We start from the raw sequence: 257882 nt of genomic DNA, 5'->3' as shown, positions 1-257882 counted from the left end.
CCTGATTCCTAGACAGTTGCGATCAGTTCATTGAAAAGATCATGTAGAATAATACCTTGAATCTTTCTCTATCTGAAATCTGTAGCGTGTTTTAGAATGACATGGCTTTTGAGAAATCGTGTTTTCTGAAGAGCTTTGAAATGTGTGAATCAAGATGCTTTAAAAAAGAAATGCTATTTTAAAATAGGCATTTTCCTTAGTGGACAAGAGCAAAATAGGGAAATGCTTTTTAACTAAGATGTAGAAGCCAGAGGTGAAATGTGAACGAACTTGAAACTGGAAAATCTGTAGGTCGAGGTGCTCAACAGAAAAGCCCAGCTGACTCCAATCATTTTGTTTTTGCTCTCTGCAGTGTGCACAGTCAAGGGGAGTGTTTTATTCCAGACCCACACCAGTTGAGAGCATATTATTACCATCAGATCTAAATGTGAGCACTATTAATGGAAGCAAATGAAATGAGAATATGCAATTTCTTGCAAGTCCCCGCTTTGAAGCAGTTTTATCAAGGACAGTTCAATCAATTTTGATCTCTTTAAGGATAATTTTATTGTCAGTCTTCTGTGCAGCCATATCTTGATCACTGCAAAATGTGCAGTTCCTGGCACATAATGCTTAATGAATACTTGTTGAATGAATGACTATTTCTGGAACAGTGAGATTGAAAGCAAATCCTAGTCAGTATGTCAATTTTTATATATAATTTAGTCAAAATGATACTGGAATCTGAGGTCCGTGTTCAGTTTCTGACCTCCTGTGAATGGATAGCTAAGCAAACCATTAGGCAACATTAGGAGCAGTGAAAAGCACACAGCTATAGGATTCAGGAGATGATCGCGTGACCTTGAATGAGTCAATTAACCTTTCTGGGCCTCATTTTCCGTCTGTGTCTGCAAATGGAAACACTTATACTAGATCACTGTTTACTCAATCGTGCTTTGCGATGCAAATGTTAATGGATGGGGTCTCTGGTGAAATAAGTTCAGCAAACCCAGGTTCAATACCTGCTTTCTCGATAGGACTTCTTAGAGCTTCTCCTGTGCACGATGCATCCTCCAGTTGGGGAAGTTTCTGTATCAGTTCCCAATGCCGTTCACCTTGTGAACCTTGTTTGGTGGAATTCCTGTGACTGTTTCTCTGGAGTCCACAGTCACGGTTTGAGAAACTCAAATCTAACTGATCTGGAAGTCTTCACAATATTCTGTTCTAAAGCACGGGTTGCTATAAGCAAAATCTTTTGTGAAAAACACTGATCTAGGCTCTAGTTTAGACAAGTTCTGTGTTATGGAAAATAGATTACGTAAGGACTTTGGAATTTCCTTTTGTAAAATATCACTCACCTTTCATTATAATTATGTACTATGCACTAGGCATTGCTCTAGATGCTGGGAATATAGTTGTCAATCAAATTCTCTGCTGTCCTGGGACATTTATGTGAGTCGGGGGAGAGATAAGCCAATAAAGAGTTCTGTACTATACTGCACTGCATTGCACTGTGCTGTACTGATCAGGATAGGTAACGCCAGGCAGGGGTAATTGCTATGTTGCAAAAAACCCAGGGTGAATAGGGTGGTGAAGCTGCTGTTTTATTTATGGTGGTCAGGGGAGGACTTTCCAAAGACGCACATGAAGAGAGACCTTGATGAAGTAAGGGTTGGAGGGCTGCTAATGTCTGAAAAGGAGAGTAATCCAGGCAGAGGGACTGGCAAGTGCAAAGGCTTGGAAATGGGGTTGTTCTTGGCGCCCTCGGAGGAGTGTGGCTGGAAGGCTATAAAAGAGGAGCATGATAGGATTAATGTTAATTGCCATAGCAGCAATCGCAGCAGGCATGACGGAGACTCAGCCTGTGGTGGGTACAACATATGTATTAATTAATTTGACTCACACTGCCCTGTGAGGTAAGCACCCTTATTACCCCATTTTACAGATGAGGAAATGAAGGCATTGGCAGGCTGTATAACCAGCCTGTGGTCACAGAGCTGTTGAGTGGCAGAGCTCAACTTGAACCCAGGTAGCCTGACCGTGGAGCCTTTAATCCTAACTGCACTTTGATGGTGAGAGAGGATGCCAGGACACCTTCAGTCAGCAAATGCACTAGTTCACAGATCGGAACATTCAGTTTTTTGTTCATTTATTACTGAAATGGTTAACTGATTCATCCCCACAGCTATACGACAGCAGATCTTCATTGTGTATCCGCTCTGTGCACGGCTTTGTGTTTGGAGGGAAGGCACCCTAGGGTTATGGGCAAAGTAGCTCTTACATGATGGGCCAAGTCCTTTCCTGTATTCTTATTTATTCCTCACATTAACCTTACACGTTACTATTTTTTCATTTTACAGATGAGGACATGGGGGCACAGAGGACCTTGAGGACAAGGTTGTTTGTCCAAGGTCATGTGAGTAGTGGTGGAACCAGGGTTCAATGTACGTCAGTGGTTCTTAATTGAGGGAACTTTGCACCCTGCACCCCCACAGATATTTGGCAATGTCTGGAGACATTTTTGGTTGTCACAGCTCGGTGTCAGGTGCTCCTGCCATCTTGTGGGTAGAGGCCAAAGATGCTGCTAAACAACTTATGGTGCACAGAGAATTATCCAGCCCCAAACACCCATGTTGCAGCACCCAAGAGGCCTTGGCCGGGCGGACAGACTCCAGGTCCCAGCTCCCTGTCCACAAGGCCACCTGCCTGGGATTGGAGGCTCCACCGCCCTGAGTTTGAAGTTTGGTTCCACCATTTATTAGTCATCTGAATTTGGGCACCTTTCTGAGCTCTGTCTTCTTTATCTGAGCAATGTGCACACGAACCACACAGAGTGTGTATAACACTAAGCACATGCCCCAGAACTTTCTTGCTCTGATACATGCTGAATCTTCTTTTATAATCAGGCCTCCATACACCATATTCATTGGTTAGAAGTGAGTCATTAAGTCCAAATCATATTCAAGGGGAGGCAATTAGACTTCACCTCTCCATGGGAAGAGTGCCAAAGAATTTGCAGAAAAGATGTTTTACATTTTATGCTTTATTTTTAAAAACTTGTTCTCACAGTTTCAGACTTACAGAAACCTTGCAACATGGTACAAAGGATTCCTAAATATTGTTTACCCAGATCCCCCAAACATCAATATTTCACTGTATCACTTATCTCTGTTCTTCCCTTTTTCTTCTGAGTCACCTAAGATGTGATGCCCATTTACTCTTGAGTATTTTGTTGCATATTTCCTAAAAATAGGGTATTTTCTCATCTCATCTACAGACTTTATTCAGACTTCACGATAATGTCCTTTATAACAAAACAATCCAAGACCATGTGTTGCATTTAGCTGTCCCCTGTAATTTGAAAGTTCCGCTGCTCTGTCTTTCATGATGCTGACCTTTGTGAAGATTACCTGGCCAGTTACTTTGTAGAATTGTCCTTCAACTCAGGTTTTTTGGTGCTTTTCCGTGATTAGATGCTGTCATGTACACTGGGCGGGAATATTACAGATGCCATGCTGCACTTCTCTAGCTCATGGCAAGAGGGGCAGGTGCTGTTAATTAGTCCCATTACCAGTAGCGTTAACTTTGCTCGTGGGGTTACGGTGCTGTCCACTGTTTTACCCTTTATAATTAATAAGTATTTCCTTTGGAGAAATACTTTGAGACTATGAAGATATCCTATTATTTCTCAAACTTGCATCCATTGGTTTTAGCATTTATTAGTGACCGTTCCCTGAATCAGTTATTACTGTGGTTGTGAAAAGGTTGTTTTTAAAAAAATTCCATCATCTTTCTAAATTTATTGTTGGTTTTCTACTGTAAGGAAAAACATTTGTTGATATATTTATTTACATTGGCATAGAATCTGGGTTTTCTAGTTTTTTGTTTGTTTGTTTTTGAGACAGGGTATCACTCTGCTGTCTAGGCTGAAGTGCAGTGGCATGATCACAGATCACTGCAATCTTGACTCCAGGGCCCTAGTGATCCTCCCACCTCAGCCTCCCAAGTAGCTGGGACCACAGGCATATGTCACCATGCCCAGGTAATTTTTTTATTTTTGTAGAGACGGGGTCTCCCTATGTTGCCCAGGCTGGTCTCCAGCTCCTGGGCTCAAACAAACCTCCCGCCTCAGTCTCCCAAAGTGCTGGGATTTACAGACATGAGTCACTGTGCCTGGTCCAGGTTTCTAGTTTTTATAAAAGGTTGTAATCCTTTACTTGACACTGTTAATGAGATACTATTTTGACATTGCAGGTATGGGACCTGGGGACACATGTGTCCCATTTGTGGGATATTAACACAATGCTCAGTCTAGGGGCAACACTCAGAACACTGTTTTCTATTGTCTTCTAAGACTGTCCCTGCCCTCAAATCTCTCAGTGAACTGAGGGTATACATACTTGGATTTAGGTTGCCCTAGATTTGGTTAGTGGGAGACCTTTAAGTTGGTTTTTGTGTCCTTTTGACATGCTGGCATTATTCTTTGAGTAGTTTGTTACTTTTCAACACAAAATATGTCAGACTCATCTTGCATATTCCCTGTCCAAGCCTTGGAATCAGTCATTTTTTCCAAGGTGACCTGGGTTCCTTCTAGTAGAAAATAGTATGGAGAAATCAAGACCTGGGCACTAGGTTGTTTATTGTTACTGCGGTGACATTGTTTCTAGATCCTCTCAAAAGACAGAGGGAAGTTGATACATGTATATACATGCACACATATTCATATGTGCATATACACATACCCATGAGGATCTGTTTCTATTTCTATGCCTACCTATGTACATATATCACATCCCATGCATTCATTTTGATATCTAGCAGACATATTTTAAACACCATCACCTCTGGTTCAAATCTTGATTCTCTAATGTTCTAGTTCATGAGACCTGGAAGTCAAAGAGATTAAGTTACTTTCCTAGGTTTTAAAAAATATTAAAATGGGAATAGTTAGTTGCCTACCTTGTAGTTTATTTTCAGGGTTATGTGCTATGATGCATGTGGAATGTGTAAGGGCATTACACAATGAGAATTTTAAAATGGTCTTCTTGTGACTGCGTCCTTAAGAGCGGAGAGCACAGGGCAGAACATTCCTGTTTCTATGCAGTGGTTCTGCATTCCATTTTACAGGCAGTGTGGGAAGCTACTAGGGATCAAGAATTCAAGAGTCAATATCCAGGAGAGGGATAGAGTGGCTAAACAGCAAACTAGACTTGGCCACACCTAGAATAGGAAGAAATAGGACAAGATGTCAAGCTCGATAGGAGGAAGCTGTTGATATGAGGGGAGAGTTAAGCGGAGAATGTTGAGTCCATGTGGAACCCCCTGGGCCTCTAGGCCAATTCGGGGGAAGAGCTTAAAGGGAATATGAGTACTCCTACTCACAAGAGCAGGCAGAGCCATCAGACTTTTGCTTTGACACTGTTAATGAAGTACCATTTTGATATTCCAGGTATGAGACCAGGGGACACATGTCTCCCATTTGTAGGATATTAATAATACAATGCCAGTTCCAGGGAAAACACTCAGAACATTGTTCTGATTCTCTTCTAAGACCGTTCCTGTTCTGAAAACTCTGAGTGAACTGAGAGTACCAGCACTCCACCAGCACTGACAGAATAAAGGTGACAAGCAGCATTTGTTGACTACATGTTTTGTGAAGTGCTTTGTACATCTTCTCATGCAAACATTGCAATATTCTTGTGAAATAGGCACCATTGTCCTCATTTGAAAAAGGAGGAAAAGGAGGCCGAGAGACTTTCAATAGCAAGCCAGGTTACACTTCTAGTAAGTGACAGAAGTGGGATTTGAAGAGCATCTACTCCCCACTTTTGGGCTTTACACAACTCTTTGGAGGGACTCAGGAAGAGGAGAGCTTCTTTGTGTATATTGCCCATTTGTCCTCTCCAGGCGAAGTATTTGAGGTTCTGAAACCATTATCAGACTTGGTTGTAAATTCCCTCTCCATCTTGGACCTTTTCCTATGCTCTTCCAATGGCCCTTTGCAATGGGTAATTAGACCTCAGTTGTCTACATGGGTGAGATCTGCTCAACATGGAGGGGGCTCTATTTTTCTACACCTTTGATAATTTGTGGATTTGGGAAAGCATGCCCAGTATGGCTTGCCAGGGCTAACACATATGTCTCCGTTCATATGTCAACTTGGCTTCATGGGTAGGGGCTGCCTGGAGTCCTGGGATGAGAAGGACTCCAAGGTTGCATTCCAACCAATGACATTGAGGGGCCTGGTTAATAAATGATTTCTATTAGGAGCTTGGGAGGTGGGGGATGTGTGAATGTTCTAAGTACTTGCCATTCTGGGTCTCTCAATAGCCCCTAAACCTGTCTATCCTAGAACCACTTGAAAGTTAAAATATTGATGCCTGGGGCCCACTCCAAATTAGTTAAATCCAAATTTCTAGGAATAGGGCCTAAGCCTCACTTTAAAAAAAAAATTGAATGTGTTAGAATGTATATAGCCACAATTGAAAAACACCATTTGTCTACACTATCATTAGGCATGATTGAAATTTATCTGCCTTGATCCTGCCCCGATCTGGCCTTTGCTACAATATTAAATGAGTTCTTATTATCAACAAATACATCTAAGTATTCTCTAGATCTTTTATTAGCTTGAACTATTCTTATTCTGCAACATAAAAGATTTTGAATGTATGGTCTTTGTGGTTGATGGTCTAAATAGCTAAGTACAAACCTCACTGCAGCTGTGACTAGAAAGTCCTCATTGATGGAGAACCCTAGAGATCCTTTTACAGAAGAAAAAATAATTCAGTGGGCTAAGCTGTAATATTTTGCCTCTGATTCTCAGATTCCTTGTTGGTAAAATGGGAATGCAAAATAAATAAGGAGTCTATAGTAAGTACCTAATGAGTATTTGTTGAATAAATAAAATTAGTGGAATACAGAATTAAAATACTTGTCTCATTAAACATCTAGAGAAAAAGGAGACAGATACAGAGCTAACCCATGCCTGTTATACCATTTAATGCTAGGTGTATGGAAGCAGATACTGTGTCTCTCTAGTTTCATAGGCTCTCAGATTGGGAGGAACTGTACTCTAGGAGCTGCATGTGACTAGTCATTCCCAAGCAGTCCCCACCCCAATACCTGATTTGATGAGATTCTGAACTTTAGTTGATGCTGAAAGGGGAGGAGACTTTTAAGGATGTTGGGAGGACGTTAAGTGTATTTTGCATGGGGTGGGGGATGTGAATCAATGGGGGCTGGAGGACAGGATTCCCAGCAACCCCTAAGATGGCCTCCAGTGATCCATGCCTCCTGGTATTCATGCCGCTGTATAATCCTCTCCACTCCCTTGCATGTTGGCTGAACCTAATGTCTTGCTCCTAACAAACACAATATGGTGAAAGTGATGAACAGCACCTCTGAGAGGTTACAAGAAGACAGTGACTTCCATCCTGCTCACCCTCTCTTGCTCTCTAGCTTTCTTGTTCTGATGGAAGCCAGCAGCCATGTTGTGGGTGTTCTATGAAGAGGCCCAGTGGCAAGAAACCGGAGGTTGGCGGAGTGTCTGACCAAGAGCCAGCCAAAACCTGAACCTGCTAATAACCACATGAGTGAGCTTGGAAAGGAAGCCTCCCTCAGTTGAGCCTTCAGATGAGGCTGTAGCCTTGTACTACTCCTTGATTGCAGCTTTTGGAAGACTGCGAGCCAGAAGACCCAGCAAAGCTTTGCCTGGGCTCCTGACTCATAGATACTATCAGAAAAACACTTGCTGTTTTAAGCTGCTAAGTTTTGGGTTAATTTGTTACTTTGCAATAGATAACTAATATAGAAGAAAAGGGAGAGAACATTTATTGAATCCTTCACTATACCCCAGGTACTTTGTAAACTTTTTTCCATTTCATCCTTAAGTCAACCTGGATGAAAATATTCAGGTTCAGAGATGCTGGGTGAGTGCCAAGGGCAGGATATGAAATCACTGCCGTTTGATTTGAAAGCCTGAGCTCATTTCTCTATTCCAGGACACAAACCAGGAGACATTTTCTATTCTATGTTTCTCTTTTCTTTTCTTTTCTTTTTTTTCTTTTCTTTATTTTTCTTTTCCTGTGGCAGCGGGACAGGGTCTTGCTCTGTCATCCAGGCTAGAGTGAAGTGGAGCAACCATGGTTCACTGCAGCCTTAAACTCTTGGATTCTGGTGATCCTCCTGCTACAGCCTCCCAAGTAGCTGGGATTATAGGCATGTACCACCACACCTGGCTAGTTTTTTTGTTTTTTGTTTTTTTATTTTTATTTTTATTAGAGACAAGGTTGCCCAGGTTGGTCTCAAATTCCTGAGCTCAAAGGATTCTTCTGCCTCAGCCCCCACACAGTGCTAGGATTACAGGTAGGAGCCATTGTGTCCGGCCACATTTTCTGTGTTTGTAAAGTCAGCGGTAGAATAGCTAACGTTGTTGCTAACAGTTTGTATAAAATGAGTAATTATTAGTGTCCCTGCATGCAGCCACCTACTGTTGCTGATCTTCTGGGCCTCTGCAGCCAAACACACACCAGGTACTTATGTGCACACACTCCACAGGCACAAAGACGCCTCCACAATACACGTGCCCAAGATGCAACTGCGAGCACACAAGTGCACAAATAAGCACACACGTGTGTCTTCACAAAGAACTATCTCCACCTTCATTTTCTCCCATCCAAGTACTAACCAGGTCTGACCCTTTTTAGCTTCTGAGATCAGATGAGATTGGGCATGTTCAGGGTACATGGCTGTAGCCTACATCCTCATTTTTTAATGAAAGACCCTTTGAGACAATTCATACCTAAATATGTAAATAATACACAAGATTTTGCAGCCTGAACAGAAACAGCCACTATCGTTTTTTCTCTTTAGCAATTTTCTATGTGCTTTAAGCAAATTTGAAATCTGGCTAGAGACTTCACAAATCATGTTGACCACTCCCCGTATTGTGCAGATGCGGAAATTGAGGCCTTGAGAGACTTGCCCAAGTACCCCAGCAAAGTGGTGTGAACTGGAGTCCAGGTCTCCCAACTCCCAATTGACTGTCCTTGCTGTGGCACTGTGCACTGTTGGTGGGGAGAGCACTCCTGGCCTTTGGGAATCCATTTCCGAAGGACATCAGGAGCACAAACAAGTTCAGGCCCTATTGTTCTTTCCACATAAAAGAAGTTGATGACATTTATGCTTTTCTCACAATATCCAATTAAGATAGAACATTGTTGAATTATTTGTGGATTAAATACAGATGTGCAGGGATTTTAGGGCCCTGATTGATTTTCTACTGAAAGAAGTGAAAGGAATGTTAATTTACAACTGGCAAATGTTAGCTCTTAGGAGGGGGCAAAACAGCATTTCAAAGGCCTGTTTTTCGTTTGCTTTTGCTATTTCTTGAAAGAGATTTTTCTGTGCAAGGTGGCAGGAAGCTATTTTGAACAAGAGCTAAAGGGAATGAAGATTTAAAAAATGGACTGAAAACAAACTCAGAGGTGCCGGGCCTTTGTTACTGCAAGCCGCTCCTGCAGGATGAGAGGCTGCTAAAACAAAATCAATAATTTAAGCAACTTTCTGTCCCTCTCTCCCCTGCTGTTCTGGTAAAATGATTTGACATTTCAGAAAACAAGGAATGAACATCAGACCAGGAAGAAAAGGGCTTGGGTATGAGTCCCAGGTGTGTGATTTTAAGTAAATGATTAAATGTTTCTGAATTTGGTTCTCTCATCTCTAATAATGAAACCATCATGCTTACATCTTGAGTGTAAAAAATGCTCATTTACTAGAACTCACCCCCTATCAGATGCCACATTAGGATTTGTGCAGAGTGATCTCATTAATTCTTTTTTTTTTTTTTTTTTGAGATGGAGTTTCACTCTTGTCACCCAGGCTGGAGTGCAAGTGTGATCTTGGCTCACTGCAACCTTTGCCTCCTGGTTTTTGTTTCAAGCGATTCTCCTGCCTCAGCCTCCCGAGTAGATGGGATTACAGGCACCCACCACCATGCCTGGCTAAGTTTTTGTATTTTTAGTAGAGACAGGGTTTCACCATGTTCGTCAGGCTGATCGTGACTTCAGGTGATCCACCCACCTCAGCCTCAAGTGCTGGGATTACAGGCGGGAGCCAACACGTCCGGCCTCATTAATTCTTTATAGCAGCCCTGTGAGGAGGTCTGTTCATTCTCATTGTACATCTAAAGGTGCTGAGGCTCAGAGAACTCAAGCTCCTTGCTCAGGGTCACACAGCTAAGAAGTGACAAGGTGGAGATTTAAACCTATGCTTGTCTGGCTAGGCACTGTCTTATACAGTAAGAGTGTGGGGATGACAGATTGCAAAACAAAGCAAAATAAAACTCACAAGCTCTGAAGATGTAATGACTGCCTACTCTGCCCCTGTGCTAGCGACCCAGAGTTAAAGATGGGTTCTCATCATGGTCTCTGCTTCTGTGGACCCCTCAGCGGCTTGAGAAGAAAGCAAACCTGGTGGTGGCGATGAGGGGATCTGATACTTTGGATTCCATTTTGGACTCATTTTAAAGTGCATATGGGCTATCCAGGTGGGTGTATGAGCTGAGGACCAGAGCAGAGGTCTGGGTTTGGGACCAACATCACCAAAGATGATAGCCAACCCTGAGTGACTGCTTAATTTGTGCTGGGCACTGTGCCAGACAGTTTTCATGCATTAACCCATTCTCTTTTTTTTTTTTTTTTTTTTGAGACAAAATCACACTCTGTCACCCAGGCTGGAGTGCAGTGGCGCGATCTTGACTCACTGCAACCTCTGTCTCCTGGGTTCAAGCAATTCTCCTGCCTCAGTCTCCAAGTAGCTGGGATTACAGGCGTGCGCCACCACACTCAGCTAATATTTTTGTATTTTTAGTATAGACGGGGTTTCATCATGTTGGCCAGGGTGTCTCGATCTCTTGACCTTATGATCCGCTTGCTTTGGCCTCCCAAATTGCTGGAATTACAGGCATGAGCCACTTTGACCGGCTGCATTAACCCATCCTATCCTCAGACTGATGCCGTGAGGCTGCTGTACTGAGCAGTGAGAAAACTTGCTTGTAGGTGAAAGTTAAAACCTCAAGGAGGATTCCTCTTGAAAGCCATCCCGGGGTTTTTCTATTTGGTGATTCATGATCAGTGTTATGCCCCAAGTCCCCATATTCCCTCTATTTTGAGTCACTCAGTCTCATAAGAGCCCCTGGTGTCTTTATTTTGCTTCATTTGAATTCTGGATTCAGCGTGCATCAGAAATGTTCTCCCTGTGAGCTGGAAAGCATTTGTGTGATGGCTGGGCTGGAGGACCATTAAGAAAATATCTTTGCACACCAACAAAAAAGACTAAAGCCTTAATTGCTGATCAAAAAGGCAACAGGAAAGGATGCACCACTGCATATATGGTGAGGGACACATTGCCTTGGTCAGGGAACAGGTCCTCTGTCCCTGAGTCCTGTTTTCTTGTGGGGGTAGAGGGCGTTTTCATACTCTCTGTCCCCAAAAGACCTCAGGGGGAACCAAAGAGTAGCATGAGCAGAGGACCATGGTCATGGGCATTGACTGGGTGCTTGCTACATGCAAAGCCTCTGTGTTAAGCACTTTGGAAACACTAACTCATTCAGTGTCCCAACAAATCCAGGATGTAGGTACAAGTAATAGTCCCACTTTACAGGTGACAACATTGAGGAATAGAGAGGTTCGGTGATTTGCTCAAGGTCACACAGTACATGTGGCACAGCTGAGATTCAGACCCACAAGTGAGACTCTAGAGCTTGTTCTTCTCACTGAACCCCCTGCCTCTCATGGTTCTGTGGCTCATGCTCCCATAGACTTAAGTCCTGAGGCTGAGGAAGGGTCCTCAGATAAAAGACATCAATTTCTGTGTCTTTTCTGAGCAGCCCTCATGAACATCAACACTCATTTGAGGTTATTGAGAGCATTTGCCTGACCTCAACATTGTCATCCCAAAGCTCTTTGCCAATTCATTCCCATCTCCACAGCCCTGTCTTTCTCCAGCAGGCTTGGTCTGTGGTTCTAATGAACACAGGAGGCTTGGTTCATTTGGATGCAGGAAGTGAGGAGGAATAATATGAATGGGATTGATCAGATGCCTCAATTCTAATCTGCTGAATGGAGATACTTATCATACCACCTTATGCAGTGCTGTAAAGATTAGATGGGATTCTTTATATAAAGGACTTAGAACAATACCTGGCATATTGTTAGTACTCAATTGACTTTATACAATGTATTAGTCAGGCTTTGTTGTGATGATGCTGCATAACAAGTAATCGCAAAATCTCAATGCTAACAACAAACATTTACTTCTCATTTCTGTAGGTCAGCTGTGGTTCTACAGGGCTCTTCTGGACTTGGCTAGATTCAGATGGGCCTGGATCTGGGTGGTGAATTGGGTTCCTATTTGCTTCACTTGGCTCTCATGAGAGGATCCAGGGAAGTAGCAGCAGCTATCTGAAGCATGCTCTCTCATGCTGGAGGACAAGATCACCAGAGGCCATGCAGGAATATTTAATGCCTCTGCTTGGATGTGGCAATCACTGAGTCACTCACATTCCATTAGATGAAGCAAGTCACATGGCTAAGCCCAGTGTCAGTGGGATGGGGAAGTACACCACTTCCATGGAAAGGAGGGAAAACAGATGTTTGCAGAATAATAATACAATACTATGATCTACCACAATACTATGGTCTATCATTATACTATGCTCTACCATTAACATTTCTTGAGTGCCTAATAGCTCTCAGGAAGTGTTCCAAGAATCAGGGATTTTAGAGACGAATCACATAGCAGCTCTGCTCTCTGCTCTCAAGGGTGCCCTCACTACAGAGTGTGGTCACTGCGATGACAGGTGGCCCCAGGACAACTTAACCTCTCCTGAACTGTTTTAATTCTCACAATTTCCCTGTAACCCCAGTATCACTATCCCCATTTTATAGACAAGTAAACTGGGACTCAGAGAGGTTCAGTAATTTTCTTTTGTTCCCATGGCTAGAAAATGGCTAAGCCTAGAACCAAACCCTGGTGTGATTGTTCCAGGGTTCCATTCTTTGCATGACCACTCTGGACTCAAGTATGTAGGCAGAGACAATAGAACTGAGACGGAGACTGACCAAAACTCTCATATCTTAACAGGAGCCCAAGTCTGCGTATGTATGAGCTTCATCCATACATACGCAAGCTCTGGCTGAGACATCTGTAACCTGGACTTTCATAGCTGGGCTACTAACTTCAATCATCTGAAGGAAGATTCAAGTTATTAGCTGCCACCAATTCAGTGAATTATCCATAAACTTGTTTCTACACTGCCCTATGATGCTCAGTCCAAGCCCAAGTCAAATGCTGTCTCCTGAAAACTTATTTTATTCCTTAGCCACCAGTTTCTGCCTGTGTTGCCTGTCCACAGCACCAGACACTTAAGACACTTTCTCCATGATCCTACGATTTTTTAAATTTTTTTGAAACAGGGTTTCACTCTGTCGCCCAGGCTACAGTGCAGTGGCGCACATGATCCTACAATCTTGATGTATATATTTTAGGCAACCACTGCTCACAGAAAGCCCATATTCTCCTATTGCACCTCCACAGTCCCCAGAGTTCCAGCCCAGTACTTGGCATTCAGCAGGGGCTGGATGAAAGTGTGTGGAATGAGTGAATGAATGATGGATGGATAGAGGCTTCTGGGTCCTTAGGAAAGACAGCAGATGAGATTTATTTTTTATTTTTGTCCCTATCCCCTCTTTGGTCCTTTGGAGGGATTTTAGTCAGGATGGGTCTGGTGCAACCAGGTGATCCAAGGGTTATAGGCATAGAGGGAAGTAACTGGAGCTCCCTTTGGTTACCACAGTAAACACTGGTGGTGGAATGCCATTGTCTTATCTTCTGAGAAGTAACAGGAGGCTTCCATATTCTTGTGTTTCATCAACTGTCTCCAATCATTAAGCCAAATACTCAGCTTATGCAATGCACTTAACCCAGATGATTTAGAAGTGGCACCTTCCCAGTCAGTCTAGAGCGTTTGTGTGGTCACTGTATTCCAACATTCACTACAATTCGGGACTGCCAGAGAAGCCTGATTGTCTTCATGGGTTATTTATAACCAAATCATAGTAGCAATCATTATGTAAAGAGTATTGTTTCTCCACACCCCCAACTTCCTCGCCTTGCCGGCCCCCAATGTCAATCCATCTATTTTGTTTAATGCTTCTGGCTGCAGTGATTAGATGTAATGAGCATGATAGGGCTTTGAGTTGGAAAGTGCTAGAGGCAAAGGAGTTTTGTTATTCTCATCCTTAGAGACACAGAATCCCAGAGGTAAAGGGGACTTAGAGATTTCTAGTCCAGCAATCCCATGTTATAGATGGGAAAACTTGAGGATCAAAGTCAGGTAGCTTCATGAAAAGGGCATAAATGTGGAAATCCAAGACTCCAGTTCTAACTGAGGCTTAATCACAGATCATGTGTGTGATCCTGAGCTACTTGCTTAGTGTCTCTGGGTCTGAGTTTTCCTTTCCGAAGATGGGGAAACTAATACGTATTCTAGAGTGATTAGAGATAAAGTGTAGAAGTAGCCAGGTGTATGGCAGCTGGTACAATGGATGCCATAGTAAAGGAGTTGGTGCCAGCATCACTGCATCACTGCTCTCTTCCCATCACTCCACATTGCCTTCAACTAGCTGAGTGCTCCTGCCGAAGAACCGACTCCTACGTTCCCTGGCTGTCAACCTGACTCAGTTTGACTTTTCATAAGTGCAGGTAAGCAAGATAAAATGGAAGTTCTTGTTCCTCTCTACAGACAGAAAATACCAGCAGGAGACCTGCCAAGTAGAGCTGTGGGAAGTCTTCAGACTCACCCCATGGTCTCTATGACCTTTGTCTTAGTTCCTTTGAGCTGCTAAAACAAAATACCTTAGACTGGGTAATTTATAAACAACAGAAGTTTATTATTATTATTATTTTTTGCAGTTTCAGAGGCTGGGAAGTCCAAGATCAAGGCATCTGCAGATTCAGTGTCTTAGTGAGGGCTTGCTCTCTGCTTTAAGATGATGCCTTCTTACTATGTCCTCACGTGGTGGAAGGGGTCAAAAGTTCATCTTCATCTCTCTTATAAGGTCATTAATCCCATTCAGAAGGGCTCTATCCAAATACCTTGATCAGCTCCTAAAGTTCCCACCTCTTAAAACTATCACCTTGATTAAGTTTCCACATATGAAATTTGGAGAGACACAGACATTCAGATCATACTAGTCCCCATCCTCTGATGTGGACCAGCAGCACACTCTCAGTCTTGCGTAAATGACGTTGCAAGTGCAGCTTTCTGAGCTCCAATCCAATTGTCCCTCCTCCCACCTCCATAGCAGTTTTGGTGAAGCCCTGTGTAACTTCATGACCTACAGGCAGATTTGATAGATGGTGTTATGTTACTAGGAGTGGGGAGCTGCCAAAACACAAACCCTAAAATGTGTGGCTCTAGGGTCAGATGGCAGTCAGCAAGAGAACCGTTACTGAGGGTTGGAAAGATGGTAATCTATGTTATTCAGTGGTGAAATACTTGGTAAGGCTGTTGTAGGAATAACTTGAAAGGTGGATGATGTGCTGAAGGAAATTAAAGCTTAAGGTGAAAAAATGGGGAAACTGAACGTTAGTAACATCCCTTGGTCACTACTGTAATAAAGAGATGAGCTCAGAAAAGAATTGGCTAAATTCTAAGCAGGTATAAAAAGAAATAGAGAAGGTCCAGGACTTCTGGAGTCCGATTTATCCTAGGAAGGGGCCTGCCTCAGCATTCCTGCCAACCTCAGTTACTGGCTGGGAGTGGCTTGTGGGAAGCTTGAACTCAGCGCAGAGCTGAATTTCAGAGCGCTGCAGCTGGGCTCTAGGTATGGACGTGGGTTGAATTCCTCCCCCTCAAATTCATATTGAAGTCCTAACTCCTAGTACTTCAGGGTGTTACCTTATTTAGAAATGTCCTTGCTGATATTATTAATTAAAACAAAGCCCTATGGAGTATGGTGGATCCCTCATCTAATATGATGGGTGTCCTTATCAAAAGAGGAAATTTGGACACAGGCATGTATAGAAGATGATGTGAAGCCACAGAAAGAAAGTGGCCATTTATAAGCCAAACAGGGAGCTCTCAGAATGAAATCGACCCTGATGACACCTTGCTCTTGGACATCTATCCTCCAGAATTGTGAGAAAACACATTTGTGTTGTTTAAGCCATCCACTTTGTGGTAGAGCCAGCCTTCCAAATCTGTGAGTTTTGCATCCTTGGATTTAAGCAACCACGGATCAAAAATATTCAGGAAAAAGAACATTAAAAATAACAAACCATCAATAAAAATAATGCAGTACAACAACGATTTACACATAGCATTTACATCGCATCAGGTATTATAGGTAATCTGGAGATGATTTAAAGTAGATGGGAGGATGTGTGGGGTGATATGCAAATACTATGCCATTTTATATCAGGAACTTGAGGATTTGTGGATTTTGGTATCCTTGGGGTCCTGAAACCAATTGCCATGGATACCGAGGGAAAACTGTATTTTGTTCCAGCAGTCCTAGTACACTCATGCAGTCAGGCACAGTCCCTGGAGTTGGAGGTCTGCCAGGTTCTTCTCATGGCTGCCACACCAGCTACTATGACACAAGCAGAACCGTGGAAGGCACTTGCAGACTGGTGTTTGCTGCTTCTGGAAACCCTGCTTCTACCACATGTGTAAGACACATGGCTCATTTGAATGTGGCTTTTGTTGTCAGGAGGAAAAAAAAAAGACACATGGCTCAGTCCCCTCTTTCACTCCAGCTGACAGGCAGTCAACCACCTGGCAGGTCAGCAAAGCTATCCTAGACTTTCTCCGCAGTCTCTCAGCCTCGCTGCCATCTGATCACAGACACGTGGGCAAACCCAGCCAAGATCAGTCTAGCTCAGCCCAGAAGAGCCCCTCCTGGGCCACTGCCTGGTAAACTTACAAGCTAAATACAATTTGGGGGAGTGGTTTCTTCCAGCAGTAGCTACTGCTAACTGAGGATAATTACAACCTCACAGAGGAAAAGCCAGTTGAGGGTGTGTTTTTGAGCTGGTTTACATTATAAATTCAACCCCGTTAGAGACCCTAGTGAGCTGTGGAGAATGCAGTCAACACTGTAGCTCTGAAGCATAAGCGGCTGAGGGACTAACCCAGTGAGTCTCATCTGCCATCATTGAGGGTGGTTCTCGCAGACATTAACTCTCCTGAACTGCTGGGCTAGGGGTTGAGCTAGTTGCCGTAGCTTCAGAGGAAGTTGAGGTAGAAAAGTTGAGCCTCAGAGGGCCTTGAGATGAGAAACCATGAGGGTGCCCAGAAACTGTTCCCCCAAGCAGCAGCTGCAGTCAGCTACGGTGGCATCTCCTGCACGTGATGAATCTAAGTTATAACATGGACAATGCAAAGAAACAAGGGGGTTACAGGATAGGGAGACTGGCCAAGGAGAAGGGGTGTGGGAGTGCTGTGAAACTGTTGAATGTGATGCATTTTAATGGCTTTTCTTAATCTAACTCAGGGGATCACTTAATGGTGAACATTTCAGGCAAGGGTGAGCAAAAGACAGACTCCCAGCTGATTGATTAGGCAGCTGTGTTTGGGCTGCAGCGCTGGGAGCTCTACTCCATCCCACTCGAGCTGCTTCCTGGAGGAGGCCACCTGCTTTGCCAAATGTGGTCTTGTTCTGCTTCTCCAATGATGGGCTTATCAGCATAAGACAAGTGCTTACTAGCCAGGCTTGTTTACTCAGGACCGAACCTTTCAGATGGCCCTTCCAGCAGAGAAATAAGGATGTATGTGTCATGTTTGATTAGAGACAGGGCATTTACAGATTAAAGGGTTTGGGAGAAACGTTTCTTAAAACCGCTTTTTGGTTTTTTTAATTTTAACTACAGCTCATAATGAGAAGTAATGAATTTCAAAGAAGTGGTGACCTGTGGATCCCGGCAACGCAGAAAATACAATGTTGGGTCTGCAGGCTGGCCCCCACTGTGCCTCCCCAGGACATTCAGGGACAGCCAGTGCCATGCTTGGGAAGGAAGGGCTCTGTGGCTGATGTGGAGGACAGGACTGGGTGAATCTCCATGCTTATTAGCATAATTAGCATATTCATCTCTCTCAAAAGATGAGCAGTAAAGAGCTTTCTTTTTTCTTTTCTTTCTTTCTTTCTTTCTTTCTTTTTTTTTTTTTTTGAGATGGAGTTTCACTCTTGTTGCCCAGGCTGGAGTGCAGTGGTGTGATCTCAGCTCACTGTAACCTCTGCCTCCAGGGTTCAAGTGATTCTCCTTCCTCAGCCTCCCAAGTAGCTGAGATTACAAGTGCCCACCACTATGCCTGGTGAATTTTCTTTTGTATTTTTAGTAGAAATGGAGTTTCACCATATTGGCCAGGCTGGTCTCAAACTCCTTACCTCAGGTGATCCACCTGCCTTGGCCTCCCAAAGTGCTGGGATTACAGGCGTGAGCCACAGCGCCCGGCTGGGTAAAGAGCTTTCTAATCCTACCCAACCCAAGAACATTTCCCAATTGTACTCTATCACAGAACCCTTTCTAAAGACCCCAATTAACATCCTCAGCGAATACTTTGTAGACGCTGGACTGCAGGAATTCACTTCACACCCATTTTCTTGATAGATATATGGTGTCAGAGGAGATGAAACTTGCTTGGCAAATGTATTGGCCTGGGAATTGGAAGGTTTGGACCTGGGCCTGACTTTGGCACTATCTTGCTGTTTGTCCTTGGCAAACCACTTAGCCTTTGTAGGTGTCAGTCTGCCTAATTCTCTCTGTTTTCTCATCTGTTAAATAAGGCTAATAATAGTTGGGTTGTTTGAAGATTAAATGTGAGTTCATGGGAAATTCTTAAACAGCCGGAACACAATATGAACTTGGGGTGTTACTGTGACAATGATGATTTTGACGGTGATGATACATGGGACTTTGTGCCTGTGATTTGACTATATCCTCTAGCCATACACATTGCCATTTATTGGTTGTATATCAAGAACTGTGCTAAATGAATTATCTATTTAAATCCTCACACCAACGCTTAACATAGGCAATATTCTCCCCATTTTACAGATGAGAAACTGAGGCTTAGAGAATTTATGTTACTTTCTTAGGGTCCCAAAGCCAGTACACAGCAAAGCCAGGATCCAATCCCAGCCTGAAATCTCTTTCCCAGTCAAAGAATAGTCCCGTGTCCACCATGAGAGATTGAGGAAACCTTTGTTGATAGCTATGGAGACACGTTCTCTCACACTCTGATGTCTTACTGTATTTTCAGTAGCACTTGTTATCACTTGATGTTATGTGTCTGTGGTCTGCCTACCCCATAGAATGTCAGCACTAAGAGGTACGGAGTTCTTGATTGTCCTTGAACTATGGTGTCCTCAGTGCCTAGAACCCAGCTGATGCAGTAGGCTCTCAACAAAGAATTGTTGGATAAATGAATGAAAGTTATACTTATTAAATTCCTCCTACATGCTACGGGATATGTTAGATCCTCTGATACAATAATCACCAAGATAGCTTGTGTTTTTGTGTTTTGATAAAGCTTAGATGAAGTTGTCTAAAGGTTATATCTATTCATTTCTTACCCTCCCTCTCTTCCAACAAAATACGTATCAAGCACTTTTTAACCATTGGTGCTCTGCAAAGTGATTCGAAGGTGTTTTACTCACGCACGTTCTTCTCAAGAAGTTCATTGTTACAAGGAGGGCAAGATACATGAACGGATGATAGAAATACAATTTTAAATCACTAGAAACTCTGTGTATGACGAAAAGAAAATAGCTCTACCTGGTGTCATGAAAGCTTTTGGAAGAAAGGTGATTGAATGTTTGTGGGTGAATAGGGATTTGCTGAGTGGACTCAGGAGTCATGAACTTTTATGGTTCCAGGGTAATGCCAGCAGGTCTAGGTTGAGAGAGGTCAACACACATGTAGAGTTCATTTGGTTTACTGTTCACAACTTCTTTAAATGGCCCTCAACTCATCTGCCATTCTCTTTGACTTTCATTCCTCACTTCCTTCACCCACGGGCTGTTCAGCTGAGCAGAGTAGCTGTGACCTGTGGAAAGCAGCTTCTGTTCTGGGAGGATGGCGAGGGGTGGGACCCTCTTTTTATAGGCCACTGCTTTATTCCCATTTGCTGACTCCCCGCCACATACCAGCCAAGTTACCTGCCTGCCTACTGTGATGTTTCTCCCCTCCTTTCCTCCCACCAGGATTTTGAGGCTATGTCCTGTCTTTGGCTAAATGCTGCATTTTTTCCTATTATTGTGTTGGAATCACTCTTCTTTAATCCTCCCATCTGCCACATCAGTACTATAGTCTTCAAGAGTTGCAGCAGGATGGAGAGGAGAGAATTGCTTGGGCTTTGAGATAGTTTGCTGAGGTTTCTAATTCCAGCTTTGCCACTTTGTTAGGGTAGAGTCCACTCATGACAGTGGAACCCAGGCCTGGAAGTTCAAAAGACAGACTTTAACATGCGGAAGTAGTTGGAAGAGCTGAGAGGGCTAACAGGGGTGGGAACAGCCCCGTTGTTAGTGACAGCACGAGGTTTCTATCCTCCCTAGAGCTACAGGGACAAAACGAGGAGATGATGGGGCCACAGGGGAAATGCGGCCCCTGAAAGAGACTCTGCCTGAAGTGGAGAGTTGCCCTGGCCTCGCCCTCTGCCTGCCTGCGGATCTCCTGCCTGTGTCTGCCACTGACTGAGTCAGCTGGGCTAGGCTGGGTTAGGCCACATGACACACAACCCCCGAATCTCAGTGGTTTACAGCAGCAAAGCTTTAATTTCTTGCTCGTGCTGTAGTGTAGCCAGTGGTGCTTCACTCCAGAACCCAGGCTGATGGGTCGGCCTCTCTGTGGGATGCTGCTGATTTCGTGGCAGAAGGACCACAGAGAGGTGGTGAGCCACGAGCTGGCTCAAAAACCCTCTGCTCAGATGCAATACTCATCAAGCCCATCCATGTTTCATTGGCTAAGCAAAGCCTCATGGTCACTTCTGAATTCAATTCATCAGGAAGTATAATCCTGCTGCGGCTCACACCTGTAATTCCAGCACTTTGGGAGGCTGAGGCAGGTGGATCACCTGAGCTCAGGAGTTTGAGACCACTGTGGGCAACATGGTGAAACCCCATCTCTACTAGAAATACAAAAAATTAGCTAGACACGTGGCAGGCACTTGTAGTCCTACCTACTCAAGAGGCTGAGGTACGAGACTCACTTGAACCCGGAAGATGGAGGATGTAGTGAGCTCGTGCCACTGCACTTCAGCCTGGATGGCAGAGTGATTTGTGATTTGACTACAAATCAAAATCAAAAGTCAAATCAAAGCCCCCATTGATCCTGATAAAGGAGCGTCCACTCTATCTTCCAGAACTACTCTGTGGATGAATAGTAATAGCAATAGCCAACAGTTATTGTGAGATTATTAAGTGCTGGGCACTGTTCTAGGTGTTTTCCATGCAGCAACTAATGATGTTCTCACAATAATTTTAGAAGTAGTTCTTACTATTATCCCCATTTCATAGTTGAAGAATGCTGAGGCAGGGCAGGTTAAGCAACCTGACCAGAGTCTCACAGCAAGTATGTAGTAGAGCCTGGACTTGAACCCAGGCTGTCTGGCTCCAGGGATTGCTCTTCTGTGCTGTACTTCAAAGGGGAGAATGCAGAGAAAGTGTTAGCTTGAGGCTGGGAGCAGTCAACACTCAGTAAATTCTTTCCACCTGCATGTTTGGTTGTTGGGAACAAGCCCCAAAATCTGGCCATAAACTGGCCCCAAAACTGGCCATAAACAAAATCTCTGCAGCACTGTGACATGCTCGTGATGGCCTTGACGCCCATGCTGAAGGTTGTCAGTTTACCGGAATGAGGGCAAGGAACACCTGGCCCACCCAGGGTGGGAAACTGCTTAAGGCATTATTAAACCACAAACAATAGCATGAGCGATCTGTGCCTTAAGGACATGTTCCTGCTGCAGATAACTAGCCAGAGCCCATCCCTTTATTTTGGCCCATCCCTTTGTTTCCCATAAGGAATACTTTTAGTTAATCTACAATCTGTAGAAATAATGCTTATTACTGGCTTGCTATCAATAAATATGTGGGTAAATCTTTGTTTGGGGCTCTCAGCTCTGAAGTCTGTGAGACCCCTGATTTCCCACTCCACATGCAATATTTCTGTGTGTGTGTGTCTTTAATTCCTCTAGCACTGCTGGGTTAGGGTCTCCACAACCAAACTGGTCTCAGCATTTGGCTCCACTGGAGAGGGCGCTGGAGAAAGCACCCTCCCCTTGGAATAAAGGCTGTGTGCATGAGGGGTGGGAGGGGAGACGTGGGGGTAGTTGGGGAGCACAATATAGAGTGCCTAGCTTCACAGCAACCTGGGAAACATTGGCTTTCGAATCCCTGCATGTTTCTTGAGGCTGGAAAAATGGCTTTCTGCTGCCTGGCTCTCAGTGCCTGTGAGAGTTGCTCAAGGGGATGTGCTTGAACTCAAAATAGCTTCTCTGGAGGACGCTTGAACTGACCAGAGGAGCATCTGTTTGGCTTTTAAGACTCATGAAGACTGAAAGAGACCAAACTCATCAATTTCCTCGTGAGGCCCCTTCTCAGCTCACTTTTCCAGCTGACTGACACCTGCCTTCTGGTTGTTCAGGTGTTCATGTGGTTTGTCTGGGTACAGAAGATGGACCCTGTTTCTTAAAAGTAATCCCAGACCTAGTGGCCATCCAGCTGGCTGGCATGTGGATGGAAGAGATGCTGTGACTATGGAAAAGAGGGGCCGGCACTTCCACAAGGGATCAACTTCAGGTGAGTGCCTGAAGACACTGGCGACTTTCTCTCATTTGTTCTTCCCAACAAATGGCTGATGTAGGGACTGTCATTTCCCTGCCAGGAAACAGAGGCTCAGTGGGGCTATGGAGACTGGGAACAAGAGCACCCAAGCATCCCTGGGGGACATCCAAGGCCAGGTGACCCTTGAAATGAGACTTAAAGTATAACTCAGAGTCTTCCAGGGTAAAAGAGATGGAAAGACATTCAAGGCAAAGCAAACAGCATATGCAAAACTTAGAGTGGTAAAGGAAGGAGGCATAGCCAGGAATGGCAAGTACAGCTGTAGCAAGGACTCAAGAAAGGCAGTGTTGGGGAGTGAGTGCAGGCCACAGTGTGGACCACCATCACAGCAGCTTGAGCAAGACCAGCTGCAGAGCTATAGAAGTGATGGAGTGAAGCAGACAGGCAACATCAATGCCCAGACAGGGGAAGCAGTACTGGAGGATGAGAGGAAAGGGAAGCATGCTCTCAGGGAGTGGCATCAGGACTTGGATGCTGACTGCACCTGGTGGGGAAGAGGACAGCTGAGTCCATGCGGTCCTCTGGTTTCAAGCCTGGACGGGTGGATGGCAGCGGCTATTCTCTGAGACAGGGTGCACAGAAGTAAAAACAGACGTCAGCACAGGTGAGTTCTGGTTTGGACGTGCTGACGAGCAGTGCCTGCAGGTGTCCAGACGGAGATATCTGGTGGGTATTTAAACACAGGTCTGCTGCTCGAAAGGGAGACCTGGCCTGGAGATACACATCTTATAGCCTTCAGCATGTTGGGTTGTTGAAATCATGGAGATAGGAGATATTTTCCAGGGATGGCATTTGGATGTGAGAGGGATGAAGGCTGATGATGGAGCCTCTGTAAGTGTAGGAAGAACAGCAAAGGAAGCCAAGCAGGAATGCTTAGAGAGGAAGGAGTGTCCGAGGCCCATGGCGTCACCATTCACTGGGCTACAAGTCCCCCTGGGCACTGAGTGTGGGCCATCCTGCCTCTCTGGTGGGTCAGGGAGGGCTTCTGGAAGAGGTAATACCTGAACTGAGCCTTGAAAAATGGCTCTGAAGCTGGTGAGGAAGGAGGGATGTCAGGAGGATGGAGAAGCTGGGCACACGAAGGAATAATCTGTTACAATAACTGTAATTGGTGACATTTCTGGAGAAATGTGGAAGCAGACTAATAAAGGGGCAGTTGCTTCCCTCTGAACAGCTCTCCAGTACACCAAGCTGACCAGGTTATTCTTTGGCTTAAAAAAAGCATCTGAGGTCTCCCCAGAGGCTCTGGCAGATTTCCCAGAGTGTTCTGTGGGATGGTAATAGCTTTTCTATTCTTCCTGGTTCAGTAGGCTTAGGAAGGGAGGGGTGACATGGTTTGGCTGTGTCCCCACCCAAATCTCATCTTGAATTGTAGCTCCCATAATCCCCACGTATCACGGGAGGGACCTGGTGGAAGGTAATTGAATCATGGGGGAGGGTTTTTCCTGTGCTGTTGTACCGATAGTGAATAAGTCTCATGAGATCTGAAGCTTTTATAAAGAGGAGTTCCCCTGCACATGCCCTCTTGCCTGCTGGCATGTAAGATGTGACTTTGCTTCTCCTTTGCGTTCCACCATGATTGTGAGGCCTCCCCAGCCATGTGGAACTGTGAGACCATGAAACCTCTTTTTCTTTACAAATTACCCAGTCTCAGGTATTTCTTCATAGCAGTATGAAAATGGACAATGGGGTTACACAAAGTTAAACAGGTTTTTGCTGCAGGGCCTCTCAGGACTTTTATTATGTGAACGCACTCTGTGACTCTCCAAGGGAGTTGGATAGTGTGAGGGTTTTCCCAAACTCATTTGACCACGGAACCTGTCTTTCCAGGGGTCCCAGGGCTCTACAATTTCAGGAAGAACACTTTGGGAACAGCTTGCCTTCAGCACAAAGGCCTTATTCCTTAAAATAGAATGCAAGATCCTGTCTGCTTCTTGAGTCTAGAACTTTATTACACCTTTACACTTCCTAAAACACCCTGAGGGCCAGTTTCATCAGCCCCAAGCATGGTCCCCATGTGCCACATTTCATGTGTCTAGGGCCTCTGAGCAGTGGCTCTTTCCTTTTTGCTGGGCAGGCCCTTTCATCTGCGACTCCCTTCAGGGAGAGCCCACCTCCTCCAGGAAGCCTTCTCTGACTTTCTCAGTCAGGTTGGGTGCCCTGCTTTAATCCCATAGTGCCCCATGCTTCCCTCCATGCCAGCATTCCTCTCGTCACCCTGAGACTGTGCACCTGACTGTCCTTCCCCATCAGGGGATATGATGGATTCACCTCCATATCGCCAGTGCTGGGCACACACTGGGTGCTCCTCATCATAGTTTTTGAGTTAATGGGAAGATGGAAAGAAGCAGAGACTGAGCTTGCCAGTAACATTTCTTCCAGAACAATATTCTTTGATGTAGCTGCTATCAACCCACTGGCAATTCCTTACATCCCAGAGCCCTGTCTAGCTTACAAACCATGTTCTATACACTTTCTCAGTCCCTGGAATTATCAGTAATAATAATTGCTTTATTTGTAGTAATAATTATTACTGCAACCTGCCTTCTCCCAGCCTCTTGGGATAAATTATTTAACCTGTTATTAGTATGGTTCCACATTTAAAAGAGAGACTTTGAAATTCTTCCACCAGCATCTCGCACTCACAAATAAAGATCGCCCACAGGCAGGATGAAGCCTCGCAGTCTTTGAGAAAGGTTGTTCTCTCCCTTTTGCAACATGCTTCCAAAGTAAGCAGCAGTGTGAACCAGAGAGAACACTGTCTTTTGGCTTACAAATCTCTCTTCTCTGTCCTATGTGGACTTGGGGGCAGAGCTGCCCTGCACAACTCCATGGGCACCATTTACACAAAAGAAGGTACAACACAATGGCTCTGGCTTGGACTGTACCTGGGAGGCATCGGTTCTTTCTTGAGTCAGACATCAGGATTTTTGCTGCAGCCCTGGAAATGGGCAACTTTTGTGTTTGAGTCAACTGGCCTTTCTTGGGAGCCCTCTGATACAATGGAAAAGAATGATTCTGATTTGCCTTAGTTGGGAAAATCTGTTCATTTTCTCGACATGATGTAGCTTGGTAGAATGTACATTAAACTAAGGTTTAGAGTTGTTAAGCTCTAGGAAATCTTGAGCAGGTCACAGATGTCAGACTCAATTTTTAATTATTCAAATGGACAAAAGTGGACAGATAATCCCAGCCTGGAAGTTTCCTGGAGGGAGCAGAGTGTGTGGATCAGATGTCCTTGGGTATCATATCCCGCTGTCCCCAGCCCAGCTGTCTTGGTTGCTGGGGGTCATGGGAATGTTAGTGTTGCTCTGAAGCCAGGAAAGCACCTAGTTAGTGAGGATTGGAGGGAACAGGGTTGGGTGTGGGTAGCCCACTGTCTTTTCCATTCAAACAGAAATACTCTGTGGACCACTGGGCACCTGGTTCTAGTCTCTTGTGTGTACTGGGGTGGAGAGAAGGGAGCAGAATGGCCCAGGCAGAAAAGGAAGAATCATGGAAAGGCTGGAGAAAGGAAGCGAACAGCTGAGCACATTCCAGATGACCCTTCAGCCTGGCCTGCAGCGCCCAGCACGACATACCTTCTCCCAGCCTCTCTCCGGATAAGTTATTTAACCTCAGCGAATCCGTTTCCTCACTGGTTAAATAGTGAGACCAATACCTGCACTGGCAGGGATGTCGTGAGAATTAGAGATAATTCATTTTAGGCACTTAGCAGAGTCCTGAATAAATTATGGATATTGCTATTACTATCAATGGTTTTAGCTTATCCCAACCTATACAACCCTAATCTAGCCACCATCAACAAGTTTTCTTTTTTTTTAAATTCATGTGATATATTGTTAAGTCAGGTCTCCGGTCTAGACATATGCATGCAAAGATCATTTTGTCCAGGCAACCTATTTTATAGGTGGGCTCCTGAAGCCCATGGGTAACATTTTGATGCTATTCTTATGTTATTCTTCTCTGGCCATCCAATCTAAAGTCACAATCGAGACACTTTCTAGCACACCACCATGTTCTAATTGTTGGCATTGCACTCATCACCATTTGACCTTTTTGGTGGTCTATTTATTTATCTGATTATTTCTCATGTTTCTCCACTTGAATGTCAGCCTCATAGAAGGCTGGGCATTTTCTGTCTTCTTTACCACCATATCTCCAACACCGAGAACGTTACCAAGTGCACAGTAGAGACAAAATTAAGTGTTATGTGATGAATGGATTGTATTGAATGAGTGGTGAAGAGCCTCTTTCTGCATTATGGTTGCCAGCTGTGACTGTGGGCCAGTCATTTTTCTCATTCTTAGTTTCTTCTGAGATTAAGTGGGGACAATCCCTAGAGGCAGGTGCAGCATGAGCTCAGACATCTCCAGCCAGACCTCAGGGAGACCCTTTAAGGGATAAGATTTTGGTAAATTCACCATGGTGTGTCTTTTAGCCTTCAAGATCAAATCTTCCTTAGTATCTGAGAATTGGTTGGACTGGGAAATGAATCACACCTACTAGTCTCACGAGAGACTGATCCATGAGCCAGGCATGAGCATTTACTAATTTTTGCTGCAAAAATAGTATTATTAAGAAAAGTCGGCCATGCGCAGTGGCTCATGCCTGTAATCCCAGCACTTTGGGAGGCCTAGGCAGGCAGATCACAAGGTCAGGAGATCGAGACCAGCCTGGCCAATATGGTGAAACCCCGTCTCTACTAAAAATACAAAATTAGCAGGCTGAGGTGGCCCGAGCCTGTAGTCCCAGCTACTTGGGAGGCTGAGGCAGGAGAAGTGCCACCTGAACCCGAGGCAGAGGAGTTTGCAGTGAGCCAAGATTGTGCCACCGCCTCCAGCCTGGGCAACAGAGTGAGACTGTGTCTCAAAAAAAAAAGAAAAGAAAAGAAAAGGAAAGTCCGTGTTCAAATTGGCCTAGCCAGTTTGCTGGAAGCCAAGTTATAATCAGAAAGCTGCTGAAGGATTACAGAATGAGAAAAAGGGACATGGGTTTACTGACGTAAGTATTTGCCATTTCGGCAGTTGGCTTGGAGAGTTATGCATTCATTTCCAAAGGAAGGAGAGATCGGACAGGTTGAGTCTGTAAGTTGGGGCATTTTCATCCTGGAAGGGCCAGTGAGCAATGCCCTTTGACGCTCTGAACTTTATCTTCAGACTGTCACTGCTGATCATCATTCCCTTAGGATGAACAGAGCCTGCTTTGAACTGCGCTAGCATTAGTTTTATCTTCCAAACACACTTTTCCAACCTTTTCTGGTTTGTGGGAGATTCCCTCCCTGATTCTAGGTGGCTCTGAAACAGTTGTCCATGAGATTACTCTACTTCTTGCCCTCTCTCCTGTTAGCCACTTCTGGGTTGAGCACATGACCACGCTGGCCAATCAGAGTAACTAACCCTCCTGGGCCACTGGGATGGACTCAGGGATACACAAATGACCTGAATAGGGCCAATACAAATCTTTGCAAGATTGAAGTCTGGACATTGGGGGTGGTAGATAGTTTGCAAAGTTGGCCGTAGTAACTCCTCATCCTGCATGCCCCCTGGGGATGTGACTTTGGGGGCCTCTTATCTGGAGCTGAAGACTACTTCCCCTCACCTTGAATTCGGGCTGGTCCTATGACTTGGTTTGATCAATTGAAGAGATATTGTATGAGTTCTGAGTTCTCAGCCTTGAAAGGTCTTGCAGTTCTCTTCCTGCTCTCCTTTCTAACACTGCTACTTTGTCAGAAAGTCAGGCTGGGGCCTTTCTGAGATGGTAACGGTTGGTCTAGGGACCACATTGAGAGAAGAGAAAGAGGGAGAGACATCCCAGCCATTCTAGCCATCCCAGTTGAGTCCCCTGACATGTGAATAAAACCATTTCAGACCAATCACCTCCAGCTGATGCCACCTGGCCACAAATGCCTGATTAAATTCAGGAGACACCACAGGGATCCACAGGACTGCCTGGCTGAGCCTTGCCTGAATTGCTGATGCACAGAATTGTGAGAAAAGAAAAGGTTGTTTTTTTCAAGCCACTAAGTTTTGGGGATATTTTTTTACTCAGCAATAGATAGCTGATACATTGGGAGGCAGAAGTTTCTTCCTCACTGAGGTGGCCAAGCTGAGAAGACACAAGGCTGAGGCTATGGAGGCTGCCATCTTGAGAAATTGAAGAATAAAACCAAGCAGAGAAAAGTGGAAGCAAAAAATAAAGGAGGCAGAGTTGGAACTTTGAAAGATGTTATTTGAGTCCCTGAATCCAGACAAGACATGAGCTTACTGTGCATCAGCCTTACAAGACTTCCTAGTTAAGCAAATAAGAAACTTCCTTCTTTTATGTTAAAGCCACTGTGAGTCCAGATTCTGTCACTGGAACCGAAATAGTCCTAAGTAATAAACATTCATTTGTTGAGTGTGTTATTACATGCAACTCGGTTTCCACCAAATTTTATTGGCCTGGTGACTTTCAGCACTTTTAAAGTTAGTTCCTATATCTCTCAACAATCCCTGATTTTTAAAAATTATCTTATTCGTGAATTAATTTATTCTTTCAGCTGCACTTTATTTAGCACTTAGTATGTGTAGAAACTGTGGCAACTCGTAGAGATTTAGCAGGAAATGACATATCCAGCGTTCCCAACTTCCACTCAAAGTTATTTAATTAGAATTGTGTTAAATTCCAAGAAGAAAAAGAAATGGGCATTACGAGAGTGTGAATATCCTGTCCTGCAGTCTTGTTGTGAAAACCAAAAAGGATCATATGTGTGAAAATACTTAACATAGTTCCAGCATACACATTTTATATATATATATATATTTTTTACTCATGGTTTGAAACTATAAGCCCCTTTCTAACATACCTGCTCTCAGCACTAAAAATATCTGTCTTTAGATGTCCTTTCTGCATCTAGGTCTGGCATCTAGATGCAACATTCTCAATTTGCCAAATGCGTAGGTAGCTGAGAAGTGCCACATTTTAAAGACTGCTCTAAATTCGAGAGACACACAGTCATGGAACTGCTGGAGGTTTGGGTTTCCGACACACTCTGAAATACTGCCTCTCTCCTCACCACCCACACTTCCTGCTGAGAACCCAAGTTCTTTTTCTTTGCCTTTATTACTTCCAAGCTCTAGTTCTTGGCTGAGACAAACTGCAGTCCCCAAATGCTGTGATTTAATGAGAGGAAATTTACTTGACTTAATGTACAAATTTGCCAGGGGAAGTGATTTTGATAAGGATAATTACATTCACATCTTAGCGTAAATTATAGCAAATATCTTACACTGTGAACAGCTGCCGAGTCCCTGTCACTCAATGTGACCTCTGTTCTTTGGGGTTCATAACCAGCTAATGAATGTTTAGCGAAAGCAAAATGAGAAGGCTGATTATAATGATCTGAACTCCCAGAGCCTCAGCACTTATTCAAGTAAGAGGCAGTATCAGAATTGAGTGTTTTCTGCATAGACCTATGTTCAGCTATATATGGAAAATGTGGGGCAGGCAGGTTGCAGGAATATTTAGGAAGTGGTGTTGGTGTGATACTCATGGTTTTTCAGAGTCTGGGCCAAAACCATCAACCAGTTTCATCACTCATTCTTACTCTCATAGCCACCACACTTGTCCATACCAACAGTTTGCTGTTCTCTGAATATTCCATTTACTTGTTCACTCCCATGTCTTCTGCCCTTGGTCTTGAATTTTTTTTCCTTCTTCTCAGTTTGATGAAATCCTAACCCTCACTGGAGATGCAGCTCATATCTGCATCTGCACCTGCCCTGGTCACCTGGAGCCACACTCATTCCCTTCACAAGGCCCCCATTACATTCTCTTTATATATTTATGATGGTATTCATTTGTTCAGTAAATATGTAAGGAGCACTTACTAGGTGCCAGAAACGTGGAGCCCTAAGAAAAATCCAATGTAGTTAAGGATCCCAGAGTCTATCATGGGAGATGTGCAAGTGAAAAATAATCACAACGATCCTAAAGCAGTGATAAATCCATCAATAAAAGTGAACACAGGCTTCTATGGAAGTCAAAAGGAAAGAATCTAGCCCAGACTGGGGAGTCAGAGAAAGAGTTCTAGAGGCAGGGGGCCTCAGCATAGTCATTAAGAATGAATGGGCCAGGTGATGTGGCTCACACCTGTAACCCCAGCACTTTGGAAGGCTGAGGCAGGCAGATCACTTAAAGCCAGGAATTCAAGACTAGCCTGGCCAACAAGGTGAAACCCCATCTCTACTAAAAATATAAAAAAATAAAAAAGTAAAAAATAAAAATAAAAAAAGAGCCAGGTGTGGTGGCACATGCCTGTAATCTCAACTACTTGGGAGGCTGAGGCAGGAGAATGGCGTAAACCCAGGAGGCGGAGCTTGCAGTGAGCTGAGATCCGGCCACTGCACTCCAGCCTGGGCAACAGAGTGAGACTCCGTCTCAAAAAAAAAAAAAAAAAAAAAATGAGTAGAAGTTCTCCAAGTAAAGAGGAGGAGAAGGACGTTCTACACAGAGGAAATACTAGACTCATTCTGGCAATCAGTGGTTTGTCTTCCCTACCATTTGCTCAACTTGTTGAAGGTAGATATTTGTTTCAGTTCTTTTTATATTCCAATTACCTAGCACAAGCATAAAGTAAATGCTCCAAAATTGTCTGGTAGATGAATGAATGAACCATTAATCCAGAGAATATTAATTCTGGTCTTGTTTGGGGATCTGAGAAGTGCTAAGAAATTCACTGAATGGTGAGAAAAATGTGGCCAGAAACAGTGGGTCTGTAGTAGCCATCTATTGCTGTTTAACAAACCATGCCAAAAGTTGATGGCTTAAAGCAACAATAATTTATTATTTCTCATGATTCTGTGAATTGATTGTGCTCTTCTGTTACTTCCTTCTGGGCTCACTTGTGTCTAACTGGAGTGTCACTTGGATCTGGGCTTAGCTGGGACAGTGGAGACAGCTGGGCTCTGCCTTTATGTGGTCATTCATCCTCAAGAAGGCTAGATTTGGCTTCTTCATGTGATAACATCAGCATTCTGAGAGAAAGTGCTAGAGCAAAGGTGTTTATCAACTTCTGCTTCTATCACATTTTCTGATGTCTCAGTGGTAAAAGACAGTTGCATGGCTAAGTCAAGAGACAATGTGGTAGAGGATTACACGTGGGCATGTAGTGGGGGGCACGGTCCAACAAGACCACAAGGTTACTAGATGTCAAAGTGCCATGGTGAAAGGGATTAACAAATGGATGTGGTACACGCAGATAGGGAAACAGTCATCACTCTGGAGACAGAGAGGTCCTGCAGTGTAGTGATAGGAACGCTAAACTTGACTGGATTGGAACCTGGAAGAAGAGGGTTTGAATCATAGAAAATAACCCAATGATATTTACTTCACAGGTTGTCTCCAGCATCATACACAATAGTATGAAAGTATTTATGCAAACTTGAAGATAAATTAGCACTGCTAGGTGGAAAGTCCACGCCAGCACCACGGACAGCACCAGAACTCCAGCAAAGCTGCTGAGACTAGAGAATCCAGGACTAGGAATCCATGCTCCTTTAACCCGGAGGCATCTGTGCCCCACAGAAACAACTTGTCACATGTCTAAAGAATTGGGCTGGCTTCACATATTCTCATTTGCGTTGTGCCCTTTCCTGTCATAACCTGTATGGATTGAGTTTAGGTTTATTCATGAGTAAGAGAAACCCAAATAAGAGTAGCTTAAACTAGACAGAAGTTTTGACTGTTGTAAGCACAGGGCAGAGGTAGGCAGATCACAGCTGTTACAGAAGTTCTGCTCTGTGAAGTCCAGACCCAAGAGCCTTAAAGCTCCCTGGCCTGTGCCCTTAGGGTGGGGCCTTCAGTTGCATGATCTAAGGAGGGTGGCCAGTGAGCCTGTCACTACATCTGCATGCCTCATTTCTTCCTCCCTCCAATAAAGGCAACGTTTCTGGTTCCTACTATGTACTAGAAAGAGAGTAAAAGGTGTTACATGTGTGGGATTAAAAGTCAGCCCTCTTGGGATTCTAAAGGAAGGTGGAAAAGAGAAGTCCTTCAAAATGTCTGTAAAAAGCAGCAGCCAAGGTGTCTAAGCAAGGTAATGGCTAGTTTGGATTAGGACAGTGCTTGAATCATGTAAAATAAAGTCCAATAATATTCACTCTAAAATTTAAAAAATGAGGCCGGGCACGGTGGTTCACGTCTCTAATCCCAGCATTTTGGGAAGCTGAGGCAGGTGGATCACTCGAGGTCAGGAGTTTGAGACCAGCCTGGCCAATACAGTGAAACCCAATCTCTACTAAAAATACAAAAATTAGCTGGGCGTTTTGGCACACACCTGTAGTCCCAGCTACTTGGGAGGCTGAGGCAGGAGGACCACTTGAGTCTGGAAGGCAGAGGCTGCAGTGAGCTGAAATCGCACCACTGCACTCCAGCCTGGGTGACAGAGCGAGACTCTGTCTCAATAATTAATTAATTGATTAATTAATTAATTAATTAATTAATTGATTAATAAATAAATAAATTAATTAATAAAAAGACCTTCTAACATTTTCTTCTCACATCACAATAAAGCACCTTGCGCTCTACTCACTCATTACCTGCTCTGGAGACAACTGCTCTTGGCTCTCTGTAATAGTTTTCTGCAGCTGCTGTAACTAATTTCTAAAAACTTACAGCTGGACAGAGAGGAGAATGGTGGTTTCCAGGGGATGAGGGAAGGGGAGAAGTGGAAAGATGATAGTCAAAGGGTACAAAGTTTCAGTTTTGCAGGATGAATAGGTTCTAGAGATCTCATGAACAGCATGGTGACTAGTTTCATGTATTGTATGCCTGAAATTTGCCAAGAGAGTAGATTTTAAGTGTTCTCACCACATATAAAAAGAAAAGAAAATGGTAAATATATGAGATGATGATATGTTAAGTAGCTTGATTGTGGCGATGGTTTCATAACGTATACTTTTATCAAAACATTGAGTTCTACATCTTAAATGTGTGCAATTTCAGATGTATGAGTTCTATATCTTAAATGTCTAGCCCTTGTGAGTCAGTTGATTATACTTCAATGTAGCTGAAAATATGGAAACCTGGGTGATTTTCTCTTTTCGTAAGTTTTCTGTAAGTGTTAAAGTATTTCAACACAAAAAGCTAAAAATTAAAATTTTTAAAAAAGATGACACGCACATACACCCTCTTAGTGGCTCAAAACAACACAAGTTTATTATCTTACAGTTCTGGAGATCAGAAGTCCTAAAATAAGTGTTCATAGAGATGCAACACCTTGGAATCTTTAGGGGAGAATACATTTCTTTTCCTTTTCCAGCTTCTACAAGCTGCCTGCGATCCTTGGCTCATGACCCCTTCCTCCATCTTCAAGGCCAGCAATGCAGCATATTCAAATCTTTTTTTCTCTCTCTCATCTCTTCTTCTAGTATCACTTCCTTTCTGACTCTGACTCTGCCACCTCCCTTTTATAAGGACCTTTGTGTCCTTATGAGGACATCGGGTTTACCCAGTCGTCCATGTTAATGACCCAAACTCAAGATCCTTACTTTAATCACACCAGCCAACATTTGCCCTGTAAGTTAACATACTCGAAGGTTCTTAGGATTAGGCCCTGGACATCTTTGAAGGGGCTATGATGCTGCCTGACATACTACTCATTCATTCATTCATTCATTCATTCATCCATTCAATCAATGTTTGTCAGGCACCTTCTACGTGTGTGCCAGGTACTATGTTGGCTGAATACAGTGGAGAATAAAACAGACAAGACTCCTGCCCTCCTGAAGCAGTTCTTCATTTTTCTAGATAAGCACCGCTGATCCAGCCCAGAGTGGGTCAACATATGCAATAATAGAAGAGGAATGTTTCATGTGCTTAACATACATGCACAAACACATCCACTCACATAGTCACATTTGTATGAGTGTCCTGGTCACTGTAAATGTTTAAAATGTGTTTTGGAAACTTTTTTTTGTTTGTGTAATGTCCACTCTGAGTCCTTTTGCTAAATGAATGGGACTTCATTATAAGGGAACACCCCTCTCAGTGCAACTCTCCTAATTCTCAGTCTTATTAAACAATAAAAAGCAGGGAGATTTTTCTCCTACCAAACTTGAGTCTTCATAATCTCAGCTCCCTCATCTCTCTGGAAGCCATGGGTGACTCCATCCTGCTCTGCAAGAGCAGCAGACAATCCTTGCTGCCAGAGGCCAAGCTCGACCAATCACTGGCTTTGTCTCTCCCTCTTGTTTGCTGGTGTTCGGCAGGGCAATTGTGCCGCATTCTTGGATTGACCAGTGAATACATGGCTAAGCACTATTTTGAGTGACTGCCTTCCAGTGCTACACTACTTATAGTTTCCCAAACTGTAAGACAAATTGGGGTTGAGGATTATAGGTTCACTAGTCACCTCCTTGTCAGAGGCCCAGCATCTTCAGTTCCCTTCATTGTCTGCACTCCAGAGATGGATGCTGGATCATGGATGACCCTAGCCATGCTAAGCAGGTGTCCTTTGCAAGACTCTCATCTCCATCTGACACTGTGCATGGGCCAACCATTATGTATGTATCTTATTTCTTCCTGGATCTGTTAAACAGGAACTTCTGCTCTTTTTACTCACTCCTCCCCCAAGCAAGGAGGACTAATCTTCTGGCTCAAGTTTTTGTTTGGATAAAGTATAGAGCTATGAGTATCGTCGAAGAAAAATTCCACTGGACAGACTGAAACAGGTAAGGGGAACTTTATTCAAAACTGTTGTGTAGGGGTCAAGACTATTGCAGTAGAGGAGACAGCTTGAACTTAACTCTGATTACAACATGGCCAGCTGGGTATTTATAGTAAGGAGTCGGGTGAGGGAGTCAGTGGATGGAAAATTACTGAGAGAGCCTTGGTTAGGATTCAGGGTTAGGGAGTTTTCACTAAACTGGCTTAGCAGGATTCTTGCTAACACTGGGGCTGCAGGTCAAGGCCAAGGCCTAGTGGAGAAGAGTGCTCAGAGGAGCTGGACTAGAGTTTGTCAAGGAGGAAGTCCCTGTCACGATTATTATTTTCTCTGTCCTGGGAATTGTTTGCCACAGGATTGACATAGTCTCTGTTCCTCCATCCAGAGATGGTCTAGCCCTTGTGAGTATGTGTGGGGTGGGGGCAGGTGAAAAGCATATAGGTCTTGGTGGGTACAGTCAGCTCAGGGGTTCAATACTAGGAAATATGCCTGAGATGTTTTCTCCAGTACAGCTTCAGTCAGTAACAGAGACACTATTTTGATCACCACTCCACTGGCTGTTTCTGCTTTTCATTCCCACCAGCCATCTATGAGAGTTCCCACTGCTCCACATTCTTGCTAACACTTAGTACTATGAAGATTTTTGTTTTAGCCATTTCAATAGGTTTGGGGTATCTCGTGATTTTAATTTTGGTTTCCCAAATAACTAACCGTGAATCACCTTTCTTCATGTGTATTTGCCATTTGTATACCTTGCGCTTGTTCATAACTTTTGCCCAGTTTTTGAGTTGTTTTCTCATTATTGAGTTTTGAATGCTCTTCATGTATTTTTGATACAAGTTCTTTGGTGGATATGTGTGTGAGAAAAATATGTGAACATATTTTTATCCCAGCCTGTAGCTTGTCTTTCATTCTTTTAACAGTATGTTTTGGCCTGGCATGGTGGCTCATGCCTATAATCCCAGCACTTTGGGAGGATGAGGTGCACGGACCACCTGAGGTCAGGCATTCAAGATCAGCCTGGCCAACATGGTGAAACTCCATTTCCACTAAAAATAGAAAAATTAGCTGGATGCAGTGACACACGCCTGTAATCCTAGCTACTCTGGAGGCTGTGGCAGGAGAATCACTTGAACCTAGGAGGTGGAGGTTGTGGTGAGCCGAGATCACGCCACTGCACTCCAGCCTGGGTGACAGAGCAAGACTCCATCTCAAAACAAACAACAACAACAACACAACAACAAACAAACAACAACAAAACCCCCCAGCATCTTTCAAAGAACAAGGTTTTAAATTTCAATGAAATGTAATTTACCAAATTTTCTTTTATGCATTGTGTTTTGGTGTTACATCCTAAAGTCTTTGCTTAAATTTAACAAGAATTTCTCCTAAGTTTTTTCCTAAACTTTTTCTAATTTTATGTATTATATTTAGGTTTATGATTCATTTTGAATTCATTTTTAAGGAGTGAGATATAAGTTGGAGTTTATTTTCTTGCACTATTTCAGAACCATTGTAGAAAAAATAATGCCTTTGCACTTTTGTCAAAATTCAATTGATCATTTCGGTGTGGTTTGATTTCTGGAAGCTCCATTTTATTCCACTGATCTTTGTATCTATACTTTCACCAATATTGTAGAGTCTTGATTGCTGTAGAATTATAATAAAGCTTAAAAATCGGTAGTATGAGTCCTTTAACTTCATTCTTTGTTTAAAAAACTGTTTTTGCCATTTGTATACATTTTAGAATAAGCTTGTTAATTTCTACAAAATTTCTTTTGGGATTTTGATTGAGATTGTGTTAAATCTATAGATAAATTTAAGAAGATTGACCTTTTAACTTTAGTAAAGTCATTCATTCAGGGAACACAGTATACCTTCCCATGTATTGGTTCTTTGACTTATTTCATCAGTGTTTTGTAGTTTTCGGCAGAAAACTAAAGAACATAAATATGTTTTGTTAGATATTTAACCAAGTAGTTCTTGTTTTTGGAACTATTATGAATAGCAACTTTTTTTATGTTTTAGTTTTTAGTTGTTCATTGGTAGTACACAGAAATACAATGAATATTTATGTGTTGAACTTCTATTCTGTAACCTTGTTAACTTTTTAGTTCAGGTAGATTATTGGAGATTTAATATGTAGACAATAATGTGTGTGAATAGAAGTAGTTTTATTTTTAATGTTTTGCTTTTCAATCTGTATACCTTTTATTTATTTTTCTTACCTTATTACATTGACTTGAAATTCCAGTATGATGGTGAATAGAGGCAGTGATAGAAAATATCTTTACTTTGTTCCTGATCTTAGGGGAAAAGCATTTAGTTTTGCCTCACTAAATATGATGTTAGCTGTATATTTTTTGTAGATACTCTTTTTTCAGGTTAAGACAGCTTTTTTTCAATTCCTGGTTTGGTAAGTGTTTTGAACATAGAGGGACGTTGGATTTTGTCAAATGTTTCTCCTGTATCTATTCATATAATCATATGTTCTTTTCATCCCAGTCAGTTAATATGGGGGATTAAATTGACTGATTTTGGAATATTGAAACAGTTTTGCATTTCTTCACCTTGTTGTGGTGTATTCTCCTTTATATATTGTTGATTTAACTTGCTAATATTTGATAAGAAATTGTGTGCCTTTGGATGGATGAAGCTGGAAACCATCAATCACAGCAAACTAACACAGGAACAGAAAACCAAACACTGCATGTTCTTACTCATAAGTGGGAGCTGAACAATGAGAACACGTGGACACAGGGAGGGGAATATCACACACCGGGGCCTGTCGGAGGTTGGGGGGTGAGAGGAGGGAAAGCGTTAGGAGAAATATCTAACGTAGATGACAGGTTGATGAGTGCAGCAAACCACCATGGCACGTGTATACCTATGTAACAAACCTGCATGCTCTGCACATGTACCCCAGAACTTAAAGTATACATAAACAAAGAAATTGTGTGCCTTTGTTTATGACAAACATTGGTCTGCAGTTTTATTTTCTTGTACTGTTTTCTTGTACTATTTTGGTATCAGGTTTGTGTTAGTTTCATAAAATGAATTAGGAAGCATTTCTCCCTTTTGAATTTTCTGGGATAAATTGTGCAGACATTTTCCATCAGTATTTGGTAGAATTTTCCAATGAAACCATCTGGACCTGGAATTTCCTTTGTTGGAAAGTTTTGGCTAAAAATTCTGTTTATTTAAGTGAATATGGGACAATTCGGGTTATCCATTTTTTCTTGAGTGACTTTTGATAGTATCTTTTGAAAATTTATCTATTTCATTTAAAGTTGTTGAATTTACAAGCAGGGTTATTAATAGTATTTCCTTATTACCCTTCTAATATCTGTAGGGTCTGTAGGGATATCTCCTCTTTCATTACTGCTCTTGGCAATTTGTGTCCTATCTCTCTCTCATCCTTTCTTTTTCTCCCTCCATCTCTCCAACATCACTTCTTCCATACTCCCTCTTTTGGCTAGCTTGGATAGAGGTTTATCAATTGTATTGATCTTTCCAAAGAACCAATTTTGGGTTTCACTGATTGTATTATCTTGTCCTCTTTTTGATATATTTCAATTTTTGATTTCACATATTTTTATTCTTATCTTTATTATTTTCTTCCCTGTGTTTGCTTTTTGTATAGTTTGCTTTTATTTTTCTAATTTCTTAAAGTGAAATTTTAGATTATTTACTTGAGAGCTTTCTAGCATTTAGAGAATGTAATACTATAAAATTTCCTCTAAGCATTGCTTCACCTGAATCCACAAAATTCAATCTATTTTATTTTCACTTTCATTTAGTTCAAAAAAACTTTTTTTGAGACTGAGTCTCACTCTGTTGCCCAGGCTAGAGTGCAGTGGCGTGATCCCAGCTCATTGCAACCTCCACCTCCCAGCTTCAAGTGATCCTCTTGCCTCAGCCTTCTAAGTAGCTGGGACTACAGGCACGTGCCACCACACCCAGCTAATTTTTTGTATTTTTAGCAGAGATGGGGTTTCACCGTGTTAGCCAGGATGGTCTCGATCTCCCGATCTCGTGATTCACCCACCTGGACCTCCCAAAGTTCTGGGATTACAGGCGTGAGCCACCACGCTCGGCCAGTTCACAATATTTTATTACTTCCTTTGATGTCCTTTTTGACTCATGGGTTATTTAGTAACATGTTTTAAGTTTCCAAAATTTGGGAATTTTCCAGATATCTGTTACTGATTTCCATGTGGTCAGAGAACATACTTTTTATGATCTGAATCATTTTAAAGTTGTTAAAATTTGTTTCATGGCCCAGTATATACTCTATCCTGGTGAATGATCCAAATGAACTTAAAATGAATATATATATATTTTGCTATTGTCATTTGGAGTGTTTTACAGATGTCCATTGGTCAAATTGTTTAATAGTGTTGCTTGGGTCTTCTATAGCCTTGCCATTTTCTACTTGTTCTATTGATTATTGAAAGAGGAGCATTAAAAGTCTCCAAGTGTAACTGAAGATTTGTCTAGCTTTCCTTTCTGTTTGATCTGCTTTTGCTTCATGTATTTTGAAGCTTGATTTGAGATACATGCACATTTAGAATTTTTATATATTTTTGGTGAATTGGCCCATTTATAACTACATAACTTCCTCTTTATCATGAGTAATTCTTCTTGTTTCATAGTCTACTAATATGCCAGCTTTCTTTTGGTTCGCATTTGCATACTATATCTTTTCTCACTCTTTTACTTTTAACCTATCTATATCATTATGTTTAATGTGGGATTCTTGTAAATAGCATATAGATGGGCCTTTAAAAAATTCAAACTGGATTGACAGTTCTTTCAGCATTTAAAAAAATGCTGAGATATTGTTCCAGTCTCTTCTGGCTTACATGGTTTGTGGTAAGAAATCTAAAGTCATGCAAATCATTTTCCACTCTCTGTAACGTTTTGATTTTCTAAGGTGCCTTTCAAGATGGTTTCCTTCATATTTGATTTTCATCAGTTTGATCACATTTTTTTCTCCAAGGGCCACCCCTTTCCTGTCACTCTGGGCAGGGATCGAGGCAGGAGATTTATCCTTCAGCTTTTTCAGACCATGTCCATTGTGCAGTTTCCAAAACTGCCCTGTACTGGATTATAAGCCAGGAGATACTCACTGCCATATTAACTATCCTTTGGGTTTTGATTTCTCTCTTCAATTTTCCTGACATAATTTATTTTTCAGAATCCTTATATGTTTGCATTATGATTCTGTCCAGGGTTGCCAGTTATGATCAGTGGGGGAAATAGAGTGGAGTGTGCTTACTTAGCCAGAACTAGCAGCTGGAAGAGTTACTCTTAGTGAACCTGAAATGAAGAAATGTAAACCTCCATGGCTTGGAGATGAGAGAGTATGTAAAATAGTAAGACAAGGGCCTAATCCCCAACTCCTCGTCAGGAATTAGGAAAAGAGATCTGTTAATTTGACTAGAGATTCTTTTAGGGTGTGTGAATGGATACAGGGTGCTGTAGGCGGCTAGTACCTTTCAGCCAAGAACCAGAGCCTGTGAAGCAAAGCTCATGAAAATGTCTGTGTCTCTGACTCCTCACTCCCCATTATATTTGGGTATCTGGAAAACAACTTTTTTTTATGTCACATAATTTTATTTCATTGAATATTACATGAACATCGGGAAAAGTGTGAGACAACAAATCCTAGTTTATCAACATAGGTAACAAAGAGGAGGAAGGCCCAAGCAAACATAAGAAAAAAATTCTGTACTGAAACACAGCTATTCCATTCTACTCATCTATAAAGTTAAAGTGTGAATATTAGAAAGTAATACAATATTAAGACACTAAAAGAAAGAATAGCCCCTAGATTTGTGGTACAAGCGTGTGGCTGTGAAAAACAACTTTATACATGAAGAATTCACTGGAGCGAGTATCAGAGCACAAACAAAAGGGTTTGGAATTGAGATGATGCATTTGATTTAATATAAAGTGGAAAAAATAGAAGGTAAAACACAAGATGATTGCAACTGTGTTTCATGTATTCTGTGATTCCAACTGGATGAATAACAAGCAAGAAATGGACAGAGCTGTCTAAAAATTAAACTGCTCATGTTGGGGGAGTGAAAGATATGAGATTATGGGTGTCTCATTGTTTTATTTTTCAAAAATTTCCTTAATGTGGCTGCTATGGTTTGAATGTTCCCTCTAAAAGTCATGTTGAAACTTAATCCCCAGTGTGGCAGTATTGAGAGGTGGAGTCTTTAAAAGGTAGTTGGGTCACGAGAGCCCTCATGAACTAATGGATTAATGAGTGAATGAATGAATAGGTCATCATGGGAGTGGGACTGGTGGTTTTATAAAAGGAAGAGAGACCCCAGTGAACACATTGAGCTGCCTCGCCATGTGATTCCCCATGCCGCCTCAGGACTGCAGAGTCCCGGCCAGCAAGAAGGCACTCGTCAGATGTCTGCCTGACCTTGAACTCTACAGCTTCCAGAACTGTAAAAACATAAGTTTATATTCTCTACAAATTACCCAGTTTCAGGTATTCTGTTATACGCAACAGAAAGTGGAGTAAGAAATGGCTCTATGAGCTTTTCAAATATAATAACATATAAGAATAATTCCTGGCCTATTGCCTGATAATGATATTGTTCCCCATTCTATTTCTGTAACTTATTTGAGAAGGTTTTCCTGATTTTCACCTCTCAGCCCAGTCATCCCTGTTGCATGTTTCTATATCACTGTATTGATGACAATTTCCTATACTGTAAAGTACAGTACTGATGACAACTTTACACTTAATGCTTTGATTTTCTATCTTCTCTGGCAGACATGGACTTTTGCAGGTGAGGGCAGCATATTTTCTTGCTCACTGATACATCTTTAGTACATAGCTAGTGCCTTGTCTATGGGAGGTACCTAATAAATATTTATTGCCTAAATTATCAAGTCTCCAAATAAAAGAGAACACCAAAAAGCTAAGATTTTTATTTTGCACTGTTTTTGGCTCTTTTGGTCTCAGCACTTTTGGAACCCATACCTCACTTTCTCTTCGTCTTGACAAACACTGTCCACATTTTTCAGCCAACCCAAAGCTGGATGGCATGGTGCCTTGAGTTGGCAATTAACCAAAGGAGTGGCCCAGTGATGAAAGAATAATCCACAGAAAAGGAAAACCAAACTCAAGTTTTGGCTAAGGCTGCCATCGTCAAGAATGATCTGAGGAAACCCAAGGGATTATGGCCAAAAGGATTCTAGTGGTATTGCTAAGTCAAGTCCTCTCTGGCCCCACTCCTATGAAATACCAACCAAACACACTGGTGCTAATTCAAGTGCACTTTACTTTAGGACACTTTGTTTCATTTTAGAAGCAAGTATAGGAAATCACCCAAAACACAAGCCACACATTACGATGGCAGGCTGCAAGTGGCTCTTACCAAACAACCCTAGCATGTAAGAGTTAGAAGAGCCCTTCAACATGTCTGTTCCAAACACCTTTCTCCAAAGTTGACACAGATTTTCTTAGCAACAGTCAAGATGAGTAATCACCCAGTCTTCCCTTGAGCGCTTTGAGTGATGGTGAACTCCCCATCTTTCAAGACAGTTCATTTCCTTTTCAGAGAAATCTCTTCTAGACTTGGTAAACATTAAGTACATGTGCTGACACTCTGAGCCCCACACTTGTGGCAGAGATCACCAATTAATCACAATGTTTTTTGGTTTTTTTTTCCCACCAAGCCTAGGTTTAGCTTTAGAATCATCCTCAACCTAGTTTTTCATTTGGATAGAGGTCAATTTGCAGTCCCTGTTGCAGTTTCTAGAAAGTTAAGTCTTCTGCACATAGCTCTTCTTCATGTTCTCTGTGAGCACACAGGACTCTAATAGTCTGGGGCGAGGACAGCGTCAGCCCTGAAGTCTTGAGCCCATTCCTGGAACACAGTTTGGGAAAGACAAAATCTGCAGGCTGGTGGGTTGGTATTAGGCTCTCCAAAGCCTGAGATCCACAAGGTCAAATATTGGAAACAGGCATTTCTTAGGCACGATGAATAATCTTTCCACTGACTTCTGAAAGCCTATACTGGGGATGGAAGCCTAGGGTCATTGATGCACTGGGACCCAGGTTGAGGGCAGATCAAGGCTGCTTGTGGTAAAGCTGGGACTAGAACCTCAGTCTGTGATTTCTAATCTGTTGAGTCCCCTATCAGACCAAATTGTCTTTCTTTGATAAAGCATTAACATACTATTTCCCCAATTTCATTTTGAAATCGTGGGTTGAGTCAGGAAGAAGGCAGGTCATCAACCTGTATGGAAGAACGTTGGGTCTAGTGAAACATAGAGTGATTCCTTGCAACTTCCAGAAGAGTTTGGGAGATTCAGTTGTGAATAATGCTAACATAGTTGCAATGTTAGATTAGTACAGGTTTACTTTTAAATACTTAATAATATAAAAGACTTGCACAGCTTCAATTCATTTAAGCCTCCCAATAATGGGTAAATTTTAAGTTTCCTGAAAAGTGAGATTATCCATTTAGACAATCCTGTTTTTGACATAATTGTCCAACGTGGAAGAGGAAACTTGTTCAGGCCTTCCGTTTGTCTTATCATCAGTGACAGCTAAGTCAATTTTCTCTTCTGGTGGGTATGCTTTGTTCCTTTTGGAAAATGCCTGACTGATTTCTGCCTGGGTTCTGTTTTTGGTCTCAGGCAGCACAAAATATAGGTAGATAGCACCTGTGATACAAATTGTAGCAAAGACTAGGAAACAGTAGGTGTTCAGACTTTTCTGTGGAAAGGCAGAGACAAAAACCATCAAATAGATAATCAGTAAAGTTGCTGTCAAACCATCTCTACACAGATTTTTAAAATAGCTCCACATTCATATACCAATACTCCTAGACAAAACACCATGTGTGATGCTGGCTCTATAAGGCAAGTGTGCCCTACATGAAGTGTTATCACATGAGGCTTGAATAAATCAGCTTCAAACTCTGGTAAAGATGAGCAAATGATACTTTTTGTTGTTGTTGTTGTTGTTGCAAATTTGGCATTTAAAAATTAATCATCATGAAAGCAAAATGGTATGCTTGCTGAATATTAGCTTAAGCTTATATTTACAATTAACCACATTGTCTCCTTGCTTCTACTATACACATAAGACAAGAATGACATCGAAAGGGAAGAGAAATGCCTCAGTTCATAGGAAGAATGTGGAGCATAGAGCAGGCCAAGGTAATGCCAGTTTTTCTAATATGCAAGTGATCTAACTCACTAATTGACACTCTGAGACGGCCTTGCACAAATAAGAGAGATGAGAAAAAATAGAAATGTTCAAAGCAATCACTCCATTTTATGTATCCTGATTAGTGCTTGGACTAGAATAACCCTGCCAACTGCACTAGACCTTGAGCTTCTCAGTGACGCAGTCACCTCTGTAGCTCCTGTGCCTCATAGGAGGTACTCAGGACATGTCTGTGGAACAAAAGACTTGAAATCCTAGCCTGAAGCAATCCACCTGCTTTGGTCTCCCAGGTACTGGAATTATAGGCATGAGCCACCTCTCCAGAAATAAAAGACTTTCTGGGTCCCAGCTGTCAGGATTGTGACTATCATACGCAACAAACATCTATTGATCCAAAGATAAGGTTACACTGTCTTTGAATAATACTTCCCAAGAAGCAACATTCAGATATTAGTCCATTCCATTCCATTCTTTGATTTGACAAACATTTATTTTTGGAGAATGGCAGAGTGCTTAAGCTTGATCTCTGGATCACATCCTAGATCTACCATTTACTAAATCTGAGACTCTTTGTGCCTCTGTTTCCATGCTTGAAAAAGAGGATAATCATGGTACATGCAGGGTTGTTGTAGGAATTAAGTGAGACATTCCCTTTAAAGTGCCACATGCAGTAAATGTTCCACACCTGGGGATGCTTAGCTCTTGAGACTGTGCCTTCTGCTCATACAAAGACTTCAAGAGCAGTGTGGAGAAGGGGGAGAGTATGGGCTCTGAAGCCAGTCGAGTGGGATTCAAATCCTGATCCCATTACTCACATGTTGTTTTAACACTTATGATGTGCCATTTAAGATAGAATTTCAATCCACTGAGCATCTGTTTCCTCATTTGCAACATGGTGATATATACCCACATGTTATTTTGAAGATGAAATGAGATATATCAATTTTGCATTCAACATCCTCCACACCCCCATCTGCATGCTGAATGGACATCTGACTTATCAAGTCCAAAGTGGAGCCTCTAAAACTGCCTACTCTAGCCTTCCTCATCTCTGCTGATGGCACCTCCATCCTTCTGATTGATCATGCCAACAAAAACACTTGGAGGCAGGCCCAGCTTCTCTCTCTCCCTCTGTCTCTCCCACCCACATCTGCTCCATTAGGAAATCATGTTGCTCTACCTTGAAATGTATTCCAAATCTGAGGGTTTGTCACCACTTCTATTGCAACCCAATTTTGGTGCAAGTCACCATCATGTCTTGCTTGGATTTTTGCAATAGCTTGTCAACTGATTTCCCTGCTTTTCACTTTAAGCATAATCTTGAGATTATTCTTAACAGACAAGCCAGAGTGATCCTGTTAAACAAAGGACAAAACTTGTCACTCCTCTGCTCAAAACCCACCATGACTTCCTAAGTCACCTACAGGAAAGCCAAAGTCCTCACCATGGCCTCCAAGGCCACCGACCATGTGTCCCTCTTACTTCTCTGATCTCACTCTCCTCACTTTCTTTGACCGAACCCCACTGCCTTTATGATTTCCCTCCAGTATTGGGCCTCAGAACCTTTGCAAATGCTATTCTCTCGTGCTGGAATAATCTTCGTTTAGGCCTCTGTATATCCTGCTTTCTTACTCCTCTTCATCTGACTTATAGGTCATTTTCTCAGAGAGGTTCTCTTTGACTCTCATTTCTAAATAGCCCCTCCCAACCCTGCTTCATTGCTCTTCAAAAACACTCACCACTATGCAGCATTGTAGTGTGCAACTGCCTGTTTATCAACCTTCTCCCTACCAAGAGGTAACTATCTGAAGGCAGAAGTCATCATTTTTCTTGTATTCCCAGAACCTGGAGAGTGTCTGATCTACAGTAGATGCTCTGAGTATCTTACTGAGTGGATGGATGGACTGAGGCTCAGAGAGGCTTCCTGCCCTATCCCAGGCCACACGCAGGGCTTTCGAAGACCTCTCTGACACCCACACAGCTGCCTCTTGCTTGGCTTTCTTTTCCCAAGGGACCTGATGGGTGTGGCGAGGATTATTCTTACAGTTTCACAAAATTCAGTCAAGAACACGTGGTTCAGCCGAGCACAATAGCTCACGCCCGTAATCCCAGCACTTTGGGAAGCTGAGGTGGGTGGATCACTTCATGTCAGGAGTTCAGAACCAGCCTGGCCAACATTGTGAAACCCCATCTCTACTAAATTTACAAAAATTAGCTCAGTATGGTGCAGCCACCTGTTATCCTAGCTACTTGGGAGGCTGAAGCAAAGATTAAAAGTGGACCCCCTCCTTACACCTTATACAAAAAGTAACTCAAGATGGATTAAAGACTTAAATGTAAAACTCAAAACTATAAAAACCCTAGAAGAAAATCTAGGCAATACCATTCAGGACATAGGCACAGGCAATTTCATGACAAAAATGCCAAAAACAATAGCAACAAAAGCAAACATTGACAAATGGGATCTAATTAAACTAAAGAACTTCTCCACTGCAAAAGAAACTATCATCATAGTGAACATACAACCTACACAATGAGAGAAAGTTTTTACAATCTATCCATCTGACAGAGGTCTAATATCCAGAGTCCACAGGGAACTTAAACAAATTTACAAGAAAAAACAACCTCATTAAAAAGTGGGCAAAAGACACAAACAGATACTTCTCAAAAGAAGACATTCATGCAGCCAAAAAACATATGAAAAAAAGCTGAACATCACTGATCATTAGAGACATGCAAATCAAAACCACAATGAGATACCATCTCATGCCAGTCAAAATGGGGATTATTAAAAAGTCAAGAAACAACAGATGCTGGTGAGCTTGCAGAGAAAAAGGAATGCTTTTACATTGTTGGTGGGAGTTTAAATTAGTTCAATCATTGTGAAAGACAGCATGGTGATTCCTCAAAGACCTAGAGGCAGAAATGCCATTTGACCCAGCAATCCCATTACTGGGTATCTACCCAAAGGAATGTAAATCATTGTATTATAAAGATACATGCACGTGTATATTCATTGCAGCACTATTCACAATAGCAAAGACTTGGAACCAACCCAAATGCCCATCAATGATAGACTGGATAAAGCAAATGTGGCACATATACACCATGGAATACTATGTAGCCATAAAAAGGAATGAGATCATGTCTTTTGTGTGATGTGGTGACATGGATCCAGTGACATGGATGGAGCTGGAAGCTGTTACCCTCAGCAAACTAACACAGGAACAGAAAACCAAACACACTGCATGTTCTCACTTATAAGTGGGAGCTGAACAATGAGAACACATGGACACATTGAGGGGTACAGTACACACTGGGGACTATCGGGGGGTTGCAGTGGAGGTAGAGTGTCAAGAAGAATAGCTAATGGACTCTGGGCTTAATATTAATACCTAGGTGATTGGTTGATCTGTGTAGCAAACCACAATGGCGTATGTTTACCCGTGTAACAAACCTGCACATCCTGCACATGTACCCCGGACTTAGAATAAAAGTTGAAGAAAAACAAAAAGCTCAGAAAAAGTTTGACTAGCCCTGCCCATCTCACTCTGCTGAGGCATTCAGGATATGACCCAATATTCTTCAGGTTGAAAAGAATAATTTGCTCCCTTCCAGAATTTATTGAACTCAAACTGGATTTTACAACTCGAGTAGAATCAAACAGGCATACATTTGCATGCAATTTTCTCTGAATCTGAAAATATTGGCAGTCCACACTGGAGACTGTTTCTCGCAGGCTTTATAACAAATGGCCCAAGCAACACTGATGCTGACCACAGCAAATGCTGCCAACACGATCCCAGAGCCGGCGTGTGGAGGTGAGCATGAAGGGATGTGGGCTCCTCCCCACAACCACAGTGGCCTCCTTTCTCTGTTGGTGACGAGAGGTCTGAGGATTTTCCATTTTACAGGTGAGGGAACTCATGCTTGGAGAGAAAACCTATGCTTGAGGAGTATGCCCAGGGCCCTGTGCTAATACATGGGCTACAATACAGGTGTGATTCGTGCTGTTGTCTGTGGCTCTATTGGCTCAGATATTTTATTCTGAGGAAGAAGTCCAGGCTTCTTAGGGGTCTGTTTGAGGGCTGGAATACATTTGCCACTGACACCTATTGGAATAAGTGAAACATCAAGATGTGTGAGTAGTTTCTCTTGGTGGCTCCTGTGGGCTGAACTGCGTCCCTCCTGAAATTCATACGTTGAGTCCTAAGCCCTAGCACCTCAGGATGTGATTAAGTTAAAATGAGGTCATTAGGGTGGGCCCTAATCCAATATCCTGCTGTCCTCATAAGAGAGGAGATGAGGACACAGATCCACACAGAAAGGAGACTACGTGAGGACACAGGGAGAAGACAGCTGTAAGGAACATGGCTGTGCTTTGGTCAAGGGTAGGCTGAGGTAAACATCCAGAGCGACTCAGTGAGTTTAGAGGGCAGGTGTCTAACGCCACTTGCTATCACAGCCATGTAGCCATAACATGGGAAGGGCATCCCTTGGCCCTATACCACTGTTGTCTGTAAAAGGTATAACTGCCCTGCTGACACTGTACAGGCACTCTCGCACTGGCGCCCAGAGTAAGAGAGAGAGAACCAGAGATGTCCATCTGCAAGAAGGAAAGAGGGGAGCCAAGACACAGTCGGAGTTCTGGTGCCCAGACGAAGAGTTAAGCTGCTGACCCTGAAGGGTGAGCTGGCAGTGCAGCCGTGTGTGGGAGCTGCTGGACTAAGCAGCCAAGACAGGGTGGACAGCGTGAGAGAACTAGTGTGAGTGAGCTGCTGATGAGAGAACTACATTGCACCTGTCTACGGCCCCCTGAGTGTTCTTCCAGCTGTCTGCTCATTCACCCACTCCCTTCAGACCTCAGCATGAGCTGGAACCTGACCCTGGGGATAAAAATTGGCGTAGCCGTGAACTTGACCACAACCATTTACAAGCCAAGGAGAGGGGTCTCAGAAGAAATCAACCCTGCTAACCCCTTGCGCTCAGACTTCTAGCTTCTAGAATTGTGAGAAAACGAATTTCTGTTGTTGAAGCCTCTAGTCTGTGCTATTTGGTCATGGCAGCCTGAGGCCCGAGTAGATGAACACAGTAGCTCTTGATTGCGGCCGAGCTGGCTTTCAGAAGGGAGGTAGGTCAGAAATGGTTCCTGTATGGCGTCTACAACACATACATGTTGCTCCCGTGGGTGGGTATGGGTGGGGCTGGGGTGGGCTGGGGTTGGGGGATGTGACTCAGAACTTGTTAGCCCTGTATTTCTCTAATGCATTGATCACTGCTCACAGCAGCCCCCTGAGCCCAGCTCTCTGACTTGCTAAGCCCCTCTCCAGAAAGGAAATTAACTGTGGCTGCTTTCCCAGGCTTGGGTCAGGAGGCTGACATTTCACAAAATACTAAACGTAACTACCTGCCCAGTGTCTCCATCCGTGTGTCCGGCCTGGCTGTTCCCGCTCCAATGAAGGTTCATCAACAGTCACACCTGCAATGTTTCCTTAATTACCCCCTGAAAACCCAGACACCCTGGACATGCCCAGCTGCCTAGAAACTGTTTCCAGAGGGGATTTGTTTCGAAATTGCCCATAGGCATAAGAAATGGCTCATAAATGACAGGCAAGAGAAGCAAGAACAAAACGAAGAATTGATTCCAGGTTTTAGAAATACAAAAAATTATCTAGGTTTGGAAGTGCGGTAATCTTGCAAGTCACTACATCTCTCTGAGCTCATCCCCTTGCCTGTCAAAGGGAGTGATACAGGCACTACCTCCCAGCATAGACGGCGGTGGAGTACTCTGGGCACACAGCAAGCGTTCAGTGAACACTATGCTAAAGTGGCATGTTGGTGCTGTTAACGCTCAAACTGTGGCAGGCCAGCAAGGTCTTTCACACCCCACACCTGCGAGTGGCTCAGAAGATAGTGGCCTGCTTCTCGGACATACAGATCTCAGGACTGGGCCATGTGAAGGTGCTGGAACTTCTCTACTTAATTTATAAATGTGATGGGGGAACCGTGTTGACAGAAGCAGCTTGAAGTTAACTTTTGCCATAATAATGACGATTTTACTGACACCTGGCTCTGCCGGCTTTGAGCCAAACTGTAAAAAGCCACTTAAGGTTTAAAAGTCCATTGAAAAGATAACTTGTTATGTTCTGACTGCAGCCACGTGAGGATGCCCCCGGATGGGAGTAAATGAGTGTGGGACCTTGACAAACTCCATGGCTCATGGAGCCCCCAACAGCACTTATGTTTCAGAAATAGAGTGGTTGTTGCCAAAACACAAAGATGCCTTGAAAGTTACAGGGTGTGGCAGCCTTTTAACTCTGAGACCAGGAGGCTGTAGTTGGTGATGGATGGAGAGGGAAGATGAGGACCAGGTGGTGAAGTGGAGAAACTGGGTCTGATGCTGACTGTGGGACCTGGATTGACCACGTCTACTTCCTGGACCTCCTTGCCTGTACAATGGCAAGGATCAAAAACTCCAGCTCAGGACTGTGTGAAGGTGATGTGGGCACAGAAAGCCATGCATGGGGGAGGGGGTGGCACAGAGCAACTGCTCCATAACTGTGAATGCAGAAACAGCCACCATGCAGGCTTGGAACTGGGGTGGCTGGGGCTTGGAGTGCCGCAAATACTGACCTTCAGCTCACCCACGCTGGCAGCAGAATCTCTGGGATGTGTTGCGCTTGGCACTAGTAAATTAGCAGGCAGACTCCGAACTGAGTGCACAGAATAGTTGGTGAGGGGAGGAGGACAGGATTGAAATAGCTCCTAAGAATGGATGGTGATGTATCTGACAGATTCTCACCTTCTCCAGGTGGTACCACCCAGCACAGAGGGCAGCAGAGAGCCCTGGTAGGCATTTGAGCAGGGATGCTTCATCCTCCTTCTGCAAATGGTTCTGGGCCCCTTGCTCTGTGCAGAAGGCTTGCAAAGACTTTTGTGTTCCTGCTCCCAGATAACCCTCTGATCTGATCCTCTATCTCACCCATCTTTCTTGCTCACTCTGTTTCAGTCATATAGGCCTCTGGGTGGTTTCTTACATAGGCCAAATCTAGCCCTGCCCAAGGGCCCTGCACTTGCTGTTTTTCTAGCCAGGACTTCACTATTCCCGGACAGCTCTGCTCCCTCACTTCACTCAGGCCTCTGCTCAACTGCCACCTCCTTCCAGAGCCCTTCACGACTGCCCCGTCTCAAATAGCACTTCTGCCTCCTTTGTTTCCCCATTCAGCTCCAGGACCAGGAAACACAGGCTTTGTTACCACTCTATCCTCATTGCCTAGAATAGTGCCTGGCACACAGCTGGGACTCAACGTAAATATGTGTTGAATTAATGAATGAATTCAGTTTCCAATGAATAGATTCTTTCCCTACCCAAAAAGAACTTACATCTGATTCTTGAGTATGTGGGTATTTTCCTACCGATCACTGTCACCCTTGGGATGATGATCCCATTAGCTGTGGTTATGATGATGACAGTGACAATGTTAAATGGGTGGTGGTTTGCAGTGTGCACTGGAACTATTAGATGGAATCTGTCTTACACAGTGATGAGCACATTGCAAAAATGATAAGTAGGTTGTAGGTTTGAGTTGCTAACCTAGCAGTCCTTGCATAGTCTCAGCAATGGGTAGCCCACGCCCTCAGAAGCAGCCCATAGCAGTTAGGGCAGCTCTAGGAAGGCATAGGAAAGAGAGAGGGATGAAAGGTTTTGCCCGAAGCATAGTTTCTTTCTTTCTTTTTTCTTTTGGAGAAAATATTTGGCTTATATAGTCCCTTTATTCTAGTCCTAATCCTCGATGCATTAGACATAAAGTTGGAAGTGTTTTTGTATATATATACGTTAAATTCTAGGGTACTTGTGCACAACATGCAGGTTTGTTACATACGTATACATGTGCCATGTTGGTGTGTTGCACCCATTAATTCATCATTTACATTAGGTATATCTCCTAATGCTATCCCTCCCCTCCCCCCACGCCATGACAGGCCCCAGTGTGTGATGTTCCCCACCCTGTGTCCAGGTGTTCTCATTGTTAAATTCTCACCTATGAGTGAGAACATGTGGTGTTTGGTTTTCTGTCCTTGCGATAGTTTGCTCAGAATGATGGTTTTCAGCTTCATCCATGTCCCTACAAAGGACATGAACACATCCTTTTTTATGGCTGCATAGTATTCCATGGTGTATATGTGCCACATTTTCTTAATCCAGTCTATCACTGATGGACATTTGGGTTGGTTCCAAGTCTTTGCTATTGTGAATAGTGCCGCGATAAACATACGTGTGCATGTGTCTTTATAGCAGCATGATTTATAATCCTTTGGGTATATACCCGGTAATGGGATGGCTGAGTCAAATGGTATTTCTAGTTCTAGTTCCTTGAGGAATTGCCACACTGTCTTCCATAATGGTTGAACTAGTTTACAGTCCCACCAACAGTGTAAAAGTGTTCCTATTTCTCCACATCCTCTCCAGCACCTGTTGTTTACTGACTTTTTAGTGATCGCCATTCTAACTGGTGTGAGATGGTATCTCATTGTGATTTTGATTTGCATTTCTCTGATGGCCAGTGATGATGAGCATTTTTTCATGTGTCTGTTGGCTGTATAAATGTCTTCTTTTGAGAAGTGTCTGTTCATTTTCTTTGCCCACTTTTTGATGGGTTTGTTTGATTTTTTCTTGTAAATTTGTTTAAGTTCTTTGTAGATTCTGGATATTAGCCCTTTGTCAGATGGGTAGATCGCAAAAATTTTCTCCCATTCTGTAGGTTGCCTGTTCACGCTGATGGTAGTTTCTTTTGCTGTGCAGAAGCTCTTTAGTTTAATTAGATCCCATTTGTCAATTTGGGCTTTTGTTGCCATTGCTTTTGGTGTTTTAGACATGAAGTTCTTGCCCATGCCTATGTCCTGAATGGTATTGCCTAGGTTTTCTTCTGGGGTTTTTATGGTTTTAGGTCTGATATTTAACTCTTTAATCCATCTTGAACTAATTTTTGTGTAAGGTATAAGGAAGGGATCCAGTTTCAGCTTTCTACATATGGCTAGCCAGTTTTCCCAGCACCATTTATTAAATAGGGAATCCTTTCCCCATTTCTTGTTTTTGTCAGGTTTGTCAAAGATCAGATGGTTGTAGATGTGTGGTATTATTTCTGAGGGCTCTGTTCTATTCCATTGATCTATATCTCTGTTTTGATACCAGTACCATGCTGTTTTGGTTACTGTAGCCTTGTAGTATAGTCCTAAGCCAAAAGAACAAAGCAGTAGGCATCACGGTGCCTGAAGCATAGTTTCTTCCTTCCTTAGGAAAATAGCATGAGTTTCCAGTTGAAAGGAGAGAGATCAACCTCTGCTCTATGAATCACCCCTTAAAAGCTGCAGAATCAAAGGGAACCCCATGGGCAAAAGACTCCTTTTCAGTCATACCTGAATGAATGGGAAGAGGAGCCCAACAGCAAAGTTGGAGAGCCAGTTGACGGTGCCTGCGATGATGAAGGTAGCTGGCTGCTGAGATTGCTGGAAGTACTCACCTTAGTCAAGATGAACGGGATGCCACCTGCAATGTGTGAGCCAGGACATGGAATTAATCAATCTGAGGAGGTCATGCCTCCAGCATCCATCTCCATCTGCCACACTTTAGAGCCCCGCCCCTGCCACTTGACTGGATGTGTAGTGGGCCCCAGTTTCTGAGTCGCCCTGGTGACTTAGTGTTACTCAGTGGAGACATCATTGACATTGGGGTGGGACAAGTCTTTATTTTGAGAGACTGTCCTGTGCAATTGCAGGGCATTTATTACCCTTTACTTTCTGATGCCAGGAGAGCCTCCAGTCACCACCACAACCCAAGCTGCCCCCGCCACATTTCCAAACTCACATGTGGTCTGAGGTCTATACCCTTCTATTCCTCCATATCCTGTTCAGTAAGACCAGTGATCGCACCCTTTGCCCAGACCAGGACCTGGGGCTCAGCACAACTGCTGGGATCCCACTTGAACCTCCCCATCTCCAACTGGAGTCACCACCCTGCCAATGAGATCTACACCTGGGTGTTTCTCAGACAAGACAGAGTGGACAAGGGACAGGAAATCCCTCAGGGACTTTTACCAAACTCTAGAGAGACACTGAACACAATTTGGAAATTACTAGGACGGAGCCATTCATTGTGTCAACATCCAACAATTATTTATGTGCTGGGACTGTTCCAACATTGAGGTCAAAAGCAGCATGTCCTTGCTTTCATGGGGAACCCTTGTCTGCTGGGATGATTTGTTCATTAAAATGGTAGTGAGCCCAGGAATGGAAAACCAAACCTCATATGTTCTCACTCATAAGTGAGAGCTAAGCTACGAGGATGCAAAGGCATAAGAATGATACAACTGGGGCTAGGCGCGGTGGCTCACGCCTGTAATCCCAGCACTTTGGGAGGCAGAGGCCGGTGGATTACATGAGTTCAGGAGTTTGAGACCAGCCTGACTAACATGGTGAAACCCCGTCTCTACTAAAAATACAAAAATTAGCTGGGCGTGGTTGTGCATGCTCGTAATCCCAGCTACTCGGGAGGCTGAGGCAGGAGAATCGTTTGAACCTGGAAGGTGGAGGTTGTAGTGAGCCGAGATCATGCATGTTGGACACCAGCCTGAGGTATAAAACACTACAAATTGGGTGAATGTATTTTGCTTGGGTGATGGGTGCATCGAAATCTCAGAAATCGCCACTAAAGAACTTATTCATGTAACCAAACACCACCTGTTCCCCGCCCCCCCAAAAAACCTACGGAAATAAAAAAATAAAAATTAAAAAAGGGAGTGAGCAAATGAATAAATAAATATAAATACAAAATGTGATAAGCATTCTGGAGGAGATACACTGTCTATTTTGGTACTGGGTGGAGAAGGATGCCCTGCGGAGGAAATGGTGGAGATGTGGATTGAAGAAGGAGAGGTGGCTCCTGAAGATCTGGGGAAGATCATGTTGGGTGGAGAAAGGGGCCGGCAGAGGTCCTACAGGTGAAAGGATTGGGCCAAGGTCTACGATAGGGGCCAATCTGTCCAGACACCTGAAGGAGGCAGAGAGGAATGGGGTGAGGTAGCAAATGTGAGCAGGGGCAATGAAGCAGCCTCTTGTAGATCATGGAGAGGGATTTGCAGTTGAAGAAAACTACTTTGGGCTGCTAGGCAGCAGTTGAGGTGATCAATTTGCATTTCACAGAGGTCACTGCTGTTTGGAGAAAAGCCGAGAGGGTGTAGGAGTGGATGCAGGGGGCTGTCAGGGCAGTCCAGGGAGGAAGCAATAGTTGTTCAGGAGGGCTCAGATCATGGCAGGTGAGATGAAAGGAAGGGACTGAATTCAGAGACAATTGCCCCATCAAGGTAAAGCTTTCAAGGTAAGCATTGCACACACACAATCACTGAGCAAGCTGACCCAACCAAGCAACCCAGGGAGACAAAGACACAAAGCTAGGGCCAACTCAAGTCTGAATCTCTCCAGACCTTTCACCGTTATCACTCTGCTACGTTGCCAGCAAGGCTTGCACTCCAACAAATCAAAAACGACTCGGAGTGGACGGTTGCCCAACAGTCCAATATAGCTTAAACTTTGAAAATTAGCCCCAATTAATTATGCATGTGGGTCCACTCATCTTGTTATCTTATTAGAGTCTTCTTTGTTATCTTGTTTGAGTATCCTATTCTGGATTGCCCCAGAAGCAGACACTGAGAAGCAGTTTATGTGCCAGTTGATCCCAGAAAAGGCAGGGAAGAGTGCAGGGAAGTGAAGGAGGTGGATAAGGGGTGTGTTATTAGCAACACCACCATGGTCAGCCACATCTTAATCCAACTGGGACCCTTGGGAAACTGTGGAAAACACATCTCAGAGTTACCCCATCTGAGGGGTAAGAGGGCTGGGTTATCTATCCACCATGTCCCATCAGTCACTGACTGTTACACTTTGAGCAGTGCTTTTGGCCGGCCACAATGTGGGCTGAGAGGGCCGGGGAAGTCCTCAGGCAAAAAGCCACATATGGGAGCAGTCGTAGGTGTGTCCGGGAATCACAAAAGGGTGTGGACCACGGGATTTGGGGAAGGTAACAAGAATCTTTGCTACTGCCATCTATTCCTTAAGTGTTTAACTTCTCAGTGACTATTGCAATAATCAGGTAGCCATTACTAATAACAACAGTGATGAAAATCTTTATATCATATACACCTAAGTACTCGTTTCAGGAGCTGGGGTATAACACTAGGGTTAAGAACATGGGGTGGAGGTCCCACACTCTAATTAGGAGTGTGCAGTGGGGGTCTTACCCTAAAGTTAGGGGCCTGAGGTGAGGGTGTAACACTGTAGTTAGGGGCCTGGGTGGGGGTCTGATACTGTAGTTTGGAGCATGCTGCTTCAATCAGACCATCTGGGTTAGAGTCTTGGTTCTGCCACTTGCAGGCTCTGTGTGACCTTGGGCACATTAGTTCACCTTTCCGGCTCGAATTTCCTCCTCTGTAAGCAAGGACAATGGAATTGATTTCATGGGGTCATTGCAAAGCTTAAAGGACCTAATACAGATAATACACATTGAATTGTGTCTGAGGTGTGAGGAACACTCAATAGCTTTTAATGATGATGATGATGATGATTCAGAAGAAGCATGTTCCAGGAGACTATGAATCATGTGATCAGAGTAAGCTTCCTGGCTCCTGGATCCCATGGACACTGAGCCACACTGGTTGACTAACTGTTTTTCCTGAGCGGGTGGTCTGCCCGCCAATTTGCTTTGGCAGAAAAGGGCTTTCCCAATAACATATAGTTGCTCTTGCCTTAGTAGCACATACATTGTGGAAAAGGAAACCAGATTTGAATCCATGCATTTGAGGCATAGAAGCCTAGGACTCTAGGTAAAATAAAAACTCTTATTTTACAGATTAGGAAAATGAGGCTCAGAGAGGGAAATGTATTTGCTCAAGGTCATAAAACTTGGTGGAAGAGCCAGATTTAGTTAAAAAAAAAAAAAAAAAAGTCCCTCTGACTCCTTTCTTCACAGAATATCAAGAGGTGATATGGATTGAGGTATCTGTCCCTCACCTTGAAATTATTTTATTCCCCTCTTTCTCTCTCCCCATCTCTTTCCCTCCCCCACTCATTTTCCTCCCTTCTTGCCAGGAAAGTAGAAAATACGTGCTGATTAATTGAGTATTCTATGTAAAAATTTGCCAAGTAATTTAAAAAATTCTGTAGATAACCTAAAAATATTCCTAATAATTTTGAGACATTGTTTACTTCATTAATAATGTATCGATCTACTTCGTTAATAATGCCATTACTTTTCCTTCAGAAATGTTCATAAGCAAAGAAACATTCTTCTATCTCATTGGTAAATTCCTAATAGTTACATTTAGTTATGTTCAAGTGAAAAGGAATTGAATTATGCATGTTCTTCATATAAGAATTACTTTTTGAAAACTGCCTTTTCCTCCAAATCTCTGTTCTCTGTGAATCTGTGCTCCAGCTCAGCTGGCCTAACAACCAAGCTGTCTTGTGGCAACAGCGCCCTGGTGTCTACAGTGAGGAACTATCTGCTACCTTTCTTTCTCCAGCGATAAACCTGATAAAAATTCCCATCACTTTACCTACTAGCTATGTGACCACATGTACCTATGGTTCTCAGTTTTCTCATGTATACAATGAAGATAATAATAATTCCTACTTAGTTTTGTTTTGTGCATTAAATGAGACTATGCTTAGCAACGTGCACCTGTGATATTTCTCTAGAGCCAGCTTTGTTATTTCTGCTTCCAGTAACGTTTCCTACATATTATCTTTAGGCCCTTTCTCCCTCCTATTTTCTAACTCTTGCCCATGTACCCTAGAAAAAGTTCAATTTTAATTTTATTTTTGAATAAAAGAAATAAAGGGCAACTGCCCAAACTTTTCCTTAATTCATTTTTATTAAAATTCTTCCAATGGAAGTACAATCATCAATTTCTAAAGCCCTTCAAAACGCCTAGAAACCCCCTTAGAAATTTCCTTAAGTGTGTCCATATGTCACTTAATCCTTTAAATAACTTTTCTGCTAAGCATCAGGTTTAAAAATAGCTCTTTTCTTTTATTGAAATATAATCATTTTGAAAACCCTTCATGGCCATTCTGCTTTGTTTATGTCAATAGACTTTATCTTGTTCATCCACTCATTCATCCATTTCCATCCGACATTTACATGTCAAGTTCTGTGCTAGGCATTTGCAGACTCTACTAGATGATGTAAGAACTATCTTGGGAGGCAGTTACTCTAACTCCATTTAACTGGTGAGGAATTTGCGACCCAGAGTAGAGAGTGACTTGCTCAAGGTGGCACAAGCAGTAAATGATAGACTTGGCTCCGAAACCAAGAGATCCAGACTCAGATAAGAGACTTTCTCCTCTGCCCTTTCTCTAGGAGAGACATTTGGGAATTTGAAAATGCACAGGCTCCCAAACAGATCTGTTCTATGACAACAGCCAAGATATATGAGCAATTAGAACTCATGCCCTGCAGCCTGTTGGGAGGGTGGGACCAGAGTGCACACAGGAAGCTCCTCCCCTCAGAGGATGTATGCGAGGTCTGTCCTCATTTCTGAGAGGAGCTTAGACACCCACCTCCTCAGGCATGTGCTTCCTAGGTAGGGAGGCAGGGGAGGCTGCTGAGCAACCAGGGATGAGGAGGTGTGGCAGATGCTTCCTGGGGGCTCCTTGCAGAGCCTTGCCTCACCCTGACTCTCAATGGGCTCCTCTGGCTCTGCTGACCACTAGGTGGGAGGCCTTGGTCCTTCTCTAGACCTCAGTTTCCTTGCCTATAATCTCACTTAATGAGCCATTTAAAATCTCAGTAAAGTCGAAACCTTGATAGTGCTTACTTGGCACATGGCAAATTATTACCATGTGGAGGTGGCCAGACTAGTAGCTAAGAGCACTGGCACTAACTCTTGCCCAAGTAACCAAGAGAAAGCTCAATTGTAATTTCATGTTTACATAAAAGAAATAAAGGGTACTGCCCAAACTTTTCTTTAATTCATATTTGTTAAAATTCTTCCAATGGAACCACTATCATCAATTTCTAAAGCCCGCCCCCCAAATGCCTAGAAATCTCCTTAAAAACCTCCACAAGTGTGTCCATATGTCACTTAATCCTTTAGATATATTTTCTCTTAGTCACCAGGTTTAATCCAGTTTAAATTCCCCCTCTCCACTTCCAAGTTGTGTGACCACAGGTAAGTCGTATCTCTGGCTCTCCATTTTCTTGTACATAAAATGAAGACAGAACAGGAGTTCCTGCCTCTTAGGTCTGAACTGGGGATTAAATCAGATAGTGTTTAGCAACGTGTTTAATGTGTGGCTATATTAGTCCGTTTTCACACTGCTGTAAAGAACTACCTGAGACCGGGTAATTTATGAAGAAACGAGACTTAATTGACTTACAGTTCCGCATGGCTGGAGAAGTCTGAGGAAACTTATGATCACGGTGGAAAGGGAAGGGGAAGCAAGTGTATCTTCCTGTGGCGGAACAGGGGAGAGAAAGTGAAGGCGGAGATGTCACACACTTTTAAACCATCAGATCTCATGAGAACTCACTCACTGTCATGAGAACAGCATAAAGGAAACCACCTCCGTGATCCAATCACCTCCAACCAGGTCCCTCCCCTGACACATGGGGATTACAATTTGACATGAGATTTGGGTGGGCACACAGAGCCAAACCATATCAGTGGCAAAGGCCCAATCAATATCAATGATCATGGCGATTCCTCTTCTGCTCGTCATTAATCCCCTCAGTGTTTGCTGGGAACTGACTATGTGCCAGGAGCCACGCTGGGGCATCGATGGTGGCAGAAAGCTGATTCAACTTCTGCCTTTGAGGAGCCATCAGCATCTGAGGTCCACTGAGTCAAGAAAGCCAGGCCCAAGCACAAGATTAATGTTCTCCTTTATTGGGCAGCAATAAAATAGTAAAAATGTATTGAGCACTTTCTATGTGTTCTTGAAAGGTTTTCTCTTTGTAGGGTTTCTAATTATTTTAGAAAAGGAGTGATAAAATGGCATCATATATGGCATCAGACATTGTTGATCTTGGGCAAGGAAGATCAAATTATCAGGAGTCATTGGTCTGAACTGAAAGAGCAAAGGAAGTTTCCTCCTGTTGTATCCAGAAACACTGCAAAAGTTAGAGGCAGAAAATACCTTAGGCACCCCCTAGGCCAGCCCCAACCCAATATTTCAGGTGGGGAAACTGAGGCCAGAGAGGTGGAGTGAGACTCCCAATGTTTCAGAGGAGTAGGATCTAAGACTTCCAAACTAGCCTGACTGACTGCTCTATTGTGTCCTTGGGAATTCCTGGTACCCACCCACGCTTAGACTGTTCCCACTGCTGGAAATGACCCCGGCTTTGGAAAGATTTCAGGGCGCACAAGGATATGGGCAATTTACTTCACATGAGCTTGGCTCCCAGTATAGGATAAAGAAGCAATGGTGCCTTTCTCCCCTTCTACACAGCCCAGCCAGGTAGCCAGCAAAAGTATCTATGCAAGCCTGTGGTCTAACCACACGGGATATGTTTTCTAAAAAAAAAAATGGAAAGGAGACTTCTCCAGGAATGGGCATGAGACATGAGCATCTATTTAATTAGGCAAAAGGGGGAGGTCCCTCCACCACTATCTTATTCTCGATCACAGCCTCATGTTTATTTATTTCCATGGATTGCATCCTCATCTTTGCATTTATCTTTTGCTTGTTCATTGTGCTCCTTGAGGGCAGGCATTTTGTCTCTTTTTCTCACTGTTGTTTCCCCCATAGCAAATCATGTTTGTCTCTTGGGTGCTTCACAGATGTTTGCGGAATGTGCAGATGAAGGGAAAATGATGATAGTTAAACAGATCTTTTAAGGATGAGTGGAAATTCTTTTTCTTTTATTTTTGTGAGAGAGTCTCACTCTGTTGCCCAGGCTGGAGTGCAGTGGCGTGATCTCGGCTCACTGCAAGCTCTGCCTCCCGGGTTCACGCCTTTCTCCTGCCTCAGCCTCCTGACTAGCTGGGACTACAGGTGCCCCCCACCACGCCCGGCTAATTTTGTCTTTTTAGCAGAGACGGGGTTTCTCCATGCTGGTCAGGCTGGTCTCAATCTCCTGACCTCGTGATCCGCCTGCCTCGGCCTCCCGAAGTGCTGGGATTACAGGCTTGAGCCACCGCACCCTGCCGGAAATTCTTTATGCAGTTGAGGAGACGGAGGGCTAAACAGGGTGCAGGTTTGGTGAGAGCCCGGCTGCGATGGGGAGGTGGGACAGCAGAGGCATCTTGGGAGGGGCCAGCAAGGGTAGATTCCAGGGTGTCTAGGAGGCCATGCTTGGGGCAGGAGTTTGCATGCAGAAGCTGTAGGCCCGTTGAAGGGTTTTAGGAGGCGAGAAACAAGAGCAGATTTGTGATTTGAGAAGTGTCCCTGATGCAGAGTGGGATAGGGGTCAGCAGAGGGAGGAAGTGGAGGCAGACGGGGACACTGGTTAGGAAACAGTGGTTCAGAAACTCCGGAAACACAAGGGAAGATGTTTGTGAAAAAGAAGTTCATGCCTCAGCATCGTTAACAACCATACACGGTGATTCTAACTTGAATTTGTGTAGGATCGGTCATAAGACTAAGATTGTTTCCTGATCTCTGCTCTAGGGAAATGTAAAGAGATTCTTCCTCTTGACTATTCATTAGTATATTTTGACATACACTATTTTCCAGTGGGATGTAAAATCTGTGTTCTTTCGTTGAATCAATAGGCTTGAACATTACTATCCTGGATTGTCTGGGGGAGAGGATGTTTTTGAACAGCCTCAGGAGCAAACGGGCCATGTAAGGCCAAACTGAATGTTAATTCTAATTAAAAAGAGGAAGCTGCTACAGCACAATGAGTGGGACAGTTAATTAGCAGGTTAGAAAACACAATTAAAGTCTATCAGAACAAACCCACAGCGATGTGTTCTGTTTGGTGGTGAGTTAAGCACACTCAGATGACCTGTTTCTAAGCTTGGTGAGGAGTTTCTGTTTCAATAAAGACGGAGGCCAGCAGTCTGGCTGGTAGGTTCTCGTGGGCGCATTTTAACATTCTTCCTTTTTGGATGAGCACGTGGCTGGGAGGGGGTGTTGAAATAGAAAAGTAAGGGTGACTAGATAAAAGAGGGTCAAGCTAGGAGGAACATCTCCCACCAACGGACTGGGACATCAGGAAGACTGGCACACTCAAGCCACATCCTCCGAGAGAAGGCATTGAGAGTGGATAGAGGGAGGATGCAGATGCTGGGCTGAAGCCGGGAAGTCTGGGAACCCTGCATGGGGCTGTTAAGCAAAGGGATTTGTTTCCTGGCCCCCAGTGACTCCTGGGGAAGGGGTGAGTTGAACAGGTGAGTAATGGCCTGCTCTCACCATGGACTTCCAGAATCCTAGCAGCAGGAGACCCCACAACCCCACAGAGACTTGAGATGGCAGGGAGAACTGCTTAGACGGTGGCAGGGGCAGGACTCCGGCCTGTGTAGTGCCTAGAGGGTTTGATGTGGGAACATCTGCAGTGAAGCATAGCCAGTAATGCCCATTCCCCAAGGCTTGCCATGCTCCTCTACAAGGCGTTAGCCTTTGTGTGACTGTCAGACCTGGACAGAGCAGGGTGGCCTTGCCTGTGGGATGAAGCCAGTACATTCTGAATGCCCCCTATCTGCTGGACTCTCTTGGGGCCCCAGCCTGGCTGTGCCCATGTGTAGTGCAGTGTCAGATGCCCAACCAGGGTGCTTTCCTGGGGCCCTCATCATGGCTCCTTTGCCAGTAGACCATGTCTGACCATTGGAGAACTCTAGCAGACTGGCCCCCACTGGTGTGCACCAGCCCACCCACAGCCTCCCCTCACCACAGCCTCCTTTCACTGGCACACACTTGTTCATGCCCCACTCCCCACCACCCCATCATCACTTTGCTGGTGCACTGTGAGTGGACCTTGCCTCCCCCTCTTCCAGTACATGTGTGTGCATGTACCCCATAGTGCCTCCACTGCTGGCATGTGTGCACCCTGCTGTGCCCCCTACTGATACATGGGTACCCTGCCATGCTGCCACTGCCAGCATGAATGCACAAATGGACACTGGCAACCCTGCTCCTGCCATTGCCCCACCCCCACTGGTGCAAGGACTAGCACAGGTGCTGGCAACCCCACTCCCACCAGTGTCCCACCCCTGCTCTGCTGCCTTCCATCACTGGCCCAGCTATGTGCAGGAACACCGTCACCCAACTCCTGCTGCGCCCCACCCCAGCCAATGCACATGCACCCCACTGCACCGTTGCAGCTGCTGGCACATGTGAGCGAGTATGGATCCCACTGCTGAAGTGCTTTGGCTGGCACACCCATTGGAGTGTTTTGGTCAATGGGCTGGGAACACCTTGGCCCATTCAGCGTAACAGGTTCCTAACCTTGAGGGGCCAGAGAACAAATCTAGGGGCCCAATGTCAGTCCCCCAGAGCCAGAGCATGCAACCCAGGAGTGCTGAGCTGAGCATTGGCTCCCTAAAATCTTCCCGAAATGAAGACAGTCAACTGAACCCACCTCATGCCGCAATCAAACCCCCAAGGGTATCAAAGAAGATAAAAGCAAAAAAAACCCTATCTAAAGGTCAGCAGCCTCAAAGATTGAAGGGCCTTTAGTCAACATAGATGAGAAAGAACCAGTGCAAGAACTCTCGCAACTCAAAAAGCCAGAGCATCTTTTTATCTCCAAATGACCACACTAATTCCCCAGCAATGGTTCTTAACCATAGTGAAATGGCTGAAATGACAGACCTAGAATTCAGAATATGGATAGGAATGAAGATCACTGAGATTTGGGAGGTCAAAACCCCCAAGGAATCTAAGGAATTCAATAAAACAATACAGGAGGTGAAAGATGAAATGGTCATTTTAAGAAAAAAACCAAACCTATCTAATAGAGCTGAAAAACTCATTTCAAGAATGCATAATATAATCACAAGTACTAGAAGCAGAATAGCCTAGGATGAAGAAAGAATCTCAGAGCTTGAAGACTGGTTTTCAGAAATAATTCAGTCAATAAAAATAAAGAAAAAAGAATAAAAAGAAAGGACGAAATCTCTGAGCAATATGGGATTATGTAAAGAGACCAAATCTATGACTCACTGGTGTCTCTGAAAGAGAGGGAGAGAAAGCAAGCAACTTGGAAAACATGTTTGAGGATATTGTCCATGAAAATTTCCTTCAGGAAAAGCAGGGAACCCCTGCAAGATACTGTATAAGATGAACATCCCCAAGACACACAGTCCATCAGATTCTCCAAGGTCAAAATGAAAGAAAAAATGTTAAAGGCAGCTGTAGAGAAGAGGCAGGTCACCAACAAAGTGAACCCCATCAGGCTAACTGTGGATGTTTCAGCAGAAACCCTACAAGCCAGAAGAGACTGGGGGCCTATATTCAGTACTCTTAAAGAAAAGAAATTCCAGTCAAGAATTTTGTAGCCAGTCAAACTAAGCTTCATAAACAAAGGAGAAATAAGATGCTTTTCAGATAAACAAGTGCTAAGGGAATTCATTACCACCAGATCTGCCATATAAGAGTTTCTGAAGGGAGTGCTAAATATGGAAAGGAAAGACCATTACTGGCCACTACCAAAACACACTTAAATACACAGACCAGTGATACTATAAAACAACTACACAATCAAGTCTGTAAAATAATCAGCTAACAATATGATGACAGAATCAAATCTGCACATACCAGTATTAACCTTGAATGTAAATGGACAAAATGCCCCAATTAAAAGGCACAGAGGCCAGGTGTGGTGGCTCATGCTTGCAATCCCAGCCCTTTGGGAGGCCGAGATGTGCGGATCACTTAAGGTCAGCCTGGCCAACATGGTGAAACCCTATCTCTACTAAAATACAAAATTAGTTGGACGTGGTGGTATGCACTGTAATCCCAGCTACTCAGGAGGCTGAGGTACGAGAATCACTTGAACCTGGGAGGCAGAGGTTGCAGTGAGCCGAGATTGTGCCACTGCACTCCAACCTGGGTGACAGAGTGAAACTCCCTCTCAAAAAAAAAAAAAAAAAAAAGGCACAAGTGACAAGCTTGATAAAGAAGCCAGACCCAACTATATGCTGTCTTCTTCAAGACACACATCTCACATTCAATGACACCCATAGACTCAAAGTAAAAGGATGGAGAAAAATTTACCAAACAAATGGAAAACAGAAAAAATCAGGGGTTGCTATTCTAATTTCAGACAAAATAGATTTTAAACCAACAAAAATAAATAACACAAAGAAGTGCATTACGTAATGATAAATGGCTCCATTCAACAAGAATGCCTAACTATGCTAGATATATATGCACCCAACATGGAGTACCCAGATTCATAAAACAAGTTCTTAGAGACCTACAAGGAGACACAGCACACAATAATAGCAGGAGAAGTCAACACCCCAATGACAGTATCAGACAGATGATCAGGGCAGAAAACCAGCAAAGATATTTGGGACCTGAACTTAACACTTGACCAAATGAACCTGACAGACACTTACAGAATTCTCCACCCAAAAACAACAGAATAGACATTCTTCTCATTTGCACATACTCCAAAATTGACCACACAATTGGCCATAAAACAATATTCAGCAAATTGAAAAAATAATTAGACCAGCCACACCCTTGGAACACAGTGCAATAAAAATAGAAATCTTTACTAAGAAGATCACTGAAAACCATACAATTATATGAAAATTAAACATGCTCCTGAATGACTTTTGGGTGAACGATGAAATTAAGGCAAAAATAAAGAAATTGTTTGAAACTAATGAGAACAAAGATATAACATACCGGAATCTCTGGGACACAGCTAAAACAGTGTTAAGAAAAAAGTTCATAGTGCTAAATGCCCATATCAAAAAGTTAGAAAGATCTCAAATAAACAACCTAACATCACACCTAGAGGAATTAGCAAACCAATCCCAAAGCTAGCAGAAGATAAGAAATAACCAAAATCAGAGCTGAACTGAAAGAAATTGAGACACAAAAAAATACAAAAGATCAATGAATTCAAGAGCTGATTTTTTTAAAGAATAAATAAGACTGATAGGCCACTATCTAAACTAATTTAAAAAGAGAGAAAATTCAAATACACAATCAGAAATGACAAAGAGACATTACCACTGACCCCACAGAAATACAAAAAGCCCTCAGAGACTATTATGAACACCAAGAAGAAACTGATAAATTCCTGGAAATATACAACCTCCCAAGATTGAACAAGGAAGAGACTGAAATCCTGAAGAGACCAATAACAACTTCTGAAATTGAAGTGGTAGTTAAAAGCCTACCAACCAGAAAAAGCTCAAGAACAGATGGATTCACAACTGAATTCTACCAGATGCATAAAGAAGAGCTGGTACTATTCCTAACAAAACTATTCCAAAAAATTGAGGAGGATGGAATCCTCTTCAACTCATCCTATGAGGCCAGCATGATCCTGATACCAAAACCTGGCAGAGACACATACATACACAAAATAAAACTTCAGGCCAATATCCTTGATGAACATAGATGCAAAAATCCTCAACAAAATACTAGCAAACCAAATCCAGCAGCACATCAAAAAGCTATCCACTATAGTGAAGTAGGCTTTATCCTTGGAATGTAAGATTCCTTCGACATATACAAATCAATAAATGTGATTCATCACATAAACAAAAGTAAAAACAGAAACTACATGATCATCTCAATAGATGCAGAAATGACTTCTGATAAAACTAATATCCCTTCATGTTAAAAAGCCTCCACAACTTGGCATTGAAGGAACATACCCCAAAATAGTAACAGCCATCTATGGCAAACCCAGAGCCAACATCATACTGAGTAGGCAAAAGCTGGAAACATCCCCCTTGACAACTAGAATCAGACAAGGCTGCCCACTCTCACCACTCCTATTCAACATAGTACTGCAAGTCCCAACCAGAGCAATCAGGCAAGAGAAAGAAATAAAAGACATCCAAATAGGAAGAGAAAAAGTCAAACTATCTCTGTTTGCAGACAATATAATTTTATACTTAGAAAACTCCATAGTCTCTGCCAGAAAGCTTCTTGATCTGATAAACAACTTTAGCAAAGTTTCAAGATACAAGATTAATGCACTAAAACCAGTAGCATTTCTGTACACCAACAACATCCAAGCTGAGCACAAGATCAAGAATTCAGTCCCATTCACAATAGCCACACAAACACACAAAATAAAATTCCTAGGAATAGAGCTAACCAGGGAGGTGAAATATCCCTACAATGAAAATTACAAAACACTGCTGAAAGAAATCAGAGATGACACAAACAAATAGAAAAACATTCCAAGCTCATGATAGGAAAAATCAGTATTGTTAAAATGGTCATAGTGTCCAAAGCAATTTACAGATTCAATGCAATTCATGTCAAACTATTAATGGTATCCTTCACAGAATTAGAAAAAACTACTATAAAATTCATATGAAACCAAAAAAAGAGCCCAAATAGCCAAGATCCTAAGCAAAAAGAACAAAGCGGGAGGCAACATGACTTCAGACTATACTACAAGGCTACAGTAACCAAAACAACATGGTACTGGTATGAAAACAAACACATAGACCAATGGAACAGAAAAGAGTCCAGAAATAAGGCCACCTACCTACAACCATCTGATCTTCAACAAAGCTGACAAAAACAAGCAATGGGGAAAGGACTTCCTGTGCGATAAATGGTGCTGGGATAATTGGTGAAGTATATGCAGAAGACTGAAATTGGACCCCTTCCTTACACCATATACAAAAATCAACTCAATATGGATCAAAGACTTAAATGTAAAAACCCAAATCTATAAAAACTCTGGAAGAAAACTTAGGAAATACCCATTCTGGACATAGTCCCTGACACAGATTTTATGACATAGATGCCAAAATCCATTGCAACAAAAACAAAAATTGACAAATGGAACTTAATTAAACTAAAGAGCTTCTGCATAGCAAAAGAAACTATAAATAGAGTAAACATACAACCCAGAGTATGGGAGAAAATATTTGCAAACTATGCATCTGACAAAGGTCTAATATCCAGAACCTGTAAGGAACTTAAGCAAATCAACAAGCAGAAAGCAACCCCATTTAAAAATAGGCAAGGGACATGAACAGACACTTTTAAAAAGAAGATATACATGCAGCCAACAAGAACAAGAAAAAATGCTCAATATCAGTAATCATTAGATAAATGCAAATCAAAACCATAATGAGATACCATCTCACATCAGTCAGAATGGCTAGTCTTAAAAAGTAAAAAAATAACAGATGCTGGCAAAGTTGCAGAGAAAACAGAAAGCTTATGTACTGTTGGTGGGAATGTGTTAGTTCAGCCACTGTGGAAGCAGTCTGGCAATTTCTCGAAGAACTTAAAACAGAACTACCATTTGATCCCGCAGTCCCATTATTGGGTACATACTCAAAGGAATATAAATTGTTCTACCATAAAGACAGATGCATGTGTATGTTCACTGCAGCACTATTCACAATAGCAAAGACATGGAATCAACTTAAATGCCCGTTAACAACAGACTGGGTAAAGAAAATGTGGTACATATATGCCATGGAATACTATGCAGCCATTAAAAAGAAAAAGATCATGTCTTTTGCAGCAACATGGATGGAGCTGAAGGCCATTATCCTAAGTGAACTAACATAGGAACAGAAAACCAAATACATGTTCTCACTTACAAGTGGGAGCTAAACATTGAGCACACATGGACACAAGGGAACAATAGATACTGCGGCCTACTTGAGGGTGCAGGATGGGAGGAGGGTGAGGACTGAAAAAACAGGTACTATACTATGCTTATTACCTGGGTGATGAAATAATCTGTATATCAAACTCCTGTAATGTGCAATTTACCTATATATCAAACCTGCACATGAACCCCTGAAACGAAAATAAAAGTTAAAAAAAACAAAAAAGCGTTCTTTGTATGGGTGCTGGAGTTATAAGGCTGCCTGAAATAGGGTCAAGGATCCAGGGGACATAGCTCAGAACCTAGGTTCCCACTCATTCCTGTGATGTGAGGCCATCACACCCTCAGCCTTGGTCTTGGTTTTCCCAGCTGCAGAACTTTGTTTGTTCATTCAGTGAACAAAAGGTACCGAGTTCCTGCTTGGAGGGAGTGCAGGGTTGGAAACTGAAGACAGAGCCCGGAAGAAGCCACAGTCCCTGGGCTAGACAGCATCTTAAATCCTGTGCAGTTCTGTTCTTCCCCAGCTCAGACCCTGGAATGCTGAGGCAGATGTGGATGGCTGGTCTTTACTCTATCCTCCCTCACCATCTCAGGCTGTCACCTCCACCTGCCTGCTGGCATCCCTGGCAGAGGTTTTTGTTGGCTTTTCACAAGCCAGAAGGGCTGGGGAGCTGACAGAGCCTCTCCCCAGGATGGACTGAAGAGAGCTGGTGCCTTCATGCTTCCTGTGAGAGGATGCAGTTGTCTTCCCCCACAGTCTTCCAGAGCTCCCCAGAGGATCATGCTGCAGGTGCCCACAGCAGGAACTTGCCCTGAAATACACTCCATGGCTGCCTGCCTGGCCCTGCCCTGCCTCAGGGCCCACTCCCTCCTGATGTCTCCTGCGATCACCCCCAAACAGACTGCCTTCACTGGCATCTGTGTCCTAGGGTCTCTTTTGGAGAAACATTTTCCAGCTTTTCAGAGTCCTGCTGTCCCCTCCACTGAAGCCTGCCCCAAAATGTCCTTTTCTGAACTCCTATTGCTTTCTAATCCACACTGCCACGGTACTTAGGGGAACCAACTTACTGTCCCAGCTTTAAAAACAGAATATCCCATGTCTCAGAAACCCCTTCAGAGTCAGCAAATCAGACAGTCACTCTGGTAGTACCACAATTAATTATTTCCTGATTACCTACAAGGGTTTATTATATTGTATTATGATATGGCGAGAAAGAACATTTGAATTGTAAATGGTTCTGAGACACTAAATTGATCTGCATAGGGAAGCACTGAGTAGAAAGAGGGGAGGCGAGAGATGGGAAGGTACAGGGTTCAAATGTGAAGTAGACCTGGGGACATGGAGTGGGCAGGAGAAGGACTTTAGGGGTAGCTTGATACTTTAGCAATGCTGAGGTTAATTGATGGTGTGAACGCATTTCCACGTTGGTGTCTTTGTGACTGGCTGGGGTGGAATATAAATTTCTGCTTCTCCTTGTTAATGAACTGATGTTTCCATGCATGTACTTTATCAAGACTGCTATGGTGGCAAGCGGGTGGCATTTCCATGTTTATCAGAGTTTTTCCTTTGCATTCCCTTCATTCTCCCTCATAAAAGTCCTTGGGCATGGCACTGTCCATTTTATTGATGAGTAGAGACACCATGCTGTTTACTTTCCAAACTCAGACATTTTGAGAGTGTAAGGGGGTGGTATTAATAATCACATTAGGATGTCAGGCATAATCTGAGAGTGTTCCGGGCAAACTACTGATGAGGACACAAGGTAAAAACTCTTAGCTAAGGTCCCACAGCTAGTAAGGCAGAGGCAGAGGTGGAATGATGGTTAATATTGAGTATCAACTTGATTGGATTGAAGGATGCAAAGTATTTCTCCTGGGTGTGCCTGTGAGGGTGCTGCCAAAGGAGGTAAACATTTGAGTCAGTGGGCTGGGAGAAGCAGACCCACCCTCAATCTGGGTGGGCACCATCTAATCAGCTGCCAGTGCTGCCAGAATAAGGCAGCCAGGAGAAGGTGGAAGAGCAGACTTGCTGAGTCTTCCAGCCTTCATCTTTCTCCCATGCTGGATGCTTCCTGCCCTTGAACATCAGACTTCAAGCTCTTCAGCTTTCGGACTCTTGGACTCACATCAGTGGCTTGCCAGGGACTCTCAGGTCTTTGGCCACAGACTGAAGGCTGCACTGTCGGCTTCCCTACTTTTGCGGTTTGGGGATTTGAACTGATCCACCACTAGCTTCCTTGTGCCTCAGTTTGCCGATGGTCTATCGTGGGACTTTACCTTGTGATCATGTGAGTCACTTCTCCTTAATAAACTTGCTCTCATATATACATCTATCCTGTTAGCTCTGTCCCTCTAAAGAACCCTGACTATTACAGGTGGGATTTGAAACCAGGTCTATTGGACTGTCCACGGGGTCCTCTCCGTCAAGGCGAACACCTTCAACAAACATATCTACCATGTGCTGACCATTTACAGTGTGGCCTTCCATGCAGAGCTATACTGATTGGTTTTTACATGCTAAGACTCTTTCTAGATAGGTGGTATTATTTCCAATTTACAGATGAGGAAACTAAGGCACAGAAAGATGGATTGCTCAAAGTCATTCACCTAATTTGTGGTAGAGATAGAAATTGATGAATGGTTTTTCTCCTATACCAGCCATGAGGCCAAGTGAGGGAGCACAGAGACTGAAGCCCTTGTTCAGATTAAAACGGAGATCCTCAGGGTGATGGAATAGGTGAAGTAAGGCCCGCTTTAAGCACCCTGCGCACATGTGACCCCATCAGCCTTTGCCACTGTTTCTGACTTCTCTTGAAAGTTTCTCCCAGCAGAAAAGTGAGCTTATTTTTCTTTTCCAGGTGTCTTCCTCCAACTTGCACAGCCTGCAGCTCCTGTTGCTGCCACAGATATTAAGACTGATATCAAAGCCCCTGCTGGAAGTCAGGCAGCGCCTGCTCTCTTTGCAGAACCGGCAGCCCCAGGTGTGCTATCTTTCCCCAGTTGGCTGTGACAAGTGACCTCTGCAAGGCCGAACCATTTCCAGATCCAAAAGCTGAATCCCCCTTGGCTGCACTCAGCCCCCAGCTACCGAGGGTGTGGACAGCCAAAATCTTCCTGCTGAGCCCTGACAGTTGCTCATTCTGGGCCCCTTCCCACAGCCTGGCTTCTTCCTGCCAGGAGAATTCGTCTTTTCACAGCAGAGGGAGTGAGGACAACCTGCAGCTCCTGCTGGATGGCACCTGCTATCTCTCTGCCCCCTGGGGAGTACCAGGTGTTCTCCTCTGTGGGAAATGCCCTTCCTCCTCCTTCTCCTCCCTCCTCGTCTGCCTGAAAAACGACTCAGCTTTTACAATTCACTGCACATCACCACCTCTTCCCTGCCTTTGAGGCTGTTGGGGTCTCCCTCTGTGTTCCCACAGCCCCTGCCCAGCCATTTGGCACAGCCTGCTGCACACAGAAGGACACTACCCGTCATCCTTATGGATTCATGCGTGGTGAAGCGACAGACCTGGCACAGATGAGGTACTTGATGAGGGTGTTGAATGAAGGTGGGGAGATCAATGGATGGGTGTGTGAACAGATGAACAGGAGTATTTAGAAATGAATTAACGACTGATCCAGTAAACAAACAGGTGAAGGAATAAGAACTGAGGAGCTGAAATCCTGCCTTCCCCAGGACAGGACTGAATTTGAACTTGGCTTCAATACTCATTCATTTCATCCCTTTAGGAGTGACATTGTCCCTTTCAGGTCCCACCTTTCCCAGATAGGGCTGGACTCCAGGCCAGCCTGGCTTCCTTGTACACCTCAATTGATGGGCAACTCATTCCTTTTTGAAAGAAAGAGTCCAGTGATGGAGCCCCAATCTGAGTCTCAATTGTCTCCCAGGTCCCTGATCAGATATCACAGCCCCGGGAAGTCCTCCCTGAAGCCTGAGGCTGGTGCATGCACCTTGGGAACTGTGATCATGAATCCTGAATGACACATGGGGCCTTTGCACCAGCTGCTCCTCCGTCTGGATTGCTCATGCGCAGATGTGCGCGTGGCTGTCTCCTTCTTGTCTCCCCATCTCTGCTCCATGATCAACTCTGTGGAGAGGCCTTCCCTGGCTACCCTAAGATAGCATCTTCTCCATCATTCTCCTCCTCATTTTGCATGACTTCTCTTCAGTGCACTTATTGCTACATGTATTAGTCTGTTCTCCCATTGCTATAAAGAAATACCTGAGACTGGGTAATTTATATAGAAAAAGAGGTTTAATTGGCTCATGGTTCCAACAGGCTGTAGAGGAAGCATGATGCTGGCATCTACTCAGCTTCTGGGAGGCCTCAGGAATCTTCCAATCATGGTGGAAGGCAAAGGAGAAGTGAGGTGTCTCACATGGTGGGAGCAGGAACAAAAGAGAGGGTGGGGAGGTGCCACACACTTTTAAATGATGGGATCTCATGAGAACTCACTATCACAAGGACAGTACCCAGGGGATGGTGCTAAACCATTCACAAGAAATCCATCCCCATAATCCAATCACCTCCCACCATGCCCCACCTCCAACACTGGGGATTACAATTCAACATGAGGTTTGGTGGGGACACAAATCCAAACCATATAATTACATTATATTTTCATGTGTTTACAATAAGCCTCCCTCAACAGAATGTCCATTCCTTGAGGGCAGGGATTTTTGTTTATTTGCTTTGTTCCATGCACTGCTCCAGTTTCTACAACATTATCTGTCATATAGGGGCTCCTCTTGGCATATGGGGCCTCTGGGCTCAATAAATATGGATAAGTGAATGAGTGAATGAATGAATGAATGAATCTGGCTGTGTCCTCATCAGGAGAGTCTTACTCATCTTTGCATCCCCTGGGTCTAGTATGGAACCAGGCATGTCGTAGGTGCTTAAAAACTACTTGTTGACTTAATGATTAAAGCACAGACACATCTTTCACATTTTGATCAAATCCTTCCTCTGCTTCAAATCTCCAATGGCTTCCCATGGTGTTGAAAGTAAAATTCCTAATTTCTTACCATGGAGTTATGAGATCTTCTATCCTCCGGCCCCTACTATCCTTCCAGCTTCATCTCTAATTTCATCTCTTTCCTTTACTAACATGGAACATCAGAATATTCCACCTCAAAACACAAAGGACTGTTGAGCTAAAGGCATTTAAAAAGAAGTAGATGCAGGAAAGCTCTCTGCCCTTCCCTCTATTTGCCTAAAAGCAGGACACAGATTTACAAAGACAAGAGATATTCTGCCCCCACCCTCTTCTGCCAGGGAGAACAAAGGGTAACCACTGATGACAACTTTGGACCTCATAGGTCTGGAGCTTACACCAGAGGAAACTACATGAACCAGTTTCCCTAACCCACCTCGATCTGCTACTTATCTGTTTTCCCCGAAGTTGCCATCACTAGAGACTCAATGTCCTTTTCCTTTATCTTGTTGCTTCTTTCAACATTTACTGTTTTTTCTCGAAGCAGGAATTTAAAGCCACTTCTCTGAGCACTACTCATTCCCTGGGTGTCTCCCATGTATATGTGAAATATACATGTTAATAAGCTTCTGTATTTTTTTCTTGTGTTAGTCTGTCTTTTGTTACAGGGGTCTGTTTAACTAAGGACCTACGATGGTTGAAGAAAAAATATTTTTTATCCCCTATGCTACCAACACTGCAGGCTTTCCTGAACCTTCCAAGCGAGTGCCTGCCTCGGGACCTTTGCACATTCTTCCCCTGCATCCTCACAGGGCGGCTTCCTTCTTAGACCCAAGTCCTGCCTGTGGCGCTGGCTTCTCATGGGGGCCCTTCCTGTACACATCACAAAAGCAGTCCTCTCCTCCCATTGCCCTAGCCCCTTACCCTGTTTACTCCTTCCTAGCACTGGTCAGTAATCCTCAATATTTATTAGCTTACCAGGAATGGTTCTATAAATATACACTTGTAGTGGCCTGTGTCATTCGCTGGGTATCTCCTGTGCCTGGATCAACACAAGAAGTGCTTGATTAATACTTTTAACAAATGCTCTTGCCTATCAACCTTGTTTTTCCAGCTCCTCTCTATTGCACTGGACAATAAAGCACAATGAATGTGCCCCGCCCAGGGAGGCCTACTGTTACCAGTGTATATGTCTTCTTAATTGGATTATGGGCCTGACGGGGACCGAGAAATGTCTCTGACTCTATTTCTGTGTCATCAGTACAGAGTATAGTACCTGGTACATAGTATGTGTTCAAAAAATTTTTTTGTTTTGAGACAGGGCCTTACTCTGTCACCCAGGCTGGAGTGCAGTAGCATGAACATGGCTCACTGTAGCCTCGACCTCCTGGGCTCAAACCATCCTCCCATCTCAGCCTCCCAAGTAGATGGGACTACAGGCATGCACCACCATGCCTGGCTAAGTTTTAAATTTTTTGTAGAGATGAGGTCTTGCTATGTTGCCTAGGCTGGTCTTGAACTCATGAGCTCAAGAAATCCTTCTGCTTCAGCCACCCAAAGTATCAGAACCACAGTGCCCAGCTAAAATCTTTTGCTGAATGAATTAATTTGGGGTAGGACTGAGAATATATAAAAGGGGAAAAATGACTGTGAATGATCAGCATGTAGTTGAGAAAATCCTGCACTAAAGCACATGCATTAGTTTCCTCTTTAAGACAGCCTCCCCATAGGTCCTCTTAAGGCATAATTCTGACAAGCTTGGTTTTATATTTTAATCTATATTTTGTTTCAATAAAGAAGTTGGGCATGTAAAGGGAAGCACTAAGGGGTGAGAGAATGAATGTCCACTGACCAGTCTTCTGCTCGCTGGACCTGACGAATGAGACTTCACAGCGGGGTGAGAATTTCCATCAGAGGCTATGTGAGAACAAGAGTGACTTTATTTTAAATGCAAATCCACCATGTAACTTCTGACTAACCCCACATCCAGGAATGCCTCCAAGAAGTCGAGTTGATGTATTGCTCTTTATGTAGACAGACCCTGTCATAGAATTTTCTCTAGTAAGTCACGTAATGGTATCATTAAATTATCACGTGCTCATCATTTTGGTGGGTTTGTGAAGAAAACAAATTTGTATGAGACCATTTATCATTTCTTTCCAGAACTCTGAATTTATAATTTATATTGTTACAGAATACTTTAAATCTGCCTTAATAAAACCAAGGAGGCGAGGAAGGAAATTCAAACTCACTAAGTGCCTTCTGTGTACCAGGCACCATACATACCGCTTAGCAGTCTTTAAATAGTTCTTATTGCACAATAGCTCTCAAGGTGGAGGCTTAGGGAGGCTAGGTGACTTCCAAAGATATCACACATGGCTGGAGGTGTAGCCTGTGTCTGACCCAAGCTCACGCCTTTCCCTCGATGCCACATGGCAGGGCTGAGTTTCCTACTCTTTCCAGGACATAAAGGAAGGGAATGGGCAGGAGCTGGTTTTGTTTGACAGTCTTTGAAGATTTGCCACAGTTGGATTGATGAGATAGCCCAAGGTCCCTGCGGTAACACTGGTTTGCAGGAATCTGGCCCTGGGGCCCATGATTTGCCATGTTGGCAAACAGAGCATTTCAAAGCATATGGCCCCCAGATGCAAGGATGTGAAACAGAGAAGTGAGGCATAGCCGAGCACTTCATCTAGGACCCCTCTGCCTCCAGGTAGTGGTTTCACCCCTCAAGCCATTCAGGAGGGCAAGGAAGGACTTGTGGCATGGGGGAAAGGGCCCCAGTCCTTGCTTTGATACTAACTGCAATATGCAGGGCCTGTTACTTATTCCCCAGCTTTCTCATCTGTAAAACTGGTGCACTGATCCAACAGAATGATGGATATGAACGTGGACGCTAATTACTATTGTATTATCATTATTTTACCATCATTATTATTATTACTATTATTATTATTGAAAGATCTGCCTCAGGGCAGCTCCCCTCTGTTGCGCACACCTTGGGCACACCTCCTCCAATATGTTAATCCACACAACAGCCCATGTGATCATTTGAAATAGAATTGAGATGAAGTTTGTCCTCTGATGCACACCCGCCAAGAGTTTCCCATTGCACTTGGAATCCAGCTGCTGAACTGACCAGGCTCTGTGGCCATGGAGTTTGCTTCCTGCCTGCTCTCTGACTTGGTTTTCCTTCACTTTGAGCCTGTTGATTCCATTCCAGTCACACATGCCTCCTTGTTTCTAGAACTGCTCAGTCTTCACGTTCAGGTCAGCGACAACCTGAGAACTGGGGAAAGAAGATGGGGCTGAGACCTGGGATCCCAGGCAAAATGGCACATCCATGGATACGGGGACAATGCTGCCTTGAGTGCTCCTAAGGCAGGAGCCATGAGGAAGGCAGTGGCAGCCAGCACCTTGGACGTACTCCACATCCACGCATGTGGGCTGCATCTGACTCGCTTCATGTATGTTGTCTCCTCTCAGCACCTAGCGCCCATTTTACATGTGGGTAAACTGATGCATGAGGGTGGGAACAGGCCAGCACCACTCTACTGGTTGCATGGAGGATTCGACGCACGGTGGGTGGACTCACAGCTCACAGTCCTCCCCACGTCATGTTGGCTCTCCGGGAGAATCATCTTTTGTTCTTTACGCATCCACTTTCGGAGCCTAGAATCTCCTGAATGCTGGTCACACTGTTCCCAATATGGGGAGACGAACAGTAGTCCTTCAAGAACTTTTTGCCAGCGTGAATCTTGCTTTCCTCCATTTAACAGAAAAACAATGGGTTGTGCGTGAATGCAATGGGCCCTTTTCCATCCTAGCACTTTATTTTTGACACCTCACAGAAGTGAATCATTGTCATGTAACTACATCTCATTTGCAAAAGTACAAATTAAAACAGAGTTAATGCCAATTCCCTCAGCTTCCACAAGAGCTTGGTAATTAAAGCTGCTAAAGAACAAAGAAAGTGGAAGCAGTGTTTCCTTCAAGGCCTGGTTCCATCCCCCAACCCAGCCCGCACTCTCTGCAGCCATGTGGCTTTCTCACGTCAGCTGAGGCGACCGGAGTGGAATGCCTCCCTTTCTTTCTCGACTAACTCTTGAGCTTCTTGTTAAAGGAGATAATGCAGGTAAAGTACTTAATTCCATGCTTGGCCCATGATAAGTACTCAATAAATAGTATTGGTGATAATGATGATGATGATGAAGATGATGATAATGATGATTATCATTATGACATTCCTAATTAGGAATGGAAGAGAAAGTGGGGAAGCAGGGAAGATTTCTATAGAGATAGAGGGGCACCTATTGCTGAGCATAAGTCCCTTTCCCTCGCCCCATCATGGGGAGTGCAGGGGAGCCTCACTCAACCCAAGCCTGGTGAGAGGGACTCACGCTACCCGCTGAGAGCTGGGGACACCATGGACATAGGTCTGACTGCCTGGGAGATAAATGGGCTAATGATCAACTGCTTAAAAGGATGCAGGGGTTGAAATAATATTCCTGAGATTCAATGGACTGTCCCCCTATGCAGGGGACTAAACATGAAGCCTCTGCATGCTGATCCCGTTCTGTGAACTGGTGGAGTGAATTCATGCATGCCACTCACAGGCGTGCCCCCCCTACCCGAGGCCCTGGAATGCACTGCCCAGACACACTCAATTACAGGCCTCTGAGAACGTGCCTTGTACAGTCACACCTCAGCGATTCTGCTCATGCTGACTTCTCCACAGGCATGTCTTTCCCCTCTGTCAGTCTTGGAGCTGAAAGAACCCCAAGTGGTGGATTTTCGCCTGACCTGGGATCGTTCCATGTGCTCCTCTGTTGTCCTCCAAGCCCTCTGCTATGTTCCTGCTGGAGAAAGTGGTCTGTTCTGGTGGGCATTAGTCAAGTTCTGTCTGTTTCCCTAACCAGAGTACCACTCATCTCTGATGGGGCCATGCCCGGAGCAGCGACTCAAGAGTGTTCTGACCTCAGAGCTGCCTGGCAGTGCAGCCTGGTGCCTTTGCTAGTCCACTGTGGCAGGGCAGGCAGTTGTTCCCTTAAACTCCCTTGAGCACGTGGCCCATCATGTAATTAGAAGCCAGGTGACCTGATAATCATCAACTCCTGCCTGGCTGGAAAGCTCTTGACTTCAAAGCATCCAGCTACCCAGGGCTTCTTCCCCAGAATTGTTTACTACCCTGATGGGGAAATGCTATCCACCCATTTATTTCGATTGGGCACCTGCACCTTCATAAAACGGCATGAACTAAACAAGGAAGTCCCTAGAGTCCTCAGCACCCCAGTTGTCACCTGTTGAGGAGCTCATATGTAGGGGATATGAGAAGTCAATTGTCTGTGGAGCTGAGAGCCAGCTCAAAGCTCTCCCCCTGTCACCCCAGGAACCCCCATACCTGTGGGATTAACTGAGAGCTTCATAAACCCAGAGCAGAACTTCTCCCCTCAGTAATTTTGTGACTAATGCTGAAGATTTTGGAACAGAATGTTTATTTTTTTTCAAGTTTGAACATTGAGATAACTAAGTCAGCTCATGTTTGCATCACATTTTGAGCAGTGGTGAGGTTCCCAGGGGGAGAACAGCTCTGTGTCTGCAGGAACACCCCCCAAAGGCATGAGTGCTGATTCCCTCTGGTCAAAGTTGCTGACATATAAAGGGGAATGTTTTCCTTCATCAAAGAGGTTATTCCCTGCTCAGCCAGGCTCCCTGATGGTTTTTATTTTAGTGTTTATTTAACCCACAAGCGAAGTCAATGAAAATGGTCAACTAAATTATTGTATTGACAGAGCTTATTGGCAATAATGATCTCATTTGACTCACACTAATCCGTAAGAGAGAAACAGTGTAAGCTGGGATCTGGACTTTTTCCACAGAGAAAACGGAGGCTGAGAGGTGTATGGAACTGGGGAGTGGCCCCAGCCTCAGGCCTCAGCATCGACCTCTGTCTCCACCCAGCTTCTAGAATCAACTCTCACATGCAAACCTGGTCAGTTCATGCCTCCTGCTTAAAACCCAACAGTAGCTTCCCACTGGCTTCAGGGCAGGTCTACACATTAAGGCCTTCTGTGTTCTAACTTCTGCCTACCTTTGCACTTTCACCGGCTGCTGGCTCCCATTTCCAGGCACATTGTCAGCCTCCTGCCTCTGGCCCTGGGCTCCTAGGCTCCTCCTTCCTCTGACAATGCCCCCTCCTCACATTTGCCCAGGGAACTCCTCCCTGCTCACCTTGCTAGACCACAGCCAACCATTTCCTGCTCTGGGACTCTTATCTGACACACCAGGCAGATGGAATGGCTTGCAATACATCAGTTATCACTCTTATTTGATTTGACACCAGTCTTTCTCCCAAGGGTCTGGTGGCTGTCCCCTGCTCATCTCTGTAGCTTAGACCTAGCACAGTGACTGGCAGACAGTAAGAAGGTGTCCAGTAAACTAGGATCTAACTTGAATGAACTGTTTTTGGTAGAGGAGGCCAAAGTGTTTACCAAAGCATACGAGAAAACAGATGCTTATCTCCAGTCCAGTGCAGTGGGCTGAGTGGCAGCCCCACAAATGTACATCCATGTCCTCATCCTGGAGTGTGCAAATATCACTCAAACAGCAAAAATATGATTAGGTTACGGATGTTGAGAGGAGGAGCGTGGGTCCTAAATGCAATCACATGTGTCCTTGTAAGAGCATGGAAAAGGGAGTTTTGGGATGCACACATAGGGGAAGGCCTGTGATGGTGGAGGCAGAGACTGGAGTGATGCAGCCACAAGCCAAGGAGCACTGGCAGCTGCCAGAGGCCAGGAGAGGTGCATGGAAGGGACTCCCCTCAGAGCCTCTGGAGGGGCACTGCATCCCTACTGAAGCCCCTATGTCTGCCCTCTGGCCTCAGAACTGTGGAGAGCACATTGCTGTCATTTGTGGAACTTTGTCACAGCAGCCACAGGAAATGGATACAGCCCAACAGAGGACTGTTCTCACCATCTTAGCAGCTGCAAGGAATAATTAAGTGACAAATTCCTCTGCTGGATTCCCAGGGATTGCCCAAGTGACAGTGAAGAGGAAGACAGCTGCTGACAGAAACTACGAGAAAGACCTATGAGCCTGGCAGGTGTCACTGATTTCAGGGACCTCAGAGCCAGTTTTTGAGGTTTTCTACATTTCTGTTGAAAACCCCAGCGTATGCACCAAAACTCTGAAGGACTCAAAATCTTTCTCAGAACAGCATTTGCTTGGACTGCTTCTGAGGGGAGAGATTTTCTGGAGCCTTTTGGCAAAAAATCGTAAGGAACACTGCCACGTTTTCGCATTCAAATTTCAGGTGATAAGCTCACTAATTAACTCTGCCATAGGCTGCGGGAAAGTGATAAGTAGTAAAACGGAACATGTGAAAATGCAAGGGAGACCGACTGGAAAAAGGAGACTTCGGAGTTGGGCAGACATGCGTTCAAATCCTGGCTGGGCCACCTACACTGTGTGCCATGAGATGTGGCCCAAGCAGGGCGCCCTGGAGCTGTGGTGTCCTCATGGGGAGAGGAGGGTCTCCTTGCGGAGACTCTGTAAGGATTAGGGTGAGTGTGGCCAAGTATCTAGCACTGACCAAGTGCTTAACTTAGGAAGATTTTCTGGGGATGTGTGGGGTCTTACTGTGTCACCCAGGTTGCAGTACATTGGTGTAATCTTAGCTCATTGCAACCTTCAAGTCCTGGACTCAGGAGATCTTCCTGTCTTGGCCTTCCAAAGTATTAGGATTACAGGTGCAAGCCACTGTGCCTGGCTAGAAAGATAATATTATTAATTTTTTTTTTTTTTTTTTTGTGAGACAGAGTCTCGCTCTGTCGCCCAGGCTGGAGTACAGTGGCCGGATCTCAGCTCACTGCAAGTTCCGCCTCCCAGGTTTACGCCATTCTCCTGCTTCAGCCTCCTGAGTAGCTGGGACTACAGGCGCCCACCACCTCGCCCGGCTAGTTTTTTGTATTTTCTTAGTAGAGACGGGGTTTCACTGTGTTAGCCAGGATGGTCTCGATCTCCTGACCTCGTGATCCGCCTGCCTCGGCCTCCCAAAGTGCTGGGATTACAGGCTTCAGCCACTGCACCCAGCAGATAATATTATTAATTTTAAAAGTTCCCTGGTGTTCTTGAAAAAGCAGAAAGTGCACCGTAACCTTGGCAGGCAGCTTGCCCACCCACCATTGTTTGACATGAAGTGTCGAATGGTGGAGATCGCTAATTTCCAAAGCCCTGGTACATCCACAGCTGCGTGGGGGGTTAGGAAATACTTTCCTGCCAACTTAGTGGCTATATTCATTTTCTAGGGCTGCTGTCACAAATCACCACAAACTTGGGGACTTAAGAGAACAGAAATTTATTCTGTCATTGTTCTGGAGGCAGAAGTCTAGAATCAAGGTGTAGGCAGAGTAGGTTCCCTCTGCAGACTCTGAGGAAGAAACCATCCACGCCTCTCTCCTGGCTGCTGCTGCCGGCAATCCTTGGTGTTCCTTTGACTCTAGATGCATCACTCACTCCAATCTCTGCCTCCACCTTCACATGTCCTTCTCCTCCCTGTGTCCTCTCCTTGTCTTATACAGACACCAGTCACTGAATTTAGGCCCCACCCTAAATCCTGATGGTTTCACCTTGCGATCCTTAACTGAGTACATCTGCAAAGACCTTATTTCCAACCAAGGTCACATTCTGAAGTTCTGAGAGAACATGAATCTTTGGGGGACACTACTCAGCCCGCTACAGTAGCTAAGAGCACAAACACTGCCACCCCTCTGACTTCGGGGGCACCTGCCCTGTAAAACCTATGAGTTATGATCTCTCAGAGACTCAGCCCTTCATGTGCAAAGTGGGAATGAGATGGTCTGTCTCCTGGGCTGCCATGAGGATTAAATGAGGTGGATTGCACAGCCACAGGGTTGGTAGATCTGGCCACCAATTCTGGAGCCTTTGGTTGCTGGGCAGTCATTCAGGAAATACGTGGAAATGCTGTCTCTGGGCCTCCTCAGCAGAACCCGGATGAGGTCCCTCCTCATCCAGGCCCCCGGGTGGGGGATGTTCACCCAGGGAAGGGGGTTCTGAAGTGCAGCCATGTAGTTAGAGAGCCCTTAATCTGGTTCAACCCCTCATTTCACTGATGGGGAAACTGAGGCCAGAGAGGGACAGGGACTTGCCCAAGTTACTGTAGATTTTGGAAAAGTCACAGCAAGATTCCAAGAGCATCCCAGACCATCTCTGCCCTCTACTCAGACATTCCTCCTTTTCCCTCTAGCTGGCCACCTCCAGGGCCACTTCTAGCCCAAAGGGCACTTTTGCTATTAAAAAAAAATGCCCCTTTCTCAAATAAAATATTGTACAAGTTAGTGCATTACTGAATAAACAGAATGATCACACCCTGTGACCTGGTCCAGCCTAGCCAGGGAAGTTCTCCAGATGCCCTCTCTGATGGCAGCAGCTCTACAACCCCTCTGTGAGTTGGGGCAGGCTGCAGTGGGGTGTGGTACCTCTGTGTCCTGTCCAGGAATGAGGACGCAGAAATGCCACAAATGAAAGTCACATTGTCAGCTCAAGGTTCATTCATCAAAAAGCAAAGACTGGTAAATGCATTTTTGAATAAAAAGATGTTAACAAAAGAAACCCAATCTGTGAATGTGCAGGTATCCCTCTCACTAGCTGAACCTTTGCTATCCAGACTCTTGTTTTCCAAACAGAGGAATGAATAAATTAGATAAACGTGTTGATATATTGCTTGCTATCCGAATCCTATTTTCTGTTGTATGTATAAATTTCTGGAACAAAATGAATTTGGAAAGGGAAAGATATATATATTCTTATTGTGGATAAAAGTATATTCTATGCCACTTGACTGAGGCTTCTCTCTGTTTACTAACCTCCAGCTACAACAACAGGGAACTGAAGCAGAGGGAACAACAACAACAAAAAGCATTCTACAGAATTCACTATGCAGACATGATGAAGAACTTAGAAACTGATCAAAGTTGTTAGAATCATTCTATTCTATGCACACAAATATACATTCTTCATAAATAGTTAAAAGAGATAAAGTAAATCCAGCAAATTGTGTTTCTCTACGATTTGACTTTCAGCAATGTGACCACTCAGTGCATTGACTTTTGATGAATTAACTTTTGTTAAGTTGCTTTGTTTTCTTCACAGCTAATGGCTGGAGGGGTGGAACTTTGGAAATGACCATAATACGCTGAGACTGCCAGAATGGTCAAGGTCTTCGGCATTCCCCTATAGCCCTCCTGCAGCGCAGCAATTTGTGTCCTTTTTGAACATTCCTCAGAATATCCCAGTTTGATTGTACCATATATTCCCAGTGGGGCCCCTGACCCACCACTGTTATTGAAGGTCAGATCCCCAAGGGCAGAGACTGTGTGTGTGCGTGCGTGTGTGTACGTGTTTGTCTGTTTGCTCTTCCATTGCATCTCCAGGCCTAGAAGGAGGCCCACTTTCTAGTAGGCACTCAGTGATTATTTGTGGAGTGGGGTAAGTGAAGGAAAGCCCTAATTGTCATCTCTTGCCTATTCTACAGTGACTGCCTCTGGGCAATTGTAGAATAGCTGGTTTTTTGCAGCCGCTCCCCTGGGAGGTAGTCTTTCTCCATTCCTTGATTCTGGGCTGGCATTGTGACTCGCTTTGGCTGAGAGAATGTAGCAGAAATAGTGTGGAGTTCCAAGCCCAGGCCTCCGGCAGTTTTGTACACTTCCCCTTCTTCTCTTGCAACCTTGCTACCATCATATAAACAAACCTGGTCTCGTCTGTGGGATAGTGATGGACATGTGGTCAAGTCGCCCTTTTCAGTGCCAGACCGACGAATGAGGCCACCTTGGACTAGCTGGTGCCCAGATGACCCTCCAGCTGGATGTAGATAGGAGGAAATAATCTAGCAGAAATCAACAAAGCCTGGGCCAGAAGAGCAAAACTGCCACATTGACTCAGTCTTGGGAGCAATAACTGCTGTTTAATCCATGAGGCTTGGGGGCTATTGTTTACACAGTGAAAACTAACTGACAGAAATTCCTTAATGATCTTCCTGAATTCACTCTTCCCAAGCCTCTCCCATATTCCACATTTTACCTCTGGTTTATTTCCTCCTCTGCAGACTTTTAAAACACCAGTCTGATAATGCCATGTCCCAGCTCAAAACTCTTTGGTGGCAGCCCACTCCCACAAGGACAAAGTCTAATGATTTCAGCCTGTGAGGCCCACGACAATCTGGCCACCGCTTCCCCTGCATCCTGATGTCCCCTGAGGTCCCTTTACTCCAGAGCATCTCTCCAGTTATAATGTGTCCTAGGCTTCCATTAGCACATCCCCTCTCTGATGTCTGCCCTCTACTCAGACGTTCCTCCTTTTCCCTTTAACTGGCCACCTCCAGGGCCACTTCTAGCCCAAATGGCACTTTTGCTGTTTAAAAAAAAGTGCCGCTTTCTCAAAGAAAATATTTTACAAGTTAGTGCATTACTGAATAAACAGAATGATCAGTGTTGTAATCAGAATGATTACTTCTTAGTGTTTATATCCTGTGGCCTGGTCCAGCCTTGCCAGGGAAGTTCTCCAGATGCCCTCTCTGATGGCAGCAGCCCTGCGGATGCACATGTGTGCCCCCACAGCTGTCTGCTTTCCCCACCCATGAGCCAGTGTATACCTAGGCTCTGTGCCCTTCCAACAAAGTGGAGCACCCATGCCAGTTTTGGAACTATGCAGAGGATGAGAATCAGGTCTCTGACAGTGGGCTAGAAAGGAAGCTCAGAGGCTATCTGGAGAATGGAGTGCACGTGTGTGTGTGCATGTGTGTGAATCAGTATGTGCGGATGTTGTGTATTCCCAGCTGTGTGCATGACTGTTTTGCTTGTGGGTTGATGTAGGAGATGGTGCAGCCCTGTCGTGTCAGAACCTGGCTGGGAGACCTCACATCCCCACATTGGCACCCATGTTCTCATAGGTTAGTGTCTGTCTAAGATGGGATGCTGTGTCTTTAGAAATGGCCATAGGTTAGTGCCTGCCTAAGATGGGATGCTGTGTCTTTAGAAATGGCCATAGGTTAGTGTCTGTCTAAGATGGGATGCTGTGTCTTTAGAAATGGCCATAGGTTAGTGCCTGCCTAAGATGGGATGCTGTGCTCCCTTAGTGCCCGGGACCCGCCTTTAGCTTAGTTGCTTATTGTAGACCTTAAAGACCCAGGCTCTGGAGTCAAACTGATAGGAAGTGGAATTCTGGTTCACTGCTGTGTGATCCAGGTAAAGCTCTTAACCTCTCTGAGTCTCAACTTCCTCTATCCACCTCCCCTCTTACCCCAGTGACAGAGCCAATGACTACCTCTTCCTCTTCTTTACTTGGAAACTGAACTCCAAGCTCCTGGCTGGGACCTTTCTTATTCCTCTTTGTGCTCCCAGGGCTGAAGGACTAATTACAATGTTACTGACTTAACCTCCACTGGCACTGGGCATTGCCTGTAAAAGGACATCAGAGTGTGGGGTCTGACATGGGGTGCCCAACAAAGCCATAGGCAAGGAGCACATCACATTGTTGAATTTGCCTGTTTGCTTCTCAGAATCTCAAAATAGTTTTTGATAAAAGCGGAAATGAATCTCTGCCACACATTGTCGACAGGGGTACGAACTGGTGCTTGGGAGGTGGCAAGAAATCTTAAATATCACAACGGTTTGCAGAGCTGCAAAAGCTTAGCCCTACCAGATGAAATCTTACTTCTTAGTGTTTCTATCCTTTTGTTATGGAGAAATTTAACGAAAATTAGTTTACCCCTGAAGTGGTGGCAGCTTCCCACTGTTGTTCATCCCGGAGGGCCTCCGTCTCTCTCTGGTTCCCTATCCCTGCCCACAGGACTATAAATAGTCCATTCACGCACTGCTTTTAAAATCCTGGCAGTCCATGCCTGTAATCTCAGCACTTTGGGAGGCCAAGGTGGGAGGATAACTTGAGCCCAGGAGTTCCAGACCAGCTTGAGAAACATAGCAAGACTCTATCTCCACAAAAACATTAAAAAGTTAGCCAGGTATGCTGGCATGCACTTGTCCCAGTTGCTCAGGAGGCTGAGGTGGGAGGATAGCCTGAGTCCAGGGGGTGGAGGCTGCAGTAAGTCATGATCACACCATTGCACTTCAGCCTGGGTGACAGAGTGAGACCCTGTCTCTAAAACAAACAAACAAACAAACCTGCAAACAAACAAACCAAACCCTCCTGACCGTAGCTCCTGATTCCCTGATGCCTGCTGGAGCTGGATGGAATTCCACATTTCTATAATGGTTTGGAGTTCACAGGGTAGTTTCAGATAGTTCATCTTTTAAGTCCTTTCCCTGAAAGCCTGTGCGGTAATGGCGTGGCGTCTGGGTCTTTGTTTCTGGACAGGGACTAGCACCAAGGCTGGGGTTAGTTCTCACCTTCTGAATACATTCATTTTAGAGACATTGATGTGTCCTGAGCAACGGCTACTATTTAGTTTTAAGTCTAGATTTGTGAGACTTTCCATTTGATTTTCACTAAACAATTTTTCAAAAATTATGACTATATACCAGTTTAGTGTCGTTATGTCTCTTAACTTATAGCTCTAGTTATTTTAATGTGTATATGTTTATTTCTTCTATCCAACACTTTCTGCTTGGTCAGGAGGGTTAGAACGTCATTTGTCATTCTGCTTTGCACACAATTCCCTAACCTCTGAGGGGGAAAGGAGTCATCTGATTTGACTCCCCCTAAAGTTCTGGGATACTTAAGGTAATTGGGGCGAGGCCAAGGCCATGGATAGGGTTTTTTCTTTCATTTAGTATTTCTTCATTCACTTGTTTATTCATTCAACAAGTAAGAATGTGCCTGTAGCTGCCTAAGCACCCCATGCCAGGCCGGGAGACCTTGCTGTCTGCTGGCTGAGCTCCCTCTCGGGGCAGTGCAGGCTGGTGCACAGAGCCCTCCCACCCAACTTGGGGTAGCACCGGCCCCCCTGGCATGAGATTCAGAGGCAGACCTAGCTAGGGTTGAGTCTGGACTCCACCTTGCCACTTTTGAGATCATGGATTCAACCTTGCAGGCATGAGAGAATTGAAAGGGATCACGTATGAACAATGGAATTTGACACACAAATTGTGTCCCACTTTTTTCCCTCTCCTGCCTCCTGTAAATCCAGTAAGCAATCATTATTCATTCCCAGGTCTGTCTCTTTTGTGGGCTCCTCCAGCACCGGAGGAGTTAAAGGACTGAGCCCTTCCACTTGTAGGGCAGGACCAGGATGCTTCATGGTTCCTTCTTTTCAGACGTCGCAGGTGCAGGCCTGGCATTGAGACAATGTCACGCAAGTGCATGGCTTTGACTCTTTATGTTATCTGATGCTCCTCCCATTTTCCTGTCCCAGACTCTTCTCCTGGGTCTGCTGGACACAGCCTTTACCCGCTCTGGATCTCACCAGGCTCCCATTGGGGCACACCTGCTGTGTGCAATCCTAAGAGCCTGGCTGGGATGATCAACGTTGTCTGCAGGAGGGTTTTGCCCTGGGGTCAGTCGGGGCCAGCAGCCAATGCAGTTGAGAACGCCAGCCCCCTTCCTCCTATAGAATGTCTAAGTGGTCATTCTCACCTGGTTCCTGTCCCTCTCCTCTTCCTCTGTGGGGATAGGGGATAGAGACACTGTCTTGTTCATACTTTTATCTCCAGCTCCCAGCCCAGGGCTGGCACTGTGGCATAACACACACACACACACACACACACACACACACACACACACACAAAATTGCAATATATATATTTGATTTTTGTCCCTAGTTTTTGGCCCAGATTTCTTAAAAGCCTTGGGATTTCTGGAGTAACAAGAGTGGCTTTTGTCATTTAAAATGAAGCCCTAATGTGGTGACTCAGGTGGGCCATTAGATGGTTTCAAGGCAGCAGTGGCCATGTTTGGAGGGTTGGAACCTTCAGCTCCATCTTCCAGCCTCCAAGGAAGGCAGAGGGGCTGCAGGCTGAGTTCAATCACCAATGGCCAATAATGGAATCAATCATGCCTACATAATGGAGCCTCCATAAAAACCTCTAAATGACAGGGTTGGGGAGTTTCCCAGTTGGTAAACACACTGAAGTGCTAGGAGGCTGGTGACACACCCCCATACCTTCTCTATGCCTCTCTTCCACTTGCCTGTTTCTGATTGGCTGTTTCTGAGTTGTAGCCTCTGTAACAAAGCAGTAATTTTAAGTAGGGCACTTTCCTGAGTTCTGGGAGTCATGCTAGCAAATTATCAAACCTGAGGGTAGCCTTGGGAATCCCTGAATTTGTAGTCAGCAGGGCAGAAGTGCCGGCTCCCTGGGACTCTATTTTTGGCTGGTGTCTGAAGTGAGGAAAGTCCTGTGGGACTGAACTCTTTAACTTGTAGGCTCTGTGCTCGCTCTGGGCAGGCAGTGTCAGAATTGAGTTCAATTGTTGGACACCCAGTTGTTGGTGGAGACAAATTGGAGAGGTGGTGTGGAAAAATGACATGTATTTGGTGTCAGAATACACACACACATTTGGTGTGAGCTGTGGTGGTAGAAAACACCACACGCCACACAGTAGGAACTCAATGAGTATGTTTTGAAAGAATTCATGAAAAATACAAGCATTTATTGACTGCTGACCCATAGTCAGGCTGTGTGTTTGGATACAGGGGATAGAAACAAGGTTCTTGTCTAAGCAGTCCCTGATGTTAGGAGGACTGACCAACAATGGCCATTGTAATAGGGGTGGGGGGATCCACTAGGAGTTAATCCAGGGGGCTGTGGGAGCCCAGAGGGTCTATCTGTCTGTTTCTAAGAAAGCCTCAAGATGCAGTATGAGCTGACTTTTTGAAGATGAGAAGCCACACCTCAAATAGATGAATAAGAGTGGTTGTTGCAAGTGGGCAAATAGCACATGTAAAGGCTGGGACCATGAAGTGTGTGTGTGGGATGGGGGGCAGCTGCCTGTGACTCCAGATGGCTGCAGCCCAGGGAGAATGTAGGATAGAGAGGGAGGGCAGGCAGGGCAGGCAGGGCAGGCAGAGCCGACCACGTAGGTCCCCTCAAATGCTAGTACGTTCCTGCAGTCTTTCCAGTTGAAATCAATGTGATAAACAGAGGGGTCCTTTTTCCAAGCAAGGTATGCACTGAGTAAGGCATTTCCACCAGGACCGCTCCATCCTCTGAGGTGCTCCGACCTTAATTCGCACCTTGATAATGGCAGTGGCCTTACCGCTCCATCTTGTTTGCATCTGTCCACCCCACTGAAACACAAACTCCCCACAGAGGACTTAACTTGGTGCCAGGCACAGAGTCAGGGCATCACATTATTTTTAAAGCTGGAATTGACACATTTTGGCAATGATCTTTTCTCAAAAGGTGAAGCTCTTTTCTTTTGCCTCATTTGTTAGACTTCCCTGCCACTGCCTTGGGGTTATGCACACAAATAAAATATGCAGCAGGAAACTGCCTCTCTTGTTTTCTTTCTTTTCTTTCACTTAATTTCAACTCCTTGTCAAGTCTTCTTACATCGACCTGTTCCTCACAGAAGCTGCCTCAGGCGGCCTCCTGGCCCCCTTCTGGGAGATCCATCCCTCTTCTTTAATCATGGAGAGCAGGCCAGTGAGTCTCTCCGCCATTCAGCTCTGAGCATCTTCCTGCCACATTTTCCCGGGGTGGCTCCTCTGGGGACTCGCTCTTCCCTGTCCACTTAGGAAGATGCAAGATGATCTCACAGTCTAAGTGGCAGCTTTCCTTAGACAGGTAAGTTCCCTGAGGCTTTAAACTGTACACTATCAATGTGAGTTTAAATGAAGCTTCTAAACCCTGGTCAATCTTGTGGCTAAAGTCATTGCTAGTCAGCGAGGCGCAGATGCTGGGTCAACACAGGGGGTTGAAGGTGGACTGGGGAAGTGGAGGGCAGGGGCTGACAGGTGATCTGCGATTGGGAGGTGCAGGCCGCCTTCCCTCCAGGGAGTCTCATAGACACTGATGGGGAGCCCAGCATTTAAAGCCCTGGAAATGCAGCATGTTCTACAGTCAAAAGAAAGCCACAGTTGCAAACAATTGGAACAGAATGAGAATCATTGCGAAAAGGCTTGCGGGGGGGGGGGGGGGGGGTGGGGGGGAGGGAACAGAGAAGGCTAAGCTTTGTGGTTTTGGTTAGCAAGGAACTTCAGGCAGATTTGTGGATGAGTCCAATCTGGCTTATTTGTGTGAATGGGTGGGGAAGAAGGTCAACTTTTCACTCAGATACAATGCTGACATTCACAGTTTCTTCTGGGAAAACAGCTGTTATGGAAAAAAAGGTAACTCGAGAAGCACTAAATCACACCGAGAAACGTACAGCTTTCTTGCCCTCATGACCTGCGCTTATCATAGTGGCAACGCCCATGGGACCCTTCGCAGGGGTGGCATTGTCCCGGATAACTGTCCTGGGCTGACGGCTCCAGGCCCCTGGCGGGTGTCTCTGCCTCCAGTTTCTTCTCGCTGCAGGTCTGCCCTGTGGCATTCATGCACACAGATTCCCCAACAGACCTCTAGGGAGTTCCACAAAACTGCAAATCCCTAGTGCAACATCTAAGACGCTCTGAGATCTGCTTCTAGCTTATCTCCGGACTCTTCCTCTGTGTCTCACCCTGCACTCTGGGCAGCGGTTCTTGATGGGCACACAGCTATCATCGGATGAGGCCTGAATATCCGTGTTTGCTCTGTTTTTTTTTTTTTTTTTTTTTTCCCTAAGTCACCAGGTGATGGTAATATATTCAGCCGGGGTTTAAAAACTGCTCTAGCCCAGTGGTTCTTGAACTTGGCTGCACCTTGGAATCACGCAGCGCTAGAAAATGCCAAGCTTGAGCCCTATCCCTCCAAGATTATGGGCTGGTTGCCCTTCAGTGCAGCCTGAAAACCAGGGCTTTAAAAGCCCTGGTGACTGAGCAATGTTTGAGCACCACTGCTCTGGCCCTGGTGGTTTATTTAAGGTTCCTTTGACACGAACTTCTTTCTATGCTCTGGCAGCGGCTGCTCTCACTGCCTGGAAATTCCTCCTTCCCCACCTCACAAGCTAGCCCACTCTCCCAGTTCCAAATTTCAGAGCTAAGGAACTACTGCAGGGGTTGACAAATGTTTAAAATAAAAAGTTAGAAAGAAAATATATGAAGCTTTTCAGGCCACATGTGGTCCCCGGCATGCATTCTTTCTTTCCCCCTTTTAAAATGCAAAAGCCATTCTTGGCTGGTGGGTCATACAAAATGGGCCAGGACCAAATCTGACCTGTGGACGTAGAATTGCCTGTTTTGTGAGGTGGTGAGTTCCCTGTCAATAGATGTAATCAAGCCATGGCTGAAGGAACTCCCGGCAGGGAAACCATGACTAGGACTTAAGCTTCTGATAAATGACTGAACTAGAAAATCTTTACGGTCTTTCCAACTTGGGATGACTTAATTCTAATTTGTCTTAGCCCCTGGAAGCTTTCCTCGTCTGCCAGCTGACCTCCCTCCAGCTCTGAAGTCATTCCCATGTCGTGTTCTGCCTCAGTTAATTGTGAATGTCTGCATGTTTCAGCACAGACTTCATTTCAACACCAAGTGCTAAGATTTAGGGGTCTTCGAATTTAGGAGACAAAGACCAAAGATTGTTCTTGACCTCTGCATTGAGTTAATACCTGAAGCAGGAATGGCTGCAACCACAAAAATCAACATGCTTTTAATTCATCCTCAGCCAAGCTGATGTGCCAACTAGAAAGAAACGAAAAGACCGAGAAGCCCCCCTTCTCAGTCTGACCTTGGCCTCTGCTGGAGGTCCCTGCTGGACATGGACACAGAGCCAGGGAATGGTAGGATCCTCAGTCGCATTGCATCCTTGTCATTGTACAGATGGGGAAACTGAGGCAGACAACGAGAAGAAGTCTCTCCTACTGACTCATGGCTAGGAAACAGCAGGGCTAGAAATGAGTCCTGGGTAAACTGAGACTGGGATACTCCAGTTACACACTCACGCAGGTACCATGTAAGCTGTTGGTGGGGGCCTGGGCCTGGCAGTCAGGCCACTCCACCTACTCACTCATGCAAGTCACCTTCCATCTCTGTCTTCTTTGGAACTGTCCTGAGCCTTAAGTGAGCTTACACAGGTCAAGTTCTTAGCCAAGTATAACACAAAATCAATGATTAATATGTCTTAGACATGGCCATGATTATTGCCACATCTTTCACCCTAGACCATAACTGCTTAGGCACAGACTGTGTGACTTGGTTGTCTTTGATTCATCACAAACCAGTGTTGCCTCTGGCTCCGAGCCCTTCTGCGTGTGAACTGCTCTTGCTGTGCGGTGGGATATTATCTCCCACTCATCTTCAGGTGAGCCCGTTTTCACCTTCTGTGGGGTAGACTGCAAACAGTTGGCTACATTTCAATCGGGCCAAAAGGAAGGCAGCAGACACACATCCCCAGTCAGGCTTTGCTTCCTCTGGGCTCTGGGTGCCCCATCTGTATGAGGAGAGCTCCCCAGCTTGGTGATGCCATGAGCCCCTGGGCAGGGCAGTGAGGAGGGAGGGGTGCCTTACCTGGCCCACTGCAGAAAGAGGCGATGATGGCCAGAATGCCCACGATACTCAGGTAGGGGACCCAGGGGGCACGGTCCTGGGAGAGAACAGGGAGTGGTCAGGTGAGGAGGTGATGGTGTGTCCAGAGGACCTGAGTTCCCACACCAGCTCCTCCTCCACCCATCTGTGCGACCTTGGACAGGTCACTGGATGTCCCCAAGCCCCAGCTTCAGCATCTATAGCATGGGAACAATGACAACCCTTCAGTCATTCCATCTGCTTATTTTATAGCCATGATGAAATCAGATGAAGCCTGTGATGAGTTTGACATAGTCCTGGCATACAGGAAGTGGTAAATAAATCAATAACTCACATTGATTGAGTGCTTAGTTGGCAGCAGGCCATACGAGCAATTTTCACAGCTTTATCACATTTATAAAAGTTCATCATTTTCAGCAAACTGACACAAGAACAGAAAACCAAACACTGCATGTCTCGCTCATAAGTGGGAGTTGAACAATGAGGATACACGGACACAGGGAGGGGAACATCACATGCCGGGGCCTGTTGGGGGGTGGGGGACTGGGACAGGGATAGCATTAGGAGAAATACCTAATGTAGATGATGGGTTGATGGGTGCAGCAAACATCCATGGCACGTGTATACCTATGTAACAAACCTGCACGTTCTGCACATGTACCCCAGAACTTAAAGTGTGTGTGTATGTATGTATATATATACACATATATACACATATATATATATTTCCTCATATACATTTTAAAGACTTCTATATTTTGTTTTTAAAAAGTTACCTTAGTTCTGGTATTATTATATAAAGAACCGTATTTGTACCCCTGCCGTCTTGCAAGGTGTGAGATGAGTTAATGCATTCCATGGAATGTGTCTGGAGAAGCTGTCACTCATCTGGGGGGTGGGCGGCTTGGTGCTGGTTGCAAAAGGATGTTTTGGGATTGCTCCTGCTCTAGCAGACTGGACGGCTGAGCATTAGAACACAGTGTCACTGGTTCTGAGTGTGTGGGGGTGCCAGGGCTGCCCCAGGAGAGGCCACCTGACTTGAAGGGAAGGTAAGAGCCTGCGCTCACCTCTGTAGGTTGAGCCAGAGTCAGCCCAGTGGGAAACGAAAGGAAAGAGGTTCCAGGAGGGGGTTCAGCATACACAAGGGCACAGAAGCCTGAGAGGGCACAGTGCAGGGGTGAACTGCAAATAGTCTGGAGTAGAGGACGACGGGTACAGAGGGCAGAGGAATGGGGAACTCCTTACTTCCCCTTGTTCTGTGTCCAAATCCATTAGCTCTAAGGGTTGAGAGGAGCTTCGTGGACTTTCATAAGCTGTATGAGAATTTGTACCAAGTCACTCACTCACTCATTCAACTGATTGATCTCAGCTGCCCCTGAGTGCCATGCACTGGGATGGGAGGTGGAAATGCAGATATGGTTCAGGCATGGCCCTACACAACTCACTCACTGTCAACAGTGAAAGTCAATGGTCCGTGATAAGTGATCTCACAGGGTTCCCCCTTGGGGCTTATGGGAACTCAGGAGAGGGCACCTCACCCAGACTTGGAAGCAAGGGGAGGCTTCCTGCAGGAAGAGGTGTCCAGGAGTGTCCAAGGCTTCCTGAGTCCAGAAAGCAAGGAGAAGCTAGCCAAGCACAGAAGAGCCCTAGGAGAGGAAACTGCCAGGCCCCTTGAGGAGCTGCCGGGGGCAGGGTGTGGGGCACTGGGGGAGACAAAGGTGGCCAAGCCAGGAACAGCTCTGAGACCTTGTGAAGTGAGGCTTAGATGGGGTTCGTGGGCTTCAGGCCTTCCTTTTAAACTTCTGACACAAGTTTCAGAAAGACAATGGCCCAGAACATCACCCAACTAGCTTCCTGAGAACTTCAGAGGACTGTAAAGATGCCCAGGCTCGGGACAGCTTGGGCCTGGCTGTCAGGAAGGAATTGCACCTGCTAGTACATTGTCCTTGAAGGCAATGCTTCCACCTCCTGCCAGTCAGCGTGCTCGCCAGCCCCACCTCTTCGAAGGGCACCCATCACACACCACCATGCTAACAGTGCCTTTTTCTAGAAACATTTGGGCCACTAAGACATTTGACAGGTGATCAAAATGTGCACCTATCAATTTCCAGATGCATTTTTGAAAAATGCAAAGATTGATCAATTGCTGCAACCTTGCTTCATGCTTCCCATGGCACCAAGATGAGTTGGAGACACTGAGGCAGTGTTCAATTAATGCAGGCTGCCCTGAGCCATGCAGGGGACAGAAGCCCAACATCCGGGGATCTAATCCCAGCTTGCCACCTTCTGGTGGTGCAACCTTGGGAAGCTTTTTTATTTATATTTATCCCTCAGTTTCCTTATCTCCATAAAAGAAAAAAATACCGATGTTGTAAGGATGAAGTCCTTCGTCACCCCTCCACCTACATGGACGTCCACTGAGTGCTTGTTCCAAGTGCTTTCCGTGCATTTTCTCATTTCATCCCACAACACCCCTGGACGAAGGGACGACTGACTGTTCCATTTTAGAGATGAGGCCTGGAGAGGAGCTGACTTGCTAAAGTTTCATTACCAGTAAGGAAAAGCCGAGATCCACACAGGCTGTCTGGCTCCAGAGCCACTGTTTATAAAATTGTGACCACTGGGGAAGTGGCTAATATGCAGCACCTGGCATTTATGCTGGGCGGTGACAGCTGGAAGGGGCATCTTAGGGTTGTCTAGTGCAAGCTCTTCTATTCCACAGAAGGGTGAACTGAGGCTCAGAGAGGGAAAGTGTCTTGCCCAAGATCACACAACTCATCAGCGGAAGTGACAGGACCAGAAGTCAAGTCTCTCATGTCCCAGTCCAAGGACCCCTCACCAAACCCTCTTCACTGAGACCCTGAGCAGCTCCAGAGATGAGCTGCCCCCAGGGAGAGCTTTATCAAAAGCACTGCTGGTAGAAGTATGAACCCACAAATCAAAGGCCCCAAAATGATGAAGCCAGAAGCCAGCTCCATGCTTATCTCCCTCAAATGTGACAAGCACATCATCTCACCTGCAGGGTCAGCATGATGGTGAGGGTCCCAAAGAAGACTGCCATTAGCCCAAAGTCACCAGTGAGGAGGGGTCTCCGTCCCAGGTGCTCAATGACCAAGCCCTAGTCCAGGGTAAAAGAGAGAGAGAGCTATTATTCCATTTGTAACCACAATGTGGCACTGGGAACTGGCAATGGCATCATGATTAAAAACCGGCTTTGATCCTGAGACAGCTGGGTCACCTTCTTCACAGCCACAGCCCTGAAGCAATGCCCTTTATGAGAAAGGAAAAAGTGAGGGAGAGAAAGTCACAATTCTTGAGCACCTACAGTGTTAATACGAGCACGTTCCTCCTAATCTTCCTTGCTGGGGTGGACTCCTCCAATCAGGAGTTTGGGAGGAGGAACTGGATGGATATGGTCAGCACAGGCCTTCTCTCCCTTCAGAGCCAGCCTGCATGGAAGGCGATTCCTCTGTGTTTCCATGTGGTGGGTTTCGTAGGGGTAGGCACCCACAGCGGGCGCAGGGGTGGGAGTAGACAGAGAAGCCCATGTCGTTTTCCAGTCTGCCTGTGTCTGGGGGAGTCAATTTCATTGTGGGATGTGAGGTGGGGAGTCCCTGAGGAAGTCCCTAAAGCTATGTCCTCCAAGTCAGCTTCCCTCAGCCTAGGACTGTCACTGACCTCCACCTGGCTGGCTCCTGTCCCCCCTGTGCCCCCTGTCCACTTGGTCAGAAACAGCTCCTCAACTGCCAATGACTGGAAGAGTAATCGTAGCTGAATGTCAGAGACAGAAAAACCTGGGTTTACATTCTGGCTTTACTACTTTCCAGATGTATGAACTCTGGCATGTGACTTCACTTCCCAAGGCCCCAGGGCCTTTATCTGTGACAAAAGAATCGAAATATCCTTCAACAGGAGTGTCTGCAGCGGAAGTGAGGGTTAAAAAAGAGACTGCATGCAATACACACATTAGGTACTCACATCATGTGAGGTATCCTCCTCTCATGCCCCATTTCACAAAAAGAGAACACTGAGGGTCAGAGAGGTGAGACAACAGCAGACACCACAGAGCAAGCAGGTGAGAGAGGGCCAGAAATTGAGCCCAGGGTATTTGAATAAAAATTCATGGATTTTCTCAATGAGGCAATCAGGTGAGGCTTCCTGGAGGAGGAAGTAGCAGGCAGAGATGTGGAGAGCTTATCAGGCAGAGGGATTCGTGGGAGCAAAGGTTTTGAGGCTGGCAGGTCCTCATCACAACAGTCATTTATCTTGGGCAAGGGGAAGCAGTGACACTGCTGAGGGCCATGAAGCCAGAGCACACGTGCCTCCTGCCTGCCAGCTTCAGGTGACGGTGCGAAGGTCACAGCACTGAGATGAATAGTTGCAATCCTGCCCCAAAGCCTCAGGGTTTCTCTACAATGGAGTCCAGCTGCAGGGACCCCAGCGCCCTCTACCTCTTCCTCTTTCCTCATACCCTGCTCCTTAGAGGGAAGCAGGTGAAAAGCCATCTAGACAATGGACGGTTGTTCTGCTTGGCAGAGCCGGCCAGCACTGAGCGGTGAGTGACAGCTGCCTGTGTGAAGGGCATAGCCCTGTGGGTCAGCTGAGCACCTCGGCCATGTGGTGCTGCCTGGGGCCACGGACCTTTTGGTCCCCTAGGCATGAACGTTGAAGGGACCGGAGGGTGCTGACCCAGAAAGGCAGAGGCCTGGGAGGAAAACGTGCCTGGCTGATGACTACATGTCTCAAAAAGGCATTTCTAGTCAGGACAGGTTACACCAGCTTTGCACCCAGGACAGGTTACACAGCTCGTCCAAGTCTCAGTTTCCCCACCTGGAAAATGAGAATGATAATACCGTCTTTGCAGGGTAACTGTGAGATAAAGGGAAAGAACTCACAGTGCCTGAAATAGACTCATGAACAAAAGAGGTTGCCAATAAATGACAGAAAATATATCATTCATTTTAACTAAGGAGTGCCCTGGGGGTCCGGTCCCAACTCTTACCTGTAGCCGGCTGTGTGGCCTTGAACAAGTTAATTAACCCTTTCATGTCTTAATTTCTCATCTTTTCTGATGATAATGGATAGATATTAACAGCTAGTCTAGATGTTAACAGCTAATGATCATTTACTGAGCACCTACTATGTGCCAAGCACTGTATTAAGCACTTTGCATCCAGCAGCTTATTTAATCCTGACACCCTTGAGTATGTTCTATTATTTGCTCCATTTTACAGGTAGAAAAACAGAGGCACAGAGGCTTTGAAAACTTGTCCAGGGTCACGTGGCTGGTAAGTGGCAAATCTGGGATGATCTACAAAATCTTTTCTGGTTGTTGATACACTAAATTTTCTTGACATTAAACTAGAAATAGACAATGCCACCACTTGGTGACAGCCCAGTGTCCCATCTGGATGTCCAGCTCCTGGACCCAAACAAGAGCACTGATGGCTTTTCTGGTCCTCTGCATTCCTGGCTCTCTGATTCTCTTTCTTCACTTGAATGCCAGGCGCCTTCATCTTTGCTTCCCCAGAGCCTAGAAGGATATCTGACAGGTGTGGACTAAGTGTTTCCAAGGGAGTGAAGGTCTGTCTTTATAAGGCAGGCAGAATGATTCTCATTTGCAGAGGAGGACAGTGAGGTTCGAGAACACTGAGGGACAGTAACTTCACTTGGTGGGAAGTGGGGAGGGAAGTCAGGCCCAGCGAGAGTCATGGGGAGAAGCAAAGACCAGCAGCTTCTGAGAAAGAGAGAGCGGGGGAGGGATTGAGGGAAGAGGGAGAGAGGCCTGCATTTAAAGCATCCCTTCCTCCTAGGACCTCATGAGCCGGGTCTCATCAAAGGGGAGACACTGATGGGGCTGTCGTGCCAGGGCCAATGCAACATGAGCAAGGGAGCTGGGTCCCACTGCCAGGTAGGACTCCTGCAACGGTGAGGGGAGAAAGAGCCTAGAAATATCAGGTGCTTAGAGAGATTATGAAATTGTGGGCCCAGAGAGATTACGCTGATCTCTGTGTAACTCACACCAATTTCAGTGTAACAATGCAACACACATTAATCTCAGTGCAACACATGTCAATCTCGGCATGGCATGCTCAGTGATCTGGGCCCAGGATCAGAGGCCAAAAGTGACTATGGTATTTATCAAAAGTCATCTGGGGCTAATTATTCAGAGAGAAGGAAGAGGGATAGATGCTGTTTTAAACCAAGGGGCAGCTGCAAATGTCCACACCCTTGGACTCAGTCACTCACCTTCTAAGCATTAATCCTAAGGAAATAGATGTTTGGTCAAAGACTCATGGACAAGGACCTTCGTTGGTGTGTTATTTATACTACTGAGGAAATAGAAATAATCTAGAAATCCACCAACAATTAGTTAAATAAATACTGGAATATTTAGATGATAAATATGTAGAAATTAACATAATTTAAAGAATTGTAAAATGGTATAGGAAAATTCTCAGGGTACAATCTTAGGCGAAAAGAGTAGGACATAAATCTGTATATACTAAAACATGTAGTTATGTAATATAAATTACATATGCAGAAATAGTTTATAATGGCTAACTCTGGTTGGGGGAATATGTGATTATTATTTTATTTGTCTGTCAGTTTTCCTGATTTTCTATGGAGATTTTTGACTTAAAAACACCAAAAAGTAGATTTAGTTGAAGTGTGTGGATGCAAATCTCTGTCCATCCCCTGTATTATGTCTTTATTCTTTCCTAATCACCAAAGATTTCCAATACTCATACTGGCAATTTTTCATAACTGTGTAAAATATGATTTTGGTACAATCTTTAGATGTCACAGCTTTTCTTGTGGCTAACAGGACAGAGCCCAAAGTTAAGCTGTTGCTGAAAATGAAGGCTGTTCATAACTGGTATATGCAGGAACTTTGTCTCCTAAGCGTCTTAGGGGAGTTGGATTAGAGTATCCAGTGACCTGGTGCTGAAATGACAACAGAATGTGCCATGAAAGAGCATCACAGTTGCTGGGAGATATTATTACACTGCGACCAGCATGTGTTACATTGTCATACTGAGATCAGCACATGTTACATTGTTATAATGAGATTAATATGTGTTATATTGTTACACTAAGATCAGCATGTGTTACACTGTTACACTGAAATTAACATACATGGTTACTGACTTCAGTATTTTAAAGTTTTTAAAAAAGAGTTTCAAGTGCATCACCCACAATTTCAGAGTCAGAAAGTGTGCTTACAAAAGTCAGTTGAGAACTATTTTCTTACACCATGATGCTGACGTTCAGATGCTTTGGAAGGGGTGGGCTGAGGGACATGTGGCTCTTTGTTTTGTTTCCCTAAAGTCTCTTGAGGAACCAGTAACTTGAACCAATGAAAAGCTGAACACATTCTCCCTGATTTGGAAATGATCTTTAAAGATGGTCCAGGAACATACCAGGGAAACAGCTTTGAAAGAGAAAGAAGGGATAAAACAACCCTCCCATCTGAGAATCAGTCTCCCGGCTCTGTTCTTCCTCCCTCCCTCCTTTAAGTCCAGTTAAAGTGCAGCCTGTCAGAAGGGATTAGAGCGAACATGGTATTTCCACTTGACATTAAAATCATGAGTGAAGACATTAACTCAGACGAACAGCAGACTGAAGGTTACTGATGTCAGCTGGGGATGAGTGTCAGAATCCTAATGCTCCCAGGAAACCCCTCTGGGGACTCCAGAGCCATGGGGTCACCCATCAACTCAGCCCCCATTTACCCAGCAGGTCTGGGACCTCTGGTGAAATAATAATGGGAACCTTTTGTTCTGGTTAGGATTTTAAGAAGCAACTTTATAAAGGTGTAGTTTTCATTCAGTATAATGTACCCATTTGAATTGCACGGTCTGGTATGTTTTGACAAATTTATATACCTTATAACCACAACTACAAAGATATTGAACATTTCCATCACTTCCCAAAATTATCTTCTGTCCCTTCCCCCAACCCCAGGCAACCTCCAATCTGCTTTCCAGCACAAGGATTCGATTTATCATTTCTAGCATTTCATATTGTTTATTGCAGTGTTTTCGAGATTCATTCTTCTTGTTGTACATATCTTTTTTTTTTTTTTTTTTTTTTTGAGACGGAGTCTCGCTCTATCACCCAGGCTGGAGTGTAGTGGCGCGATCTCGGCTCACTGCAAGCTCCGCCTCCCGGGTTCACGCCATTCTCCTGCCTCAGCCTACCGAGTAGCTGGGACTACAGGTGTCCGCCACCACGCCCGGCTAAGTTTTTGTATTTTTTTAGTAGAGACGGGGTTTCACCATGTTAGCCAGGATGGTCTTGATCTCCTGACCTCGTGATCCGCCTGCCTCGGCCTCCCAAAGTGCTGGGATTACAGGTGTGAGCCACTGCGCCTGGCCTCTTGTTGTACATATCAACAGTTCTTTTGTATTGCTGATCAGTATTCCATTGCATGGGTATACCAAAATTTGTTTCTCCATTCACCTGTTGACCCAATAGCTGTTCATAGTTTTCAGCTCTGAGAAATAAAGCCATTATGAGTATTGATTGGTATAAGAGTCTCCACGTAGACATGTGTGTTAATTTCTCTTAGGTAAATACCTATGAGTGGAATGACTGGGTTGGATGGGTACAACCTTCATAAGGAACTGCTGAAATGTTCTCTGAAGTGGTTGTGCCATTTTACGTTCCCACCAGCGGTGGGTGAGACTTCCGGTTATTCCACATCCTTGGCAACACATGGTATTATATCAACCATTTAAATTTTTGTCACCCTTTTGGTGAACAATGGTATCTCATGTGGGTTTTAGTTTTAATTTTCCTGATGACTAACAATGTTGAGCGTCTTTTCATGTCCTTTTTGATGTATTCAATATCTTCTTGGGTAAAGCATGTGTTCAGATATTTTGCTCATTTTCAAGTGGGTAGTTGGTCTTATTATTGAGTTTTAAGAGTTCTTTATGTATTCTGAATTCACATCCCCCCTCAAATGTGTTTTATAGGTATGTTCTCCACGTCTGTGACTTACCTTTTTATCTCCTTAACAATACCTTTTAAATAGTCAGTTTTTAATTTTGATGAAATCCAGTGTACCATTTGAAAAATGGTTTGTGATTCTGTATCTCTCCTATTCCAATGTTGCAAAACTTTATTCTTTGCTTCTAGAAGTTTTAGAGTTTAGCTTTTATGTTTAGATACATGATCCATTTTGAGTTAATTTTTTGTATGGTGTAGTAGGAGTTGCCATTCACATTTTTCCATGTGGATATCTACTTTTTGTGGCACTATTTGTTGAAAAGACTATCCTTTCCTCATTGAATTACTTTAGCAACTTTTTGTTTTCTGGACTCCATTCTGTTCCATTGATCTGTGGGGCTGCCCTATCTTATGCCTATCTCATGCTGTCTTTATTCCCATGTTTGAACATTGTTACACCCCTTACTATTATACCAGGAATGGTTCCGGGTGCTTCGCATATATTAATAGCTTAACTCTGATAACATTTTCTTGGGGTAGGTGCTATTGTCACCCACTATTATATCCAGAACTTGAGGCTCAGAGGGGTTTAGTAACCTGGCTAAGATTGCACAGTGAGTCAGAATTCAAGTCTAGGTACTCTGGCTCCAGAGTCTTGCTCTTAACCCTTGTGCTCTACTTCCTCTCCTCAGTGTTTCTGAGGCAAATACACAGTCACATTTGTCAAAAGAATATGCACATGCTCCCAAAGTTTTTCTCCCTTCATTTGTGTGAGCTGCCTGAGGTCACTGAGAGCCTCCAACAGCATTGGCACTGGGGCACAGAGAAGACAGAGCCAGGAATCTCATTCCTTGGGGAGCTTTACGGGCTGAATTGCATCCTCTCAAAAAAGGAAATATTGGAATCCTGATCTCCTATTCCTAAGAATGTGATCTTATTTGGGAATAGGGTCTTTATTTTTAGGTGATTAACTTAAAATGACATCATTTGGATGGGCCTCAATCCACGACGACTGGTGTCCTTGTTAAAAAGGAAAGTGTGGACATGGAGACAGACACGCACACATGCCTGTAATCCCAGCACTTTGGGAGGCCAAGATGGGTGGATTACTTGAGGTCAGGAGTTCAAGACCAGCCTGGCCAACATGATGAAACACCATCTCTACTAAAAAGAATACAAAAATTAGCCAGGTGTGGTGGTGCATGCCTGTAATCCCAGCTACACGGGAGGCTGAGGCAGGAGGGAGGTTGAATCGCTGGAACTGGGACGCAAAGGTTGCACAGAGCCAAGATTGTGCCACTGCATTCCAGCCTGGGTAACAGAGTGAGACATTCCATCTCAAACAAACAAACAAACAAACAAAAAAGACATACACAGACAGAATGCCATGTGAAGATGAGGCAGGGGTCGGGATGATGCTTCTGCCAACCAAGAAGCACCCAAGATCACCCTGCAAGTTCCCAGAAGCTGGGAGAGAGGCACTGGACGTTCTCCCTCACAGCCCTCTGGAGAAAGGGGCCCTGCACACGCTTTGCTCTCAGCTTCTGGCCTTGAGAACTGTGATACAAGAAATTCCTGTTGTTTAAGCCGCGTAGTTTGTGGTACATTGTTTTGGCAGCCTGGGCAAACCCATACAAGGAGCTAACACCTGATGGAGGGCAGGGCTTGTAATGTTGCCTGCTAAATGATTGAATGTATGTAACAAAAGAAGGAAAGTACTCCCCAAATATGTGCAACTATTATATGTCAATAAACAACATTTAAAAAAGGAAGAGCTGGAGGGAAGGAAAACATTGCCTAAAATTTCATTTATTTCAAATTTATTTCAACTAAAGCTTCCAAATCTGATTTAATGTGCTTTCATATTATTTTACATACATTACTTGATACACACTTTATTTATTGCTCATTGTCTATATTGTATTCAATGTGTATATCTCTCTGTATAAACTGCATGCGGTACTCCGTGCACGGCAGGAGTTCCTGACTTTCTCAGGGACCACAGCGTCCTGCATGAGTTCCTTCCTGTGCAAAGGTGAGCCTTTTGGTCACAGAAGATGCCCCATTCTGTGTCCAACTCCAGGCCGGGGCCTTTTTAAATTCTGCTGATTTACATAATCCCCGACCTTGCTTGGCTTGATGCTTCCGGGTCTGTGGGCCATGTGGACTGACTGTCGCAGGGGCCGAGAAGCCTACCAGGAGGAAGCTCTGTGGGTGGGGGCTCTGCCTCCCTCAGGACGTCCTGTCTGACTGCTTCCTGCAGGGATCCCAACCAAAGGCAAGCTCCCTCTTTAGTCAGTTGGTGTGATTTCCTCAATAGGCTTTACTTGAGTGGTACACCATTGAGCAAACCATTAATGGTATTGAATGCATGACAACTACCACGGCCATGTCTTTAAACATGACACACGACACACACACACACTCTCTCTCTCTCTCCCTCCCTCCCACCCCCCACCCCGCACTTTCTCTCTTTCAAATTTACATTTTAAAGCAACTCTATGAGGTTTCCCCTGATAACTCAGCCAAAGCCGTGGAGACAACTGAGACTGTTTCAGAGAGAAATGCAAATGCTGGGGCAAGATGTGGCCCAGATGAGGGCCACCCCCCAGGCATTCCTAATAGCTGTTTCCTATTCATGACGCGTTGGGATGGAGGAGCTCCTGAGGAACCCTTGACACACGAGCAATTGGTGACTCTCTAGTCAGAAGTTGGATTATTGTCAAAGTTTTAGCTACAAAAGGATGGGAGAAAGGAGCCGAGAATGGTGTGGTTAGCACTGACGCAGCTCCCTCAGCAGAGAAAAGAAGGCCAAGATATATTACACGAAAAGAAATTTCACATTCCAGTATTACTTTTAGCTGCTAGTAATCCTGTTTTAAAGAAGCAAAGGCTAATCTTTACTTTCACACATCTCTCTGAAAAGAAGCCAAGACCTTGGAAAGCTGTGGTTATTGCAAGCTAGTGAAATTTTCAAATTTATATTCAGAGGACAGAGTTCCAGAAACAATTTTCTGGTTGGGACAGGCTCTCTCTAAATTAAACACAGAATATAATTCAATGAAACAAACTTTTTGGAAAATTTCTGCTTAAAAGATGAATGTGCATAAAAGATATCTGTATATCTATCTGGGCCAAAGGTGTGAGAAATGAGAGTTGCATTTTAAATAATTATCATCCCAGGGTGGCCCATGATCTCTAAGTATAACAAATTAAAGTGTCTTGAGATATTTCAACCAAAGTGCAAAACAGACTTGGGTTGGGGCCAAGTGGGATGGAAGGAAAGGCCGGCAGCAGAGAGGCTTTCTGAGTTCTCCAGTCCTGTGGACGTCTCTTCCTCTCGGGTCACTTTACAACCTTGGCTTGAGGCCGTAGCTTCTGCGGTTTCTAAGTGAAGCACTCCCCCTCATCCTCTTACCCTCCTCGAAAAAGGTAAAATATGGTTCTAAACAGGTTTGTGAGGATACATTCAAATTGTTCTTGGAAATTTGGGCAAGTGGAAAAAAATTAGCTCTTGAAGGAGCAGAGAAAGAGACACTGGATGTCCAGATGGCTTAGGAATCAGGGCTTCCACGCCAGGAGCATAGAGTCAGCAGAGGGCAGTGGGCAGTGGGCAGTGGGAACAGCCACCACTTAGCACTGACACAAGGGGATGGTAAGTGCTGTCTCCATCCCGCACCCCATGAGCCACATCCTCACTTTCCTTTGGTGAGTGAAGCTGGTGGGGCCAGTCCAGATACAGGGGAGCCAAAGGATGTTATCAGAGGGATAGGGAAGAAATCAGGAAAATTTTGGGGGGAAGTAAAGACTCAGGAATATATCCCAAGCGTCAGAGGGTGAGCTGCAGGAACGGACTTGTATGTATGTCCTTGGCCAAACTCAAAAATAGAGCTACTTACTTAAAAGCTATTATTCAGAGCTTGGGGTGGGTGGGAGTGGGGACTGCAGGGGAATGGGCTTCCAGGGCAAAATCCCACCTTTTCTGCTTGCAGATGCTGAGCCACTGACTCTGTTTCTTCCCTTCCTCATCCCCACCCAGTCCGCACCCCACGAGGATGACCTGTCATAACCAGAAGTGTATTCGTTCATTCTCATGCTGCTATAAAGAACTGCCAAAGACTGGGTAGTTTACAGAGGAAAGAGGTTTAATTAACAACGTTCCACAGGGCTGGGGAGGCCTCAGGAAACTTACAATCATGGTGGAAGGGAAGCAAACTCCTCCTTCTTCACATGGTGGCAGGAAGGAGAAGAACAAGTGCCCAGTGAAGGGGGAAGTCCCTTATAAAACCATCAGATCTTGTGAGAACTCACTCACTATCATGAGAACAGCATGAGGGTCACTGCTCCTATGATTCAATTACCTCCCACTGGGTCCCTCCCATGACACATGGGGATTGTGGGAACTAAAATTAAAGGTGAGATTTGGGTGGGGACACAGAGCCAAACCATATCAAGGAGAGTCCGCACTCCTCTGCCTGCTTCCTGCTCAGGCAATGGTAACACTAAGGCTTTTGATCTAAGCTCTGAACATGAAAAGTCATTTAGCCTGAGTTTTTACTTCTCAGATCCGGGGGTGCCACCCAGCCCCCAGACTGAGCTCAGGCCCCCAGGGGGTTTGGGTTGGGAGCCAAGGGGAAAATCTAGCTCTGCTTCTGCTTGCCACAGCCCTCATTTCTCCTAAGGTCCTGGAACATTTGTTAAATAAACTGGGGACTTGATCTAATATTTTAGTGGATGAAGGGTGTAGTTTCTTCTAGTCTGTGACCTATAGAAATGCCATAGAATCATTATTTATCAATGAAAAAGGAATGACTGTCAAGGGAAATTAACTAAACTCAGTCCTTTCGAGGCTAGTTCGAGAGCACATGTCAGTCTGATGATTCACAGGGAAAATCAGCCTCTCTCCAAGCCTCGTGACAATGCTCTCTGTTTCTACCCTCATCACCCTCTGCCATTATCTATTTTGTCTACAGCTGCTGGAGGGATTTAAAGCATGACCTGCCACTCTCCTTTTAACACCCCTGTCCACTAAAAGCCTTATAGACAGCAAATAAAACAATCAACAGAGTGAAGAGAAAACCTACAAAATGGAAGAAAAGATTTGCAAACCATATTTGAATCCCCTCAAGCCCCATGCCCCTCCACCAGCCCCTTGGTCCCTCAAGCGGCAGACACATCCTTGCCCCTGCCTTGGGCTGCTGCAGACATCCCTGTCTCCTCTCAGATTCTTGCTCTCTGTCCTAGAGGGAGACCCATGAGTTCAAATCAACAAGCTCCCTGCCCTCTGACCTCTGGGTGGCTTCAGCAGAAATCAGAAAGCAGCGGTCAGAAATCGGAAGGCACAAGAAAGAGAATGAGGCCAGGGGTTGGTTTCCTGGTTCACTTTCTACAGGGACATTTTGCCTGGTTCTGTCCCTCTATCAAAGGTTGCAGTTCCTGATAGGTGGGGTACCCACCCTACATGCCCTCCACTGCCCTGAATTAATCTCCCTTCTGCTCAGGTTCACTGCGTCCCTCTTTCCCAAAGGTTTTTCTTTCAGCCACTTCTTTTGCTTGACATGCTCTTCCCAGACAACTGGGCTCACCTGGAGCCTGACCACAGTATTTAAGACGGCAAGTGTCCCCGCCTCTCCATTCCCCTTTCTCTGCTCTACTGTTTTCTCATAACACCCTTCACCTTTTAAAACACTGTATGGGGTACTCCCTTGTTACACTGTCTGTGCCCCCATGAGGAGCTCTCCTTCTCCACAGCAGGGACCTTTGTCTGCTTTGTCCACTGGCACAGAGCAGGGGCCCGAGGGAGCACTTGCTGAGTGCTGGAGGAAGCAGCACCTGGCCTTGGGCTCGTCTTCTAGTCTTTGAGAGGCAGCAGGGCAGCTTCGGCATTTTCCATGTCTGCTTCTCTTCAGGGATATTAATAACAAGAGTAACTGTGTGTTTCCCAGGGCTGCCGTGATAAGGTCCCACAGACAGAGTGGCTTCGGCAATAGAAATGTGTTGTCTCACAGTTCTGGAGTCTGGAAGTCCAAGGTCAAGGTGTCTGCAGGGCCCTGCCTCTGGAGGCACCAGGGAAGGGTCTGTTGCAGGGATTCTCCTGGCTTCTAGTGTGTTTTGGCTTTGGGCAGCACAATTCTAATTTTTAGAGGGTGTTCTGCCTGTGTGTATGCCTGCATCTAAATTTCCCCTTTTCTTAGGGACAGTCGTATCGGATTAGGGGCCCACCCTATTCCAATATAACCTTATCTTAGCTTAACTAACTACAACTGCAATGATCCTATTTCAAATTCAAGTCACATTCTAAGGTACTAGGGACTTCAACATATGCATTTTGAGGAGGCGCAATTCAACCTACAACAATAGTTAAGTTTATTGAGTATCTTCTCTATGTCAAGCACTGTGAATTACAGTACGATTCTCATGACAATACCTGTTGAGGTTTAGGTCTGTTATTATTGCCACTTTCACTAAGAGAAAAATGCCTATCAGAGAGGTGAAATGACCAGCTCAAGGTCACCCAGCTAGCAGGTGCGGGACCAGTATGACACACAGCCCAGAGGCTCTATCACCCTGCTTTCTCTCTTTCACCACGTTCACCTCTCACACGTGCTGGATCCAGTGTCATGAGTTCCAGCAGTAAACTCTGAGGCCTTTGATTCTGAAATTGTAGAATTGATTGGGAAGCTACGGGGAATACAGGCAACAGAAACCATAAGGATTTTTATTTTATTTTATTTTTTTCCTACTACTCAAGAGCACATTCCATTCTTGCCAATTATGAAAACTCACTGCACTGAATCAGAATGACTTCCTGTGAATTCTGACCCCCTGATCTGTAAAAGCACAGAGTCTGTGCTTCTCAAGAGTGAGCCCTCCCCCCACAAAGCCCCTGCCCCACGCGGCCTGAATGACGCTCACTGGAAGTTCACTCTTCAGAGAGTTAACACTGTGCCAGGCAAATCAATTTGGAAAACCAGCTGTTTCTGAAAGATGGCAATTATTTACAGTTGCCCAAGCTGATGACTGAGGCCCTGAGCCAAAATTAATTGCAGATGAAATGAGCAAAGATGTCTTTCCCTTCTCAACTTTATTAGCCTCCTGAGCCATTTTAATAGACTGTCAGAATCTTATAAGAGGAATGAAAAAAACTGGAAAGTCTTTTTGGATAGGCAATCACTTCAGAGGGCTGGATGAAATATATGTGTGTATATTTGTGTGTTCGTTACATATGTAATTGTATATATAAATATATATTTATTGCCTTGTTTTCAAATATATTTCAAGTATGTGTATTTGAAAAGAAGGTAATATATTTAATATATACAATTATATATGTAATAAACAAATTTATGTATATTTGAAAACAAAGTAATAAATACATATATTTATATATACAATTATATATGTAATAAACACGTATTTATGTATCATATATTTATGTTATTTATATATGCTGTTTATATAGTATATATATTTTTATTCTATTATATTGTATTATATACTAAAATATATATTTATGTTGTATATAAATATATATTTACATATTTTGTATATATGTAAGTATATAATATATAAATATATTTACATATATTTACATGTATATATGTGAATATATACATATAGCTATATACATATTTTATGTATGATACATATTTATATATCATTTATATTTCATATATAATGTATACATACACATACTTTTATATATCATATATTTTATATATCATATAGAAATATGTTTATATATAATATATAAAAATATATCTACATATTTTTATTTCATTGTTCTCAAATATATAATATATAAACATTATATTATGTATATTATATGATATAATATACAACCTATATAAATATGACATTTTTATATATATAAAAACTTTGGAAAAGGCATGGAATTTACCTTATATTGACTCTCTGTGAGGAACAGGGGAGTGGCTTTCACACTCCTTGGATTTTTTTCCATAATTCTGTTGGATGCTGTATTAGTTTCCCATTGCTGCTGTAGTGAGTTACCACAGACTCAGTGGCTGAAAACAAGCCAGGTGGATTATCTTATAGTTTTGGAAGTCAGAAGTCTAGAATAGATCTTGCAGTGCAAACACGATGGTGTCTGCAGGGCTGGTTCCTTCTGGAGGCTCCAGGGCAGAATCTGGCCTGCTGCAGCTTCTAGAGAACATCTGCATTCCTGGGCTTGTGACTCCTTCCTCACCTTCAAAGCTGGCAATGGCGTCACTCCTGCCTCTGCTTCCACCATCACATCTCCTTCTCTGACTCTGACCCTCCTGCCTCCCCCTTTCACTTACAAGGACCCTGTGATAATATTGGGCTCACCTGGGTAATCCAGGGTTCACTCTCTGTCTCAAGATTGTCCCACCTGCAACATTCCTTTGTGCCATGTAAGGTAATATATTCCCAGCTTCTGGGAATCATAGTGTGGACATCTTGGGGAGCCATTATTTTGCTCACCAGAGGTGGGAATGGTTATGTTCATTTTACAGATGAGCAAATAAATTCAGAGGTGTTGGGCAATGTTCCCAAGACCACTCAGCTGGTAAATGGGTGATCAGGATTTGAATTCAGAGTAGCCTCATCCTAAAGCCAAAGCTCTTTCTCCCCAGAACGTTTTTCTATTCCACACTCTCAGCCTCATGCTGAATTTAGTCTCATGCCTTTCCAGGAACTGGGGTCAATGCTACCATTTTAAGGACTGTTTCCAATGGACTGTTCTGCATCTGTCCTTGCATCTCCAGCTCTTTGAGAAGATGAAAAGGGGACAGACTATACAATGTACTTCACTTCACCTAACTTCTGCTGGCCTTCAGCTCTCAGGTTCCTGGTCCCTGTCTCCAGGAATCCCTCCCAGAACACCTTATTTGAGAGGGAAGCTTGTCTCCGTGTTGCATGTAGTAATTGTTTCCAGGTTTGCTTTTCTCTCTAGATCATGGCAACTTCACCTGTGACAGCTGGCACAGTATGAGTGCACCTTAGGTGTCCGTGGAACGGATGAATGCATGCCTGCATGAAAGAATCCACCAAGCATCACTTCCTGCTCAGAGGAACCTCCCACACAGAGGTTCCTGCACCTCTACAACAGCAAAACATCATTTATCCTTGGGTCATAGTCAACCTCCTCCATTGGACTGTGAGCTCGTACAGGCAGGCACCACGGCAAAGGCCCTCTGTAAGCCCAGCACAGGGTCAACAGTCTGACCACGGGAGGAGCTGGCAAGAGCTTGCTAAATGGCAGGGTACCAACTGGCCATGGTCCAGATGACTGAGATCCACCAGGTCCACACTTAAAGGCAGCGGCAGGAGCACTCTCCAGAGGCTGCGGCTCTGAGTCCTGATTTTAGAAAGGACTCCTCCTTCCCTTTCAGGACTGTGAAGTCATTTACTCTCCTTTCTGGGGTTCGTCTTTCCAAGGAATACTTTGCCCAGTATTGTCAGCTTTTAAGGAAGATGATCTGCCTGCCAGAGCATGGGGACAAGAAGGAGTGGCTTCTGGAGTCTGGAACGAATAAGAATGGCTTCCTGTGAAGTCTTCTTGGACCAAGGGAAGAAGCGTAGCCACTTCCTCATGTGCTCCTCTTTCAAACAAGGGCAATCACTGGACTTTCAGGCATGACGTGAGCACTCATGAGGTCCCGTGTAGAACACTTTGGGGTCTCACTGGGGGGCAGTAGGAGCCCCATGATGATCTCTTTCCCCACTCCCTCGGGTTCTGAGCCAGCTGATTGTGTGACCCACAGTAAGTCACTCCTTTGGGTCTTGGTTTCCTCAACTGTCAAAAGATAGCAAGAGTCCCTGTAAAATCCTGCTGTCTACAAGGATGTCCATCGTAGCCTTATTCAAAATCACAAATTATGGAAATCTACCTAAATAGGACAAGAATAGTTACCACCTACAGAATGCATACCATTTGCCAGCCACTGCTGGAATCACTTAATGTACATTCATTGGTACAATCCTCAGCCCATCCCTATGAGGCAGGGATGATGGCCTTTAGAAGTGGGGAAACTGAGTCACACAGCTGCTGGATAACTTACATGGGGGTCACGCAGCTAATAAAAAGACACAGAGCCGGGACTGGAACCCAGAAAGCATGGCACTGCCATCAGGTTCTGAGCAGAGACATTCAACAACCCCACCCGCAGACAATGGTTAAGGAAATTATCATATAGAAAATTACTGGAGAAGGATAAATCTTTCAACACTAGTGTTAATTCAGGGAAGGTGAGGATCTGCATAATTTTCTGCATCTATGATACACTTCAACAAAAAATACTTAATAAATAAGAAAATGGAGAATCATTCTGACATAAGATTACGTGAACAAAAGCAGATTAGAGCACAGGATTACCGTGCTACTATGTAAGAAATGTACATCTATGCACAGAAAGACAAGGGAAGAATTTGCCAAACTTCCTTGGGTAGTATGATTGTAGTTAGCTTCTTCTTTGTTCCTCTCTATTTTTCTGAATTTTACAAATTTGCCCTAATGAACTGGTATTGATTTCTTTACAATACCAATAAAATACTTTACAAAAAACAAAATGAAAAATCTCCCGTACTTTCCCCATAATTTTCATCTCAGACTGACTGTGTTTTTCCACAGCTCAAAGTAAAAATTAATAAAGAAAACTAGATGCAGTCTATAACTTGAGAATAATGAGAATGAATCTTGTGAAACTTCCAGAACGCGAAACGTTGAAATGTTTTCCTCTAACAAAAAGGCCATGAAGTGGAAAGGGAAAGAGACAAAACATCATTCCTTTACATTTTTTATGATATCTATTTTTAAAAAGCATCTTGTTAGAAGGACCTGTTAAGCGTGAGGTGCAGAATGAAGTGTCCTGTCATCAAGAAGTCAGAAAGACAATTGCAAACCTCTGGCTGTTTGCATGGGCATCAATCTTGTCAGTGTAAATCAGTGAGCAAGAGTGAAAACAAACAAACTACTCCATCAAGGTCAGAGAACACAACTCTCTAATTTTAGCCCTCTCTTTCCATTTGGAAGGGAGCCTAACTGTGTCCTGTGTGCCTAAAATGTGAGGCACAGACACACCTACAAGAAAGAAGAGACACAAACATCTCATAAAGAGGGCAACTGAAGCTCAGAGATGTTGAGTGCACTGCTCAATGCTACACAGCCAAGAAGTGCCAGAGCCAGGATTCAAATCCAGTTTGATCTGATTCCAAGATGTGGAAATTTCTTGTAGGTTCTGAAGCCACACAACTTTCCCCTCCACCAAATGTTTGTTTTGCATACCGGAGGTTGAGAAACAGTGATGAGCTCTATGCCTTCTTTTGAACATATTGGTTAAGGTCTTCCTCTCTATTATACTGGTCCACTGGAATGTCCTTTCTCCTTTGCCTTGCAAACTCCCACATGTCTGGGGTAATGAGATGACTGCTAATGGTTTTGAAATATTTTAAATATCATGGCAAGAGATTGAAGACTCACATCAATTCTCTGATCCGAACTCCTGGGGACAATATGGCCCTCTTTCACATATTTTATTCATTCATATTTCATCATTTGTGACTAGGTGAGAACTCAAAGGATGGAGTTATTTATTAAAAGGAAGATGACAGGGAAGCAAAATATAGAAAGGAAATATCCTCTAGATGGGTAAAATGTCAGTGAAGAACTGCATGATGAACTCCTAAAATCCAGCCCCCTTGGGCATGACAAAGGACGTGTTCCTTTAAAGGGATGCCTGTTTGTTGCCTGGGGTTCCCACAGTGCAGTGTTGCCTGTCCCATGAGGTGTCAGGGACTGGGTGAGAATTGTCACTCTTCAGTATTCACTTTGAGGTTTCAGATCAATAGCCTGGACACAAATGATGTCTGGATTCTCCCCATCCCAGCTATTTCTTTAAAACCAAGAGTTTGCTGAGTGATAGAAAACCACATTGTCCTAATTGATGAATTCTGATGGGGAAATCCCCTGCCTTAAAGGACCTTACCAACATTCCCACTGTGCTGTGTAACCCCCTGTGGCATTCTCAGGAGTAACACTCAGTTGACTTACAGAGAAGACGGCAGCCAAAGTCTCGATGCCCCCTGTACTCAAGGTGACATATGGGATCTTTGCTGGAGGGATCCCAGCTTTTCCAAAGACGCTGTTGGTATAGAACCAAATCTGTAATGCAGGAAAGAATGAGAAGAGAGAATGGTCAGTGGAAGGACTTAATCTATTTTCTAAATCAAATTTGGGTATAAGGTGGTCTCTGGATTCAACTCAGAGTCCCAAGGTGGAGTGGCGTGGATGCTCATTTTTCGCCTTCATCCCACCTTTTCCCTTTCTTCATTACTAAAAGAACTCCTGGACTACTGGGAGTTCCCAGCTAAAAGACTACACTTCCCAGTTTTCTTGCAGCCAAGTGTGGCGGTGAGATAGAAACAGTAATGTTGGTGGAGCTTCCAGGAAGTTTCCCTTTTTTAAAAAGGAACTTTTCATCCAGGAGGTGTGCTTCCGTTTTTGTTTTTTATTTTTGTTTGCCCTTCCTTCTTTCTGTGTCAGGATGGTGGAGGTGATGGCTGGAGCCTCAGCAGCCTGTTTTGGATTACTAGGTGACTTCAGAACAGCACGGCCATTAACCTCCATGGTAACTTTATGAGAACCAGAAAAGGCCTCCACTACACAAAATGGTTTACTGTCATCCACTGAAAAATTGCCATAGTAAATCCACAATGCGTACAAGGTGAAAGATGTTCCCCAGAGTTGGGTAATGCACAACCTGTTTAACTATACCTAGAGCCCCTGCCTTGGGATGAAAGCTGCTTATTCGGATGCTGGACCAGGAAGTTAGAGAGTTAGCCTGTGCCCTCACTGACTACAGTGGTTCTGTAAGTTGTTATCCAAACATGAACACTTTTGAGAGTGTTGATAATTATGCTGGGACAACCCACATATATTAAGTGTGTCCTGGGAAAACCAGGATGTGTGGTCTTGGAGTTGCTGTACCAGCCCTCGCAACTTACTTCACGTGAGACAGAAAACCTTCCATCTTGTTGAGGTCTCTTTTGGGGTTTCTGCCACGTGAGGTTAGACCTAAATCCTCATTGACTCTCATGGCATCAGACAAGCACTGATTAGGAGTTTGGAGACCTGGCTCCATCTTGAACTCGCTGCGTGACCTCAGGCAACTCGCTCTGCCCTGCGGAGATTCCTACTCCTCCCCAGTCAAACGAACATGACCACGTTTATTTTGCCTGTCCCGTGAGGTGTCAGGAACTGGGTGAGAATGGTCACTCTTCAGTATTCACTTTGAGGTTTTTAACCTGGACGCAAATGATGTCTCGGTTCTCCCCATCCCAGCCATTTCTTTAAAACTGAGTTTGCTGAACGATAGAAAACCACATTGTCCTAATTGATGAATTCCGATGGGGAAACCCCCTGCCTTAAAGGACCGTATGAACATTTAAGAATAGTTTGATCCCTATTCAGCAGAAATGTTAGAGCACATTGTTCATATCCTGTCAGGTCCAACATTAGCTGGCCACACTCTTGCGTTTTGCTCTTTGTTTCTGGATGTTCTTCTTTCTATAGATCTGTCTTATTACCAGATGTTTTTAGCAAAAATTATTCATGCATTGGCGGGAAGATTTAGGACCTACTTATATCTACAGATGGTTAAATTTTGTGAAGAAAGTAAACCTCCATAAAGTTATGGGCAAACCGAGAGATGCCAGTGAAAACTACGACACCCATTTCTTCGAGCTTGCAGGCAGGCATACATCTATCGGCAAAAACAGGTTTTAATATTCGTGTAAACAAGAACCCTCCTGTTCTGCACCTGTCTCTCATTTGAGTGAGTGTTAGACTCCAGAAAGCACAGGTTAAACCCATACTCTTCATCAGTATCACCTTGTTCTAGGCAAAAGTAAATGGGGTGCTTAAAGCCTGAACCTTTGCTGTCACATCCATGGTGTACAGAGGTAGCGTCTAATAAATCCACCAATTCCTACAGTTCTCAGGGCTATAACAGAAGCTAACATTATCCTGAAAACCCTGTGTCCATTGAATATGTTTATACAATCGACTCCCCTTTAGGGGGTAACTGTGATCCCCAGTGCACCTTCAGGGTTGGATTCCAGAAGTGTAAGAGCCTTTCTCAGTCATCAGCCAAATTCACTGATTTTCAACAGCCAGCGTTCTCTAGGGGCCCTCTTAATGCCTTCAGGCTGCCACGCTGTCACCCATGTGAAGGTGTCTGACGTTTGTGTTATTCATAGCCGTGGTTCTCATCCCCATGGCCTGACCAGCTCACGTTCCTGAGGTTCCCAGCCCTAGATCCCACTTAGTGTGAGTCCTCTTATGTTGCGGCCAGCACCTCCCTCTGGCTCCTCTCACCCCCTGGTTTCAGTTCTCCCCATAGAGACACTGCTATAGATGTCCCTTTGCAGGTTAGTGGAGAGAGTCATTCGCATAAAATTCTAAGTTCAGTAAGGGACAGTTATAAAAACAGCAATAAAAGCCGTATTTATTTTTACAACCGTTCATGCATCAAAAGGCAGAAATCAGCCCACAAATCCTCTCCCCAAGCCCAGGGGCTGCAGGGGTCCTGCCGGGCTGGCCCTGTCCCCCCGCAGGGCAGGCCTGAACGTCACACACACTACCAGTCTTATTCTGTTTGTGCCACGAAGCCACTGCCCTCCCCTTGCATCAGCTGATAGAGTGGGAAGGTGACTGCCTTCAGCTTTACCTCTGTTCACACTGACGCTTATTTGATTGGACAGTTTGAGGTCGCTGTAAAATAAGAAAACACCCAGGAAACTTAAGAGTGCATCCTGCCCCGGAGCCCCCTTTGTATCCAGAAGGATACAAAGTAAGGACTCAAATTTTAAGAGTGGCCAGAAAATGCTTGCTTTTAAAAGTTTTTCGAAGAGTGTTGGATCACCCAGTCTTGCTTTTCATCTTACAGATAAAAATCTAACCTCACACTGACCCAGCCCTTAGCCCAGTGATACCACCTTTCTGGCCTGCTCTCCTTTGAACTCTGACATGAGTGATTGAGGCTCAGAGGGGTGAAGTGTCTCACCCAGGGCTACACAGCTGGGAAGTCAGAGGATGTGTGCTGCAACCATCGCCTCCCTGGCGGTCTCAGGCTGGGGCTCCTTCAACAACATAATAGCTAAGATTACGGAGCACCACCTATGCGGCTGACCCCGCGCTGAACTGATTGTTTGATTGATTGATTGATTGATTTGTTTGTTTGTTCGTTTGAGATGGAGTTTTGTTGTTGTTGCCCAGGCTGGAATGCAATGGCGCGATCTCGGCTCACCGCAACCTCTGCCTCCTGGGTTCAAGCGATTCTCCTGCCTCAGCCTCTCGAGTATCTGGGATTACAGGCATGTGCCACCACGCCCAGCTAATTTTCTATTTTTAGTAGAGATGGGGTTTCTCCATGTTGGTCAGGCTGGTCTCGAACTCCTGACCTCAGGTGATCTGCCTGCCCCAGCCTCCCAAAGTGCTGGGATTACAGGTGTGAGCCACCACGCCCAGCCACTGAACTTTAAATGCATCCTTTCATCTATCTTCATCACCACTTTACAGCTGGGGAAACTGAGGCACGGGGCAATCATGACAACTTGTCCAAGGTCCCATACCTCAACAGTTCAGTGTTTCAAGTTGCATGCAGGCAGATGACTCCAAGCCTGGCCCTCTTGACCACAGTTTAGGGTGGCCATATGGAGGGTCTCTTCTCAGCTTTCTCCCTATCCATCAGGACACAGCCAATTGCTGCAGTGAGATGGTCTCCGCTATTATGATTACAGAACATTTTAGATTCTTCCAATTTGATCTAGGAAGTGATTTCAGGAGAATCTTTTCAAAACCAAAGTTATTAATAACTGCTTCTGAAATTGTAATTTGAGATTTTGTACAAAACTTGATTTAGGCTCCGGAACTCCTAATGATGTTTCAACAAATCAGATGGACCTTCATGTGGTTCCAGGCCAAAAGAGGGGGAAAGTACCACAGTTTTCTATAAACGCATCTAAGGTTTCATGTCTCCTTCCCCTCGTCCCTCCCAGTGACCTCCCTTCCCTCCCTTCTACTCAACTGTTTAGAGAAAGGGTAAGAAATCTGGGACTCTCTTAGGCACTAAGGTGACAGCAGACAACACAGGTCCTCGTCTGCCCTAGAAGACCTCTTAGTCTGGCAAGGAAGGGAGGAGTACACAACAGTTTCCCAAGTAAGTGGTTAGAGGAACACACCAGGAACCCTGTAATGCGTGGGCATCCCACCAAGTGCAAAAACCCAGGCAGCTGTCCACCGCCGGTGAGCACCCAGAACCAATGTCACCAGGCCCATATGGGCTCATTCACGGCTGGCACTCTGATCCTCTTTGCTCTTATTTTACATCGATTTCTAACACACTTGGGTGTCTTGTTTCCCAACCAAGACTGCATATCAGGAAGCAGCAGATTTTGAAACTGCATGACATTGAGAGAGGAGAAAACAATGCTAGAAACAGTTGTGCTGATGACAGCAAGGTTGGGAGGAGATTCATGCACGCTGAGCAGTTGCCACCTGTGAGATATTTCACATAATTCCACAGATTCCTCACAGCAGTTGTGCAAACTGAGTATTATCATCCCCATTTTTCATGATGGGAGACTGAGGCCCAGGGAAGTGACTATGATTGGCTTCTGTGTTTAAGAAAGAAGGAACCCCAAGGAAAGGTCATCCCAAGTAGATAAGAGAACCACGCCATGACCCTAGGCATTCTGGAAGATTCAGGAAGGTTCAAGAAAATGAAGGCTTCCCCACACTGGGCTTGACAATTGATATTGATCCAATTTTTAGCCCAAGAACTCCCTATCTCCTGCCCTCGCCTCCTTTTCTCCCCTAGACACTCAGGTGCCCACCACGTGGCATGGGCTGCTCTGGTGCTGGAGACACAGGGTTGATAAGATGCAGCCTCCATCTTCAGGGATGGAGACCCACTAATAGCTCTCTCCAGGTGAGGGGAGCACAGTGGAGGGGTAGGAGCTGCTGTGGCCACCCCAGCAATGGGGAAGGGGGTGGGCCTAAAGCCAGGAGCCTCCTTCACACTGGCAACAGACTGACACTCACACTGAAGCCTGGTTTTCATGCTGAAGACAAACTGCTCGAAAGGAAGGCAGCTGCCTAAAATAAGTCACTTTAAGCGACAGGTCTAATTTTAGAGAAGGGAATTTGAAAGCTTATTGTGTGAGGCAGGGGAAAAAAAACAACAATCCAACACCAAAAAGGAATTTAGAAATAAATAAATAAATGTTGTTTATTCCAACTTTTGAATAATTTCTTTTTTCCTTTTTTTTTTTTTTTCTTTTGTGATGGAGTCTTGCTCTGTTGCCCAGGCTGGGGTGTAGTGGTGTGATCTTGGCTCACTGCAGCCTCTGCCTCCCAGGTTCTAGTGATTCTCCTGCCTCAGCCTCCAGAGTAGCTGGGTATACAGGTGTCCGCCACCATGCTTGGCTAATTTTTGTATTTAGTAGGTTTCACCATGTTGGCCAGGGTGGTCTCGAACTCCTGACCTCAAGTGATCCGCCTGCCTCAGCCTCCCAAAGTGCTGGGATTACAGGCATGAGCCACTGCACCCGGTCAACTTTTGAGTGACTTCTAAAGTACGTGAAAACCATTCATCGGTTCCTTAGCATAAATACACTGAGCATCTGTGATGTTGGCTTGATACAGAGGTTCTCAGCCGGGGGCAATTTGCTCCCACTGCGATGTCTGGCAGTGTCCGGAGCCATTTTTGGTTGTCACAGCTGGTGGGGCAGACGGTGCTACTGGTACCTAATGGGAAGAGACCAGCGAGGCTGCCGAATAGCCTAGGCACACAGCATAGCCCCTATGACAATGAATTTTCCAGCTCAAAATTTACATAGTTATGAGGTTGAGAAATGCAAGTTTGGTACAAAGTGCCTGGGTGGGCTGTACTGGGAGTGCACCCAGCACCAGCAGGTGTGACTTTGTCTGTGCAGGCACCACCCCTGGGACCTTGGGCAAGGCCTGACCCTCCATGAGCCACAAGTTCTTCGTCTAGAAAATGGGGGCGATACCACCTATCCTGTGGGACCGTTTGGGGCTGGAATAAGATGACAAACACAGAGATGCCTGGCAGTATTTACGGATGTCTCAAGTGACAGGTCATGTCCCCCAAATAATGTCTGGGAAAATGAAGAAGACAAAACAAGTCTTCCAAGGAAGCTAAAATTTTGGATCCATGTTAGCTCTCTTGGACCCGTGAATCTGGATGACAAGGCAGCAGGTGCAGGGGAGAGCTGGACCACAGTACAGCTGCGATGCCGGCATGGCTCCCTCTGTATGTAACACGGAAGAAGACTTGTCCCTGTGGCCGCCTAGGGATGGCCTGGGGACACAGCCTGAGTGACATGCATGGGGGTGCTCGGAGGGGGACCCTGAGGCCAGATAGCTGGGGCTCAAGTCCTTTTTCTACTATTCCTTGCTGTTTGACCTTGGAAAAGTGTCTCAACGTCTCTGTGCCTAACAGTGGGGCCTAACTCACAGGGCCGCCATGGTGACAGCTCCTGGCCCACGCTGAGTGCTACATGTATGTGCACTTGATTAGGCTTGCAACCCAGTGGGTGGAGGCCAAGCGAAGGGGAGCAGCTGGCCCGGGTTTCTCACTGCAGGTTTGTGCCCCACTGAGATGGGAAGCCAGCCTCTGACTCTTGGTCCAGAGCTCTGCTCTGGGTCAGGTAAAGCACGTTCAGCTGCAAGTATTATTCCCGACTTAAACATTGAAGATCATCAACACAGGAGGGCAGAACGCTCTGAGGCTGGGGCCTGGCTTTGGGAGTAGCTGAGATTTTTTTTTCACCACGTGCTTAGGCAGCACGCCTTGCAGGTACACCACAGTGGAATTTATGAAGTTATACGGGGGATGCAAATAGGAAAATGTTGTCCCTGTGGAGAAGTGAATTCTGTTTAGAACTGTCATGGTTCTCAATGTAAATGCCTCATTCACTACAGATTCCATATTCAGTCTTCAAGACTTCAGGCGTTAGCTTTAAGAAATGATTCATTTCCTCTCTCTACTCTCCGAGAACAAGGAGTGCCTCCTCGAGACTGTCTGGCACAACCTCGGTCTCGTCAACAGGAAGAGACAGCAGGACTCTCCCAGGATCACTCGGTTAATGTAGGTAGAGCCACTGACCCAGGCACCTGCTCAACCTGCTGACTTTAACCAGACCAAGGAGAAAGGTAAAAGCAAAAAGCAAGGTGATCTCATTTCATCCTAGTGTTTCCGAAAATAGAACCAATAGTTGTGGAAAGGAGGTGGAACACTGTGGTTGCAGCTTTCTATGCTGCTGTTTTTCCTTCTCTGGACAGGAATGACTCCCCTTCACTTCATCTTCCCTAGACACCCCCAAACGCCCTCCCTGCCCACCTTTGGGGGTGCTGGGCTCATGCTTATTTAGTATAAATGCAAGCTGTCTTACTTAGGGCTCTTCAGAAGGGTGCTGGCGGCTGCCTCTTCTCCCTCCCTCTGGGTTCAGCCAGTCTCCTCTCAAGTGACATGAGTGACCTCAGAGGCATTTTGCATGCTTTATGCAAGAATCTCCTCTACACTCCCCTGCCAAGTGGTCGGCCAGCCTGTTTGCACACCTCCATAGATGGGGAGCTCACCACCCCTAGAGGCAACCCACTCCATTTGTCCGAAGCAACAATAACAATAAAGATCCAGACTCTGCCTCCCTAAGTCTCCAACCAGGAATTCCACCTTCGAGTGCCCTCAAGACAGAGGAGACTGCTGCGAACGTCCAAGCGTCTGGGGAACCTCATGGAGAGACCTCCTCAGACTTCCCGGCCCATGGCAGCTCAAGCCCCAGAGCATTTCTTACTTAAAGCCTTGAGGTTTTTTTCAAGCCAAAGTTGTGAGTTGAAGATAACCCAGCCAAGAGTACTTTTATTAAAATCATCTCAGTGTCTCTCACTTCCGACTTACTAATATCCGTTTTTTAAAGAACTATGACTTTTAGACATGTCTAGGGATAATTAGTGCTAGCATTTATTATGGGATATCTCTGTGGCCAGCGGCTGACCTGAACACTTTGCATATTATGTGATCCCATTTTACAGATGAGGAAACTGAGGAGGATCAGTCAAATTACATGGTTGCCTAACAGCATAGAGTTTGTGGTGATGACAGAGCTGAGACTTGAACCTGGGCATCCAGGGCCCAAGCCCTGAATCTCCCTGCCCTCTGATCCCTCCAGTCATGCGAGGATGCCCACCGGGCCCCAGGACTCACCATGCTGAGGCCACAGAGCTGGTAGCAGGCCATGGTGACAATCATGGTGACCACCTGCCAGCGGACTTAGCGAGCTCTCAGCAGCTCCAGCACAGACACCAGACAGATGTTCGCGGCTGTCAGCCAGGATCTCCTCTACTTCTCGGGAAACATCTGCCTTACCCAAAAACGTCTGGAAGGCTGCAAACAGAGGCACACGTGGACTTTCAGCAGGGATTAGAGTGTCCATCGTGTCTAATGCTGGGCCCTACAGGGACGGGTCCCACCACCCAGCCACATACCTTAGCTGGGGGTGGAACTTGGCAAGGGCCTTTGAAACTATGGAGTCCAAAGCCCTTGTTTAAAAATGGGAAAACAGAGGTGCAGCGAGATGCCATGATTTGCCCAACCACCCAGCTGGCTGGGAAAAAAGCTGAGAACGGGGGTGTCTTGACTGTCTCCAACGCAAGGTAGAGCACACCCAGAGTTCAAATCCATCTATAGCATTGGGCAGCTGTGCCCCTGTTCATCTTTTGTTATCATTCCTGCCTCCAGTGGCTGTTGTAATAATTGCATGATATCATATACATTCAACCATGGCTTGGAGCTTCCCTCACTGAAGCTCGTTTGCTGAATATTCACTAAGCGCCTCCTGTTTCCCTGGCTCATGCGTTCACCCTCATCACAGGTGTCCTGAGAGCGGTAGGATGTCACTTGGCCAGGATGCCCTGCAGTCCACATTATCGTGGAAAGAAGGATTGAGCTTAATGACTGCAAGGCCCTTTCCATGCGACCCTCTGAAATACAAGAAATTGAGTGGAAATAGTCCCAAAGAGTGAATCTTCCCAAGACTCAAACCCACCCTCGTGATTTATGCCTTTTCCATGTTGAACACTGCAAACTTCCAGCCTCAGAGAATCTGTCTTTTTTTTTTTTAAATGAAGACCTTAATTGTTCAAACCTCTATGAATGTATGCTTGAAGGCGGGCTGACTGATTAGACCCCTGAAAGCACAATAATCAGATCATGGGGCGCTTTCGGACACAGATGCCTATACTCAGTGCTCTGATCTTTCTTCCTCCTGCAGGGAAAGGTGGCTATTGTGATGGCTCCTGAGGACAGTCCATTCCAGACACAGCAGGCAGCATCCCTAAAACAGGCTCTGCCCCTCAGGGTATGTGAAAATGCTCTTCTTAAGCAAATGCCATTAAACTTGCTCCAGATTCTCCAAGAAGCAAGTACCCTTCCAAAGGCTTTGGAGTGTTATTTCCAGCAGAGTACTAAAAACTGCTTCAGAATGTCTTTTTTTATGAACTATAAATTAATGCTTTCCCCAGCATTTATTAAGGGTAAATGAGAAAAGCAGCTGAATGAGCAACATTTCTGTTTCATGCACTAAGTATAATATTTCTACTATTTCCTCAAAGTTCAAAATGCAACATCCATGTGATAAAATAACTCTAGACTTTTGGGGTAGAAAACCATTTCTTTCCTTCATGACCTGCATATTTTCTATTATAAAATAAGGATAACTTCATAACCTATGTTTTTTTTCTCTTTTCACCATGGCTGCCAGGAAGCTCTCAGACAAATTCAGTGTTTAGCCCTTAACAGAATTTCCTGAACCAAAAAAAATCTCTCTTCTTTCTCTTAAAATTTCCTATCTTCCAGCTCCATCCAAGTCCCTGCAAAGGACATGATGTCATTCCTTTTTATGGATTCATAGTATTCCATGGTGTATATGTACCACATTTTCTTTAACCAGTCTATCATTGATGGGTATTTGGGTTGATTCCATGTCTTTGCTACTGTGAACAGCATTCAGCAAACTAACGCATGAACACGTGTTCTCACTTATAAGTGGCAGCTGATCAATGAGATCACATGGTCACAGGGAGGGGAACAACACACACCGGAGCCTGTTGGGGGGCTGAGTAGGGGGAGGGAGAGCATTAGAAAAAATAGGCGATGGGTTGATGGGTGCAGCAAACCACGACAGCACACGTTTACTTATGTAAAAAACCTGCCCATCCTGCACGTGTATCCTGGAACTTAAAAATTAAAATTAAAAAAAATTCTGATCTTGTCTTAAAGCTTCAATTCAACCCTCCTATTGTATATATGTTCATAAAGTGGGTGACACTGTTTCAGAGTGACCCCCAGCCTATGAAGGAGCAAGGAGGCTGTCCAAGGGCCCAGCCATTTCTGCCCAGTGGGGGACCTCCTGCAATGCACAAGTTTCTCCAGAGCTCTCCCTTGGTCTTGCCAAGACTTTGCCAGGGGCACTGTGGCCTGATAGCTCCTCCTGCCCAATTCTTCTCCCATCCTTGTCACTTCCCAGGTGTTACTCTCCATTGAAACTTTGGCACTCCTAACTTGTTCTCAGACCTGCTTCCGGGAGAACCCAAACCTGCACCAAGGACTTACCTGCCGGGGCCTCCCACACCCTTCAGCCCCTGCCTCTTGAGTGCCCTGCAGGACCCTGGCCCAAGCGGGCCAGACTTCTATTTCCCTAACTGCCAAGTAAGCCCGCCCCCCACCCCTCCATGACTCTCTCACTATTTTCAATCAGTCCTAACAACGGCCTGTCGGGATTTGGGCTTGGGGTCCTCACTATTCCACATGTACCCTTTCTGGCTGAGGGCTCACAGATATTCTTTTGAAAATAGCAAACACAGAAGACTGAGCTGGAGTCCTGAGGGGGCACCAAGGAGGGGGCGTTTCAGGCTGCCAGAGAAGGCAGGGGCACTCCGGGCAGGAAGCAGAAGGATGGAAAGTCGTCTCCTATTCCTGACACTAGGGTAAAGCAAGATACATTCTGTAAGGTACACGGGTGTGCTTTGGTCAAGGAATAGGCCGAGGTAAACATCCGGGCCAGAATGACTCAGTGAGTTTAGGTGCGCAGGTGCATACTCCACTTGTTATATAACCTGTTTCTGTAAGTTCATACTTGGTTTGGAGCCACTATCATTTGGGAAGGTATAACTGCCCTGCTGACACTGTACAGGGCTCTTGGGCATGGCTCCACATGACTCTTGTGCAGCTGCTGGTGCCCAGAGAAAGAGCGAGATAACCAGAGCCGTCCATCTTGCAGATGGACAGAGGGGAGCCAGGGCAGGGTTCAGCACAGCACGGCATGGCACAGTTCGCGCTCGTGCCCAGAGAGAGAAAGAGTTAAGCTGCTGACCCTGAAGGCGAGAGAGAGCTGGCTGTGCAGCTGAGCGTGGGAGTGGCCGGCTCGAGCAGCCGAGACAGAATGGACGGTGTCTGAGAGCTGCTGATGAGAGAGCTGCTGATGAGAGAGCTGCTGCTGAGAGAGCTGCTGAGTCAAACCATATTCACCTGCTTACAGCCCCCCAGGTGTTTTTTCAGCTACCTGTCCATCCACCCAACCTCCTCGGGCCTCAGCTGGGGCGGAAACCTGACACATTCATCTGCACCTCTGGCTCTTTCCTCAATCGGGAATGTTCTTTTGACCTTTCTGCACCTGGCTACTCGCTTCGTTCTTTGAACCTTATCTCAGACACCTCCAGGAAGCCTTCTCTGATGCTTTCCTGGCTGGATGACAAGGGAGGAGCAAGCCAAAGAAGGCCTTGAGTGTTTGCACGGGGATGAAGTTCCTGCCTACAGGTCACAGGGGATGGCAAGACCAATAGTTCTGAGCGCCCCAAAGGTGCCAGGCATGGGCCTTGGGAGCTGGGCATATGGTGATTTAAAAAAAAAACCAACCCAGATTGTCCCATCCTCTGGTCCAGCCTCATTATCTTATGACCAACAAGGAACAAAGAGAGAACCTGGTGCTTTAATTTGCGACACGTGTTCCTTGTGTCCCTGTAGCAGGTGCTGCGTGCCACCTAAGTCTCTCCTGCACATGGACAGCTTCCTATGCCCGGCACCTGTGCCTCTCTGTCTGCGGCTTTCCCTGGGCACAGGTGTGTGCTCAGCCCTCAGCAGTTAACACCCCCAGGAGCAGGCCTCACTTAATGACAAAGCTGATGTTAACAGAGGGATACCTAGCTTCCTCGCAGACACCTGAGTGAGTTCTACGCTGTGCCCCAGAGGTGACTGGGGGAGTGGGGTCCCAGTTGCCCACAGCTGACACCTGCTCACTGATGAACCTCAATGCCTCCTCCGCTTCCCTGTCCCACTTCCCAGCTGGGGAAGTGATGCTTCCTCAATTGCACCCTCCGCTTCCCTGTCTCATTTCCCAGCTGGGCAAGTGGTGCTTCCTCGAGTCACCTCTCAAATAAACTTCCCATCCTCAAAACCTTGACTCAGGCTTTGGGGGCACCTGACAACAATCACAAAGTCACCTAAACTAGATGCCTGTGGTCACATAACCCAGACACTGCCTTCCATGTCTGATTTGTCTGATCTAGTGACTAAGCCCCTTCAGCGTCTAGAGTCCATGTGCTCCTCTCTGCCTGAGCCGAGGCCTGCCTTACTTCGGGCCTCAGGCTCTCCCTGCTGGGCTCATTATCCCCAGGCTAATCCCCAGGAGGACGACTGGGTCGCTCTTCTGCACACAAACCTGTGCTGTCTTGCCCCGGCCAGCAGGATCCAGTCCAAATTCTCATCTTCCGTGCAGAGCCTCCTCCCACAGTCCCTGTGGCATCTGGAGGCTCCCCCCATCTCTCTTGGCTGCTGCCCTGGAAAAGGCACTCGTCCTCCGTCCCACATACCCCCACGGCCTGGCCTCTGGGCCCTGCTCGTGCTGTTCCTTGTGCCCAGAACACCCTGCCACTGTTGCCTGCCTAGGACATCCTTTTCCGAGGATCCCCTCAGCAGTCACATCTTCTGGAGACCTTCCCTGTCCCCATGATGGCTAATCACTGTCACCCTCTCATCTGGGTCGCCCTTGCACCTGTGTCTGTCTCTCTTGGGCACTTTCACTCTTGTGTGGAGTGTTCTGTCTGCACACCTGCTGTGCCCACCCCTGGGAGTGCCCCCTGAACAGGGGCCATTTAAGGGATGCTGTGGTACCATGGAAAGGGGTGGGCCTTGGAGTCGGAGCAACCTGGGCTTCACACCCAGCCCTGTCTCTGCTAGGAGACCCCGGACTAGTCACCTATTCTCTCTGCCCCATGCTTGTTCTTCCACAAAACAGAAATCAAAAACACCTACCTATGAGGTTGTTTTGGGGAATAAAATCAATATGTATTAAGTGTTGGCACGTAATTGGTGTTCACTAAACAATTATTATTATTTTTATTTCCTCTCTGTGGAGTCTGACAGAGAATGTACATCCAACCCATGTGTTTTGAATGAAATAGTAAAAATCAAGACTCAGGTGACAGGGAAGGAGAAGAAGCATGTTATAAACACGGAAGCGGGGGCAGGCTGAGCAAACAGGAACAGAGGAAAATTATGCTAGATGTCAACCAAATTGAATCAGCAGGGGGGCCAGTATCTGTTCCGCGTTCTCCCTACTCTTCCGGGCATGGTGTGGTTTTCCAATGGCAGGTTTCCCGTGGTCCTCAGACACCTTCAGAGCACAGCAGAGTGACAGACACTGATGCATGTGGGGGTGGCCCACACACGACTGCAAGGAGATGAGGCTGAGCCTGCCAGCCTCCCTCAGGGTCCTCAGAGAGCCACGCTGTTAGCACAGGTGTCATCCTGGCCTGGAGACCCCTCCAGGTGTCTGTACACCTGCTGAGCCCGCCCTGGGAGTGCCTCCTGAGCAAGAGCCACTTAAGGGACATTGTGGTACGGTGGGAGAGGGCAGGCCTTGGAGCTGGAGAAACCTAGGCTTCACATTGTCTCAGGGCCAATGGGTGCTCACCAATGCAAACACACATTGTCTCGGGGCCAATGCGTGCTCACCAATGCAAACACACATTGTCTCGGGGCCAATGGGTGCCCACCAATGCAAACACACATTGTCTCGGGGCCAATGGGTGTTCACCAATGCAAACACACATTGTCTCGGGGCCAATGGGTGTTCACCAATGCAAACACACATTGTCTCGGGGCCAATAGGTGCTCACTAATGCAAACACATATTGTCTTGGGGCCAATGCGTGCTCACCAATGCAAACACACATTGTCTCAGGGCCAATGGGTGCTCACCAATGCAAACAAATCCTGGCTGCACCATTTTCCATCTAGTATGATACCAGGTGAATTACTTAATGTTTCCATGCCTCAGTTTCCTTGTCTGTAAAATAAACATAATAGCATTGGTGTTGTAACCAGTGTTCAATGTTGGCACACATGAAGTCCTCAGAACAGTACCTGGCTTTTGATGAGCAAGGAGCATTATGAATATATGTGCTATCACTGTGGGGTACTTGCTACATTCTCCCTCTCCCTTTCACCTTTAGCCTGGCAGTGGGTACAAAATGCTATAACCTTCTGTTGTGGGTTGAATTGTGTCTTCATAAACATATGCTGAAGTCCTAACCCCTGGTACCTGTGAATGTGAACTTACTTGGAAATAAGACCTTTGCCAATATAATTAAGATGTAAGTTAAGAGGAAGTCATACTGTAGTAGGATGGACTCTGGATCCAATACGACTCTTGTCCTTATAAGAGGAGGAGACACAGATAGATACACACAGGGAAGGCAAGCTTGTGATTACAGAGGAGAGGTTGGAGCGATGCAGCTGCAAGCCAGGGAGCGCCAAGGACTGCTGGTCACCATCGGAAGCCAGGGCATGGCCCTGCTGGCACCTGGACCTTGGACTTCTGGCCTCCAGAACTGTGAGGGAATCCATTTCTGTTGCTGTTGTTCTTGTTTTGTTTTTGTTTTTTGTTGTTGTTGTCGAGACAGAGCTCCGCTCTTGTTGTCCAGACTGCAGTGCAATGGTGCAATCTCAGCTCACTGCAACCTCTGCCTCCCAGATTCAAGTGATTCTTCTGCCTCAACCTCCCAAGTAGCTGAGATTACAGGCATCTGCCACCATGCCTGGCTAATTTTTTGTATTTAGTAAAGATGGGGTTTCACCATGTTAGTCAGACTGGTCTCGAACTCCTGACCTCAGGTGATCCACCCGACGTGGCCTCCCAAAGTGCTAGGATTACAAGGCATGAGCCACCACGCCCGGCCCCATTTCTGTTGTTCTAAGCCACCAACGCATGGCACTTTGTTAGGGCAGCAGTCACACTTTATCGCCTCCTGCTAGAGCAAAGTGCAGAACAACCTGGAGGCCTCTTCCCTCTTGTGATCGGGGGCCTGGGATTAGAAAGGCAAAGGGACTTCATGTGAAGCACAGGGCAATAGCCTCGTATAAGTTGCATGCCCAGAGTGGCACTGAGCTTGTTCTCTCTTACACAGTGCAGGCCTCATGCTTCTAAAAATAGGAGATTTCATCAAAGCATTTATTTTTCCAACTACTAATGGAATTTAAGAGGAGGAAGTCATTGAGTTTTTAACCTAGGTTCAGTGTCTTTTTATTACCCACAGCAGTCGGACCCAAAGTAGGGTATGTACGAAGGGGTGTAGCAGGAGATATTGGAGTTCCTATTTACAGTTTTATAACATTTTGTTATGGACTGAACCTGGAGCCTTCACATGGCCTGTGTGAGTGGGGAGCAGAGCTCCACTGTGTGCAGAAGCTGACAGGGTGCCTTTGATCTGTCTTTTGATATATTGCTGTTTACTTGTGCAATTTACCAGTTAGCAGATTTGGGAATGGTAGTATATGGTTTGAATTGAATTAACCCCAATGAATGTACAGCTGGCTTATAAAGAATCCCCCAAAGCTGAGCATAGTAGTACATGCCTGTAGTTCCAGCTAATCTTTTTGGGAGGCTGAGGTAGGAGGATCTCTTGAGCCCAGGAGTTCGAGGCCAGCCTCAGCAACATAGCGAGACCTCATCTCAAGGAAAAAAACAAATCCCCCAAAGAAACCACAAATTAAAGGTAAAACTAACAACGCTCACACAAAGACAGACAGGACAATCAATAGTGGAACCCGCCATCTCAACTCCAGGTGCAAGCCTACAGCTAGCCTCAGTGACCATTGACAGTACACTGCTTCACAGAGATGTTAAAATTCAACATGGAGTCAATCTGTTGCTTCAGGATACAGATGACATTTTAACAGGAGTGAGAAAGTAGCAACCTTTTATAAGAAACTGTTCCATAAAAAGAGATGTGTCTGTCATGTGCTTTGGTAGACAAAGTTATGTACACAGGTTACCAATAAAAACTCTTGTATCTCAGCTGGGAGCGGTGACTTTTGCCTGTAATCCCAGCACTTTTGGAGGCCGAGGCAGGCAGATCACCTGAAGTCAGGAGTTCGACACCAGCCTGGCCAACATGGTGAAACCCCATCTCTACTAAAAATACAAAAAATTAACTGGGCGTGGTGGCAGGTGTCTGTAATCCCAGCTATTCGGGAGGCTGAGGCAGGAGAATCGCTTGAACTCGGGAGGTGGAGGTTGCAGTGAGCCGAAATTGCATCACTGTACTCCAGCCTGGGTGACAGAGAAAGACTCCGTCTCAAAAACAAACAAACAAACAAAAAAGTCTCGGATCTGCACATTCAAAAAGAAAAACTTGCAAGCAGTTTAAAAAAAAATTTCTGTTTAAAAATATTCCAAATGAAAAGTTTCAGTAGGTTTTGTTAAATGATTATTGTTAAAATATAAAAAGGCAACATCTTCTTACTACTCAGCAAGGACAGTGGTTGATACTAAGGAAGATGGAAGTTCACTGGCCTGCATTTTCACCTCCAGAAACACTTCATTCCTGATGGATGGGATTACAGGTTGAAGCCGCTTCATCAAGTTCAACCAGGCTTGATGTAGCTTCCATTTGGAGCTACATCTGTTTCATGAGGTTCATTTTTGGGCTGTCCACATTGCAATAACATTGGCCACCACTTGCTAAGGGTTCCCTTGTGTTTTATGCACCCTTATTCATTTAATTCTCATATAACTGTACCCTGAAGTAGACACAGTCAGTATTCCTACTTTGCAGGTGAGAACATGGGAGAAGCTTGCCCATGGGCAGGGACACCGTATGCCCTCGCAGCAGAGCCTGAGACACACGCTGGGGGTGGGAAGTTTACAGGCTGGAGAGTGAGGCAGCCCAAAGTGCGTCTCGTGGAGACTTCTATGGGCAAAGGGCATCAGTTCTGCGGGGCTTCTGAGCAGCACATGGAATATCTCCAGAACTGTCTCACAGGGGAGGCTGGGGCATTCATCTGCCAGCTCCTGCTCCCAGGGGTATTAACTCCCTGAAAGTCTACACTGCGCTGCAGATGTCTGAGCAGCTTCCTGGCCGTGGAGAGGACCTGAGCATTTGGAGAGGCATGTGCTGTGCTTAAGGTGGCCAAACATTGGCCCATACCTGAGTCCACATGGACTGTCTGTCACAGCGGGGCTGAAATTACAGTGGGCAGAGGGAGGGTGTGAGGGGGACACTAGAAGGGGCTAGTCCTGTCATTCGGCGGGGGAGTGGAGGAGCTAGGCTTAGAACCCGCACCGGGGCTCCAGAAGCCATCATTTCCCCAATGTCCAGCAATGCTTCCTGGAAGCTCGGCCAGCTGCGGCTGCTACAACATCATACTGCAGATGAGTGGCTTAGACAACAGGCTTCACAGTCCTGGAGGCTAGAAGTTCAAGACCAGGGTGTCCGCAGAGTCAGTTCCCTGGTGAGAGCGTCTTCCTGTCTGCAGACGCAGCCTTCTCACTTCTCAGGAGGCACCACTCACATGATTTCATCCAGCCCTCCTCACTTCCAAAGACTCCCCTCCAAAGACCATCACTCTGGGGAGCTGAGTCTTCCAGACAGAAATTAGGGGTGGGGAAGGAGCACAAACATTCAGACCATGACGGGAACTTGGAATCAGACCCTTCAGAGCTTTGGAACGCTGTCCTCCCCTCCAATCCTGTCTGTCTCTCTCCCCTCCCCTCTCCTGCCTCCCTTCCACCTTTCCTCCCCTCTCCTGCCTCCCTTCCACCTTTCCTCCCCTCTCTCTCAATCTCATCTGAAATTGAAAGACACTCATCCCAGTCTCTGGCCTTCACCCAACTTTCCCTTCACCATCACTTTCATCAGAGCAAGACGGAGATCTGTGTTGCAAGTTCAGCAGATGCCAGGTCTTCCCCTAAAGATGGGAGGAAGGAAAGGTAGCTCCTCACAGGCCCAGGGTGAAACAGAGGGCGGGAGGGAGAGCCAGAAAGTCCTCTCTGTGCTTCCAACATGTCACAGAATTGGCGCTAAACTTGCAATTGCCTGTAATGCAGTGTTAGGCGTGTGCCGTGTCTGGTAAGTGGCCACACCTGTGCTGGGTCCTGTCCTCACAGTCCTGTCAGCTCGGGGCAGCGCTTGCATTAGGTAAGGTTCGTGGCAGATGCTTCATGGAAGAGGCTGGTTTTCCTCTGCGTCTAGAATGCAGAGTTGCTCACACCATGCTGGATGAAGGTCATGAGCCCTACTCATATTTGCAGATGTCTAGTCTGGAGAAGGGAGGCTCCCAAGAGGAGACGCCTGGATTGGATTTGCTTTCCTTGGCTCTGAGGTCAGAACAAGGCCCCAGGCAAGAGCTCTGATGTGTGGGACCACAAGGAAGAACTGCCTGATGGATGTGTCCAAGGACGAACGTGTTTTTTGAGCAGAGAATTCCCCATCCCTGAAGGTGTGCGAGAGGAGCCTGGTGACCACCTGTCAAGCATATTGTGGAAGGGACCCAGGCATTGGAGAGGAAGATGAACAACAGGGTCTCTAAAGCAAGCCCAGAACCTCAGATGTATACAGGCTGTGTAGATGATTGGGAGGAGATGGGGCAATGTCACCCGTAGGGTGGGAGGGGACAGAGTTGACACCTCCAGTTTAAACTGGCTGCCCTTGGAGAGAGAGGAAATGGCCTGGGAAATTGTTATCTATCAGCCCCTTTAAAAAATACATGAGCTTATGGAAGGTAACTGTCTCAGAGGCGTTCATTCTCTTGACTCTCCAAGTCATTTAACAATAGTTCATCCAAGCCCTTCCCTCTGAGTGCATGTTCCCCACATTCTCTCTTCAACTTGAAAGTAAGAGGCCTTTCTATGGCTCACACCTCATGCATATTCCTAGCCATGTTCTAATCACTAACTCCAAAGAACTTGAAAGAGGAATGAGAAATTGCATTTCCCAACTGGGGGGGAAAAAAAAACAAACCCTCTGGGTAGCACGGCACACTCCTGGGTTGGGAGAGGGAGCTGTTACATAATCAGATCTTGCCCCAATTACAGATTCAACTTTATTCAAGAAGAGTCAAGAGACACTGAGCAGGGAAGAAGAGGCTAAGGTTTATTGTGTATCTACTGTGTGCCAGGCTTTGTGCGAGGTGTCTTACAGAAACAGCCCTTCAAGGTGAGTGTGTTTCAGTCCACTGAGCTTCAGGGAGGTGAGGAAATGTGCCAAAGGTTGCTCAGGTGAAGAGTGAGGAGTTCACGCTCCGATCTGGATCTGTCTGATCTTTCTTTCCACACACCTCAAAAGAAACCTCAGGGCTGAGAGGCTAAAGAGCCAAGTTCAGCTCATTTCTATTATCTAGCAGCTTGCGAGAGCTTGCTGTGCACCCGGGATGGGGTGAAAAGATCCACTGTGTTAAGGGAAGAACAAGGAACAGTTTCTGCTCCCAGGCGGTCTCTAGTGAGAGAAAGACACGACTCACTACCACTTGAGTCGGTGGGGCTTGATGCAGGGACTGTGGGAGCCTCATAAAACCCCTGACGCTCAGTGCTCTCATTGCATTTAACAGACAAGGAAACTGAGGCTCAGAGGGATGAAGTCCCTTAGCTGACGTTTCACCCCTGTGCCCACAGGGTCCTTGTGTGACTTGGGAAGTTACTTGACAGCTAAAATCTCAGTTCCCTTTTGTAAGGAATTAGAGTCAATATCAACATGAACAAGACTACCAACATTTATGGAGGGATGCTCTGGGTTTGGAGGAGGTTACTTGTAAGAATGAGGTGACATGGTGGATATGTGGTGATAAGTCCAGGGATTATCCCCTATGAACAACAGCTGTGGGAGGTGGAAGCAACAGTGGAAGCACTTGTCAGAAATAAATAAACAGAGCCAGGTGTGGTGGCTTGTGCCTATAATCCCAGGTACTTGGGAGGCTAAGGCAGGAGGATTGCTTGAGCCCAGAAGTTCAAGACCAGCCTGGGAAACACAGCGAGACTCCGTCTCAAAAAACACCCAAAACCAACCAACCTTACAAACCCCAAATAAACAATGACCAAAACCAGGCATCCTCCCTGGTCAGCATCTGCCCAGCCAGCCACATGTATTCATGGGCTTATGGTCAACCCTCCATTTATGAATGGGTTTCCGCTCTGTCTCCCTTCACTGAGTTCATGCCAACTCATCTACCAGCTCAGCTGCCGCCTTCTCCAGGAAGCTGTCCCTGAACTCCCCCTGTTAATCCACTTAGCGTTCTCAGCTCCTCCCTTTGCAGCTCCTGGTCCAGGGCGACTCCACACTCATCTATGGGGCACCTGGTTTCTGTCCTGTCAAGGTCCCTGGCTGACCCCATGCTTGGGCACTCAGTGGCCCTGTCTGGTTTTGCCCCATATTTTATCCCCAGGGCTTAACATGGTGCCCAGTATTCAACAGAAACTCAACGAGTATGTGGATGTTGAGTGAGTGGTGGCTCTGGAAGGTTCCTGACAACTCAGACTGCATTACAATGGCCTTCTGCAGGCTGCAGTTCAGTCTCCTTCTGCTCTCCTGAGGATCCTCTAAGGAAATAAACCATAGAGAGAGATCTTTTGCAGTTGTTTTAACTTTAGTTCAAAACCTGTCTGTTATGCATCCCAGTACCACCCGTGGAGGGCCCCTTGTAATACATGACTTTGAGAGTTGACTATATGTTTCTTCTGGTAAGTTGACCTGCTACTTATAAAGGGAGAATGTGTGGAGAAACCAGTTCCTTCTCTTGCCCTGGCTACCAGGAAGCTTAGAGAGTAATTTAGTGCCTCTTTCTGGAAAATATGGAAATAGTTCTTGCAATCTAGTCAATTTCTATGTAAAGTGGTAAGCTCTTTGTGTGAATTAAGTCATTTAAATGTTCAAAACAATCTAATGAGATTAGTACCACAGACAGGGAAACCATGCTAAAGCCACGCATAGCTAGAAAATGGAAATGCAGGGATAAGAACCTAAGCAACTTGGCTCCAAAAATCTAGGCTCCTGTGTTATCGCTTGGTAGCTCTGTTAAATTCCATAGGGATCTTCTTTCTTCTAGGACCCTGGGTTTAGTCTATAAACACACATACACACACGCATACACATATACACACAGTTTTACATATATAATCACGTATGCATATACACACATATATGTACACACATAAACACATACACATATGCACTCATACACAGAGATACACACATACACACAGATACACCCATGCATTAGTTCATCCTCACACTGCTATAAAGAAATACCTGAGACTGGGTAATTTATAAAGAAAAGAGGATTAATTAACTCAGAGTTCCACATGGCTGTAGAGGCCTTGGGAAACTTACAATCATGGCAGAAGGTACTTCTTCACAAGGCAGCAGGAGAGAGAATGAGGGCCAGCAGGGAAAATGTCAGACACTTATAAAACCATCAGATTGCATGAGAACTCACTCACTATCATGAGAACAGCATGGGGGAAACCGCCCCCCCTCATGATTCAATCATCTCTCACCGAGACCCTCCCACAACATGTGGGGATTATGGGGGCTACAATTCAAGATGAGATTTGGGTGGGGACACAGCCAAACCATATCAGCACATATATACACACATAAACATACACATACACTGCACACACACACACAACTGCACTGCCAGCTGCCTTGATTTTGTACGGAATTTCTATAAAGTGGAAGAAGTCAATAATCCTTGTGAAAATGAGGAGAAAGAGGCCCCTAATGTGTGGCCTGGGCAAGGCCACGTGACCTTTAACTTCCAGGTTCTTCATCTCCAAGGTGAAGACCACCCATGGCCACGCATCTGAACAGCTTTGCCTCCCATATGCTAAATAGAAGGAATTGGAAGAGCTATTTGAACCCTTGCGCCAATAAGCCATTGACCTGGGAGCAGAAGGCTAAGGGCGGGGACTGACTAGCAGGCTAGAAACAAATCGAGTCACCATCAGATGCATCACTGCACTGAAGGGGTCTGAGCAGGCAGGCCTTCCCCTGAACTTGGCCCAAAGCTCCTGCTCCACTGGGGGCATGGGGAGGAGTGATGACAAGAAGAGTGGACCTCAGGTCAGGAGAAAGGGCTCAGTCCCGGCTCAGTCACTGGTCTGCCCAGTGGCCTCAAAGTGCTCACCTCTCTACAAAATGAAAGTGTTGCATTGGCATTGGCTCATTTCTAATTTCTGAAGCCTAAAAGAAGCTTCTCATCCTGGTTCAGCTCAGTTACTCTCCTCCAGTCACATTCCATTTGTGTTAAACTTTGTCCCTTTTGGGTCATACCATGCATATTCCAGATTCTGTGGTCTTATAGAGCCAGCTTTGTTGCCAGGTGAGTTTCAGTTCAGGAACTGGTCTCACCACTTGCTAACTGAGTGACCTTTGCCGGGTTATGCCAACCTGCCAAGCCTCTATTTTCTCATCTGTAAAGTGGGGGTAAGAACACAAATCTCTTAAGACTCAGAGAATGCCACAGTGGGTAAGCCAACGGAATGCAGCTGTATGCCACAGGGCCTTGGCACGGGACAAGCCCCGCTCGTGCCTCCTCTCACACCACTGCATAGATTGAGGATGCCCTCCACCTGGGTTTTAAGGAGGCTTCATCGGTTTGTTCCTTCATTCAACACATATTTATTGAGCATGCATTATATACCAAAAGACAGCTCTCTGTGAGCCCTAACCTCAGTTCCTAGTACTTGGGATTTGACTTTGTAGAAAGGTTCGTAGAGTGCATTGTTGGTCTCCGTGTTTAGCTAAAACTGCTTTGGACTGGGGCCTCTGTAAACATGAAGAGGCTGCATCTTCACTGAACACTTTGTAAACATTTGACAGTCTGGTTCTTTCCCTCCCAGAACACTTTCAAATATCCCTGCCTGGATAGCCTTCCCTGCCACATGGAGAGTGACTGCAGGGAGACCTGAAATGAGAAATGAGAATGACATATATATATACACATATATACACACACACATATGTGTGTGTGTGTGTGTGTGTGTGTATGTGTGTATATATAGATATATATATGCCTTGCCTGACTTGGAAAATCTCTATCATGAGGAAACCTCTCCAGAGCACAGCTAGAAACTATCAAGACAGAAACATCACAGAAGGCCCAAAGCAATGATCTGAAATATTTCCCTTGTAAAAATGGTGCGCTCGCTCTCTTTCTCCATGCCTGCTTCTCCTCTGGGTGAAATTGCTTCATGTTCCCACAGCAAGTAAGTCTCCATCTGATTGCTATAAACACCTCCAAGAATGTACCACAGAACTTTAAGCAGCAGCATGCTACAGTCTGTACTTAGCCTTTGGTATACTTTGGTTTTCTTTATTCATGCAACAATTATTTAGTAAGTAAACGCCTACTGTATGCCAGGCACTGCTCTAGGTGCTGTGGTTTCAGCAGTAAGTAAAACAGGAAAAGTGTCCCTCCTCACATGGAGCTTTTCATTCTCACGGAGGAGAGTGATACTAAGCAAATTAATTTATAAACATATCATTTCAGGTCATAATGAGGGCTAAAAAGAAAAATAAATCAGGGTAAGTGGCAGTGAGAACAGGGGACACTGAGCTATGGCAGCTGGGGGAGATGTTTTTGAGAAGATGCAATTTCACTAGAGACCTAAAGGAAGTGAGGGAGGTGTGGGTCATGCAGACATCTGGGGAAAGAGTATTCCAGGTGAAGGAGCCAGTGCACAGGTGCTGAGATGAAATGTGCTGACAGCATCCCACCATTTACGAGCTTATTGCATTTGCCTTATTGGGACTCTGCCCCACAACCACCCTTTTAGAACTGTTTTGTGTCATGGGGGCTAGAAGCCTACAAACTGCATGTCCTTACTCCCTATAAATGACCTCTCCTTACTCCCATGCTAGCAGAGTCCTGTTTGATTCCAGCAGTGAGACGCACTGATGTATGGCTGAGTGTTGGAGGAAGAAAGGACCTCTTCTACTAGTCAAAGCTCCAGCACCATCAGCTGTGGCTCCTGGTTAGCCTCAGAGGCTGTGGTTCCCACGTCACCTGTGCCAAGAACATCAGCCATGTCAGCAAGAGCAGCTCCAGCATCTGCCTTGCTGCCACGGTCATGCTTCCAGTAGTGTCAGTAAGAAACGGGACGAGTTCTTGAACCCAAACTCACCTGGCATCAAAACTGGCTCTGTAAGACCACAGAATCTGGGATATGCATGGTGTGGCCCAAAAAGGAGGACAAAGTTTGGCACAAATGGAATGTGACTGGAGGAGAGTAGCTGAACTCAGCCTTGGCAAAGAGGAGCTTCTTTTAGGCTTCAGAAATTAGAAGTGAGCCAATGCCAATTCAACCCTTTCATTTTGCAGAGAGGTGAGCGCTTTGAGGCCACTGGGCAGGCCAGTCGCTGAGCTGGGACTGAGCCCTTTCTCCTGGAAAGGGGAGGCAGGATGAACACGCGGGCTCCAGGGTAACTCTGCCCAACTCCTTTTGTTCCCCCAGCCCTAATGGCACCTCTGTAACCATTTCCTGGCATCCAGTGCCTCTCTGAAATATTATTTCCACTTCCCTGGGTGGAACACTGACCAATGCACTAGCTCTGTGACCTTGTCATTTCCTTGCTGAGTCTTAGTCTCCTCATCTATAAAGCAAAAGGTAGAAATTTTGTAGGCTTTTTAGGGGGTTGAGGACTAAGGTAATGGTTGCCACGTACCTAGCTCTATTGCTACAGTAAACTACAGTGGAGATTTATCATCTTCTAGTTCTGGAGGTCAGAATCTGAAGCAGGTGTCACTGAATTAAAATTGGGTGTTGCAGGGCTGTTTTCCTTCTGCAGGCTCTAGGGAGAATCTGCCTGCTTGTCTTTTCCAGCTCCTGTGGTCCGCCTGCATTCCTTGGCTCCTGGTCCCTTTCCTCCATCTTCAGTGCCAGCAACCTTGGGCCAACTCCTTCTCAGACTGCCACTGGTCTGGTTCTCTCTCTCTTTGCCTCCTTTTTCCACTTATAAGAACCCTTGTGATTACATTGGGCTTACCCTGGTAGTCCAGGACTACTCATTCCAAAGTCAGCTGATGAGCAGCCTTAATTCCATCTGTGACCTTAACTCCATCTGTGGCCCTAATTCCTTCATCATGTCACCTAACATATTCACAGGTTCTGGGAAGAAGGAAGTGGACATCTTTCAAGGTGGGGTGGAGGTCATTATTCTGCCTCCCACACTAGCATATAAGAGGAACTCAAAGAAAGGAAGCTATGAGATCTCCCAATCGAATCCCCTCTTTGTACAAAGCAAAATTCACAGCTTTGTCTGCCCACTGCACCCCACCTGGGTAAGCACAGAAATGATAGCAAGTAGATGAAGACACTATGTGTCTCTTGGGGCCACTGGAGCACATGCTTCCCTGGGTAGCTGGACACTTTCTTGACCACAGGTGACTTTTTATTTTTTCTCAAACTACTTTGCCCTGACTCTTGTGCCCCAAAACAGCTGTATCCCTAAGACATTGTCTGATGGCAGAACAAGAATCCTCACTGTTCCTGGAGGAAGTTTCCATCCTGACAGAGGCCTGGGATTGATGCTGGAAGAGTCCTTTGATACTATCCAGCCCTACACTGGCCATGAGCAGATGAGGAAACAGTCATCTGGAGAGACGCATGATGGCTAGTTAGTAGCAGAGCTGGATTCACCGCGGGGAAATTTTAATTTTTATTTTACTTTAAGTTCCAGGATACATGTGCAGAATGTGCAGGTTTGTTACATAGGTAAACATGTGCCATGGCCGTTTGCTGCACCTATCAACCCATCATCTAGGTTTTAAGTCCTGCATGCATTAGCTATTTGTCCTAATACTCTTCCTCCCCTTGCCCCCTACCCACAGGCCCTGGTGTGTGTTGTTCTCCTCCCCGTGTCCATGTGTTCTCATCGTTCGGCTCCCACTTATGAGTGAGAACATGCAATGTTTGGTTTTCTGTTCCTGTGTTAGTTTGCTGAGGACAATGGCTTTCAGCTTCATCCATGTCCCTGCAAAGGGTATGATCTAATTCCTTTTTATGGCTGCATAGTATTCTATGGTATATACGTGCCACATTTTCTTCATCCCGTCTATCATTGATGGGCATTTGGGTTGGTTCCATGTCTTTGCTATTGTGAACAGTGCTGCAATAAACACATGTATGCATGTGTCTTTATAGTAGAATGATTTATATTCCTTTGGGTATATGCCCAGTAATGGGATTGCTGAGCCAAATGGTATTTCTGTTTCTAGATCCTTGAGGAATCGCCACACTGTCTTCCACAATGGTTGAACTAATTTACATTCCCACCAACAGTGTAAATAAAAGTGTTCCTACTTCTTACTGGGGCGGGTTTGAACCCACTTAGTGCTCATTCTGTGCCGTCTCACTGTCCCTCGGAGGGGGAACAATGACACTTATAACCACCTGCTGTGGGAGCCTGTGGGTGGTGGCAGAGCCTGAACACCTGCTTCCAGGAGCCTTGGGCCTGACACTAGTCCCTGCCCCTACGTGCCCTGATTCTGACCTCAGAACCTAGAGCTGGGCTGTTCCTAGAGAGCATCTTGTTCCACTTCTGATGGTACAGGTGAGGAAACACAGCCCAGAGCGGTGTTGTGACCAAGCCAGAACTCCTGACCCCTGCCCAGTGTGCAACACCCAGACCCCGCAGTCTCTCTGCACCTGCCATGTGGAAGGACTCAACAAGACTGATGTCCAAGAAGTCACTGGTGAGGAGGCCCAGAAAATGCCGCATGTTGTTTTAGGGCGTGTGCCCCTGAACATTTGCTCTCAGCACTGTCTGGCCTGCAGACGCGCCCAGCCAAACCTGATGGGTCCCAGGGCCTCACGTTGGGGGCTTAACAGTTTCCATCCCACTCTTTCCTGCAGGAAGCTCTGTGGCTCATAAAACATTAAAATGAACATTGCTGCCATTTCATGAAATGCCCAGCCTGTGAAGAATGGGTTAAGGGATTTTGGGGAGCTGTTGTGTCTAAACCCACCAGGCGCATCTGGGAGGCACATCCATGAATCTCCTTCCTCATTAGCACGGCAGCTCTTCACCCTAGGCCTCAGGATGGGGCAGCTGTCTTATGCTGCCTCCTGATAGAAATTGGAGCCCTTCTGCCAGAATCCCATTGCTATGGGTGGAATGTTTGTGTCCCCCCAGAAGTAAAACGTTGAAAATGAATCCCCAAACTGATGGTATCAGGAGGTGGGGCCTTTGGGGAGGTGATCAGGTCAGTGGGACAGAGTCCTCATGAACAGGATTCGTGCCTTTATAAAAGAAATTACAAAGCACTCTCACATCCATGATCTGATATGATCATTTCTGTGGGCCCCGGAGATAAGCATTTGTGTTATTCACAGGCAAGAAAACTGAGCCTTTGTCTGAGATAATGGGCAGCTTGCCTGAGTCACACAGCTGCGGTGTGGGGAAGATGGGGCTGGACCCCAGCTCTGCTAACTCTCAGCTAACCCTGGGCCACATGCTGTGACACACGGTAGGCCTTCCAGAGAGGCAGGGAGCATCAGGATACCAGCAGTGACATTACCAGGTACAAAGAGGGGAAGAAAAGTGTGTCAACTTCATGGCTGACACCCGAATGTTTCTCAAGCACTGTCATGGCTAAGAAGAATATTTAGATGAATGCCTGGAGCAGCAGGTGTCTGCTGGATGTCTGCATGTGTGCTGGTTCCAGCTTCAGAAGGGGCGGGAGGTGCTCGGCATGCTAGAGGGAGGAGAAATCGGGGCACCAGGGGCATCTAAGAAGGCAGGGGGGATGATGAGCAGAGATGACAGGGAGAGGAAAGAGGAGGCTGTGAGTGGCAGGATGGAGTGACTCCCCCACCTCCCTGAAATCTTTGATATGGTCTCTAAACACTCGAGTGATCTGTTGTCCATGGGTGCTGTTGTTTTTAAGAAAACCAAAGAAGGTACTGAATTTCAAGTTGGGACCATCATGGTCATCCCAAGAGCAACAGAACTGGTCCCCAAGAAGCAGAGGAGACTCAAAGCACAGGGATGCTCTGAATGGTAAAGAAATGTTGAGCTTCCTTCCCTGTGCTGTGGAATTGAAGGTACAGTTGAGAGCTTCCTCCCGGCTCTCAGGGGCACAGAGACCCCCAGCAATCTCAGAGGTTGCACAGGTATGGCACCCACCACAGGCACAACATAGAAAACATCCTCTGCTTTGGTGAAACCTTCAGCAATTCTCTAAATCTAAAGTGCGGCTGGTCCTTACCGCAAGAGTTGCTTGCTCTTTAGAATGAAGAAGTGTGTGAGCAATTTCCACACGCTGAGGGCTGGAGGATTTGGTAGGGTGGTCTCCAAGCTGTGTTTTCCCAACCCTTTTTGGCCCTTGGGTTTTCGGTAGGAGACACTTATCTCTGTGGGCCGCTGTTTCTTCGCTCAGCACCCCCTCCCAACAAATTGTCTCTCTAGCCAGGGAAAAGGGAGTCCTGGGGCGTAGCTAGTCCGTGGGCCAAAATGAGGAGAGCCTCAGAGGCCACGTGTCTTGGCTCACATCTTAGAAAAGAAGCAGAGCAAAAGTGGGGGAGGAGGGCGCTGGTCTTCCGGGAGCAGGTGACTATGCCAGCAGAGACCAAGGGAAGACCTCCGAGGGAGTGCGTCCCCTCCTCCCTCTGCCCAGCTCCCTCTGCCCGGTTTAGGAAATGGGGACATCTTTATCATTGACAAGGGTGAGCATGGAACATTACACAGCCCCTCTTCTTTCCTCAGTCATCTCCAGGTGGGTATAGGTGAGCTGAGCGCCTCCAGGCAAGGCCACCACAGACGGCAGGGCCTGCGGAGCTAGCTGATCACCCCATGGCTTCCTTCCTGGGTTCTGCGTTGGTTGTTGGTGGGTGCATTTGGTGCACAGGGGAGGGAGTAAGGGGGGAGTTTACCTCTGTTGCCCCTCCCTCACCAAGAGCCTACAAAGCACAGAACCCAGCTCCCTCATGCATCAATGGCCTCAGTTTGTGTTTGCCTTTACCTGGGCCTGCCCATATCTATGATGTCTACACTTCTGTGATCACACAGATTCTTTTTATGTTCTCTTTGTTCCCCTCCAAACATTATGTCCTAAGCATGCCTTCATAATGCTACAATCACCTGTAATAGTTTGTTAAATAAGTGAATAAAATTGGCATTGGGATATCATTTTCAGTTTTTTTTTTTTTTTTTTTTTTTTGGAGACAGTCTTGTGTTGCAGGCTGGAGGCAGGGTGATCCTGCTCATTGCAACCTCTGCCTCCCTGGGTCTCGCCACCTCCCGCCCTCAGCCCCCTGCAAGTAGCTGGGATGACAGGCACACCAATCACAACTGGGGCCTTTACATTCCTTAGCAGAGACTTACATAGCAGCAGTTTGGTTGTCTTGAACTCCTGACTCAGGGTGGACTGCCTGCCTCGGCCTCCCAGTGTTGGGGATTGTGCGGTTTCACTTGGACGTCAGGGCCTCATTTTCAGTTTTAAGTAAATACACGATTACTTACCTAACTGTTCTTAGATAAAATTGATGCAAATCTGAAATTTAACCCTGCCTTAATATATAAAGTCATAATATTTCAGGAGAAATTTTCTGTGTCTCCAACCCATGGATCAATAGCCCCCAAATCCCTTAACCCATTCTTTTTTTTGCCTTTTTTTTTTTTTTTTTTAGACGGAGTCTCGTTCTGTTGCTCAGGCTGGCGTGCAGTGGTGCGATCTCAGCTCACTGCAAGCTCTGCCTCCCAGGTTCATGGCCATTCTCTTGCCTCAGCCTCCCGAGTAGCTGGGACTACAGGTGCCTGCCACCACGCCCGGCTAATTTTTTGTATTTTTAGGAGAGACAGGGTTTTACCGTGTTAGCCAGGATGGTCTTGATCTCCTGACCTCGTGATCCACCATCCTCGGCCTCCCAAAGTGCTGGGATTACAGGCGTGAGCCACTGCGCCTGGCCGATCTTTTGCTATTATTGGTTGTCTTTATGTGCACATTATGTCTTATAAATAAGAGACACACACGCTGAAGGCAGCACCCTGCACTTCAGTGAATTCAGATTTGAATGAGACAAACTGAGTTAGAATCTCGTTTCTGTCACGAACTATCCGTGGTATCTTAGGCAAGCTACTCAGCCTCTGAGTCGTCATTTCCTTGTCTCCAAAGTTTTGGAGACATATTGGAGATCCAGAAGCAAAGCACCGTGTGTATCACAGACACTTGATAAATTGTAGTAATAACAAACGTTATATTTACAAGAAAAAGCTTTAAAAGCCTCATGCATAAAGACCTTTAGCGCAGTTATTTTGTATAAAGAAAAAATATTAGAAATAATATTTGCCAGCAATTTTGAGAATTGAGATAAGGAATGTTTTAACTATATTCAAAACCAAGGAGGCCGGGTGCGGGGGCTCACGCCTGTAATCCCAGCACTTTGGGAGGCCGAGGTGGGTGAATCACCTTAGGTTGGGAGTTCGAGACCAGCCTGACCAATGTGGAGAAACTCTGTCTCTACTAAAAATAACAAAATTAGCCAGGCATGGTGGTGCATACCTGTAATCCCAGCTACTTGGAAGTCTGAGGCAGGGGAATCACTCGAACCCAGGAGGTGGAGGTTGCAGTGAGCTGAGATCATGCCATTGCGCTCCAGCCTGGGTGACAAGAGCAAAACTCTGTCTCAAAAACAAAAACAAAAACAAAAACCAAGGAAACGTTATAGTCCCACCTTAGCTTACTTTCCTCCCTTAATGTGATGTATGAGCTTTCCATTGTTGCTATAGAAACAGACAACCATGAACTTACTAGCTTAAAACAACACTTAGTTATTACCCTACAGTTCTGGAAGTTTGAAGTCTGACATGGGTCTCACTGAGCTAAAAGCAAGGGGTCAACAGGGCTGCATTTCTTCTGGAGGCTTGAAATAGAGAATCTGTTCCCTTGCCCTTTCCAGCTTTCCTGGGCCCTGGCCTCTTTCCTCCAACTTCAAAGCCAAAAGTACAGCATCCTTTCTCTTCTCTTTCTCTCTCTCTCTGACCTCTGCTTCCATCATCACATCTCCTTCTCTGCCTTTTCTGCCTCCTTCTTTCACTTAAACACGTTGTGATTCCATTGGATTCACATAGATAATCCAATATCATTTCTCCAGCTCAAGGTTCTTAAGGTAATCACACCTGCAAAGCCCTTTTGACATGGAAGGTAACACACTCACGGATTCTGAGGCTTGAGACATGGGTGTGAGTAATGGACTTGGGGACCATTATTCCACCAACCATACACAACAACATAGAAACAGTAATAAGAAAACATGCTTAGGTTACAGAGATGGTCAGGAAAGGGAGTGGTGGGTAACACTGGCCTAGCAGATGAATCCCTGTGATTGCCGCCATGTCAACATGAACGACAGGCAATGCTCCAGTATCACTGACAACAGCGGATTTTTAAGAGCTGAAGTTGTGAGTGATTCCCAGCTCCCCCAAAAACCATTTAAAAATTTCTCTATTCCCAGAGCAAAAAAAAAAAAAAAAAAATGTCAAACTCATTTTAGCCATAGAATACCTTCCTTCCAATGCAAGGTGAGGCAGAAGTGCAAAGCACAGAAGCAGACAATCCTCTCACACATACCAGCTTAATTTGAACTTTTCTAGTTATGAGCACTCTTTTTTTTTTTTTTTTTTTTTTCTCTATTAGGAAACCGAAGCCCAGAGAAGGTTGGTAGGCAGGAGAGCAGGAGTGTGACTGAGTGTAACCTTTTGGCTCTGTTTCCAGTGGCTCTTCCCATCCCTGTCCAGTCCTCAAACACCTTCTGGAATGAAAACTCTCACCTCCATAAGCAGCCCATTACAGTCTTACATCTCCTTTCTTAAGGTGAATCAAAATCTGCATCCCTGTGGCTTCTCCCATTTGGTTCTGAATCTGTCACCCCAAATAGGGCTGCTCCCTCATCCCCTCAATGGCTTGTCAGTGAATTGGCTATTTGTCCCCTGAGTCTTCTCTTGTTTAGATAAGACTTGCACAGGCTGGAGGCTGGCACAATGGCAGCCATCCTGGGCCATGAGCAGGAGGACAGTGAGGGGAGCTGGGACAGCAGGAAGGTCGGGGCATCCTCACATCATGGTGGGTCCTCAAAGGCAGAGACCTGGGACCACCAGTTGTGCCTCTTCTGGGCCTTCATCTGGCTCTGCCACTATATGCAGGCCTGATGACCTGGACCTCACACCTGGTCACCCCAAGGAATCTATGCTTTTCTTGAGGGTAAAGTATTGCAGTGGTCTGGGAAAAAGCTTGTGTTTTCAGCTCACATCTGGCATGAGTTAACTGGAGTTAACTTCCTTCTTACCTTAATAAAAACCAGATCCTATGGAACCAAGTCAACACACTTTAGCTTCTAGCACAAAGGAGAAAAGGAAGTCAGCTGACTCCAATAGGGCCACTATTGGGACCCACTTGTGACTTGCTGATGCACGTCCTTGTGTCTGAACGTCTCAGGCCAGCTTTGGGCCCTGAGGCAGCTCAGGCCTTTAATCCAGCTCAGGCCACTGAGGCTGTGGCCCAGGGCCTCCACAGAGAAGCTGCACAGTGCCATTCCCTAAGGCACTATGGTGTATGGCTCACACTTGTCATTCCAGCACTTTGAGAGGCCAAGGCGGTCTGATCACTTGAGGTCAGGAGTTCGAGACCAGCCTGGTCAACATGGTGAAACCCCATCTCTACTAAAAAAATAAAAAAATTAGCCAGGTATGGTGGCAGGCGCCTGTACTGCCAGCTACTCAGGAGGCTGAGGCAGGAGAATTGCTTGAACCCAGAAGGCGAAAGTTGCAGGTTCGAGTTGCTGCACTCCAGCCTGAGGGAGGAAGCGAAACCGTGTCTCAGAAAACAAAACAAAATGAGAAAACAAATGGCATGAGATGCAAGAGGTACTTTACTAGGAGGTGGCTGACAGTCTTCATGGGGTGGGAGTAAAACTGCCATGGGGTGCTCAGGATTGACAAAGGCAGGCAGGTCCCATAAACTTTGGGGCTTTTGCTTAGCTCCGTGGGTGCAGGTAGCATCAGAGCTGAAGGGGAGCAATCCTCGTGTGCCCACTCAGCCCCATTTCTAAATAAGTTTCAAATGGCTGTTTAAACAGTGCCACACGTTGTCAGCTTCCAGGGCACTCAAAATGCCTCAGTTTCACTGGTCCCAGCCATAGGCACTTCCATTGCGTGCTTGCTTTCTTGTGGCAGAGGCTGTAGGTAGCAAGTTTCATTATTCATTCTCCCCTCCTTCTCAGGAGCAGACCCTGACTCTTACGGCTGCAGTGCATTGAATGATGACATTTCCCAGGCTCCTGGCTGTCAGGAGCGTCTATGGGATTCCCTTCGGTCGAAGCAGACAGGAGCAAAAGTGTGTGAACTTCCAAGAAGAATTCTTGGAGCAGAAGGGGCGGGCAGTCCCTTCCTCTCACCCTCCTCCTCCTGGCTGGAATGCAGTTACGATGGCAGCCACTTTGGGCTATGAAAGGACCTTCTGAGAATGGCAGTCAAAGATGAATAGAGCCAGGTCTATTTTGATACCAGGAAGAACCATAACAGCCCCAGACAATCTACTTTGAGCATTTTTTAAAAATGTGTGACAGAGATAACTTCTACTTTGTTTAGGATACTATTACTTTGAGTTTTCTATCATAAGAAGCAGGACTTAATCATGATACACATGCCTTTCTCTACCAAAAACAAAACAAAACAAAAGAAAGAACTTCCTCCAATCAAAATGCCAATGAAAATTCCACTGGTGACCAATAATGGATAATCTTCCTTTTCTATTTAGGCCAGGGTTCCAGCCAATAATTGGCTCCCAAATGCTATATCCCATAAAAACACACTCCTTCCCATACACAAAGCAACAAAAAAGGAGACACATCAAGATTGCTCTGAATTGCCTATCTGTGGGCTGTGGTCTGAGATCCCCGCCAAGTCTATCCCCAGTTGGAGTTCAGACAGCAAAGACCAATACAGACCATGGAGGACAGGGGACAGACATAGCACTACCCGGGAAGGTGCATACAGATGGGATAAAAGGGTCATTTCTGCATGGTGATGGCCATCCTGTACTTTTTTCTCTTGCTGCATCTTTTCCTTGAAGCTGTCCTCCTGTGCTCCCAATAATCTCAGTAGAGATGTCAATGAAATCTCATAGCCCTCCATCTCCCAATCATCAGAATGGATGGCAACTGGCCAGTCAGGGAATTCTAATTCCCATTGCAGTGATGGCTTCAAGGATGGCTGTAACCCAAGAAAAACCAATTATAATTATTTTCTTCAGAGAGTGAAATGTATGATGTGTGACAGAGAATGTCTCTCCTTCTGAGATAGTCTTACCAAGTAGGAGCTGCTCAGGGTTGTCTTTATATCAAGCAGAGAAAGCCTGTCTGAGAATGAAGCCAATGAAATACTAAGAATGTCGAGGTTTGTTGAGAGAGAGGCAGTACCTTAATGACTTGGATTTAGCTCCTGGATCCCACCATACCTGAAGGAAACCCAGCCGTTTCACTGCTTATGATTAGGAAGAACATGTATTGCTCACTCCTGATACTGCTTTGTTCATGAAGGACATTAGTGTGTCATTCTTTACCTCACTCACTCCTGTCCAGGAGATGAGAGGGAACTTACCTAATTGGTTAAGCTGGGGGAAAGAAATGGCCTGCATGGCTTAGTTCCTCCCTTTCTTTTTGGGACCTATCTGGCTAGAAGAGCACATTCTCTGTTCCATGTTCTAAGTCTTTCAAGGATGGGCCCTGTCGGAGAGGCCATGAGTAGGTGGCAAGCTCAGTTCAGGAGTACAATCTTAAGAGGTTCTCTTGGCCATCAGACCTAATGCCAAAATCTCCTAGTAGTCTTTATTCACACCAAAAGTGATCATTTTAACCCACCTCCTCCACTTGTGTATCCATCTCTTGACTGATTTCCACTTTGGCTGGAAAGAGGAAGAGGGCCCATTACTGGTGCCCTCAGATCATGAGGGACAGGAGCCAAAAGTTTCCCTTTTGCTTACACTGCTTTGGAGGCAGTTTCTACCTCTTACATCCCAGAGAGTCCTGATCAATGCAATTTCCCTGACCCTAATTCCTGAACGTTGTCCTTTTACATTCCCTATGGTAATATTTCATTTTTACTTAATTACATACGTTTCCCTTTCTCAGAGTAGAAGTTAGGGTGTTCCCTCATTTTGAGGCACTGGAGGCTGGGATTCGCCTAAACTGACAAGAGTGGCGTAAATAAATCAGACCCAGGGCATGGGACTCATTCCCTGCCACTATGAACTGGGGGTGGGGATGGAGTGCGATAGGGACATCCCGAAAGGGGCCTCTTGTCTAACGTGATTGTGTTGATGGCCCAAGTTCGTGGCCTCCCTACATTTATGTCTCTATCCTAAAACTTTGAAGCCCCCTTCCACTCTGACTTTGGGCTTAGCTATGTGACTTACTTTGGCCAATAGGATTTTAGGAGATTTCCAACTTAGAGAAACTGCTTGTGTTTTCCATTTCCTCTCTGATTACCATGAGAATGTGCCCTGCTGGCCAGCTGGGGATGAGGTACATTGAACAGAGCTAAGGCCAACCTAAGTCAGCCAGCTGACCACCAGACATGTGAGTGAACTTCAGCTGGCCCCAAGAAGGATTACTAAGATTAACAGAATAACACAGTTGACCTATAGGTTTGTGAACTAAGGAAGACTATTATCTTAAGCCAATGTGTTTTGGGTGTTTTTTTAATGCAGCATTATTACAGTAATAGTTGACTAACACAGGGCCCCTTTTCCCCAAATTGTCAACAGACTGGAGAAGGGGTATCACCCACAGTGCCCAGCATGGTGCTGGGTAATAAAGCGCATTTTGTTTACATTCATAAGTTCCAGAGCCAGATGGTCAGAATTCAAACTTCAGTGCTGTGGTTGGCTTAGCTTTATGTCTTTGGCCAAGTTATTCCATCCTCAGTTTTTGTTTTTGTTTTTGTTTTAGGTCTTAAAATGGGAATAAAAATGTGACCTACTTTCTATGGTTGTTGTGATGATTTAATGAGCTAATGTATGTCAAGTGCTTAGAATGAAATAGTTTTCAATACAGATGAGCCATTACTGGGTGTTTCTGTCCATCTCCCTTAACTAGACCTTTACCCTCCCTCACTCCTAGGGGGCAGGAATGTCATTTCATACCACTGTCTGACCCTGTCACCTGGCTGAATGCCCAACATGGTAAATATCCATTGCTTGCTGAATGTCTGGAGTAAAATTAGCACTTTTATAGGTACAGATGAAAATTTCAATAATCTATCTCAACTTAAGGTCAGTATCTTTGTTCATTTTATAGAGTGCACATGTAATATTTATCATGTTTTGTAACTTCTCCCTTACTCCCTACTGTGCTATGAAATAAAACTTTAAAACCTTCTTCACTGTCTGGCATTGGCATGCACTGTTCATTCCAACTGTACTTAATTGGAGAATGGCGTCAACCCGGGAGGCGGAGCTTGCAGTGAGCTGAGATCCGGCCACTGCACTCCAGCCTGGGCGACAGAGCAAGACTCCGTCTCAAAAAAAAATAAAAAAAAAAAAAAAGAAACATTTCTTAAGAGTTTTTCCCGAGCAGAGCCAGATGGGGTGCGGGTTACCCTCCCAGGCCAGTAGAGACAGAGCTGGAAGGCTCACCCTCTTCCAACAATGCACAGCCCAGGTGCTTTCTAGAATCAGATCCCCTTGGTTCTCTCTTTTAGTCACCTTCTTTTTACTCCAGAGACTCTGCCATCTGACAACCACCTGAACCAAAATTTAGTTAGTTTTTCTCCTCACTGGCCACATGGGAAGTCACCTGGTACAACAGACACTACTTCCCTTTCCTGGTATCTCTCTGTGCACAAGGGGTGTGGGAGGAAAATCTTCCTTGGGTTCCAATCCTTTGGTTACTAATGGGTTTAAGATTGGGGGTGGGAGTTATTAACCAGGGTCCTCTGGAGAAAAGAGGGCTCAAGTCCCAGGTCCATCACCAAAGCCATAGGCAGAATTTTGTGTGTATGATCACTGCATTGAAGAAAACACTATCATTTCCATCATATATTCAAAAGTTTCTACAAATCTCTATAAACGAAAACCCACAGCTTTGGGAAACAGACTTCATCTCTGTAAGCCTCAGTTTCTTCATCTACAAAATGAAGGTAAAAACAATTACCTTCTCTGACTTCACTTTAGAGAAATATTATAAATAAGAAAATGAATCTGATCCATGAAGTGCTAGACAAATACAGGCAATTGTTAACATTTCATTATGCCATTTGTTAACTCAGAAAATAGGTAGTGTGAATTTCAAAAGATGTTGCACAAATTGTATATGTAATTCTCAAGGTTTCTCCTGGATTTGGACATAAGTGAAATTTAGAGCTAAAATGCAGAGTTCTCAGTAATGAGGACAGCAGATAATACTACGAACCTTATCCGCACCATTAATTCAATCTTCACAATGGCCCCACGAGGGAAGTTTAGGTCATTTCCTTTCTATAGCCGAGGGTTCTGAGGCTCAGAAGGTTTAAAAAAATTGCTCAAGGTCAGACAGCAGAGCTGGATGTGAAGGTAGTGCTGGTTACCTTCACATGCCTAACTAACCATGGCGCTGTCAACTGCATCTCATTTGATAAAACTAGAAGAATGAGAATGTGATTGTTCGTTCTGCATTGTCTATCTCTAGGCAACATAATTTTGCCTTTTCAGGGCTCTCTAGAGAGATGTCTCTGATTCCGAAAGCCAGGCTTTGAATCTGACTCAGCATCCTCCCCATTTAGGGCACTTAAAGAAAGCTACCTGAGACAACTCCCAAGCGCCTTTGAGAGCCTTATTTTCCTCTCCTGTAAAATGAGTGTATACTCCTTCCTCCCTCCAAGGACTGCTGGCAAGGTCCCATGGGTCATTGTGCAGAAGCACTCAGACCAGTGCCTGGTGGGATCTGGTGTTCATTTTGTGCTTACATCTTTTCCTTTCCTGGCATGTAAATGTTAAGACAGAGGAAGTCAGTGAAGGGAGAAGGAGCAGAAGGAGGGCCGCTATGCACCTAAGCCACTCGGAGATTTGAGATGGCTTCATCTCTGTGTCTGGAAACAACCAAAGAGGCGGTAGTGGGAGACGCTGCCCAGAGAGGACCTGCATCTTATCTTGCCTGTTCTGGCTTTTCCAGACTCCCTGGGTGACTCTGTGTCCCCTGTCTGTCCTCCTAGCAAGGCTGTTGGGAAGATGAAATGAGAAGGTGCCCTATGACCCCCAGCCCAGTGCCTGCAAAAGGAACAATGACAGCACCCCTTCCTGTGCCCACTGGCCCAGGTCCCAGCATGCCTTGCAGTGCTGATCTATGCAGGGGCTGGAGCTGTGCAGGAAAGAGAAGGGCCCTCACCTTTCACAGCTCTCGCCTCGTTGTGCTTCTCCAAGAGCAGGTAGCGTGGGCTGTCTGGGAGAAAGGGCAGGCTCAGCAGCTGGACAACGGCAGGGACCACAATCACTCCAAACAGGCACGGCCAGGTACTCTCCTGCGGGAGAAGGAGATGCTGCTTAGGGCAGTGGCCTCTGGTCATTGTTGAGGGGACTGAGCCACTGGACCAGGTGGTTTCGACCCTGCAGAACATCTTCCTGCCCAGCATGATCCCCATGAACAAAGGCTGAGGGAAGGAACTGAGCCAGGTTGGGCGCCAGTCCTGTGTATACAGCATTTTCCATGCATGAGTCCAGAGACTCCTCAGAGTCCCCTGTGAGATAGTGACCTGGGTGGTAGCTCTGAAAAGCAGGTGGCTCAGGCTGGCCAAGGCCACTCAGGAGCTGCTTGTCTCCACCTCCCTGAGGAACCATGGTGAGCCTGGGGGATCTTAGGGTCTCCTTCTCTTCACCACCAGGGCTGCCTCCCAGGCTGCCCCGAGAATGGAACCTGCACATGGAGGTGACATGGGCACCACCACTAGACATCTAGAGGCTCACAACATCCGACCATCTGTCTTGTCAGTGGGGACACAAGGAGGGCAGCTGGAGCTCTTGCAGACCCCATGGGAGTGAGGAAGAGGGGGCCTGTGGGGCACAGCTTACCCCTTAGGGAGAGGAGAATTTTCACGTTCCAGCCAGCTATGAAAGGCAAACAGATCCCCGTGACCTGCACTATTCAAGAGGCACTTGATTCACTCCAAGCAGTGACATCCCCTGCAGTGCAGCTTAAATGCAGCCCAGAGCACACAATGCGATGCCCGTCAAGGTAGTGTTCTTCGTGATCTGCTTTCTTCCTACCTAAGTTTACAAATAAACTCCCACTGTGCCACTGGAAGAAGAGAATCCCACCCACAATGCAGTTCCGATCCTGAGGAGGAAAAACCAAGTCCTCAACGCCACGTCCTTGACATGTTTATTTCCCAAGAAGGTACAAGGAGATGGCCAAGGGCAAAATAAGACACACTCAGGCCTGAAAAGACTTCATATGATGGGCAGAGGCTCTGTTGGCTTCAGGTGGGGCCCATGGGAAGGTGCCCTCAGGATCCTGGGGCAAAAGCACGGGCAGGGCCTGGGGACAGCCTCCCCACCTCTCCCTCAGCTGCCTGCTGGGAGTCAGGGCTTCCCTCTTCTGCTCTCCCAAGCCTTGCTCCCTACTGAGGTCCATGGTGATGGAGACTTTTGCAAGTTCTAAGATCCCATGAGGGGAGAGCAGCAGGGCCCCAGGCCCCAGAGTGTGTGGGGACGTGGCCTGCCGGGGGCACACGGCCAGCAGCTGGTCCAGTCCTCATCTCCACCTAAGGGGTGCCTTAGATTTGATTCCCTTTTCTGTACCTAATAATAATTTTTATTCACAAAACTCCTCTGGTTCCATCAGCCGGCAGAGCCCTTCCAACGCCCTTTGAGGAACTGGCAAGGCCAATGTTGGCTTTCCAGTTTCAGGAGGAGCTCTCGTTAGAAGGCTGGGAGGGGTAGGCTAGGGCTGCTGGGGGGCCAAGAGGGCTGGGGACAGAGGAGTGGGGATGACTTCTCATAGGTGTGGGGTTTCATCTAGGGTGATGCAAACACCCTGGAATTAGGGAAGGCTGATGGTGGCCCGACTCCATGAAGATACCAAAACCCACTGAGTTGTATACTTTAAAAGGATGAATTTGATGGTATGTGTGTCACAGCTTGATTAAAAAGAAAGACCAGGAAGCAAAAACCCCAACATACATAGAAGTGGAATTTCCACTAGGCCCGCGTGTGGTGTTGCTGATTTTATTTTCTCTAGGGGTTTCGCTCCCGTCTCAGTAAGGGTAAAAACAGGATCTGAGAAAACACAAGGGAACCAACCCCATGAAGCTCTTACCATGTGCCAGGTGGTGTGAGCCCTTCCCACAGCTGTCTCCTTCCACTGCACAGCCACTCACCCCCCACACGGCTGGCACGTTAAAGGTGCGGTGGGCGATTCCTGTGCTGAGGCCTCCCAGCCAGGAACCACACAGGTGGAAATCGAGCCCAATCTTCTCCCACAGCATCATCACAGAGGGGGCACTTCCCAGGGGTGGTGTTTGTGGAGCTGCCACTGGGTGGAAGGGCACCCCCAGAGTAGGAACAGCATGTACAACCACACAGAGGCATGATCCGCCCAGGCTCACTGGGGAACAACAACTGTAGTGGAAACACAAGGTCAGGGGACGCCGGAGATGTGGGAGCTGAGCTGGAGCCTTGAGCAGAAGTCAGGTCATGGGTGGCTTTGCTGCCTTTCCATGGCTCTTGGACGTGGCTTGAGGACAACAGGAACCTTTGAGGGGTGTATGCACTAGCTGAGATGGACACTCTCTTTCCTTGAATCTACAATTCAGTGTTTTTGGAATCTTACAGTCAGTGGGGACATTTAACATTGCATGACGTATTGCTGAAAGGCTGTTATCAAGTTTATGGCATAGCCTTTGATCTCTGGTGTCTTAAATACAATGACATGTGGACTCTTTCTTAAGGGGGGGTCAGATGGGTGACTACGGTCTTATTTCTACCTCTGGAGAAAAGGCCGATTCTTTAAACCTCAGGGTGGGCAGCCCCCAGACTGGGATGCCAACATTTCTGAACTGGGGAAGGACAGTGGCAGTGGCCACTCTGTACGCATCCCTGGGGTGAACAGTGGAAAAGGTGAGGGTCGGGAGTGTCCAGAGTGGAGCTCAGATAAGAGTTTACTCCAGAGGGACTGAGCTGAGCCAGCAGCGGCGTCTGTGAACCTGGCTTTTTCCACCAAGTGTTCCGAGATTTCCTGGAGATATTAGCTGGCTGCAGGGAGGGGTGTTGTAGTTAGGAGAGATTATTCCCCTCATCTTCTACCAAGAAAAGTGTGATTTGGTGTGTGGGTAGGTGTGTGCTGAATGAAGGGTTTCCACCCATATTATACATGTGGCCCACCCAGATAATAAAAGTAGCTTGGATGACCTGCACACACGTCATCTCAATGAGTAAGCCTGCCTCCCCTGCTCATTCACTCCTGCCCTGGGGCCACAGTAAAGGCTCTGCTACGCCCTGTGCTTTATGGAAGAATTTCTGACAATGAACATGCACGTCTTCTCTCCCAATGACAGTGGTAAAGATGTAATCGCCATCAGCAACCCTTACTGAGCAGGGGCTTGCAGCCTGGGTCAGGGCAACCTAGTGAGTGGTTATGGGCACAGCTCTCTTGCAGGCGGTCTGGATTTGAATTCTGCCTCTACCCCCACTCACTGTGCCATGGGCAAGTTATTGAAATGCCTATGCCTCAGAGTTCTCATCTGTGAAATGGGGACAATGTCAGCACATGTTCCTAGGAAGGATTGCTGTTGGGAGGATTTAGTCCATGAATGGATGTCTGGAGTACTGAGCACAGGCCTGCACACACTGTAGGTGTTCAACAGGAAAGAGCGGCTTTTATTACCAAGCACGTTGGATAGTTCATCAGCCCTCATCCTCACAATAGCTCGCAGACAAACAGCCTGTGATATCTCCACTATACAGAAATATTAACTGCGGCACAGAGGGGTTCAATGGCTCATTGAGGCCACAACTCGGTCACAGAGGCACGACTGGCCACCAAGTCTGGGATCCCAGAGTCTGAATTCAGATCCAGGAGGCCTGATAAGACATACCTAGTGACCAGAGAGGAGCCACAAGGCCACCAGACTCAGGGGAAGGGCCAGGAGAGCTTGGTCTGACCTTCTTCCACCTGACCCAGGCCTAAGACCCTCAGTGGCCCTCGGTGGAGCTCCTGAGCACTTGGTCCCAACACAGAGCTGAGGCCTCAGCGTTTTACATTAGATGTGCATGGCCTGAAGGCAGAGACCTGCCAGCACACCGTAGCGGTTCAATACATGTCTACTGAAGGAAGAACTCAGTGCGAGAAAGGGCTTTCCTACACACTGGTCCCTTTCACAAACAGCCCTTGCCATTTTCAGACAGTGGCCTCTGAGTGTCTTTTTCAGGGGCTGTTAAAAAAGGAAGGCATGTTTTAAAAAAGCGCATATTACTCGCCTGACACAAGACCATGAGGTGCCACCAAATGACAACCTCAAAGATGAGTGTGGTGTTGGTTCAGCCTGCTGGGTTTCGTAAAGCCCTAGAGCATCCATCTAGAACACGGGCAGAGTCTTTGCACCTGCTATTTCACTCAGGAGGAAAGAAAAGAACCGTCTTGTTGGCCAAGGTGATTTTTAACTCCCAATCAGGTCAGCTGAATGGGCTTTGCAATAACTCTATTATCTTGTTCTTTAATCTACAAGGTTTCCATGTTTTAAATAGACTTCTAGGTCGTATTTCCCCCAAGCTACAAACTACATTAGTCTATAAATAATATCGTCCTGGACTATGATGAATCAGCAAAAGATGTCTAAGTAGAGTTGAAATCATTACTCTTACCCCAAGTCAAGTTCTTCTAAGGGTGTTCCAACAAGCTGATGGCCTCCAGACAAGGGAGCATGGTGAGGGGATTGATGCTGGCTGGGCCACTTATGCCACTGACAGCAAAAGGGCTCCAGAGGTGGCCATTGCTCCATGCTGCTGGATTGGAAAGAGGAAGAGCAAGCCCTACCTTACACAGCTATTTGGGGCATTAAATGAAATGTTCTTCTTTATATTTCTTCATATGTAGGCTCTTATTCTAATAATGGCTGACATTGATCAAGTGGGCTCCACGTGCCCAGCTCCCTGCTAACTGTGTTACAAATGTAACTTTGTGTTACCTAAGAACAGTCCAGAATGTTATCTAAATACAACCTCGATCTTTGTCTCCTTGTTTCTGTAAAATTTAATTCCTGGGGCTTTATTTCCCTGCCCCATTCTAGGGGCTCATGTCTTTTCTGCTCAAACTGAGCAGGGTCCTATCCTAGAATCACAATTTCAATTTAGACATCAGAATGGCCAGTACAAAATAATCATCAAAATCAACCAAATTGAATGGATTGACTGACACATCTTCCATCTCCCATACCCCTTCCTCCAAGCCTGCTTTAGGCTGGAAGCCTGCAGTGGAAAGAGGTAGGGTGGGAGGTAGATGGTCAACTTCTCTATTTCTCTTCTCCTTCCTACTGTTCTTTCCCCCGGCTTGCTAGCCAGTGTCTGACCCCTCTAGGGACCAAGTGTGTGAGGCTGTACATTGGGACTCTGGGGCCAACGGACGTGTAACACTGATAATGTTCCCTCATGAACAATTTCTGAGGGTTCTGGAGTGTCCCAACCTTGGGACCACCCACTTGCCCCTGCAGTTCTCCTAGCCTGCAGGTTGGCAGGTGCTCTTTCTCTGTCTCTGCTGCAAGATGTACATCTCTTTCTGTCTCTCCGCTGCAACTCAAGGGATCCAGGGTCAAGGCTACTCTGTGTATTTGTGAAAGATGCACCCAGCACTCAGCTCCCTGATAAGGGGGTGAACTGAGGCTAAATCCAGCCCACTCTGACCCCCAACCTAGGTGGCCATGGGGTTAGTGTATTAATATTAATCATGTTTTACGTGTTCTGTATTTTATTACGTTTTCATATTGTATGACCTTTCTGATTTCAGAGAGACCGACCTTTCCCGAGCAGTTATTATCAGCAGCTCCCTAGCTATTAATAATTCCTAGAGCTAGTAAACACCCTGCCTGAGAGCACGCCTTTCCTATGCAAACCCACCAATCCAAAGTCTATACTCCATTCACTTCCTTCATCAAACTCTCACACTCTGAGCCAACATTTCCCCTCCCACAGGTCACTCCAGAGGCAGGTATCAGACAACGAGGGAACAGCCCTGTAGCCCAGAGCCTGGCAACATGACCCTAAGCCTGCCTCCCCTGCTCACTCATTCCTGCCATCAGGCCACAATAAAGGCTCTGGTGCAGGCTGTCCCCTCCCTCCTTCTGCCTCCTGACTGATCCCAGTGCTTCCCCGCGTGGCCCTGCATGGTGTGGTATGCCCCTTCTCCAGGGAACTGTGAGTAATAAATTCTTCTTTCAAACACAGTTGCCTCCATGTCCATCACCTCACCATATAGGATTAATACAAATTCTGGGTACATTTTAGAACAGCTGGCTGCTCCTCCCACTCAGGCATGTAGGTTCTTGCTGGAGGTGGCCACTTACTTCTTTCTAAATACCCCCACCCTCGACCCCTTGCCTTCCATGACACACTCTCCCTGGTTCTCCTCCAGCTTCTCGGGATACTTATCCAGGGTTGTGAGGCAAGCCCTCCTCTCATTCGTCTCGCACACATCCCCTGGGCAGTGATTCTTGAACTTGGCTGCCCATTAGAATCACTTGGGGAGTTTTTACAAACTACTGATACTCATTCCCCAATCTCAGAGATTTGGGGTTAACTGGTCTGGGGATGCGGCTTAGGTGCTGGGGTTGTTCAAGCTCTCCAGGTGACTCTAATGTAGAGCAATTTGACGGCCACTGACCTAGGGCTTCCCCAACACCTGCGTCACCTGCAGCGGATGGTGGTGCATAATCCAGAACTGACAGGCTTGTCTTATAGCTGCTGGGAGCATTGCTGGCTATGGACCACAGCTGGGCCTGTCCCCTGGAAGTGCCCTTGAAGGATGTTTCCTCCACCAAGGCTACCCAGCCCTCCCCAAGAACAAACTGCATCCAATGGCTGACTGATGTGGGGGCATAAAGATCTGTTCCCCCACCTCCAAATTATCCCACTCTGATGGGCCATCCCAGCTCCAGAGCTCCCTGTGTGCTCAACTGAGACCTCTGTTGTGCTGAGAACGGCTCACCTTTTCCCTCTGCTGAATCCTGTCCCCTTCTCTCCCCTGCAGGCATTGATCTGAGCTCATTCTCCAATCAGCTTCCTGCCCACATCTCCATCTCAGGGTCTCTTTTCTGAGGAACTCAACCTAAGACACATCTACGGGCCCATGATTCCAAATCTTCATGTCCATCCACATATCTGACAAAAATTATTTACTTGGCCAAACATTAGTCAGTCAATTGAAACTTCTCCTAGGCCCGTCTGTGTACTTTCCTGTAAAATCTAGCTTTAGCAAAGGACGCTGCTGGGCCATTTTAGGAAGAATCCCTTTCTGCAGCACATCTATCTACTCATCCTTTACATTACAGCATTCCCTCCCATGGATGACTTCTCTATCTGGTACCAATTTCCATTAAGGCACTTGTTACTCTGCATAGCAATGTGCTTTTTATGGGTGTGATTCCCTGTAGACTGAGCTCCTGAAGGGTCACCTTCAGGTCACCTGTTGCCTTGTTCCTTTATGTATCTGCCCAGTGTCAGGCACAAGGCAGGTGTTTAATAAATGCCTGTTTACTGAATGTGTGTTGGGGAGGATGAATGACAGCACAGAGAAGAGATGCTCCAGCTACAGTCAGAAATCCCTGAAACAACAGACACTCCTGCTCTTAAAATACTTCTTATAAAAATGTTAAAACTTTCCTATATGTTGTCCTGTTAGAGGGCTGATGTTTTATAGTATTATAAATAATATTTTCCCACAAAGTATGATTATAATTTCCAGTCCGTAGAAGAGAAAATGGAGACCTGTAAAGGTCAGGTAACTCACGCAAAGGCACATGAGAAATTAGGGGGTCTGGCAGAACAAGAGCCTGGCTCTTCTGATCCCTGCTTGGGGCTCTTTCCTTGACATTATTCCTCAGATCTGCAGTTCTTGGAGCAAAGCAATGCCGCCTTGCCACCTTCCCTTCCCTCTGGTGGCAGTTGCTAGCTGAATAGGGAATTTATATGCAGATTCTATCAGGCTGAACCTGTCACTCTCCTCTATGGCAGGTCCTATACACAACTCATCAGTGATCACTCAAGCTTGACTCCAATAGCTCATGCTATTACAAAAACACCAAGATCGTGAAGCCTGCACTCACGTTCAGTAAGGTTGCTTTGTTACATCTTTGAATGCTTCCTGCTTGATTAGGAGTGGGGCCTCACAGGGAAATAGCGACATTCAGCAGATGTTCATGGAGTTTCCTTGACCTTACCGTCCCCCCCAACAACCGCCCCCTGGGAAGGACCCTGCTGGCCACAGCTTTACTGAATCCTGGGGTGGGGAGCATGTGGCTGGCAGTGTTTGCCTTACCAACCTTACCTATTGGGCATGAGGGTCAATGTCACCCTCTCCACACCTGACCCCACAGAGTACAAGCCAGCTAGTAAGATGGCTCAATTCATTGCAGCAAACGTGTTGTTCTAGAATTGCTATTTTTGGTGCGCATTCATGCTCTGATTCTATTGCAACACTAACAATAACAGGTATCTCAAGAACATGGGCTCTTTTGATTACCCTCTCATTTCTCTCTGTTGGAAATAATAATGAGATGAACTTCCAAGGCTACAACACTTACCACACAAAAAGTGGCTTTGAGAATTGGATGTGAGAGAAGCATCCACACGGAGCCCCACCATGGGTCATCTTTCAAGAAATGTTCCTTCCCCTATTCCTGAAACATTTTCTATTTTTCAAAGGGTTTGGATGTCCTCTGCCTTGCTTGGTTCTCAAGCAATCTTACAGGAAAAAATGCTCAATATCACTAATCATCAGAGAAATGGAAATCAAAACCACGGTGAGATATCATCTCACCCCAGTCAAAATGGCTATTATTAAAATGACAAAAAATAACAGATGCTGGCAAGGATGCAGAGAAAAAGGAAAATTTATACACTGTTGGTGGGAATGTAAACTAGTACAGCTGTGACGGAAAACAGTATGGAGATTTCTAAAAACTAAAAATACAATTACCATTCAATTCAGCAATCTCACCTCCGGGTACTACTCAAAGGAAAAGAAATCCATACGTCAAAGGGATCCCTGTACTCACATGTTTATTGGAGTACTATTCACAATAGTAAAGATGTGGAATCAACCTAAGTGTCCACCAATGGATGAATAAAGAAAATTTCGTATATATACATAATGGAATACTATTCAGCCATTAAAAAGAATGAAATCATGTCATTTACAGCAACGTGGATGGAATTGGGGGGCATTAACTAAAGTGAGATTAGCCAGGCACAAAAAGACAAATATGGCATGTTCTCTCTCACTTACGTGTGGAAGCTAAAAAATTTGATCAGATAGATGTGGAGAGTGTAAAGAGATAACAGAGACAGAATAGTGATGGGGTGAGACAAAGAGAAGCGGGCTAAAGGGTATAAACACAGAAGGAATAAATCCAATGTCTGATAGTAGGGTAGGGTGACTAAAGTTAACAAAAATGTATTATATTCAGGTGATGGACACCTAAAATATTCTGACTTAATCACCACACATATACATGTAACAAAATTTCACACATACGCATGGAGGACCCACCAAAGGCAGGGTGAGGGTGGGAATGAAAACAGAGATTGGGTGGCAGGCCTTTAGACCCCATGCCCTTTATCCACTTCTTGATGGGAACCAGAAGGTGGGGTTCATTCTCACAGTCAGTGGAACCACAGTCATTCCAGGCTTGGACATATCAGATAGAGCAGCATAACAGGAGGCCAAAAGCAGGAAAATAAATCTCAGAGCCCTCAGTCACTGGCAGTGAATCTGCTCCCAGAATAGGCATCTCCCATTCTTTGGAGGAGAATCCAAACCTCCAAAGAGAAAAGGCATTCACACACTGACTTGTGGGGCCACCCACAGCTTTTGCTCACCTTCTTTTTAAACATGAATGGGAGAACCACACTTTTGAAAAAGTGTCTAACACAAAGGAGAAAGGCAAAAAGAAACCAACAGAAAGATAAAGCAATCTGGAGCAAAGAGACAAAAATGTAGCCACAGAACAAATGTAGGGGACAATATACCCTAACCGTAATACCCTCTAAAATATAGTTGTAAATATATCTAAAAAACAATTACAGGATTCCATGAAAAATGAATGGGGGGGGGAAGCTCTTCAAAATTAAAAATACGATAAAATAATAAAAATACAGTCGATAAGTTGGAAGATGGATTTGAGAAAATCTTCTATAAAGAACAAAATGATAAAGAGATGAAGGAAAGGACAGAAAATACTAAAATAAAACTTAGAAGAGCAGCCCTGTTATCTGACTGCAAGGAGTTTCAGAGAAAGAGAGCAAGAATAGAAAAATGGGAGATGAGGAGAAAATTATCAAAGTAGTAACATAATGATTTAGAATGAAAGGAAATGAGTATTGAGAATTCTGCACAATTAAAGAGAAAGATTCTCACCTGTGGAAGTAATTACACAATTTCAAAAGATGGGATAAATAAGATTCCAAAAGTTAGCATAGAAACAACAGTTCACATATAACTGATCAAAAATAAGAAAGGCATCAGATTTCTCATCAGCAGTGTCAGATGCTACAGGACACTGACGCAATGCCTTCAAAATTCTGAGGAAAATTATCTTCATACAAGAGTTCTATAGCTAGCCTATCTATCTATTGGGTGTAAGTATAGAATAAAGACATTTTTAAACATGGAAGATCTCAAAAGCTTTGTCTTCATTGCATGTTTTCTTCTTAGGAAAGTATTGCAGGAAATGATTTAGCACAACAAGAAAATCAACCAAGAAAAAAAGGATGAGTTCATGTTCTTTGTAGGGACATGGATGAAGCTGGAAACCATCATTCTCAGCAAACTAACACAGGAACAGAAAACTAAACACTGTATGTCCTCACTCATAAGTGGGAGTCGAACAATGAGAACACATGGACACAGGGAGGGGAACATCACACACTGGGGCCTGTCGGAGGTGAGGCCTAGGGGAGGAATACTATTAGGAGAAATACCTAATGTAGAGCATGGGTTGATGGGTGCAACAAACCACCATGGCACATGTATACCTATGTAATAAACCTGCATGTTCTGCACATGTATCCCAGAACCTAAAGTATAATAACAAAAAAAAGAAACCTAAAAACAAAAAACAAAAAACAAACAAAAACAAGAAGAAGAAGAAGAAGAGGAGAACACAGGGTCCAGGAACCAGTGGTTTCTACCCAGGAAAGAGGCAAAAACCCCAGAAGGACTGTTCTGCATCAGGACCTGTCCAGAAACGACCCATTTAGATGAAAGCAACAGGTTAGAGGGCTGAGGTACAAAAATAAAGTTGATAGAATATCTGTGATATATTTAAGAATTCTGTAAATTTATTATCAGGTGTTTAATGTTGGAGAATTTGAAAAAATTAATTGTAGGTACTTAGGAAACTAAGCAAATAAGAAAATAAAAACAATGATGGAATTAATAACTCCAGGAAAAACAAAAGGTTGTATGAGAAAGGAAAGTAATTGGTACATAGTCACGCCAATATAAATGTTAACCACTGAACTAATAAAAAATCGTATTATATGTGTATTTATAGGTTAGAGAAGGGGAAGGGAGGGATGGTGCTGGAAGAATGCTAAGGCAGGTGGATCACTTTAGTTTAGGAGTTGGAGATCAGCCTGGCCAACGTGGTTCGAGATCAGCCTTGCCAATCTCTTTAGTAGAGATTTAGGCCAATCCCTCCTATATATATACATACATATATATATATATACACACACACACACATACATATATATATATATATATATATATATATATATATATATATATATATATATATATATATATATATGTAAAAATTAGCCAGGTGTGGTGGCAGGGGCATGTAATCCCAGCTACTCTGAGGGCTAAAGCAGGAGAATCACCTGAACCTGGGAGGCAGAGGTTGCAGTGAGCTGAGATTGTGCCACTGCACTGCACTGTAGCCTCGGTGATACGTATAACTCTGTCTCAGAAAAAAAAAGAATGCTAAGGCCTCAATCATCAAGTTGATGTCTCAACCTTAGACACCAATGGATAATGTCTAAAGAAAATGAATTTAGAAGTAGTTCTATTATCAATTATTTTAAAATATGGTGGAATTATCAAATAACAGGTAAAAGAGTTGTAAGAGATTGCCTCTGGAGAGCAGACAGGGAGCTTGAGGGGGTGGGACCATGGACCTCTGTTTGTCACTATAAGCCTTTTAGTAGCATTGAATTTTAAAAAATCATTTGCATGCATTATTTTGATGAAAATAATTTAAAATTTAAGACAAATATGAAGTTGAACTATGAATACTTTTCCTTTGGGGTTCCGTTTCTGGAGTTTCACGTGCCCCCTTGAGATTTGTTTTTGTTAGTGAATCCCTGGTCTACACTCTCAGCCTCCATTTGCTGTGACTGAGCCGCACAACCGGACTGTAGCCTGGGCCTAAGAAACGTGGATGTTCTGGCTTTCGGGGAGGGGCTGAGTCATATTCAGGGTCTGACTTGACAGCTAGATGAGTTTGGTGGCAGGCAGGGAGATAATTTATTTCCAAGTATTGTCCCACTTCAACACCATGCCCTTCTAGGCAGGAACCAGGGCTAACTGGGTTATATTCTACCCCAGTGTTTAAAGCATGGAAAGGAATAATTATCAGTGGACATTGCTTGGAAAAGCCCCAAGTCAAGGAAGTTATACATGAGAGGAGCCTTATTGTTCCAAATATTAGAACTTGAAATCTGCCAGAAGCAACATCTGTCTCATCCAGTTATTGAAGTGTAGCATTTGAATTTGCATCTCCCCTGGGCCTTGCGCCTGCCCAAGTCACTCAGGCTCTGCTAAAACTGCACAGACTGGCACTAAAGATGTAAAATAGGCCTTTCTGCCTGGAAAATAGGCTCCCCCTTCACCAGCCCCAGATATCATCCTCTATCCAAATAAGTTAATATAAAATGCTGCCTGTCCCTATCAAATGCCTAAGTTGGTGGACAATATTAATGATGCCTACTCTATGCTGGGCAGTGCCGGGGAGAAAGGGAAATCTGAAAAGGAGTGGCCCAGCCCCTTAAGGGTTTACAGTCAAGGTGAAGTCAGAGGGAAGCAAGAAGACACGGCCCCTCCACATGCACCCCTGTCTGATCGAAGGCACTCAGAGCATGTGAAAATTCAACAGAGGAAGAGAAAGCTTTTGTCAGGAGCCAAAGCTCACGTGGCATTCAGCTTCTCTTCTCACTTCCACTTTCAGAAGGGCTGTGAAAATGCTATTTCCTTTTTGTTGTTGTTTGAATTAGGCTTTTCTTGAAGGCTGAGGGACATGGATTGAGAGGGGTGATGAGAGAGGTGATTCCAGGCCCAGGGAGTGGCATGAGGATTATGGGATGATAGTCAGCAGAAGGGAGATGTGGAGACTGAACCCAAATTCAGGAGGCTTTAAGGCCAGACTGAGGGATTAGGGCTTCATTTGGTGGACACAGGATCCATTGTTTGACTGGATGGCTCCCATTTGTAGAAAACGGTACAAAGTCCTTTACATATAGTGTCTCTTTTAATCATTGCATTAAGTCCATGGAGTATGTATTAATATTACTGTCCTCATTTACAGAATCAGAAACTAAGCCTCAGAGAAGTGAAGTAACTTGTTCAAGTCATACAGATAGAAAGCAGCAGAAGTAGAATTCAAACCTTCAACTTCCTATCTTCCAAATCAGAGCAATTTCCACCATGGTAGGCCCCTTCCCACCGAGACGCTTGGAGTGACCCAGCCAAAGCACAGCACTAGAAAGATGTTTGGGCAGTATATAGCCAAGACAATCCTAAGCAAAAATAGCAAAGCTGGAGGCTGGCTTCAAACTATACTATAAGGCTACAGTAACCAAAACAGCATGGTACTGGTACAAAAACAGACACATAGAGCTGTGCCACCCACCTCCAGGATCACCTCTATGGGGCTTGGGAAATTCTCTCTCCCAGCTCCCACTCCAGGGCATCTACTCAAAGGGCAGCTGAATTAATGGTTTCCCCTGTGGCTATTTTGAAAACGGGACAACAAAGTTGAGACAAGCTTCAAAGAATTTCTTTACAATTCCAGATGACATGACTTCAAGAACTATTCAATTTATCTTTGTGTCCTTTCAGCCTTCCTTGTTTGCAGAATAGAGAACTCAGAAATAAGACTGAACACCTACAACCATCTGATCTTCAACAAACCTGACAAAAGCAATGGGGAAAACATTCTCTATTTAATAAATAGTGCTGGGAGAACTGGTTACCCATAGGCAGAAAATGGAAATTGGACCCCTTCCTTACACCTTATGCAAAAATTAACTCAAGATGGATTAAATGTAAAACCCAAAACTATAAAAACCCTAGAAGAAACTCTAGGGAATACCATTCAGGACATAGGCATGGGCAAAGATTTCATGACAAAAACATCAAAAGCAATTGCAACAAAAGCAAAAATTGACAAATGGGATCTAATTAAACTAAAGAGCTTCTGCACAGTAACAAAACAAAACAAAAAAACAAAAAACTATCATCAGAGGAAACAGCCTACAGAATGGAAGAAAATTTTTTACAATCTATTCATCTGACAGAGGTCTAATATCCAGAGTCTACAAGGAACTTAAACAAATTATAGAAATCAAACAAACAAACATCATCATTAAAAATGGACAAAGGACATGAACAGACACTTCTCGAAAGAAGCCATTCATGTGGTCAACAAACATATGAAAAAAAGCTCAACATCACTGATCATTAGAGAAATGCAAATCAAAACCACAGTGAGATACCATCTCAGGCCAGTCAGAATGGTGATTATTAAAAAGTCAAGAAACAACAGATGCTGCTGTGGCTGTGGAGAGATAGGAATGCTTTTACAGTGTTAGTGGGAGTGTAAATTAGTTGAACCATTGTGGAAGACAGTGTGGCAATTCCTCAAAGACCTAGAACTAGAAATACCATTTGACCCAGCAATCCCACTACTGGGTATATACCCAAATGAATATAAATCATTCCATTATAAAGATAGATGCACGTGTATGTTCATTACAACACTATTCACAATAGCAAAGACATTGAATTAACCCAAATGTGGTTAATTCCACATAAGAAATGTGGTACACATACACTATGGAACACTATGCAGCCATAAAAAAGAACAAAATCATATCCTTTGCAGGGACATGGATGGAGTTGGAAGCCATTATCCTCAGCAAACTAACACAGGAACAGAAAACCAAAACCATTGCATGTTCTCACTCATAAGTGGGAGCGGAACAATGAGAACACATGGACACAGGGAGGAGAACAACACACACTGGGGCCTGTCGGGGGGCCTGGGCAGGGGGACGGAGAGCATCATGAAAACAAGCTAATGCATGCTTGGCCTAATACTTAAGTAATGGGTCCAAGGTGCAGCAAACCACCATAACGCATATTTACCCATGTAACAAACCTGCACGCCCTGCACATACACCCCAGAATTTAAAATAAAACTTAAAAAAGGAAGATGTTTGGGCAGATGTGACTCAAACTGTAGATGTGTGCAGAGGCAGGGAGTGGGTGGGTGTGGCCCCAGCTGATCATCCACCTCATCACTTGTTGTCACCTCTGGCACTCTTATTAAATGACTCTCAGTTTCTGAATGTGCTGAGCCCCCTCTTGTTCTTTTTTTGTTTTTGGACTGGCTATTCCCTGTGCCTGGAATGGTGTTTTTCTTCCCTTCCATTTGGCTAATTGTCCTCCAGACCCCAAGGTGGATGCCACCTTCTCCAGAAAGCTTTCCATGGCCCTCTCTCACTGCATTAGGGCAGCCCCCTGGGGCCCTTCTGCCTTTGGGCTCCCTATTGGCCTACAGGCCACATTTATCTCACAGCCACCACAATCTTCCCTCAAACGTCCCACTAGCAGTGAGTTTTTTGTAGGCATGGACTCTGTCTGACTCATTTCTAGTGTCTGGTGCATTGTGGATGCTCCATAAACACTGGCTGAATGAATTGATTGAAATTTTATGGATATAAGAGCCAGACGTTACAGATGCTGTGGTCTAGAGGGGAGGAGAGTAGGACCTGAATTTAGGGGCATCCAGTGGGGAGGGAGAGGGGGTATGTGTGGGATACAGATTTGAAAGGAGAAAGACAGGGCCAGAAGGGAGAAGAAAGAAGCCAGGCTAGGCAAATCTTGCCCACAGAGGCATTACTGGGGAAGAGTGGGGATGTCCTTCCCCAGGGATCTGCCCCAGTCACTCCCATGTTTCATGCTGGGCTCAGCCCTTCTCTCACTGGTCACCCTCCCCGTTCCTGCCTTGTTCTATTTCACCAGAGTCATCACTACTAAGCTTTCTATATTTATTTGTCTCTGATCTGTGTCCTCCATTAAAATGCAGGGCTAATCCTTGTAGGTCTGTTTTGTTCACTGCTGGATAGAGCCTAGGCACTCAATAGATGCTTGTTGAATAAATACATCAGGAATAGACAAACTGGTTCAAGTCGCAGGCTTGGGCTCATGAAGACACTAGAGGGCGTCCAATCCCAGGCCCAGTTTGGACGCAGTGCTCCTGACTGCCCCAGCCTTGCCCCTGTAGTCCAGGGCAGGAGCAAGGGCTTGCCTGCCCTACCTAGCAGCTCTTGGTAAGGGGTGAGCCCTGGGCCAGGCTGCTTTGGTTATAGACAGACAGTAATTATGAGCAAGGGTCTGGGCTCCACTGGCTGACCCCTGGCTCGCGGACTCCTATGAGTATGTGGCCTTGGGCAAGTTCTCCAATCTCCTGTGGGACGTGGTTTGCTCATCTGCAAAATGGATATAATAATAGTTATCACGCCCCATGGGATTGTTGTGATGTGGGGACTACATGAGACAGTGCTGGTGAAGATTGTAGCACAGGTCCTGACATGTGGCAACCCCTCCAGAAACAGGGGAAGGCCTTTTATGCATTCACTGAACAGCATCTAGTCCTGTCTTCTGGGTGGTAGGCATACACCACGAGAAGTCATGAGAGGTGAACTGAATATTCAGTCCTCACAGAGAGGAAAGGAAAGAGGAAGCTAACAGACATCTGGACCATTATGTGCTAGGCCCTGTGCCGGGTCTCCCATACTATAGCACATTTCTAATGCCTACCCAGGTTCAAATCATGCTCCAGGATCACTGGCCATAGAGCCCTGAGCAAGGCTTCCCACTGTGAGTCTCCATCTTCTAACCTATAAAATGGGGATGATAATATAACCTACTCTCTAGGTGGAGGTGGGGATTAAGCGACTCGACATGGGTAAAGCCCACTGCTTGGCACAAGGTAAATACTTTGCAAATTTTGGTCCTCTTCCTCTTCCCACTTAATCTTTCCCTCAACTGTCTGAACAAAGGATCATTATCCCATTCTCCAAAGAAGGAAAATGGAGTTCAGAGAGGCTGAGAGACTTGTGCAAGACAGTCAGGCAAATCCAAGATCGGGGAATTGTGCTGGTCGTCTTGGCAGGATGCTCAACCTCCCAGAGCCTCAGTCTTCTCATATGTAATGTAGCCATGCCCCACCCCAGATGGTGGCAAAGACGCATTACATAGCACATTCACAGCACCCAGCTCTGCAGCTGAGAAACAGCGGAGCTCAGGATCTCTTTGCAAGAGAGAATGGCCACTGCATGGGGAAGTCAACAGGGCTGGGATCGGCAGCCAGAAGGCTACGGACTCAGTCCTCCTCTGTAGCTGTGCCACCCACCTCCAGGGTCACCTCTGTGGGGCTTGGGAAATTCTCTCTCCCAGCTCCCACTTCAGGGCACCTACTCAAAGGGCAGCTGAACTAATGGTTTCCCCTGACGCTATTTTGAAGACTGGACAACAAAGTTGAGACAAGCTTCAAAGACTTTCTTTACAATTCCAGATGACATGACTTCAAGAACTATTAAATTTATCTTTGTCTCCTTTCAGCCTTGCTTGTTTGCAGATGGAGACACCAGCTGAGCTGACCCAGGGGCTCAAGTGCATGCATCACCATCACCACTGGCCATCACATCAGACACTCCAGCAAATGGGAGCTTTGGAGCTACTTTTCTCTTACATTTACAAACCTCTTCATATTACTGATAATGAACTTGAGGTCAGAAAAGGTGACACCCAAAGTCTTAGAACGCTGAATACTCAGTGGCCTGAGTCTTGACCATATACGCATCATAACACGTAGGCATAGCAGGAGGTCTGTTGTGTTCTCAGAAGTAAGAAAGTTGTATTAGTTTGTTCTCACACTGCTAATAAAGACATACCTGAGATTGGGTAATTTATAAAGGAAAGAAGTTTAACGGACTCCCACAGTTTAACATGGCTGGGGAGATCTCACAATCATGGCCGAAGGCAAAGAAGGAGCAAAGTCACATCTTGCAATGGTGGCAGGCCAGAGAGTATGTGCAGGAGAACTCCCATTTCTGAAACCATCAGATCTCATGAGGCTTATTCACTACCACGAGAACAGTACAGGGGAAACCGCCCCCATGATTCAATTATCTCCACCTGGTCCTGCCCTTGACATGTGGGGATTATTACAATGCAAGGTGAGATTTGGGTAGGGATACAGCCAAGCCATATCAGAACCATTAAAAAATTCACTAATCAGGGTCTTCTTCATAATTCCAAGTCAAGGGAAATGTGTAGCTTCCCTCCACATTGAGGGGGCAGCTGAATGCCCCAGACCCTATGGTTGGCTCTATGTTGATATAAAGATGAGAACTTGGACTTTGGTCCTGGGTAAAGGTGGACACGCAGATGACCACCTGACCACTATGTAGAACAAAGCAAGTCTATGAGAGAGGAGTACTGTTTGTGGGAGGCTGAGATGGGGATAGCTGATTCTAGTAGCTGGCAGGAGAGAGGGTCTCTCAAGAGGCCCCTGCTTGCTGGGTTTTGCAGGATGACAATAGTCAGGGAATGTAGAAAAAGGAGGTCGGGAGGAAGAAATGCCAAAGGCAGAGGCTAGGAGGTGGGACCCCCATTGTGGGGTCCCGGAATGGGATGTGGGGCCATAGCGGGATCCTCTACCTTTTCTGTATGCAAGAATCACACCCAGGGAGTCTGATAAACAATGAAGATTCTGGGGGAACCATCTGGTTCAAGATTCAGATCTTGAGGTCTGGAATGGGGCTGAGAAGTCTCATTTAACAAACACCCAAAGTGCTTGTTAATTCCAATGTGCTGTCCATTGGGCTTAGCTGCTCTGTGAGGTGGAGGGGTGGATGGGTGGAGAGAAAGAGCCTGGAGCCAGGTCATGCAAACCTGGCATGTCACCATCCTGGGAGGTCTAAACCCTGCAGAGGGAAATCAGGGCGTCAACAATGAATATCGAGGGGGAGCCATTTGAGAATTCTTACAAAAGAGTTGCTGAATGTTTATTAAAGCCAATTTTGGATGCACCTGGGTATACAAAAGAGTTTGAAATTATACATGTAGGTTTCAGAATCTTGGTTCAATAGGGATTGGCCAGGGCAGGGATGAGAATTTGTATTTCTAACAAGTGCCTTCCCAGCTGGTGCCAATTCCGCTGGTCCTAGTAACACATTTTGAGAGCTCTGGGTGTCATTTAAAGGAGTTCGGGCATTAATCTCTGCGAGGGACTCTGAGGTAACAGGAAGAATGCAAAGGTGACAACCTCTAATCTTCTTTTCTCCTGTTTCCCTTCAAAGGAAATGCATCGTACAACTGCTCCCAACCCAACCCATCTTCTCCAGCTACAAAAAATGCCTGGGTCACGCCCCGAAATGAATCTTCTTTTCAAAGAGAAAAGGTAGGATTTACAGGTCAGTGGAGGATAAGGATGATGTTGCTGGGTGGCTGGGGCTTAAAATCACTTTGAAATAGATAAGTACATTTCTTGTAATATTCTTGATAAAAATCAAAAGTTCTTCTCTTCCTGGGCTTGAATGAAGTCCGGAGAGTTCTAAGTCAAAAAGTTCACAGAAAACAAGTGCTTTCACACACTTAGGGTCTGGATGAGAAAAATATGAGGCTGAAAAGGACTGTTTTGCTCAAACTCCTATACCAGAATCTAAGCTTTGGGGACAGCCCTCTTGCCTCCCCATCAACAAGTCAGGACGTTGGTCCTACCGCAGAGAGATTATGGGCTGCAAAACCAGGTAGCTCAAGTCCCACTGCCTGCTGCAGACATTCAGAGTAATTATCACCCCCCTCAGAGACTGAGCTTTTCATCTGCAAAACAGAAATTTCATAACATCTTTTCTAAGTACTGCCACATGAAATAAATGCTGTGATGACTGACATCAATTTGGCACCAGTTCCAGGCACTGTTCCAAGTACTGAACATATATTCTCTTTCTTAAGCCTTACAAAATCCCCACGAAGGAGGTACCATTGTTAATGCTATAGTATAGGTAAGAAATTAGACTCAGAAAGGTTAGCAACTTGCCCAAAGTCCCACAGCAAGTATGTGTGTGAGAGGTGTGGGGAGCTGGGATGCAGACCCAGGCAGTCGGGCACGAGGGCCCAGGTGCCCACTACACAGCCCTGCAGAGACTGTTTTGGGCCTTTCCCTTTGAAGCTCATTTCTCTCTGATAGAATCACACATCACTACCCTTTTTTAATCTCATGGGAAATTTTTCTGTATTTTATGGATTAACCGTAATTATTGTGATATAATAAAAATCATTTTGTAATTTTGGATCTGTTTTTTACCATTGTAAAATGGTAACTGCTATGAAAGAGTGGCCATCCTTAAGCAAACATGGAATATTAACAAAAGGTAATCACAAACCGACCACAGAACAAACTATCATATGTTCCCCAAAGAAGAAACTTATGGATTACCTTTCTTTATGCAATCAAACAAAACTGGCAATGAATGACGATAACAAAATCCCACCTACAAAATCCCAAAATCCCAATTGAAACATTGTTCTAAAGAATTAATCTGCATTCATTTGTGTGTTGTTTATGGTACCTGTTTTTACATTTGATTCTTAAAATCATTTGAGTTTTTAAATGGTGTAAATTTATATAGTTGTATGCTAACAAATTTGAAAGTTTCCATGAAATAAGTGTCTTTATTGAAAAGACAGAAATTAATAACATCGACTCAAAAGAAAATAAAAATAGATTTTTCAGAAAGTAAATGAAAGATATTCAAAGCATTTTTTTCCCCAAAAGACTCCAGGGTAAGATGGTTTTACTAGTGAGATCTTTTAATACTTTGATTATCAACTAATGAAATATGAGAAATTACATTTCTGTCTCTGCTGTGGTTATTTGTTACAGCATCAACAGGAAACCAATATACCTATAAGAAATTCTCATCCATTATTTTTGCCTATCAAATACCAAAGACTTGTTTAAATGCTTGTGGATGACAGGGGCAGAGTGAGACCAATGCCCTTGTGCACTGCCAGCGGGAATGGAAATTGAAGCAGACTATCTGAAAAAAAATTGCTCATATGTTCAAAAGCCTTAAATAAATTTATACTCTTTAACCTGTTATTTCTATTTCTTGAAACACTAAACTACATGAATAATTACAGATTTGAATAATGATTAATGTAGAAGATTATTCATCTCAAGTTTACAAATCACATTTTTTCAGTAATAAACACACTGGAGGCTGGGTGCAGTGGCTCACACCTGTAATCCCAGCACTTTGGGAGGCCGAGGCGGGTGGATCACCTGAGGTCAGGAGTTCGAGACCAGCCTGGCCAACATGGTGAAACTCTGTCTCTACTAAAAATACAAAAATTAGCCAGGTGGGGTGGCACACGCCTGTAGTCCCAGCTACTCAAGAGGCTGAAGGAGAATTGCTAGAACCTGGGAGGCGGAGGTAGCAGTGAGCCAAGGTCGTGCCACTGGACTCCAGCCTTGGCGATGGAGTGAGACTGTGTCGCTAAATAAACAAACAAACACTGGAAACAATCCAAATATCCAGCAAATAAAAGAAAAATGAAACAAATTATAACTCATAAATAGAAACTAGTACAATTATTAAACTATGGTGTAATGTAAGCATTGCTTTGGTCTTTTTTCCTACCCTTTTCCCATTTTTTCCTAAGCTATTCATAAAACCAAACAACCTTTCTCCTCTGTTGATTTTTGAGGTTTCCTTTTGCACACATTAAAATCATACATAGAGGCCGGGCGCGGTGGCTCAAGCCTGTAATCCCAGCACTTTGGGAGGCCGAGATGGGCGGATCACGAGGTCAGGAGATCGAGACCATCCTGGCTAACACGATGAAACCCCGTCTCTACTAAGAAATACAAAAAATAGCCGGGCGAGGTGGCAGCGCCTGTAGTCCCAGCTTCTAGGGAGGCTGAGGCCAGAGAATGGCGTGAACCCGGGAGGCGGAGCTTGCAGTGAGCTGAGATCCGGCCACTGCACTCCAGCCTGGGCGACAGCGCGAGACTCTGTCTCAAAAAAAAAAAAAAAAAAAAAAAAAAAATCATACATAGAAATGAATTTCTGCTTCTGGCCATCCCTTAGGGCCTTTGATCTTTCCGTTCTTGTGCCCATGCTGCATTGTTTTAATTGTTGTCACTTTATTACATGTTTAATGTACTCACCAGTGTCCATTTTCAAAACTATGTCAGAAACATTCACTCGTTTATTCTCTTGTGGAACTTTAGAACTCTTTCCTCATTTTCCATCACAAACAAAAATGTCATTGAACTTTTGATTGAAATTGTATTAAATGAATACATTAGTTTGAATACAATTGACATTGTTTTTTAAAATTCATTATTATCATTATAAATTAGTAAAATTATCACAGCAAATAATTTTAATGACTTATTCACAATATCAGGTTGCAAAATAATCAGAATACAAAAAGTTATAAATGAATGAACCAAATTATGTGCTTCTTAAATTTTATAAAAGACTAAATATCATTGGGCCTATTAATATACATTAAAATTATGTTATGATAAAACATGTTTATAAAACTAAAAAATGGTTTCATCTATAAAATATTTGTATGTGATAGTTTAAAATTTCTTTCTAGATTTTCACTAAAAATTAATATTAATAAGAGTTAAACATCCTGATATCTACATATAATTCTGTACATAAAATGTACCCAAAAAGTAAGAACTGCTTTTAATTTAAAAATTATAAGACAAAATATTTACTTCATTTAAAAATAATTTTGTTTAAATTAAAAGGTTACTAAAAGTTGTGTCAAAATACGGATTTAGAAAGAAAATATAAACAAAAAGAATCCAGTAAATAGGAGAAAGAGATATAAAGAAAGTTATGGGTATAAAGATATATTTTTGGTAATAAAGATTTAAGAAAAGAAAATAACTTTATATTTAAAAACCTTGCCTGATAAATGTTTTTTCGTAAAATAAGGTGACTGGTTATTTAAAAATAAGAAAGTATAGAACAAAACAAAAGTTGTAAGCATGTCATGAAAGTCATGAAAGTCTGTGTAAGTTGTAAAAGGTCTGAAAAGGATAAATTTACAAAAGATATTTTGTATGTGATCAAGTTGACTATATTTTAAAGGGAATTATTTATAAGCCTTTCTAAGGTTTGAGTTTTGATATTAAAAATACACCAATACAAAACTAAAAATTTGGTACCTTATGTTAAAGCAACAAAGTTTTCTTGAAGTAATGATCTGCTTTTAGTAAAATTTACAAGAAGTTTTGATTTTTAATTCTAAAAATTTCCAGCCACTTTCTAAACTGTAACTTTTTTGTTTGTTTTATAGTCTCCATTTAATTTAACTAGTTTTTAGTTTAAAATGCTATCTTCTTCTTAAAAATGGTATCTTCATCTCTCAAGGTAGAGTTTTCCTCTAGAAGCCTCTCAGAGTCCTATCTCAGAAGCTCAACTTTTAACGCGTCTCACAGCATAGGATGTGCAGTTCATACTACATTGCCTTCCGCTCTTTCACTTTCTTCCCTTGAGAAGGTACATCTTTTCGCTTGGCTGGAATGTTAACTTTCTCCTTCAACTTCTTCGTTAGCTCCTATAACTTTTTCCTCTGGTTCTAACAGCTATTGAGGCCTGACACTAAAAATGTTTGTCTCAAAGACCTAGAAAAGCAATGTTTTTTTTTCCAGTATAACCTGATTCTGTACTTAGCTTTTCTTAATGTGTCTAAACTGTTCCATGTAACCAGGGAATTTCCCATGCTTTTATTAAGAGCCATATATCCCCCTGCTCAAGGTAATACTTTTCTTGTTTATGTTCCACAGTGTAGAGTCACAGCCTTTGATACACATTCTGAATACATACAAATACTTTTTCATCAGGTTATCTGAACAGGCTTCCCATGAGGCGAACCAATCACACAGAAGGAGGTTTTTCTTTGCCTTTTTAGTAGCTGGCCTAAGAAACAAATGTTTTCTATTTTATCAAGATAATTTCCTGTGTTGCCTTTACTAAATTTTTTTATTACTTTGAAAAATGGAGACTTTAAGGGTTGAAGTTTTTTTAATATCTATATAACTTTCTGTATTGCTTTTACGATCTATAATTATCACTCTAATTAAATAAATGACTATCACATAGTGCCCTGTGATCCTGTTTTGATCAGGTATTTTAAACCTTTTAGCATCTTTAATGGACTTCCCCAGCATCAAAATGCTAAATTAAATCTTTTTGATGTAAACTTAACTTTGAGATTTTCCAGTCAGGCCCTAGAAAGACTCCAAGGACTTCTCTCTCATCTTGTAGAGATATTAAATAATTGGGCTTATTTGGTAAATTATATGGGAAATAGCAAATGCTAAGTGATACTAGATCTTCTTTCAGTTACATTTTTGGATATGTTATTGGTATAAATATTCTAAAATGGTAACAAAACTCTTAAAATCTTCTATGTGTTATCAGTCATAATTTTGGTTATTATATTGTATGCCACAAAATAACTAAATTTCCTTGTAAATTTCTGGTAATGGGGAACTTCCATCCTATTTTCAACTATGGTTGTTTTACATTTTTGTCATTTACAGTTATTTTAAATTTTTCTCTAAAGGTATCTGCAATTAGATTCATTACAAAGACTTTGACAAGTACTCTTACATACAAGTTTCAAATAACTTTAAGATCAGTGTGTTTTTTTTTTATCCCCCAAGATGGTAGATTAGAGGCATTGTTAGTATGCCTCTTATATTAGTACATTTTCATGCTGCTGATAAAGACATACCTGAGACTGGGTAGTTTACAAAAAAGAGGTTTAATAGACTCACAGTTCCCCATGGCTGGGGAGGCTTCACAATCATGGCAGAAGATGAAGCCATGTCTTACATGGCGGCAGGCAAGAGAGAGCATGTGCAGGGGAACTCTCCTTTGTAAAACCATCAGATCTCATGAGACTTATTCACTATCATGAAAACGGTATGGGAAAATCCTGCCCCCATGATTCAATTATTTGCCACTGGGTCCTGCCCACAACACCTGGGAATTATGGGAGCTACAGTTCAAGATGAGATCTGGGTGGAGACGAAGCCAAACCATATCACCTCTCATACTTGGAAAGACAAAATAGTGTGTAGAGACTCGTGTTATAATTTTTTTCCCAAGAAACACCACAGGCATTTAACCAGAAAACTGAAAGAAACCACAGACTCTTTGAAAGAAGTGGGGGCAGCAGCCTACACCACAAGCCAGGTGGAAAACTGTGAGTCCCCAGAGTGTGACAGCAGGAGAGACTGCCTCTGTGACACACACTCCCGCTAGGGAACCTGATAATATAGGCCAGGGGGGAAGGCCTTGGCCCCACCCAGCACTGGAGCTGAGTGGTGGGGAGTGTTGAGAAGGAGCAGCATTGAACACGCTTTGTGTGCACTCCTAGACTTCAGTGGGGATGGTGGGAAGCCATTCCTAATTCTGCTTCACAGGGAGCCTGGCAGAAGTCAGCCAGTTAACTCAGGCCACAGTCACAGGTTGAGAGAAGGTCTCAACTGTGATTCACGACAGAATCTTAAGTGGGGATGAACTCCCTTGGCCAGAACTAGGGGGCAAGTAGGGGTACTGCAGTCACAGGTGCAGAAGCTGGACACTGCTGCTTTGGGGTGGGCCAGGAGGGGCATGGCCTGAAAGCCACAGTTTCTGTCTGATGGGGAAAGTTTATAGCTTGCAGCAGTTTTGAGTTCTCAGTGCAGGGTTCCTGGAACCCAGCTAGCTGCGTTAAACAAACAAAAAGGGTCTATGTTGTTGCTAATACTGCATGCTATACTTCGATAAATTCCCCTAGAAGAGTTAAGACTCAAATACACAAAATTTAAAAAAAAAAAAAAAAAAAAAAAAGCAAAACAAAAAACTGCAGGTTACAACAAGTTTCACCTACTTCCTCATGGTCATTTAATTAATTAAATTTATTAAATTTATTTAACTGGCTGCCTTTAAACCTAAGTTCATGGATCACAACTACTATATAAGCTGAGATTATCATGTTACTATTAATTTTACTTTGCATTTTTCTTTTAAACTCTGTACCTGTTACTTGTTAATTTCTACAGAACAACTCTTCACAGAATAATGCTGGCCCAACACTTTGAGATAATAGTAAATGCCTACAGAATAGACAAAAACTTAAACTTAACACTTGATTTTAGGTAGATGTAGCCTGAGAACCACTCCCTCCAAACGCTGTTGTTACTCAAATGTAGCTAAAAGAGTTTAGACACTAACTCCAATTACGCCCTGCAATGTGAGACCAACCAACAACGTGAGACAGGTCTATCCCAGCTGTCTCGCCTAGGGATAATCAAAACCTCACTACAGCCGGGCACAGTGGCTCGCACCTATAATCCCAGCACTTTGGGAGGCCGAGGCAGGCGGATCACCTGAGGTTGGGAGTTCGAGACCACCCTGACCAACATGGAGAAACCTCATCTCTACTAAAACTACAAAATTAGCCGGGTGTGGTGGCACATGCCTGTAATCCCAGCTGCTCAAGAGGCTGAGGCAGAAGAATTGCTTGGACCCAGGAGGCGGAGGTTGTGGTGAGTCGGAGATCACGCCATTGCACTCCAGCCTGGGCAACAAGAGCGAAACTCTGTCTCAGAAAAAAAAAAAAAAAAATCTAACTACAAAATGGTTAACCAGTGATATTTTTAAAAATCTTGATCAAAAAAAGGAAATGTGAAAGTTGTCAGAATAAAAATAAAGTCACCTGTGTTAAAAAGCAAAAATAGAAGCAAACCCCTGAGAAATGAAGCTAGGGAAGGTCATGAAAGGAAGATTCTCATATACAAATGCCTGCTGACAAAAACTATCACAAAAGACTCTGCAAAAACCTTGCACAAAGGCCACTACAACCTTACATAAGAAAATACTGCTGCAAGAACACCTGCCTAGCAACTGACTGTCCAGCCTTGGACTGATGGCACCCTTGTTATTGATACATGTATTCAAAGATAACTATCTCAAAAACAATTATGTAATTCTTCTCATTTTTTCTTTAAAAACCTTTGTCTTCTTTTACCTCGTGAATATGCACATGGTTTACTATGGCACACCTATGCCAATTGCAATGCCTATTCCTGAATAAACATCATTTTCTTTCAGAAAGTCTCCCTCTTTGCTTGTTATTTAGATTGAAAAAATTTGCAACCATTAGAACATTTCTTTCCTTGAGGGGAAAGAAAAGTGGGAGCTCAAAGTTAATCATTTTATCTGAAATAAATGTTCTTCTGAGCGTATAAAATCATTCCTTTATAGCCTCACATCATTCCTAATCTTTCTTCTCATACTTTTGCCTACGGTTTTCATCTAAGTCTATTTCTTTTTTATCTTTGCAAGAGAAATAGCTAATTGATTTGTTTTAAAAAAATATATCATTTGGAGTCACATAAATGTTCAATCACGACAGTTGTTTTATGATGTATCTTTGATTAAATTCATGGAACCAGCATTAATTCCTACATTTATTTCCCTTTCTTGCCTTCTGGCAGCCTATTCTAAAAGCCACCTTCATCTACCACAGGCTCAGCCATAAAGCAAGCCTCAATAGATTTAAAAGAATTAAACTTATACCAACCATACTCTCAGACCACAGTGGACTAAAATTAGAAATCAACGCGAAGAAGATCTCTCAAAACCACACAATTACATGGAAATTAAATGACCTGCTCCTGAATGACTTTTGGGTAAACAATGAAATTAAAGCAGAGATCAAAAAATTATTTGAAATAAGTAAAAGCATACCAAAATCTCTGAGATGCAGCAAAAGCAATGGTAAGGAGAATGTTTAGAGTGTTAAATGCCTACCTCAAAAAGTTAGAAAGATCTCATATTAATAATCTAACACCACTCCTAGAGGAAGTAGAAAAACTAACTCCAAAGTTAGCAAAAGAAAAGAAACAGCTATAAAATCAGAGCAGAAATGAACAAAATTGAGACCCAAAATCCATACAAAGAATCACCGAAACTAAAAGTTTGCTATTTGAAAGGATAAACAAGATTAATAGACCAGTAGCTAGATTAAAAAAGAAAAAAAGACAGAAGATCCAAATAGGCACAATCAGAAATGACAAAGGTGACATTACAACTGATTCCACAGAAATAGAAAAGATCTTCAGAGACTATTATGAACACTTCTAGACACATAAACTAGAAAATCTAGAGGAAATGAAGAAGTTCCTGGAAACACACAATTTCCCAAGATTCAATTAGGAAGAAATTGAAACCCTGAACAGACCAGTATCAAGATCTGAAATTGAAAGAGTAATTAAAAAACCTACCAGCCAATAAAAGCCCTGACAAGATGGATTCACAGCCAAGTTCTATTAGATGTATGAGGAAGAGCTGGTACCAATCCTGCTGAAACTATTCCAAAAAATTGAGGAGGGACTCCTCTCTAACTTGTTCTATGAAATCAGCATAACACAAATACCAAAACCTGGCAAAGATACAATAAAAACAGAAAACCACAGACCAATATCCCTGATGAACATATATGAAAAAATCCTTAACAAATTACCGGCAAACTGAATCCAATAGTATATCAAAAACTTAATTCACCATGATCAAGTAGCCTTCCTTCCTGGGATGCAAGGTCAGTTCAACATATGCAAATCCATATAGGTGATTCACCACAATAGATGCAGAAAAAGGTTTTGATAACAACAAGCCTTAATGATAAAACCTCTCAAGAAACTAAGCATTAAACAAACATACCTCAAAATAATGAGAGCCAACTACGACAAACCCACAGCCAACATCATACTGAACGGGCAAAAGCTGGAAGCATTCCTCTTGAGAACTGAAACAAGACAAGGTGCCCACTCTCACCGCTCCTATTCAGCATAGCAATAAAGTTCTAGCCAGAGCAATCAGGCAAGACAAAGAAATAAAAGGCATTCAAATAGGAAAAGAAGTCAAACTATCTCTCTTCTTCGCTGATGATCTAGAAAAGGCTCCACCAAAAGTCTCCTGGAACTGACAGGGGATTTCAGGAAAGTTTCAGGATACAAAATCAATGTACAAAAATCAGTAGTATTTCTATACACCAATAATGTTCAAGCTGAGAGCCAAATCAAGCATGTGATCCCATTTATAATAGCTGCAAAAAATAAAAATAAAAAAGGAAATAATCTAACCAAGGAGGTGAAAGATTTGTACAAAGTGAACTACAAAACATTGCTGAAAGAAATCACAGATGACACAAATGGAAAAACATTCCATGTTCATGGATTAGAAGAATCAATATTATTAAAATAGCGATACTGCCCAAAGCAATCTACAGATTCAACACTATTTCTATGAAGCTACCAATATCGTTTTCCACCAAACTAGAAAAAAATTCTAAAATTCATATAAAACCAAAAAGAGCCCAATTAGCCAAAGCCATCCTAAGCAAAAAGAAAGAAGCCAGAGGCATCATATTATCTGACCTCAAACCATACTATGAATCTACAGTAACCAAAACAGCATGGTACTGGTACAAAAACAGACACATAGACAAATGAAACAGAACGGAGAAGACAGAAGTAAAGTCGTACACCTACAGCCATCTGATCTTCGGCAAAGTTGACAGAAATAAGCAATGGGGAAAGGAATTCCTATTCAATAAATGGTGCTGGGATAGTTGGTTCACTGTATGCAGAAGAATGTAACTGGACCCCTACCTTTTACCATATACAAAAATTAACTCAAGATGGATTAAAGATGTAAATGAAAGACCTCAAACTTAAAGAATCCTACTAGAAAACCTAGGAAATATCATTCTGGACATTGACCTTGGGAAAGAAAATTGCAGAAGAAATTGCAACAAAAACAAAAATTGACAAGTGGAATCTAATTAAACTGAAGAGCTTCTGTAGAGCTCTTCAATTCAAGAAACTATCAATGGAGTAAACAGACAACCTACGGAATAGGACAAAATAATTGTAAACTATCATCTGACTAAGGGCTAAAATCCATAATCTATAAGGAATTTAAACAATCGAAGAAGCAAAAATCAAATAACCCCATTAAAAATTGGGTAAAGGACATGAACAGACACTTCTCAAAAGAAGGCATACAAGTGGCCCACAAACATATTAAAAAATGCTCAACATCACTAATCATCAGAGAGATGCCAATCCAAACCACAATGAGATACCATCTCATACCAGTCAGAAGGGCTATGATTAAAAAGTCAGAAAACAACAGATGCTAATGAGGCTGCAAAGAAAAGGAAACACTTATGCCCTGTTGGTGGGAATGTAAATTAGTTCAGTCACTATGGAAAACAATATGGAAATTTCTCAAAGAACTTACAACAGAACTACCATTTGACCCAGCAATCCCATTATTGGGTATATATCCAAAAGAAAATAAATTATTCTACTAAAAAGAGTGATGCACTCGTATGTTCGTGGCACCACTATTCGCAATAGCAAAGACATGAAATCAACTTAAGTGCCCATCGATGGTGGACTTGATAAAGAAAATGTGATACACATACATCATAGAATACTATGCAGCTATGAGAAGAAGCAAAATCATGTTGTTTGCAGCAACATGGATGGAGCTGGAGGCCATTATCCTAAGTGAAATAACACAGGAACAGAAAACCAAACACTGCATGTTCTCACTTGTAAGTGGGAATTAAACAATGGGTACTCATGGACATAAAGATGGCAACACCAGACACTGGAGACAGTGGGATAGATGGAGGGGAGGAATAGAGGGGACAAAAGTTGGAAAATTATTGGGTAGTATGTTCAGTACTTGTGTGATGGGATAAATTATACCCCAAACTTGAGTATCTCTCAATATACCCAGGAAACAAGTGTGCACATGTACTCTCTTAATTTAAAATAAAAGTTGAAGTCATAAAATAAATAAAATAGCTACCTTCTTGCTAACCTCCTTCACCCTCTGTGTTTCAAAGCAATTGCCTGCATTGAAGCCCAGTTTTTCTCTCTCTTTTTTCAAAGCTTGGTTGTCTCAGTCTTTGAAGGTAAATGAGAAATACGATTAAAATAGTGAAAATGAAATTCTGACGCTTAGTGAAATAACTGTGAATTTCACTTGGCTGGAACACTGCAAATTCCCAGAGACGTGAATAAAAAATTCCCATTTGATGTTCTTTCCTAGACCAGAAGCCCTAGATCCACATTCCCAGAACATAAATTTGAAAACAAAAGGATATTTACAGGGTTCCTCACCCATCTTCCTGGCCAGGGCCAAGACTGTCTGGAAACTCCCATCTGATGGGAAGAGACAGCCTATAGGGACCAATGGTACAACTTTTGGCTGGCTCCAGGCCAGAAGGTAGGCGTGGGCAGCTGTGCCCCTTGGCTGGCATCATGTTCATGAGCCCTGTTGTCCCTGGGAGAGAGTGTCCCAGCCTCAGAATCTAGGTACCCAGGTTCTCGAATCAGCTCTTCCTTCCAGTTGCTACTTGACATGCACAGTTCACATCAGTGAACTTGTCACCCTGTCCCCTGCAGAGCTGCTCCTCCTCCTTCACAGCTCCCTGTCTTAGCATCTGGTACCACCATTCTGACAGGCTGATGTGCCAGACGCCTGGGAGTTATTCTTGACTCTTCTCTGGGACACCACATCCCATCACCACTAGCCTCACTCAACCTCATCCGCCTCTCTCCATCCACACTGCCATTACTCTGACCCATTTCATAACTGGACCAGTCAACCCCTTCAGTCCTGGCTGGGATCCAATCCTTTCTCCATGCTGCAGCCCAAAAGCCTTCTTGAAGCACTCGTCATGTCCTCAATGATGTCTCACTGCTTTGGGGGTACAAATAAGCCTTCACAGGTACACACTCCCCATCAAGGTGTGTGAAAGGTGGCCCTAAGGCTGGACCCAGGCCACAGGAGGGAGGTTTTTTGTTTTTTAAAGGTCAGTTTCCAATATTTACAAATTATGAAATATGACAAATCCGGATTTGTAATATCTCTTGAAACTCAGAAAATCTGTCATCTCTAGGCCAGTGTCTGTGATGGAAACAGTAGGGGCTGCCCTTGACCCCCAAGCAGCCACAGGTCCAGGGAACCCCTCACCTTGCCCATCCTTCCCTGTGCCCATTTACAGCATAGGTGTGGCCCTCCTGCCCACAGATCTGCCTTGCCAGTGGCCTCTGCCTCTCCCTTTCCCTCTCCCCGTCCCCCTCCTTCTCTCTCTCCCTCTCCCTCTCCCCGCTCCTGTCATCTGAGTTTTTCTGCCTCTGAACAAATGCCAGGGCCTTCCCCCATACTCTTACCTCTGCTGGAATGCCCCACTCCCATTTCCTCTCTCTTCCTACAGTCCCGCCCAGATAAATCCTACTCGTCCTCAAGCCATGAGTTTAGATGTCACTGCTGCAGGGAAACCACCCCCGATGCCCTACCAGAGGTCAGTGCCTATTTTCCTATCACCTGTGGCCACTGGTCAATCACCCTCCTGTGAGCTCCCAAGGGCAGGGCTAGCCTGATGACCTCACCACTCTACCACCAGCAGCCAACCCAATACCTGGCACACAAGAGGAGCTTTCTAAACATTTGTTGAATGACTAGATAAACTTGACGCCTCTGGGTTATTGTGCATACAAGTAAGATGCCATCAACTGGCAGGACAAGATGCGAAAGCAAACGGAAATCAGTGTGGGAGAGGCACAGGTGCATGGTGTCCTGGGATATGCTGAACAGTCACTATTTGCCAGTGATGTTTTCCCAGAGGAAGTCAAGCTTCAGTGGGGCTTGGGAATTTGGGACTTGCAACCATGCCTCCTACTGAAGACGACACTGGTTAGAGAGGTGAGTTGACCTGCCCAAGGTCACACAGTCCTTGCAGTCTGAGCAACATTAAGATGTGGGCTGTGCCTGACATGCTCAAAGCTGCAGCTCCAGCATCAACTCAATGTTTAACAAATGTGGTGAATGAATAAATAAAGGATGAAGACAGAGGTTGAAGAAAGACCTTAAGGACTCAAGCAGCGGAAAGAACTTGATATTGATTTATAAACAAAGAGGAATTTGGAAATGATCCCCAAAGAGAAAAGCTTAGCTCTACTGAGGCAAATATTTATTTGCTTTTTTACTCCTAAAGGACAATAGCACTCTTCATTAACTTTTAAATGTATTTTTGTTTAGGGAGCTGAGGCTGTTATCTTGTTTTTAATTGTCAACACGAGGTGGTTATTTTGAGAATTTTAAAATATCTTTAAAAACAAAAAGCAAAAGAGTCTCTTTAGTTTGGAACCTCACTTAGGTAGAGAGACTGTTTCTAACACATGCAATTAATTATAGAAATCGTCACGCATACGACAACCGCAGATGTAAAATGTGAGTTGTTTCTGTTTTTACAAAAGAAGAAACTAAAGTTATAGCCATAATAACCCAGAATGGTCATAATAAAAGATCAGAAGCAGATGCCTCTGAGGTGACCTCGACTGGCTGAAATATAAAAAGTCACTTTTAATACCACAGAAAAGTACACTTAAGAATGGTCAAAATGGTAAATTTTATGTGGATTTTACTACAATAAAAAATGTTCAAAACATTGAAAATTTGTTTGAAAAATGTAATGCAATGATTCCTCCACTTATAAAACCTTCCACTGAATGCGAAAGGAGCTGGCCCTAGAGTCAGTGAGGCTCAGCAGCTGGGGGACAGAAAGGACCCCGTGGGCAGAACTAGCCCCTTCTCTCCAGAGCTCGCACATTCCCAGAAACACCAGTGTGATCCGTCCTTGGCTGTATGAGACACACCCCATATGTGGCTTTGAAAGTACACAGACCCGGGTTCTGGTTTCAGCACCAATACGTCCTTGTTCACGAGAGCTCTGTCCCTTACCTCTCTCTGCTTGCGTCCAAGGCTGCAAATCTGAGCTACTCACAAAGTAGCTGTTAGGATTTGAGCAGCATAACAAACGAGACTTTTACATAACTGCTCTAGGACTTGAGAATTCGTTATGTTTGCCCCCTGCTGCCAGAATTCAGCTCCACAGGGAGCTGTTTGTTGTGCACTGTTCATACCTCAAACAGTCTGGCATGCAGTGGGCATTCGACCATCATTAGTGGTTTAATCTCTGCCCACCCTCCTGCCTTGCCTGTGTGAGTGGGAAGGGAGCGCCCCTGCATCCCTGTGAGGCATCCCTTGGGAGGAATCCTAGCAAGTCCAGTGGCCTCTGCTTCCACCATGGTCTTGAACACACCCATTCCTCTTTATCCCCATGTCCACCACCTCAGTCGCAGCCGCATCCTTCCCTTACTACGTGTACCAATAGCAGCAGCCCTCTGCCTCTCTCCTCCCCACCCTTCCCACTCCAGTCTACACCCACCGCCTCCACCCCAGAGCCACCTTCTAACACTGATCGCGCCATGTCACCCTCCAGCTCCAGTGCCGCCCAGGGCTTCCTATTCCCCCAGGGCGAAGTGTGTGGTGGCTCAGTGAACAGACCTTCATCTCTCACCCTCCCCATGCTTGTTCTCTCCTCAGCCCCAAAGCTGTCTGAGTTCTCTCCCAGGGCTGCGCCCCATCTTGAGCCTTTTCTTTACTGATTTCCTTTCTCTGGTATATCCTCTCTCCCAATCCCCATCATCACCTGCCTAACTCCTGCTTACCCTTCAGGAGTCCATTTAGAGGCCACCTCTTCTGAAAAGCCTTCCTTGATTTTACCCCACCCCATTCAACCTGAATGAAGCGTTTCTTTTCTCCCTGCCAAGGCCACACAGCAAGTAAATCATTGAACTGGGATTCAAATTCAGGCCCACCTTCTCCCAAAACAGTAAGCCAAAACCAGAAGACTCTAATTATTTATTCAGGAAAAAAGAGACTCAACAATGAGGTAGAGCTAAGTTAACATCTCAAAAACATGCCCAAAATATACTAAATGAAAACACGAGGTTGTAGATCAATGCATATGGCATAATTCCATCAAAAACACAATAAACTATGTATGTTTATACAGGTTTTTAAAGCACAGAAGATGCCTAAACAAACACAAATTGAGCTATTAATGATAATTATTGGGTGGGTGAACTTAAACATTCTATAAGGTTTCAATTCGTTATGTATTCTTTATGTCCTTAAAAAAAATTAAAGGAACTCCACAACTTTTCTCCAATAATAAGTAAGAGGCTTGAACACCAGGAATTGCAATATACAGGGACCAGCTTTTGGAGAAAAGGCTCCTTCCTGCAGTGGTAACATGAGATGAGGGCAGATGCGGTTGACCAGGGAGCCACACTCACCTTTCCCAGCAGCTCGGGCAGGCCCAGCAGCGCCCAGTGAACATGCCAATGCAGATAAAGATGGCGGTTACCTGCCCCAGAGAGCCACGGATCTCCTTGGGTGAGATCTCACTGAGGTACATGGGGAGCACACTGAGGGCGATGCCTGTAGAAGAAGCATAGCAGCAGTTAGAGAGGTGTCTTCCTGACGGAGCCGCACTCTGGTTACAGTGCCTCTCTTGGCTCTGCTTTGCCCTGGACGTTAAATAGCACTGTAGCCACAGCATCTTTCCCAGCACTTTGCACAAATTGCCAAAGCTTTCCCATGTACTTTATAATTTAATCCCTAAAGTATGACTGGAGGTGCATTTCAGAGGACAGAACACAGCTGATGGTGTTGGTGGAGTTGATGGTATTGACAGTGATAATGATGGTGATGGTGATAACGGTGGTGGTGGTGGTAGTGATGGTCATGATGGTGATGATAATGATGGTGGTGATGATGGTGATGATGGTAATGTGGTGGTGATGATTGTGATGATGGCTGTGGCACTGATGATGATGGTGATAATGGTGGTCGTAATGATGGTCATGATGGTGATGATGGTGGTGGTGATGATGATGATGGTAATGCTGACAGTGGTAGCAATAGTGATGATGATGGTGATGGTGATGATGATGGTAGTGATGGTGGTGGTGGTAGTGATGGTGATGATGGTGATGGTGACGGTGATGATGGTGGTGGTAAGGTAGTGATGGTGGTGGTGGTAGTGATGGTCATGATGGTGATGATGGTGATGGTGGTGGTGATGATTCTGATGATGGTTGTGGCAATGATGATGATGGTGATAATGGTGGTAGTAATGATTGTCATGATGGTGATGATGGTGATGGTGGTGATGACGATGATGGTAATGTTGATGGTGGTAGCAATAGTGATGATGATGGCGATGGTGATGATGATGGTAGTGATGGTAGTGGTGGTGATGGTGATGGTGATGGTAATGATGGTGATGGTGGTGGTGCTGATGGTGATGATGGTTGTAGCAATGATGATGGTGATTGTGGTGGTAGTAGTAATGGTGATGATAGTGATGGTGGTGATAGTGATGGTGTGGTGGTGATGGTGATAGTGATGCAATGATGGTGATGGTTGTGATGGTGGTCACAATGATAATAGCCAATACACACAGTGGCTACCAAGTAACAGGAATCCTTCTCATCTATTTATATGTATTAACATATTTACTTTTAACAATAGTCTTCTGAATTAAATATACTGTTACTATTTCTCTTCTAAAGATGAGTAAACTGAGGCACAGAGAAGTTGAGTAACTTGTCTAAATCACCAAGTCATGTCTAGAGATGCTTAAAAAATTATTTTGCCCAATAGAGCCCCAGTGGGCCTCTGATCTTAGAACTTGAACTTTTCCCGCCAGCTAACATTGCCTCTTGTCATAAATTAAGGGACTCAGTTATGGCAGATGCTATTACACTCATTTTATAAAAATAGGTCACCCACATATAATCTAATGATGTTTGAGATAAATTTACATGTTCAGAGGCTTATGATAGGTATATTGAATAAAAACTACAGTTATAAAGATGTTTTACAAAGTGCTTACTGCACACACAGTGAGCCTGTAAGTAAAAATTATACAAGGACTCCTCAACTTAAAAAAAACAAACCTTGCTTTCCCCCATACCTGAGCAGGGCTATTCTTAAGTCACTTTATAGGCCTATAAATGACTACATTGCACTTATCCCAGGCAGATTCATTGCTTGTTTAGAGCACAGACTGCATAATCTGGAGTCACAAGGCGTCTTGGGCCAAATCCCTGCAACTTACAAGCTGTGGGAACTTGGGTGGGGTTGTGAGCTTCTCTCAGCTTCCACAAGATGGGGATAAGTATTGAGCCTAGCTTCAGAGGATGTCTGTGAGAGTTGAGATATGCTCAGTTATCTATTCATTGTAAAATACTGTACAAATTAGCATTATTAGCACCTATTATTACCATCTAATTTTTCACCAGGTTGTGAGGGCATCAAAAATATCTTTCCTATCTCAGTTTTCCAATGTCTCTAGTATAGTTCCCAACACAGTTTAGGCACCAATCAATGTGCTTCAAGTTGAGCTGAGTTCACTCCAGTTGCTAGCATTCAGGAAGGACTTTCCCGAAAATTAGTGAAGGGAACGCACACCCCAATTTACAAACTGGGAATCTCATTCATTGCCTCTTAGCCCAGGATACTGTTTCTGGTTTACCACTCAAAACAAACATGCTTAAGAAGCAAAGAGATGGAAATTATTTGTCACAACATAGACCAGATGATGCTTGAACTTTTATCCAAAACACATATATTGGGAGCATATGGCCTCATGGAGTAATTGGCTGGCCACCAAACAATTTAGTCTATTATTCTTCGCAAGCAGGGCAATAGAGGGAAAACTGTGCTACACCAGACTCAAGTCCTACAGCCCTGGTTTCCTCACAGGGGGATCTCAATCAAGTCACTTCATCTCTTTTACTCTCAGCTCACTTATTTGCAAAATACAGTGATGACTATTTCTGCTGTAATGAGAATAAAATGACTGCATGTAAGGCACTGGGCTCTCGTGTGGTCACTTGAAAACACTTCAAAAACTGTTCTTTATCCTGATGCTCCTTCTCCCCACAAGGGGATAATAATCATTATCTCACAAAACATAGTAAGGAAATGAGGGAGCTGTAGCACAGAGGCAGTGTCGTCAGTGGCGGAGGCATGGAGCTAGCTTCTCTGCCTCTTCTGTAAAGCTAGGGTGGCAGTAGCATCTCCTTCACATGGTGCTACGCACCTACGGAACACATGTCAAATGCCTTGCAGAGTGCGCAGCTTAGATTCAGCTGTCAATAAATGGTGACGATTATTCTTATTTGTTCATTGTGAGATGACACGGAAGGGGAGATACTAGTGGCTAAAGCAGCAGTGAACGAGGAGGTGGGCTGCGTGAAAAGTCCGCCATCGGGTGACCAGCTCACCCCAGTTTGCCTAGTACCACCCAGAAACCCCCTCAGTCCTGGACAAACCAGGATGGTTGGTCATCCTAGGCCCATGATGCTGTACCAAGCATCCCTACCCGTGAGCAAACTCTTCTGACCTCTGAGCCCATCTTCTGCCACTCTCCTCCCCAGGAGTCCTGGATGTGGAGTTCACTGAACACTCCAGGCTCATTCTGATCATAGGATGTTGGCTTCTGCTCTTCTGTTTGTCTGGAACTCTCTGTTTTCAGAGCTCCACAGCTTCTTAACCTTCCAGTCTCCATTCAGTGTCACCTCTTATAGTGAGTTGCATGGTATCCTTCCAAAAGATATGCTGAGGCTCTAAATCCTGTTACTTGTGAATGTAGCCTTATTTGGAAATAGGGTTTTTGCGGATGTAATCAAGTTAAGATGAGGTCATACTGGAGTAGGATGGCCCCTAAATTCAATACTTTTCATTTTTATAAGAAGGCCATGTGAAGACACAGACACAGATATGGGAGAAGGCCATGTGATGAGGAGACAGAGACTGGACTGATGCAACAATTAGCCAGGAAATGCCAGGATTTCTGGCCACCACCTGAAGGTGGAAGAGAGGCCTGGAACAGATTGTCCACAGAAGCCCTCAAAAGCAATTGATCCTGCTGATCTTGGACTTCTCCTAAAGTAGCAGCCATGGGCTTGTCCACTAGTGAGCTCCTAATTCAGAAGACGTGACCTTGCGCCCCTGGGCATGTCGACAGCACTGGGAAGGCCATGGCAGGGACACGTCCAGTGCAATCTTTCACAAACACAAAGTAGCAGCACAGTCTCCTATTTTAACTTTATTATGTACATGAATTTTGCTTCCAACACCATTTGGTACCATGTTTGTATTGATGTAAAAAATAATAAATATTATTTATTTATTTTTGAGACAGAATTTTGCTCTTATTGCCCAGACTGGAGTGCAATGGGCGATCTCGGCTCACTGCAACCTCCACCTCCTGGGTTCAAGTGATTCTCCCACCTCAGCATCCCGAGTAGCTAGGATTACAGGTACGTGCCACCATGCCCAGCTAGTTTTGCATTTTCAGTATAGACAGGGTTTCTCCATGCTGGTCAGGCTGCTCTCAAACTCCTGACCTCAGGTGATCTACCCGCCTCGGGCTCCCAAAGTGCTGGGATTACAGGTGTAAGCCACCGCGCCTGGCCCATTTAATTTTCACATCACCCAACAAGGGAGGCCTTACTACTAAGTTGCCATGCCAGGTGGGAAAGAGGCCAAGACTGTGAGGTTAGTGGTTGCTGCAGTGGTCCTTGATTTGTATCCTCTCCCTGGATCCACATCCTTGGGGAGTCGGTCCTCTCTGACATTCATTCTGCACCTGTCCATGGGACTTGCTTGGGCCAAAGGGACATCAAGGGACATCAGGAAATGTGCATGCAAAGTGCTTACACATTGGGACTTTCTCCTTTGGCTGCTGTTGGCAGCCCACGAACTTTATGCAAGGCAACCCAGGCCCCCCTGGCCCAGGGTGGGAAGCCAAGAAATGAGCTGGCCCACTGACAGCCCCTGAGACCAGGCCACCTGCTAACACCCAAACACAGGCATGAGACCATCCCAGGTCATCCAGTGACTGACCTACCTGAAGCCATCACAGACACATGAGAAGGCCCAACAGAGATTGGCAGAGCTGGCCCAGAGCAGAACAGCCCAGCCCACCCACCGAAGTGAAAGCACAGTAAAATGGTTATTATTTCAAGCTACTACATTCTGTTTTTTGTTTTGTTTCATTTTGTTTTGTTTTTAAGAGACAGGGTTTCACTCTGTTGCCAAGGTTAAAATGTAGTGGTGCCATCATGGCTTAAGTTTTCGGGTTTTTCAATGCAGCAAACCTAACCTATACAGATAAATTAATGAAATTAATGGAAGCAAGTGAGAGCACTCAGGCAGTCTGACTCCACAGTCTTCACCCTTAACTAGTTTCCTACTCCAGCTTTCAGAGCATTAGTGCCCGCATTTGTAAAATGAACATGAAAAAACAGTCTTTCATTATAGGAGGAGATCAAAAAAGATGAAAAACATGAACATGGTTGGTCAATTACAAAACATTACATAGACACCAGCCATCATTCTTACGGATAAACTCTCAATAGCCATCTCCCTTCTACTTGAATAGAAGGCATCTATTAAAGTAGAATAGACTCATGAATAGACAGATGATCTAGATTTCATCTTGAGTTTGGACTATCAGAGAGTCCTAGATTATTCTCCTCCAGCAGGGCAACAAAGGAAAGTGAAGCCTCCTCTTCCCAACCTTACTTCCAGGCCCCCACTCTCCTGCCCACCTCTCCCTGAGACATGTTTGTTGTTCATCTCACTCAGCTGAACAACCCGGTACCCTCAGCTTTTAAGACATCAACAAGGAAGGGAATTAGCCTTTAAGAAGCTCATGCTAGGTTCCAGGCAGTATATACGTGTGTGTATGTTGGGGTGTGTGTGTGTGTATGAGAGAGAGAGAGAGAGAGAGTTTCCATTCAGCCTTACTATAGCCTTTCAAAGAAGGTATTATTACCTCCATTTTCCAAATGGGAAAACCAAGGCTCAGAGCCATTAAGTAACTTGCACAAATCAGAAATTGGCAAGCAGCAGAACTGAGATCCAAACTCAGGGATTTCTAATCCTAAGGCTTGCAATCTTTCCACAAATGCCTAAAAGTGACACTTTATGGATTTGCCTATTTAGAAAGAGAGCAGAGTTTGTCTGACAATATATCTTGTCTCCTACTCTCACTCCCACAGCCAGGATCTGTCCCCTTCTCCCCAGCTCCCCACCCAGCCCAGTCCCTTCCCCTGAACAGTTGGTTCCTCTGATTTCACTCCTGGCTTCCCCTCATTCTTCCTTATTGGAACAAACCAGTTCATGTCACATTCCTCTCAACCCTCCCTGCACACTTGGCACAGGCCCACTGTCCTTGCCGTGGCCTACAAGGTCTTGTGTGATCTGGCTCCAGCTCCTCTTTGGCCTCATCAGCACCCATGCATCTCCTTGCTCTTTCTCAGATGTGCCATGCCTCCTTCCGCCTCTGGGACATCATACACTTCTCTCTGCTGGGAAGAGTTCTCACACTTGGCTCCTCTGGTCTCCGCTCATGTTTCCTCCTCTGAGCAATCTTCCCTGATTGGCCTTTCTAAAACAGCCCTCACCACCCTCCTGCCCTGCTTTGTTTTCTTCCTAGGACCTGCTACTATCTACCTTATGTATCTGTCTGCCCACTAGAATGTAAGCTCCATTCTGTCCCTTTCCAGGGACAGGGTCTTGTTAATCATTGTGTCTCCATCCTACAGTGTGCCAGACCTTGCAGGTGCTCCACAAATGCTTGGTGAGTAAATGAAACAACGAATGAGTCGGAGGCCCAGAGAAGAAACACCATCCTTACAAAAGCCCCCTGAAAACCACAAATAACCTTGGAATATGAACGTTACGATGAAGGTGACCAAGCGGAAGGCATGACGTGCTGAAGACCATCCAGGTCTTTGTGGGTAGACTGGGGACCCTGACCAGCATTCCTCAATTAGGGGCTAGAGCATCATGAATGGGATGGTTCATCCCATAGGACTGTCCCACTTTATGCAGAGTTCCAGCATCCTTGGACCCTGCCAACTCAATACCAGCAGAGAGCCCCAGTCATGTGACAGCCCCAAACACCTCTCGCATTTGGGACACCCCCAAGGAAAATGTTACTGTTCCCTCCCCATCACGGTGAACTCTCACCTCCATCTGTGCCCATGATGAAGCATCCCAGGATGAGCATTTCAAAGGCTACTGCCTGGAGTGAGCAGGCCATCAGCAATGCAGCAGAAATTGCAAACCCATTATTAGCCAGTAAAGTGTGCTTCCTGGAAAGAAAGGAGAGATTTGATGAAGACGTCTCACCATGAGGCATGTCACTGAACTGTCCATCCCAGGAGCAGGAGCCAGGCCCTTACGAAGGGTGAGTAGAGTAACACTCAGGCACAGTGCAGGGAGACTAGCCTTGCCACCTCTGGCTGTGCGACCTTGAGCAAGGAACTTCATGCCCCTGGGTTCAGCCCTAAGGTCTACTAGGTCACTTCCAAAGGCACCATCAGCCTTGACATCTATGAATTCCCTGTGGTAGTATTTTATTGCATTAATTCTAGGACTATCACTTAACATTTCTGAAGTCAATGGTCATCTTATAATTCATGAGTCAGGGTCCAGGCAGGAAAATAGAAACCACTCGAGGTACTTTAATGGAGAGAATTTAACATAGGAAATTGGTTAAGCAGATATTGGAGAACTGAGATGTCAAAAGGAAGACCTCTAAAGAAGGGATGTTTCCCATGTGGGGCTGACACCTCAGGGGCCTGGAGGAGGGCCCCGAAGACCTCTGAGAGTGGGCACTGTCCACTGGACTGTTTCCTCTGAAGAGCAATATGATTCTGGTTCTGGAAATGGACAAAAGTTGGAAGCTGGAATCAATTGCCAATGTCATCACTGGGACTGGCAGGAAATTCAGAAAAACCTGAAAAAGCAAGTCTCTTCTCTCTCCTCTAGTGCCCCTACTGGCAAAGGACAAATAGGGGTGCAGGTCCCAGCCCCAGCATCAGAGGGAGAGCGAACCTAGAAATGTAAGTGTGGAGCTGGGAGACAACAGCTTGACAAGCAGCATAGCGTTCTACAACTTTGGTTGGCTCCTTCTCTCCCTCCCTCCCTTCCTTATTTCCTTTCCTTTCCTTTCCAGTGACTCACAAAATAACAATACTCTTTAGACCCAATGGCATCTTAGATTTGATGAACTACAGTACTAAGTGCATGACTGGACTAATCCTCTCAAAGAAGATCAGGGAAATTTCCATGGCAATAATTATTATTAACAGCTCTGTGTCAGGACTGCCATCACTGTTTTACAAACACATGTCTAAGACCTCATGGCTCAAATACTTGACTTGTTTGGAAGTCTGGGGACCTGGATTCCTGCACCAGCTCTATCCTTCAGGAGCTAGGAGACTTTGAACTTCATTGCTCTGTGTTTTCTTTTCCTCACTTTTGCAAAATGATCCTAAAAGCCCACATTTATTGAATTCTTGCTATAGGATAGACCCTGTTTTAAGTACTTTCCATGAGTAGTTAACTTAATCCTTAAAATGACCCAAAGAGATAGGTACTCTTATAATCTTTATTTTATAAACAAGTTAACTAGGTTGCTGGCAAGCTAGAAACTTGTTTTATTTTTAATTTTTATTTTTGAGACAGAGTCTCGCTCTACCACCCAGGCTGGAGTGCATTGGCACAATCTCTGCTCACTGCAGCTTCCACTTCCTGGGTTCAAGTGATTCTCCTGCCTCAGCTTCCCAAGTAGTTGGGATTACAGGTATGCACCACCACACCCAGCTAATTTTTGTATTTTTAGTAGAGACGGGGTTTCACCATGTTGGCCAGGATGGTCTCGAACTTCTGATCTCAGGTGATCTGCCCGCCTCAGCCTCCCAAAGTGCTGGGATTACAGGCATGAACCACCGCGTCCAGCCTAGAAACTTGTTTTAGGTCATGTAGTCAGTGAGTCAAGGAGTTCGGGAAACATTTTAGCCCTTTACAGCTTATTTTTTTCCTATAGACTCAATGGGTTAACATATGTTAAATTGTTTTGTAAATTGTGGGAAGCTAGGAACTTGAGAAGTAAATTGTGGGAAGCTAGGAACTTGAACTTAAAAGCAATTTTTAAAATTACTTTTAGGAGTTACATCCCTTGACTTCTAGTCCAGAGCCCTATCTACTCTTTCTGATTTGTTTCAAACTTTCCACTAATTTTTATTCTCTTTCTAGATCTTCCTGGAGAATTCCATGGTCAATGACTTTTGTAGCTCAATGACGATAGTACAAAGCTTGCTCACTGCAGTAGCTGGTGGTTGAGACAACCCAAGTGTCCATGAATAAAGGACTATTTAAATAAATTGTGATACATCCATATGCTGGGACATGATGCAGACATTAAAACAGAGGCAGCTTTCCATATTCTGATATGGAAAGATTTCCAAGATATACAAAGTACAAAGAGCAAGGTACAGAACTTTTTGTAAAATATGCAACAATTTATGTAAAAAAGTGTCTGTGTGTGTGCATCTCTGTGTGTGTAGATTAGACACAAACCTTGGAAAAGACATATAAAAAACTGGTAACACCAGTTGCCTCCAAGGAGGGGAGCAGAATGGCTGGAGGACAGAAATGGAAAGGAAACCCTTCACTTTATATTCAGTTGATCCCTTTGAAAGTTCAGCCACAGGAATGTATTAATTATTCAAAAAGAAATATAATTTTGCTTTTAAAGAATTCATTTAAATGGACCTCATGGTAGAAAATAGAAAGTCATTGACTTGGCAGACAATTAAAACCTCCATTCAAGATGCAGGTCCCTGATTCTGTGAGCAAGGTCACAAGCTCTGGGTGCAATCAAGATGAGCCTGAAGGTATTCGTTTCTGTTGGTGGAACCTCCACACACAGCAGCCACACACGACACTGCTCAGAGTTCCTGGCTCTCCCTGCGGGTCTCTAAGGAACCTCCAGTTTCCTTATGGAGAAAGTGGGGCAGTGGGTGAGAGGAGGGGTGGGAGATAAGGCTTTGGAGTGGGGAACCCGGGCTGAAAGCGTGTTCTCCAGCTCAGTCAGCAAACAGTGAGGGTCAGACACTTGTATTCTGCTGGGAAAGGGAGTCATTCCTGTTCTCACCTCATGGACTTTACAGTCTAATTAGGAACACAGGCATCAAATACATTGTCCCACAAAAGCTTATTAAAAAGCAATCCTGACTTGTAGAAGTAAAGGCATCGAGGCTATGGGCGTGTACACCTGGGACCTGTGCGTCTCCTGCCTGCTTGTTCTCTAGTATCTGCTCTGTTTCAAAGGGAACTGCTCTCCCTGAATCCCCTGCCTTCTGGCTTCATAGGAGGAATTCCTGGTAGGATTGGCCACTCTTGGTAGGGTTCTGGCTTCCTGGGGGCTGGGGTGTTGACCAAGGAGAGGCCTTCACGGAGGGCTGGGATGAGGAGAAGCAAGCTGCCCCACTCCCACCCTCTGCGACCATCGCAGGTGCAGCTCCTCTGTGGCTCCAGCCTTCTCTCTGGGGTCCCTGCCCCCTGCCCCCTCCACCATGTGACCCTAGCTTTGGGCCCCAGAAATGCTGCCTCTGTCTTTGACCTTCCATCCAAGGGCAGAAGCATCCTGACTGCAAAACCTTTTTTTTTTTTTTTTTTTTAATTTCTCAGGACAAGCCAAAATATTCTCTCTGTAGCTCCCATCTATGGGCCTGTGGGTCTCGGTTCTACCCGTTGAGGCCTCACAGGGCAAATCTTCACTGGTGTAGGTTCTGGGGTAAGAAAAGTTTGTGATAAGACTGTCCAGATAGGTCAGGCAGGAGAGGAATGCAGCGGCCAGATTCTGAGGGTTCTTGGAGGTTGGGCAAAATGATGTGTTCATTAATCTGTAGACAGCGGGAATAAAGGGCTGGCGAGAAATCAGAACTCGACCCTCTAATCCTGTACACCTTCTCCACTGCCCTGCGACAGGCAAATTGGACACTGGATACTCAGATAATATTACTGATGATCTTAAGAGTACTGTGAGCCCCTCTGAGGCACCCTCAAGCCTGACTGCTTACTAGATTCACTAAACTAAACACTTACAAATACCTAGATTCTCAGACCCACCCCTTAAGACTTGTGCTCCCTAGGACAGACTCAGTGTGAGACCTCCGGAATATCGCAAGAAAGCTGACAGCTGTTACAGAGGCTGTCTCCTTTAATCTTAGACACCTGTGTCTGTCAATGTTAAAGAACAATTCACAGAGCGGGTGGCAAAGGCCGTTGTCAGCTGAGGACGATCTCCTCCAGCCACCCCAAACTCACCTGCCTACCTGCGCCTGGGTGAGCTCTCCCTGCTCTGATCCAGGGCGTGCCAGTCTCCTCCTGCATCAGATTTCACCTCCTCCTTCCCAGGCAGCCTCCACCCCAGTAAAGAATTCCTTCCAGCCGGGTGAAGTGGCTCACACCTGCAATCCCAGCGCTTTGAGAGAGTAAGGTGGGAGGGTCGCTTGACCCAGGAGTTTGAGACCAGCCTGGGCAACATAGTGAGACCTTGTCTCTACAGAAAAAAAAAAGAAAAGAAAAGAAAAAGAAAAATTATCTGGATGTGGTGAAGCATACCTGTAATCCCAGCTATTTGGGAGGCTAAGGTAGGAGGATTGCTTGAGCCTGGGAGGTCAAGACTGCAGTGAGCCATGATAGAGTGAGACCCTGTCTCAAAAGAAAAAAAAATTCTTCCCTCTCAACTCATTCACCCCTGCACAAACACATCTCAGCACTGTCTCTCCTGGCCCTCATCCTCACAGCTACTGGTCTTTGCCTCTGCTCCTCTCCAACTGAGACTCCTCGACAAACGTGGCCCCAGCTGTGTCCTACGTGACATTAGTTGTTCCCACCACTCCGTTGAGACTGCCCTTCTGAAGGCCATCAACATCCGCCTTGACAAATCCAGCGGCCAATTCTGCCTTTCCCTTGTACAGCCTCTCAGCAGCATGTGATATGTGAGCCACTCCCTCTCTGCTGAAACCTGGTCTTCTCTGGACATCTGCAGCCCCACTCTCCCCTGTTTTCCCCCACCCAGCCTCTCCTTCTGTGTTTAGGCTGATTTGTCCTCACCCCTCAACCTTGGGGTGTCCCAGAGCTCCAGCCCATCTCTCTAGTCACATTTCCCTCTATATGCCCTCCCTGGGTGGTTTCATCCAGTCGCCTTGTCTCAGATGTCTCAGATGATGACAATTCCCACCTATGTCCCTGACCTGGATGGACTCTCCTCTCAACTCCAGACTCACATATTTAACTGCCTCCTGGAATTCCCACTTGGAGGCCTAGGAGGTTTCTCAAAACAAGCACGTTCAAAACAGAACTCTTGGATCCCCACTACTAACCAGCCCCTGCCACGTGCACCAAACTCTTCTTTCCACAGCCCTCCCATCTGAGTAAATGAAGCCTCTGTCTTCTAAGTGGCTTGGCCAAAAGTCTGGGAACAACCCATATCCAATCAATCACTGAATGCTAGCTGCACTACTTCGAAAATAGATCCCCAATCAAACCACTTCTCCCATCTCCAGTCCCCCAGTGTGGCTGGGATCCAGCCACCATCAGCTCATTCATTACCAGTCACACCACTCTTGCCAACTCCAAACTCATCAGCCTTTTCACTGCCCCCTGGGTGCACAAGGCTGGCTCCTGACTCATGGCCCTTGTCCCTGCCATCCATCCCCTCTTCTCGTGACATCACGGTCTTATCTCACCAGGGTTTTAGCTCACATGTCACCTCCTGACACTGTCTGATGGCTGCTCCCAACTGCAGAGCCCCTTTCCCTCAATCCTGTCACTCCATCTTCTCTGTTGTTCCTGGACTGCAGGGGGCAAGTGTGAAAGCAGGGGGACCAGCTGGGGAGCTACCACAACAGCTTAGTCAACCACTGGTAATGACTTGGACCAGGCTGGGAGCAATGCGCGTAGTGATAAGTGGTCAGATCCTAGCATATTTTGAAGACTGAGTTGGTGGGATTTGCTGATGGACTGGACAGAGGTGGAGAGGCATAGAGGAGCCAAGGATGCCTCCAAAGGCTTTGGTCTGAACCCTTGCTTTGGACCTGATGGTGTATTTTGTGCTAATGTTAAAACTGCATGAAAGGTTGTGAGAATGTTAAAATTACATGGACGTCTGACTTGAAACATGAGCAAATGGGACTGCACACTCTCTGGGCTAGTTTATCATATTAATATATTCCTTCCCAAAATAACCCTCAGTCTGACACCATTGCAGTGAGGATGGAAATGTGCGCAAATTCCTTGCAAAGCTGACTTACTGGGCTTCAGAGCAGGACTTTAATCATTGTTTCCATTTGTTTCCTGTGGATGAACAGCAACAGAAACAAGGGAGATCAATTCTGAAAGCAGAACTCCAGTGCCCCCAGAACTCCACCTAGGATGCCTGATTCATTGTTTTTAGCTTCTCCAATGGTGTAGAATCTTCCCAATGAAACCCAGAAAGTCATCAGCTCTCAAGGGGAAAAAGAGACCAAATATAAGGAAGAACGGTAGGGTGATGAGGAGATTGGAGGACATGTCCCTTGAGAAGTGTCAAAGGGGCTGGAGACATTTCGCCTGGACAAGAGAAGGCCAGAGAAAGCATGAGAGCCACCTTCCTCCATGCCATGCTTTCACTTGGTGCAGAGCACCAGGACGGATTAGGGGAAGACACAGGGAATTCTACTTCAGTTTGAATCTGGAAAGTGCTTTTCATTAAGCCCTAGTAGACCAGAGAACCTATGGAAATAATGGCTTTCTCCACAGACCCTTCCAATAAATCTTCAGCCTGAATGGGCCTATAAGCCAAGATCATGCCTTGTTTCCACATCCCTCACCCTCCTTGTGTCCATCCATTCCTGCGTACCCAGCTTGAATTCCTTGGCTCATCCCTTTAAACATTTATATGCCCACCCACCCCCTTTCATTACATACGCCTGGCAAAAACCCAGCTGGTTAAATCTCTGTCCACCGGGCATCTACAAAGCTCAGGTTGGCTGTAGAAAAACCTATGACTGTGTTGTCCTGTATCACCTGAAATTCATGACCACCAACCTCAAGAAGCTTTAAAGCTCCCCTGAGTCTACATATTCCCGGTCCATCCAGCACCCTTCTCTCCTAGAGGACTATTTCATATGTCTTCTCTCTCTCTTCAAATCCCCTATTTATCATTCTCAGCTGATGACCATGCTTTCTTTTTCACTGAGAACACACAGGCAATCCCAAGAGACCCTTCCCACATGCCCTCTGCTTGTATTTCTGCACCTGCATCTGTGCCCAGACACCTGCCTTCCCTTGTTTTCCAGCCCTGGTGCAAACCATGTCCTCTCTCACCTGGGCTATTGCAAAGTTCTCCCAACCAGGCTCTGAGATCCCCTGATAACAGCACACCCTTCCAAATGCAAGTCAGATCAGTTCTTTAAAAGTTCCAGTGACTTCCCATTTTGCTCAGAGGAAGAGTCTCAACCCTGGCAAAGTCCTCAGGATCTGACTCCAAATATCCCATGTAGCTTCCTATGATTATCTCTACACTGACCTCCACTCTCATCTTCAAAGAAGTGGAGCCTCTTGGGCATGGCTCACTCCCTTGCTTCCTTCAGTGCTCCCTGCACAAGTCACCATTTTAGAGAATCTTTTGAACAAAGTGGTGAGCTCTTCGCCCTCCCCAGCATCTTCTGACCTCTTTGGGCTGCTCTATTTTCTGCATTGGTACTTGTTACAGGCCGAATGGCACAGTCCACATGCTTGTCACTTGGCTGTGCTCCCTGCTTGGCTGCATGCTTCATGAGGACAGGGACTTTGGCAGCTTTGCTCATGCCTGAGTGCTTGGCATATAAAAAGCACTCAACAGATACATGGTGAGTAAATAAATGGATGAGGGAACAGAAAGCGTGCAAGCATACAAGGATGCTCAGATGCAAGCAAGGGTGGCCACATTGGGGAGCTGTGGTAGAAAAATTCAAGCATTGAGCATTCACCACCCATCCTTCCATTTATCCAACCAACATCTACTGCTTGCCTGCTGCACACAAGCTGCTGTGTTGGGAGCTAGGGGCCATAAATACACATGGTTCTTACGTCGAAGAGCTCCCTTATCAGGCAAGAGACAGGAACATAATGAGTACAACCCAAAATGCTAAGTGACATAACACAGGGAATCGAAAGTCCTGTGTGAGCTCAGAGAAGGCCAGTATTTGGTTCTGGTAGATGTGTGCTAGGCAGTGGGGGACAGGGGTGAAGATTTCTTATGATTTCTATCCCTGCTTTCCCGGCTCATGCATCTGTAATACCAAAGGGGTTGTGTCCATAATAAAACAAATCGGTGATGCAGGGACAGCTTGTACCATTGAAGCCTCATGTTTTGGATGTGTTGACGCTTTGTTTTACACTCTGGAACCCTGCCTTCCCGAAGTCTTCTGGTCTTATCTATCATGCCCAGGCTTTCTCCTTATGTCCCATCATGAACCCGTTTCCTTCTTCCAGAGTTCTTGCCATTCTCACTATGCTAGTCAAGTCTTCTAAGGCTGGGAGAAGCAGGGTTGAGGATCAGGTTTCCCGGCTGGCTGGTATCTACCTATCCCCTCAGGGATTTCCCCAGCTCAATGAATGCTGGCTTCTAAAGGCTCAGGGTTGACTCTTCTCCAGAAGATTGACATTGGCTCCGAAGGTGGATCCCCCTCTCCCGGGGCTTCCTGCAGCGAGTGACAGATGAGTGGTAGGGGCGGATGCAGCCCCCTTATTTCAAGTTGGGTGACTCTGTGTTGTGATTATATCCCAGAACTCCCCCAGATGAGGCTAAACTTGACCGGGGAGCGCAGCCTTGCCTGGCTCCTTCCCCTGTTGCTTTCTGCTTTCCTCACCTTAAAGATTACTCCTGAAGAGCCCTTCCTCCACAAGCCATGTGCACATCCCAACCCCTGTCTCAGGCTCTGCTTCTGGGCAATTGACTTTCTGAGACAATTACAGCCTGAAAGTCATGGACTGAACTGTGTTCCTGCCCCCTGGTTGAGAACCCTTGAACGCATGTAACCTCGCTCAGGCCAAGGAGATTCATGCCTGGGACTTTAATTACAATGATCGGAAGGAGAATTTCCACCAAACTGGGGCCACCTTGCACCTCCACAGGAGAGAATGCCTGACAATGAAGCCAACACAAAGCAAGCTAAATTCAGAGGTGGAGAAAGAGACAGATTTGGATGTTTTTAAGGCTCGCCTGTTAAAGCCCTAACCCCTAATGTGACTGCATTTGGGGACAGGGCCTTTAAAGAGGCAATTAAGCTAAAATGAGGTCATAAGGAAGCCACCCTAATGTGGGATGACTGGTGTCCTTGTAAGAAGAGGAAGGGACACCAGGGATGCACACACACAGGGAGCACACAGCGAGAAAGCAGCCATCTGCAAGCCAAGGAGAGAGGCCTCGGGAGGAAAAGACCTGCCGACACTTTGATCTTGGCCTTCCAGCCTCCAGAACTGTGAGAAAATGAATGTCTGTTGTTGAAGCCACTCCATCTGTGTATTCTGACATGGCAGCCTGAGCTAACCAATGCAGGCTTGCCACATGCACTGCAGGCTCCTCCAGCAGGCACCTAGAGAGACACAGTTATTTTCTACTACTATAAAATAAAGATGCCTTTTAGAGGGTTGAAGGAGAAAAAGATGAGGGGAAAAATAGTTCTTGAGAACCTGCTGTTTCCCTGGAGTGATGTATGGGATGCCTGTTATTGGTGCTTGCCCAACCTCCATCTTTCCTCTGGGAGGAGTTCCTCGAATTTCCACCAAGAAACCTTCCTGCCTGTCTCCACCTAACCATGGCTTCAGGAAACAGAAGGAAGTGGATGGATGTAAGATATATTTTGAGAGCAGAATAGGCAGGACTTCCTGGGTGATTGGCTCCAGGTTTGAGAACAGAGGGTGCTGCAGAAAGTGAAAGAAGAACATAGAAGACTCCCAGGTTTCAGACGTAAGCAAATGGTCTGATGGAAGCAAACGAGGTGAGGAGGGGAGACACCCTCTGCTTGCGAGGTATTTATCTTCTTTCTGTCTTCTCTTTCTTTCTGGCTTCACAACTGTCTTACTGATAGCATGGAGTGAGGATAGAATATATTATCAACAGCTACAGCTATTTATATTGATGATGAAGTTTCCAGACCTCAATGCGCAAGATACTGATCTACATCATGCACTGACTCATTCAACAAACATGTGCTGAGTACTGGGCCCTGAGCTAGACACAGAGATGAACATACGGAACATAACCCTGGATCTCAAAGATCTTCCATCTACTGGAGCTGATAATGCATTGTGTCATTTAAGGATGCTCCTGGCTGCAAGTAACAGGAAACCTCAACTCAAATAGCTGAACAATGAGGACACTTACAGAAATGCAAATTTACAGGAGTGGTGAGCTTCAAGGATGGCTGATCTGGTGGCCCAGAATGGCCAAGAATCCAGGTGCCACCTGGTTGCTTCACTCTGCTTTCCATAGTTTTGACCTCATCCTAAGACAGCATGCGCTCACAATTGTAGGATGGCTCCTGGTACCAGTTTCAGCCACATGCTTTTCTATTCATGCATGGCTGGAGAGAGTAACCTTGACCTCTCATAGATCTCTTGGTGCTAAGAGGAACTTTCCTGGAAGCTTCTAACAAACTTCTCTTTATGTCCTGCTGGGCACAGTTGGGGCACAGATCCCTTACTATACCAGTGTGGAATGGGACTCATCAGCCTGTACCTCTGCCCCTGAATTCCTTTCCTTTATCTGCTCCTCCCTACCTGAGTGAATGGGACCACCATTCTGCAGTTGCTCAGCCAGAAACCACGAAGTCATTCTTAACTCCTGCCCTTGATCCAATTTCCTCAACTAATCCACCCTCACTCATCCCTGACTGTTAGGTTGAATTGTATTTAACCCTACCCCTCCAGATTTACATACTAACGTCCTAACTCCCCGTACCTCAGAATGCGTCCTTATTTGAAATGGGGTCATTGCAGATATAATTAATTAAGATGAGGTCATATTGGAGTAAGGCCCACCCTACTCCACTATGACTGGTGTCCTTTATAGAAAGAGGACACAAAGACAGACACTGGTACACAGTGAATTTTGTTCCCCTCCAAACTTCATATGTTGAAGTCCTAACCCCTAGTACCTCAGAATGTGACCTTATTTGGGGAGTCTTTACAAAGCAAATAACATTAAAATGAGGTCATTAGAGTGGGCCCTAATCCAACGTGACTGGTACCCTGATAAAAAGGGGAAATGTGGAGATAGACAGGCACAGGAGGAAGATGATGTAAAGAGGCATGGGGAGAAGATGGCCATCTGTGAGCCAGAGAGAGGGGGCTGGCACTGAGCCTTCCTTCAAAGCCCTCAGAAGGAACCCACTCTGCCAACACCTTGATCTTGGACTTCTGGCCTCTAGAACTATGGAATAACACATTTCTGTTCTTTCAGTCGCTCAGTCCATGGTACTTTGTTACAGCAGCTCTAGAAAACTAATATATTGCCTGGCTTCAAAAAGGCTTCTCACCACTTCCACCATTCCACCACTCAACTGGTCCAAACTGCCATCCCCTCACTGGGGCTACCAGGACACTGATTCCTGAGCCCTCATTAGGGTGCTACCAGCAGCCTTCAGAATGACCACTGTGTTCTCTCTCAGTGGCTGGACATTTACCTGACATTGACCACTTAGTCAACGTCAAGGCTTTATGTCCTCTATTGGACATTTATCTGCCTTTTAGGCTCCCCAGCATCAGAAGCCCTCTTCCCACCTGGAAGACTTTGCTGCCTTAGAATCCTGAGTGGGAAACAGAGGACACATCACTACAGAAGCTAAACACGCCAGACATTCGCTCTCCCAGCATCCCTTGCAGCTGGAAGTGGACATGTGACTAAGGCTCAGCCAATCAGACACCAGAACTTTGACCAAGGTGCTAGTGGGGCTAAGACATGGGGCTGAGAAGGATTCTCCAGCAGCAGAGGGAGCTCTGGTGGGATTGGGTTTGGGGGCAGCAATGTCCTGTGCCAGCGGTGCAGTCAACAGCAGTGGTGGCTGCAGAGGAGCCCATAGGACCAGCTCTGGGAGTGATTTAGGGTAGTATTACCAGCTATAGAGCTTCCAAGCCAGGCTCTCCAGCCCTCCCACTGATCCTGTGAGCAACCCACTCTTCTCAACAACTTTTTCGGCTTTAATCAGATTAAGTTGATGTTGTTCCTTACAACTACAGAAATACAGAAACTCTAGCAAAGCACATAAATAATCTCACTTCACCCTCACGACAGCTCTAGAGGTAAAAGCCCTCATTTACAAACAAGGCGCCTGAGAGTTATATAACCTGCCCACAGTCACGGCTTATATGCGCTGGAGAGGCTTTTGTGCTGGAGCTGCCAAACTTCAGGGCACAAATGCAACTGCTCCACAAACTGAACTCTTGAACTCATGATTAAGATGTGAAAGTTAAGCAGATAAACCTAATGGTGCATTTATTGATTTAAGAGTAAATACTGGCTGAGCGCAGTGGCTCATACCTGTAATTCCAGCACTTTGGGAGGCCAAGGCGGGCAGATCACCTGAGGTTAGGAGTTTGAGACCAGCCTGGCCAACATGGTGAAACCCCATCTCTACTAAAAATACAAAAATTCGCTGGGTGTGGTGGCGCATGCCTGTAGTCCCAGCTACTCAGGAGGCTGAGGCTGGGGAATTACTTGAACCCTGGAGGCAGAGGTTGCAGGGAGCCGAGATTGCGCCATTGAACTCCAGCCTGGGTGACTGAGCGAGACTCCATCTAAAAAAAAAAAAAAAAAGGTAAATATCAACTATATCAACTAAGCCTTTGCTATGGACTGGATACTCTGTCAGACCCCAGTGAATACAGCAGCAACTACCCCCAAGGAGTACAGAGTCTAATGGGAGAAACAGTGATGATTGCTAAGTGCAAGGATTAGAGGGGCCACAGCAAGACAGGGGGTAGAGGCTGCCCCAAGAACTACTGCAAGTACATACAGAGTAAAGACTCTTCAGAGAAGCTGGCATACGTAATGAGTATCCGGGACTTCACAGACACCCCTCCTGCCACCTGATGAACAGGAGACCTCCGCATGTGCAAGGTCATTCTTGCACATGAACTTGGTCCCTATGGCACTCTTAGACTAATTCAAGCAATTGCAGCTGTCTTGCAAGGAGTCTGGCTAATACCCACCCTGGAAGGCCTCAGTAATGACTGGTTTCCTGGAAATAATGTAAGGAAACGAAAAGGATGCTGATTGGGAGGAAATTTTCTCTTTTCCTTTGTGTTGGCACTGCACTCAGGAGCCTGGTGGGAAAAGAGAGGGTTTTCAGCTCACCCACTGCCAAGCATTGCTTTGGGAGTCTGTGGAAGTTTCTTACTGTGACGTCGGGAAATGGCCGACAGAAGCCTCTACAGACTCTGGAGGGGCTGGAAGCCTAGCCACATAGCCTGGGCCCCCTGCAGAAACACTTTTCTCAAAAGTTCCCTGAAAGCTGTTTGTAAGCCAATGCTTTCGGCAACCGAATGTTTGTCTTCCAGGTCTGAATTCAGCAATAGCCCAGGTGAAAGGCCTTGTTACCCCAAGGCTGAAGCCCGTGATGAAGTTTGCTCAGAGAATTCACTGCACAAACATTCCCCAAGCTTGAGATGTGTGAACCTCACATATGTGAACACATGACTGGTGATGCATGATACAGAATGGGTGCTTAAACAAGAATTTGTTCTGAGTTTCTGCTGTGTGGCAGTAACCATATAATAATAAAACAGGTAACCCACACATCATAGTTACAATATGCAGTGTACTATTCTAAGAACTGGAGGCATACTGACTCACTTCCTGCCCTCCACAAGGGTACTATTTGTTACCTCTGTTTTGGGCAGACGAGGTGTGTGAGCCACAGAGCCACAAGGGGCCCTCCCAAGCTCACACCATTGGCATGCCTCAGGGAGCCGGGATCCAGAGTCCATCTCTTAACCATCACTTTTTCCAGCTCTAAGTGTAGAAAATACAAAGATGATGATATCAATACCTCTGTTTTAGGGGAGAAGAGGAGACATGGAATGAAGATTGGTTGACTGCTAAGTATGTATCAGACATTTGGATATCTCATCTCATTCAAACCTTGTAGCCATCCTGAGAAGTTTCATTCACAACAGAGAACTCTGGAGTGGAGAAACACATCCCAAAGCCATGCCAAAGATGGCAGAACTGCAGGGCCTGCTAGACCTCACAGTGCTCTCCTCTTCCTGGACACACTGCCAGGCCACCTTTCCGAGTCCCTCGCACCTAGGTGGGGCCATATGACTACTTCTCAAGCAAGGAGTGTGAGTATAAGGGACATGTGTCACGTCCACCAAGACATTTTGAGTCTGTTTGCCTGCTCCACGCTTGCTCCTGTCAGCTGGCCAGCCACAGAGGAACCAGCAGAGGACTCCAAAGTCCTAGAGAATGGTGGAACCACTTCACTTAAGGAATTGGGGTCCCTGAATGGCTTCATGGAACAGTGTTCCTGCTCATCTCCTTCAAATGAGGTGATATAAATGAAAACTTTCATTGTGTTAAGCCACTGAGATACAGGGGCTTGTTTATTATAGCAGCAAGTTTACCCTGCTGACATAATCAACCCAACTACAGAGCCCATGCCATCACAATTGCACTGTGACCTGAGGCTTCAAGAAGGAGGAGAGATTTAGGCCAAGTCATAAAGGTTTGGAGATATAAGCCTTTACCTAGAGTTTTCCTTTTATGTGTTGGGAGAACTTGCTCCTGTTTGAAGAAAACATTCTGCAATAACAATTTGCTTTAAGACCACTGTGGTAGGTAACCTCTAGGCCTGCTTTGGGACATCTCACTCATTCGTATCTCACTTGGGATTCCTTGTGTTACTTTTTCATTCAGCCAACAACCACGAGGCACATTCTTGTATCTTTCTGTCTGACTTCACAGGTCTGCTTCCTCACTACCAGGGGCCCAGCTTCCCATCCTGTCTTCTAGATACAAATTATGCTGTTTCTTGCCTTCAAGGAGTTCAAGATCTAGTGGAGACAGTAGCCAAGTAAACATACAATTATAACATGGAGTAAAAATGCCATGATAATAGGAAGCCAAGAAAGGCTGTGGAATCCAAGTCAAGCAAGCAAGAAGGGCAGATGGAGTGGGCTCAGGTGGAGGATAACAGACAGAGTGAACAGAATTATTGAAGGTACAGAAACTGGAGACCACAGGTTGCCACAGAGGAGCTGTAAAAGACACAGTGGGTTGAAAGGTGGCCCAGTAGACGGTTGGAGGCTGCCTGTACCTGGCTTTGCCTGCCAGCCTCAGGAGTCTACACAAAATTCTGTGGGCACTGGGGAGCCACTGGAGGGTTTTAGCATGGAATTGACAGCTCTAATTTGTGGTTAAGAAGGTTCTTCATAGATGCAGTGTGAAGGCCATTTCAGGAATTAGACTAGAGGCTGCGAGGCCTGTTGGAAAGCTCCTGCAACTGATATAAGATGATGAGTCTGATCAAAATTGTTATGAGTTGATGCAGAAGTATTGATGTTATGGCTAGCACTAACTACAGCTTAAACTGCAAACAATTGAATAAGAGGCTACATGGTTAAAACAAAGGAGGCTTAACACAGAGCCAAGAGTCTGGCTTTAACACTTGCTTGCACCACTGAGTCTTTCTGTGATCTTGGGTGATCTTCAGCAATCTGTGTGCCTCTCTGGCAGTGCTATCAACGTTAAGGGTCCTTGGAATTGGCTTTATTCCACTCTCAGCTCTGCCGCTTCTTTGCTGGGTGACCTTAAGTAAGTTACTTAACCTCTCTGTGCCTCAGGTTCCTCGTCTGTTAAATTGTTGCCCTTCTTAAAGAGTTATTGTGAAGATTTAATGACAGAATGAAGATACAGCACAGTGCTGGGTCGATATGAAGTACATAATAAAAACTGGAAGTTGGGGTGGTTAGTGATAGTGTTGTTGATATTATTATTTCTATATTTGTAAAATAAGGGGACTAGACTCATTTATTTGTCAGATTCAAGAATCCACGAATCACTTACCATTATCTCCCAGGCCAGGAACCTGGAGGCCAAGCTTCTGGACATAAAATTGAACTCTGCAATTCCCAGCCAAGAAGACTGGCTTAGAACATCTCCAAATAATAAAAGAAATTGCCAGACAATGGGAGGCAAATTATCTTGTAGCCTGTTTAACAATACTAATGTGTCTTACTGATTCACACAGAGCCTCTCATGAACTCCCTGGGAATTATTCTCAGGAGTGCTATAAAAATACACGGAAGTAGAACACTTGGTGGCCGGGCCAGAGTACACACACCATTGCATGAGAGAGGAAGTCATGCCACAATGCCTTAGGGTTTTATAAAGACAGTCTGCACCACTGAACACACTGGCACAGGGAAGCACGCAGTACAGAAGTCCTTTAAAAAGTGACTGTTGCTGAACCAGGCCCTCTGAAGTTAGGGCCACACAAGAACAAAATCCCACAATCCCAGCAGTGCTACCTAATGTAGCCTGGCTCCCCGAGGTAAGGCCTCCTGTGTAGAAAAGAGCTTGCACAGCAGGCCTGAGACTTCTCTTCCTAGAAAAACCTGCTGCAGGGTAAGCCCTGGGCTTGCATCTGGGAATCTGGATGTTGGAAGGGTTGCCACCGTTCCCAGATCTGGTAAGAGTGACTCAATGTACCTAAACTGTGCAAACAGTGTGGTTTATGCTGTCTCAGTGTGGTTTATATCTGCTTTCTTTCTGGAAATCTGGAATTTTCTGCTTGGCAAGCAGAGAGTGCCTAGATGACCACCCCCCAATAAAAACCCTGGACTCTGAGTCTCTAATGAGTTTCCTTGTTAGACAAATTTCACATGAGTTGTCATAACTTGTTGCTGTGGGGATGAAGTGCATCCCGCGAGGCTCTGCTGGAGGAGTTCTTTGGAGCTTGGCCCTGGTTTCCTCTGGACTTCACCCCTGCACCTCTTCCTCTGCTGACTTAGCATTGTGTGCCACCATTGTGGGCAGTCATAGCTGTGAGCACTTCCGCATTCCTGTGCCAATTCCTGTGCCAATGCCTGTGACTCACGCCAGGGAATTATCCTACCTGAAGGTGGTGTTCGGAGCTCTCAGTACACCTCCCTTGTCCTAAGAAAAACACTCAGCTCCCATTTTGGCTTGACTTGATCATTGGGTTTGCAGGTTTGTGGTATTTTTTCCTCCTCCCCAAGTGCTTCTCCCGGAGGAGCCTGGCTGACTCACTGGGAAAGAGGCTCCTGTGCCTCTAGACACCTGAGACGATTTTGTTTCCACAGCTAGCTTTCAGAATGAAATGAAACATGATGAAAGAGGAGACATCAGTTACAAGCAACAGCCAGGCAAGTAAGGCTTTCAGAGCCTCCTGGGTTTCCCCTCATCCACCTTTGCAGTGAGGGGGCAGCCAAATGCTTGGGTTTAATGAGGGGAAACATAAAGAAGGTAAGTTTCATTGTCTGTTTGGCCCCAGGCAGAAGCAGAGAAGTGAATGCACTCCCAATATCATTTTTATTCAATCACAATCCTGAGCCTACCTCCTGCTGGAACATTCTTCTGAGAGGTTGCATAGCTGTGTTTACAGGGGACAGTGCATTGACGCAGACTTGAGATGATATTTTGCTCTCCTTTTTGCATATCCTCCGGTTGGCCAGAATGAAAAGGGCAAACTGTTTTCATTACCAGTCAAATCACTTCTGGTTGCTTGAGGTAGCAGGGGCCCCATCTGCAACATCAATTCTGGAATAACTCATTTATAGAACGGGAATAAGAACCCCTAGCTTGTAGATGAGGCCACCAGAAGGACGAAATGAGGTGTGTGAAGTCCCGAGCATGATGTCAGCATATAGCAGGTCCTCAGTAAATGTCAGGGTCTTCCTGTGGGTCAGAAATAGGGTGTTTCTGGTTTCACTTGTCTGGTTTGTTCACACCAGCTGTGCCACTCCCACATGCCCCTCCAAGTGTCCCCACCTCCCATCTTGCTGGATCAGCTATCCCCAGCTTTCTGGCTACAGAAACCACTGCCCCCACCGCACTAAGCTGAGCGTCCTTGAGATTTGATAGGACCAAGGTCCTTTCCCCATTTGGCTCAATAAAGGCATTTTTCTTGGAGAAACTTTATGAAATGAGAAAATTCTATATCAAAGAGGCAGGCTGTCCAGCTCTAATCGCTGGGACCTCCAGAGCATGGCGCAGGGGGAGTTGACACCCACAGCCTGGGACACCTGGACACCAACGCCCCAGGCTGGAAAAGGTCCCTGGGCCCTCATCAGTCAGCAGCTGTGCTGGCTCTGATCAAACCAAACCAAACAACAATGACTCACAGCTCCCCATTTATACAATGCAGCAGCGTCTCATATTAGAGAAAAACTGATAACAACCTCAGAGGCCCACATTAGGAGGACAGGACATCACAGGAGGCAGCTCCACACTGCTGTTCAACGTCCTGGTGATGGAGGACTTTCAATAGCATAGAAAGGTGCTTACAAATAAATAGTAAGCCAAAAAAGAGAGTATTGAATAGTATATATGGATGATCTTCGGATAAAGAACGGATTCAGATGAAACATTAAAAGCGGCCTCTGGATGGAGTCTGGGTTTTGACTGTGTTCAGGCCCAAGTGTACTGGCTATGGGCAGCCGTGGGCCAGTCACTCAATCTCTCCCTTATTTGTAAAATGGGGTTATTGGCATAATATCTGCCATATGGGACTGGTATACAAATGAGAGAGATCATCTGTCACACGCAGAAGAATGTTTGTATGCGTATCCTCATTATCACATTTCTGTGCTGTTTTTTTTTTTTTTTTTTCCTAATGGAAGTCTGTTGCTTTTACAGTTACTGAGATAAACTGAGACAAAGCAAGAGGTAAAAATGAAAAGAGCGGGGGGTGAGGGGACGAAAATCTGGGATTCGGAGATACCCGTTTTGTAGACATAATTGCCTGTTGTTTCTGCAGTGACAAAATGCACAGGGTCCTCCTGTAATCTCAGCCCTCTTCCACAAAGTCTTGAGCCTACTATGCCTCTCCCTCACCGCAACCAAGACTTATGTCATTTGACACAGTCTCTGCTCATCGTTCCCTCCTGCTTTCCTTGAGAACGGGTCTCAGGCCACACCACAGGCACCTGCCATGGGACATGCTTCTTTCTCTAAGATCGCCTGGGTTCCCGGAGCAGCCTGCTAAGATGGCATTGTGGGGTGGGATCAATTGAAAGCACCAGAACTTGCTTCTGGGTTCTCTCTCTCTTGGTTCACCTGAATCTTCTTTGATCAGGTTCTAACATCTGCTGCTAATTGGGCGGCTCTACCCTTATAGAGAGAAATGTTGATTTTGCTTTTTATTATCATGTGTTTATCTGCCTTTAGGGAAGGAGCAGAGAGAGGAAAATAATAGAATATACCATTTATGCTGGCAAATGTATGAGGAGTCAAGTTAATTGCTCTACAGAAACCCTGGGCTTGAACATTAACACCATGGGGGATGAGCGTCTGTGTCTCCCCTCCCAAGAAGACAAAACATTGCCAACTCAAAAACCACTGGAAAAGTGAGTAATTTCTTATCAAAGCCAAGCCATTCAGTATTATTTGTGTGGCTGCCAGTGTTGTTTCAAATAAATCCTAATTTATATTGGATGGTGTGGGGCCAGTGAGTTAGACTCCTAAAGTTAAGTTCTCATTCATTCTTTCTCACCCTTTCCTTCCCTCACTCACTAATTCATTTAATAAACATTTTTTGAGTATTTTCTGTTTATAACATGCATTTGTGTAATGTACATCTTATATATCCAGTAGACAATTGTATAATAAAGTTTGGCTGGCTTTTGTCTCTGGTTCTTAGGAGGTAGCCTATGAATTCTTGGGACTTCTTGAGTTATTCATGGCAGACCTCTCAGAACCCCCTTGATAGTGTATGTTAACAAGATACACTATCAGGTATCAGATACACTATACAGGATGGGGGTTGGCCATGCCAGAAAGACCAGCCATGTGATACAGGGTTGGGGCTTTGAGCCGAGTGACATCAGCCCTACCTCCAGGGAAGAGAGGAGGACCAAAGATTGAGTCCAACCTTATGGCCAATGATTTGGTCAATCACATCTACATGATGAAACCCCAATAAAAACTTGGAACACTGAAGCCTGGGTGAGCTTTCCTGGTAGACAGCAGTCTGTGGGTGGAGAGAGAACACCAGAGCTGGAATCCTTCCAGATCTTGCCCTGTGATCTCTTCCTGTGGCTTATTCTGATTTGTATCCTTTTTGCTATAATAAAGCTGTAATTCTAAGCATAGCACTTCCTGAGCTCTGTGAGTCATTTGAGCAAATTACCAAACCGCAAGGGGTAGTGAGAACCCTCAAATATGTTACCATATGTTCAGGGAACCCCTGAGCCTGTCGCTGGTGTCTGAAGTGAGGCCAGTCTTGTGAACAACTGTGCTCTTAACCTGTGAAGTTTGGCCTAAATGGCTAGTTAGCATCAGGAGTCACGGCGAAGCTGTGTGCAAGGTACTTTAATAGACGCCAGGGAAACAAATGAACAGTATTGTTTTGGGTGACACTTTGATCTGTACAATCCTAACTTTTGCTAAGCCTCCAAGCATTTTCCCCAAGCTACAGGCTAGGAACTGCACAAACAGGCACCAAGTTCACTCTCTATCCTTGTGATTAGCCCTGAACTGTCCCTCCCACCTCACCTTCTGTTCCCCCAACCACTGCATTCCCTGTTTGCTTTCTCATTTTTATTTTCACTCATGCCTCCTATTCAACACACTCATTACCTCAACTTTGGTGCTTTTCTCTTGGTGACTTTTCTTAATGTCCATCCCCAAGTGGTCATTCTGCCTAGGCTGGCTGTTCTCTTGGGCTCACTGCAATGTGGGTTCCTCCTACAGTCATGGGAAGTGCATGAGTCCTGGGTCAGGAATCCATCCAGGTCCACCACCTCAATAGTTGCTTCTCACGGATCAGCTACTCTTGAACACCACACCCCTTGGCTTGTTTTTTGTCTTGGTTGGGCCCTTTTGGACTGAACTCTGGGCTCCATATTGTCCGCCCTGCCACAGACCTTGCATTTCTTTAGAACACTGCTTCCATAATCTTCCTGTGGGCTCTGTGGACAACACCCATGAGCAAGAGGAGCGTTGATGCTTTGCCCAGGCACTGGGTTTGCCCAGGCACCGTCATCCCACCCAGGCCTGTATCAGCCCTGTCTGCCCATTTCAGTCCCTAGAGAATGGCCCTTGGGGCTCAGAACCCCCCACTCCAGTCTGTGGGTCTCCATCCAGCCCTCAACAATCTCTCAGGTGGATTCTAGACACTGGGTGCTCACAGGTACCAAGAGGACATCTTTCAGCACAACTCTGGCAACCATCCCAGATGATTCTAGCAGTATAATGAGGCAGGTTCCAGGCACGGCAACATTTTCCTACCAAAGGTCAAGGATTACAATGGCATAAATCTGAAGTCATTTGCAAGGATTCAGATGAGCACATTTGCATGCATGACTGTCTGAAAATTCAGGCTGCATTTGATTGGTATGCAAATTAGCCCTGAATTTGGCAGTCTTTTATAATAACTTCAGGATGTTTTAGACAGACAGGTAGGTAGATGGATAGACAGAAAGATACAACTATGCCAATTAGAGCTAGTCACCGGAAACAGAAAGGACAAAGCCTAGACAATCAGCAAAACATGAACAAAAGAAAGGAGATTAGAAAGCAAATACCTTCAGGAAGATTTAGGTGCTCCCATTTAGATGCTATGCAGCACAGGCTGTGGATTAATTATTCAGCCAGCCAGCCCTCTGCCCAGAGGGACTAATGACACAAGGAATCTACAAGAGCCTCCTCCCTTTCCTAAAACTTCTAGCACAGGGGTTAGCCAACAATTGGCCAGCAAGTGAAATCCTAGACCACCATCTATTTCGTAAACAAAATTTTATTGGCACAGACCCTGGCCCATTCATTTACATATCATCTATAACTGCTTTATCTCTACATAGCAGAGTTCAGTAGTTGCAACATAGGCCATATGGCCAACAAAGCAAAAACCATGCACTATCTGGACCTCCACAGAACATTTGCTGGACCTTCACAGAACGTTTGCCGACTCACAGAATGCAGCAGATCAGCCTAGTGGAACAGAAAGAAGGGATACTCGGGAATTACACAGACCAGGGTCCAAGTCCCCATCTGTGAACATGGTCCTAGAATTTTTCCAGAGGACAGACTCACAGCTGGCAATTTGTTTGAGAGTGAAGAGACCTAAGGACTTGCCTTGGACTCACTTTAAATTTAAATTTATCCATTTGCTCATTTAGCAAATATTCTTTATGAATGCTTACAATGTGTCAGCCATTGTTCTAGGTGCTGACACTGCAGAAGCAAGGACCTTTCTAAAGTGAAGGGAAGGATGGACAAGAAGTAAAGGAATATATCATATCTCAGCTAGTGTTAAATACCATGAAGAGAAGTAAATTCAGTGAGGGCTAAAGTGTGACGGAGGGCCGCCGTTTTGGATAGGCTGGTCAGGGAAGACATTTCTGAAGAGGGAACATCTGAGCAGAGGCCAGAAGTAACCAAAGGAAAGTGCACAGGAAAATCAGAGGAAGAGCACTGCAGCCAGCAGGAGCAGCATGCACAAAGGCCCTGAGGTTCCAGTGTGCAGTGTGTTTGAGGGGAAGCAAGTGGGGAGAAGGTTGTGTAAATGGAGAAGAGGGAGTGAGCGGGGAAATGATGACAGAGTGGTCACAAGGCCCCGGGTATCGTGTAGGTCACCACAGTCTGGCTTGCTTTCTAGATACAGCGGGTTTTGAGCGGAGGGACAATATGTTCTTCCTTCATTTGTCAAGGATCCCTTTGGCCTTTGGGTGGAGAATAAACTGTAGGAACCAGAGTGGAAACAGAGAAACCAGTTAGGGTTTAGTCTAGAGAGTGAACAGAGCCTAGCTACTGTGGTGTTCATCATGGTGATCAATGCACCAGCACAGCACAGATAACCCTGAGTTTCAACAGCTAAGGACAATAAGAACCTCTTGCCAGTTCATGCGAAGTCCAGTGTGCATTTAACGGTTCTCTGCCATCCGGGGAAAGAAAGAACTGAATATCCTGAGGGATGCTGCCAAAAACCAGGCCTCATGCGGCCTATCAGCACCTCTGTTCACATCCCACCCACCAAGCTGGCCAAGGACCCTTGCGGATGCATGAGGCGCAGGTGTTCTCTTCCAAATGGGGCACGAAAAGTAGTCAGATCCTGGGGATTCTTGGAAAGTCGGGTGGCCAGGAGGCACATCCAGGTGATCGTGTTGAGGAGAGGTCAGTGGGAATTTTTAGGAAGTGTCCCATCCCTGAAACTTGGATGCATTGGCTTCCCTCAGCCTCAGTTTCCTCGCCTTTAAAAGGGGGTTAGTGATGGCTCCCTTGCAATATTGTAACAAGGATCCAATGTGTGCACAATTCTGAACCTCGGCCAAGTGCAGAGCTAGTGCCCAGAGGTGAGTTATTTTTGTTTTCAGCATTACAGAAAGTTTCCAAATATCTGAGGAGAGAGGAGCACCGAGAGTTTTTAAGGTTGAGGCTGCCACGGCAGCTACTGCATGGATTGTTCTAATGGTGCAAGCTGCCTCCCCCGAAGGTAAATGCCCACGGCCTGCAGTCTGTGCCCCAATCACCTGGGCCCCCAGTTATCCAACAGCTGGAGAGGCGAAGCTGGCTGGGCCAGGGACTTGCGAGACTGGGCCAGTGCTAAAGACAGCATCCCTTCCCATGGGCGGCATCCACACACCACCCCCTGGTGGCAGCCTTTGTTCATCATCTCTGCGAGCAGACACCCACCCAGCACCCAAAGCAGCACTAATGTCTGCACCTCTTCCATTCCAAGGGTTTCTTTCTTCTTCTCAAGAGCCCAGCACCCCAGGTGAAGCCTAGCTCTCGCACCGCAAACTCCCACCAGGCTTGGGTCCTTCCAGCCTGCGTTAGATCCCATTCCTTAGAGTCTCTGCTCTGTTCCTGGTCTCCCTGGTCCTGGGGCTGCCTCACTCACCCATTCCTATGCCCACTGCAAGGGGAAGAGAGAATTCGAGGTGATCGCTGGACGCTGGGCTGAGCTCCTCCAGCATCACGTCTCCTTTCATTTCACAGCGACCTCACAAGGGGCTCGACGCCAGCCCTCTACAGAGGCACCTACGTGGGGAGCTGGGATTCTGTGCAGGCCTGCTCAGCTCACGCTCGGGGTGGTCTCTACCTCGGGAGGGCCTCCCAGGGTGAGCCTCGGCCCTCAGCCTGCTCACAGCCTGGGTGGTGCCGGATCATGCTCCTGTTCTGGCCTCCACAACCTTTCTGGTCTGGCTTCAGCTCCCCTTTCCAGCCTCTACCTCTCCAGCCCCTTGGGCCCCACATCCAGTTACCCTTAGGTCTTCACCATTCCCAGAAAGCCTCGAGCTTTCTCTTTCAAGCCCCAGAGAGGCCCGACTGACCTCCCTAGGTAGAATAAAGTCCTTCAGCTGTCCTGTGGCTCCATGCAGCCTGCCTCACTGTCTGGTATTTATTAAGCCTCTGTCACTGCTGCTGGTCTGGGGGCACCTCGAGGACATGGACGTATGTCGTATTCATCTTTCTACCCCAGACACAACAAGGTCAACACCCAGGGAAGGGCGCTGAAGGATTGCCTGAAGAGTGACCCCTCTCTTCTCACAAAGCAGCACGAGTAAACAGAACACATCAGGACCTTTAGGCCGAGCAGAGCAGAGGTTACATGACCGCAAACCCCACAGGGAGGGAAGAGTTTGGGGAGTGATTCTAGCCAATAATAAAGCCGTCTCTGGTTTCTCAGTTGGATCAGCTCCTTTATGAGGATTGCTCTACGAGATCCCTGAGGGAGGGAGGGGTCGGGACAGGATTCAGACGATCACAGGTTCCTACCTATAACACGATGGCAGCATCATCCACCTTGTCCTTGAGCCCCTAGGTTGTTGCAGTGAAACCTTGCCTGTCTTTTGGTTGGTAGATGGACAGGTAAGCAGCCCTGGGCTTGCCGTGGCTCCTCTCATCTCCCCTTGTTCCTCTTTGCCTTCATCGATCATGTCAAACTCCCCCACAGCTGGACTGTTGGTGCCTGCCATTAATGGTCAGGGGCAGGAAGGAGGGGCGGAGCGCACGGCATGGGTCCTGGATTCAGACAGACCTGGGTTTGAATTCCAGCACTGCCACCTCCTGGCTGTGTGATCCTGGGCAAGTTGCTTAAACTCTGAGCCTCTGTTTCTTTGTTCATGAAATGAAGGTAACATCAATAATTAACTACCTTGAGGCAAATTATGTCCCCTCCAAAAATGTTGCATGACATTTTTGTTGCAAGGATGGGGTGTGTTGAAGCCCTAACCCCGATGTGATGGTATTTGGAGATGAGGCCTTTGGGAGGTTACAGGGGTTAGCGGAGGTCATGGGGGTGGCCTCATGGTGGGATGAGTGTCTTGCTCCCTTGCACTTTTCCTCCCTCTGCTGTGTACAGACAGTGAGAAAGAGGCCATCTGCAAGCCGGAAGGACGGTCCTCACCAGACAACGAATCCACTGGCACTTTGATTTTGGATTTCCAGGTTGGAGAAGTATAGGAAAATAAATGTCTATTTCTGAAGACCCCAGGCTGTGCTATTTTGTTACAGCCAAAGACACTGACGTCTCAGTATTTCTGAGAATGGAATGCGCCTGGCACGCAGTACATTCTGGCAGAGTTGATGAGCTGGTGATCACAGTCTCTGCTCCTCTTCAAAGACAGACAGCACATGCTGGGAAGTAGCTGCCCAACTGGGGATGACACTTCCCAGCCCCTGGATCTGGGCAGATGGCTCAGTCCTGGACTCAAGGCCTTCTCGGGGTGCTTGCTCTGGGCTCCTGTAAAGTATGCATGACGAGCCATGGTCTCGAGGTTCAAAGGACATCAGGCTAAAAAGTGCCTCGTGATGTCTCAAGACTGAATACCTTGCTATTCATGCTGGCCACAGAGGTAGAGCTCTGATAGCCCGAACAAGAAGTCCCGTGGCCTAACACTGGCTGGCACAGAAAGGATCTGTTTTAAAAATGACTGAAAATGTGTCTGATGCCTGGGAAACCAGAAGCCCACCCAGGGCCAAACTCTGGCTCCACTTGCTATGTGACTGTGGGCAAGTCAGTGAACAGTGTGCCTCAGTTTCCTCATCTGTAAAATGGGGATAATAATGATCCATACCTCACAGGGCTGTCATGAGGGTGCACTGAGCTGATTAATGCGTCAAAACTGCATGGAGGAGGGCCTGCACCTCATGCGGGCTTTTTCCATCTGTGCTGTTACTGATGCTGTCATAATATATGTTATTCATCTTAAGAAACATAAAGGCCACCCTGGCTGTGTAGGTCTTCAGAAATCCCCTCCTCTCCCGAAATGGAGGGAGGGCATGTTAAACCCTCTTTGTCTGGCTTACCACGGTCTTTCCCATTAAATACCTCTAAGCTCTGGCCCCTCCTGTCCTTCTCACTGACACCAAAGTTGCTTTTCTAAAAAACAGTGAGCATATTAAATAAGTAAACAAATAAGGGGGCACGTGTTCTCAGGACCTCCTGAGGCTGTGTCATAGTTAAAGAAAAACAAATTTTAATTTAAAAAACTGTGAGTTGTAAACCCCCACCCCCATGAAACTGCCATGGTTCCCCAGTGCCCAAGACTAAAATCCTGATCCTCAGCCTAAGATCTTAGGCCCTCTTCTTTTGACTTCATCCTGCTTTTCCACCTGTTCTTTCATCCCAGCTCCCCATTCCCCCTAGGTACTGGCACATCACACGCTATTAACTTCCTACTATGCCACCATGTGGGCACAGCCGGGCCTTTGTGTGTGTGCTTCAGCTCCCTACCTCCCTGTGACACCTGTGGAAATCCTACACATCCCTCATGGCTCAGCTCAAATACCACCTCCTCCAGGTTGTCTTCCCTGATCCCCAGAGTTGGACACATCATAAACTTTCAACAATGCTTGCTAAATGAATAAGTGAGTAATGGGATTGCTCCTTCCTCATGTTCCCACAGTCAGTGCTTGAACCCATAACATTCTATCCCAGGTGCAAGTTTCACATATCTCTGCTCCACAAGCCATGAGCGCAAAGGATCTGCCCCCTCTCACCTGGATGTTTTGATGAACTTTCAAGATGAAGCAAGAGTCCAAATTCCTAGCCCTCTTTCAAAGACAAATATGGACAAGTCAGATCCCCATCTTGAGATGACGCCACAATGACAAAATCAAAGATCACCGACTGTTGCCAGTGCTTGCTGAAGCCATCTAGGCCCCCTGGTTTTCAAACTGTTTTTAGCAACAGAACTGAACAATGTCAAATAATTAACAAACTTTTTCAACATAGAACTGATCTGCACAAATAGTGCTTAGATCCCTGAGGCACCTCTGCAAAATTCCAGGGCTCCTGGGAACCTTTGAGGCTCACAGGCCCAGGCTTCCCCTGTGTTTTATACACAAGGATGCCCGACTCCCAAGCAAGGAAAAGCCTGGAAGGCACTCGGGGCTGTCCTCAGCCTGCTTCCTGTCTGCCCCCAAAACAGCCTGTGCTCCAAGAACCTGGAGCTCCCTACATTTCCCCAGATGTGTCCTACAACCCGGCCCCCATCCATCACTCCACCTTCCAAACTTGCTCAGGCATCACTTCCTGCAGGAAAGCTTCCCTTAACCCTCCATCCTGCCCTTACCCGTGGGTGGTGGTGGGTCAAAACCAAAGCCAGCACCCACAGGATAGCACCTAAACCTTACAGCCTAGGTAGGCGGGACCCAACCTTTAACTGCAAACCAGAGGCACAATGTGAAGAGGGCCTGGAAGAATTGCACCTGGATCTGATTTCAGAGTAAACCACAAGCCAAAGACGGGTCTTATCCAGCAGATACCTGAGTGGCCTCTGGTTGTAATTTAAAGTCAACAACAACAGGCCGGGTGCGGTGACTCAAGCCTATAATCCCAGCACTTTGGGAGGCCAAGGTGGGCAGATCGCTTGAGGCCAGGAGTTCCAGACCACACTGGCCAACATGGCGAAACACTATCTCCACAAATACAAAAATTAGCCGGGTGTAGTGGCGCACGCCTGTAGCCCCAGTTACTCGGGAGGCTGAGGCCGGAGAATCACTTGAACCCGAGAGGCGGAGGTTGCAGTGAGCAAAGATCGCAACGCTGGACTCCAGCCTGGTGATAGGGTGAGACTCCATCTCAAAGATAGATAGATAGATAGATAGATAGATAGATAGATAGATAGATAGATAGATAGGATAGATAAGATAGATAGATAGATAGATAGATAGATAGATAGATAGATAGATAGATACCAACAACAACAAAACAAATCAAGAAAATGTCCAAGTTTCCATGCATAAGGCCCCTCCTGCTCCTTTCCCCGGCATTAGGGGCCAGAGGACAGCTCTCCACCCCACCCCGGGACTTCTGAAGCCCCCTCTCATCGAGTCTCCCAACGTTCTCTCAGGACACCCACCCTCCAGCCGCAAGAACTGTCATTCCCCGCCCCCTGTCCCCGTGTCATCATTGTCTGTTTTTGTGCCTACCCCCCACCCCTTCCCCGAGCGGGGCCTGGTCTCTGTCCCTGCGGCGTCCCGCACGAGACCGGGCGCTGGAGCCCAGGGCCCTCGCGCACCCGAAGGTTTCCGCGGGGCCGCAGTGCCCTCTGCCGGGCCTTGGCGCGCACTCACCGGGGCGGGGGCGTTCACCACCGACAGGCTGTAGCCGTAGAGGAAGGAGGAGCCGAAGGCGCCCGCGAGGGAGGCCACGAGGAGCGAGGAGGACCAGCCCTACGGGGAGAGGAAATCATGTCAGAGCCGGCACCAGGCGCGCAGCCAGGTCCGAGGGAAGACCTGGAACGTTCCCTCAGCTGGGGGAGAGCTTCCGGGGGAGAAGTCCTTGTCCTTGGCTGGGATGGAGGCAGAGAGAAGAGACGCAAGTTGGGGGCCTGCAGACAGGGTTCCCGTCCACGTCCGCGTGCGCAGGCCGGGCGCCCTCAGGTTTAGCGGCCACGCCCTTGCCTTCCTTCCGGGTTGCGTGAGGATCCCTGAAACGCAGTTTTCAGCAGGTGCTCTGAGCAGCTCCACATGATCCTTTTAGCGAATTTGGCGAGTGTCCGACCCGGACAGAAAAATGCAAAGCCAGACTCCAAGCGCTATCAGCCAGGCGTGATTCTAAGCACTTTCTGAGCATTGTCTCTGAGTCTTTAGATCAGTGCTGTTATATCCTGTATTACAGGTGAGGAAAGAGGGGCACGGAGCGTGGCTGGTGCTATCTGTGATGGGGACTGAAGTCTAGGTGGCCTGGCTTCAGTGCCCCTGTAGTCACCACTGCACAGTCCCCTGCTGACTCGTCACCTGAGTGCAGTGTCCAGGGGCCTGAGGTTGCTGACCACCACACAAATGTGCACACACACACACATGCACATACTCTTCTAGGCTGAGGTGTCAAACTACAGGGGCTGGTCCAAGCCTTGGGACAAGGGCATGCAGACGTAGAGATGCAAGGTTTGGCACAGAGAACAGGGTGTCTGCCTTGGTGTTGTCCTGTCCTGCAGCCCCATCTAAAGACAGCCACCACCAGGACAGGGCCACAGGGCAGAAACACCTGGATCCCTGGCAAAGGCTGACAGACTGGCACAAGCCAGGGCAGGAGGGACGGCCATCCTCAGCTGGTGGGGGAATATGGGCCAAGTGGACAGGGACCAGGTGCTCCAGAATGCACTTTCTTTGCCATCATTTGACATATTTGTGAGTGTGTGTGTTTTGTAGGCGCCAGGCCCTGACAGCGCTGTGGGGATGCAGCAGTGAAGAAGACAGATGGGTCCATGGTTCAGGGACCCGAATCAGTCAAATCCCATCTGGAAGGGAATGTGGGTCTCTAATGGCCACTTCCCTGCTCTGCCCATCTCGTTTGTCTCCTCTAGTGCTACCAGCCACAAGATAGAGCTTTGGGGCTTTGAGCCAAGTGATATCAGCTTTACCTCCAGGGACGGCCCCATCAGCTGTAGGAGCCTGATCAAGTGACTTGACTTTTCTGGGGCTCAGCTTACCCACCTGTGAAATGGGATCTCAATAGCAGCCCTGGCCACATATGTTGTTGAGGAGCTGCTGCAGAGGAGGTGCTCCGTAGAGGCTGCTGATCACATGCGGGGGCAAGAGGGAGCATTTATAAGCCTTGGGGATGGGTGCTGCCAAGTGAAATGTAGGACCAGAATATTTTTCTACAGTGAGAGGAGCTTGAGCTGAATGGGGATCCCCAATGGAACAGAATCACATTTCAGATGAAACGCCTGTTGTCTATCATTCTTTCTCTTTAAACCTATCCTCTGAGTCTCGGCACAGATACCACTTCTTCTGAGCCCCTGGACTGTGCCATCGTTTCTGTGCCCTGTGCCTTCTTTGCTCCCAGCCCCGATGTCCTTAGGGGACACAGACTCCTCCCTTATCTGCACCCCATCAGATTGGGAGCACCTGGTGTGAAGTGCCCCTGCCAGAGGCTGGTGAAGGGCAGGTGGGGGCCGTCTCCTCCTGCCTCAGTTGTGCTCCCCGGAGCCCTCTGCCTGTGTGGCCCGCCTGTGCCCTCCACCCGCTCCCCACTCACTGCAGGGGCAGAGGGCGCCCACTGACCGACGGCGCTGCTGCCCGTGCCGTGCCCCAGGGAGGGTAAGAAGAGGGACACCACCATACAAGCACGGGGCAGGGCAGTCTGCCACTATAGCCTCATTCCATGTACACACCCAGCCTACCAGAGACACTGTTGCCCCAGTCAGCTGGGACTTGGAGAGAGTATGCCAAAGTCACACAGATGGAGAAGTGCAACTCAAACTGGGGCCTCCCTGCCTCAAAGCCCCAGATCCCCCAGCCACACGCTGCCAGGCTGGGGCTGAGCACTGTCACATGGCTGCCACCCAGGCCTGCCCTACCCGCAGCCCTCCAGCCATGCAGAAAAGGTGTCTGTATTTACCTTTCTTCTCCTCCCACCTGGCACCCCGCTCCTCAGGTGGTCACACTCCAGCAGTGCCCTCCCTGGCCCTGGAGGCCCGGCATGGCTGGTGTCATCTGTGAGGGAAACTAGGCCCAGTTCCTTGGAATTCATATTTTGTTTCCTTGCCACAGGTCTCGGTGACCCAGCTGATGGCTCGGTCCAGGGACCCCGGACTCTGCCAAGGCATCTCCGTGAATGAGGAGGCAGAGTCCACTTGAAGGAGGGCAGGAATTCCCGACAGGAAGTGTGGCAATTTGATCATGCCTGAACAGGAAACGGGGCAACATTTTTTCCCTGCTCCTAAGTTATTACAACAACGAAACAGTCCAAAAAGGGAAATCTGTCCTCTCCAGGATTACCACCCAGGGGGTGGAATTTTTTTTTTTTTTTCTTAGCATCTTTTTATTTTTCTCTCTTAACAAAGCCTGGAGCAGGGTGACTGCCATTAATCTAGGATACCTCCCTAATGCTTGAAACAGAATGGAGAGGTGGCTGAATTTGACACAGAAGCCTGGATACAGCTCTGCCCCTGACTCCTCCATTTTTTTTTTTTTTTGACCGAGTCTCTGTCTGTTACCAAGGCTGGAGTGCATTGATGCAATCTCTGCTCACTGCAACCTCTGCCACCTGGGTTCAAGCAATTCTCCTGCCTCAGCCTCCCGAGTAGCTTGGACTACAGGCCGTGCGCCACCACGCCTGGCTGATTTTTGTGTTTTTAGTGGAGACTGTGTTTCACCATGTTGGCCAGGTTGGTCTTGAACTCTTTACCTCAGGTGATCTGCTCGCCTCAGCCTCCCAAAGTGCTGGAATTACAGGCGTGAGCCACCACGTCCGGCTGACTCCTCCACTTTTTAACTGTGTGTCCTCAGGCAAGTCACTTTATTCTCTGAGCTGCCACTTCTACCACTGCAAAATGGAATATTGACCCCACTCTGACTGTCCTGCAGACTTATTCTGAAGCTCAAATAGAAAACAGCCAGCCCCGACTGGCGTGCTGGAAATGAGCGTGGGCTATCCTGGAGCCTAGGACAAAGGCGAGGGCTGTGGGTTTGGAAGAAAAAGAATTCGCCTCTTAGTCATTACTCCGTCCTGCTCATTCAGCACTGGCTGACGGGACATGTCCTGTGTGCCAGCCCCAGGCTGGCTCAAGGACAGTGTTGAGAAGGCGAGGACCTCATGCACGCCAGGAGGTTGTGGGAATCAATTCATCACATGGCCATGTTGCCTCAGATGCCAGAGAAGCACCTTCAATTTTGGCTAGGACAGTTTGTTACCAGAAGCAGAGAGCAGTGCAGAGGCTGGGCCAGAGCCAGGGACAGGCTTGGTGAATGCACAATGTCCAGGAGGCAAGGTGGGGCTCAGTCCACAAAAGAGAGACCAAAAAGTTAGCAAAGTACGTTTAGTAAAAAGCACACACTAACATAAAAGGTGTGGAGTACAGCAGACATGCCAGGAACCTGGAATGCGAAACGCACACAGAAACATCCAGCCCCGACATGCACGGTGGTGGGAATGTGGCTGCTCACAGCAAGTGCGGAACCAAGACTTGCAAAAAGGAAGACGACCCCTCAGGAGTTAGGCTGGGGATGTATTGAGCACACCAGTCATTCAGTGCAATCGTCCTTCTGCATATTAATCTGTCAGGCACGCCCCTGGGAGAAGCGGCTATTTCTTGAACTGGATTTCAGCCGTGCAGCCTGGTTTCCTCATTGAGTGGTGGGCCTAGAGCAGCATTCTGATGTGCACATCCTTAATTACAACATGGCCTAAAAAGGCAGGATTCCCCAGGACAGCATGGAGGAGGCACCACACCAATCTCAGCTGGATCTCGGAGACCCCCTGGAGGAGGCGGCTTCTGAGCAGATGGAGAAGGATATGGGGTGAGAGGGCAAGGAGCCAAGGCCTGCAGGCACAGATGCCTGCAGTGTGTGGGAGGAAGTGAAATTGTCAGTGGAGCATGGTTGGGGCCTGAAGTGCAGGAGATGGGCAGAGGAGGGGCAGGGACAGCCGCATCCCTGTGCATGGATGGCCCCTCTGCCCCTATGCTGTCCTGATGGGGACTGCATTTTCATCACCTCGTTTACCCCTCCTCATCCCGTTGCTGTGACTCCCCTCTGTATACCCTCCCTGTTTCCTCATCTGTAACAGTGGGGACCTCACCAGATTTTGCTAAAGTGCAAATTGGATCAGGTGACCCCTCATCCCATTAAAAATTGCTTCGTAGTTCTCTGTTGGGATTGCAAATTCAAAAGACACCAGGAATTAGGCAGTTGACATGAATGTGTAACTACAGCTGGACAGAAAGTAAGAGAGGGGGGTGGGTCCCTTCCGGACCCAGATGGCAGCTAACCAGGGCTCCTGGTAGCCAGAGCACTTGCCTCACCTTCAGCTCATATTACACATGCACAGGACTTTCCCAAGTGTGTTCACATTCATGATACCGTCCAGTCCTCAGAGGAACTATTAGACCTACATTTTGGTGCAACAACTGAAGTTCAGGGGGAGCATGCAGGAGCCCGTCTCCAAAGCCAGGACCGGTTCCCCATTCCACAGGGCCAGCAGCCCCGCACTCCAGGCAACTGCTAAGGAAGCAACTCCTATCACAGATGAAGTCATAAGACAAACATCCCTAGATGTTCTGGGCTGGGGCACGTTCCGCCTGCTCTGACACTCATCGGTTCCTTCATTTGCTCATAACTTGCCTGTCTTCATGAAGTTCCTACTCATTCAGGTTCTCCTGACCTTGCTCAGGCCCTCCCTTCTGACTGCCCTGAACTGTGCTCACCCTTCAGCACTGAACTCCCTTGCCACCTCCTCCCAGCAGCCTCCCCAACCTCTTGCTGCCTCTGTGCTCCATGTGCGCTGCTCACACGTGCCTTCCCCTGTGCACAGGAGCTCACCGCGGGCAGGGATAGTGTGCGTCTCAATGCGCTGATTGTGTCCTCCCAGATTCACATGTTGAAGTCCTCACCTCCAGCACCTTACAATGTGACTGTATTTGGAGATAGGGTTTTTGAAGAGGTAATTAAGGTTAAATGAGGTCATGTGTATGGGGCTGTATTCCAGTATGCCTGGTGTCCTTATAGGTAGAGGAAATGAGGACACAGACACACACAGAGGAATGACCACGTGAGGATGCAGGCAGAAGGCAGCCACTCATGCCAAGAAGGGAGGCTTCAGAAGGAAGTAACCTGCTGACACTTTGAGCTTGGACTTCTGGCTTCCAAGACTGTGAGACAATACATTTCTGTTGTTTAAGCTGCCCAGCCTGTGGGACTTTGTCATGGCAGCCTCAGCAAACCCACAGTGTGCTAAGCCTCTTTGTATTCCTAGCCTTCCTCCAGCCTGGCTCAGGGACGGGGTCCAGTAGATAGGCATCACTTCTGGAATTGACCTTAAACTGTCCTCTGGATGATTTCCTAAGGCTAAAAAGTTATCTTAGACAAGGTGGAAATTTCCTAGCAGGGAAGAGTTGGAAAAGAAGGGGGGTTTTCTATTGAGTATCATTTAAGCAGAATGTTTGAAATGACTACATCCCTTCCTTCATTACACTAAATACTTAGACAGTAGATTCTTGACTCACGTAATGTAAGCACCAAGAAAAGATATAGTCTCCACTTAGAGAGAATTGCTGTCTATTTGGCATTATTCTTGTGTGGGGTCTTGGGTAACCTCAAACAGGTGACTGCACCCTTATCCTCCATTTTACACCTCTATGGGGACAATGATGTTCAGTTTGTCAGTTTCACACTTTGTTGACAACTTGGTAAATGGACTTGTGTTGATCTCTGTCCTACCGAATACAGGTTTATTATAAATACAAATACATTTTCCCTGGAGTCACAGTAGCTTCCACACTCATCACAGGAGACAAGGCACAGATAGTCCAAGGTTTAAGAAGGATTCAAACCTGTACTAGCCACATAGCCTTGGACAGTGGCTTCATCCCTTTCTGAGCCTCAGTTCATTGCCTGTAAAATAGGGCTAGTGATGCCCTCACCATGGTTTGATCCAGACAGAACCATGTAAAGAGTCTGTCTTTAAATGGGAGCCCTATGTAAAGGTCCAGCACAGAGTAGGCACTCTCTGGCTATTGGTTCTTGAATCAGGTTTAAAGAGAGGGTCTGATGAGTCCCAAGAAGAAAGAAAGTCATTCTATTAATAGCTGCTGAGGACTTCCTGGAGGAAGGGGCAGGTGGACTAAGCCTTGTGATGGATTAGGGGGTGGATTTTAGTGTATCTTTAAGGATGATGACATAATCATTGTCAACATCAATGTCCCCTTGTTGAGAAATGACCTTTGTAATGGAGACTTTTGCCCCAAGCCCAGAAAGTCACCAGCAGATCAGGACTGTCAATTTCACTCTTCTGAGCCTCACCCCATACACTCTACAATCCTGATGCCTCCTTCCCATAGAACTTGGCTTTCAGCTGCTGCTCACTCTTTTCTCTGCCCAGCTTCACCTTAACAGCCTCCCCTTGACCCAGGGGGAAGGGGGAACTACCCCCTGGGTGACCAGAATAGTCATATAAGGGAGACAGAAAAAAAAAAAAAAGCACTGACCAATTTCTTTTTCACTGAATCACTTTCTTCGTCTTCTCCTTGGTCCTTTTTACTGGGTTTCATGGTTCACTTTTCAGGTATTGAACTTTTGTTGTTGTTATTTCTGAGAAAGAGAAAAAGAAAGAAGCCATTAGACAGCTGCTTTCTCAGATGTGCAAGTCAGAGGAGGTGGCCCGGAGCAGCCTTCGAAAGGTTTGCTGTGAGGAGCTCTGGCTGGGATGCCAGGATGGGACTTAGCAGCATCCTCACTTGGGCACCTCCCTGCTCTCCTCTGTCCTCAGTTTCTCTATTTTTGAGTGCAGGGCTTCCCACACTTGCCTTGTTGCTTATTAAATACAGGCTGTTCTCTGGAATATTTTCATTCAGATGGTAATTCGTATGATGAGGCACATTTTGAAAACACTAGGCTAGCTGTCTCCAAGATGTAAAAATAAAATCAGTGCAAATTCAAACAAAGTGCCAGTCTCACCTGTCAAATTGGAAACAGTTACCAAAATCATACCCTGAATCCCTGGCATGACAGAAGTAGAAAATTCCATAGCTTTTCTGGAGTTTGGGAATATGTTTCTAGAACCATAAAAATATTTCTGCCCTTTTGCCCAACTACTACACTTATAAAAATGCATTCTAAAGCAGGAATAAAAATGTGCACAAGGAGCTAAGGTCAAGATGTTCATTGCAGCATTTTCCATGTTGGAAAAATGGTATTTATAATAGGATAAAAAAATACCTAGCAGAAAAATATGGATAAATTGCAATACATCTATATGATGAAGTCTTACGGAGTCCTTAAAAATTATGTTAAGGAGTCCTTTAAAAAAATAGGACTGGCACGGTGGCTCACGCCTGTAATCTCAGCACTTTGGGAGGCTGAGGCGGGCAGATCACGAGGTCAGGAGTTCAAGGCCAGCCTGGCCAAGATGGTGAAACCCTGTTTCTACTAAAGATACAAAAAATTAGCTGGACGTGGTGGCGTGTGCCTGTATTCCCAGCTACTCAGGAGGCTGAGGCAGGAGAATCACTTGAACCCAGGAGGTAGAGGTTTCAGTGAGCCGAGATTGCACAATTGCATTCTAGCCTGGGTGACAGCGTGAGACTCTGTCTCAAAAATAAATATATATATATGTGTGTATATATATATATATATATGAGAATATTTGATGCCGGGGGAAATGCTCATAATAAATTCTTACTTGACAAGAAAAAGGAAGATATATAAACAAACATTATTCAACATTAGTTGTGGGGTGGGGGGAGGGGGGAGGGATAGCATTAGGAGATATACCTAATGTAAATGACAAGTTAATGGGTTCTGCACACCAACATGACACATGTATACATATGTAACAAACCTACACACTGTGCACATGTACCCTAGAACTTAAAGTATAATAAAAAAGAAAAAAAATAGATGCCCTTTTAATAGATTCACAAAATATATGTACTTAAACTATGTTCACGTGTCTTTTTGCTTAAACCTAAAACATCATATTTATACGTTAAATTATTTATTCAACAAATATTAAGTGCCTCGTATTCTAGGCTATGGGGATACAATTCTGAGGAAGGCAGACCTTGCCCTGCCCTCATTAGGAGAAGAGGTAGTTTCTGAAGAGCAAACAGACTATGCATGGACGAGTGGAAAGGGAGAGGCCTGGCCCAGCACAGGATAGGAGAGCAGCAGACACCGGCCGCAGAGATGAACAGAGGACAGATGCATATTTATGGACATGGAAAATAGATGGGCAGAAAACCGACCAAACCATTAATAGTAGTTACCACTTGGCCAGGATATTCTAGTCAATTTTTATCTTATTATTTGTTTTCCTATAGTTTTCTAATATTTTGCAGTGAAAAAAATACTTCTATAACTAAAGAAGTTTTTCAAATTGCTTTAAATTAAGAAGAAAAATTGATGTAAGATTTAAGCCCTTAAAGTCTCAGGTAGCCAGGTAGAGTTAAAATAATGCTTGAATGTCCTGCTTCCTAGGACAGAAAATACAATTCTGGAAGAATATCCATTTCTTACAGTATGATGGGCTCTAAGCTACTGATTTAGGCTCAGCTGGTCTGACAAAAATGATGGTTGCTGAACCACTGGGTCCAAACTTTACTGTGATATTCGAGGCCGTGCACTGAGGGGCCAGCCCCTCCCCTCACATCCCAGCATGCATGTCAGGGGAGCACCAGCCTCTGGACCTCCACGTTCCTGTAGCCTTGTGTTTCTCAGGCCTGTCTTCCATTGCATAGGCTGCACCATTGGCCTGGGACGTCTTTGCTGCTTTCTCTGTCTCACCTTCAAGGCTCACCTCCTCTGTCCATTTGTCCCTTCTGGAAATCTGAATCACTCCTCCTGTGCATCCCACAGCGTATCCATTAGCCTGGCAGGAACCAGAAGGTATGGACTGACTGTTCTCTCATCTGTGTCCTTGCCACTGATAGGAAGTGACCTTCCTATCCATTAGCCCGGCAGGAACCAGAAGGTGTATGGGCTGACTGTTCTCTCTTCTGTGTTCTTGCCACTGACTGTGACCTACATGTAATGGTTCATTTTATGTGTTGAGTTGGTTAGGCTGTGGTGCCCAATTGTTTGATCAAACATCTGGAGAATTGTCCAGATATTGCTGTGAAGGTATTTTTTTTCAATATGATTAATGTTTGCAATCAGCTGACGTTAAGTAAAGCGGATGACTCTCCATAATGTGGGTGAGCCTCACCCAATCATTTAAAGACCTTAAGAGAAAAAGCTCAGGTCCCCTGCAGAGGAAGGATTTGGCCTCAAGACTGCAACACAGAAATTCTGCCTGTGTTTCCCACCTTCAGAACAAGACTGCAGGCAACGTCAGCCTTGCCGGAAGTTCTAGCCTGCTGGCCTGCCTTATGGATTTTGGGCTTACCAGCCCCCACAACTGCATGAGCCAATTTCTTGAAATAAATTTAACCAGATAGACAGACAGATAGGAAGTGTGTGTGTGGTGTGTGTGCATGCATGTGTATTTATTTATTCATGTTATTGGTTCTGTTTCTCTGGAGAACCCTGACTGATACACTTTATACTCCTCACGCTCAGGGGCCATAACCGATTCATCTCTGTGTCACAGTCTGACAGAGTTCCTGGCCAGAGGTAGGCAGGGCAAGCAGAATAGATGGAGTGGAAGAGAGGGGAAGAGGTGAGACAGAATGGAGTCAGGTGGGATGGGAGGGGACAAAGAAAGCCAAAATGACAGTAGTCACGGCCACCACCCTGCCTGCCTTGAGGGACTCACTCTCATTCTATTTCATGTGAATGACCGTCTCTGCAAAACTCCAGGAACCGCCATCCTCACAGATGACATGGTAAATGTCCCCTTAGAAGTATGCAACATGGTGGTCCTACAGGGGCCTAAGGATGAAAATTGTCTCCAGATTATTAAGCAAGAGTCACGATTTGAAAAGATGTGAGTGGAATAGAAAGAGCAAGGCCATTAGAATCAAGACCTGAGTCCCTATCCTGGCTTTGCCACTGTGATCTAGGGCAAGTGACTTAACCTATAAGTTTATTTCCTTATCAGTCAATTGAAGATAGATATCATTCTCTCATATTATAATTGTTAAATGAGGGATACAGTAGCTAACAGGTCCTGGGAGATGCCTGGCAAATCCTTGTTATATCCTTTATGGCAACTATCATTCACTGAGCTAGAGAAGACTCGGAAAGTAACAGATTTGTGGGTGGGAGAAAATGAACAGTTCTGGTTAGGAAATGTTGACCTAGAAATGTTTGTGGGACATCAAATCATACACATCGCTGGGGCAGCTGGAAATAAGAGTGGTGCTCAGGAAGTGGTCTGGTCTGGAGATAAATCAACTGGTATTTAATGCCATGGGGTTAGGTGAGGTCACCCAGGGAAAGAGGGCAGAAGGGGAAACTTTCTAAGGAACTCTAACCTGGAGAGAAGCTAGAGATAGTCAATTTCAAAGGAGACTGAGTCAGAGAAACAGGGAGAGCAAGGTGTTAGGAGTGGCAAGACAAGAACTGTAAGGAGATGTGAGTGAATATTAATCAGGGGTCACATAAGAGGCAGGATCAGCATCCATGGCACGTGGCCACATGGAGGTCCTTGGTGACTGTTACAAGGGTGCTTTGAGTAGAGTGGTTGGGGTGAGGCTGGAGAGCCTGCAAGAGGAGTCTGTGTACAGAAATTTGTCAGAGAAAGTTAACGTGAATAGGAGCAGAAGAGGTGATGAGGATGTGAGTCAATGTATGGGTAAAAGTACAGCAAAGATTGCAGATGTGGAAGTGGGGTACATGGGGGACTTCTCTCCAGCGGCATCTGTATTGAGTCCAGTGGTACCCACATGAAGGATGGGAAAAGCCATCAACTGCGGAGGAAAGAAGGAGGGTGATGGTGACAGGAGTGAGAAGCCGGAAAACAGCCACTGGGGAGTGTGGAGAGCTGTCTTAACAACAAGCCTGGTCAGGTTGTGGGAAGGTGTTGAGGGCCTATTCATGGCTCAGCAGTGGAGAAGACAGTGTGGGGGAAGATGGTGGGCATCCAGAGCTAACACTTTAGATCAAGCTTGTCCAACCCTTGGCCTGAGGGCCACATGCGGCCCAGGATGACTTTGAATGCGGCCCAACACAAATTCGTAAACTTTCTTAAAACATTATGAGATTTTTGGGGGGTGCTTTTTGTCTTTTAGCTCATCAGCTATCATTAGTATATTTTGTGTGGCCCAAGAAAATTCTTCTGCTTCCAATGTGGCCCAGGGAAGCCGAAAGATTGACACCCTTGCTTTAGATTTGAGAACAAATGAGGGAAGCTGTGATGCCAGCTGTGCCCTGAGCATGGCTTTCGTTGGGGTATGCCTTGTCCATCCAAAGTTGGGACACCTAGAAACCGAGGTCAGAGCAGATGAGCAACCACAAATGTGGAGGAAGAAGCCAGTACAGAAACGGGGGGAAGGAGAAGAGAAGGCAATGAGGGGCCATTTGCAAAGGATATTCCTGTAGGATGGGACTAGGGCAAAGGAACATGGCCACAGGGTGGGTGAAGAGTGCTCGGCAGACCCCAGATGATGAAGCCTCTGTGTTGAGAGAGAGGAGGCTGAGGACAAAGAGACAATTGTGCATTCTTCCCAGAAATCATGTTGCAGGTAGAGAACATTGTCAGCTCCAGGTGGATGTGGGTGGTGGGTTGTCCTTTCTGGGTCACTATCAACTCCCATCTTCTCCTACTCCCTGTCAGCAAGGAAAAGGCAGAAGGTTGTTAAATCAATAAGAACCCACTGCCACTGGAGCTGTATCCAGCAGAGGCTCAACACTGTGTGCCTCACTCTTCGGAGATCATTAGAGAGCTGAAGATGCTTTCGTCGTCCCTGGGACGTCACAGTGGGAAACTGCCTGCCTGTGCAGTGCAAGGCCATGTACAGACAGTTTGTACCCCAGGCATGGACTCTGGAGCCATGGGTTCAAATCCCAGCTCTTGATGGGGAAAATTACTTCACCTCTCTGTACCTACATATTTTAAGGTTTCAAATGAAGGAAATAACAGGACCTACCTCAGCTGGCTGTTGTGAGGATTAAATGAGTTCATGTATGTGAAACACATAGCAAATGCTAAATGCACCCAAGCGAGCCTCATCATCCCCAGAGGCGACACAAGTAATAGCCTCTGTGGAACACAGAGAAGGTGCTCCTTGTTCATAAGTGCCTCATGGAAGGGATGATGTGTTTAAACCGGTTTTAAGAAAAAAGGGGCTGGGCGCCATGGCTCACACCTGTAATCCTAGCACTTTGTGAGGCCAAGGCAGGTGGATCACCTGAGTCAGGAGTTCATGACCAGCCTGACCAATATTGCAAAACCCCATCTCTACCAAAAATACAAAAATTAGCCAGACATGGAGGCACACACCTGTAATCCCAGCTACTCAGGAGGCTGAGACAGGAGACTCACTTGAACCCGGGAGGTGGGGGTTGCAGTGAGCTGAGATCGCATCACCGTACTCCAGCCTAGACAACAAAGCAAGACTCTGTCCCAAAAAGAGAGAGAGAGAAAAAGGAGAGGGGCCCATTTGGTCTTTGACTAGAGAACCCTAAACTTCCTCAAAATAATTTTCTAAAGCTTAAATAAAATAATAAATACAATCCATAAGATAAAGCACAACCTCTGTGTATGGTGAGAGCTCCGAACATACTAGGTCCCTGTCTTTCCCATCTTCAGTAACAATACTAAAATGACTGCTATTCAAGACTAATGCTCTGCTGGGGCCCACAGGTGCAGTCATACTGGTTCTTAAAAGATCAAAATGCTGCTGTGCCCATTGGTGAATAGCCACCTCCCCAGGTCCCCTGAATGCCCATCTGCAACCTAGGCAGCCCACGCCCCTTTCTGCAGGGCCTCCCCACAACCTAGCAGCTGCAAAGTTAATATCCAGTGCAGCAGAGGATGAGGACTCTGCTCCAGGCGATCTGACTGGCCCCTACCTAGGCTGCATCTGGAATTAAAGATTTAGAAAATGACTTTTGCTGTTGCTAATAAGACCTTGTGTCTGATGCTATGCTGGGCCCATGTTAGAAAGAAAGCAACCAAAGTTCGGAAAAGTAACTTCATTCACCCAACCTGTCACAGAGGTTGGATCTGAGCCCAGAGAGCGTGAAGGCAGACCCTCATTCAGAAGCTGGAGTTGAGTAGAAGGAACACGGTGAAGAGAAGACACCGATGAGTGTCAGTGTACCCAAATGTCGGCAAACTGCGAACGTGGACTTGTTCTCACAATCCCGGTTCGTGCGAGCTGGAGATCACGCTTCCTTGAAGTGCCTGTGGTCGCTGCCTCAGACACTGTCCACTCTAAGATGTGGCCCTGCAGGGCAAAGCCATGTGCGTCCTACAAGTCGCTGGCCAACAGCTCTGGACAGAGAACCCCACAACACTCGCAGGGCCCCGAGTTCTCTGATTCACACTTGGCTGTGACATTTTTCTTAATTTTCAGGGTTGTCTGCTGATTTTGGCATGAAACTAAAGTGGATCCCAAAACAGGAAATTGAAAATGAATGTAAAAAATAGAGCAGCTTTAAGGTGGGGAGAGAGAGAGAGGGACTAAGGTGCAGGAGAGGAGAAAGAGGAGGAGGAATGGAGGGAGAAAAGAAAAAAGGAAAGAAGGGAAGGAAGAGAAGAAAAAAGAGAAGGAAGAAGAGAAAGAGGAAGAAAGAGGAGGGGAGGAGAGGGAGGAGGAGGAAGAAGGGAGAGAAGGAAGACAGGGAGAGGTAAAGGGAGAAAGGAAGGAATAACGGGAGTGGAGTGAGAAAGGAGAAAGAGACAGTCATTACCAGATTATCAGACACTGGAATAATTACCGTAGCCATAATCACTCATAATCAACTGCATTTTCTGGATTAGCACTTGTCAGATGCCACACTAAGCACCTTATGTGTGTATTCCCCCTTAATCTTCACCAGAATCCTGTAAAGTTTATTTCAAATCCCTCAGTTTTCAAATCTCTCATTCCTGCTGTTCTGTAATAATCTCGGTAATTCTTGAAATCCTCTTTGAAGCAGACCTAGGTCTGTGAGCGTGACTTACCTGTCTCCCGGGGTTTCCCTTGCCTGTTCTAGTCTAAAGAGCAAATGGAATACATTTCATATATAGATGGGCTCTCAATGTAATCAGATGTAAATCTGGGACATTGTCAAGGAAAACAGCATTAATGATTAAACTCCATCCAGCTATTACTGTAAAGATTTTCTAATGCCCATATTGATAAGTGATTAATGGTTAACTATTGATGGCTAGTTCAGCTTATTACAAATATACTCACATGTGTGTCCACATATTCTGGACTGGGAGTCTGAAGGCAGAAGAGTGTCAGCAAAACCACTGCTGACTAATGAATTCACCTCAGCTTCACCTCCCTGGGGGTCAGATCTGTTCTTTTTAACATGAGGATGTGCCCAGCTCAGGGCTCACCTGCCTGGTCTGAGGGGAGGATCAAGTAAGTGACATGGAAGAGTGGTAAAGCAGGAACCAAGCAGTAGGTGGATGGAGTCCTACATCCAAAGGAGCAAGGCAAGAGGCTGGCTCTTGCTGCTCGGTCCATGCGGCAGGAAAGTCAGCTATAGGGAAAGAGCTGAGCACCATCAGTCGCAAAATGCGATGCTCATGGTCACTGTCATTGTTAAATTCTATCAGTGCCTCACCCTCTTTCCCTAGCTCAAAGGGCTGCACACATACGAGCTCTTCACACTCTGCAGCAGCCTGAGAGAAAGGGAGGGCTGAGTGTCAGGGAGATGGGACAGAAACAGGTGAAGGATCTGGGAGTGTTGCTGGGCAACCCAGGGAAAGATCCAAATCCAGCCACGGACTGAAAAACCTCCTTCGGACCTGTGCAGTGAAAGAGGTGAGGGCATGGGAAGTGAAGGGCAGGTGGTTCTCTGGGAGGAGCACAGAAAGATGGGCACCATGGGAAAGGGAGGTTGTGCCAGCTCAGGCACAAGCTCAGGCCCTGGGTGACAGCACTCTCTCAGGAACCTGGAAAAGCTCACTCCAATTCCTTGGCACTGATTCAGAGCAGTCGGGAAAACTAGTCATGGCTAATTCTGTTTCCCTGGTGCACTGATGTTGACAAAGTGGTGGCCTGGAGCAGAAAGATCGCCCAATCCCTGGGAGACATCTACGTGAAATGTCTCTATCAACCAGTCTTCAACCACCAGAGCCTGGAAAGATGACACTTCTGTGCCCAGGGTGATCTCAACTGTGCTTAAGGAGATGAAAACAGGGAGGTAGAGGCTGCCTGTGGGTGAAGGAATTGCTTTCCCAGGAAGTTCAATTCTTCCCTAAGTATCCAGCTAGTGCCCACACCCTTTCTTCACATGGTCAGCCAGCCTCTTTCTTGACACCTTTTTTAGGTGCAGTAAGTTATTTTTAAAACAATTGTGTAATCCTCTTATTTTATTCCCTTTAAGAAACCTTTGTCTTCCTTTACCTTCCCCAATATGCACATAGTGTACTATGGCATGTGGATTCTCATTGCAAGGCAATAACCCCAAATAAACATATACTTTTTACAGAGCCTCTGTTATTTAGGTTGACGATAGTATACTATAATGACTAACTGGAATTGATGTGAGACATCTGGGCCCAAATCCCAGCCCGCCCCTCCCCAGCTGTGCCACAGCAGGCAAGTCACTCCCCTGCAAAGTGGGGACAAGGGGTATTCACCTCGAGGTCATGTTGTTCCGATCAAAGGAGGCGCTGTCCTTTGATTGCCTGCCACAGAGCAAGTGCTCAGTAATATTTGCTGCTGCTGCGATTGCTGGGAAATCTCTTTATTTATCATTATTTTTATTTTTGTTTATTGATTTATTTTCAAATGTTTATGGAGCACTATGTGCCCAACATTGTCCAGATATTAACAAGGCCACAAAGAAGGGCAAAGCTATCATTTCTATCTGGTAATTCACAAGCTAGCCTAAAGGACGAGTTGATGGAAGGGACCTATATTTAGGAAGCACCCACTAAATGCCAGACACATGCTGTGCACAGCCTCATTGAATCCTAGAGCAGCCCGCCGAGGCTTTGTTATCTCTATTCAAAGGCCAAGGATACTGAGGTTCAAGAGGTTATACCACTTGCCCAAAAGCACCACGTCTGTGGGTGAGAGTTGAGGTTTGAAGAGAGTCTTCCGCTCTTGCCCTTCTCCTCCCCATCCCCGATTTATGCTGCTCTGTGGGAGTCCCCCTCACTAGGAGGCGGCGAGCTCACTGGAGTGAGCCCCAGGGCCTTGGTGTCAGAGATCTTTCTCTTTTTCCTTTGGGCAGTCCAGCGTCCAAGCAGATGCCCCATTCTGGAGCATCCCCCGTTTTGAGGGTCTTGTGTCCCCGTCACCTTCCAAAACATTGCCCCCAGCAATGATCCCATTCCTCCTTCTGCATGATCAATTTCTTTCTCTGTATTGGATCTCCCCAGGCTATGTGCGAAAAAGTCCTAGTGTCACCCATGTTTAAAAAAAAAACAAAAAAAAAACTAAGAGTTGTTGCAAGGATGTGGAGAAATAGGAACCCTTGTATAGGATTCTCTTTGCTAGAGGAAATGTGAAATGGTTTAGCCACTGTGGAAAATAGTTTCTTCATTCCTCTAAACATAAAATCACCACATGACCCAGCAATTCCACCACTGTGTCAATGCCCAAAATAACTGAAAGCAGCTGCTCAAAGAAAAACTTGTGCACGAATGTCCACAGCAATGATATTCACAACAGCGGAGAGTTGGAAACAGCCCATGTATCTACCAATGAATGAATGAATAAGCAAAATGTGGTCTATCCATATAGAGGAAAATTACTCAGCAATAAACAGAAGTGAAGCGCTGATACAGGCTACAACATGAATGCACCTTGAAAACATTCTGCCAGGTGAAAGAACCCAAACACAGGCTGGGCACGATGGCTCGCGCCTGTAATCCCAGCACTTTGGGAGGCTGAGGTGGGTGGATCGCCTGAGGTTGGGAGTTCGAGACCAGCCTGGCCAACATGGTGAAACACTGTCTCTACTAAAAATACAAAAATTAGCTGGGCATGCTAGCAGGCACTTGTAATCCCAGATACTTGGGAGGCTGATGCAGGAGAATTGCTTGAACCTGGGAGGCAGAGGTTGCAGTGGGCTGAGATCTCGCCACTGCACTCCAGCCTCGTCAACAGAGTGAAACTCCGTCTCAAAAAAAAAAAAAAAAGAACCCAGATGCAAAAAGCCACATCTTTTATGATTTCATTTATATGAAATGTCCAGAATTGGCAAATCCATGGAGACAGAAGGCAGATCAGTGGTGGTCCAGGACTAGGGGAAGGGGCAGTGGCTGCAGCAGCCTCACAGATAAGCAGGAGTTGCCCTTGGGAGTGATGGAAATGTTCTGAAACTGGATGGAAATGGTGGTTGTGAATGCAGTAAATGCTGCTGAATTGTTTACTTTAAAATGGTTAATTTTATGCTATGTAATTTTACCTCATTTTAGAAAAAAAAGTGTCTCTGATCCCATCACCTCCTGTTAACCACCCCATTTCCCTGCTCCCTGTTACAGCAAAACGATCCCAAAGAGAACTCGCTTTGCAGCTTCCATTCTCCCCTCAGCACCGCACCATTAAAATTGCTCTGAATGAGCTCATCAACAATCCACATCTTGCCCGAGCCAACAGTCAATTTCCTACAACCTCCTGGCATCTTCAGTGAGGTTGACTTCTCCTCTTGGGGGTGTGGTGGTGCCATGGAGCTTCTATCGCAGTGGTGGCAGCTTCTGTTGCAGTGTTGGCAGCCTACTGAGTCTGGGGCGTTGGGGCTGAGTGTCCTTTGGTAGTAGGGGTAGAACTGCCTACCCAGGCATTTTTTTAATTGATACATATTAGATGTACACATTTGGGAGGTACATGTGACAAGTTGATACATTCGTATAATCAAAATCAGGGTAATTAGGACGGCCATCACCTTAAATCTTTATCTTTACACTAGAAGCATTCAAATTCTCCTCTTGTAGGTATTTTGAAATGTACGGTTGATTAATAACTGTAGTTACCCTGCTGATCTATGGAACACCAGGCTTTATTTCTTCCATCTGTTGTGTCCATGAACCCACCTCTCTTCCAGCCTGTTTTCTGCACACTTCCAGAGCCTGGATCTGCAGCCTCCCCGTTGATGTGCTCACGAGCCTCCCATTAAATTCCCTTTCTGCCTGGGCCCCTCCAAGAGGGTTTCTGCTGCTTTGACCAGGAACCCAGCTGCCCAAGCAGCCCCTTCAAGCTGCCACACCAGGACGCTCTGGCCTCAGCTCCCTCATCTGGTTGACTGGGGGCCCCACAGGACCAAGCAGTTTCGCGGTGGGTTGGTCCTGACATGGATTTGACAACTTGGGTAAAGAAGTGACTGTGAGTAACGTGACTCCCTCTTCATGAGAAAAGCCCATAAATGCAAATGCAGCAGCAGAATTTCAGTGGTTGAAAAGTGGAGTTGGATGTCCTAAGACTCAGACTCTCCTCGTGGCTCCTCATTTGGTTTAAGAAGGAAGAACAAGGTCTTGGCACCCACAATGGCCCAGGTTCCAACCCTCGGTCTGCCCCCAGCCAGCTGTGTGAGCTCAGGTGACTGGGTTAACCTCTCTGAGCTCGGCTTCCCTACCTGCATCACGGGAAGGACAACATTATCCCTGCATAGGGACCAGTGATAATGCATGGACGTCATACCCAGCACCCAGCAGAGACTTGTAAACTGTAGAGACTTTTCATATCCATAAGTCATGGTGCCTTCTAGGAAGAGGGGCAGTTACTCACCATTCTGCAATCTGTCTTAACTGAAACTTCCTGCAAGAGGCAGCCGAGAGAACACTTCTGCCAAAGGCACCCTGGCATTAGGTCAGGGGCTGCCTCTGCCTCCTTCCTGTCCTAGGGAACCTGCTGGATGAGCTCAGAGAAGCGTTGCCTCCCAAGCACTAATCACAGAGCTTCCCCCACAGCACACCCAGCACTGCAGTCTCTGTGCCCCTCACCACCCTGGGGTGAAGCTTCAGCTTAATCCCTTGCAGCCTTCAAAGTCCGAAGCACTAATCACAGAGCTTCTCCCACAGCACACCCAGTGCTCCCAGCACTGCAGCCTCTGTGCTTCTCACTGCCCTGGGGTGAAGCTTCAGCCCAATCCCTTCCAGTTATCCAAGTCCGACTGACGGATGACATCCTCAGCTGGCTGACATCTGCCCGGTCTCCTCTACTGGGCAGAGGAGGACATAGATTTTCTAGGCTCAACTCTTGGAATTCTGATTTAATGGATCTGAGATGGGGCAGAGCATCTGAATTTCATCAAGCACCAATCCGCCTCAACCCCGATGCACAGTCTCCAACCAAACCATTGGCTTTTCAGTGTCTCTCAGACTCCAGCCTCGGCTTGCCACCTTGATGACGGGATGCTTTAGGTAGTCTTAGCTATCCTTTTACTTGGTTATGCCCTAAGCCAGGGGTCCTTACTCTGGCTGTTTATTAATGTATAAATGTACAATGTATACAATCCCACAGCCAGGTTCCTCTTTGGATGAGAGGATTTTTTTTTTTTTTTTTGAGATGGAGTTTTGCTCTTGTCGCCCAGGCTGGAGTGCAATGGCACAATCTCATCTCACTGCAACCTCCACCTCCCGGGTTCAAGCGATTCTCCTGCCCTCAGCCTCCCAAGGCACTGGGATTACAGACACCCGCCACCATGTCTGGCAAATTTTTGTATTTTTTTTTCTTTTTTTAGTTGAGATGGGGTTTCACCAAGTTGGCCAGAATGGTCTCGAACTCCTGACCTCAGGTGATCTACCTGCGTCAGCCTCCCAAAGTGTTGGGATTACAGGTGAAAGCCACCGCGCCTGGCAGAGAGAATTTTTTTAAAAGCCCTTTGGGCAGTTGCAAGGTGTGGCGCTGTTTAAAGTAATCACTATCTTAAGTAATGATATGCATGAAATCTAACAGTAAAATATATACATAAAAACACATGCATATATATGAATACCCAAAACATGTTCATGTCTATCAAAGGGAACAAAGTTTCTATTAGACAGGGGGAGAAGTTTTCCTGATCTATTGTAAGTTATGGTAAGCACAGTTAATGTATATTTCAAAATTGCTACAAGACTAGATTTTAAATGTTCATACTATAGAAAACTGGTAAGTAGGTGAGGGGATGGTTTAGCTTGATGGAATCATTCTATGTTGTATCTATATACCAAAAGATCACATTGTACCGCATACATATATACAATTATTTGCATCAAAAATAAATAAATCGATGAAATACTCTGTATGATACTATTAATGGTAAATACAAGTAATTATGCGTTTGTCCAAACCCACAGAATGTACAATACCAGGAGTGAACCCTAATGTATAAAATGACCTTTGGGTAATTTGGATATGTCAATATAGGTTCCTTTTACATTGTAATAAATGTAGCATCCTGGGGGGATGTTGCTCTTGGGGTGGGGGTAGGCTATTCATGTGTGTGGGTGTGGGGGGCATATGGGAAATCTCTGTACCTTCTTCATAATTTTTCTGTGAACCTATCGTAAAGCTCCTCTAAATACAAAAACAAAAATGTGCTCATTCACAACCAACCAAAAGTCATCCTGGCTTTTGTGTTTTGAGAAACTCTAAACTAGATGCTAAGGCCTTTCCCATCTTTCTGGTCCAAATCTAGGAAATGACGGGATTCTTCCTATCAAGACCCTCTTACGTACTAGACCCCACCAGGGCGTGTGATGTGTGATGGCATGTGTGATGGCATGGCGCCTGAGAGCAGCCCTCAGCAGAGGTCATGATCAGCCCCAAAACTAAGAAGTTAGCTGCAGAGAACTCAACCTCAGATGCATGTCTCTGCTTTCTATCATGTCAGGAGCAGAAAAGTGAGTGGCCCTGCCTTTTAGGGGGCTTAGATTGAGGAGCTGGGATTCCATTTGTGTTACTGGTTTGTAACATCAGCTAAGCAGAGGCCTTCCAAAGGACTGGCACCAGGGACCAAGAGTGCTCGGATGAGCACGTCACTCTGCAGACAGTCCAGATTTAGCACTCTCACCCATGCCATTCCCTCCCTCTGATTTCTTCCAACATTAGACACATAGGGATAAAGTTTCACTCATATAAGAGAAGTCCAGCTTTAGTAATCAGCACTGTAATGATCAGAGTTTTCATTATTCAATTGTTTGCATGGCCAACAGGCTGGCCCATGACCTTTCATTCCTGGCAAAGCCTAATTGCATGAAAGCGCCACACAGTTTGAAAACTGGCTGCATTATTTACTGATCCAATCTAATTGGCTTGCAATTCCCAGACCAGCTTTAGATCAATGAGATGCATTGTGTGTTCTCCCGTGTGAGTAAGGAGGCCTCTCTGCTCCTGGGCAGCCCAAGACAGCTCTGTAGTCAGAAGATGAGTCTTTGATGGGCTTCCAAAGCATCATCTTAATGGGCACAGTAGGATGCTAGAGGGGATCCCCCAAATCTCTTTTATTCTTAAACAGAAAAGAGTGAATGTTTCTGATTATGAAGTTCTGGAAAGTTAGTCCTAGCCAGGAAGGGGCAGGAGGATTCCTGTTGCAGAACTCCCACCTTGTGGAAATCGGGAAATGAGACTCAGAGTGAAGCGGCCGGTTAGCAGAGCTGGAGAAGAATGTGCCATGTCCTGAGACTGACTCCATTCTCAATCCTGAGCACTGTAAATACTGTGGCGATTAAGATTTAGCCACTGTCCCCTGGGAATGCACTGGGAATGAGGGTCACCAAGAGGTCACAGGCATAAAAAGAACATTCCCTCATATTGTTATTTGTGCCTATTGTTATTTGTGCTCTGACAGAGGCAAAACAGGGCGCTGGAAAGGAGGCAGCGTGTTTGTTTTAGCTTCACTCATTCATGCATTCACTTATTCATTTGATGGTGTATATTGAGCACCTACCTTGTGTCAGGCCCATCCTATTCTAGGCATTATGGACCCAGAGCCAACAAGGTGGGAAAAGTCCCACCTCCAGCTCCTCACACCAAGTGGGGTATCAGACTAATGAAACACACACTTAAATTGATGTTCAGGTACCATTATGGCAAACTCTAGAAAGTGGTGTAAGGTGATGGGAGAGGCAATATTCGGAAATTCTGATGTGATGGGAAGAGTGAGGACTAATTGAGCACGTGTAGATGTGGGATTGTGGGTTGGGTGGGGGTCCAGGCAGAAGGAGCAGCAAGGGCCAGGGCTGGAAAGAGCTTGTGTGTGAGGGTTTGAGAGACTGGTGTGGTGGGCTTGTCAAGGCCTGCCTTGTGACGAGGTTAGGGACGTGGGACTGCAGCTTAAGAGCCATGGGAAATCTAGATGGTCTCTATATTCAGGCAAAGAGTTTGGAGGATGATCAGAGGAGCTCTTTACAAAGATCTCTGTGGTAGCTGTGGGCTGCTGGCTGTCAGGGTTGGGGAGAATGGGGGGATGGTGACAAAGTGGAAGCAGGGAGACCCAATTTGGCCCACATAAAAGATGATGCTTATACCAGGTCAAGGCTACTAATAGCAAACTAATCCAAGGATCACAGGAGACAAGCCATGCCAAGTTCTTCGTGCACATGGTCCCTGGCCATGGTCGACAGGAGACCTGTGTAGCTACTGTCATTACCCAGCCCATGCAGCTCTCACACCCTGCTGGACAGGTGATGCTTATCCTCTTTCAAAACTCTCCAGGAAGTATCTTGTGGGAAGATAGTGAACTTTGGCTTCAATGGCATGGTGAGGCTGCAGTTCTGATGACCTAGCCATGACCTTGGGCAAGTTATGTAATGAAGCTGAGTCACCAATTCTTTTTTTATAAAGAAAAATTTGAGTCTCTCTTTGCAGGTCGAGTGCTGCAATTAAAAAGATGCATGTAAAGTCGGGCACTGCTGAGCTGTTCACTAAACCTTAGTCCTCCCCAAAACCCCACCTATGCGCAGTCTCCTCCCTCATCCCTTTCACATGCTGAGGAGTCTCTGAGGGTCTAACTCAATTTCCTCCTTTTGTCCAGGGCTCCATGAAAATCAAATTTCTGCTCTTAATGACATTATCACTCGCTCGAGTGTGTTATGTGGGATTGTGTTACAGGAAAGAGCTAAGGTTGTTTGTCTTGCAACAGATGGCATAAGTAAGTTAGAGCTTCGGTATGTCACCCCCACTGTCTATCAGCCCGGCTGCTTCCCACCTTCCTGTCTCCGCTGGAGGCTCGTCTATCTACTCCCAGACGGCTTCCTTCTGACTCAGATGGCTTCCTGGCAGCCGAAGCAGGAATCTAGAACGCCCCCTTCCACCAGCTCTGCTTCTGTGGACACGCTCACCCCTCAAAACTTAGCCTCAGTCTTGCCTTTTCCAAGGAATCTTCAATATCTACCCAGAAATCTTCTGGATGAGGAACCGTGTTTTATAAACACTGGACTAAGATATCCCCGCCTGGCTTCCTCTGAGCATCCGGCCCGCTTAAAATATGTATGTTGGACAAGCAGCTGTGTTGCTGAAGCCTTGTTCCATGTCTAAGGGGCAGACTTCCGTGTTAGTTACCCCAATACAGCCACTCTCTGTTTCAGTGAGCAAGCTCTCTGCACTCGCCCGCTTACCCAGTCACTCAGCAACACCTGCAGCTGCCTGGCCGACCTGGGTAGGGCTGGCGACGCTGAGGTGGGAAACGGGTCTGGCTGTGCTTGTGGGCTGTCATCCCGGTGGTGGTGTCTGAAATCCAGCGCGAGGGCCGCCAAAACTGTTCCCTTAAAGAACCACATGGACCCTGTGTCCTTAAGCCCCAGGACCCATGTCATCCCAAGCCCTTCCTCCCCGCAGAGATTTCCGCCCTTTTCAAGGGCTTCCCCCGCCCGCCCCTTTTCCCCTACTCTGTCCCTGGGGATGTTTTTCTCTTACGGACTCTCTCCCCTTGGCAGCACCCCAACACCCACCAATCTACCCTGATCTGAGCCAGTCCTGACATACACACCACAGAACATCCCCTACTGGATCGGCTTCCTACATCCCCTTGGGGGAATCAAAAGAAGAAAAGTAACAGATCTGGAGAACTATTACTATTTCATGACTCAAAAGAAATAAGAAAAGTATGGAGTCAAACTGAAGCATACATGCAATACATATTTTTCCAGGTTTTCATCATTTCATTAATTAAACCCCATACATGAGCACACACACACAAGGAGCTGATGGACACAGAGACATGCTCTCCAGCCCTCCTGTGACCCCGCACTTGTCGGCCAGGAATGTCCTGGCACACCTGCAGCTTCGGGGTCCCTTGGGGGAGCAGCATGGAATCAGCTTCCGGCAAAGCCAAGGCCACAGCGGCGGGGTTTGCCTTCGGAGATGGTGAGAGGGACCGTGGCCAGAGCTCTCACTTGGCATTTTGTGTGCCTTCATCCTTACAGCCCTTGTCTTCATACCAGGGCAGTTGGAGCCTGTTGTGAGCAGTGCAGGACCCAGGCCCAGGCTCCCTGAGTTCCGATCCTGCCTCCTCCCCTTGTTCACTGTGACATGAGGCAAATCCCTTTCCCTCATGGGGCTTCTGTGGCCTCTTCTGTAAACAGGTCTACAGACAATGATGCCAGCCTCATAGGAGTGTTATGAGGATTGAAGCAGTAGGTACACAGTTCCTAGAACAGCGTCTGGCACTAGAAATGTTTGATCATCTGTGAGGGAATCAAGGCTCAGAGAGGTGAAGCTACTAGCCCAAAGTCACACAGCAAGAAAGAAGCAGGATGACACGTGAGCCAAGCCCCTCTGCCACACTAGCTCTGGAGGCCATTGGCTCTCAGGTGATGGGTTTTCTTTGTACCTGGACATGGGGGTCAGGAAAGCTCCAGTGTAGCTGCTGACTTTTGACCTGAAGGAATCCAGGATATCTCGGGCAGGGAGTCCACCATCAGTCTCAGCAAAGACACTGCTAATCAACCAGTCCATCGCTGATGTCTGAAATGATCTGGTGCAGGATGTTTCACCCTCTCTGCTTTTGTCGAGTTGGCCCCCTCCTGGTAGAACACTGCCAGCCTGCAGGTTTCCAGGGGGGAAGTCCTGGCAGTACTGAGCGTTGACCTGCTAAGCTGCATCCTAGGCACCCAGGCTGGGCTCGGGCTGCGGTGTCACCAAAATCCCTGGTCTTTGTACCGTTGGGTACAAAGAACACTTCTCAACAGAAGCAGAGCGAAGTCCTCTTTCCCTTGATGATGCCGTTGGCCTGGTGCCAGGCCTTCTGTTCACTCTCAGATCAGGGATGCTCCATCCTCTTGCGGGATGTAAGATGTTCAGGAGCTCATCCCGGGCCACCCACAGGCGTCCCAGCTCCCCTCAGTGCTGGTTGCTTGGCACTGAGCCATAACTGAACCACTCCAGACGTCACCTTCTGCATCTCTAGGGTGGAATAAGGGCAATGAACCCCACCTCATGGGCTGGCTGGAGGGATGCCTGCTGGATCCTGGGTGTGATGGTTAATTTCAGGTGCCTGAATTAAAGAATCCCTAGAGAGTTGGTCAAGCCTCACTTTGGGGTGTGTCTGTGAGGGTTTTTCTGGAGGAGACTGGTGTGGGAGTCTGTGGACTGAAGGGGGCAGATCTGCCCTCCAGGGGGGCAGGCACCATCCAATTGACTGTGGTCTGGATCAAACAAAATGGGCAGAAAAAAAAGGCAGGTTTTTTTGTTTGTTTGTTTGTTTGTTTGTTTTCTCTCTCCTGGAGCCAGGATACTCTTCTTCTCCTGTTCTTGAACATCAGAACTCCAAGCTCCCTGACCTTTGGACGTCAGGACTCGCACCAGTGCCCCACCCACTGCTCTGGTTCTCAGGCCTTTGGCATCAGACTGAGAATTACCATTGGCTTTCCTGGTGCTGAGGCTTCTGGATTTGGACTGAGCCGTGCTGCCAGCATCCCAGGGTCTCCAGCTTGCAGATGGCCTGTCATGGGACTTCTCAGCCTCCATAATCATGTGAGCCAATTCCCATAATAAATCCCATCAATCCATCCATCTAGCTAATTAGCTGTCCATGTCCTGTGTATATAGATAGATTATAACACATATTCTGTCTCCCTGGAGAACCCTGACTAAACTACACTTGAGAAGGCCCAGTTCCACCCCTTTGGGCTTGGGTTCCATCACTTGCAAATTGTGTGACCCCGTACACATTTCCTTAAACCTGAGCCTCAGTTTCCTCATTTGTGAAATTGACCAAGAAAAGGATAACTAAGTCACAGACTTTGAAAAGTGATAGTACCGGCCGGGCGCGGTGGCTCAAGCCTGTAATCCCAGCACTTTGGGAGGCCGAGACGGGCGGATCACAAGGTCAGGAGATCGAGACCATCCTGGCTAACACGGTGAAACCCCGTCTCTACTAAAAAATACAAAAAACTAGCCGGGCGCAGTGGCGGGCGCCTGTAGTCCCAGCTACTCGGGAGGCTGAGGCAGGAGAATGGTGTGAACCCGGGAGGCGGAGCTTGCAGTGAGCTGAGATCCGGCCACTGCACTCCAGCCTGGGCGGCAGAGCGAGACTCCGTCTCAAAAAAAAAAAAAAAAAAAAGAAAAGTGATAGTACCAAATGTCTGATCACAGTACTGAAAGCACTTATCACAGAGTAAAATCCAACCAATCCATAAGCCCATCGCTCTTCCATAACACTGTGGCTGTGCTACTATTGGGTGTTTATGCTACACACACAATTCCTTGTGGTGGTTTCAATATTTTCTTTATCCTTTGTTGTCCTGCTTTTTCCAGATTCCATTCCAGTGTACTTTTCCTCAACATTAGCATCATTTTAGGTGGCTGTTTAACATTCTATCTGTTACTCGGCCATATTTCGTTTAACCAGTTGGTCATTTGGGTTGTCTCCCTTTTTCCAATACTACACACAGCTCTGTAGTGAGCACATATGGGTAAATCATTCTTCCATCATCCAGATTCTATCCTTAGCACAGCTTTCGAGAAATGGAATTATGGTATCAAAAGGCAATGCACAGAAACAACAGGCAGTGCACACTTTTAAGTCTCTTGATGTGTATTGATCTTTCATGTTCCAAAAAGGAGTCTAGTCTGGGATTTCTACCCTGGTAAGTATCAGGAGGCTGCGTGGCCCACCGCTCCCCTTTGGGCTTGCTAAGGAACAACCGGATCCTCTAGACTTAATTCTTCCCACTCTCGAATCCTGCGGTACTCTCTTGTTTAGAAATACTGCCTGTCTTTGAGTCACTCACTCATTTATTTACTCATTCAATGCTTAATTCCCAATCCTCGCCTTACTCAGCCTTCTTTCTTTTTAACTTGAAGTGTGACTTATGTACCATAAAATGCACTCACTTTAAGAGTACCCTCATAGCAGTATGCAACCATGATGGCAATCTAATTTTGGAGTGTTGCCATCATCTCAAAATGAGACCTCAGCCCCTGGCAACCACTGATCTATGTTCTGCCTCTCTAGATTATGGACTTGCCTTTTCTGAACATTTCATAAAAATGGGATCATATGGTATATGACTTTTTGTATCTGGCTGCTCTCACTTAGTGTCACGTTTTTGATGTTCATCCTGTCACATTAGCCTTCTTTTGGGCAAATCTTTTTCCCCTGGCCTCCTTGACACAGTGCTCTTTCCATTTTCTCTACTTCCTCAGTTGCTCCTCCCAGAGCTGAGACTGGGATGAAGTGACTGAGGCAGTTGCCTGGGAATCAAAATTAAAGGGAATACTGAAAACTCAGTTATCAAGATAAATAATAATTAATGCAATCGTTTAAAAAAATAAAATGAATGAAAAAAAAACTTTATCACAAACAAAATGTCAACATTTTAAATAAAGGCAGGGGCTGGGCAAAGTGGCTCACACCTGTAATCCCAGCACTGTGGGAGGCCAAGGTGGGCAGATCACTTGAGGTCAGGAGTTCAAGACCAGCCTGAGCAACATGGTGAAACCCTGTCTCTACTAAAAACACAAAAAAATTAGCCAGGCAGGTAGCGCATGCCTGTAATCTCAGCTACTCGGGAGGCTGAGGCACGAGAATCGCTTGAACCCGGGAAGCAAAGGTTGCAGTGAGCCGAGATGGTACTACTGCACTCCAGCCTGGGTGACAGAATGAGACTCTGTCTCAAAAATAAATAAATAAATAAACAAAAAAACAAATAAAACATAAAGGCAGGACCCGCAGTAGCTGTGATAAGGGGGAGGTGCGTGAGGTGACTCTGGCAAGAAGAGCACTGACCCTGAGACAAGGTGTCCCCATCACACTATCTGGACAATGGTCCTCAGCACTCTGGGCCTCTTAATCTTGCTTTAATTTTTCTCCCTAAGACTTTCCGCATTTATGAGTCCCTTACACAGTTTGTGTGTATTTGTGGAGTGTGTGTGAGGAGTAATGCCTTTAAAAAACTTAGTCCAGGCCAGGCGCAGTGGCTCACGCCTGTAATCCCAGCTCTTTAAGAGGCCAAGGCAGGCGGATCACTTGAGGTAAGGAGTTCAAGACCAGCCTGGCCAACGTGGTGAAACCCGGTCTCCACTAAAAATACAAAAATTAGCTGGGCATGGTGGCTGGCACCTGTAATCCAAGCTACTCGGGAGACTGAGACAGGAGAATCGCTTAAACCCAGGAGGCAGAAGTTGCAGTGAGCCGAGATTGCACCACTGCACTCCAGCCTGGGTGACAGAGTATGACTCTGTCTCAAAAAAAAAAAAAAAAAAAAAAATTAGTTCAGACAAGTGGGTATAACCAGGCCAGGGAACAAAGTGTTCCTCTGTTGCTTGGATTCTTCCCTTAGAATAGATTTCAATCAATGGAACTACTGCATCAAATTCAAGGCACAAGAACTAAATGCAATGGATGTTTTAAAGTCATTTGATGGATCTTGATGTTTTACACCAAGGTTTTATGCAATGACGTGGAGCATGTCTGCTTCACATCCCGCGAGAGCCTCGGACAGCAAGCTAAGGATCCTGAACTTGATTCTTAGGCATGGAGGGCTTTTCGGCAAAGAGCGCCAAGGTCCCTCAATCACCATCAAACACCCATTCACCCCAGAGATGGCAGCACACTAGAGCAGGTCAACATTTTTCTTAAAGGGCTAGGCGGCTAAATAGTCTCAGCTAAGCTAGCCATGAAATTTCTGTTGCTCTCACAGCTCTGCCGTTCTAGTGTAGAAGCAGCCATAGACAATGTGTAAACAGATATGCATGATTGTGTTCCAGTAAAGCTTTATTTAAAAAAGCAAGGAGCAGGCCCAGTAGGCATGTGAGTCAAAGTTGGCTACTCCTGCTTTAGAGTGTTCTTGTCAGCTCAATGAATCTCCAACTTTATGCTTGCTGCAGTAATGGGCCTGGAATGTCCCGTAACAGTTTTCAGTAAAACTGCCTTTCTCGGAGCTTTTCTCTGACAGTGTAAGTGCCACACACACTTAGCAGTGCCCAGCGGAGCACCCTCATGCACATGCAATGTGAGCCCTTTGGAAGCTGGTGGAGGGCCAGTGCGTGGAGGAGGGAATGAATGAATGTCCATCTGTGCTTAACCGTGGATGGTGCAAGGTGGGATGTGAAGGGCCAGAGGAAACTGGAAGGTATGCAAAAGCCACCTCCTACAAAACCTGCAGTTTCCCATGAAGCTACACTTCTTTTACCCCTCCTCCTCCTCCTCCTCTATTCTCTATCTTCATGAACAATAACATCAAACACCTCCCTTCTGCTTATGCTAGGTGATGCCTAAATAACTTGCTTCATCCTCCTCACTGCCTTCTTTCTCCTGGATCCCCACATTCAGGGAGTTCTATCTCTGAAGATGACTCTAACTTGGTCCCCTCCATCCCCACTGTCATCCTCCTGGTCCAAGCCCTTGTCCTCTCCCACCTGGACATCAGCCTGCTGACTGGTCTCCCCATGGCCTATCTCCACCCTCCAGTTCAATTATCTACAGCATCCCTGGAGTCATGTTTCACAAAAGCAGGCAGTATCATTGCTTCTCTGCTCCAAACCCTTAGATGGCTTTCACTTGCTCAGTTCTAGATTAAGCCTTGACTTAAAGAAAGGAAGGGAGGAGGGAATTGCAAGCATCTGCAATGAGCGCCAGTTCCAGGGCACACTGTGCCAATGACATCTCCTCTGCAGTCATCTGCCCCTGGCACATGACCTGCAGACACCACTGGCTCCCAGCAGAGAGAGCTCCACTTTGCTCACACACCTTGCCCTGCTCCCGTCGCTGCCCTGGCATTCAACATTCCCCCAAACAGGAGCACCCTTTGCCTGTTTTCTTGGCCTGATCAATTCCTACTCACATTTTAGGGTTTTCCTCCAGTTCGAATCTTTCTCTGCATCCTTCAGGAAGAGTTTACATGGCCCTCTGGAGTCCAGAATGTTTAATTCCAGTGCCTAGTGCCAGTCCTAGCGCCAACACTCAGCCAACAGGAACTGAGTGAATAAATGACAGTCAGCTTCTATTTGTGAGAACTTTTTTGACCAAGTTGAGTTGTAATTGTTCCAGTAACTCTTCAAAATTAATCATCGGTTAATGCCAAGCAAAGAAACAGAAAGGAAGAGCACATGGCACTATGCCATTAAGTAACTCTCTTTCAAGGTGGCTGCTCACATCCCCAGGGAGAAAACTGACTTTTGATGACCTGTTGATGTAAGTGCTTTCTACATATTGTCTTGTCTACTCCTGTGATACAGAAGCTCTGCCATTCCCGTTTTATACATTCAGAGAGGTCAAATAACTTGCCTGAGGTCACACAGCCAGGAACTGGAACTGAAGTTCGGCAGCCCCCATGCCCTTGATCTTTCCCCATGCTCAGCTATCCACCAGACACAAGAGAAACTGCCGTGCAGTTGCTCTGTGTTCTCTGCATCAGCCCAGTAGCAACCACAGAGCCACACTCCTTTTCTGAAGCTTAGAGGGTTTTATCTGTGGGAGCTGGGAAGTAGCTCTGGGGAACATTGGAGGGTCAGCTTCCTGATCATTTAGAGATTCGAATGTCCAAAGAATCTGGGGAAGAAGAACATAATTTCTAGTATCAGAAGCCTGGAGATTAGTTCCACTGTGTTGGTGAGGAGCCTTCTAGAGGCTTTTTAAGCAATAGGCTTCTTGCCTGACATACAGTATGTGATGGCTGCTGGCCTAGCCACAGACAAATCTCAGTTCAACATCTCCCTTCCTAAGTGAAGTAGATTTCAGTCATTACCCCTTTGTGGCTTGAGTGGGAGGGAGCTGAAGTTCCCACTGCAAACAGCACTCAGGAGTGCCACCTTAACTTTTTGGCATCTGGGACCCAGGTTTCAAGCCAGGCTCTTTTCTCTGTGAGCTGAAGAATGAAGCACCGCCAATCACTTCTCCCTTTGGGGGTGTCGGCCCCTGGAGCTGCTTCTTACCATAGCTCCTTACCATGGGGGTTGGCTTTCCTATGCCAAGGCAAAAATCAACAAACCCCGGGTTTCTGGCCCCGGTTTTTGTGAAACACCTGCTGGGTCTTCTCATTACAACCAAAAACCAGACTAATTGTTACAAACACAGGAATTGGCCTTTTCTTCACTTGGTTCCCAAGGAGGCCAAAATGGAAAAAGAGGAAAATGCAATGAGATTCTGCAGGCAGAATGGGGAATGGGGCAAGGCAGGCCAGAAGGCCATAGAATTTGCAGATGACTGAACAATTTGAGTAAAAGCGATTAGTGACATGCCATTTTTTTCTTGCCAAGAACAGTCTTCCCTTCATAAATATCTGCAGAGGCATGACTTAAGTAAACAGGTGGTTTGTAATAATTGTATCCCTTTTACTCTTTGGTGCAGCCTAAGTGCTTGATAAATAAATGAGTGATTATAAGCCACACACTTAAGAAGTTAGAAAGAAAACAAGAAAAATGTTCACAGTATTTTCTGGGAATGTGTTTGGTTTTGATTCCATATAAATTTTCATGGTTTTTTCTAATTGTTTTTCTAATCATGGAAACATTATTTTGAAGTGAAAATTAAACTTTATTTTAAAATAAGGTGCTTACAATGATTTGCAGCATTCAAATTGCCTTTAATTCTATTCAAAGCTGCTTACACTCCATTTCATTCAACAATCCTTTTGAAACCATTATGATAATTATATTTGGCATAAAATGTTCATATATACCTTGTTACTATGTGACTTTAAAGACTTAAAAATACCAAAAAAAGAGATAACCTAGAAGAAATTAATAAATTAATGGAAACATATAGCCAACTAAGATTAAGTCATAATGAAATAGGAAATCTGAGCAGATCTATAACTAGTGAGGAGATTGAAGCTGTAATCAAACAGCTCCCAACAAAGAAAAGCCCAGGACCAGATGGATTCACTACAGAATTCTATCAAACATTTAAAGAACTAACACCAGTTCTTCTCAAACTTTTCCTAAGAATCGAAGAGGAGAGAACACTCTCAAACTTATTCTATGAGGCCAGAATTACCTTGATACCAAAACCAGACAAAGACACAGCAAGAAAAAAACACTACAGATAATACCCCTGATTAATGTTGATTCAAAAATCCTAAACAAAATACTACCAAACCAAACTCAACAGCATGTTAAAGGGATCATATATCATGATGAGTTGGGATTTACACCTAGAATGCAAGGATGGTTCAACATATGAAAATCAATCAATGTAACAAAATGGAGGACTAAAACCACCTGATCATCTCAATGGATGAGGAAAAAGTATTTGACAACATTCAATCCCCTTTCATGATAAAAAACACCGAACAAACTAAGAATAGAAAGAAACTACCACAACATGGTTGAAAAAAGTCATACATGGAAAACCCACAACAGATATCATACCCAGTGGAGAAACACTGAAAGCTTTTCCTGTAAGATCAGGAACCAGGCAAGGATGCCCATTCTCACCATTATTATTTGACATAATACTGGAAGTTTTAGCCAGAACAATCAGAAAAGAAA

At 45.5% G+C, this 257882-nt stretch overlaps 1 protein-coding gene across 1 annotated transcript; it reads right to left on the bottom strand.

Moving 5' to 3' along the window:
* Positions 1–41189: 41189 nt before the first annotated feature.
* SLC2A9 (solute carrier family 2 member 9) lies at positions 41190–232326 on the bottom strand. Its single transcript, XM_031664719.1, is given in 15 exon segments — positions 41190–44347; positions 54221–54325; positions 54328–54350; positions 94072–94147; positions 97106–97207; positions 115082–115192; positions 123321–123432; positions 123434–123500; positions 153805–153937; positions 189227–189258; positions 189261–189371; positions 195984–196108; positions 200141–200367; positions 224602–224700; positions 231462–232326. Coding segments are annotated over 15 exon segments (1641 nt in total). The 5' UTR covers positions 231525–232326; the 3' UTR covers positions 41190–44092.
* Between the last annotated feature and the right edge of the window lie 25556 nt (positions 232327–257882).

This window comes from Papio anubis, chromosome 3 (assembly GCF_008728515.1).
Source record: "Papio anubis isolate 15944 chromosome 3, Panubis1.0, whole genome shotgun sequence".
NCBI classification, from domain to species: Eukaryota; Metazoa; Chordata; class Mammalia; order Primates; family Cercopithecidae; genus Papio; species Papio anubis.
This window is presented reverse-complemented; position numbering and strand designations above follow the sequence as displayed.